This window comes from Pagrus major, chromosome 12 (assembly GCF_040436345.1).
Source record: "Pagrus major chromosome 12, Pma_NU_1.0".
Classification (NCBI taxonomy): Eukaryota; Metazoa; Chordata; class Actinopteri; order Spariformes; family Sparidae; genus Pagrus; species Pagrus major.
This window is the reverse complement of record NC_133226.1, coordinates 2,422,168-2,677,167: the sequence shown is the minus strand read 5'-3', so window position 1 is coordinate 2,677,167 and position 255,000 is coordinate 2,422,168. Positions and strand designations below refer to the sequence as shown.

The 255,000-nt window shown below is 39.7% G+C and overlaps 7 protein-coding genes across 16 annotated transcripts in view; all 7 read right to left on the bottom strand.

Annotated features, from left to right (window-relative positions):
- The window catches only part of slc38a9 (solute carrier family 38 member 9), a 39,850-nt gene extending 18,114 nt beyond the window's left edge, over window positions 1-21,736 (bottom strand). Inside the window, exons 1-6 of the mRNA XM_073478137.1 lie at window positions 21,451-21,736; window positions 19,883-20,023; window positions 13,084-13,213; window positions 10,980-11,098; window positions 10,787-10,850; window positions 1,481-1,574 (exon numbers count right to left, since the gene is read on the bottom strand). Of these exons, the coding sequence (XP_073334238.1) occupies window positions 1,481-1,574; window positions 10,787-10,850; window positions 10,980-11,098; window positions 13,084-13,213; window positions 19,883-19,977 (502 nt within the window). The 5' untranslated portion in view covers window positions 19,978-20,023; window positions 21,451-21,736. The remainder of the gene's footprint in view (window positions 1-1,480; window positions 1,575-10,786; window positions 10,851-10,979; window positions 11,099-13,083; window positions 13,214-19,882; window positions 20,024-21,450) is intronic.
- Window positions 21,737-51,669: 29,933 nt separating this feature from the next.
- On the bottom strand, window positions 51,670-53,500 carry purg (purine-rich element binding protein G). Its single transcript, XM_073478245.1, has one exon. It carries the CDS (start codon window positions 53,300-53,302, stop codon window positions 52,274-52,276), a length of 1,029 nt encoding a protein of 342 aa, XP_073334346.1. The 5' UTR covers window positions 53,303-53,500; the 3' UTR covers window positions 51,670-52,273.
- A 4,930-nt stretch (window positions 53,501-58,430) lies between these two features.
- il6st (interleukin 6 cytokine family signal transduce) lies at window positions 58,431-83,430 on the bottom strand. Of its 2 annotated transcripts, none has more exons than XM_073478677.1 (16): window positions 83,335-83,430; window positions 82,547-82,628; window positions 76,943-77,245; window positions 76,581-76,725; window positions 74,804-74,961; window positions 74,449-74,603; window positions 72,592-72,754; window positions 72,077-72,159; window positions 70,435-70,708; window positions 69,460-69,624; window positions 67,113-67,214; window positions 66,266-66,412; window positions 65,967-66,107; window positions 64,866-64,962; window positions 62,572-62,653; window positions 58,431-59,675 (listed from the first exon to the last, which is right to left on the bottom strand). In XM_073478677.1, exons 1-16 carry the CDS (start codon window positions 83,341-83,343, stop codon window positions 59,043-59,045), a joined length of 2,739 nt encoding a protein of 912 aa, XP_073334778.1. In that variant the 5' UTR covers window positions 83,344-83,430; the 3' UTR covers window positions 58,431-59,042. The 2 variants fall into 2 exon arrangements, with proteins under 2 accessions (XP_073334778.1, XP_073334779.1); XM_073478678.1 differs by lacking the exon at window positions 83,335-83,430 and adding an exon at window positions 83,005-83,173.
- Window positions 83,431-85,258: 1,828 nt separating this feature from the next.
- Window positions 85,259-117,981, bottom strand: tpm2 (tropomyosin 2 (beta)). Of its 5 annotated transcripts, none has more exons than XM_073478090.1 (9): window positions 117,760-117,981; window positions 110,654-110,779; window positions 103,781-103,914; window positions 99,219-99,336; window positions 98,226-98,296; window positions 96,468-96,543; window positions 93,382-93,444; window positions 93,176-93,245; window positions 85,259-86,120 (listed from the first exon to the last, which is right to left on the bottom strand). In XM_073478090.1, exons 1-9 carry the CDS (start codon window positions 117,871-117,873, stop codon window positions 86,038-86,040), a joined length of 855 nt encoding a protein of 284 aa, XP_073334191.1. In that variant the 5' UTR covers window positions 117,874-117,981; the 3' UTR covers window positions 85,259-86,037. The 5 variants fall into 5 exon arrangements, with proteins under 5 accessions (XP_073334191.1, XP_073334195.1, XP_073334192.1 ...); XM_073478094.1 differs by lacking the exon at window positions 96,468-96,543 and adding an exon at window positions 94,278-94,353; XM_073478092.1 differs by lacking the exon at window positions 85,259-86,120 and adding an exon at window positions 90,592-90,990.
- Window positions 117,982-120,216: 2,235 nt separating this feature from the next.
- On the bottom strand, window positions 120,217-213,242 carry tln1 (talin 1). The gene is made up of 57 exons (XM_073478713.1): window positions 213,102-213,242; window positions 197,281-197,353; window positions 191,263-191,425; window positions 189,128-189,225; window positions 187,140-187,269; window positions 186,720-186,872; window positions 186,068-186,210; window positions 184,395-184,522; window positions 184,219-184,279; window positions 183,962-184,066; window positions 181,386-181,541; window positions 179,743-179,844; window positions 178,133-178,209; window positions 177,574-177,754; window positions 173,840-173,953; window positions 173,614-173,722; window positions 171,248-171,456; window positions 171,055-171,153; window positions 170,126-170,293; window positions 169,677-169,971; window positions 168,694-168,860; window positions 168,452-168,580; window positions 167,540-167,653; window positions 167,049-167,162; window positions 166,180-166,314; window positions 164,248-164,376; window positions 164,029-164,131; window positions 163,346-163,554; window positions 162,872-162,991; window positions 161,191-161,388; window positions 159,345-159,484; window positions 159,163-159,256; window positions 158,641-158,730; window positions 157,764-157,886; window positions 157,454-157,597; window positions 157,170-157,331; window positions 156,521-156,661; window positions 156,025-156,206; window positions 155,022-155,154; window positions 154,173-154,274; window positions 153,154-153,324; window positions 152,184-152,432; window positions 149,572-149,691; window positions 149,302-149,448; window positions 148,401-148,567; window positions 146,027-146,210; window positions 144,925-145,050; window positions 143,829-143,945; window positions 142,516-142,701; window positions 141,284-141,391; window positions 135,009-135,114; window positions 131,393-131,517; window positions 131,028-131,153; window positions 130,187-130,249; window positions 129,919-130,101; window positions 124,983-125,108; window positions 120,217-121,766 (listed from the first exon to the last, which is right to left on the bottom strand). The coding sequence occupies exons 3-57, from the start codon at window positions 191,390-191,392 to the stop codon at window positions 121,632-121,634; spliced, it is 7,626 nt and encodes a 2,541-aa protein (XP_073334814.1). The 5' UTR covers window positions 191,393-191,425; window positions 197,281-197,353; window positions 213,102-213,242; the 3' UTR covers window positions 120,217-121,631.
- Window positions 213,243-233,446: 20,204 nt separating this feature from the next.
- On the bottom strand, window positions 233,447-244,890 carry hmgcs1 (3-hydroxy-3-methylglutaryl-CoA synthase 1 (soluble)). 3 transcript variants are annotated; one of them, XM_073478334.1, is made up of 10 exons: window positions 244,835-244,890; window positions 242,838-243,286; window positions 241,951-242,076; window positions 241,296-241,460; window positions 240,163-240,334; window positions 239,025-239,195; window positions 238,375-238,481; window positions 238,132-238,257; window positions 236,274-236,431; window positions 233,447-234,533 (listed from the first exon to the last, which is right to left on the bottom strand). In XM_073478334.1, exons 2-10 carry the CDS (start codon window positions 243,283-243,285, stop codon window positions 234,456-234,458), a joined length of 1,551 nt encoding a protein of 516 aa, XP_073334435.1. In that variant the 5' UTR covers window position 243,286; window positions 244,835-244,890; the 3' UTR covers window positions 233,447-234,455. The 3 variants fall into 3 exon arrangements, with proteins under 3 accessions (XP_073334435.1, XP_073334433.1, XP_073334434.1); XM_073478332.1 differs by lacking the exon at window positions 244,835-244,890 and adding an exon at window positions 244,782-244,800; XM_073478333.1 differs by lacking the exon at window positions 244,835-244,890 and adding an exon at window positions 244,782-244,799 and having other exon boundaries at window positions 233,448-234,533; window positions 240,163-240,331.
- Window positions 244,891-254,716: 9,826 nt separating this feature from the next.
- The window catches only part of chd1 (chromodomain helicase DNA binding protein 1), a 52,425-nt gene continuing 52,141 nt past the window's right edge, over window positions 254,717-255,000 (bottom strand). For all 3 annotated transcript variants that reach the window (XM_073477654.1, XM_073477655.1, XM_073477656.1), the window contains exon 36: window positions 254,717-255,000. This exon is cut by the window's right edge and continues 1,305 nt beyond it. The gene's annotated coding sequence lies outside the window, so the exon portion shown is untranslated.

Sequence of the window (255,000 nt, the reverse complement as noted above, 5' to 3'; positions counted from 1 at the left end):
AACACATTATTGATCCGCTGCTAAGTTATGAACCATCCAGACCAGAGGTCGTCAGGTACAGGTCTGCTTTCAGTCCCTAGAGTCAAAACTAAACATGGAGAAGCAGCATTCAGTTATTATGTGCCACATATTTGGAACAAACTCCCAGAAAACTGCAGGTCTGCTCAGACTCTCACCTTTTTCAAATCAAGGCTGAAGACCTTTCTGTTTGCCACTGCCTTTCATTGAAGCAATTTCAAGGCTTTGAACTGCACTGTGATTTTTATTTTCTAGTCTTGTCTCTTTTTAAACCTATTCTAGTTTAGCTTACTTTCCTTTTTCTTAACTTGTTTTAATGTATTTTAAATGCAATTTTTAATGTCTTTTAATGTAATTTGTATGCCCCTGTAAAGCACTTTGAGTTGCCTTGTGTCTGAATTGTGCCAGACAAATAAACTTGCCTTGCCTTGCCTTAATAAATTTGATGCCTACATTCAGTTATAGTCCTAGCACCACCTACAGGCACCAGGAAAATAAGTATTTCATACTTTGATGTATTCGACTAGAGGGCTGATGGGATCAATCTGAAATCTGGTCAGAAAAGCCTTCAGACCTTAATGTATCTTTACTATAACTATTGAGTATTCATGGATTGGTACCCTTAGGGGCAAGGCCATTTCTGTGAAACAGGAGGTTGGTCACATCTGCCCCTAACTGCCTAAAATCTGCGGACTGGGACCTCAGGCCAGGACTCATGTTACATCAGAGTCCCAGCATGAGGACATCTACATTCCAATATTTAGTCAAAGCCACCGCTTGGGAACACTGAGTAACACTGTGTGACCTTCAAAATTTGATTAACATGGAATTCACACCTTAGCTAGTGTTTGCAATGTTACCATTAGCTAGCTTGTGTTATTACACCCTGCTTGTCACACTACTCTTATATATATGCTCCTGTCAACAGCTCCATCTGGGCGTTTTTTTTAAAGCCCCACTCCTGTGTATTTTGGCATTTTCTTAATAGACTATTTCATATTTCTCTGAGTCCTCTCCTGACAATGTTGATGAGCCACACCAAATATTTTTGACAAATAACTTAATTTTGTGTTTACACTTTACTATAGTAGAGGCATATGTCATCCTCCAAGCTTGGCTTATATGGTTTATAAGGGTAGAAAGGGGCAGTGTGTAGTATGTGTGCAGTTAAGAAGTAGTATCAGCTCTCAGAGCAAAAAGTAGATAGGTGTTGTAGTCCAGAGCAGAGGGAAAGTTTTGCAGCGAAGTTATCTAGTAGTAGTAAATGTACAATAAACATGTATTGTACATTTACTACTACTAGATAACTTCTACTACTAGTTTTTCCCTGAATAAACTCTGCAGCTTTTCATGAAAACACGAAGCTATTCCAATTGTCTGTAATGATGTAAACAGGTTTTTGGCAACTCTGCTGCTTTCAGGCTCTGTAATATATTCTGGCCCAAAGTGTTGTTGGACTTACGTATTGCCTTTCGTGATCTGAGGACAATGTAACAACAGTAGAGCATCAGCAGGCCTGTGAAGATGAGAATGAGGATCCCCAGAGTGAAACCAGCCTAAAAGGGCAAAGACAATAACTTATCAGTTTTCAGTTTCTGTCCTGTAAGGCAAATTCAATGTGCAATGCATTCTGCAAACTCTGCATTTCAAGAATAAGTGACCTTAATACAAAACAAGTCAGTTTATTTAAACAGTTTTTAACTTGCTAAAGATAGGCCTTTCACACCTTTGTCCAGTGCAAAAAGGGTATCATCCAACATTCTTGGCTTAATGACCATCTTAATGGAGTTAATCCTGCCTGCCAGTGAAATGGGGACAGATGCCCAGAGCTTGAGGTCTTCTTTAGCCTTCTTGAGGCTGGTTGTTTATTCTCTTTAACAAGATCTTTGTATTACTGTGCTACACACCCCTACATGAGTAAAACAGTCAGTGACCACTTTAAAGGGGAGTTCAGTGAATGAGAGTTAGGATGCATTTGCATTGATGGGGAACAGCATACTCTTAAAATAAAGTTAAATTAACTATTTATCCAGATGGATTACTAGGTCGTAATTACTGTATATCTATGCAATTGGAATTGGCCTCCCTGCTAGATACCTGTTTTATTAACCTGGTTCTTAAGAGCGACAGGTGTCATTCCATGCAAATTCCCCCTGAATTCAGAACTTTTCCCAGTTGTAATGGATTTTGAAAAAAACTGTGTAAAAACACTATAGCTGTACTCTGCCCTTTAAATTTAACCAATTCTTAAAATGTGTATTCTAAGCTTAAACAGTTGCTTATTTTTCACTTAATGTGGTGGAAATTTGTACTGAATATCAAAGAAATCTGTATTGATTTAAACAGTTGTTGCAGAATGTTTTCAGAAATGATATTAACACATCAGTACAGTATAACATTTATACTTGTTCAAGGAATCTTTCATTTACAAAAATTAATATCGCAACTAGTTTACACTGTCTTGCAACCACATTTTGATTCTGTGTAGTATCAATATACAGTAGGGTCGGAAAGTCTGAGACCAATATTGAAATTACTTCTATTTTTTTTCTTTTCTAATTTAAAGCCTATTTTTAAATCACAAATGATTATATACTGTAAGCCTAACAAAACGAGTGGAGAATTGCATCTTTGAAAAATGTCAATGATTTAAGAATAATTTAGTATTTGGTATTTCACCCATTGAATGCTGTCAGCTGAAGTGATTTTGAAAAAACTGCTGATATGTAAAAAATAATTGCCTGAAATGCATAAAACTATAATGCATTGCACTACACCGCTGAAAAGCCCTCATGTAGTAGTAGTAGAAGTGGTAGTACAAGTCGTCACAGTCGTAGTAGTAGTAGATGAAGTAGTAGTATTAATTGTTGAAGTAGGAGCTGTAGAAGTAGTAGTGTTAATAGAAGTAGTAGTAGTAGTAGTAGTAGTAGTAGTAGTAGAAGAAGTACAGGTACCAGTAGTAAAAGTTGTATAATTAGTACTAGCAGTAGTAGTAGTAGAAGTACAAGTAGTAGCACAGGTCATAATACAAGTAGTAGTAGTAGCAACTAAAGTAGTGGTAGAAGTAGTAGTTGCAGTAAAAGTAGTAGTAGTAGCAGTGCAAGTAGTAGTAGTAGTATAAGTAGTATAAAAGAAATAGCAGTGGTAGTAGTATTAGTAGAAGTAGTAGCAAAAGTCATAGTACAATTAGTAGTAGTTGTACAAGTAGAAGCACAAGTCGTAGCACAAGTACCCACAATTACCCATTTAAAAGCCGCTAAGAGGCTAAATTGGCTCTTATCTCTGACTCGTTCGTCCATGATGTCCAGATTCGTTTAACTGTTTATTTTGAAGTAAAGACTGACAAGCAATAATAATCAAACCAAGACCTGATGATCAACAGAACATATCAGAGCCCGATTCGCCCTCTCTGTCCAACTCCTGCCTTGAAGTGAACAGCTAAATAAACCACACCAAATACCGGACGTGACAGTAACCAAAAAGACTTGTGCAGCCAATACAAATAATAAACAATAACACAGACTAAATACACATTTTGGCTCCTACAAGTAGTAATACAAGTTGTAGTAGTAGTAGTAGTAATAAAAGTAATAGTAGTAGAAGTAGTTGTGGTAGTAGTACAATTAGTAGTAGTACAAGTACTAGTAGAACAAAAGCTTAGTTAGTTTCTCTAGCTGAACATATGCTGAAGCAAGAGCAGAACAAAAGTTGAAAATGTCCCCAGAAGAATGAGTGGGCAAAATTTTGATTACATAGAAAAACTGTAATGGTTATGGCCAAAATACAAGTAACATGAGAAATTGCCTAACTCTGTGATGACTTTCTTTATTTTTTTTGACAAATGAGGAAGTAAGAGCAGGTGACAAAACTGGTACCATCTGCTCTCCTCCAGAAATGTAGGCTCAAAATTAACATTGTGGCTTATGGGGGAGTTGCTGGAGTGCTTGTCACTCTAGGGCTTCTAAAGCCAAAGTCCTACATCTGAGATAAGACCATCAGCTGAAAGCCATCAAGATTTCCTGCATTTCTATGTATATATTGTCTATGAGAAGTAAAAGCTCCGGGATCTAAATCAAGCTGAAGAGAATTTTTTCTGAAGTTTTTCCAGCTGCCCTCCACTCTAGCGATGATGTTGCACACTCTAGCTCCCGTAATACACACTCATTATAAAATCTTAAGACGAGCTAAAAAAAACATAAAACTAAAACTGTAATAATACAAAAACTGTAAAAAAAAAAAAATTAAAAAAAAAAACAATTTAAAAAGCTGAAATACATGCTAAATAGTTTCAAGTCTTCTAACTGCTGAAATGCTAGAATGGTATCTGTTGCTCAAAGTATAGAGGAGCAGCAGAGGTTGAAAGTGGGGTGTGTTTGAAGAGAATTTGAAGATTTCACCATTTGCTTCCATTGTAAAATTATTTTTGAAAAAGCTCAATATTTGAAAAAGTATAAAAGTTAGAAAAACGAAAAGTCAGAGGCTGAATGTGCTGAACATTTCATAGATGAATGGTCTCTGTAGCTGAACGTATGCTGAAGCAGTAGCAGAACGAACGTTGAAAAAATCCCCATAAGGATGAATAGGGAAAAATTTGCAGATAAAGCTGAATATTTCAAAAAGTATAATTGATAGAAATACCAAAAGTCATAGCCATAATTTCCTTAATGACCTGAACAGTTTGATAGTTGAACAGTTTCTTACTACAAAGTATGAAGGAGGAGATACATTTTGATAAACGTATTGATGGCAGAATAATAATAAGCAGGAAGAACAATTACTAATTAAAGCTGCAAGCAGCGATGAACGGGCCCTCGCAGTCCACGCGCGTCGGGGCATGCTGCTGTCGTGACATGCTGCTGTCGGGGCTTGTTCATGCAACAACTTCCATGGAGGAAATGAAAGTGAAGGCAGTGAAGCTGTCATTTCGTCATTTAGCAATAAAAGCGCCACCTATTGGTCGATTTGCACGAAATTTTGTAGAAATGCTCATCTTGCCATGGAACACAACTGGGAAACGTTTTGTGTTAATCAGACTGTATTTCATCAAGATACACAAGAATGTCTGTTTGACCACAATGCGCAGCAAATTGTTGTTTTATATTTTGGCCGTTCTGTGGACTAGCACATTTCTTTTAATAACTTTTTGTCAGGAGCGTCCACAGATGCTGCGTGCAAAGTTTGGTGCAAATTGGATAAATTGCCTGGGAGGAGTTCGAAAAAGTAGGTTTGCGACATTTGGCAAATTTGCGAATGGAAATTCAGTGCGAACGTGGGCATGGCCTACATCACACGGTTCGGCTGTATTCAGGGAACATATAGATATAATGTTTAACAATGTGCACCATATTATGTGGGAGTAATTAGCAAAAAACGTTTTTTCTTGATAATAGCGCCACCTGCTGGTGATTTTTGGTGTGTGAGTTACAGATGCCAGTCTATACCACCCCAATCAGTTTCATATCCATAGGTGTTATGGTGTGGGCACAGTGCCAATTATAAAATGAAACTGCCACCAGAGCGCCACCTAGTGTCAGATCGGTAACACCTTCGTCAGTTGTCCTCAGGAGGCCATTGGCATTCAGTGTACCAAGTTTTGTGTTAATCTGACCAACCGATGTTGAGATATAAAATACTTCAATTTAAATAGCGCCACCTAGTGGTCATGGGCCAAGATTTTGCACAGAGCCTTAGGGGCTCATGGGGAAGTAGTATCCTGAGATTCATGTCATTTGGACACACCAATGTGGAGCTGTGCAACACTTCCTGTTTTGACCCAAATCTACAGGAAGTTGTTCTTTAATAACTTGAGTATTGTTTGGAATAGCAAAATTCTTTTAATAACTTTTTGTCAGGAGGGTCCACAGATGCTGTGTGCAAAGTTTGGTGCAAATCGGTGAAATTGCCTGGGAGGAGTTCGAAAAAGTAGGTTTGCGACATTTCGCGAGCTAGCAAAAAAAAACGGTAGGCGGAAATGGGCGTGGCCTATATCAGGAGATTCAGCACAATTCACTGAACGCGTGGATGTAAGGTTTTTGAATGTGCGACAAAGTATGTGGGAGTTATTAGCCAAAACACACTTTCCTTGATTATAGCGCCACCTAGTGCTGAAAATTCACAACGACAACAGATTATAAAATTTTTCACCAGGTGTGACATATATTCCAAGTTTGATGAGTTTTGGGGTATGTTCAGGCAGTGAAAAATGCGATCATTTTGGCAGAAGAAAAATAAAAAAAAAAAAAAATAATTAAAGCTGCAAGCAGCGATGAACGGGCCCTCGCATTCCACGCGGGTCGGGGCGTGCTGCTGTCGGGGCGTGCTCCTTACCCGGACCCATTGCCCTGTTATTGTGCGCGCATGTCTTAACTGATAGCCAAAAACGGTTTTGTGTTGATAATAGCGCCACCTGCTGGTGGTTTTTGGTGTGTGAGTTACAGATGCCAGTCTATACCGGCCCAATCAGTTTCATATCCATAAGTGTTATGGTGTGGGCACAGTGCCAATTATAAAATGAAACTGCCACCAGAGCGCCACCTAGTGTCAGATCGGTAACACCTTCGTCAGCTGTCCTCAGGAGGCCATTGGCAATCAGTGTACCAAGTTTCGTGTTAATCCGACCAACCAATGTCAAGATATAAAATACTTCAATTTAAATAGCGCCACCTAGTGGTCATGGGCCAAGATTTTGCACAGAGCCTTAGGGGCTCATGGGGAAGTACTGTCCTGAGTTTCACGTCATTTGGACACACCAATGTGGATATATGCAACACTTCCTGTTTTGAAACGAATCCACAGGAAGTTGTTATTTAATAATTTGAGTATTCTTTGGAATATCAAAATTATTTTAATAACTTTTTGTCAGGAGGGTCCACAGGTGCTGTGTGCAAAGTTTGGTGCAAATCAGAGAAATTGTCTGGGAGGAGTTCGAAAATGTAGGTTTGTGACATTTTGCGCATTTGCGAATGGAAATGTAGCGCAAACGTGGGCGTGGCCTACATCATATAATTCAGCTGAATTCAGGGAACACGTAGATATAAGGTTTAACAATGTCTGACAAATTATGTGGGAGTTATTGGTCAAAAACTGCTTTGTGTTGATAATAGCGCCACCTGTTGGTCATCTTTGGTGTGTGAGTTACAGGGGCCAGTCTTTACCACCCCTATGAATTTCATATCCATAAGTGTTATGGTGTGGGCACAGTACCAAATCTAAAAAGAAACTGCCACCAGAGCGCCACCTAGTGTCAGATCAATAACACCTTCGTCAGCTGTCCTCAGAAGGGCAGTGGCAAGAATTGTACCAAGTTTTGTGTTAATCCGACCCACCAATGTCGAGATATAAAATACTTCAATTTAAAGAGCGCCACCTAGTGGTCGTCCACCACAATTTCGCACAGAGCCTTATGGGCTCATGGGAAAGTGGTATCCTCAGTTTCATGTCATTTCGACAAAGCAATGTGAAGATATGCAACACTTCCTGTTTTGACCCGATTTTATAGGAAGTTGTTATTTAATAACTTGAGTATTGTTTGGAATTCCAAAATTCTTTTAATAACTTTTTGTCATGAGGGTCCCCTGATGCTGTGTGCAAAGTTTTGTGCAAATCGGTGAAATTGCCTGTGAGGAGTTCGAAAAAGTAGGTTTGCGACATTTTGCGAGCTAGCATAAAAAACCGTAGGCGGAAATGGGCGTGGCCTATATCAAGAGATTCAGCCCGATTCACTGAACGCGTGGATATAAGGTTTTTGAATGTGCGACAAAGTATGTGGGAGTTATTAGCCAAAACGCACTTTCCTTGATTGTAGCGCCACCAAGTGGTGAAAAATCACAACGACAACAGATTATAAAATTTTTCGCCAAGCCTAATGTGTTTGCCAAATAAAATTGACTTTTCATTCACATTCAGGCAGTGAAAAATGCGATCATTTTGGACAAAGAAAAAAAACTAAAAAAAATAATAATAATCATTGCAATTACAATAGGGACCTCGCAGGTTCCCTGCTCGGGCCCTAATAATCACTACAATTACAATAGGGACCTCGCAGGTTTACCTGCTCGGGCCCTAATTAAAGCTGCAAGCAGCGATGAACGGGCCCTCGCAGTCCACGCGGGTCGGGGCGTGCTGCTGTCGCGGCGTGCTGCTGTCGCGGCATGCTGCCGTCGTTACATGCTGCTGTCGTTACATGCTGCTGTCGTTACATGCTGCTGTTGTGACATGCTGCTGTCGGGGTTTCTACTTGCAACAACTTCCATTGAGGAAATGAAAGTGAAGGCAGTGAAGCTGTCATTTCGTCATTTAGCAATAAAAGCGCCACCTATTGGTCGATTTGCACGAAATTTTGTAGAAATGCTCATCGTGCCATGGAACACAATTGCCAAAACTTTTGTTTTCTTCGGACTGTATTTCATTAAGATACACAAGAATGTCTGTTTGACCACAATGCGCAGGAAATTGTTGTTGTATATTTTGGCCGTTCTGTGGACTAGCACATTTCTTTTAATAACTTTTTGTCAGGAGGGTCCACAGATGCTGCGTGCAAAGTTTGGTGCAAATTTGAAAAATTGCCTGGGAGGAGTTCGAAAAAGTAGGTTTGCGACATTTGTCGAATTTGCAAATGGAAATTCAGTGCGAACGTGGGCGTGGCCTACATCACACGGTTCGGCTGTATTCAGGGAACATATAGATATAATGTTTAACAATGTGCACCATATTATGTGGGAGTAATTAGCAAAAAACTTTTTTTCTTGATAATAGCACCACCTGCTGGTCATTTTTGGTGTGTGAGTTACAGATGCCAGTCTGTACCACCCCAATCAGTTTCATATCCATAAGTGTTATGGTGTGGGCACAGTGCCAATTATAAAATGAAACTGCCACCAGAGCGCCACCTAGTGTCAGATCGGTAACAGCTTTGTCAGCTGTCCTCAGAAGGGCAGTGGCAATGAGTATACCAAGTTTGGCGTCAATCTGACCAACCGATGTGGAGATATAAAATACTTCAATTTAAAGAGCGCCACCTAGTAGTCATGGGCCAACATTTTGCACAGAGCCTTAGGGGCTCATGGGGAAGTACTATCCTGAGTTTCACGTCATTTGGACACACCAATGTGGAGATATGCAACACTTCCTGTTTGGAACGAAATCTGCAGGAAGTAGTTATTTAATAACTTTAGTATTCTTTGGAATAGCAAAGTTCTTTTAATAACTTTTTGTCAGGAGCGTCCACAGATGCTGTGTGCAAAGTTTGGTGCAAATCGGTGAAATTGCCTGGGAGGAGTTCGAAAAAGTAGGTTTGCGACATTTCGCGAGCTAGCGAAAAAAAACGGTAGGCGGAAATGGGCGTGGCCTATATCAGTAGATTCAGCACAGTTCACTGAACGCGTGGATGTAAGGTTTTTGAATGTGCGACAAAGTATGTGGACGTTATTAGCCAAAACACACTTAGCTTGATTGTAGCGCCACCTAGTGGTGAAAATTCAGAATGACAACAGATTATAAAATTTTTCGCCAGGTCTGATCTATATTCCAAGTTTGATGAGTTTTGGGGTATGTTCAGGCAGTGAAAAATGCGATCATTTGGGAACAAGAAAAATAATAATAAGAATCACGAGAAAAACAATAGGGACCTTGCAGTTTCACTGCTCGGGCCCTAATTAGAAATGTCACCCACTAGGGGAACCCCGGTAGCTCAGTTGGTTGAGCATGCGCCCCATGTACAGAGGCTGTTTGAAACTGACCTGTGGACCTTTGCTGCATGTCATCCCCCCTCTTTTCATCCCATTTCATGTCAACCTCAAGCTGTTCTCTCAAATAGAGCCATGAAAGGCCAAAAAAAGGAGCCTGAGATCTCTAAAAAGTAGTAGAATTGCCATCAGAGACCTCTAAGAAGTAAAGATTAAAAAAAAATTTGGTTGTAAATGGCCCTCTAATCCCAAGTGGTGTCCCCGGTTGCTGTTATAATTTCTGCTATTACTGTCTGCTACAGACAGCTATAGCAGTCATTCAGTCTTAATAGTAATTTACTGGCATGTTCGTAGCCGGTCTGCCCATATCTCAGGCACTGCTCCTCTATCTATGTAAGTGGATTCGAGGGAAAAGTTTTTATAATCTAAAAGAGAATAAATCTATTCTCAAATATGATTGATAAGCCGTGGAAAAAAGAAAATTGTTTAGATAGCAGATCTTTGAATCACCATGGGTCCACCATTGCATAATCAGCAAGATTTGCCCAAGCAACAGCTAGGGCAAATCTTGGTTTTGATATAGCAACTCCAACTACTGCTTGGTACTGCCCCTGTCTAAATGAATTGAATAGACACGATACTCAGCTTTATAGCACATACAAATCTATGTTGGCCTGACAGTGATTCATTTTTATTGAAGCGTTAATATATTGGTGTCCGGGACACCGTGGGCCCAGCTGTTTTTCCTACTACTAGACACACCATAGCACTGATCACCTTGCCAGAACCCAATTGATAGAAATTCATGGTAGCAACAGAGAATTTGGCCTTCAGATCAGGTGCAGCATTTTTTTTTACGCTGGGCAGATGATGGGATATTTCACAAACAAAGAATGGGCATAGGCAAAGAAAATTTTAAGTCTTAGGAAATAAAGTATAAATATAACTCAGGGGGATTATGGCAAGAAGTTTGAAAAGTGCAACCTCACATGGCACAGCTCTATCCGGAAGTCAAGACTAGTCATTTTTAGATGTGGCCATGAACAAGCCAAAGACCTTAAGTATGTGTTAATGAAGAAAATCACCTGCTTTATACCCCAAGGTATGCTGAGTATAGATGTGCCCATCATTGTGTTCCATATAGCAAATCTGTGGAGAGAAAAGCAATAATCAAGTAATACTCAAAGCAGTCAAACACATTTACTCAAGTATGAGACAACTCAAGTAAGACAACATTTAGCACAGGCTGATTTAATAACTGACAATGACAGGGCTTACATGGTGATGATACTGGGGTTTTTAGAGGTCTGGTCACTGCCTGACACTTTGAAAGCTGTACCAAGTGGGCTGTAGACGTAGAGCTCTTCTGGCCCGGGGATCACATGGTTTGGAGGACTCTGGAAAGAGAAAACAGTCAGATACCAAAGATCAGTGGTGGAAAAGTACATTTACTCAAGTACTGTGCTTAAGTATAAATCTGAGGTAGTTGTACTTTACTTGACTACTTCCATTTCCTGCTACTTTATACTCTCACTCAACTACACTTTGGAGGCAAATACTGTGCTTTTACTCCACTACATTTATTTGATAACTTTAGTTACTAGTTACTTTGCAGATGACCAGTTGCATCAGTAGCAAAGTAGCACATTTTCAAATTAATTTAGTTTGTCAGCAATCAGATAAAAACAAATAAATAAATGAAATAAAATAAAATAAAATAATGATTCCAATAAACAGAAAAATGCTAACTATCGGATCTAATAAATGGCCAGGTCGATAAGGGGTCAACCGCCCGAGTATATATTATATACATGTAAATAAATGTCTAACTTTCTTTTACTTCTACTTTTGATACTTGAGTACATTTAATATCAGATACTTTAAAACTCTAGTACTATTTGGGTGGGTGACTTTCACTTTACCAAAATAACATTTTATAAAAAATATCTTTACTGTTAATCTAGTATGACTTTTGGGTACTTTATACAACACTGCCAAAGATCAAGTCTTCAGGGGTACATTAACATGAGTCATGTTTCCTGGCTGTTTTTCTGCCTCTCTTTGATACCTTTTGAGTCCTTTTGTTATTGGGTTCAGAAAATTACAGTTTGTAATGGCTGGGTTTGTTGCATACTTGATGATATCATCTTGTTCTCTGTGTCCGACAAAATATCAATCTTTTCTTAGCTCAATATAAATTTATTTCACAATTTCAAACTTTTTTGAACTAATTTCTGACATCATCAACTCAGCCAAACTTGAAAAACAATAAATCTTTCCATTAGCGTTCGCTGTGTTATTGTAGAATTATAGAATTATGATTGCATTCTTTAAGTACTACCCAAACCTATTTTAAGTGGGATAAGCCTAGCATTACTTTATTGTTATCAAAGGATACTCATTGATGATGTCAGAATAATTGTGAAAAGTTTGAAATTGTGATAAAATACATGTGCATTGAGGAATTAGGATTAAGATTTTGGCCAGACACAGGGAACAAGATGAAATAATCTAGTATGCAACAAACCAAGCCCTTAGAAGCTGTAACTTGCAAATTTTCTGAAGCCAATGACAAAAGTCGACACAGTACAAATATCTACCTATGAAATAAAACGACTAAATGTGATATTATAGCCAGTGAAAAGTATAAAAAATTAGCTACTTCAAAAAATTCTAAATGATGGAGTAATATGACATTGTTGAATTTCTTTTCCTTATATGCAATGAATATCAACACCGTCACAAACAAAAGTTTCAAGGAAGTTAAAATAATCCTTCTTTAGGAAATCCACTGATAAAATATGTTAAGTAGTTGTTTTATTATCTCCGAAGCTATATTTAACGAGATCTGTGGTGCTCAATTTTTTTATATAGGAGCAAATAACTTCTAAATTTGATAAAGCTATATCAATACTACACAGAAACAAAATGTGCTTGCAAGACATTTTTGAAAATGAGAGATTTTTCTTTTTGTGTGAAAAAATGAAATGTGAGCATACATAACGAGCAACCATAAACAAATGCATTCCTGGGACCAGAGCGGTCTACATGAAATCAAATTTGAAACTGCTGGCTTAAGATAAGTGTAAATCAAGTAAGATTGTATTCACGTCAGTGGTACTAACACCCAGTTCCGCCAATTGGAGGTCACTAAATTTAATGCCACATTGCTTTCAATCACTGGTTGTCGAGGTGGTGTGGTAACTGGCAGACTTTCTGGGAACCTGGTCTGATTAGGAGAGACAGCATTCATCCCACTTTGGATGCAGCGGCTCTAATATCTAGAAATCTTAGTGAACCAAAACCACGGTGCAGCCCCAGGGATCATGATCATTATACTGTCCATGGCTGTAACAATTAACTAATTAGCAATTCGACTTACTAGCAGTCTGTCAGAAGAGCCTGTCAGCCTGCCGTAGTAATGGACTCTGCTGTTGAGAATGGCAGCCTCAGCAGAGACTCTCTCCTGCGGGTCATCATCTACGATGTTTCTGGGCTCTACGTGGAAAGGCCTAGAAGAAGCAGACAAAAACAATGTAATTTCTAGCAATATTCAATCTATCAAACAATTTTAATAATACATTAAATCTACAAGTCAGGCAAAAAATCTCCAATGTGAGGCTTTGCTGCACTTACGTGCTTCATATAATTCTAAACTGAATATCTTTGGTTTGTGACAAGTTGATCAGACAAAATAAGCAATCTGTTTATGTCACCTTGGCCTCTGGCAACTAGTGATGGCCATTTTTCACTATTTTCTGACATTTTATAGACATACGATGAAAAAATAATTGAGAAATGGAAAAATAAAATTATGCATATTTGAATGATACAAACGATGATACAAACACTCCATAAACATCTCTTGACTACAGGAATTCCTACACAATAAAGCAAACATAGAAAAGGAGGAGAGTGTTTGTAATGCTTCATGTGCTAGGAAGCTAGTTGGTCACTGTGAAATGCCTAACTGGATTAAAATTCACACAACTGTTAATGCCAGAGTGACACACACACACACACACACACACACACACACACACACACACACACACACACACACACACACACTAATGTCTTAGTATTTGCTTGTCAAGTGAATTCCAGGAAGCCTAACCTGCAGAAAGCATCTTGTTTATTACCTAACAAAAGCTATGAGAAAAGAAAAACATGTATGGTCTAGGTCAGCTCAGCTGTCCATGCTGAAGCCAAACTTTGGGTACACGCTACTTTAATGGCATATTTTGTCTTTTTAAATAGACAAGGCACTTAAAGAGAAACTACAATATAGTTCAACAACAAAATGCAAAAATGGCCTCGATTTGCTTTAATAAGTCATTCACTAAAGCAACATCAAGAATGATTAAAAGTTTTTCATTGTTGATGCATAGACTAATTATGATGCATATGCACCAACGAATAATTCCAAGTCGCAAAAATAAGAAAAAAGGTATCTAGGGTCACATTATGCAGTGTCAATATATTGTGTAATTTATTTTGTAATATTCTGTGTAATATTTTGTGCAATTCATTGACATAGACCATCCCACATATACTGAGAATATACTAAGCATTGCAACACTGAGGCTGTATACAGGAAAGGACAGAGCAGACTCTACTTCCTGAGGAAGCTCAGATCTTTCAATATGTTCATCAAGATGTTGCACATCTTTTATCAATCTGTTGTTGCCAGTGCAATTTTCTTTGCAGCTATTTGTTGGGGGAGCAGCATCAAGGCCAGTGAAACCAAGAGACTTAACAATGTCTTAAAAAGGCTGGCTCTGTAATGGGGACTGCTCTGGAGCCCCTTGAGGTGGTTGTGGAGAGAACAATGCTGCACAAACTGCTGACCATCATGGACAACACCTCACATCCTCTCCATGAAGTCTTTCCTCCATACCGCCATAAAACTTTACAATGACTCTATGAGCAGGGAGAGAAGACCGCACAACCAGACCTGAATGCTCTTATTTTGCACATTTTAGATTTATATTTAAATTATATTCTATTTATTCTCTCCGTCCATTTAATCTTACAGTATGGTAGGTGTATGTATGTATATATTTGTAAATATTGTTATTTTTACCATGCTTGTATCTGTTTTATATTGTGTTATTACGTAAATTGCTACTGTGACAGTGAAATTTCCCTTGTGGGTCAATCGATTCACCTGCTGCACTACATTTTTACAATGGTGTTCTGTTATCACCTTTAGACTTTCTCTAGTCATATTTGAACACTAAAAAGTAGATCACAAAACCAGCTACAAAAGAATATTGCATAACTTTACCGCTTAATGGTCTTCACAAAGCTTTGCACATGATTAGTAAATGCTACATTTATACATTAACACTTCCTTTGTTGATGAAGGTTCTCAGTCATGTATTGTAGGAGTGCTGTATAGTAGACAACTGGAAACAAGTCCAGTTGTCTACTATACAGCACTAAGAAATATCTCTTCCTTTTATAACAGCTGAGGAGCAGCAAATATTGTATGTTACTATGCATTTGCACATAATGAACCGTTTGCACATTGTATAGACATAATTTGTAACTGGTAAGGAAGATCTACCAATATGGTACAGGTATGTAACATTCACGTGTGATAATTGTTTACCGTTTAGATTTGGAGGATGCAAAAACCTTTGTAAAAGGATTCAGCCATATATCATTTATAAAAGGTAAGGAACACTTACAGTGGTTTTTGAGAAGTTTATGCTGCAGTGCTTGTAAGTGCCGACTGATTCTACAGGCCTGGGGAGGTTATAGACAGCTGGAGACACACATGGAGTAATAGGCCCCTGTTCACCTGCATGTGAGGAGTTTCACTGGCCGGTCATAACTGGTTCAGAGGTTCACATTATCGCCAGATAGTCGCTACCAAGTCTCTGTGGTGGTGTTTGAATGTGCAACATTGATCTTCCTGAATCCCTCAACTGTTTCACTGTGTGCTAAATCACATTGTTTATTGTTTATTCAATGCAACAATGACACCAGCAAAGTGTTAATAGCATTTAAGCAACTATTCCAGAAGAAAATCACAAACATGAGCATACTTTTGTATGAGCACTAGTAGTACAATGAAAGGCAATACTCCCTAAACTGGCATTTTTTATACTACAACATGAACAACTGCAGAATATTTAAAATGATAAAACGCACAGAAGCCCTCCATGTAATCTATTAAACAACACTCAACCACAGTGCCAGTAAGTAATGTATTAGGGTTTGGCCATTGCTGATGGCTGACAGTCATCTTCTACCGAGCCCTGAACCATCGTAACATCACGATTTAGGCCCCCTATCAGAGAAGACAAAAAATGTACTGTGTCCCCTCAGAGTTTCCCTAAAGCAGGAGTTGTTGGAAAAGGAAAGGCAGTTTGTTGGTGCTCTATGTATTAACGTTGTGCCTTCATGTCCCACTGGGTTTCATTGATGACAGCAGTGTTTCTTTTCTGTAGGCCACTGTTAGTGTGTTTCTTTCAATCATACTGTTGTTATTTGCATTTTCTTAGCTCAGCTTCCTCAGTATTGATAGCCAGCTAACTGTGTTTCAAGCTTCTGAGGCTGACCACAGCTAAGTTACAGACATGTGGTGTGGAGAAAAGACCCTTTAAAGACCGGGGGCCTCAATTATAAAGCTTGCATACGCACAAAAAAACACATGACATGAAAATGTGTGTAAATTTACGGAACCTTTGACCCATGTGTACATACATTTTGGTGGCAAGGGGAATTGGCGACGCCAATGGTGAGGTGGTGAACAGAAGCAAGATTGTAGAGATGAAATGTGAAAGGCAATGTTCTACACATAATAACAAATGTGTAATAACAAATAGCATTAAAGAATGAATACTATATCACCAAGTATGATTTTAGTTTCCATATTGTTGTTTTGTGTAAAATCACTGCAGCGAACATGACATGACATGTCAGGCACACAGAGCACACTGGAGATAGCGCAGTGGCTGCCACACACCCTGCCTTTTCTGGTGCACCTTCACCTCCTGCACATATGGATTGTATAAATTATCAAAGCCTTAAAATAAAGCCATTAACAGCTCTCACACAATCATCACACTCTATATTAACATTATGAGTCCTAATCATAATGCAGGCCGAGTTCACCGTAACAAAACGTATAAACTTATAAATAAGTAGTGTTCACGTATCAAACCTCAATTTTCAAATTATATCTCAGGGTGGGGGTTAACACTGATTGTCACGATCATTTTGGCAAGTGAAGCGGTCAGTTTGATTTCTAGTCAAAATATAAATACTGCAGTGCCAGTCTTGTCTAATGCTGCATGATGGATGATGGATGGTCTTTTACTGTCTTCGCCAGGGGTGTAGTGCCATTTGTTAGGCCTCACGTGTGCACACAGTTACATTATTTTCAACAACTTTTACTTTTGTAGCTATTCTAAAAATGAAAGGATGTTTTGCCGTCTTCATCCTAGTTAATGTTAGCTAACTATAATCTGCAATTTTCTTGCATGTAGTGCTGTAGCCAGGATTTTTATAAATACTAAAGTTATGCGTACTAGAAGGAGCAGCATTAAAAATGAATTAGAAATCTTGAGCGGCACACTGACCCAGAAGAGGCTGACTTCTCTCTCATGCATACATCACTTATTTATTGCCCCGATGTGATCCTTTCTATGGAAGCCCATTTCCACAAGTTTAAGGCAAAACCAATATGAAATATATTCCCATATTAAGACATAATCATGAGTTAAAAAGTCAAAATTATGTGTTTGAATTGAATCTCAAATTATTTTTTTTATCTCATAATTTCAAATAATTTTGATTATTTGACCTCATCATTTTGAATTTGTATTTCATAATTTTGACCTTCCACCTCATAATAATGACTTATATCACATGATTTTGACTTTTTTTTATCTCATAATTTCTACCTTTTATCTCATGATTTTGCAAGGGACACTTTTGGATCCGGTGATAATAACAGACAGTGTGACTACAGCAGGTAGGCTGATTGTTTATTCAATTTTGTCATAATGTTTTTCCCACTGGGAATATTTTGATACTAAAAATGTAGAAAAACTCCTAATTGATTCTATGCGCAAAGCCTGGACATGTCACTTTTTAATATACAGTAGGTCAATGCAGCGAATGAACAGAAGAGAAATCTAAATAAAATCAATATTTGGTGTGACCACCCTATGCCTTCAAAACAGCATCAATTCTTATAGGTACACTTGCACACAGTTTTTGAAGGAACTCGGCTGGTAGGTTGTTCCAAACATCTTGGAGAACTAACCACAGATCTTCTGTGGATGTAGGCTTCCTCAAATCCTTCTGTCTCTTCATGTAATCCCAGACAGACTCGATGATGTTGAGATCAGGGCTCTGTGGGGGCCATGCCATCACTTCCAGGACTTATTGTTCTTCTTTACACTGAAGATGGTTCTTAATGACATTGGCTGTATGTTTGGGGTCGTTGTCCTGCTGTAGAATAAATTTGGGGCCAATCATACGCCTCCCTGATGGTATTGCATGATGGATAAGTATCTGCCTGTATTTCTCAGCATTGAGGACCATTAATCCACCAAATCTCCAACTCCATTTGCAGAAATGCAGCCCCAAACTTGCAAGGAACCTCCACCATGCTTCACTATTACCGGCAGACACTCATGATTGTACCGCTCTCCAGCCCTTCGGCGAACAAACTGCCTTCTACTACAGCCAAAATTTTGACTCATCAGTCCGGAGCACCTGCTTCCATTTTTCTGCACCCCAGTTTCTATGTTTTCGTGCATAGTTGAGTGGCTTGGCCTTGTTTCCACGTCGGAGGTATGGCTTTTTGGCTGCAACTCTTCCATGAAGACCACTTCTAGCCAGACTTCTCCGGACAGTAGATGGGTGTACCTGGGTCCCACTGGTTTCTGCCAGTTCTGAGCTGATGGCACTGCTGGACATCTTCAAAGGGAAATAAGCTTGATGTGTTTTTCATCTGCTGCAGTAAGTTTCCTTGGCCGACCACTGCGTCTACGATCCTCAGCGTTGCCCGTTTCTTTGTGCTTCTTCAAAAGAGCTTGAGCAGCACATCTTGAAACCCCAGTCTGCTTTGAAATCTTTGTCTGGGAGAGACCTTGCTGATGCAGTAGAACTACCTTGTGTCTTGTTGCTGTGCTCAGTCTTGCCATGGTGTATGACCTGTGACATGAAACTGTCTTCCACAACCTCACCTTGGTAGCAGAGTTTGGCTGTTCCTCACCCAGTTTTAAGCCCCCTACACAGCTGTTTGTTTCAGTTAATGACTGTGTTTTAACCTACATGTGTAATTGATGATCATTAGCGTCTGTTTGGTATAATTGGTTGATCATATATCTGACTATAATCCTACAAAATCCCTGACTTTGTGCAAGTGTACTTATAAGAATTGATGCTGGTTTGAAGGCAAAGGGTAGTAACACCAAATATTGATTTGATTGACATTTTTCTTCTGTTCGCTCACTTTGCATTTTGTAAATTGATAAAAATAAATAATTATTATTTATATTTTTGAAAGCATTCTTAGTTTACAGCATTTTTTCACACCTGCCTAAAACTTTTGCACAGTACTGTACGTCACATAAAAACATGTGTATGCAGAGCTGTTCAACTTTCCTGATGAGAAGAAGCCTTCTTCTTCTCAACACTTTGCATTGACCATCTATGCTTAAAGGTGGGTGTGGAGAGAGCGGGATAAGGGGCTCATCCCCTTGCACACAAGCCCAATTTGATTTGAGATTTATAAAAGGAAATTGAACACTGGCAAGCCTACGCCAGGTTTTACAAATCAGAATATTTTTTGCCATACGTACATTTCCTCATTTGTACGTACGCAAAAATTTAGTGTGTATTCTCTGCAGAGTTTTATAAACGAGGCCCCAGGCACAGGGATTCATGTCGAAAGCTCACCACGCAGGGATGTGAGAGTTGATCTGAGTCTCTTTGCAGACGCCAGGAAGTGGTTTTCTCGGCTGGTTGAGATCAGTGAGTCAGAGTGACAAGGGGAAACAGTGGTGACTACAGTGGTGTGTTAATGATCAACTCCTGCCTTATGGCCACTGTGGGGGGACAATCTGTCTCATATACAGAATCCCCGCAGCCCCCATCACCTCCCCCTATACCGCATAGTGTAGTGTGTCGTGTAGTGATTCAGTGAAATCTACCTTTTAATCTTGTCCAGTGAGTCTGTGGAGCCTCTGTGTGAGTAGCTCTCTCCAGGCTGCTCTGAGCTCAGCAAAGGTCTGCAGTCGTCATCCATGTTATCTCAAACTTGCGTCTAAAACCTTTCAACTCTCATGACCTGACTGGGCGGAAAAATGTCAAAAATCAACATAGAGACCATCACAGAGCAACCATTTGACAAATTGTGTGTAGTACAGCCATTTACTGCAATCATATGTACAGTAGTTCACATTAAAGCTAAGACGATTTGTGTTGTAACACTCAGGGAGCAACTGGTTCTCACTAACTTCAGCATGCTGTGAAAAACAACCTGTATGTTATTGAAAACTGGACAATCCATAACAGTGAAGGTTGAGCCAGATGGATTATTTGACTCAAGCAAGTTTTTAAATCTGAAAAAATTGATTTTCATACAGTCAAAACCTGATTTGGCCAAATTAACTTGCCTGCTGACCTAAGAGCAAAATGAGCATGGAGTACACAGCCCCAGGTCAATCACCACTTCAGTTGATATTGTTTTTTATTAGTCTACAACAAAGTTACAACAGAGTTGATTACCACAACCCAACTGACAACCTGAGTATTTTACATATTAAACATTGTGTACCACAATAGGCCGAATAGATAATGGACAAATAGAGAAAAAACTTGACCGTCTTCAACATTTCAAGGGATAAAGTACTGTAACTTTTCAGCTAGCTAGCATAATCAATCGAGAGATGCATTTAATCTTTACAGACCAAAAAGTTACATTTTTCTTTTTTTAATTCTAAAAGGTATTCAAAGTGTATCTGGTTTTGTTATCACCTGGCAATGAGCAACAACATTTCTTGATCTTCTGGCAAACATATTGGTCATTGGGACGCCCAGGAAATATATGCAAGTGTATGGTCTAAGATGGGGGCTCTCTTCATGAATTCATGTTTAATGTTTGTGTTCATGTTCATATTGAATTTACAATACAATGAAGTTGGTCGTCTCATCATGTCCTTTTCCCTCACATCAACAGCCACAGTAATAGACTCAGTCTGGCAGTGGCACCTACACACCAGCTGGCTCTGCTGCTTTAGCAGTGACATTAGATAACCTCACACACACAACCTACGTCAAACCAGGTGGCATGTGACAACACAAATAAAGCCCTGTACAAAGTAACACACCCTGTACGGAACACAAACAACAAACTGCTGTCAAATAATAATTTAGACTAGCGTCAGAGTCATAACTTTGATTTTATACAGGTGTCTTACTTTACAGACAGTCAGTTTTAAGGAGACTTACAGTGATGACACTCACGTGAGATGAAGGCTGCGGATTTCTGAGGAAATATTAAGTGCTGAGTCTGCGATAGATATTGCTACCTTAAGCAAAAAAATGGCCGTTTGTCTCTAATTTTACCTTAACTAGGTTGCCTAACATTAACTAAATAACACGAAAAACCATACACAGACTAACGAGTTAACTGACAGGCCTTGATATTAGTTATTTCCCCCTTCCCCCCTTATTTTAGCATAGTTGACGGTGTAGCAGAGCAAGTTAACATCCTTACCAAAGTTTGTAATGAAGTGATCCTTCCTGGTGCCTTCAGCTCATCACAGGTCTGCTGTGTCAGCAAATGTTACAATTTGGACTAACGTAAAACGGACGTCCACACACAGCGGCGGTGCTAAATAATGTTCCGATTATAAATACACAGACACAGTGAAAACCACAGCTAACTGTTACTGACCCGCAGTACGAGTGTACAGGACATGAAATGAAACACTGAAAGTAGAGCCCCCACTCATGAGGAACTGGAGCTGTGTGCGGTGCCTGGCTTGTTGTTATGGTCTTCTGCTTTTTCTTCTTCGCTTTGTATTTCCTCTTCTTCGCAGAGCTTTGGATGGATCGTTAAGCTGCAGTACCGCCGCCTCCTGCACTGGAGTGCGTGTGCGACAGTTCAGGGCGACTCTGAAAGCTCATTGCCAGTAGCTGCAGTTCTTCTCGATGGCTGCTACACATTGCTTGAAATCATACTCTATGTCATGAAATGGACTAATTTTCACAAACTTCAAACTTCCATGTCAGAAATAAACTCTCCACTCAAAACCCTGTAAACTTACATCAAAACCAAACTTTGCCTTCGAACATTACAGAAAAGCCATGAAATACATGTACACAACAAAATGGCCATAACACATTTGTGAGATCAATTCAAATCACTACCATAGCGATGTGTTACTGCAGTGCATGATGATGCTTGTATGTAACGTATGTATACATTTTCAAAATGTTTGATTCTCCAATTTAAAGTAAACAGGAAATGAGTAAAAAGGTAAACCAATAAACCAATGGGGGGAAAAAACTGCCTCAGCATCCCGTCCCTGGTCTGGGTCATGCCTGAGATTCTCATCAACCTCACAGGCAATATTAGCCCTAGCCAGGTAGAGGGGGGCAAACCCCTTGTATGCTTTATCCACACCTGGCAAGTCTCACTCATAATAGACAGAGGAGGTGAATATGGATGTAGGGGTCTCAGTCATAGACCTTCCACCGCCATGCAGAAAAACAATACTCCTCTATGGGGTTTAAGAACGGGGGAATTGGAGGTATAAAGATGTTGCTGAGTCATGGGTCGTTCGTGAAGCACCCTTCTCTAACTTCAGTAGTTTGTAGGCCGATTGTTCCAAAACATTTAAGCTGACCCATAGCCCTGTTACCTATCTATCCCATTCAGATTGGGTTGAGAACAATTTTGACTCTTAGTGTTTTTATGTGGGGAATTGTGTGTTAATTGAGTTGCAGCTGTGATGACTTGAGTGGATGATATTGAGTATGACCAAAGGCTTTCTAACTGAGCACACAGTGCAGACAGTGATACATGCAGGGATTTGTGTAGAGAGTTTTTCACCAAAAGCTCAACAAATCTGACTCACGTGTAAAAACAGGGGGAAAGTGTTTATAGCCATGGGAAATATGTGTTTTGGAAAATGGTGTCATGTTTTGAAATGTTTGTGTGTAGACAATCTGCTTTTACTGAATTATAAAATTATTAACATGAGACTGCGATTTCTCTGAAGAAATTGTGGAAAGAATGCTGGATGTTACTGATACTGACGCTAAACTGAGGAAGGAAAAGTCCATTGCCATGAATGGGACTGAAAAGAGCGCTTGATAGAATGAAAATACCTGAGACCTGCATGTTTGTGTGTGTGTGCAGTGTGTGTGTCAAGTCTCATAAAGGTGTACTATGTCATTTTGGAGAAATTCAAACTCAGAATTTTAATATTTACAATATTAATTAGCTAGTAATACAAACTCAGAAATATGTATTTTTTCCACAACTGACCAAACAAGCTGTTTTCAGAGGAAAATAAGGTCCCAGAACAGTGTGAAGTTAGAAAGGTGGCAGGGTCCTTTAAGGTCATTTTGTCTATTCAGTTTATTCATTCATGGAGAGAGTCTGTTGATTTATTTTGTTTAGGCATAAAAAAACAGCCAACAAAGATCTTTCTCTTTCAATTAAAATGTATTCCTCAAAAGTACATAGTGCACATTTAAGACTCTCCAGCTGATCCAGAATGCGGCTGCCCATGGACTGACAGGAACTAATATTGGATATCATACAATATTTCTCCCATATTAGCCTCGCTGCACTTGCTCCCTGTAAAAATCCAGGATATAATTTTAAATCCTTATCCTCACCTACAAAGCACTTATTGGCCAGGCACAGTTTACAATACCCTATTACCCCATTACAACACTACGCTCCCAGAATGCAGGGTTCCTAGTGGTTCCTAGAGTCTCCAACAGTAGAATGAGAGCCAGAGCCTTTCGCTATCAAGCTCCTCTCCGGTGGAGCCATCTTCCAGTCTCGGCTTGGGAGGCAGACACTCTTTCTGTTTTGGAGTCGGCTTAAAACTTTCCTTTTTGATAAAGGTTATAGTAATGGCAGGCACAGGCTAGCCCCTAGCTATGCTGCTATAGGCATCGACTGCTGGGAGACTTGATAATCAGCTCCTCTCTCTTCCTCTCAATCTGTACACATTCATGTTCCATTAGTGCATGTTACTAACTTGGCTTCCTCCCCAGAGTCTATGTACTTTCTCGTCTCGCAGGTTCCCATGGCTTGCTGTAGTTCTGCTTGACGCCCACAGTTAATATCATTATTAGTCATATTTCTTTTCTTATTCTTATAATTAGAAAAGAAGCAGATTGTGTACGCTGTTTGTTTATGCACAAAATAAAGTACAACTGATTTGTGCATCAAACTGCTTCAAAACAGCTGTCAATACACGCAACTGTTAACACCAGTGTGGCTATTTAAAGCGTTCACATGTATGCCTGTTTGTCATGGTATTTACATAATCATCATTAATAAACATCAGAGCGGATGATCAATGATTAGAGTTTATATTGAAATAAAATGATTCACTCTTAAATCATTTACAGTTAGTCTATAAATTTGCCTCTGATTGAGGGCAATGAGGGTTGAAAAAAACCTAAATTATTAACTTATTAACCATTTTTACTATTACTATTTTAATATTATTATTTGTAAAACTTGCAAAAAAGCCCACAACAACATAACTATGTAATGTACTAAAGGTGCACTCAGAAGAAATGTTATGAGCAGAGAAAGATCTTCATTGACAAACAAACTCTCTTTGTTTTCATGACTGAATAAACAAACTGACCTTAAAGGACAAAACTATTTATACTGTTTTACTTTGTTTATATGTGATAGACCCTGCCACCTTTCTAGCTTTAAACAGTGTTCTACCTTATTTTCCTCTGAGAGCAGTTTGTTTATTCACTAATGAAAAAAAATGTTTGTTTTATTACCTAATTAATATTGTTAATATTAAATTTTGAGTTTCAATTTATTCTCTTTGCTCTCCCTTTTCCTTGTAATTAATAGTTTCAAGCCTTTGCATTTTCATGACAAGTCAAAGCAAACAGCATGCATCGTGTGAGAGAAGTGCTCATTGAATACATGTTTTGTGCATGAATGCTCACTATGATTACTCTAAGTAGTAAGTAACTAATTAGGCAACATTTACTCAAGTAGGTACTAAAGTACAATTTAGAGGTACTTTACTTGAGTATTTCCTTTTTAGCTCCATCAGCAGCAGCGACAAGGGTAACATGCAGCTTTTACACTGATGATCCAGTATTAATAATCTAACTATGTCATATATCAGCCTGAGGGGCCAAACCAGTTCTTTTATTTTAATACTTTAACTACATTTTGCTACAGGTACTGATATACTTCTCCTTAAGGATCTGAATACTTCCTCCATCACTGGCTATAATGGTGCTTAGGTGCTATTATTGGCGGGGTTTCACCATCAGCAGCTTGATTTATTATTATAACATAACACCCAGTGGTCACATGTACTTCTTTTCTCCCTTCAGATGCACTTTTGAAGTATTTTGTTCCCAATGAGAGGGGGCGCCACAACAGATATGTGCTTGTGATGCAGGTCTATTTCACCAAGTGGGTGGAAGCCTTTCCCCTACCTAATGACCAGGCTGTAGCTGTGGCTACAGCGCTAATCTCAGAGTAAGTGTGTAGTTATGGAGAACCAAAGACATTGCAATGGGTGGAGGTGAACTTCCAGAGCACATCCTGACCTCGTGATTTCTAAAATCCATTTTGTCTGTATGTAAGTATTCAGAACCTTTATTTGTAATGAAGGAATTGACAGTTCATTCATTCATTCATTTTTCTGACTGACTTTTCCAATTGAATTTACCAATCAATAATCAGTCACACAAATAGAGTTTATGGTACATTAGACTTTATATTACTTTATACCCATTGTGAGAGACACAACTGGAATGCTGACATGTGGTGCGTCTAAGTTTCCTCTGCACCCCTACCACCTTGCCAGCAGCTTGCTATCACTGGTTGGTAGCATGAGCAATAATGCTGTCAATTTTAGTCTATTAATATTTAAATTATATTAACATTTTTAATGCTCACATGTAGCCTATTATTCATTTTTCCTATGTTAACCAACCTATTAACTGACTTATGCATTATCAATACCAGCACATGGTTGTTATAAGCTCCATCCACAAGAGGGTATTCCAACATTACAAATAAACCATAAACTGTAAGCTTTCTTGTTAAATAATAATAAAAGTAACATTATGTATAAAATGACATTTTGTGTGATTTGGCAGCCCCCACACTTTCTAAGGTGCAACACCACTGAAGTATTTTAATGATTTTGAAGCAGTTATTTTAAGGTAAAAAAGTTACTTAACATTGCTTTGTCAAATTGATTGGGATTGGGAAGTTTAAAAAAATATACATTTGAACAGTAATTTCAGTATGCAATTAGTATTGATTTTTTTTCTATTTTATTTATCTTTCTATTTCTATTCAAAATTGGTTCAACTTCTGTTTTAGGCTGACATATCATAACTGGTCATATCAGGTCATGTGTGCCTGGGCCAATTTTTTTTTAGTTTTCTGCAGCTCCTCTCTCTCATCTAAAAAATGTAAGGCTACATTCAGACCACATCCAGCAGTGTGGCGAAAACGCAGGTCCTCCCATCCATTTTAATGAGGCTAGTCCATTTTGGCTGTGGCAGTGTAGGCTGCAGTGGGGTCCCCGAAAAAACAAGGCAGCCAGCTACAGCCAAACGGTTGAAACAGACTCAACTTATGGAAAAAAAGCAGCCCGACAGGTTCACGACATGTCACGCACAGGCAATGGAGTGACACTCACACCACCCTGCAGCGCTTTAAGGCCCCTCTGCCATGTCTCCTGTAATGCCGCTTTCCCACAAAATTAGTGGGTCTACACAGACCCAGGTACACGCACGTACACCTGCTAAAAACTACTTCCCGCAGGCAGTGTAGCCCGTCTGTGATTTTCATCCGAAGCGTTTAGCTGTACAGCACAAATGCACCGGAAACGGTTGAAACAGAAGAGAAAACAACAAAAGATCCATTGTGAAAGAAGCATCTGTAAAACAGTGGGTATATTATTTTGAGCGTCACAACCCCCACAAAATGACTCGTTTCACTGTCAGAATTTGAGCCATTCGGTCCAATAACATTTGGAAAGTCTAGAAGAGCCGCACGATTAAATTATTTTATCCCCCTTCAAGTTAGCCGGGAGCTAAACTGGAAGATGGCCGGCTGGGTCTGCTATCCAGGTATTTTCATAGCCAGGAAGTCAAGCTTTTTTGGCTTCAGAACACCACTGAGCAGCTTTCAAAAGAATGAATGGGGCTCCACCTCCAACACTGTGTCCAGTAATAACACGTCCTGCATCCCAAATTCCTTCCTAATAAGGTCCCCTAACCTGTACACAGTAGAGCTGTTAAAAATGGGAGAAGACAATGGAGGCCTGAGGTACTTTCCTCTAAGCCAGGGGTCAGCAACCTGCGGCTCTGAAGTCGTACGCAGCTCTTTACCTTTCTGCAGTGGCCTCCTGTGGCTTTGTCAAAAAGTTAAATCAAAATGAATAACGGTTAACACTATCACTGTTTTAGGCCAAGAGTGATTCATACATTCTCTGACTGTAAAGATGTGTAGCCTACACACATCTGTTCTAGCATGTTGTGGTTTTGTCAATGAATTGAATGACCCTGAGCCGATATCTTTGTGTTTTATGCTCAGAGGGTTGGTTGCTCTATGAGGCTGTGGCAAAAACATGATTACCTCACACTAAAACAGACTTTTTGAAACTAACCTGTTTTGTAACTTTTATTGTTTTTAAAGGTAGGCTGCTGCTTTATGTTTAATCTATTATCAAAACTGGGTACATGTTGAGACGCATTTAATGCCAGGTGTGAATTGACCTGTTCGGCTATTATTACTGTCAGTTAGGGTTAGGGTGAGTTATTTTAGAGACCCCCACAAAGCTCAGATCATAACTCGAACCCTGCTAACAAGGCAGCTTAAAGGAGGACAGAAAAGTCCTGACTCCGGCCCTGCCAACCCTCCTCGCCACTCAAGTCGGCACATAACCCATCTGCCTGCCACAACTGCTTTGGACCCAAGACCAGTCGTCAAGAATGTTATGCCCCCCTCTCCAAACATACACTCACAACTGTCTACAAATCTGAACAGTGCTTAACTGCAATTCTATGAAGGACCTACAATCTTTTTCCCCCTGAACACACACACCATCTCACACATCATTGTCTGAGCTGAAATGTTATTTATTGAATTATAGAACACTGAATTTTCATATCAGGATTTGAATTTGATTTCAGCAGGCCTAAATAGCAAATAAGTAAAACAACATAAAAACAAATAAGACAGACAATATAAGCAGTGAGGGAATGGCTATGGAACAGCAGGAATAAGATATATGGATGGAAAGTCTGAAACCACTTCTGTTTTGCATTTGTTTCAAATGTAATATATATTTTTTTCACTATAAATGATAATATAAGCCAAACAATATGAGTGAAAAGTTGAATCTTTGAAATTTTTTTCATGAATCTAAGACCATCTTAGTATTTGGTATTTCACTCTATTGCCTTTAATGACAGCATGCACTCAACCTGACATGGGGGCCAGTCTATGACAGTCTTGAAGGAGTCAGGGTAGAGTCAATTCTGTGCTGGTGTCCAACTCCAAAAGGGGTGAAACAGCCCCAGACTTGAATATTCCCACCACCATGTTTCCCTGTAAGTTTTAAACACTGAGATATCTTTCTCACTCCTGTTTGTCTCCTTACATACACCCTTCTGTTATAGGCATACATCTCTTGGATTCTTGGAAATGTGGATTCATCAGTTAATAGGACTTTTTCAGTCATTCACTATGAAATTCTGGTATTTCTTAGCCCACTTCAAGCGTTTGACCTTGTTTCAAACCTGAGAAGTGGTTTTCTGAATTGTACTCGTCCTCGAGACATTTCAAGACAGCCTTCTTTTGACAGGACTTTTGATTCTGATTACAGTCTTCTGTTGTTTATTTAACAAATTCTGTATATATGATGAAGTTGTGGCAGGAAGTGAATCACTGCCTTCCCTCCTTAGAGGAAGGGGAGGGACTAGGAAGTAATTAAGTTCACCTGGGAGTTGGGGGAAAAAAATGTTTGGTCAGATAGACAAAGAAAGCATGGAGGAGAAAGGAGGAAGCGAGAGTAAGAGGAGATACCCAAGCTAATCGGCGCTGGAGAGGAGTTAAACACTTGAGGAGGACTAAACGCTACCCCGGAGTGTGGATCAATCCATCTGATGTCTTTTACGCGGTACTCGGAGTGTACAATCAGTCTGAAACTCGGCTCAGCCAACTCTACAGCTAAGTGGTCTCGGCCTGTTGCTCTCCCGGCTTCATCACCCCTCTCAGCTACTGTCTGGTCTTTCCCCCCCAATACAGCCAAGCCTCTCCCTCTACCCTGGCCCCTTCTACCTCCCCATATACCCATACACCCATATACACATAACATCAGACTGAACTAAAAAGGACTGAACTGAATCTACCACTATAACCCCCCACACACACACACACACACACACACACACACACACACACACACACACACCTTGGTACACACCCTCACGAACTTCAACTAACCTGAACTCAGAAAGAACTGAACTGCATTGACACCCATTCACGCATGTTTTTTGATGGTGAATGCGTTTTTTGTTATTTAATGATATGGCTTTTTGGGATGTGCATTTTGAATTTGAATTTGTTATTTGGTTTTTGCAATCTGTTGATTTATTGTCCGATTACCTTTGGTTTTCCTACCGTGATTTATCTGTTTGATTTTTGATTCGTCTAGCGTGGTGAACAATTAACTTTTTGTTTTCAGTCATTTTGTTGGCCAGTGTTTTGCTTGGGTTAATTATCTTTTGTAGCTAGGGCCTTAAGCTAGCTGGGATTTTGTATGGTGTTGAGTTGACAAATGTTTTGGGGTTATCTATGGGTTTTTTTTATTAGAGGACTAAACGACAGGCTGCCTTGTGCTCCTGTCTGGCGCCCAACTTTTGCTTAGCAAGCATCTTTTTTCAGCCCTACGCTACAGAAATGGCGCCCAACGTGGGGCCCGACCATTAAATGTGCTAAGTTAATTATTTCAACTTTAACTATGCAACTATTTCATTTAATCCATTATCATTAATTGGGGTTAAATACACTTAATTGTTTTGAATATTGAATATTGATTGAATACTGTTGACTGTTGTTGTGGCACGCTGTGGATTGTGGTGACAATTTCTAATATTAGACTGTGATCATTTCTTGTAAAACGTCATTAACTCCCTGCTTATCACATCATGGCTAAGCAACAGTTTGTGCCTGGGTCACCCTTAGTAGCACTTGACATAGAAGCTCCTGATGTGCAGACACCTGTAAGTGCTTATGGTACAGACTAGGGATGCACATTTTACATTTTTTTTATGACCGATAACCGACGCTCATTAACCGATTAATAACCGTTAACTGATAAGATTTAAATGCTCTATTGAGTGTCTGTGACCCATTCAAAAGTACCGTGACAATTTTTTTTTCTTATGGGCTTTATTATTAAATGTGCAAATACAGCCAAGTAAACACAAACCAAACAAACACCCCGTTGCAACAATAACCCGATGCACAAACACGTTAAATCCGTCATTTACCGCCAGCTGCAGTGTGTGTGCAAAACAGGGGATCGAGTCCCAGCTGACCCGTCCGGGAGAGTTGGCGGCCACGATGTTGCGCGCGTCGTCGTGGACGCATGCAGACACTTTCCCACTAAGTCCCCACGTCTCCACCGCATCAACTAGTTTAGCTGTGAGGTTATCAGCTGTGTGTCTACCTGGCATACTCTGCGTTAACAGGACGGCGGAATTAACTTTCCAGTCCTCATCGATATAGTGACATGTAATTGTCACATAGCTCTCTGTCGTGAGCGCGGTCCAGCAGTCCGTTGTACGGACGGAGTACCGTTAGTACTTGCAAGTTGCGTTTTCAGTTCTTTTTGTCTCTCCTCAAAACGAGCCTCTAATCGACGGGTAATGGTCGGTCTTGATGGGACTTGGTAATTTGGCTCGACATAGGCCAGTAGCTCCTGAAACCCATCGCCACTGACCACACTGATAGGCAGAATGTCTTTTTCCACCATTGTACAAATCTTCTGCGTGATCTCCTCAGACCGCCGCGCGTCGCATCTTCTGCCTGCCATCATGGAAGGCAAAGTTTGCTGTGATGGTCCTCCACCATCTGTTCCTGGGTGTTTGTTTCGCAAGTGGTACTGCATCGTACTCGTACTGCTTGAATATTTCAATGCTGTACCGCATAGTTTGCATATTACCTCCTCTCCTTTGCGGTCAAAATTGTCCCACACAGAACTCCTTTTTGCGCGCTTCATTTTTGCCGTGAAGTGGGCTGTGGCGGAAAGCACGTAAAGGCACGTGTTGCACGTATGGCACGCGTCGACACGCCCCCATGAGTTGATTGACAAGTAGGCCAGCTAAAAAAAAATAAAATAACCGATAGTATTAATCGGTCAAGGTTCCTGTTATCGGTTAACGGTTAAACGGTTAACCATGTGCATCCCTAGTACAGACAATGCATTTAGTGCACATTTACAGACTTATTTCCTGACACCCCGACCACCTCCAGTAGAGACATCTGAAGCTCATGGCCATGCCCTATTTTCTCCTCCCTTTGAACCTGCCAGCCCCATACACCAATCACTTGCTTGGGAAACCGAAGTTGTGCAATCCTTGCCTGGTTCAGAAGGAAGGGGTCCTTTCGCTCTTTCAGCCTCTTCCCCATATTCACTGTCTCAGTCTCAGTGTGAACTTCCAGGTGCCATCCCTACTCCTGCACGGGATTTGAATCAAATTGCATCCAAAACCCAGGAGGGTTGGGACAAGATCCATAAAGCATTGGAAACACAAAGTGTAGCAATAAAACACCTGACAGAGGTTGTGGAACAAGTTCAAACGTCTTCCCTTAAACACATTCAAGATCTTATGGATAAAACCACGGACAATCATCGTCTACTTCTGTCAAAGATCATGTCTCATAAGGAAAGTGTGGAAACTGAAATAGATAAACTGGTGAAAGGAATTAAAATGGTTGTGGAAGAAGAGCTGAAACATTCTGAAACCTCTCTTTTTTCAGAAATCCGCTTCATGGTAGAGCAACTTCAAGTAGAACTTCAGAAAGAACTGAAATGCTTTCACGCCACTGCCCAGGAAAGTATCTGCCAGCTGGATGAAACAGTTAAACAAAGTAGCTCTGCAATAACAAAACTGACCACACATCTTGGAAAAGAAGAGACAGAGAGGAAAGAACAAATAAACAACCTCGAACAGAAAATCACTGTACTGGACAAACGACTTGACTCTTTCTTGGTAGAAGTTAAATCTACCTCTCCTTATTCAAGTTCCCGCCCATATTCAGGGGAGAAATTATCCTCACTTGCAGCCCCTAACTCAGCTGTTACAAAGAGTGATCACATTAAATTAACCTTTCCTACTTATGGTGGGATTAATGATGATCCGGATCCTCTCAGTTATCTGTCAAAGTGTCATGACTTTCTTGCTCTTCATCCTTTATCAGATGTTGATATTCTTGCCACTTTCAGAACTGTACTCCGGGGAACAGCCCGCGACTGGTGGGAAATTGCCCGATCTAAGGTAGCTACTTGGAGTCAATTTGAAACAGTTTTTCTGGCAGCTTTCCTTGCAGAAGATTATGAGGATGAGTTAGCTGAGCGTGTTCGAACCAAGAAGCAGCAAGAAAATGAAAGCATCAGAGACTTTGCTTTCTCATATAGAGCTCTCTGTAAACGATGGAAACCCTCTCTCACGGAGGCTAGCATTGTTAAGATGATTCTGAAAAACATCAAACCTCTTCTGGCTAGCCAGCTCAGGGGTCGTGTTGACACTGTGGAAGATTTGGTGCGCCTTGGCCATCAATTTGAAAAAGATCATGAACAGCAGCTTGAGTACAATTCAAGGATGTATGCTAAAAATGTTAATCCTTTTCCTAAAACCATGCACCCGGGTCCACCTGTTGAAAAAAACAGACCACCTGTCTTATGCTGGAGATGCAAAGGTAACCACACCCCTGGTTCTTGTCCACACTACAGTTCACCAGACACTTCCAGTAATTCTTCCAGGTCGCAGATACCTAAACACTTGTCACGTGCACAAAAAACGAAAGGTCTGTCTGGTAATGGCTTTGTTTCACTTGTAAAATCAAGAAAATCTGGAAAGCAGCCACCTCAGCAAGTGCAGAAGATCATGAGTGGATCAACTTCAGAGATTTCTTGCACTCCACCTGAGTCCACCTCGAGTCCCCTGCAACTTATTGTGCCTATTTCCATAAGTACATGGCGTGGAAAAGCTATAGTTGACACTGGAGCCAGTTACACTCTCATTCATGAGTATCTTTGGATGGCACTGAAGGGTTCCAAAGATGTCCTTCAGCCATGGACAGAAGGTCCACTATATCTGGCTAATGGTGAAGCAGCTACTCCAATTGGATGGGGAAACATCCCCATGGCTCTCCATGGGCATGTGTCCACTTTACCTGTAGCTATATTGGGAGCAAAAGCTCTGGCATATAGCGTTGTTCTTGGCCTAAACTTCATTTCCAGTGTCGGAATGATAATCAATGTGGCTGATAAAGAGTATAGCTTTAAGTCAATGCCCTCTGGTACTTATCCATTCCAGCCTGGTAGTGCCCACTACACACCGACAAGAAACCATGACAAAATAAACCCTCCAATGACCAGGAACCAGTCAGCCCTAAATCTTTCACTGATAAGTTCTGTTCCACCTCCCATTCTCTCTCTGGAGCCGGTGCGAATGGAAGTGACAGATTACATCGATCTTGCTGTAAAGGATGCTCATCTAAAAGACAGTGACCAGACATTATTAAGAAATCTCCTTGAGTCTAGCCCACAGGTCTGTACTAACCAACCTGGAAAAACTGATGTTTTGCAGCACACAATCTACACCACTGCCTGTGTGCCTATAAAACAAAGGCCCTATAGACTCTCCCCGGTTAAGCAAGCTATTGTGGAAGAACAACTAGGAGAGATGCTGGCTGCTGGAGTCATTGAACCCTCCCACTCAGGATGGGCATCTCCTGTTGTTTTGGCTCCGAAGAAGGATGGCAGTCATAGATTCTGTGTCGATTTTCGAAAAGTCAATGCTGCCACTGAAACAGACGCCTATCCTCTCCCAAACATCAATGAAATTCTTGAGTCACTTTCTGGAGCCACAATTTTCTCTACTATTGATTTAAACAGTGGATACTGGCAAGTACCCATGGACACAGAAAGCAAAGCAAAAACTGCCTTCATTACGCACCGTGGATTATATCACTTCAATGTTATGCCCTTTGGACTTAAAAATGCACCCGCCACTTTCCAAAGATTAATGGAGAAAGTCTTGGAAGGACTGCGAGGAGAGATCTGTCTAGTTTATCTAGATGACATAATTGTGTAGTCATCATCTGTGACTCAACATCTTGAGCGTTTGCGGACTGTAATCGATCGTCTCGGCAAAGCCAATCTGACTGTTAACCTCAAGAAATCTAGGTTCTGTTTGGAAGAAATCAGATTTCTGGGACACATTGTCTCTGGTAAAGGTGTCAGTGCTGATCTTGACAAGGTTGAGGCAGTTCGGTCCTATCCTGTGCTGACGAATCTCAAGGAAGTTCAGCGATTCCTGGGGTTGGCAGGCTGGTATCACAAATTTGTGCCAGACTTTTCAAAAGTTGCTCAGCCTTTGAACGACCTAAAGAAGAAAGGAAAACCTTTCATCTGGAGTCAAGCATGCCAGCATTCCTTTGACAAACTTAAGTCAAGCTTGATTTCTCCACCTGTCCTGGGTCATCCTAGTCCGGACCATCCATTCTTCGTCTACACTGACGCGAGTGACATTGGTCTTGGAGCCGTACTTGCCCAGAGAAAGGACGATGGAACAGAAGAAGTTCTGGCTTATGCAAGTAAAACCCTAAACCAAGCTGAAAAGAATTATTCAGTCACCGAGAAAGAGTGCCTTGCAGTCATCTGGGCACTAGAAAAATGGCAGCACTATCTTGAACCTAAGCTATTTACTGTCATTACCGATCACTCTGCCTTAAAGTGGGTCCTATCATCAACAAAAACAACAAGTCGCTTGCTTAGATGGTCACTGAGGTTGCAACGTTTTGACTTTATTGTGGAGTACAGGAAAGGAAAATTGAACAATGTTCCTGATGCCCTTTCAAGAATCCCCTCTAATGTTGGTTGTTGTCTGTATTCTAAAAACGGGGATGAGATTATTCCGATATCCCTTAAAACCATTCGGGAAGAACAACATAAGGACATTAACATCAAACAAATTATCAAACAGCTCGCTGAAGGAGATAGCAAAGTGAATCAGGATTTTGTTATCCAGGAAGATAAGGTGTATCACAAAATAAAAAAATCAGAAAACCAGTTCCATTATCGGCTCTACATTCCCCGTAGTCTGGTTCAACCAATGCTCCGGAACTATCATGAAAATCCTTTGAGTGGACATGCTGGAATCTTCAAAACCTATAAAAGGTTATATGAAGTGGCATATTGGCCTGGAATGTGGACTGAGGTGAAACACTATCAAGCAATGTGTTATTTGTCAAAGTCTGAAAGCAGATAATCAAAAACCTGCTGGAAAGTTGCAACAAACAGCTGTCAAAGGCCCTAATGAGATGCTTGGCATTGACCTTATGGGACCCTTACCCAGAAGTTCAGAAAGGAATGAATACTTGCTGGTCGTGGTGGATTATTTCACTCGTTGGGTTGAATTTACTCCCCTGCGAACTGCTACAGCAACAACAATAGCCCGATTTCTGAGGAAGGACATTTTTACAAGATGGGGAATACCTGATTACATCTTGTCTGACCGAGGACCTCAATTTGTGTCCTCTATATTTCGTGAACTCTGTAACCAGTGGTGTGTGAGGCCCAAGCTCACCACAGCATATCATCCGCAGACCAATATGACGGAGAGAGTGAATCGCACTCTAAAAAGTATGATAGCCTCATATCTGGATGACAATCATGGTAAATGGGATCAATACCTTCCGGAGTTCAGATTTGCCATAAACTCCGCTGTTCAGGAAACTACAGGTGTAACGCCCGCTGAACTACAAATTGGCAGAAAGCTGAATAGTCCGATGGATAAAATTCTGAAAGGCAGGATTTTATCCCCTGATGAACCTGCATATGACGTTGTGCATCACCTCACACAACTCAAAACAGATGTGGAGGAAAACATTAAAAAAGCAAAAAAGAGGCAATTGAGGAATTACAATAAAAACCGCCGTAATGTTGATTTCAAACCCAAACAGAGAGTGTGGGTTAGAAATTTTCCTCTGTCTAAGGCTAAGGAGAAATTCACAGCTAAACTAGCCAAAAAGTGGAGAGGTCCCTACCGGGTGGTACAACAACTTGGACCTCTAAATTACCAAGTTGTTCGGGAGGACACCGGTATGGATGTAAGGACTGTGCATGTCTGCAACCTTAAACCTTTCTACCCCAGTGCAGAGGACTTGGAGTACATGGAAAGAAAGAAAATATTAGACCTACTACAGGAAAGCTCAGAAGAAGAGGATTTCTTAGGGTTTTAGATTTGAAGGTTGTTGAGACAATATCAATCACTGAGCTACCAGTAAGTCTGGTCTTTTCAAGGGGGGGAGAGTGTGGCAGGAAGTGAATCACTGCCTTCCCTCCTTAGAGGAAGGGGAGGGACTAGGAAGTAATTAAGTTCACCTGGGAGTTGGGGGAAAAAAATGTTTGGTCAGATAGACAAAGAAAGCATGGAGGAGAAAGGAGGAAACGAGAGTAAGAGGAGATACCCAAGCTAATCGGCGCTGGAGAGGAGTTAAACACTTGAGGAGGACTAAACGCTACCCCGGAGTGTGGATCAATCCATCTGATGTCTTTTACGCGGTACTCGGAGTGTACAATCAGTCTGAAACTCGGCTCAGCTAACTCTACAGCTAAGTGGTCTCGGCCTGTTGCTCTCCCGGCTTCATCACCCCTCTCAGCTACTGTCTGGTCTTTCCCCCCCAATACAGCCAAGCCTCTCCCTCTACCCTGGCCCCTTCTACCTCCCCATATACCCATACACCCATATACACATAACATCAGACTGAACTAAAAAGGACTGAACTGAATCTACCACTATAACCCCCCCCCCCCACACACACACACACACACACACACACACACCTTGGTACACACCCTCACGAACTTCAACTAACCTGAACTCAGAAAGAACTGAACTGCATTGACACCCATTCACGCATGTTTTTTGATGGTGAATGCGTTTTTTGTTATTTAATGATATGGCTTTTTGGGATGTGCATTTTGAATTTGAATTTGTTATTTGGTTTTTGCAATCTGTTGATTTATTGTCCGATTACCTTTGGTTTTCCTACCGTGATTTATCTGTTTGATTTTTGATTCGTCTAGCGTGGTGAACAATTAACTTTTTGTTTTCAGTCATTTTGTTGGCCAGTGTTTTGCTTGGGTTAATTATCTTTTGTAGCTAGGGCCTTAAGCTAGCTGGGATTTTGTATGGTGTTGAGTTGACAAATGTTTTGGGGTTATCTATGGGTTTTTTTTATTAGAGGAATAAACGACAGGCTGCCTTGTGCTCCTGTCTGGCGCCCAACTTTTGCTTAGCAAGCATCTTTTTTCAGCCCTACGCTACAAAGTTGCTTTTCTTACTCTCAGGGAACTAAGCTTGATGTATATGATGTGTTTTGGATACAACTGATCCAGCTCCTACAAAGTGTTTTAAACTTCCATGCACTTCCTAACCTTAGTTTAGCCATGACTTGGCTTGACTCTGTACTGCAGCAGGAAAATGACCCCAAACACACCTCAAAGCTTTGTAAGAACAACTTGAAGACCAAAGAATAACCAAGGAGTCCTGACTGTCATGGACTTTCCTCCAGGCCAGGTCCAGTGCACGCTATCATTAAACTCAATGGGTGAAATACCAAACTACTTTGTCGTCACACAGAGGGAATACAGGAGGGGGCTGAGGACACAGCCCTGTGGCAGGCTATGTGGTGCCAGTCATTGAGACAGACCTCTTTGGAGGCCCAAGCTCACCACAGCATATCATCCGCAGACCAATATGACGGAGAGAGTGAATCGCACTCTAAAAAGTATGATAGCCTCATATCTGGATGACAATCATGGTAAATGGGATCAATACCTTCCGGAGTTCAGATTTGCCATAAACTCCGCTGTTCAGGAAACTACAGGTGTAACGCCCGCTGAACTACAAATTGGCAGAAAGCTGAATAGTCCGATGGATAAAATTCTGAAAGGCAGGATTTTATCCCCTGATGAACCTGCATATGACGTTGTGCATCACCTCACACAACTCAAAACAGATGTGGAGGAAAACATTAAAAAAGCAAAAAAGAGGCAATTGAGGAATTACAATAAAAACCGCCGTAATGTTGATTTCAAACCCAAACAGAGAGTGTGGGTTAGAAATTTTCCTCTGTCTAAGGCTAAGGAGAAATTCACAGCTAAACTAGCCAAAAAGTGGAGAGGTCCCTACCGGGTGGTACAACAACTTGGACCTCTAAATTACCAAGTTGTTCGGGAGGACACCGGTATGGATGTAAGGACTGTGCATGTCTGCAACCTTAAACCTTTCTACCCCAGTGCAGAGGACTTGGAGTACATGGAAAGAAAGAAAATATTAGACCTACTACAGGAAAGCTCAGAAGAAGAGGATTTCTTAGGGTTTTAGATTTGAAGGTTGTTGAGACAATATCAATCACTGAGCTACCAGTAAGTCTGGTCTTTTCAAGGGGGGGAGAGTGTGGCAGGAAGTGAATCACTGCCTTCCCTCCTTAGAGGAAGGGGAGGGACTAGGAAGTAATTAAGTTCACCTGGGAGTTGGGGGAAAAAAATGTTTGGTCAGATAGACAAAGAAAGCATGGAGGAGAAAGGAGGAAACGAGAGTAAGAGGAGATACCCAAGCTAATCGGCGCTGGAGAGGAGTTAAACACTTGAGGAGGACTAAACGCTACCCCGGAGTGTGGATCAATCCATCTGATGTCTTTTACGCGGTACTCGGAGTGTACAATCAGTCTGAAACTCGGCTCAGCTAACTCTACAGCTAAGTGGTCTCGGCCTGTTGCTCTCCCGGCTTCATCACCCCTCTCAGCTACTGTCTGGTCTTTCCCCCCCAATACAGCCAAGCCTCTCCCTCTACCCTGGCCCCTTCTACCTCCCCATATACCCATACACCCATATACACATAACATCAGACTGAACTAAAAAGGACTGAACTGAATCTACCACTATAACCCCCCCCCCCCACACACACACACACACACACACACACACACCTTGGTACACACCCTCACGAACTTCAACTAACCTGAACTCAGAAAGAACTGAACTGCATTGACACCCATTCACGCATGTTTTTTGATGGTGAATGCGTTTTTTGTTATTTAATGATATGGCTTTTTGGGATGTGCATTTTGAATTTGAATTTGTTATTTGGTTTTTGCAATCTGTTGATTTATTGTCCGATTACCTTTGGTTTTCCTACCGTGATTTATCTGTTTGATTTTTGATTCGTCTAGCGTGGTGAACAATTAACTTTTTGTTTTCAGTCATTTTGTTGGCCAGTGTTTTGCTTGGGTTAATTATCTTTTGTAGCTAGGGCCTTAAGCTAGCTGGGATTTTGTATGGTGTTGAGTTGACAAATGTTTTGGGGTTATCTATGGGTTTTTTTTATTAGAGGAATAAACGACAGGCTGCCTTGTGCTCCTGTCTGGCGCCCAACTTTTGCTTAGCAAGCATCTTTTTTCAGCCCTACGCTACAAAGTTGCTTTTCTTACTCTCAGGGAACTAAGCTTGATGTATATGATGTGTTTTGGATACAACTGATCCAGCTCCTACAAAGTGTTTTAAACTTCCATGCACTTCCTAACCTTAGTTTAGCCATGACTTGGCTTGACTCTGTACTGCAGCAGGAAAATGACCCCAAACACACCTCAAAGCTTTGTAAGAACAACTTGAAGACCAAAGAATAACCAAGGAGTCCTGACTGTCATGGACTTTCCTCCAGGCCAGGTCCAGTGCACGCTATCATTAAACTCAATGGGTGAAATACCAAACTACTTTGTCGTCACACAGAGGGAATACAGGAGGGGGCTGAGGACACAGCCCTGTGGCAGGCTATGTGGTGCCAGTCATTGAGACAGACCTCATGTGTCATGTGTGTTGCATGTGTACACACAACTGAACCATCAGCAGTGCAGCCTCCTTGCAGTAATAAATGAAACAGGGGAGGAAAAACAACGCATGAGGTAACAGACGATATTGTACATTGAACTTTTCAGCACTTTTATACCTGGAGACATCTTAATATTCTATTCACTCGTCTAATACAAATGCTGTTGACTACAAATTTATCATAGCCCCTCACCATGGGTGCTGCTATCAGACAGCTGCCTCCTCGTGAAGTTGGGGTAGATGGATTTACAGTAGTTTACAAGTAGGACTCCTGACTTGAAGTGGCGTTCTATACTACTTTTACAAGTGGAAGGTCAGAAATGTTTGAGTTCCAAGTTGTGTGGAACTCAGCGTTTGAGCGAGGAGATACAGGAGTCTCCTCGATTCCCTCTTTTGCAAAAAATCATCTAAATGCACCAGCTCTGCCTTTGGCATCTGCAGTTGAATCGAATCCCTTGTATTCTTGTTTCGCTACATGCGCCAGTGTGACACAAAAGATATATATCTTTTCAAACAGTAAGCGACCCCCAGAGAATGTTATCACTTCAAGACAAAACTGATGACGGCAGGATTCAGAGAAATATAATTACGCTTGTAATAATTGCCACAGTCGTAGACATGAGTTGCACTGATTTTGACCTGCCGGTCTATTCATTCATTCAACAGTAGAGCTCTATGGGAATAGTTCAAGAGCAGTGATTCCCAAAGTGGGGGTCGTAAGAGGTTGTCATAATTAAAGCAACATTGTGTAACATTTATACCTCTGAAATAACAGCTTCAAAATCATTTTGATGCTAACAGTGTCTTGTAATATCACTTGTTTTTGTAGTTAGCACCTACGTTGCATTTGACAAATTGTTACAGACCTGGGATTTGTAATTACGACAGGGGTGTTACATTCAAAAACTGTGTGTGTGTGTGTGTGTGTGTGTGTGTGTGTGTGTGTGTGTGTGTTTATACACATAAATTGTTATGTGTATGTGGATGGATTGCATTGCATTAAGCCCAGGTTCACATAGAATTGTTCTATTTATGAAATATTTTACAAATGAAATAATTACAAACTGGGCAGCACCATTTAACCAAATAGAGCTCACCCAAAGATGAAAATTCAGTCATTATCTCCTCAAGGAGATGGAAAGTCAAGCGAAGTTTTGTAGTCCACAAAACATTTCTGGAGCTTCACAGCAAAACAGCATTGCGACATTCTTGTAAACAACTGAAGTAGCTGGAGACTTGTCTTAAATCCTGAAAAAACAACTGTAACAAAACATAAAATGGCTCCAAACAGCTTGTCGGGCCTAATCTGAGACTCCAGAAGCCAAGAGATCCCAAATTGATTAGTAAACAGTATTAACATTTAATAAACAACGCTATTTACACTCTTGAGCAGTTGAGCTCATGCACCCAATTCAGATGGGGTGCGTGCTAACGCTTTTAGCTTAGCAGCTACAGTGACAATTACAGCTTTAAAAGGGTGTAAATAACATCTTTTCAATTCATTTGGGATCTCGTAGCTTCTGGAGACTTGGATTCTGTTGGATGAGCTGTATGGAACCATTTTTATGTTTTCTTTCAGTTGTTTACGTTTTAATACAAGTCCCCAGCTACTCATTCCATGAGCCAGTCCATCAGCATGGGGGTGAGTAAATAATAACATTTTTATTTTTGGGTGAACTTATTATTTCAGATTCTAATGGCTGCTCTAGAGGAATAAGCTATATCAGGCTGTGAGTACACACACACAACACTTTAAGTAGAATACTTTTACTGTTGTAGCTATAAAATACTACCAGACGTACCCTTTAAGTGTGACAACACAACTATCCTGAAGATGTTTCCTTTCCCAGAGAATGCCTTAAATTTCAAAGATCATTATTAAATTCCTTCATTATTTGAACAATATTTGCACAATTTCCCCCACCGGGATCAATAATGTATTTCTGATTCTGATTTAATGATCATCATTACGCTGTAAATATTTTCTGTCTGTGCTTTCTCCTTCCATCCTTACTCAATTCTGAATAATTTGACAAGATTATACATCATACATATACACATTAAATTCAAAATCCTGCTTGATCTTGAACAAGTGTGCAAAATATGTTATAATTTCATGATCTTTCATTGGAAGCTTCCTTGATCATTTTTACTACTCATCAAAAGTATGGTTAATAGGCTGCAGTGGGCCACTGCACTGGCCTTAGTCTATAATGGAAAACAAATGAAAGCATTGATAATCCTGTAAAACATTTAATGAACAACATAAAAAGAAAGATGATCAATACAACCAGTAAACAAACATGTTTTCTTTTCCCAAATTCTTTTCCATCAACAACACTCTTCCAAACTCAGACAACTTTGACCTTCCAAAGACTATATAGATGTTTGCTGTCCAATAACTCTGCTACATGAAAAATTATTTCACCACATTAACATCTGAAGAATTAAGAGTACAAAATGATGTCATTAGATTGTCTACAGATCTTTTAGACCTTTGTCACAAAGGCAGTGTAACTGTAAATAGACATGACATTTTTATTTTCTTAAAAATAGAAACCACCCCATGACTGACTGCTTCTTAAGTTTGAGATACTGTTGGTTTATGTTGCCCTCATGATAATAGCCAATTTCAATATCTGATCATTCTTTCTCAGGGCCACAAGCAGGCTCAGCCTGATCCTGGTTCTGGTTTGTCTGAGAGCTTTGGAGGCTGGTAACGATGATATTTACAGTTAGACTTCACCATTTGTGATCAGGTAGGATATCTGCGACTTACAATGCATTCCATTGCTAGTCTTCAGTTGGAAATGTCCAGCTAACAGATTGTACAACAACCTCCATGTGCTCCAGTGATGTAGTTCAGAAAAAAACAGGGAAGTACACGGACAACCTTGAGCTTTCTTTGTCCAACTTTAAATGCTCCTTATGTTTGGAGGATAATCAACAGGGTGAAGGTAACACCGTCTGTCAAGTTTTCAGACAAACTTGACATGTTGTTAGATTTCTGTACCATACACCAGAGTTGGCATACTCACTTTAAGAGCTGTTGCATGTTAACAAATAGAAAGTTGGAATTTCCAAATTTCCGACATCTTTGGGAAGCAGCACTATTTGAGAATAGTAGTAGGACATCAATTTTCTCTTTTTTTCTTCTAGTTCCTTTTTGCATGCATTCAGCTGGGGTCCATAGAAGCACCTTTATATAATGTAACATAGCACCATTTTTTCATATAGTTTTCCTATTATACTGGGACCCACCCATTGGCATGCATACATTCTAAAAACTTTATTTTCTTGGTTATCACTTCTAAACGTAGCATTGTTCAAATGTTACAAGGCAAGTAATGAATATTCATACAGTACTTTACATGTAGAAGATGAACTAATACAGTACACATAAAGAAAGTGCTAGAGTACAAAACGTCCTTGTTTTTTTTAAATCTCACGCTACAGGACTACAGGACACACCAATGTATTACATTTATCTAAATATACACCTTTTCACATTTTCATTATTCATTTCAGTTCATCTTTAAATAATTACCAAACATTTACATCTCCAAAACTATGATGGTGAAAAGAGGGCAAAACAAAACAGCAAACCAGAACGTCTTCAGTATGCATAGGCTACATTCACATCACTCTTCCTGCACAACCACAGATAAACACATACAATTTTTCACACCTCTTTACTTGTAATACTCACTGTTGTGAAATGATCATTTTCATCCTGGATATGATCATGCTATTCAAATTTAGAGCAACAATCCTATGAGAACTAGTTTTCTGTTGGTTTTGACCAGTGGAGTTTTTTTTATGGAGTTTTATTCATTATGTATTATTACTCCTATTTTCTTAAACAATGCACATGAATCAAAATAAGCAAAAATACAGTCAGACTGTGAAGGTGCTTTAAGGCGTCAGGGTTGGAAACCCTGAGATCTTTGTTAACAGTCCAGATCTCCTGTCATCAAGTTGTTCATCAACATCCTGTAACATCCTGTAGCTCTCCGCCTGTAGCTCTCTGTTGACTGTCCACTGAAAATGAGATGTTCCTGGGCTCAAACACTCAGTTACTGTTTATATCTCCTGAGTGACAAGGAAGAGCAGCTGTGGTCAAAATATGGTTGAACACACCATTTGTCATTGCACTTTCATACTCCTGTGATGACACATTCTGAGAGGCGTGCTGACACATCAGACTTTCAGCCACTTATTGGCAAAAATATGCATATTTACAAACTTCATAGCATACAGATGGACAGCTGTTTTTTTTACTCAAAGTAAATAGGTGTAATACACTGCAGGAGTGATTATACTGTAAATATTTTCACAAAATTATCTTAGATTTAAATTGAATTCAATTGTTAAAATACAGGAAGTTTTGATGTGGCTTGAAATCCTGCCACCATTTGAATCCAAAGTCACGCTGACCACAGCTGCAGTTTTCTGTCAGGGAGGAATCTACAGCTTTTTACAGCAACCTTTTTAGTCTACACAGAGTGAAGGATTTGGACACTCAAATTCAAAGTGCACACTCTTTACATCACTGTAAAGATCACCAATTTTCGTATCGATTTACTTACCATTCATGCCATGCAAATAGACAGTAACACTTTAATTTACAAGTCCATAATTTCTGAAGGTTTCCAGGAAAGAACTGTCATTTACACTTAATCAAAGGGAAACCGGATTATTATTTTTTGGATTATTAATACTGAAGGTGAGCACAGCTGAAATGGTGCCAATAATCCTTCACTTCACAGGAAAATTGTGCGCACACAACTGAGAAAGTAAAGTTAGTTTATTGTACCTTCTGGGTCTGATTGAAGGTTGAGTGTTAAGGTTCGCTTTCAAAACAAAGGAGCTGAAAGTCAATCAGAAATATGGAGGACACATGATGTGTTGGTAATAGGGGGGAAAAAAGCAAAGCTCCACTATGTGTCTTCAAGGGGAACAAAAAGCATAACAAATATGAATATATTAAATACCCATTTTTATTATGCAAATAAGAGACTAACATAGTTATAAATACAGACAAAGCATTTGCACCATAAATTATTGTATTATTTATATATTCATTTAATTATATTTTGGAAATTTTTGGATTTGTTTTTTTAAATAAGGGTCACTAGTTTTAGATAAATATTCATAATCTCTCTCAGCTTTCTTAAGAATCTTTTTAGTTCTGCAGTTTGACATTATTTCCAAACAATAGGGAAACTTCTTATGAGGGTTCCACCATTGACATCCAGTACATCATTTTGATTCTACATAAAATACAGGAGCATACAGTACATTTCAGAGTTATGTTGTGGAGCTGAGATAATTTTCCTTCTCATCCTAATTATCTTGGTCTCATGGAATGCTGTGAAATAAGCACAAAGCTATGGTATAAAACGTCTGCTTCCACAAAACAAAGGCTATTGTGGTTGCAACATTTCAATGTTTTACTTAAAGTTTAATTTCCTTTTTGTAGTCAAATGGTACCAAGCCCAAACTAATCCGAACAAACACATCATTCATTGAAATTTATTTGAACTTAACCCACATGTCAAACGACATTGTAGCATAAACATTGGTCTGTTCAGTTGCGGTGCCATCTAGATTCCTTTTTGCAATTTTTTTGAGAGGTAAGTTACTTCTCAGATGGTTTGGAGCCATAATTCTCTCTTCAGCACAGCTTGCAAATTTAGCGTTACTAGCAACAAAAACCTGGTTTGCTGACTGCAGGGCATGGATCAGATATGAACCTTTTGAATTCAAATAGATGATTACACATTGAACATTGCATTTCCTTAACTGGTAGTTTGCACTGCCAAACAATCCCATTCATAATGAAGTAATCCTCACATTGGTCACGTCCACAGGATGAAACTCTGTACTCATTTCACAAAATTCAGTGAGGCTAGTGTCTCAGTACATCTGATAATGATTACTTAATGTGGCATGTGCAATATACACAAGATGGTCAACTCTGCACTCTCCCCTCAATGAGAAGCAGTCAACAACAGACACAGATCATGATGCTCATTAGATTCTACAAGCAGGGATCCATGATTGTCACTTTTCACCAAAGGCATGGAAAGAAATGGTCCCACTACGTCAACTGATTACAAAGCAGCAGAACGAAAGTGCAGCTTTTATTTAAAGTGCTTTTGGGTGTGATATTTGGAATTCAAAAGACAGATGACATAATACCTTTCAAGGAATTCATATTCCACTTTAAAGAGAATAAATACCTTGTCTTTATCTTAATATTGTGGCTGAGGCCAGATTTGATCTAAAATCTGCCTCTAGAGCCATGTTCCATTGGCCATCAATACTAAATCAAATCAATGTAAAGAATTGAGTATATATTCTAATTCCACATCATTTTGAAAATAAATTGTGCTTTGAATTATACTTCCTACACTGCTTTATAACTCAGCCATTTATATGAAAATAAAACAACTCATTGATTCATTTAAGTTCACGCCTTACACTAGACAACAAACACACCAAACCCAACTAGTCTTGTGCTTTTCATGCACCTAAAGGCATCACAAGAAACGGCTGCCACAAGTACAAATCTTTTAACATAGAATTTTCTCAAAAGTTTTTTTAACCTCCTCCACCAAGACCAGTCATTTCATTACATCTCAACATTAAACTTAGGGTTGATAGCAGTCAGTACACTGTAGAGTTACACTGAGACAAAGGGCCCGATTCAGAGACTTCTGAGGCTTGTGTGTCATTTAAAATGTGTGTTTGAGAGTTCAGACATGGACTAGTCAGTAAGTGCACTCCAGATTATGATAGGGTGAATGAAGCTTCTTTATATTCATACTGCCTTTTTGTTCTAATATGGATGATTATAAGATGTTTCAATTGAAACCTCAGTGCAGCTCAGTATTATTCAATAATACTGTGAGGACAAGGTAGCTCGATAAGCACAATATTAAAACAATACAACAAGAACGACGCAGCAGGATTTATTCCTCTGAACAGGCACTGGCAGTATCTGGTGGAAATATATATTTCTAAGTGTGTCTATAAAAACGGCAGCAAGCACCAGAGCACTGAGATAATAGTTCAGACACCTCTACAGAGCAGCATGTCTGCTGCAAGACAACACACATCAGTGACAGAAGTCCCAACATCTCATATACATTAACCATCAGCTGCTGTTGCCATTAAAGATGCTATATGTAAAAATCTTACTTTAAAAATGCAAAAATTAAAGCTCCTGTAAGTGATATATATTAATTAAAATTAGTGTTAAATAGCTCTGTGTTCCAACAGTAACCAATGTTATGGAGTGTTTGGTCAGGAACCCATGTCTCTCCCCCCTCATGCAGTAAAAGAGAAATGACATTTGTGGTTTCCTTGCCCTTTTTATCTAATCAGGACAGAGAAGTCCATAAAGAGGTGGACCTGTCTGCTCTTGAATGCGCAGACAGCAGGATCCTATTTGCTGCTCTGTCTGCCAATTAGTGAAGTTAGCTAAAAAGGCAACAACACGTAAAGTAACTTAAATCATTGACAGAATGAAATAAAAGGTTTGAAATTCTGTCAAAGAAGGCTATGTATTGTACTGCAGAGACATCTACCAAGGTTAGCGTGCTAGCCCCAGCTGTCCAGGGCTCCTGTGCTAGTGGTGTGAGCTCACAGTGCGGGTATCCTCGAGTCAGCTTGATTTACCTCAACTGCAGGGGGAACTAGGCCTTTTATTAAAACATGCCTTTATTTCTAATTTCCATTTTTATTAAATATCTTCATTATAGCAGATTCTTCCCTGTTTTTATAATCTGTTCTTTTTATTTTGCTGTTAACCCAAACTGAACTCTTCCTCCATGTTTATCTTTGAAAATTTAGTGGACATTCAAACAGCTCCTTGTACTGCTGCTCTTAGGTTTCCTTTTTTTTTTGTCAACACAAATACTGTTTTTTTTTCACAATGTCTACATCTGTAGGAAGTGTTGAGTTTCACTTACACTAGTGTGGTGAACAAAACAACAGCAAAATACATGTGACTAGAATTAAAGCAACATTATATAACCATTTTACTTAAAAATAACAGCTTCAAAATCATTTTAATGTTACAGTGTCTTGTACTATGGTGAATGGTGTCTGTCTCAGCCGGTCAGCTGCCCTGTCACTTGTTTCCGCACTATGTAACTTCTGCAAGCTGCTAGGATCAGAAAACATAATGCTTTACAGCAGTACATTTTACACAGCAACAACTATCAGGGATTTTAGTGAAACTGAATCATATTTTATGGTGAAGAGGTTTTCTTGTATTCTCTCTGATGTCCTCCGGCTGCTCTGCCTCAACTCTCTGTGTTTTACGGAGTTTCCTGAAAGCAATCGGTAACTGCTGCAAGCAGGCAATGGAGACAGGCTCAACAGCCTCTACAGACATCATGACAGAGGTGAAGAGACCAACGAGAACGTTGATAGGGAAAGCTAGGAAGAGAAAAAAAAGAGAGTGACAAAGCAAGAGGCTAAAGACAAGAGTGAATCTCAGACTAGCTTTGAGTCATTGGTGACAATCTTGCTAAATAAAAGGCTGCAGGCAAACGCAGAGCTGGACTTGTTGCTGTTGAATAGTAAGTAATATTAGCTGTCTTACTAAGTTATAAGTCTTGTGTTGTTGCAGCTGCATGATGTTTGGCTCTGTTAGCAAAGTTGTCAATTCATTAGTTTTTGATCATAAGCCAAGTCTGCCCATTTGATAGCATCTTCTAGCCAGGAGTTATTGTCTGTGGTTCAGGTTACGTCAGCTTGGCGTACTCTTACTGTTCTGAGTTGTGTGCAGTGCTTGTGAAGACTTAGATTACTTCAGGATACAAGTTTCCATGTCATAACATTGTTATGACATGCCTAGTTTTGTTTGTACCATTATATTATATCTGACCAACTGTTACAGAAAGCTGGGATTTGTATTACAACAGTTGCACTCAGAAACAGTAGGGGGGCGCCAAGTTGCACAAAATACACATTTCTATATAATGTTGCTTTAATTAATGAATGAGAAGAGTATTTGTGTTGGAGTGATGAGTATGACACAACTCTATTGTACTGAAGGACAGTATGCTTTGGAAATGTACATTACTGTGAATTACCATGTGTGGTTCAGGTAGTTCCCTCCTCAGTGTTTTTCAACCCAGTCCCTGTTCTGGTTACACTCCTGCATATTATTTGAATACTGTATTGTAGTCTCAATCACTCTCCAATACAGTATTTTCCAAGTACTACATATAAACTAACTGTGTCACATAATTGTTTCTTTTTGATACCAAATAATTAGTTCTAATTATTCTTTGATTATAATTTTGGTACTTACTGGAATACAAGTGCATTTCTTCCATCAGAAAAAGGTTGTGAGCCCTTGATTTTTGGCACTTCAGTGTCTGATCTTACAGAAGACCTTGGATCACCTTGTCCTGACTTCAAGATTTGGAATCAGCACAGCATAACAACTGTATTGTAACATCTGTGCGGTGCTTAAGTCAAAGTCTGAATCGGGATCTTTGTGATTAGTGAGAGCTCCTCTATCATGCAGGTCACATACAGTATAAATAGAGCTTGATGTACGGCAAACTGCCATTCAAACTCTAATAGAGAAGCAGCACTTCATGGATTTTTAGGATCTTACAGCCAAAAAGAACACACAAGTAAGACATAAATACTATAAGACAACTTCATCACTTCCTTATCAATAGATAGTAGGGAAAGGTAAAATATATGGTTCTGCAGAAGCGAACAAAATGATACAAAGATGGTTTAAAGGCCTGTTTGAGCAGGATGTTGAGCCCTTTCTATGCTACCACAGAGATCAAGGTAACAAGTCCATTTTCTACCTTTACCCATCTGTTAATGTCATGTTGACAACACAGATCTGTAGATCTGAGATGTCCTACGTGGGTTATCAACAACTTTATATGACAAACAGAAATGTGTCAGCACATTTCTATAGCACCACATATTTCAAAACCAAAGAAATTGGTTTCCAACACATTTAGCAGTAGGTTTTTGGAGATATGGTCAAATGGATGAAATAAGTAAATAACTCATTTTGATGTCTCATTTAAAAAATGTAAAGGCCTAAGGGCATTACTGTACACTCCTAAGCTGTGTGTTTGGCTTTGTTTGTCTACCTACTATTGAGTCCATCAAACAATATCTGTTGCCTGGCTTCAGTCTCCTTTACCATCGATCTTATCTTCAACAAAGCTTGATTTCCCTTATATAACGCTGCATAAATGAGGGTTTAGTCAGGAATAGCCAGTGTGTGGTAGAGAAAATCACAGAGCAGGTGCTGTCAATTTAAGTTGATTTAACATTTATAGATCACATGTGCGTACATTAAAAATTGGATTCTTAGAATCTGCTTAAGGTAGGTGTTTTATACTCAGCATCTTTTATGAATCGAATGTCAGCACGTCGCTGGAAATTATTTCAAGACTAAGGTCAAGTATAAATCTAAGAGCATTTTTATAACTGAGGCGCCAGGTCTATTTGTGGCCAAAGAGTGTGGCCAGTGAGGATACGCTGCATATGATCATCTCTTGCGTGCGCCGCAGAACACATGTAAAATACCTTTCCTTCAGCTAACAAAATGTGTAATTCTGAACTGTTAGGCTATAATTGCCATATAGTATAAATAGTGTAAATATAGCAACACACTTATCCTTATGAATGAATAGATCTACATATGTCTCGTCAGACAGCAGTCACTGTCAGTTTTCTCTTTTCTGTCTTTACTGGGTTTGTGAATGGCGGCAAAAGACATCTTTTCAAAAATATATTCATCCGGTCATCTCTTGCAGCAGCAAATGCCACAAGTCAATTCTTTTTCAATTGTTTGAGGCTTTGAAAGAAGTAACAAATTAAATATTAGAATATGAATGTGACTCAGCTCCTGTGTTTGTGGACTAATTGCCTGTGTTTGATAGAATGATAAAAGAGATGTACAAGCCAATACTTTTTTGTTGATTAATTTTTGTTTCCATCATAAATGTGGTTAACCATTGTAAACTGTTTGGTGCTTTTCCAACTGACATTAGCACTGTGGCAGAACAGCCCAATGTGCTGTACTGTTGTGCTGCCACAGGAAATGACAGATAAAATACCCAAAATGTCTGGTCTGAAGGCTTATCAAAAACCAGGCCACCACATAGCACTTTGAGTCCCCATACTCTGGACTCTACGGCACTACAACGTTCAGTTTCTCCCCTCATCTTAATGCTGCCAGGATAAGCAGCACGTCATAACATTTTATACACTGCACGATATTCTACCTGGTCTGGTCACTGGCACATGTTTGATTTGCCAACAGCACAGCACTGCAGGAAAAGTTGTGTCATTGAAATGAATGAGTAAGCCTAGATTCATTACTGCCACAGTTATTGTGAATGTGGAAGCATTACCTCTACATGGAGACATCTACTGTGTGTGTACTGCAGTATTATTATTGTCTTATATTCATTATTTATCATCACATTAGTCACTGTACTTTGACTTGCACTTGGAACTTGGACCAGCACCCCCCCACCCATCCAACAAGCTATTTCCACATGTGAGGTCCTCTGTTCATTTTTTAGTTGCAATTTAAATATAAATTCAAATTACAAAAATTGTATGTTTTTCTTTTTGCACTTTTCATGGAAACTAAACTACATCGAACACATATTACGTTAATTCATGAATTTTTTTTTTACTGTCAGTGATTAATTTTGGTTGTAAGTTTTTCTGCACATTTGTGCATCGTACAACTGCTCACCAATATGCTTTAGGGGCAAAATATATGAAGTATTTTTGAAATATTATCACTTGCCCTACAATCTACAATAGCCCTGGTTGAGTGGCAAAAGTGCATTAAATAGCAAATGAATTGGAAAACGGACATCTGACATGTTTTCATTGAAACATGTGCAGTTATTGGGCTATGAATGAACAATTTCTTGGCAGGTTCAAATTTGTGGCTCACCAGCCCTCAGCAGATGAGCCGAGAGTTACCGTGGGGGAGTGGATGAGTAGGATTGTAAGGACATACAATAGGCCTACATCAGTGGGAGTATTTAGGGGTTGCTGTCACGTCTGGACATTTTCTTCATTAACAGAATCCCTAGAATACATGCAAAAGACAGACACAGCCTACTGCCAAGGTCAGTCCTCCTGCTCCTCACTGTCCTGCCGAGCGTCTGTCCTCTTCTCTTTGTGACAGGAGAAAATCCGTCGCATCTCCTCCTCGTACCTGATGAAATTCTCTCCGAACCTAGCCCAGGCTTTAAGGGGAACTGTGATGGTGTTTCTATACGGCTGCCGCACTTCGCTAATTTTTAAAAAGATACCATACCGGTTAGAACCGACGTCAAAGTAAAACCTCTTGTTGTCCACCCGGATGGACGCGGCCTCTGGAAGTTCGGGGTTGTCGTCGTGGTTCCTGGACCCGGCTCGCTCGCGGGCGTCGCTCTCTTCGTCGCCGTAGTCTTCAATCAGCTGTGACAGCGCGTCTCTGAACTCGATGAGCCCCTGTGCGGGCAGCACGATGGTCTGCTCGATGCCCTGGCCGTAGTAGCCCATTGTGCCGTGTCCTTTGCTGACGGTCTGCCGTATGCGGAGGAACCTGCCTCTCTGGTTCTCCTTCAGGTCCAGAAAGTACTTTCTGTTATCTCTCTCGATAAATTCGCTCTTGAGGACGCGGTGGGCATGGTCGTCGGACACCGCAGAGCCGGTGGGAGACAGCGCAGCGTGCGGCTCCTGCGTTCTCCTGCGGGAGTCGTGCGCGCGGCCCTGGCCGTTGTTGCTGTGCTCCTCGAGCTGCGGAGGCGCCAGGCCCCCCCGCAGCCCGATACGGGCATAATAATCTATGAAGTCTCCCAGGCAGTAGCGTAGAGCGGGAGCCATCGACATAGACAGCGTCAGCTTGCTCTTCCTGATGTTATCATGACGGCCTCTTCCAATCCACACCTCCGCTATTTTGAGGAAGCGCCCGCGCACACTCTGCTTTACATCCAGATAGAAGCGTTTCTTCTGGATGTCGACTCGTTTGGAGGCTAACTCCTGGATGTCATTGCCCTGCTGCTGTGATCCGGTCTGGACATATTGCTGAGTATATGCGGACCTCTGTAAAGAATCTGATGCAATCTTACCCCTGCCTCTTTCCATCCCTCTGCAACATCCATCAGCCATCATGATTTATATTCCACTAGGATGTTAGACGGCACAGGACAAAGCGATCCCCCATCCCAGTGGACACTAACAGGCGGATAGAGCAGGCTTATTCACACAATTTGCTGGAGCTACAAACAAGTTAGCGAGATGCCTCGAATGACCTAAAAATGGCAGCTTAGTTTGGAGTCATCGTCTGATCGAGTTTCTGTGTCCCAAATAAAAGTCAAGCTATTTAGCCATTTCCACGGCAAACTTCCATGCCGTTCTCCATCACCGACAGCTACCTTTTTGTCGAGAGAGCCAGGGAAGCAGCTAACCCGAGATGGGAGGAGGCGTCCAATACTACATGAACCCGATGAACCCATCCACCCCCCCTCCCCGTCCTGAGAATACCTCAGTTAAAGAGACACGATTTACACAGTGACTGTAGATGCTGTAGCCTAGTTCTCACACAGGATACACACTCACTACAGCTGCATCAAGCTTGTCTGCAGCTATTCTAAAACAGGGAAATCCATTTAGAAGGAAATGATGCTTCAAACCATAAGTCCAGTCCTGAGTGACTGAACAATGCGCCCACTCTTGACGACAAGATGGCAGAATTTAGGAATGGTTAAAACAAGAAAAGCACATTTATTTTGATAATGCAGGTAAAAAATCTGACTTAGTATCTCACAAGTGCGACTAAGAAAACAATCACAACAAAGTAAGTCTGAACATAATGTACCACGAAAATGTAGCCCAATAGTTACTCACTTACTAATATTTTGGCTACAGCTTCATCACAATGAGATACTCTCACAGAATTATCGTTTAGTTTTAAGACATTTATACAAGTCTTAAACACAATAATGCCAGCTGATCAACACATAAAGCAGTGGTGCAGTGTACATGTGTAGTCTTCACACACCTGGAGAATAAGAACAGCCACATCAGGATGCTGTTTGTTGACTTCAGCTCAGCATTCAGAACAATCTGACTCATGAAGCTGATTAGAAAACGTAACACTCTGGCCTTGACTACAACACTCTGCAACTGGTTGCTGGACATTCTCACAAACAGACTCCGGGGGGTTCAGATTGGCAGTTACGGAGTCCCTCAGGGCTGTGTGCTCAGCCCCCTCCTGTTCGCGCTGCACTCCAGGACATCAACAGAACTCTATTGTGAAGTATGAGGACAACACCATCATCATCATCGGCCACATTACAAACAAGGATGAGAGATCAGGAGGAAATCAACAATCTTGCAGAGTGGTGAACAGACAGAAATCTACTGCTCAACGTCAGCAAAACCAAGGAGCTGATTGTTGATTTTAGAAAAAAGGAGGCAAAGACACACACCTCTGTCTACATCAGTGGAGCTGAGGTGGAGCAAGTGAACAGTTTTAGGCTCCTTGGAATTACCATCACTGAGAACCTATCTTGGTCATCACCCAGCACCACCCTGGTTAAAAAAGCACAGAAAAGGGTCTACCTGCTACGGAAAAACTTAGGAAGGCTAAATTCAGGAGCAAGATCCTGGTCAACTTATACACAGGAGCAATAGAAAGCATCCTGCCTGGAAACATCCCAAACTGGCATGGTTCATGCACGGCCCAGGACAGGAAGGTTCTACAGTGGGTGAATAAATAAAACTCAAAGGATACTAAAAGTCCACACCCTCCCCAGACAGTCTGTTCACCCTGCTGCCAGCTGACAAAAGATACAGAAGTATCCGCTGCCATACCACCAGACTGCAGAGCAGCTTCACTCCTCAGGCTTTGAGAGCACTCAGTTCATTGTCAACACTCCATTTTCTAAAATAGATGTAGCACAAAGGACTCAAACAAAGTTTCATTTTGTTAGGCCCTTGTGTTTTAAAAAAATGACAATGAATTTACCTTGTTACCTTTTAAAACACTTTATTCATTTTGTATAAACCTTTCAACCTGGTGAAACCCTTAAAGGTCCATTGTGTAGGATTTAGAGGGCTCTATTGTTAGAAATGGAATATAACATTTAAACTTGTGTTTTTATTAGTGTATAGACCAAATCACCATGACGTTGTGCTAATAAAAACAGTCATTTCCGGTAGAGGTGTGGAAATTTCTCGATATTAAGATGCATTAATGCAGAGACAGAGCATAACTGAGAGATTGCAGCCCATGTTTCTTGTTGACTTTCCAACCTTTGCTGGACAGTTAAATTGTAAAGTTGTGTCATTCTCATGCTTGAATTTTGGGTTACTGTTATGTGAAAATAATATTTTTGTAGATGACAGCAGACATGTAATGCACTACAGATGTTCTGTATGTTCTGCTTTTGTAATACAGATACTGGTATTGAAAAGATTAATATCTTATTTACAGTACACTATTAAGATGTTATAAGCTGTACTTTTTGTCAAATTAGACAAAAAAATAAATTAGAATTAATATGGTCTTTATTAGACAGTAAACATACACAGTTATACCCTAAGTAACCTAATAAAGATGTAATAAGCCATAATTTGTACCAAATTAGGCAAAAAAAACTTTGAAAAAGATGGTCTTTGTTAGGCAGTAAACAAAGAAAGTTATAAGATAAGTTCAGTAATATGAAGTAATAATCCATGTATCCATTTGTATTAGATAAAGCAAAACCGAGAAATATGTTCTTATTCAGAAAACACAAAATAGTGTTATATTCTTACTCTCAAGCTGGATTTAATATTTTTATAAGGCTTATTAACTATTTATTTACACTTTTTACAAGGACCTTAATATAAAATGTTACACCCACACACAGAAAATGTGAGGACCTGTGTATTTACTGCTGCAACTGATTTTCTCTGAATGAGACCCAAAACACATTAAGGCCATCAGGTGTCTCATTGGTCCATCCTCTCACAGTCTGTGACATCTTGACTTCTACTGCCTATAGAAATGATTATATCAATTATTTTCCATGAATATAGTACAGCTGTCCATCATGTATTAAACTTGGGTATCATTGGCTGCTGTAGCTTAGGAGGTTGAGCAGGTCGTCCAGTAATCGGAATGTTTCTGGTTCCCCCGGCTGCATGTCAAAGTGTCCTTGAGCAAGATACTGAACCCCAAATTGCTCCTGATGAGCAGGGTGGCACCTTGCACTGCAGCCTCTGCAATCAGGGTATGAATGTGTGTGTGAATGGGTGAATGTGACAAATATTGTAAAGGATTTGAGTGTTCAGTAGACTGGGAAAGCTCTATAGAAATGCAAGTCCATTTACCATCATGGCATACCCATACTTTATGGACCAGTGGAGGGATGATGAACTTAAAGTTAACCTTCACCTCCTTCCCAAAGACACACCTTCCAAAGCTGCACACTTAAACTAATGATGGAGAAGGTTTGCCCTGTTACAGTTACAATTATCAATGAAATGTTAAAAACACTATGGGTCAGTTGAGTAGACTTTTGCTGCTACAGCCTTATGTGACATGACTAGTATCTTCTTGTGGCTATTGTTAGCTAAATTTAGACAGAATAGACAGCTCATGGATAGATAATGCTGTATAAATTAGTGATATTGGTTAACTGAACAGCCACCAAAGTGAACACAAGTGCTACTTAGAGGATAGTGTCACATTGCATGTCCCTTGATTTTGCACGATTTTTCAATCACTTCCTTTAAGGACCTGAATGGTCGAATGGCAAATGGAATAGGTCTCTTCCACATGAGATATTTTGACATGTCACAGTACGTAGAGCACATGTTTAACTAGCCTAATAAAATAAATGATGACTAGAATGCATTTAGCTGCATCAGTTTCATTGTTCTGGTGTGGGTCATACTGTCTCAATGACGCATTATGTACATGCTATAAAAAGACTGGATTATCGGTCATTTATCTTATCACTTGCCCTTGTGGTTAATCATGTTGGGAAGACAGGTAGAGCATTGAAAACTTGTATGCTGAACACAGAAGTACTATTAGATGTAAATACATGAATTATCCAGTAGCAGCACATTTTGTTGAATTTAGTCACCCTATTCCCTTTCTAAGATATACTGTATTAAAAAAGGTATCACTTCCCCCAAAGAGGAGGTTATTTGAATGTTTTACTTACTAATGCATCCAATCCATGTTTTAAGAACCCTGGCACCTCATGGACTAAACACAGATAATGATTGAAGAGTTTACTGCAAGGGAACCCAATTATTGGATATGTAGATAAGGGTATTAAGTTGATGTTTTACCTTTCCTGTATATCTATTAGAAATGTTTAGAAAAAATGTTTCAGTGACGTACCTCTTTATTGGATATTCAGACAAAGGTGTTTCTGAGGTTCAATTAGACCTGATGTTAAACTTTAATCTTATAACCATTAGACTCTGCCCAGAATTTGTGTGGTTAATATTACAGAAGGTATTTTACCGAAAGCAAATTGAAGTTCGAGTCTTTACGTGTTGTGTGAAACATTTTCACTTTAGTAGTTTGATTGGCTATATCCTGTCACGATCTTAGTTTGTAGTCACTGTAGGCTTCTTGATTGTTTGTTCCCACCCTAGTGTTGGAGGTTGATTGTCTGATCACTGTCACCTGTTACTAGGGTGTGGCCTATCGAACATCAGTGCCTGTATCTCAGTATGCGTTGATCTTGAAGAAAGCCTAAGGCCGAAACTGTAAGACGCTTCTTTTCATGTTCTGTTCAGCAAGTTGTCCTATACCACTTTAATTTTGTTAAGCTAGCAGGTTTTCTCTCTCAAACCTGCAGCTAAAACGATATGCGAGTTGGTCCAGCTAATTTAATAGTAACAAATATGCTGTACTGTTACAACCAACCAACAATTTAGAAAAAGTGCAAAAATGGAACCACCAATACCAAAATGATCCTAAATAAACTTTTAAATGCTGCTTTAAATGTACAATGCATGCATTATTTTTGTATTCATTCTGAAGTAGTTGGTCCTTTTTATAAGATAAAAACACTGAACATTTTTATTCTGGGATAAATTGCACTGCTCAGAAAGAAACAAGTTACCCATCTCTCGAATTGTACTAGCAAACTAGCAGTATTCTACATTTGGAAACATCAACATAAAAGACAACAAATCAATCCTTAGACCAAATGATGCCTTGTGAGCTACAAACTATACATGAATCAGACATGTACTAAATTAATTTCCTTTCTTTCACATTTCAAAAGGCAGTTAAACTTTTTTATTGAACATGCACTGGCATCATGTACCAACAGTCTGAACATGTGTTAATTGATTACATTCATGTGCAGTGTATATGTATCAGTTGAAGACATACTCTATGTACTATAAAAAACAAAGTCTGGGTAATATATTGTAACATTTCTGCAGGGGTCGAACTCCTCCACAAGAGGGCGGTACAGCCAGAAGCTGCTCAAAAAGACAGAAGCAACAGTGAAAGACAGTTTCGTCCTGTGGTACAGTCCATCACAGGTCCAACTGTGATTAACACGGGTATCATGTTCACAATTTCAGGAGACATATTGAAATGCAGGGGACATTTACTATGTAGCTCAAAGTATTCACAGACATGTGTAGAGTAGGTTTTGGACATTATTCTACTATAAAGATAAGGCAGAATTATTTTCCAAGAGTGCAAAGCTAGCAACCCTGTGCTGTAAGCTCTAATTCCCATTGCACTTTACAGAGTATGTTACCAAAGCATCCTGAACTATTTATACTAGGTTAAGTGCAAAAGACATAATGGTTCAAATAAATGGACATTAACAAAGGCACAGAACCATTCACATAGATAACACATGTAGGTCTGTCTGTGTTCTTACTGTGGCCTGTAGCCACCCAGCTGAGGCATGTAGCTGGAGACTGGTGCTGCTGGCAGCCAGTCAGCTGACTGGCCCTCTGTAGGTGTCGTCTGCTCAGAGTCCTCTTCCAGGGGATAGAAGTCCAGAGGCTCTAGGAGCTCCTGCTGCTCCATCTCCCGCTTGTTGCAGTCAGCAGGGTCGGTGCTGTCTTTGTTCTGTGCAGTGTGTGTGAAGCAGGGTTGTCGGGGGAAACGCTGCGACTGTCTGCTGCCCTCCTGCAGCAACATGTCAGGGTTCTCCTCAGAATCCAGCAGGGGCTGCGTGGACTCAGATCGTGAAAAAATGGCCTGCTGTGGTTGGGAGCTCGGGGTCTGACCCTTGTATCCATTGGAGGCCATCACCGAGGAGTACTGAACGGTGCTGGCTGTGGTGTCAGCCATGTCGCCGCCCTCATCGCTGTCGGACACACTCTGGCGAGGTGAAGACATGCAGGAGGAGCCACCAATACCGCTGCTGTGCTCCTCAGACAGATACTTGTCCTTCTTCAGAGGCAAATTGGCCTTATCTTCTTCATACACACACTTTCCATCACACACATCCACATCAAGCACACTGATGCCAGACAGACAATTCTCCTTTGGTGTCTCTGCCTGTAGAGGACAAATGGGGGAAAAGGATTGTTTAAAAGTTCAATTACAATCACACTTAAACCAAATAGTGCCTGACACTACATATTTGTCTGTGGATACTGAGCACTGTCAGTGTCAATACTTAAGGACCGGACAGCTCTGCTCCTGGTCCCTCCTGTATTTACCAGTATTATGATTAGTTTGTCTCTTCCTGTGAGGACATCTTCCTTCCACACATTAAAATAATAAAAACTTAACACCCTGGTCTGGTCCTTTTCCAAACATGGCATTGTTGGCTTATAGTCCTGATGATGGCGCTACAGCAACCGTCTGAAGCTTAAAACTTTGAAAATTCAAAACAAAATTAGTCGTCCATATTGCGACTGTAACTTTCAGCAAATTGTAGGCGCAATATGCAGAAATGTTCAGATGCTTTGAGCCGGCAGGAAGTAAATATATCTATTTACAGACTGTCCTCCATAAACCATGGATCCAAAGTATGAAATTCCACTTTTACACCAAAATTAGCATGTACATGCAGGGTTTTTTCAAAAGTTGCTGAGGAGTGAGACATCTCTCTTTCTTTCTGTTGAGAGCGTTGCACAATGCTCAGTACCGATCAGGCAGCTGACTAGGCTCAGACCACACGGAAGCCACAAATAATGGTTACTCTATTAATATCTTTAACTTCAGTCTCTCTTTCAAACTCAGCACTGACTGAGAAGGATGGGAAGATATTAACAAGCCAGTAGCCTTAACTTCAACACACATGATAGCATTGCGCGTGAAAGGGAGAGTAAATCAGCGTGTTCATCCGCGTGTCTAGTTCACATTTTGGTGCACGTGGTGCAGAATGAATAGCTTATACCTACTCAGGCATTGTGCTGTGTGAATTAGAGTCATGTGACTTCAAGGTTTAATGCTAAATTTGGTCCAGTCAGCAGTAGTCTGCCACCTGGATGAACTGCCTAGCTGCATATCACGTATCATGTCTTTATGTGTTTAAGATACTAAGAAATGTCTTTTTTAAAGTCTAAGGCCTTTATTTTTTATAGCGGTATGTGCTGGTAGAAAGAGTGCAGATGGTGTTGACAAAACTAGTAACAAGACTGAAAAAGTAAAGCTCCTTGAAATTAGAGCTGTGTGGGCTGTGTGGACCCACTAATGTTTTACTTTTGCTGATGACAGAAATCTGAGCACCAACACTTACTCCACCAGCGGAGACTAAATGTGCAGTCTTACTCTGTACAGAAATGTACCATGTCTGAAATTTTAAAACTTTAAATCTTTTCCTGATGTAGTTCATGATGGCAACAGGAGATATGGTCTAAAAGGTATCACAAACATTGCCCCTGCCCTCCAACTTGTTCTCGCATTCTCAATTCCAATTATGCAGTTAAATTTTGTGATGCTTTTGCTTTATCATCCCTCAGTTCCAACAAATCCAACCAACATTTAATGATCATTGCCTAGCCATCCTCAACCAAATTGCAAAAAATTAGAAAATATTAGATTCTAAATTCAGCCAGCCCCGTGCAGTCTTTCTATTCCCTCTAATAATTCTGCCTCTTTACCCAGTTTCAATCAATTACATTGTTGAACAACACAGTCCACCGTATGAACTGATTCTCCTGTAGATTTGATAAAATCCCCACTGAAATGCTGAAGAAGATATTTTTCCACTGTCAGCCCTTTTATTTAAAATTGTCATGAAAGGAGCCAGAAGTAAGAGAATCAGTAAAAAAATGTTCATCCCCTGTTGAAAAAAAGGAAGCCAATTTGAACCCTCTCTCCTTACAGTAAGTAACTAGAGAGAAACTAACTAAATTAATGTCATCTCAGCTTCTATCATTTATAAATAACAATGGTCTGTGTATCGGTTTCCAGTTTACTTGCTCTTGTCCTTTACTTTTTAATTTTAACTGCCATGTCTGGTTTTACCTTCTTTGTAAAGCAATTTATAACTATGTTAAGAAGAGTGCTATATATTATATTTATTGTTATTATTATGGTACCTACCTACACATAGAAATGAGTTGTGCAAGTGTGGTGAAGTAGAGAGAAGGGAGGGGATAGCTAACTACAAAACAGGAAGTTGCCTAAAATTATGACAACGCTTAAAGCAGCTTTAAATTACTTGCTTATTCTCCAAAACTGCACCAGGTTACGGGACCTCCTCTCACTCAAACAAGTTTCCAAACAAAGTGCTCTGGAACTGGAGAGCTTTTTTGTACAAATACCATCAAGCTGAAAATGAACTTGAAATGGTCTAGGTGAATTTAAGTTCCCCCAGTTACGAAGTGTATACTGGTTACCTAGACTTACAGTGAATGGTAAAAACGTAAAGAGTCTGTCCAATGACCTGTAGTTAAGTTTGCGGCTCTGGATCAGGCAACACAGCCTCCATGTTGTTATTTCTAACACTACACTTCAGTGTTTTACTTTCAGGAAGACACCCAATGGAACAGATCTATAAAACAGCACACCTTATAGTCTGTGTCTCTGCTCTGCTCCATGTGTGTGGACCCACAGACACAGACACAGACAGACACACAGACAGACACAGACACAGACACACAGACACACACAGGCAGCAGAGAGGAGAGGAGACAGGCATTAGAAGCCCGACTGTAAATTACGGCAAATGCAGTAAAAACTCTCACACCGAGCTGAAAATGCACATGTATTCAAATAACAAAATATCTAGTTTTCCTTCTTTCAGTTTGGGCAGACAGTCCTGTTGGGGGGTGGGCAGCATATGTGTAAATCTGACTGGCACAGAATTGGATGTATCTGACAATGCCCGGCCAATTACCAGTCATGACTATTGGTGCATCTCTACTTCTGGTTATACTGTTATAGAATAATGACAGTATGTTGGCACATGTACAGTGGTCAGTACAAAAGAAGTCCTTACTTTCAAAGGATAATGAGGAGACCAGGTTCCAATGGTGCTCTCTCCAGGGTTTGGAATCTGAGGCCAAAAATTCTCCTTGATCCTATAAGAAAAGAAACAATGAAGCATATATATCATCTTAGAAACTGTGGCACCAAAGCTAAAAATTGCACTATAATAACATAAAAATAAAGTATTCATTCACATTACATTACATTACATACCTGCACAGTGGTGAACAGTAAAACATGAAGATATGTAAACCCCATTGTGCAGAGGAACATTATGCAGAGTGAATAGTTTCGATAGTGGACTGTCCTGTGGCTTAAGGCTAGGGTACGCTCAAAATGAACTAGTTGATACAAATGAAGCCTCTTAAAACTTCCTGTTTCTCCTTGACAGGGCCCTAACAGGTTTGTGACAGGTCCGTGACTGGAATGAGATCCCCTGCGATGAGGTAGTAAACACGCAGTGGTGCCGGGACAAACTATTATAGTGCAAGAGCCGTTTTCTTGTTTGTTATTGTAGTTATATAAATGTAACTTCTCATGCTGTTAGATTACTGCTAGACCACACCATAAGGTGCGTGCAGTAATCCGAGAGCCAACATTTTTTTGCCACAGTGAAAATGTTATTATTGAAAGGCTAAATGCCAACAAGCAGAATATGCTGTCCACGGACAGATTTAGGTAGGCTACTACATATCTGCAGACTTCATGTGAAGTAACTTCATACAGGGTTCCCGCGGGTCCTTAAAAAGTCTTAAAATGTATTAAATTTACCGTAAATTTGCTGTAGGTATTAAATTTCCAGACTGTATGTTTAATGCCGATGGGAAAGCACAGTGGCCCACCGTAAAACATCTAATAGTGTGTATTTGTTTGATTAACTTAGTACAAAGACCATGTAGTAAATGAGACTCCCCGATTAACTCTGCCGTTTTACGGTACGTCAGTGACAGACGCTGACGTTGGGCTGCGTGTTGCCATTACGCGGTTGTCGAGGTGAGCGGTTAAACATGCAAAGATGGGGAAGTGCAAATTTAACGACAAATGGATGGAAGAGTATGTATTTAGGAGGTGGTTGGCGCCGGCTGAAAACAACAATGAGGCAATGTGCAAATTCTGCAAAAAGACTTTTTCGTTAGGGACCATGGGGCTTTCAGTGTAAGCAACGTTACGATTGTGTTTGAAATCGCATACTATTATTCTATTCAGGTCACAGTCTATGTTCACTTTGAGAATCTATCAGGTAACAACACATTAGCTCAGAGTTTAAGGGGTGTAACTGTCAGTAGTTGTAGTTGATTTTGTCTAAATATGCCGATTTGTGATTTTATGGGTTGCTGTTGTTCGGACGGTTGGGCAAATCTAGCTAACAGCTGTTAACGTCGGCTGTCACTTGTTGCCATAGCAACAGTAAACATTCACATAAGGGCTAATGAGCTGTAAATAGAGATGCAGAATCAAGCTATGTTGTAAATACATCTTAGATATGTTGTATTTTAGCACAGAATACATGGTTTTACCAGTTAGTAAACCTATAGAAAATAATTAGTCTAATTTGCAAAATTTACCATTAAATTTATAGGCCACACACACACACAGAATGATTTTGTATCTGTATGTATGTATATATATAATATAATATAATAATAATATAATATAATATATATATAATAATTGCAATTATCAAAATTAAGTTGTTGAACAAAATTGAAAAAAAAAAGAAAATGCCAACTGTGAGCTTTGATTGTGTTTACAATAAAATAAATTGCTGGGTGGCTTAATAATATAACCTAGCTACGACTTGAACTTATTGATATAAAAATATAAGTAAAGTAACCAGTAGGGCTAACACTAACTAAAGCTTTAAAATAAATCTAGGGGGATAAAAGTGTAATATTTGCCACTGAGATGTAATGGGGTAGAAGAAAATGGTTTAGGTTTAAAGGGTATCTATGCTATATGTTTTTTCAGAGGGAAGCGCCATCTCATGGTGACATCCTGCAATTGAATGAATGGGTGTGTCTACAGTGGAATCTAGGCACACCCCCAGGAGGAGAGTGGGGAATCCCAGTGGCTGGGAACCGACTGGGAAATGGCTGGCAGTTAGCTGGGAGTGAAAAAATTGAGGCGGCTGTAACTGTAGGACCATGTATAAGAGCTAAAGTGTTTGCAGCTTTTTTAAATTGCCAAATGAATGAACACAAATGAATTGTACGAATTGGGACCCTACATCTATCCTCAAAGATAGTTTCAAACACTGCTCTAAGAGGAACAACATGTATGGGTGGGTGTCAAAGTGTAACTTACACATCTTTTTTGTAGATACAGAGCAGCATGGTCATTAGAACAATAAAGAGAAAGCCAAGGCTCACTCCGACAACGATACCCTCGATCTCTCCTGTGGCTGGGGGAAACACAGAGGATATTTAAAGATGATAACATTATACTAACAATTCAAAAAGCCAGGCTAGGTACTGAGTTAAAACAAGCTTCACTTATGGCAGCTAAGCTGCTGTTTTGTTACCATGTACAATGCATGTAAATTAAGAGAACTGTTTGCACTCCTCGTTACATCTGCAGTTATTTATCTCTTGGGCTCATATAAAGACCCTTAGGATCTAGACATTCAGTGGATGTTTAATATCAGTGCTTGATTTCTTAAAAGGAACAGAGGTAATTAAACAATTTTCTTTGGTACATTGTTTTCTATGAAGATGCCTGGGACCAATCTAAAAAATGCTAAGCTCAATCATGTGAGGAATGGCAATATTGCCTTCAATGGGTGGTTAAAGCAAACAAAGTCAAAATTTACTGAGCTTGCCACAAAATGATCAGGGACGCAAAATGTTGTGCCTCTGCAGCTTTTTCTAGTTAGTGGGGTAGTCACAAAGAACAGTTGTAAATGAGGCCAGTTACAGTCATAGAGAAGTCTTCTCTGCTGCTTAAATAAACATCATGGGTAGTCCAGACTTAGTCCAGAGTATTATTGAAGTCTGCAAAACCTATACTATCATATACGGTAACCCCACTAAATCTGCTTTGACACAACCGATTCACGCTAATGCCAAAAATTCTACAAAAAATCTATTAAAAAAATGTCTGTTTTCATATAATATTATAACATTTATCTAATAAATTATGACTTGATTCTCAAAAATATAACTTTCTCCCCCTCAAAATATGATTACCTTATGATTTATTATATTTTTCTATTATTAACTTGCCAACCAGGCCTTTCTAAAGGGATCAAAAATCAGTATGCTAGATGTTGGAATCCAAATTGAACTTTGGTTTATTATTTAGTTTAACATTTTAACATCTCAATGAAAAGTATAAATCATCACATCGTTTTGGGACATTTTTTGAACAGCCAGAACATTTCACTATGTGGGGAAAGCTTACACTCACCATATTTCTGGGTTGTGAATGAGTGATTAAAGCCTCTGGCTGAGCCTTGGATGGTTGAAGCATTGATCCAAGCATCATACTTGGTGTTGCCTGACAGTGACCTCAGAGTGTATGAGGTGGTGTTAGCTGTTACTGTTACGGCTGCAAATCGGCAAAACAGAAATCAGCAAGTAAAACTGACAGATGGGATACTGTCAGAAAAAAATAATTCCTTTAGTCCAACACTAAACAGAAATCTATAAATGTAAAAAAAAAAAAAAAAAAAAGCCTATTCAGGATATAACTTGACAGGTACATACACTGTAATACAGTCCCACTTGTATAGAATATTGTGTAGTTTGTGATGAAGCCTCGTCGTCTGTGTTGGGGAATCTCATTCCACACCAGCTCTACGTCGTTACGTCCTGGTTTTCCATTGACTGTAATAGCTGGGCTTTCCAATGGAGCTGCAATTACAACAGCAACATAATTCATGTTAATCATAGAAATGTGGCTCATCTGGTTTCAAAGAAAGGCCAGACAGGCTTCATGTCATGAAGCTCCAAGGCCACGCCCCTTCTGGCAGAAAGAGTGGCAGTTTTAAAGAAAGAAACTGAGATGAGATTAGCCAAAGATTTTGGCTAATGTCAACCGAATATTTTGTTGTGCCAAGAATACCAGACAATGACAAAAAGCTGTTGTGCAGCAGATTGTAAAATGATAAAACATGTATGTATGAGCTTCCTGTAATTCTTCATTTGGTAACCGTTTATATTTTTTCATGACAATAAATATAACTATGAATGGACATCATGATGGTGACGGCGGTGTGTGCAGATGCAAAGGCCAGTAGCTCCCTCAAACCTTGCAACATTTTTGTTTAAATTTGTTATTTTTTGCCTTTAATACAAAGTTCGGCAGCCTGGTGAATTAGGTGTTAGCATGTTGCTCAGCTAATGTCGCTACTCCCTGTCTGGGATGATGCGGTAGTACTAATGTCTCTTTAATAGAATGTTAAAACCAACATGGAAATAAAGAACTGTTGAGTCTCTCTCTCACATGTTTGGGACTGCAAACGGGATTTTTACAAGATAATTTTGACCTCCTTTTAACATTCACAATGCTTCAAAATACAATGGTTGACTTCTTACAAGTATTTTATCTTACCTCCTTCCTCTAAAAAGGCTTTAACACTTGCTGGTTTCCCAATCCATCCAGAGTATATTGGATACACAGATACACTGTAGCAGACGAACTTCTCAAGGTTGCCTAGAGGTGACATTGAGATCAAAAGTTAAATCACACTAGTGCACTGCCCACTCAAAACATGCCTCTTCTGAAAGGGCTGATTGCTTGGCCTCTGGTATTGCTGTTAGCAGCTTTCTCAAGAACCACTCATTCAAACTACTTCACACTCGACACTGCACTTCCTCGGGTCATTTGTGAAACCTTCTCTTTGTTTCCCAAAATCAAAATCTTTAATTAAGACAAACCTTTCCTGACAAACTGTTCAGTTTTCTTTCATGTTTGGTACAATACACTGCGACAGTATAATCCATCCTTCATGTATTTCTTAACCTGTGAAGAGTTGCTCAGGTGAGAGGGTGTGGGCGAATGGGGAGTGGTGGGTAGTAGGTTGTGCCTTAATTTCAATTTATGAATATTTTAGATCACAACAAACTATTAAGCAAACCACTTTATTTCATTTTTAGAAATCTAATCTAAGATCCCTATGGATGATTGGTTTAAATATCTTATAAAAAACTATTATGTAGTTTTGGAGTCTGAATTAGTCAAGTCCCACTATTATGATGTAATGCAATACAGATTTTTCTGATCCTTTTGCACTTACCAGAATACGGCTATGAAATAGTCTGCATTCATTGTTATCATCATAATGTACTGTGAGTATTTGGAGTGCATTCAGAGTAGGGAAGGATTATGCTCAACAACTTGTTTTGACATTTTCTGTTAATGTTCAGACTTAAAAACCTGTAACAATTTTATATTGGAATCTATTGTGACCATGTACATATTAGCTGACCACAGCCTTCTCTCTATGATGCATCAAACTACACAACATTTTTTTACAGAAACCTCAAACATGTACAGAGAGTGAGTGATTCATTCTCAATAAAACAAAGTGCAATGTTTGTTTATAATAACATCTGGGTAGAAAACCCCAGTATCACACTTAGCTTACATACAATTTAATTGCACTTGATGCTTTTTAATTGCAGTAACACTACTAAAACTATTATTATTGCTTTGCCCACCTAGCTCACACTTATAAAGCGTAAACAGTAGCCCTTTTCACACAGAGACACCGCATTATCGCCACAGCGGCGGTTCGCCAATTCTCCGCCATTGTTTGTTCATACAGAGCCAAGCAGCTCCGGCGTAAAAGACGAACCAGAGTGTAAGTCATTCCGAAAGCCGGTGCCGCGGCTCCAAAAGAGGCGTGACGGTACACGTCATTATGATGATGTCTGTGTGTTTTTTTCAAAGTGTTTCCCTCAGTGACCTCCTGTTAATCTAAATATGTACCCGCTGACTGTTTATAATCATATGGTTGCTGTTATAATGTGTTGTGATTGGGATCCTGACCCACCAAACATCCTGGAAAGTGACAAAGTTACGTTTTTCTCTAAATTACATAATCGCCACCAGTAAACAGGGCGCTGTCTGACTCTTTCACTCGCAGGGAGGGGTGCTGTTTTCTGGGGAAAAGTTCACTGAAGTCTCGGTGGAGGGCTGACCGTCGCGGTGATTTTTTTCACCGCAACAAAAAGTTGGTGAGTTAAAGTTTTTTGCCGGTGACAGATGCTGTTTTTTGGGTAGAAATGTGACGAAGAGTCGGTCGGACAAACACTTCTCCACGAGTAACTGCAGTATTTTTTTCCTCATAAGTTGCCAAAGACACGACCAGTTACTACGTTACTGTTGTTTGGTCCTATAACGTTGCTTTGTGGGACATTTCTCTATATTTTGTTGAGTGAAGGATCTGTACAGTTATCAGACAGTGAACACCATCAGACCGACACGCCCTCGCTCCACGCCGCCGGCTTATCCGTTCACACTGGTTCTGTTCACCAATACTGCACCTCTGATACTACCTCCGGAGGCGCATCAGAGGCGCAGTGAAATTTCACCCCTCACCGCATCTGAGACTTTCACACAGAGGAAGATGCGGAGAATTGGCACAGGATCCCCGGATGCAAGCGGCAGCGTGAATGGGGCTAGTGCTGCCAGTGTGTAAGTTATTGATATATTTGTTAACAATGCTAGTTCCACTGAGCACTGGAAGCATCACCCATGATTGTTGTGATTTCTCATTTCCAACATGCAAATCTACTGCCAGGTGTCTACCCAGAAATCACTGTTTCTAGCGCAACGTCGCAGCGATTCAGTTAATAAGGACATATTTTGACTGAAATATCTATTTAATGGCATGTTGAATTCATTGCAAACTCTGCTCAGATACTTTTCTTTCCCAATAAAGGAGAAACATCACCTTTAATGGCTGTGCGTCTGGTGCTTCTTTTTTCCCTCTGCCAGTCTGTCCGACCGTCAGCAGCCCACTCAACCACATACTCTGATACTGCTATACTGGATTTCCATTCCAGCCACAGCTGTCCTCCATGAGACGACAGATTCAGCCCTTCCACTGGGGCAAGATCTGTAACACACACACAAAAAAATACACTCAGTATCATGTTGTTGATGGAATGCTGCTTGAAGTATTTTGATTTTTTTCCTCTTCAATACATCATTTCTCACCCGTCTAGACTTGATTTAGACTAAGGTTGAGTTGTAACTGCCATTTATGTAATATGTAAGTTAAGGGATTACATTATTGTTTAAAGTATCATATTAGAAATACCATGTCAGTAAAAATGTAATTACAATACCAGTCAGGACATTTTATCACATTATTGGTCTGGTTATTAGATTTCATTCAGGTTAAGTGCAAACTTTTTAATTTTCAGGAAATTATAACATTATTTGGCTCAACAGGCATAACATTTCCTTAACAAATACAATTTGGCATCATCAGCCCAGTCTGAAAGATAATTTAATTTGGAGTTCTAACCTGGATAGTCAGGAGTGTTTTTTTGTTTCATTTGGTAATGATGATTTCTCACCTGAAAAGCCAATTGCTCCTGCTACAGCCCTGCATGTCATCCTCACTAGTATATGTTTATATTGCATTTATACTGCTGGGACTGTGACCTTTTAAGATCCAGATACTGCAACGTCGTGATGAACATTGTTCCTTCCACAGACAACTCCACAGAAAAAGACATGCTATCACTAAAAGAAGCCCTTACAGCAGCCGGGATAAGCCAGCAATGACCGGCTTTAGTGCTACATATGACGAATTACATTGGTGTATAGTGTTGCAATATGTCCTCCCTACTGATGTGGGAGTTTACACTGTAAATAGTACATGCAGCGGTTTAGAGTGTGGCCTGTAGGTCAGACTTACCCCGAACACCATATGCTTTATCAGGGATGACTAAAGATGCCTCAGCAGATTTCCCCACAGAATTTATGGCAGTGACACACACTTTAACAGATTTCTTGTCAGGTAGGTGAATCTGTTTAAGGACAGTGATCTCCTGCTGGCTAGAGCTGCCGTCTGCCTCCGACCTGTTTACTGGGATGCGCTCCCACTCTCCACTTCCATTCTTGACTTTCTCCTTGTTGTCTTTAATCATTATGTCGAAACTACGGATTCTCCCATTGGCAAACACAGGATCCTGTCACACATGAAAAGTCACACAGTGTAGAATGTAGATTAACTTTCAACAAATTTGGTGTATTATTTTTTTTTTCCAGTCACAACCTGACAGAACCTGCTGACAGAATATGGCACCAAATGCAATGCATGCGTTTTAAATACAATAATGGACAATACTGGCTGTGGCTACAGACCAACAGTGTATTGAGTATATGTATTAGGAAAAATGTATTGTTAGTTTTAGACTCTTCAGGGGAATTGTTTGATAAAAAAAAATTAAATAATAGCCTTATTTGGGTTAAATCAATATCAAAATAATTTCTGGTTCCCCATATCAGAGTTGGAAGCAGTGGAGGACTGCTAGTTTAGTTTTATCAAAAGGTGAGAAAAATAAACCATTGTCGTGTCAGTAGCTGTCAAGTAACACCTTGGAGTTGTTTTTGACAACTCCAAGGTGTCTGCTCTGAGCACAGCTACAGTCGCTCTCTCACTCGGCCACACCACACACCTATTCCTTAAAGGAAGTGCGCTGCTCTTTTATGCAACACCATATATGCAGACCTGCCAACCTTGAAGAAATTTTATGAGTACAACTGAACTGAATTGAGCGTGCGAAGCATTTGGCTAGGAGGGGCAGGTGAGCGAGGGCGTTAAAATGTAGCGCTCTGATTGGCCAAAAGCTTTTCACTCCACTTACATGCAGATTGTTGTGGCTCAGCGGCAGAATCAACTTCATAGATTGAACTTGCATAGAAACTGAAACCGGCGAACTGCGAGATGCAACAAAATGCATACCTGGAGAGCAGCAATTCGTACAAGCGTACTAAAAGAGTACAAAAAATGCGTACATGTTGGCAGGTCTGTATATGGCTTGCATTTTGGGAGACACTACCAGTGCTTCTACAACTTCTCAAACGATCTTCTGAGTGTGTCTGTGCAAACTTGGAGGATGACTTGGAGATTCTACTATAGTTATACGTCATTGTTCCATATGAGCGATAGCTTACATTTTTTTAAGTTTGAACATAAAATTAAGGTATTTGTTAAAAATATTAAGCAAACATTTTGGGTCATCAACATTGTCTGGAAATGACTCAGAAAAATATAAAATATCATAAAAACACCAAAATACAATGGAGTGGGGTTTTAAAGGGGTATCATCGAATGGCTTAGTCAGTCATAACCAAGGATGGGTCACAGTTCATCAATTTGGAAAACACAAGATTCTATAAAGGATATTACTAAATGGGTTCAGCAACACTTCGTAAAACCTTTCACTTAACACAGTTTGTTTGCAAATGAGCGTAAGTAGTTGTAAGTGCATACGCTAATTTGGAAAAGGTGTCAATTTTTTTTGTGTTAAGCTGAATGTGACGTGGGAATTTACCTTACAAATAAACTGCACTTGTCGTTCATTTACTCTGTCCCCCTTAGCAATGATTCTCCATAAATCCGGTTTACCTATTGGTCCTAGGCCAAAGAAAACAAAAAAGAAACAACATTTTATTGTTTACCAGAAGAACACAAGGAAAAAACATATCTTACAAATCTACAACATTGCATTTAACTGGGCAAATATGACAGACTCAAAATGTTCAGCATGTCGTTTACCATTTCATTGTGTTTGCATGCCTGCACACACTGTGGCAGTCAAGCCAATCACTTTCTCTGAACAGTACATATTCTTTAGATGCTGCCAGCTTAATCTGATATCCGTGCTTTAAATATTGTGTGAGTGCAAGAAAGGTCTCAAGGATTTAGGACTCCTTCAATTACAACAAAATAATAAGCAAACAATTAATTAATCTGAAGTCCTTCAATTGTTTCAACACTATGCTGTATTTGGTGGTCAGATACTTTTACTTTGTAAAAGCAGTCTCAACAGGCAGCCAGTAAACTCACGGTCTTCTGGTGTTCTCTTGGTAGCGTTGGTACTCCAGTTGCTCCAGTAACCGCGGCCTTGTCCAGCATTTTTGCAGCATACCTGAATGACATACACTGTGTCTGGCCGAAGGTTCTGTAGTCTAAAGGACTGTATGTACTTGTCAGTGTCCACAAGAGGTACCTAAAGGACATTAAACACATCTTGTTTAAAGAAAAGACAAAAAGCAGACTTGTTGATTGATCAGACATATACTCATACAAAATAACACTACATAACAATATGCACCTGACTGAAGGAGAAAAGACGAAGTTCTGTAACACAGGCATTTGATTTTTAAATCTCAGCCCTGGTCGATGTGGTGACACCTTTGGTTACTGGTACTTATAATTCACGTACCATATTAAGTTAAGAGCTAAGAGAATTCACATGAAATGTTTGCGTACGAACAAATGAGGAAATGATCTATATAACCTTGCGTTATGCGCCAGTGCGAAATTTCCTTTTATAAATCCCAAATCAACTTCGAGTGTGCATATACACATTTACATCCAACTGTAGATGGTCAATGCACCTCATGTTGATGCATAGAAATGAGCCTGCTGACCAAAGGTTCTTTACATTGAATCATCTGCAGTAGGGATGTCCTGAGCTGATGTGCAGGATCAAGATCGGGGCTGATATGGGCATTTTATCACTGATTGGGATCAACAAAACATGGACCCAAGAGAGATGGAACCAAACTGATCGGGAGATCCTTCATCATGCAGCAAGACAATGACCATAAACACACTACCAAAACAACCAAGGAGTTCATCAAGGGAAAGAAGTGGAAGGTTTTAGAGAAGTTGATCTCCAGACTTAAACCCTATTGAGCATGTATTTTACCTGCTAAAGAGGAGACTGAAGGGAGAAACCCCCCGAAACAAACAACAACTGAAAGAGGCTGTGGCGAAAGCCTGGAGAAGCATCTCAAAAAAAGAATGCAAAGGTTTGGTGATGTCAGTGAAGTTATTGCAAGCAAAGGATTTGCAACTAAATGTTAAGTATTATTCACTCTAATCTATTTTAGGTCTAGCTGTTCCTATATTTTTGCTCACCTAAAGATTTGTAGTTCCGTTACAAATGATGCAACCTTCTAAGTTTTGTCACAGATGTAGATGTAAATACCTGGAAATGAAAGCGGAAATGCTGCTCTCTTGTCTCATATTCATGTTTTGATGTCAAACCCAAATGTTTTCAGTGTACAGCAAAAATTAAGGAATTGGCCGCGCTGTTCCAATACTTTTGGAGGGGACTGCATCAGTTGGCCAATATTGGCCTATCACAGATATACAAGATCTTTTTTTTAGAGATTATAATGCAGAAAAAGATGCTTGGCATAATTTATATGTATTCCAAGTTAAGTTTACCATTTTAGTGCACTCCCATCATTTTTTGATTAGTTTCTTTGACATTTTTCCCCCCTTTATTTACTCAGGGAGAGTGTGTGTATACAACTGACAATTGTAAATGTGTTTTATTGTATTCAGTGGGAGAAGTAAAGAAATGTTTAACATATACTTTGTATAAAAATAAAGTCTCTTGTAGCCATGACCTAAACCCAACAGGGAGTCGGCCATTTTTCATTTAGTGCTCATTTTGCCAATTTACAGGTGTTGTACTTTAACAAACTCCTCGGCAGTGGCAACAAGGCGAAATTCAATGATACAGCTCAGTAATCAATCTTAATAAAGTTTCAATCTGCAGGGCCAAGAGGAAAAGTCAGAGACATCCAAATTCAGTAGGACTAATCCTCTGGGGATGAGAGTTCACCTCAGCATTTCCTGCCATGATGAAAATGACTGAATGCTCAAATATTACAAAAACAAACTTACATAAGTCCAACTTTGAGATCCATTTTGGCAGAATCTGATTTGGTACGTTAATTTCAGGTATACTTCAGCAATAGGATGAGTCCAGTTTATGAGAAGGGAGGTGGGAAAACTCTTCTCTGAAATGACTTTGACGTCTGATGGAGGGTTTGTTTTCACTGCAACAAAAGACACAACAAGCTATATAGAATGCGAAATAGGGATCATAAATCATCAATGATGCATCAACACCTTTGAGTCAAATTTCGGCATTGTGACTATGGTGCATATATATATTTTAGACAAGACTAATGGTAGCTCAGAACAAGCCATAAAGATGACAGCAAACCCTACTATAATACAAAAAGATTTAACTTACCAAACCAGTCAGCATCTTTATCCAGATGCTCCGACTCTATACTTCCCAGTTCATTGTGTGCCACCACCCAAATTTTCAGTTGCATATGATGGGGAAAAATGGATAGAAACACTTGGGCACTGTTTCCTTTTGTCTCATTACGCCTCTCATTCCCACTCCTGTTGGCGAAAGAATTTACCAGTCAGAGGAATTCAACATCAAGGTCCACACTACTATACACACACTCGGTTATCTTCCAGTTTGAACATTTTCAACTTTTCACTGAAGAGCAAAACTGATGACTTAAGATAATACCAAGGAAGAAGAAGTAGTGTCTGTGTCTGAAGCAAAATTATTTTGAATATATTGTTGATTCAATTCAATGATTCAAAATAAATCTCGAGAGGTCTTGGCTGCAATATTCTCTTGAAGTATTGAAGTTAAATGTACATCAAACATGATAGAAAATGTGCAGGTTTTGGGCGCTTTGATAAGCAACATTTTGCTTTCTGGGTTATTCCCTTTCATTTTGTGTGTTAAAGCTTTTTGTGCATGCAAAATGTCTGTAAAGTTCCAAAGCACATGCCAGAGGGGGAGTTAATCTTTCATAGAGAAAACACTGCTACCAGTTAACCAGCTCCAAAGCACCCCAGAGCATCACATTTCCTCCATGCTTTACAGTTGGTGTTAAGCACACCTCCAGCATCTCTTCATTAGTTCTGCATCTTAAAAAAAAATTTTTATGTGATCATCACTCCTCAAACTTAGATTCGTCTTCCTCTGTCAATAGTCTGTGTTCTCATTGGCCAGTTTCAGATATGGCTTTGTCTTTGCTACTTTGCCTAGAAGGTCAGCAACCTGGAGGCGCTTCCTCACTGTTGACATTGAGATTGGTGTTTGGTGGGTACCATTTAATGAAGCTGCCATTGAAGGACCTGTGTGGCTTTTCACAGACTAGAGACTGCTGTTGTTTTCCTCTCTATCAGTTGTGCATCTTCCACATCTCTTTCTATTTTCTTATTTTTTTCTGGCCATATTGAGACTATAATCAAACCCACAAATGCTGATGCTCCAGATACTCAACTAGCCTAAAGAAGGCCAAATGCAATGCTTCTTTAATCAGTATAAACAGTTTTCAGCTGTGCTGACATGATTGCACAAGGGTTTTCTAATGATCAATAAACCTTTTAATACAATAAACTTGGATAAGCTAACGCAATGTGCCATTGGACCACAGGAGTGATGGTTGCTGAACATGGTCCTCTGTACACATCTGTAGATATTCCATCTTGTAGAAAATCCACATTTATCACATTAATATTGTGTAGACTGTATTTCTGATCAACTTAATGTTTTTTTTAATTAAAAACAATGTATTTTCTTTCAAAAATAAGGGAATTTCCAGGTGACCCCAAACCTGAGCTGTAGTTAACACAGTACTTTGCAATGTTTTGGAAAGGTCATATCTAATCAGATTTATGGTGCAACTTTAACTTGTTCCAACATGACACATAAATATACAAATGGCAGGCTGTTTACAGAGTGAACTGCAAGAAAGGGACAAGGCAGACATCATACAGGATAATCTAAGAACAACAAATGATAAGCCATGAAAAAAATGTAAATTATCACGTCCTCGGTGTCTGCAATAAAACACTTTGACAAAACATCAATTACTTCGAACAGCCAGCTTGACTTTAGTCCATCATTCTAAAATGAACCAGTACACAAATCTTACAAAACTTTCTTAACAGACAGAAGTGGCTAATAAGGCAAAAATATCTAGTCTTATACTCACATTTCCTTAACATAAAGTGTGTAGTCTGTAGGAACATCTGTGGTACTACGTCCTACGTTTTTCCACGTACAGGTGATGGTTGAAGAGATTTGATCTTTCACCTGAACTGCCTCACAGGACAGATTCTCAGGCTTCCCTGGACGATCTGACATGGGGACAAACAACACAGATACATCATATTAACTTTTTTTTTTTTTTGGTGATGATGTGAATATCTTCTAAAATGTTTTTCCTGTATTTTCACTTTCAGCTTACATAAAGCTTGCACAGCAGAACACAAGTTACACAAATAATGATGAAACCTTAGATACAGATGGTTAGGAAACAGTTATAGATTTTAAGGTTTGACAACAAAAACTTACAGCCTTTCGTAAGGATGATCCCATGCCTAAATTTGCTTTTGTTCAGGCAAACATGGTTCGAGACTTCCTTGCAGTAGCAAAATAACCATTCATATTTTTCACCAATGACAGGGATAGTGACATTGAGAGATGATCTGTTGATCTTGGTGTACTGTTCATTGGAAACAGTAATATTCGACAGGTTCCAGTAGAGGTCCTCTGCGGTTACTTCATCTGTGTTGATGATCATACACGTAGCCGTGAAGTTAGTCCCAATCTCTAGCACTGGAGACTGTGGGGTTATCATCAAATGGTTGTAAAGTCCTGAAGACAAACACAACAATAAAACACTGTTAATCATGTTTTAGAATCAAACTCAACCAAAGCCATAATACCAGTAAAAACAAATAAATAAAACAAATAAAACATACAACTATTGTTATGTTTACATCTGGTGTCCACACTACTCATTTTAGGATGCCTCAAACAGAGACATTTGGAAACACTGCTGGCCATGTTTTAGTTTGAAAACTTTGGGGTTACGTGTTAATGTGGACGTGAAAAAACACAGACTTAAGAAAAAAACAATGACGCAGACACTGAAATTTGGTTGACGACTGGGTCTTAACAGTCATGATGTGTTCTTTCTGGATTCACACTTTTTTTGCACTAACAGTAACGAGCATTAGTGTCGTCAACTCAAGTAAACTTTGAGTTATCTTTACTTGGTTTGCTTCACCGTCTCCACTGCTGCCTCTCTACTCTGACTTCACTCTGTGTGTGTGTGTGTGTGTGTGTGTGTGTGTGTGTGTGTGTGTGTGTGTGTGTGTGTGTGTGTGTGTGTGTGTGTGTGTGTGTGTGTGTGCGCGCGCGCGCGCGCAGGACCTCAGCAGGAGAGGCTGCAACAATATGATAAATTACACGTTAGAACATTAAAAAGAACTGTTAATGTCAGACATCATCAATACTATAGTATTTAATAATTTAGCCCCAGGGCCAGCTTAATACTGGGTTTGGGTACCCATTCTGTGTCAAGACCCAGTGAATTAAGATTTTTAACAAAATACTTATTTTTAAACCATGGTCTAGGTGAATATTCGATTCTTATTGGCTGGAGAATGTCAATCAACTTTTGATATACGAACACCCCTGGAAGTCCTCAAGTAGTTCCAGTGAAACTGTCTGTTCACCTTTCTAAATGTTTAAATTAAAGTCTGTATCTAAAATCAGTGGCATTGGCATCAGCTGGCTGCAGACACCTCAACATTTGAACTAAATAAAAACAAAATTTAAAAAATGAATGTTTTAATTACACAAAATGTGTCCTTCAGTGCATCATCATCTGAACATCACAGGGTGGCACTTGTTACACACAAGCTGCAAGAAGTAACAGTTACATTTAGGGCTGTGGTAAATTAAAAAGTGGGTAAGCTAAGTGCCGCTGCTTAAACTGTCCATAACAAGTAATAAGTAATGGATAACTCATGAAAAAGGTGATAACTGCCGGTTAGCTAGCTAGTCTCATTTAAAATGCTGTGAAATGATATTGACTGTTTGTCTACCGTACTCAATGTTATTGACTTTGAATCTTGCTAACAAAACGTTAGCTTTTTGACTAATAGTTGAGAGGAGGGCTCAATGAGCTGAATGGACTAGTTTATCACCCATTGCTAAGGCCGTCCTTCTTACTGAAGCAATGAACAACCTTTTCAATATATAAGAACCATATGGGATTGTAATGATTGCTTCAGCAATTAGTTAAACTCTCAGCTGTTGCTAGGGAAACAGAGTTACTCCTTGTGAAAAACGTTTGCAAATTGCAAAACATGGGAAAAAATTTGATTCTTGGTCTTAATGTTTTTTTCTTTGGCCAGTGACCATGGTATAAGTGGGATAATGCCCAACAGGGTGTCCATTATCAGGAATTAATTCCCGATTAAGGACACCTCAAAGGGCATTATCCCTTACTTGATGGAAATGTCTCCACAACACCTGGAAAGCTCTTGTGTGTGTTAACCATTTTACTTCAGACTGCTTTGAGGGCCAGTATGAAACTAAGAGCCAAGCACAGGAACTGCTCTGTTATTGGCTGCAAGAGTCAGCACAAAAGTTTCTGTCTACTGTTTTTATCCGAGAATGTCAAGACCCAGACCCAGACCCAGACCCAGACCCATGACCAATGTGACGGAATGTCTCCACAGTAACTGGAAAACTACTGAATTGTGTGTTTTACTTCCAGATGGTTCCAGTGATTTCACAAGCTCAAGGATGTGTGAACTTTACTTTTGACTGCAATATCAACAAGGGCCAGTAACTGTACAAGGTCCAGAATGGAACGATACCAGCTGTTTATGTTCCAACTTGGAAGCTTGAAGTTCTGCCAAATATTATGGTGTTCTACAGTTTATATTGTTTCCCCAGGCGTTAGTGTATTGCTTAGCTTATGTTGTAATATTAAACGACAGTCAAGAGAAACTGTATGAATGTTAAGCCTCATTTGAAGCCAACTAAAAAACGTGCAGTAGGTTGGAAGCCAGCAAGAGTTTTTTAATTTTGCTTTTGTGTGTTTATACTGCAGTGCTAGCTCAGCTATCATTAGCTTAGTTGTTATATGAAGCCTGTTTTGCTCTGGGTTTCTTGCCGGTATGTATGTGTGTGTTGCTGCTGTGTGTAAATTTACTTGATATACATGCCCTAAATATAACCATCTAGGTACGAGTGAAAAAGAAACGGTCAAACTGCAGAAATTCATTTGCTGGGAAATTGTGAGTAACTTTGATTTATACCCAGCATTTAGTTTGCTAAGGCCATACAATGAACAAAAACATTAAAGTTTGTAAACCTATTCTAGTAGATGCCTAAAAGAAAAATATGAACGTGAAAATGAGCAGAATAATGCGTGTATCATTCGTTCTTTTAATATTCGTACATATAATATTTGTTTATGAATCCGATACCGAAAAACAAATAACAGTTTGTTTTTTCATACTTCAATGTATGTTCAGATTAAAAAAAGGGAAATGAAAAAACGGGGCCGGATGTTATTGACTTCTTCGTCTGTTGCACTTGATAAGCGTGCAGCAAATTCACCCACCAACAGTTCAGTGTGATTGTAACTCAATTAATCAACACCATGGCTGCACTGGAACCATACCCTAATATAATAAAGACTTATATGAAACTGGCAATCTGATGCAGAGATTTCCACCACTGCATCAGATGACGCTGAATTAATGAGTCTAAGTAAAGGGGTTTTTGATCTGGACCTGGTCTCATGTGGTCTAGACATGAAAACAGCAGTAAAATGGACAGTAAAAATAAATAAAAGGATTATCAATCCCTGTGATGTCCCCTGTCATATTGGAGTATTGGCTTCTTGAGACATTTTTAATACTGAGCAGGCAGAACCACAGCAAATAGGTGGGAATAGAAATAAGACTGAAAATCAGTTAACCATGAGCAAGGACAATAAGAAAAAAAAGTTTGAGTTAAAATAATCAAAATTTAGGATTGAAAACTAATTACAGACCAGGTAGGCAAATCATATTTTTCCCAGGATGGGGGGTCGTGGCCCCCCTGTCACCCTGGGATTTACGCCTATGTGATTTGACATACAAGCTTTTAGTTTATGTCTGACCCCCATCACCCACTAGGTGACTGTTAACATCCACCAGGTACTAGCCAGCGACTAGCTAACTGTCACTCATTCTTCAAATTATTTATTCTTACTTCCCGTGCATAAGACTGTCTACCACTCAGCAATAACTTCATGTTTATGTGCAATACACATCCATTTTGAGCAACACATCCACATTAAAGCCATTGTGCAATAGGGATGGGTACCGAAACCCGGTATTAAACGGGTCCCGTGGTTAAATTTAGAAAGACCGTGGTATCAATAAGCTCCAACGCTATCGGTATTGAAAAAATTAAGGCATTCATATATGATGGATTGTAACTATTCCCAATCCTGAACACAGATCTGTGTGGGAGCCTGATCTGTGCAGGGGGCGGGGCAGGCTCTCACTGTCTGTTTGTTACCTCACACACACCAGCACAGACAGAGAGCGCTGAGTGGCAATAACGGAGAGAGCCAACTGTTCAAAAGCTTGGTCATACTTCACGAGAATCCATGCAGACAATGCTCATCACCAAAAGTGAAACAAGTCTTTTGCATGTACGGGCGGGAACACGAGCAATCTTTCAAAACATCTAGCGAAAGTACATCACATACAGACGGAGAATATACACAGTTTGACAGCCTAGCTCGTAGTTCCTCACACAAAGTTAATTAAAAAATACAGACATGGGTTGATAGCCGTTAGTAACCATTAGTCACCTGAATGTTTAGCTATGCGGCCATGAATTCTGTCCGACGTGGTGAAAGCATTGAGAAATTTCTGTTTGGACTCCCACTAGGGGTAGACCGATTATCAGCCTGGCCGATTAACAGGGCTGATATTCAGCATTTATCATATCAGTATTTGTGTTTTTTGTGTCCGTTTGCCGATAAAATAAGTTGACTTGCAATGCAATACTTTGGCTCCGATACAGCCTCTGCTCTCTGTCTGTAGTTACCACTCTGTGGTCTCACTCAGTGTCCCACCCACAACACTCTGATGGGGCAAGTAATAGCCCATCAGCACTGAATAATCAGAATCTGCAAAGTTTTTATCATTAGAGATGCAAGTACATCAATGTGCCCTGCAGCGATATGAATGTACTATGAATCGTTCAATACTTTTGTAGTTTATCAGACAGTTTCTCTGGCTACAACTTGGGGAGGTCTAAGGTTATCACACGGTAATCATTTTATATTTCTCCCCCCTAACTGCCAAGGTGAGACACCTGTGCTTGGCTCTGACATACAATATATAATCATAATGTCAAGATGTTTATTCATGCAAGTGTCTTTTCTTGTCTGTTTATTCATGCAAAAGTCTTTTCTTGTCTGTTTACTGCAAAAGTCATAATCACAATCACGATTCACAACAGCCAGTGTAGAGGACGATAATAATGTGGACATTAATGACAGAGCAACCAGTCCAATGGGGATCCTAGGTACCTCAAAATGGTACTAAGTACAGTACTTGAGTAAATTGTAGTTGGTTAGATTCCATCACTGGTTATTCTCAAGTCTGGCACCAAGATTTTAATTTTTACTGCAAATGTATATCACTTCCAATTATCAGTAATCAGTCTCCATGATTATAAATAACTGATATCAGCCCTGAAAAATCCATTTAGACGATGTTATTTATTGATGTCTTTACGTTTGTCACTTGACAACATGTTACATTTAAACACAATCACACATACATAGTACATACATAAACTTTAGACATCTTTACGGTTATCAACTCAACCTAAAGGAAGGGCGTGGACTGCTGTGAAGGGGGACAGCAGCAAACGCATTTTGAAATTTAAAAGAGGGACCACCTACAAACAATATCAATTTAAGTGCACGCTATATCGCTTCAGAGCCGCCAGAGTCAGATTTTCTGGATGTGTCTTTATCGCCCCCAAGTCAAAGGTAAAACAGTAAGCAAGTAGCCTGTTCCGAACAGGCACATGAACGGGCAATGCACTGATATTTACTGTAAATTAAGGAAAAATGTTACTGACCTACTGCGGCAGGTAGAGCAGAGGCGAGGCAAGCTAACACCAACAATTGGAGCACTCTCGTCAGCACCATGTTGACCACTCGCTAAAACAGAGACAGAGAAAATGTCTGGAAAAGGCAGCACAGGTATGATCACTTATGTCTAAAACATTATATTTAGCTACAACCTTACAAACTTTACAGGTAGTCTTAACACATCATGCCGTAACGCCAAGTTTTTGCTTAACTACTAGCTAAATTTGTTATGTTGTTAGCTAGTGACTAACGTCCAGTTTTAAATACATAAAAAATACATGAAAATAGCACAGACGATGAAAAAAAGGCACAGGTGGTAGCGTATGGCAAAGAAAGTATAGGTTACAGTAACGTTAACATTAGTCAGTGTTGCAAATTGCCATCACACTGCTATCGATGCTAACGCCATATTGTTTCCGAAATCAAGAGCAAGAAGTTAACTTACCCGTCTGGCGTCAATATCGGTTCATGTATAGGCTAATGTTTGCCAGATTAAAACCTTTTTTTTAAAAAACAAAAAAAACAAACGCTATGGCTTAAATTTAACAATCGCTAGATTAAGTTAAACACATGTTAACGCTGTCTACCATTTGTGTCACGTCCGTGCTAATTCTGAGGAAGGCCCGCCCACTTCCCGTCAAGGGAAACTTGTGTCGCAACATTTGCGGTGTTGCACCATAATTACACGATCTTATATCATGCCGATGGACTAAAGTCGTTACCGTTAAGCGTTCGCCCAACCACTGACAGCTTAAGGCTCTGCTTAAATGCTCACCGAAGCCATATTCTTTGGTCATTTATCAGACTCTGTGGACGAATTGAGTTTTCCTGTTTCGCTTCTTGAACGCCCCACACTGTTGTTTTCCGGTATGTCTCCGCCCTCCTGTTCACAAGTAAGGGTATGCCCATAAATGTTCCTGGGCCTCTCGACATTGACCGTAGGAAACAAGACAACACATTCGATTAATAGGTGAATATTTAACTGCTCTTGCTTCGCCATTAAAATGGAGAATTATATTCTTAACCTTGAAAGGCATCATTTTTGTGTCACCCAAACAAGCAGGGATTTTTAAAATGTTTTCTGATAGAAATGTAGCTTACAGAAAAACAGAGAGCAAAAGATACCACAAAACAATATCCCGACAAACTCAGTAGCAGCCAAATTTACAGGCTGGCCACACTGGATGCTTGAGTAGTGTGTGTTGCTTGACTACAGGCTACCTTTTCCCAACAGATACTGGAATGAACTTTACAGAGCATAAGGAACAGACTTTGTCGATACAATCCTGCTCTCTTGTAGTTATGACATGTTTGAACCATAATCATATTATAAATACTTTCAATTTGGTATTGAAGTTCTGTCTTGTTCCAGACATTGATTTGGTATTGTCAGAGAGACTTGTCAGCTCCTCTTTATGGTTCCCTTTGTCCCTGAGAAAAGTGGTAAAAGGGCTTTGATGTTTACGTCTCCAACTGGGATAATTTACCTTCAAATACTTGCTCTGTTTACATTTGTCTTGTTTATTTATTTTTTAATTCTCTTATCTTAGAATGAAGTGTTTGCCTTCAGCAGTGTCACACCAACTGTCTTCTTATAGTTCGATCCCCTCACACTTGCCGTCCTGAAGGTGTAATTGTGAGGTCTCTTTAGTTACTGAGTTGATTGATTGTTCCATTGTTCTTGTTGTGCTTCATGTTCTTATGAAAAAATCTTGTCAGTGTATCTAGTATATAATAAATTTGACTTTGTAGTGTGCTACTCATGAGTTTACCTGTGCAGTGGTGGCCTTAATGTTTAGGACAGTCATTGGTCAGATCCCTGAACCATCGGGCTTAATATCAGTGGTGGTAAAACACAAATATCTGTCTGAAATTCACTGGGATTTATGTTATTTATTTACTCAAACAATCAGACAATGAAATCTTTTTACTTGCTTTGTCTGATTCAAAGGGCTTTCACTCATGATTTGGTATCAGTACAAGGATAATAACTATAATCAATGCAAGTACTTTACCTCATGTCAAAGTTAAAGCAGTATTCTAATCATAAATAATTTGCAGACCTGCATTCAGACAGAAATCACTACTTCAACAAATGATTTGAGTCCGTCTGTCGGTCATAGTTTGTTAACCTTACTGAATAACCATCTGGCAGAGTGGTTAACTAAAAAGAAGACAGGTGTATAGTGGGAACAATAAGTCTGAGACCACATTGAAAATCTTTACTATTGCCACATAAACCTGGGTGTTTTGCCCACTCTGGAGTTGGACACCTGCACAGAATTGACTCCACCCTGACCAAAGTGCTCCACCCTCTGGTTTGATCGTTGTGAAGAAGGATTTATACTGCAGCAGGATAATGAGCTCAAACACACCTCAAAGCTTTGCAACTACTTGAAGACCAAGGAGTCCTGTCATGGACTTCCCTCCACAGTCACCTGACCTCAACCCCATTGAAGCTTGCACTTGAAGACTGACAAAGCCAAGTATTCTGTGTCATCACTAGAAGCTGTCAAATCATGTTGGGATAACATGAGACATCAGGTTTTACACAAACGTGTGGAGTAGCGTTACATTTGAAACAAATGCATAGTAGAAATATCTTGACTTTTGATTCAGACAAGATCAACATTTTTAAACCTCATTGTAAAATGTCGCATCAAAGACATCTTAGAATTATGATACTTCAGGAATGCCCCTTTTTGTTATAAAACATTTATTCAAAGTCAGATGTCAGTATTACAGCTCCCAGCACTTTAGTAATTTCATGTTTTAACATGGAACATCAGTCACACTCTTACATATATTTCTGCTTGTCTGTTCTATTGGTAACTGAAATCCATTAGAATCTAATATTGACTTTTAAAAATGCAACTCAATTCATACTTTTGAACCCAAAATACCTACGTTAGAAAATGACTTAAAATATTGTAGCCAAAAATAAAAACACTCCAGCACACACTGTGTGTTTATGAAAACAATACAACTTGCAGAAAGATATGTAAGTGGGCCCTGTCAGACTCATGAATATATGCAATGAGAAAAGTTTCAACATGTTTGGTCAAACAAGAGAAACCCTCTAGAAGAAACACCTCCTCTTGAGATAGTTGTACTGATGAGTGACTTTCTTCCTTCACACAAGATAGTAAGATGTACATGGAACATCATGGAACATTTTATTATGATAGGATCATTTCTGATTGACTATACAGTGTATGCAGTTTCCAGTGCACACTAAATAGCTTTCAGTTTGAAATAGACACTGTCAAGACATTGTCTTGCTCACTTCAGGGGCTCCTTAGATTTACATCTGAATATATCTTCACACTTACTTGTTTTTATTACAATAACAACTGTTGATGTTATGTCAAGATTCCCTCTGTACGGGCTTATGCTGGGAGCTTTGGGTGGGAGATAAACCATTTTTTTGTCTTGTTCTATCCTTTGGGGTGTCCTTCACATAGCTCTGAAGACATCTCTAAAGATTGTTGAGCTCCAGAAGGGTTTGGTCCAACACCTGGTGCATGTCCAGGTTCTCTTCTTTGGCTTGGGCCAGCTTCTCTGGAGGAGGAAACAAAGTCACTCATGAGCTTCCAAATACATTTCCTGTCTGGGACCGAAGATAAGGCAAATCCAGACACCCTCTAACTCTACACAGTATTGTTGTTACCAACCATTATAGTGTTGGCTGGTATTGTTTCACCTTGTGAGTCGCTGTGTGTCATCAGACATTGTTCCAACAGAGCTATGGCAGTCCAGAATAGCGCGAGTTAAACATTTGTTTTAATTTAGACCTGATTTATGTGATAAAACAACAGCAGATACTTGCTGTTTGGGAGTTTCAAGTAAACTCCTGTAAGCGATGGCTATATGCTAGGGTCAGAGCAGACCTCAGGTCCACATGGGTGACGATTCTTCATTAGTAGGCTATGCAGATATGCAAATCACAGTCTCCTTGCCCCTCCCATCAGACCCCTCCTCGCCACGCCAAAACAGTGACAGAAAGTTGACACTGAAAACCAGTGAGACTGAAAAAAAAACTGACATTGTAAAAATCCTGTCACTGAAAAAAGACAGACGTGGGAAAAATCAGAAGATTGTCATTGAAAAGCACATCAAAATCCTAATATTAAATGTAAAATGTTTTTTCAGCGCCAAATATTTGTTTCAGTGCCAGTACAACTTCTTCAAATACAAACGTTTCAATGCCAATGTTTCCTTTGTTTGTTTGCATGTGATAAATGACGATGATGATGAAGAAGGGAAGAGAAAGCGTGGACACAGTCCTGTAATACAAAGGGACACCTTACTGTATTGATTCAACTTTACCATTTCATACGCCATGCATAGAAACATGCCTATGCATCCATACATGGATAAATATGATGTTTGTAACATAATTGCCATTTCAAATTTACACCTGGATAAATTATGTATATTACTCACTTTTATGCAATAGTGTAGAGTATGCCATTTCCTTTTATTTGCATAGGTGTTTGGCTCATTCAACAGCAGAGAGAGTGTCACACTTTTAAATACGAAAGCTTTTTACTTTCTCTTAATTCTTTCTAAAGAAAAGAAGAAAATCCTGTGATCATACTTGGTCCTCTTGGCTCCTCTTCAAGGCCCTCTTCTCTTAACCTTTTTATTAACTTTTGCACCTTGGGCCTGTACCCTTCACCAGTGGGACCTGCATGGTCCTGCCCAAAACTCAGCTGTATGCCAAGACACATAGAGCATGCAGACCACAACCTTGGAAACAACAACTTAAATGAAAGAAGCCTGCTAAACTTGTCAGGTCTGAACGAACGTGCACACCTTGTCCCTTTCACACTGGACAAAAACCCACCTGCTTGCATCTGCCTTTTGTATTTATTGTGCATTTTATCTTTATGTCAGCATTCACTCCTGCATCAAATGACTCTGCAGCAGTCACGGGTATTTATTGGCTCCAGCTCCGATCGGCTAAGATGAAAACACAGTATGCTGGTGGACATGCTAATTTTTTTTCTCCTAATAAATTGCAGGGAATATGACATATATGGTCTTACTTAGAAATTATGTCCTTGTGCTGTTTATCCAGTAGAGACACTCCGACTCCATTCTTACACAAGAGAGTCTCTCAGTCACACTCACCAATCAATTGACAATCGTGCTTAGTAAAATGCATTGCTGGCTTGGAAGCAAATGAACAATGTAACGTTAACGTCCCCATCCTCTACTCTTCTGCAACAACCGTCATGTCACTGTTATTGATCATAATTTCACTTGAGCACATTAAGGCTATGTTTTGTTTTTTTTTCTTTTCTATTTTTACATTGGTTTAACTTATGTTACAGTGAGACCAACAGCAGAGGCACTGGTCATCTCTTGACTGTTTGTGAACATTATACACTAAAAAAGAAATATGCAAAAGATGACATTTTAAGCAAGAAAAGGCATTTCTGGTCAGACTGTGGTTCATAATGACTTAATGGTTCAGAATGATAGAGTAGAGAAAATGGGAATTAACATTTAGAGGGCATCAGAGAGTTGCATTTCGAAAAATGCCAGTGACTTAAAAGTATTCTAAAACAGTAAAATGTTCTGCCTTCAATTCACATCTTTGTAAGTGTTACATGATATGTATATACATATATATATGTATGTATACATATATATACTGTATGTATATGTATATACATATATATATCATGTAACACTTACAAAGATATATATATATATATATAATATAAAATTCTGATAACCAATATATCAGCCGATTACTTTTATTTATATATTTGATATAAATGTATATATTATATATAAGTATATATACTGTATATAAATATAAAAGTAATCGACCGATATATTGGTTATCAGAATTTTATACTCCATATCGGTACTACTGATACTACTGTCCATCCCTAGCATGGCCGCCATTGAGTGCAAACACATGGAGAAGGTCTGAGAATGCCCCACAGCTCCTAGAAGGCCAAAAGGAAAATCACGGTCCTTCCCCTCCAGAACAACCTTATCCGCCAGTTGAACAAGTTCCTGGATGATTGAGGTTAATACTTTTATATTAATAAAGGTACACTAGAAACTATTAAATCAAAAATAGGATGTCCCTTCAACTTGGGCCTAGTTACAATGTCTAATTATTCAAGGTATTTCACCTTTTGCTTACCACAACTCTCAGCTGTTGAATGATGCTTTGTACAGATTAAGTCTTCCTCCACTCAGTGGTCCTCTGTGTTTCTGAAGACAGGATACTATCAATTTCATTTTCATCTGGTGTACACTGGTTCACATAACTTTACATGACAAACTCCACTGCATTTATTTGTTCACTGACTCATCATGTTATGTAGTTAAGCTTTTAAATGTGTCATCATTGTCTTGTCTTTTGTCAGTAGTGCAGCCAATACATTTTTCATATATACAACATCAGTGCTTTTGTTTCCTGTTATTTTACATTCAGTCACTAAACATGGGTCCTGTTTTGTATTACCTGAATTTCAGTTAATTATTTCCCAAAGTTTATTTGTGTATAGGACACTTTTTTTATAACATGGGGGACATAGACAAATCGGTACGTTTGCTCAAAACATGCCCTGTGCTTTGTCTAGTAGTGGCGCCTTACATTGCCACTTTTAATCATCAAAATGCCACAGTCTCCAATATGAGTCATACTCATTTTGAACTGCTCTTGGGAAGAATGGACATGTTATAGTCTATTCTTGATTAAAAGCTCAGTGTTTGCTGTCTATTTTCTTAGTAATCAGTCTGACTTAAAGTGAAATTCTCGCCAAAATGCAACCTAGGCTTTTTTTGTGAAGGAACCCGAGTCAAACCTTTGTGTAAAAGCATAATTACGACTAAAAAGCCACCTTTAAGATTTACCGTATTTTTGTTTTCGGGTCAAAATCATTTTCAATGGCGTGCTAGGGTCAACTTTACGGTAGCATCAAAATCGCTATTTTTAAAACACTAAGAAGACTCGACACAACATGTAACTTTGCTCGTAGTATCACCAGGGTCTCTACACATGAACACAAGCATTGAGAACATTGTTTGTGTACACAGAGTTTACTAAAAAGAAGGTTTTTCAGCAACTCACGCTAGCAGTAGCTTGCTCCGTTCGCCACCAGTCGAGAAGTGTTGATCCCCGAGTGCGACGTAACATGGAACTTTCCACCTTTACTCTCCTCCATGTTACTTAAAAGTACTCTTAAAAGTGGCTTTTTCATCGTAATTATGCTTTTACACGAAGGTTTGACTCAGGTTCCTTCACAAAAAAAGCCTAGGTTGCATTTTGGTGAGAGTTTCACTTTAAACCACGATGCTTAACGCAATACACAAATATTTTTCGCTAAGTGGCATCAAGTACGTTATTAGCAATACGTGCAATTGGTCTGTGAGTTTCCTGGCCTTAAAGACTAGAAAAGCTATGCCAGTTAAAATAGAAATGCTCCATAATGTAACAATTCTCAATAATTTATCTATTATAGGTTCGGATCGGATGGATCGGATGGCCACTGACTCTGGATCTGGACAGTGGTCCGCCTATCTGTGATCTTGGGAGGGGATGGAGAGGGATGGCAGGTTAATAAGAGGGATGCATTTTGGTCATTTCGCAAACAAGGCAGATGGTGTCCCCCCTCAAATCGCCTATTGCTCTTGCCTGATCAACAAGTGGTTTATCAGGCAGACTATAAAATTATAGTGCTGGTCAAATCATTAAAGGGGTTTGTATTATGACTCTGATTAATGCCATGTATCCCAGATACTGAGCTAATCTTTCCTTACAGCATGTATACAAAGCTTTACATGGGTGGGAAAAGGACCAACTGAAATATATCCTTATGAGTTTCTCTATTGTTGTATATATTACAAATGGCTGAAAACACTTCAAAGTTCCTTCTTTCTTTCTTTACTACATTGTGGTGTGCTACAAAGCAGTTAATTATTACTCATACACTGCCTGTAAATGGTGAATAGAGGAAGTAAACGGAAGGAAAGAAGGCAAGACTGGAAGGAGACAGAAAAGTCAAGAGAGCATAAATACATTTATTTCAGATGGAGAGGGGAAACAGGTTTGCATGGATATTTCAATAAAGAGAGAACATTCATTAAGTGAACCAGCAGACAAACGACACTGACTGGGTGATCAGTAACTTAACCTTCTGTAAAATTACCAGTGCTGTGTAACACAGATACAGCTTACTGAAGGGTGGGTGGATTCAGCACATTACATTTCTAGAATGTTCTAGCCCCTGATATCACTGTGGAATGGAACAAAACAACAGAAAGCAGGAGGAGGAGAGTTCAGACAGGATGCAGGAACAGAGAGGAAGTAAGAGCAGCTACAGTGTAGTCATGTCATTGAGGGCCAGGTCCAGCTCCTCACTGAGAGCCTTGCCCTTCAGCTTCTGAGCATACACCTCATCTGGAGGAGGACACACACGCACGCACGCACACACACACACGCACGCACGCACACACACACACACACACACACACACACACAAACAAACACAAGCATGGAGTGGAAACAGAATGAGGCAAAGAACAAGAAAAAGAAAAGTGAGTTAATGTCAGCATAACAACTAGTTACTACAGCTAAGTGAGCACAGGTAACAGCCAAAGCAATAGCTAAAGTTGAAGAGGCATCAAAGAAGTTGAATTACTAAATTGATTATTGTTTACCGCATTTGTAAAATTTGACATGTTTACTGTTAATAAAATGTTGTCTTTTCTCATAAATTTAGTGGAAATTGTGAAATCAGTTGAAAACGTTTGTTCAAACAGCTGCTTAATGTTGGCAGGTAAAATGCACTTGAAATATGGAACCAGACAGGTTGACACTTTTTACAAGGAAACAAACAACTTCATGTTTTGAATTTGATGTCAAATTTACAAGAATTGTAATAATGATTTGAATGATTAGGAATTTGCCGTAGCTGTTTTGCAAAGTTTGTGAAGTTTCTCTTCACTTAACAACTCTTTAAATCACGTGATTCTAAGGAAGTCTGAGGATATTGTGGTTACTATTTGGTTTGTTGAAACAGAGAGCGTATTCACAAATGTCTCCTGCGAACATTGGCAGATTAACAGAGCCCACAAAAGCAATGTGCATTAAAGGGAAACAAATCCTTGTTTCACAGAGGACGACAGTTGAGTAGGCGGTCCTTAAATGTGGCCCAGGACACTGGTAAAAGAACATGGCCACATGCAGTGATCTGAGTGATCAGAACTCAAATGTGTGATTGATGTATCTCGTGGTTGGGCACTTAGCAATGTCCACTTGTGATCTGATCACAATCAGGATCAGGATCATCTGATCAGGATGGATATTAAGTTGAGACTTGAAGCTCATTCAGCCAAATTATATAACCCCAGATCTCTGTAGACTGGATCCAAATACACACTGAACAAATCATGCAGAGTTATCAGAGAACGCTCCACTCAACACCTCCATATACAACACACGCAAAGCAGTGTTTCATGCTGACTCCAGTACAGACTGTGAGTGTATCGTAATGGTAGTATGGGTTACAGTAGGTTGCACCTTTGAAAGCAGAGAATGCTCACACATGCCCCCTGCTGGTTGATGGTCATTTGAATGTTTATCAGGTTGGATGCTCCAGGCATGTGGAAGCTGCTTTTATATTTTACATCTGCACTATAAATAAATGTTGTTCATCACTTTTTATGCTGTTTTTCTTTTCATGAATTTATCTTTGTTCTTATTTCATACTGCCATTTTCTCTATGAAACATTTTACACAAAGCTGCATGTGTGTGTGAGAGAGAAACTTTATGTTTCTACCTATGTCTATAAGTGTGTCCATAAACATCTTGTTGTTATAACTTGAGCACTATACACCCGCTGTGAAATCCATGCAAATGTGGGCTACTCCTAAGTTACATTCAAAGCACAGGGTGGCACTTGAGAGCACCGTAATTACTGATGTGAGACACCCAAAGCCTCTACAGATGAATGAATGGAGCAAAAGTTCGCCTGCCTCAGAGCACATCCTTTCATTTCCAGTGTTGGCTAAATTGTCTTCCTAGCTGTGCCTATGGATTGGCATTTTATTAGGAATATAAAGGGTATGACATGATGGCAGTTTTTCCTCTAAAATAATTTGTTGGTGACCCCTGACAACAAAAAAATGTTTTGTAGTAGCTACACATCATCTACAGACTTCAGACGTTAAAGAAGCAAGGCACTTGTAAGGATTGTACTACTTCAGTTTACTGAAGCACACATCTGCACTGTACATTTATGCCCTGGAGTATAAGTTTACTCGCTTTGATTGTCATTGTACAACTTGCAATATTATAATGCTGTTATAAGTTAAACTGGTGCTAGCTGTACATTTACACACTAAGAACAAGCCAAATCAAATGAACCAGAGAAGCAGTAATTAAGTGAGGTTAATCAGTACTTCCAATCATCAATGGCTTCATCAGTTAAAAGTGTAGTACACAGCTCAGCCAGTCATCACTTCAGTTCCAACAGCAGAACTGATAAGATGTTTGTTACTTATACTGGTTTCATTATTCACTGCAGCGCAAAGAGCAGACGTGTTACTGGTGTCAGTGGAAGTACACGTGAGTGTTGAATACCTTCCAAATCATCAATGGTCTTCTCCAGCTTGGCCACAGACCTCTCTGCAAACTCTGCACGGGTCTCAGCCTGGAATACAAAACACAGCACAACATGTGCAGTACACAGTCAGACATGTATGAGGACGGTCTCTCTGTTCATTTAGCTAATATGGAGGAGTAAGCAACAGACACAGTAACATGTAACTAGTCTGAAAAATTCTCACCTCTTTCAGTTTATCAGTAAGAACTTTGATTTCTTCCTCGTATTTGTCCTCCTTTTGCGAGTACTAAAATTCAAACATAGAAACTATTAACAAAGCACAATTAAAATATATTTACAACTACGGTATCAGCTACGTAATGAGGGCAGAGTTCATAAATGGATGGCAGATACACTTCTTTGTTGTATTACATTGGGAGATTATTTGAATATCTTTAAGAAAGGCATGTAGGATATTTTGTGCCTAATAGGTTTCGAAAGACAAAATTTACAGTAAAATGTTCAGAAAGCTGTAGCACATTTGAATCATGTCATTATGTTACCTTAACCAAAATTTGTGCTCCTCACATGTTAATACAGCACGTAGAGGAAATAACCGGGGGTTTTATTTGTGTTTACAGGTGATGGGGAGTTCTACTGTGTATGTGAAAAAAGTAGAATACAGTCTTTTGTTGTTCCAGGGAAGCTGCATGTAATCTGAAAAATTGCCTCCATTGATGTCATTCGGTGGCTAAGTTGTATTGTGGGTAATGTAGGTACCAGGTTTTAAAAGCAGTCAATTAGTCTAGCATTGCACTCCTAACAAATGATCAAAACTGATACAGCAGAACCAGAGAGATCACCTTTTTTATTCAACATATTCTTCTTTGTTTTCAAAAGACCTACTGCATTATTCAAGGTATTTCCAGTGGGCAATTGTGGTCTGGTGGCTTTGGCAAGAGTTATAGTGGCTGTTTCTGGTTAAAGAAAAAAGATCTTAATCTTGAAAAAAAAAATTTAATTTGTTTGATGACTTTTGGTTTTAAAAGTATTCTAAGGTCTACACCTCATACGTTAGTATGGACTGCACAGTCTGACTGGCCAGTCCTAAGGATGAATGCCCATTAGATCTTACTTTACCTTCTCAGCCTGGGCTTCCAGTGACTTCAAGTTGTTGGTGACATTTTTCAACTCTTCCTCAAGGTCACCTGATTTACTGAGCAATGTAAGAAAGAAGAGAAGCAAGAGAAAAAAATGCACTGATTTGAAAGGTAGGCAGGCAGAAGAGATTAAACCCTGACACTGTTTGAAGTTCCACTCCAACACTGTCTTACTCAGAGACAGAAAAATTAGCTTTATCTTTCATAAAACTAATCTCTTTATATCTGACTTTGAGTAAGACATAGAGCAAGGGTTTTAGCAAAATTAAGATGTATAGAAGTCCCGAATTAAAGTATAAAACTGTTGTTATTCTACATTTTTCTTATTGTCAACAAACCCCATAAAAGATATCTGAGCTAACAATCTGTTAGTTCAGCCAAATTCCAATCCAATTCCAAGCCCCTACACCCTCGCCCTACCTTAAGAGGATAGTAATCACATTTTCTTTTTGTTTGATAAGACTATTTACATTCACATATGATGGAATAAGAGGTTACATTGTATTTTGGAACAAACAGGCCATTGAGAAATGTTACACATGTTGATTTGATTTGGCTTGATTGCCTGTACTGTGCAATTTCAGCAACAGGGGAAGAAACCAAGGACCCTATCAGATTAGGAATCGCAAATGTAAAAATTGTGGCAAAAGAAGCGGTGGATTGAGTTTATATTTGTTCAATTAATAGTTTTTGCTTTCACAAGCTTACTATAACATTAGCATCAGAAATAGGTGACTTTATTGATCCAAGGGGATTTGCTTCATGCAAGAATAGAAATGTAACAGCATAGAGAAATTCTAAGAATAATAGAATAAAATAAAAAATATTGTATATAAAAATAGAATTGTCGCAAGAGTGACTCCAGACGAAGTTCCAAACACCTCACAATTGGATTTTTTTTTTTTAAAAGGCTCAGTCAGTTCCAAACAAAGCTATGCACTGTAGTTTGTGACAAATACTACACTACTCAAATGGGAGAACATTTTGCATTTCTTGGTGACTAATTTCAATGGCAGATCACTACAGATTTTTGCAATGGACCTCTACGGGGCAGAAAAGTAAGATTTATCAGGCTTAAAGAATACATTCAAAGCCTTATTTTCCCCTGGGAGCAGGAGGGGGGTGAACACACATCCCTGGGGTGCTCTGGTGTTGAGCACTAGTGAGTAGTAGAGTGTGGGTCTAAGTACCAATCCAAACTGGCTGGGGTCTGTCCAATATCCATTTGCAGAGTGTGACACTCAAGCCTAGAGTATACATTTTACCATTCAATTTAATGGGTGAGATTGTGTTGAGTGCTGAGCTTAAGTCAACAAACAGCATTCTGATGTAACTGTTCTTATGTCAAGGTTCATGAATACTGAGTGGAAGGCAGGGGATATGGCACCCTCTGTGGATCTCTTGGAATACATACTGGTGAGGGTCCAGACTGCAGTCCTTGTCCCTTTCACGGATACGTTTCTTTTTTTTTTTGTTTGTTTGTTTGTTTGTTTTGGTTTTGTTTTAGTTTTAGGCAGTAGCAGGCGATTTATTGATTCTGTTTTGTTTTGCCTTGGATTACTCCTCACAGGCAACATACATAGTAGCCACAGCTGTAATGGGAGGATATTTTGAATATATTTTGAAATTATTATTTCAAGTTTAATTCCTTATTTCTAAACTGTTCTAATCTGTCATCTTCTGATAAACTCTTTTGATGAATTATGTGCAAGGTTAATTGGAAAACATTAATTTTTTGGGGGTGATCCAAACATTTGAGTGGCAGTGTATAGCACTATAATGTGTTACTTCTGTGGCGTGTTGTCCCCAATAATGATTATAATAATAATAATCATCTTCTCCTAGATAAATATAAATGGTTATATAAGCACAGAATTGCATTTTTTAATGCATTTTTTCCTAATTGTGTCCCCCTCTTCTGATAACCAAACCTATATGCCTTTGAATCAACCTATTGTTGCTTTAAATCTTATCATGGGATTTGTTGACAAGGAAAACAGAATATCATCAGACTTATCCTTTTAGTTCTGCTTAAAGGACATGCTTGATATCATAGAGCATAAGTGCAGGTTAGACAGAAAACAGAGAGACAGGCTGAGACCTTGCAGGTCAGAGGAGCAGAAGGCAGCAGGTCAGAATTAGACCTTGGAGGAGTTTGTACAGTAACTACCTCTTCTTCCCCGCACACCATGGACTTCAAATTCTGGTCCATTAGCCTGAGCTCCTCCTCCAGCTCCCTCACTCGCCTGTAGGTTAGTCCAGGAGGTCAGGGGTGAAGGGGAGAGTGAGTACAGCAGCCACAAAACAATAACATACAGTAACAACTTGCATACAGGCAGTGGTGGTGTATTCAGGCATTCCATTACATAAAAACACACAGGAGAACACAAAAACATCCTGAGGCCAGATGCATAAAACTGTTGATTGTGTAGATTCCTTGTTAAAACTTTGTGTCTGCACAAAGACAAAATATGAAAAGAATAACATAACATAACATTGTTTCTTCAGATTTATATAAAGCTGTGTGTACGCCTTAAAATATAACTCATTGTGGGAACGGGAGCACAAGTATGATCTTAACTTCCACTCCCACAATCACCCGTGTGTGGATGTACAAGCACCCTTAACCATCTGTTTGCATATGAACAGTCATCGTTCCAACACCCATTAGATCTGTCATGTGAAGAATGGCAAAGAAGAAAAGGTGTAACTGATTGTGTTTCATCAGCGAGGTTCTCCAACTGCATCAGAACAGCTGTCATTATACACAACCGTTACGTACAGCTAAAGCACCAATACCACTAGTTCATCACATGCATTTGTAAAATATCATCCCGGTAATATCTCAGTTGTCATTATTAAATGTCAGAGGGATGATCAACAATTCATCTACAGCTAATACTCAAACAGACTTTACAAATTGCTTCACAACTCAGCATCAAATTTAAACTATAATTAACAGGGAAGTAATGGCTCTAATGTAAATAAAAACTGATAAAGTTCACCACTCATACATTTCAAATTAAGTGTATAATTGTGCTTCTGACTCACATTTTACTGAATGCTAGACTGCTAACTAATTACAGTACTGTACTGCATGGTCACATCTATCACCTTTATATTTCATGTCCACATCATCTTTTCACCTGGAGCTATCTCTTGAAAACTTTGTGAACCATACACCTGGTCTTCAGTCTGTTTGAGGTGACACATTCTCACCGCACATTCTTCTTTAATAAATACCAGATCATTTAATAAAAACCAGATCAATAAATACCAGATCATGAGAGAGGAAAAGGCTTGCGCATGGTGTCCATCGTAAACATCGTTTGTACATCTGGCGCCTGGTCTCTGTGATTAGTGTAGTTGTTATGTCCTGTAGTTTGTGATTCATACATGGCTTTATGATGCTAGAGTACAAGTTCTAGTGATGAAATGATAAGGTCAATAGTCAATTAGTCAGTCAACAGAAAAAAATCAACAGCAACTTTAACTAGATTGTTTGCATTTTCTTCAGAAAATGCATGTGAGAGCTGGAAGCTGGAAGCTGGTTGTGTGTACAATATGTGAGGGGGAGTGTGTGCGTGTGTGTGTGTGTGTGTGAGTGTGTGTGTGTGTGTGTGTGTGTGTGTGTGTGTGTGTGTGTGTGTGTGTGTGTGTGTGTGTGTGCATGTATGTGTGTGTGCGTATTGGTGTGTGTTGTGGACAATGATCATTATTTGTACTTGTTGAGAGAATCATTCTGACTGTTAATATGAACAGTTAGGGGATGATATTATTGTAAAGTTAGAAATATATCAATGACAAGTGAATGTGTGTGATCACATGCTGTCAGAGTAGTGATCACATGATCTCTCTACAACAACATGAATTATGTACAGCGGCTCTTGTGTCGGTATGAGTTTTCATGGTGCAAGGGTTGACTTACGCTTCAGCCACCTCAGCACGCTCCTCCGAGCGCTCCAGATCCCCCTCCAGGATCACCAGTTTACGTGCAACCTGCAAACATTCAGCACACACTCAAACCACTCCTCCAAACTAATACAACAAATATCTTTTCTCGCTACTACATACTATACTAATTGTGTATTGTATGTACTGTATATGTTGAGAAACAGGACAAAACCATTTTTCTCAAGTCCCATGAACATTTTAAGTCTTAGCTATCTAGTCAAATTCTAGTTCCCAAACTCATTACCCTCCCTCCACCAAATCTTATGCTATTCTAAAAAAACAGCTAGTATAGTACATTTATGATTGCTTAGTAGAATTTGGGTTTATCATTTTCAAACAAGTTCGAGTTCAAATGTGTCCTTAACGACTCTGTAAAGACGCTCCCACACAGAGTTTAAAAGCCTGCAACTCCCCTCCAGTTAGTTAGAACTGAAGAAGCCTCTTCAAGAAACTGAAACAAGTCCAGTTGCCTACGATACAGCACTTAGAATTACCATGACCTGGATGACTGAGAACCTTCATCAACTTTTGGTGTGTTATTCCTATGACACAATTGCAGCATAGTGTTTTGAGCAGAATGTTTTGCACATTGCCATCTGTTTTGTGTTGGCCACAGCAGTCTTTACATGTGAATATAATAATCTGATATACCATTTGTTGTAACTATGCTGACAAGACAGAGAGATTAGTCTCAAAATTATCTACAAATGAAAAATAAGATTAACAACGTCTGCCTAATTTTTACATTTACATGTGTAATTTTGAGACAGTCTTATACGTCTCATGATCTACAAATGCATGCTGCATTTAAGCACAGGTGGAAAACAATGAAGCAATTGATGCCGGAAACCAGTTTGTTGCTGCTTGCGGCGCAAATGGGCTTGAGCATGCAAATTTCCACTCTCTGCCTGTCTTGTATGTTTATAATATCATGTAAGGACCATGGAAAAACCAGTGATTCTCTCACCTCTTCATATTTGCGGTCGGCCTCTTCAGCAATGTGTTTGGCCTCCTTCAGCTGCATCTCCTGGATCTCCATTTTCTCCTCGTCTTTTGATGCTCTGTTCTCTATGACCTTCATTCCTCTAAATGAGGAGAACAGACAACAATAAGCAGTCGGTCAGAAACTACTTTGTATGTGTCATTCTATTCAGAATTCTCACTCTTCGGCTAACCCTAACATCTAAACCATCAAAATCATTAATGTTTGGGAGATTGAACTATGTCTAAGTGCTAGATTTGAAGAACATTTTAATTGTTACTCATTAATTACTCATTTCATAAGTCCTACTCAGTCTGTAATGTACAATGTCTTCTTTGGCTTTGGGGGAGCTTCATTAAGTCTGAAAAAATAGCCTTGATGATCTCGGCCATACTCCGGAGCACAGTGGCAGTCCTAGTTTGCATGACGCCCTGAGCGAACCTCATCCTTCAGCATGTATTTGTATGTGAATGTACCCGCTGCTATGATAACCTAATTTCTATCTATCTATCTATCTATCTATCTCTATCTCTCTATCTCTATCTCTCTCTCCCAGAGGTGAACCTATCACTTTTTTTTTTTTGCCCATATTGCCCATATGAGGAACCGCCCTGCCGGAGCAAGCCCATTGCGGGCGTGGCTTGGCTCAACTCTGGTGATTGAAAAGCAAATCAGCGCAGCTCTATTTGACTAGGCGCATCCAAAGGTACTAGTGGAAAAACACCAAAAGTTATGTCACCAGGGTTATCTCAGCCTGGAGGAGGTTACATATTGGAGGTGTGAAGTTTCAATGATGTGGATGGACCAGGTACTAAGACATTCCTGCTCCAGATTTGATTTGTGTCAATTGGTTTGTCGTACTTCAATCATCGATCAATACTGCATTATGTAAAATAAAAAAAAGGTATGAAAACTAGATTTTGTTCCAAGATCGCTCTATAGGAAAGGGTCTCAAGGATACTTAAAAACAGAAGAACTTTCTAAATGTCCCCTCTAGGACATAAGGAATATGTACCAATTAGAGAGTTAACCCATGGGATAGTTGACCACCTCGTAATCCAGCCTTGCCACTGTCTAGTCCTAAAAATAACAAAATCATCAGAATGTTATTTGTTCCATTCAACACTTCCATATAGAGGGTATGCATCGGTCACTTTTTTCAGATGATAGCATCCTCCTCGGCACCACACAGTGATGGCAAATAACCAGCTGGTATCTGCTATGAATGGGGAGAGCTGCAATGCCAGGGAATGATCTTGTTTTCACAGATGTTAATACAATAGTCAAGCCTGGTCACCATTGAACATTAATCAGGAACATCACACCTAACCCAACAGGAAGGCCTTTTTAACAATAGATTGTGCACATAACCCTGAAGATGCCCTGCAGTTGCGCATCTCCCAGAAGTGCTTTAATGCAGTATTTTACAACTGATTAAACGCACCTGACTGCCTGCATATAGCTTCTCCTCGCTTCTCTTTTGGATTTTTTTTTATATGTATTCGGTGCACAAGGCTTGTTCCATTGGTGAAGGTGAGTGAATGAAACCATGTGGGAGTGTTTTCTGGAAAGGAACTAAGCTGTAGTTTTCAGCAGACCACTTAATTTTTGAACTTCGATTGCCTTCCATCTAGCGAGCGAAAGCTGAACAGGAATTGATCCCCTCTACATTTATTGCACTGTGTGTGGAGTTCACTAAAACCGTCAGCTAATGCCCTAGTTTTAATGAGTAAAGGCTGGAGATTCAGAAACTCTTGTTGGTGTTTAACTGTTATGTCTGGACATGCAGAAACAGATTTTTGAAAACGATGAAGCAGACACACTTGTTTATCAGTGTATATAGAATCATTGGCAATGTGAACTCATAGTATGTGTTATGACATTGAATATTTGAGTTTGTACATTGATGGAATGGCTGAAATATTGTTGTTTATTGTTTGTTTATTATTGTATTTAGAAAGACACAAACAGACATTGATAAGACAATAATAGAAAAGAGAGACACTCATGGCTGTTGATAATGTTTTCTGACAAAATGGTATTATCTAGGAAGAATCTGTGAAGAGCAGTCATGTTTTCCTGCCTTGTTCATCGTATTTACTGTTACTAAGGAACTGACCATAGAGCACACAATCTGCTTCCTGTTTACACCAGCATGCACATGCCCAGTGTACGTGAATGATCATGGTATATGTATTTTCATGTGCGTTAGTATGGAAAGAATTATTTCTCAAACGGTGCTACAATGCCTCTGGATGGAGATTGTTTTTTGAACCCTGTTTCCAAAAATATCCTTGTAGGTTTGTACTAGGCCTTAGTTTGCCATAATTTGATCAATTGCAAATTGGTTGTTATATTCATCATTGAAGCACAATAAACCTGAAAATGGTAACAAGATTAAAATAAATTACAAGGAACTTTTAACAGCTTATGAAAGTTTCACTTTTAACACTCCATCCATCCATCCATTATCTTCCGCTTATCCAAGCAGCAGGCTTAGAAGGGTGTTCCAGACCTTCTTTTCCCCAGCAACGCTTTCCAGCTCCTCCTGGGGGATCCTGAGGCGTTTCCAGGTCAGATGGGATATATAGTCCCTCCAGCGAGTTCTGGGTCTGCCCTGTGGCAGAGCTCCCTCTTCACCACAACGGTCTGGAGCAGCACCCGCAGTACTGCGCATGCCGCACCAAACCTCCTGTCCATTTCCAGCTTCATTTTCCCATCACTCTTGAACAAGACCCCGAGATACTTGAACTCCTTCACTTGGGGCAGGAGCTCTCCCCCCAACCGGAGGGGGCAGGAAACATGGCCTCAGACTTAGAGGTGCTGACCCTCATCCTGACCGCTTCACACTCGGCAGCAAACCTCCCCAGTGCCTGCCGGATGTCATGGGCCAAAGAAGCCAATAAAACCACGCCATCTGCAAAGAGCAGTGATGCAATTTTGAGGTTCACTTTACTCCCCATGGCTGTGCCTCAAGATCCTGTCTATGAAAATCACAAACAGGATCGGAGACAAGGGACAACCCTGGTGAAGTCCAACAGTCACTGGGAACAGGCTTGACTTAGTACCGAGTATAAAGACATAGTTCTCACTTTGGTCATAAAGGGCACGGTACCCTTTACTCTCGCAGTACCCCCCACAGTACTCCCCCGGGGACCCAGTCGTAGGCCTTCTCCAAGTCCACAAAACACATGTAGATAAGTTGGGCAAACTACCATATCCCTCCCAGCTAGACCGCAAGGGTAAAAAGCTGGTCTGTTGTTCCACAACCAGGACGGAATCCGTATTGTACCTCCTGAATCCGAGGTTCGACAATTGGCTATAGCTTCCTTTCCAGCACCCTGGAGTAAACTTTCCCAGGGAGACTGAGCAGTGTGATACCCCGGTAATTGGAGCACACCCTCTGGTCCCCTTTCTTAAAGATGGGAACCACCACCCCAGTCTGCCACTCCAAAGGTACTATTCCAAGACAACCAAGACAGCCCAACAATGTCCAGAGCCTTCAGCATCTCAAGGCGAATCTTATCCACCCCTGACGCCTTGCCACTAGGGAGCTTCTTGACAACCCCAACGACCTCTGCCAGTGATATGGAGGAGTATTCCCCCGAGTCTTCAGACTCTGTCTCTACCTTCAGAGGACATGTTAGTTGGATTCAGGAGCTCCTCAAAGTGCTCTTTCCACTGCCCGACAATATCCCCAGTCCAGGTCAGCAGTTCTCCTCCCCTGCCGGATGGTTTGCCAGAACCTCCTTGAGGCCGACTGAAAGACCTTCTCCATAGCCTTCCCAAACTCCTCACGCACCCGAGTTTTTGCTTCAGCATCCGCCAAAGCTGCAGCCCTTTTGGCCTCCTGGTACCTCTCTGCCGCTTCAGGAGACCCCTGGGCCAACCAAGCCAAAAAGGCCTCCTTCTTCAGTTTGCCGGCCTTCTTAGTTTGCCATCACCATTGACCTTCTGACAGCTGCCTCTACAATGGTAGCTTTGAACATGGCCCATTCAGATTCTGTGTTTCCAGCCTACGAAGCCAGGGGTCAGGACGCCCATCTCTCTCCCCTGGGGTGCTGAGCCCACAGGAGGGCTCTTTCACTCCACTCAAGAGATGGTCTATCTTTGGCGTGGTGCAGCACAACTCAGAGCACTTAAATATGTAATGGAAAAGTAAATCAAGCAGAGATGGTTGAACTAGACGTTACCAAAAGTGCCAATGGAAAAACCCCACAAGATTCAGCAAAATCAGCTAAGCGCAGCTTTTATCATGGGCCCCCCAGCAACTTAATCCAGCCCTGCAAATAATTAAAACTCTAACTGAATTGTTCAATCATGTAAGTGCTTTGTTTTGTTTCCCCAGAAACCCTCAACATGAGGCAACTGCTTTCGTGCGATGTCAAAGCAATAGAAACATCTGCAAAGTTGAATCATTGAAAGGTAGCATACACATGAACTAAAACAACTGTATGAGGTAATGAATAGATAACATCCCTTTTTTAGTCTCTTTGGAAAGTATAGGACACAGTGTTAAGATTTTGGATGCATATGAAGCTCTTCACCTCTCGCTCTCATCTGCAGCTTTCTCAGCCTCTTCCAACTTCTGCAGAGCAGTAGCCAGCCTCTCCTGAGCTCGGTCCAACTCCTCCTCCACCAGCTGGATACGCCTGTTTAAAGATGCCACTTCTGCCTCAGCCTGTAGAGACACAGACACAGACACACACATTGCAAAATGATTGCATGATAGCCATACTAGCTATAATTACTACTTATAAGGCAGAAGCCTATAAAACAGTAGACAGAAAAAAGTCAATATTTGAATACATAAAATAAAACAGTACAAAAATGTTGGCTTTATTTGATCTTTATTTAATTCTTAAAGCATTAAAATGAGAAATATAGCTATATTCATAAAGCATGATCAATTAACTCCAAGTTAGAGTTAGTACTCCAACTGACTGCTAATTTGTGACTTCAGTCCAGGTCTCCCATCTGTACAAGTAAAATCAGCAATGTAATACATGGAACTAGACTTATTCCAGTGAAACTAAGACCACACTGATAGTGATTCAAAGGCTGTTTATTATGTATGTAAAGGTTTGGCTTTTTGAAGTGAAAGAAGAAACAAACAAACAAACAATACAGGACAAGTATTGGAGTGTGTTGTTAGTATTTAGCTGTTGAATAGTAGTGTTAGATTAAAATAGATATTTTCTATATCTGCATTAGATTTTGAGAGAATATTCTTTTGTTGTTTTGGTGAATTGGGTAACACTGTGGGCACCTGAGGCACTGTAAGGACGACAGGTGTAGGACCAGCAGGCACCTGGTTGGTTTGGGTTTTAACTAGAGCAAGAGAGGCATGCAGTCAATTTCTTTGGTCTTTGGTTGCTTGCTTGTTTTAAATTGAAGAAACTGTAAACAATCTTTGCATGGACAATTGACTTCTTCTGCCAGCATACATTGCATGCCCATGGTGCAGCAGTGGCTGTTTAATTCTGAATTTAATTTGAGGTTTTTTTTTATATTTTGACAAATGACAACACCAAGAAGGTACGCTTTGAAATAAAATATGACTGTAGAACAAGAACAAGGGTTTTTAGATTCAACCTAATCTGTGATACAAACTGATATTCAAAATTCAAATGTATATTATACACCAAAATATTAACTTTTCAAAAATGTCAACTATATTTTTCCACCTCTAGTTGGCTAATGAAATCTTGTTTATGGCTTATGGATTGTATATTGAAGCCTGCTTATGCAATACTTATATGTATATTGTAACATTCTTTATATGTAATACTCATTCTAGAATTGGTAGCTCTTAAGCTGTAGCCTTGTATTACTGCTACTTACGGACAAACACAACAAAATGGCATTTGCCTTCGCCTTCACGAGTGTTGTGTGTTAGCATTGTCCAACATGTAATAGTTTATTGCTTTTGGATCTTTCAGAATTGCATGCTATTGAGAGCAACTACAAGTGATGAATGAATTCCCATAGTTTCCGGTCTATCGGTGTGCAGATAGTTTGAAGTGTTACCCTCATCCTGGCCTGCCTCTCCATGTCCGCCTCCCCCTGCAGCAGCTCGGCTCGGTCCTCCGCCTCGTACGCTACTTGCTGCAGTGTTTGGATTTTCCTTCTCACAGCGTCGATGGATGTAAACGCCGCCATGCTGCGAAGAATACACCTGCTTCTCCCAGGTGTCAACCAAGTCAGAGGTAGGAGTCGACGCATGACTCTTCCGGTCATAATTACAAAATAAAGCGATTATCGATAGGGTTGTTATTCTAAAATGACACGAAACATACATTCTACGGACCTTGGCAGGTAACAGGGGTACGTTTTACACCAATCGTGCACATTAATTAAAATTAATAGTCAATTATTTGTCATTTAAAATGTATGTATATTTTTTCGCTGATCAAAAATTAGTCCTCTTAAAATAATAATTGGTGACCTATTACTAAAATAATTGTTAATTTTGAAGCGTTTATTGTTGAATCCATCCACACCAACATGACCATATTAATATAAGCTCTGTGTGTGTTTAATGCAGCCGAGCCTGTAAGTTCTCTGTTCAGTCTCTGTGTGATTGAAATGAGCCTAATGATGAAGCCTGATCCTCTGAGCGCACTTTAATTTACATTCTTGAATCACATGTCCATGCATTCCTTGTTCTGTGGACTCAAATAAAAAGGCACAGAAAAAGAGATGTTTGTCTTGCTATGTCATTATAGGCTCCATTATAGACGGTATAGGTCTATTGTGTTTCATATGACTGAGCCTACAATTAAAAATAATGTATTCCTATCTCATAATATATCAGACTGTGATCCTTTGTCTGCCTGCTCATCCCTGAGTCCAAAACCCTTCGTTTATTTAAAAAGATCTCGGCAATTTAATTGTTCTATATAGATTATTTATTTTGTAAAGTAACTAAAAAGTAGTGTAATAAGTAATTTATTACTCTACGCAGACAGTAATATGGTAAAGTGATATGTTACTTTAAAATGAAGTTAACTAGTAATATGTAATACGTTGCATTTTGAAAGTAACTTGCCCAACACTGGCTGTAAATATGTTGAGGACTGTCAAACACATACAGATCCAGAGCTTTGTAAATGGCCACATGGTGGCATTATTGGTAACATGTTTCAAAAAGTTTAGCACTTTCTCATGAGGCACCCGTCTGTCATGGATACTTTCTTTAGCATGGATAGTATTTGAGATATTGAAGATTTGATGCACTCTCACATAGACTGCCATTGACAAAATGTGTGACAATAAAGACTGACAGAGGAAACTTTTGTGTTATCTTTATTGTGCCTGCTGCACAGTGTTGCCGCAACCACACTAACTATACAGCACTGATATTAATAAACAGCAATGCAATTTCTGAAGAAATTGTGGCAGAATTGCTGGCTGCTGAAGGAGCAGCTGAACAGTAGCATGAGTAGAGTATGAAGAGTTGGAATAGATGGGTAAAGGGTGTGAAATATATTCTATGCATTTAAAGGTGTTGAAATAAGAGTTTTAGTGTGGGCATTGGGAAGGTGATTCTGGAGAAAAATGGATGATTGTTTTTTAAGGTGACCTTAAAAACTCCAATTTCAACACCTTTATATCCCCTTACATTTTGGAGGAAAATATTGTACTTTGTACTCACTACATATATCAGATAATTTTAGTTACTAGTTAATTTGCAGATTGGATGCAGCGGAGCCAAAGTAATTTATTAATTAGCAGTCCGACAAAAGAAAACACTGACTCCAATAATCAGAAAGAAGCTGAATATCAGATCTGATAATTGGGCAAAATGATAATCTGTCAACCCACGGTATACATGCATGTAAATGTACTGTATAATTTACTTTTAGTTTTATGTACATTTATTGCTAGAAAATTATTTAAGCACAGCTAAATCATATACTTTCAGAATTTGACTCAGTTAATACCAGTTGTATTGTATAATGTATAAGTAATATTTTAACAGAGTTCTGTTTGCATGAAATGCTTCATGGGTTTGGAGCATTCAAGGGTTACTTTGGCATTTGGCAACATTTTAGCCAAGTTCATAAATATATTAATTACTAAAGTCCTCAGTTAAATGACAAATGCAATTTTGAAAATGAATTCGAATCATGTCAGTTTTAATATATTTTAAATCTCATACATATAAATAAGTGCAGTTCTTTAAAAGATTATTGCTCAGACACTGATGACCGCAAATGGAATCTGACTTCTCAGTTACTTTTCCCATCATATCTCCTGCTGCATATATAGTACAAATGTGTTTGTCAAGTCAAGTGACATGACTTGAAATGTGTCTGTGAAAAAACCTCGTTCTGAGGCAGATACGTTCATGTTGAAGTCAACACCACCAACAGCAGCAGACTCCTGCAAGCATAAACAAATGTGTGCTTTGCTCAAATTCTTTTCCATCTTTGGTAAACTCACAGTAACACTGCAGACAAGATGGTCCCACTGCTTTCAGGACAAATAAAGTATGTCCTCACTTTCACTGTAATGTGATGATATTTTGCACTATAAATGGTCATAAATGCTATGACCCATGACTGATTGAAACCTGATAAAATTTCTAATTAGGAGTCCTAGCTTAAGTACTGGATGGTTGAGATAGACACTCAACCATCCACAGGCAAAGCTCATCAGTAGCAGTGGGGGTAGTGGTGGGCAAATCAAAACTCTCCTCTTAATCCCCTGTTTAGAATGCAGATTCAAGCCTATTTTAGCGTTGATTAATTTGGATGGATACTAAACAAGGTTTTTTTGACCAGAATCTTGTCTCTCAAGCTCGAATTTCACTAAACCTCTCAAAGTCCCTATGAAGGTTGGTGCATTGTAGTGAACTCCTGGCTCATGTCACATACCAAACTGTTCCTGTGTGTCTCGTCATCACCAGTAATCATTGTGAGTACATTTAGTTTTTTGTCATCTCCTCACCTTAAACTCCTCTGGTTCTGGGTCAGCCATGGTTAAGGTGTATAATCCCCACATTGATTGGTCAGCTGGAAAGGTTATAGGATGGAACCTCACTCTATTTGTTTGCATTCTGTTTTTCCACCTGCAGAGGTCCCCATTGTCTCCCCCAGACCTGTTTTCAGTGCCATCCTTTTACCATGGTTTGAGGGAGGCATTCAGTAAAGGCTCCTTCTCTGCCACCTCATCGGCCATAAAACTGCACCATTGAGCTGTTAACTGGTGCTACCTTGCCCTCCAGCCGTCTCGACAACCTGCCCTGCCCCAAGAGAGGCAGAGTGTAAAACCACCCACTGGTTGTTACTGGTTTTTCTATTTTATTTTAATTCTATCTTATCTTAATTCACTGAGTCACTAGCTACAGGTATAATCCATCCATTCTCCTGGGGGAACTGGGTTTTTCTTTGTGGCCAAAAAAATACAAGTCTCTTTGACCTTGCATTAATTGTCAAGGTGTAAACAACATTATTATGAGAAAAAACACCTGCTGCCTGGAATCAGTTATGTTTTTTAGCCCTTGCAGGAAACTACCATGTTACCATATTGGACCTGAGGAATCCTGACTGTCTGGTACAGAACCAAGAGAAAGACGAATGGATGACTGCTTTAAATGTCCCGCTTGACCACGTTGATTACTTAGTCATGCCCTATGACCTCAAAAACACTCCCACCATCGTACAGGGTCTTGCTAATGTTTGTGTTTGTCTATCTAAATGACATCTTGATCTTTCCTTGGGACCTTACGAAACATCAGCTCCATGTCAGCGAGGTTCTCCAGAGCCTCCTGAAAACAAATTATTTGTGATGGCTGAGAAGTGTGAATTTCATGTTAGCTCTGAGGGTTCCCCAGGCTACATCCTTGAGAGTGGATAAATGAAGACAGACCCTGAACAGATCATAGCAGTGGCAGAATGGCCTGAACCGACCAACTTAACTAACTTCTACTGATGCTTCATCTGGGACCAGAGCCATACACTGCCTCTCTGCCTCTCTCCTGGACCCTTATAGGCCATTTTAAATTGGAATTAAAGTTTCCCTTCAGCTCCATCCTGGTGCAGGCAGACCCCTCCTTCTGGGTTTATTGTTGAAAAAGACACTACTGACAGTGGTGTGGTAGCTGTCCCATCCTGGCACACGAGCCCCGCTCAAAATATTTGTCACTGTGAATTCTCCTTTGCGAAACAGCTACGGCAAATTCAAAATCCTTTGTTTTCTTCTTGTAAATTCAACATTAAATGCAATACATTAAATTGTTTCTTTCCTTGTAAAAAGTGTCAGTTTGTCAATGCTTCCACATCTAAAGTGCTAAAGTCTTACCTGCCAACATTTAGCAGCTGTTTGAACACACTGTTTCACACTGAATTTATGAAAGAAGACATTTCATTGATGGTAAATGTGTCAAATTTTAGAAATTCAGTAAACACTTATCAATATAGACACATTCTCTATGTCCCTGGACTTCCTTAAAAATTTGCTCAGTCTTGTTAGTTGTGTAGTTAGGAGAAACTTTGTAAAAGGCTGTCTGCGTCTACAGCAAATTCATAACTATTTGGGCCTCCTTGTCTTCTTGTGATCGGATCACTCAGGATGGATGCTGATAGCAAACAAAACAGCTTCTGTGAAAAAGCTACATCAGTTCTTCAAGATCTGGGCAGTGGTGGCCACTCTCTTAGAGTTTAATCATGTTAGCTTTGAACAAAAGGCCATGATGACAATTAAATAGGCATATGTGGGCGTAAAACCCTGAAAAGATTTGTGTTTAGAATGGCTTTTTGATATTCCCATTTTCAATTGTGGCGGTGAAAGGTAATCATCACATCTAGGGTCTTGATGGTTTCCTCCTCATACCCAAGATATGATCTTTTAATTATAAACATGCTTTTAAATGATTTTAAGATAGGTATCCTGCACTATCTCTGAGCCTGGTCACTTGGGAACTTGACCTGTTGTTGTATGTTTGTTGCTATCAGGTGCTTAGTGTCTGTTTCATGAAACAGTCAATCTCCATTGTCTATTTGTTTTTTTCTGTTGTGTGTTTGTGTTCTCTGTGTTATATCCTGCCTTGTCAGTGTCTCTGTATATTGTTTTGTTGTATTTTAAGTAAATATAAAAAAAGGACATGTATGAAATGTAAGAGTACAGTGATTAGAGTGTAACTTATGATGATAAAGTGATAAAATAGTCTGTGCATATTTAAAACACGGGAGCTAGGACTAACTTTACAACTTTGCAATAATACAAGTTCAACAGTTTGAGTAGTGATATATGAACATTTCAGAATAACAGCATTTGCAGTCAAGAATATGACACCTGTGTTATTTGTGTGAGTGATCAGATGTCACCGGACTGAGTACAATAGGTTAATGTGGTCTCAATATAGCAACCTGTCTGCAGTAATTCGACTTCTGGCATCAGCTCCCTTCACTTACATCTGTTGCTTTTTTCTCTGCTTGCTCCAGCTTCTCCTGGGCATCCTTCAGCGACTCTGAGTATTTGTCCAGCTCATCCTCCACTCCTTTCAGCTTCTTCTGCAGACCCAGCAGCTCTTCCTCCAGCTACAGGCCACGTACACCAACACACAGTACACATACACAGAAACAGAATATATCAGATAGTTGGAAACAAAGGTTTTTTTTTCTGGGGACCATTTCTTTACTTGAATTGAGGGTCTAATAACAGAGTGATGACAGGCAAAATACATTGATATACTACTTATTTGAAAAAACGGAAGATACCCTGTGCTAAGTGGTGGTTTTCTTCTGAGTGCAGCTGGTTCAGAGTGGCTTTGGATCCTTATTTAAAAGGTCAAAACATCTGTTCTTGTGCTACAAGTCAGCATTGTCTTTTCGATATCATCCCATCTTTCAACATAATCTTTCCTTACCTTACCAATGAGTACTTCATCATTCAGATCAATAGCGGATGGGTGAAATAATACATCTTTAATGAGGAAAATATTAATGACACTACCTGCAGTGATTCCCCCAGCAGCAGAACGATGAGTCTGCCTCTTCATTAAGAAAGAGACTCTGCACATAAACGCATGAGGCAAGCATCTTAACTTAATTGTTTATTGAAGTCTTGTAACAAGCTGACAGGGTTGGTCAGGATATAAAGTAAATTAATGTTCTTTGTGCAGGTACATACAGTGGAATTGTTTGGAATGAAGCAGCTGTCCTCCAGAAAAATCCTGAGCTCCATCAGAGTAGTCTAAAAGTTTAATTCTGAGCATGATCAAAATGAGTCCTCTGTCCTATCAAGTTTATAACTGAAGCTTTTAGTTTTGCTGCTTAAATGTGCCATGATATTTACTGCAGTGACATTACTGCATGCATGGAAACATTTGAAAGACTGGAAGCAGGCTCTCTAATCATTAAAGCAGAGTGTAGGTGCATTGTGAACTCTTCTATGTAGGCGCATCATACTATGTGAATAAAGCGTTACTGGGTAAACTTTCAAATGACCTCTGACCTGCGAGTTACCAGCTCCGCTGCGCCACATGGTTGCTTTTTAATGTACCTAGGGTTTTGACAAATTTAGGGAAAACTGCAATTTTATTCTATGCACCTTGGTCATGGAATGACTTGCAAAGAGAAGAGATCTGAAATTAGACATATGTGTATCCATTGATTAATTTAATCAATATGTAAGAATCATGGTTGACAACAACTAAAATTATCAACAGAATGTGAAAAAATAAGTTTTGATGTTGTTGGCCACGCATTGTTGCAGAGATACCTACTGAAGACAGCATGCTAACTAGCTGGCCCATCATGGCCCACAGCTCCTGTTCCAGCAATGTAAACACCAACACTCCCCCACTGCTCCAAGCTTCCAGTCTAGACTGCTGCAGTTACATAGCTAACTGAGCTAACTAACTAATGGCAGCTACAGTTAGCAGCAGTTAGTGATAATGATGGTGATGTGCTGACCCCAATTGGTTTGGAGAATGAATTTGCAAGGGGCCAATTCTTACACATTGCACCTTTAAGTGCATCATTAGAAATGTGGTGAAGGAAGCATGTTGTTGTTTTTCCTGAAAGGCCACTGTGATTGAATACCTGTTCTCCTGTTTTACTGTGGATGTCTCTATATTGTGTTTTATATGTTGCATCTTATTATGTTATGACTTTGATACAGCTATTACCTTGGCCAGGTCTCTCTTAAAAGGTAAAGAGATCTTGATCTCGATTGGATTTCATGGTAAAATACAGGTGAAATAACAAAAAATAAGGTTTAAAAAATCGGAATACTGTGCCCTTTAAATAGCAGGAAAACTACTGCACGTTTGACTATAGACCAGGTGTTTGTTTGTCAATGGCACTTTCGCTTTCTGCTGCGTCGAGATAGAAATTAATCATGCTTTAGTTGCCATGTACAGTTACTGTGAGTCTTTACAGCAAATATCGCGACACATTTAAGCAGCTAGACTAAAAGAAGAGGAAGAATCTTTATTTATCACATACACTCATACAATGTAAATTGTAGTGAAATGTATTCTCTGCATTTAACCTATACCGGAGGAGCAATGGGCAGCCAATGTATGGCCCAAGGGAACCACCTCCAAATCTAAGGCAGTGCCTTGGTCAATGGCAATGACTGGAAAATTAACTCATTATACAGGTTTTGATGGCTGGGGAAACTGGAGCACCCTGAGGAAACCCATGCAAGCACAGGGAGAACATACAAACTCCTCACAGAAAGGCCTTGCCCCAGCCCAGGACCTTCTTGCTGTGAGGTGACAGTGTTAACTACTGTGCCACTGTGCTGTAGTTATAAACTTGACAGGGCAGAGGAAACTCTCCAGAGGAAACAGAAATAAACTTATAACATATCGGTGCATTCGCTGAAATGCAGCCAAACACAGTTGTTGATGGGACAGAGGATTGGGAGACAGCGGAGTCAGGAGGTCCACCGGCCAAGGACCACAGGCCTGATCCTCAGTGAAGATGACTGCTGCTGTTTAAATAGCAATGAGGCAGGTGTAGGCACACCTGACTTTTACAGAGGATGGGAAATGGCACAAAACACACCCATTAATTAGGACACTAAATACAACCCCTCTGTGCTTGGACACACACCCTAAATGACCTTGTGCCATGCACTTTAGACCATGTGATACAGATCATTAGGCTTCTAATGTTTCTGGTAACCTGCTCACTCTGGTACCAAAATCAGTCAAGTGAGGTTTAAAGGCTCATTTCATAGAACATTTCATTTGTCCCCTCCTGGCCTAGTGCCCTCGAAGATTTAATAGAACAGTTAATAGTTAAATGTGAGAATGTCACTTACATTTGACAAAATTCCATCACCAACCAGTGAATTCAAATATTTGCTGTTTCAGTTCTATCAAATATACAGCAGACACATGTGTATTGCCCCCAACCCCATCTCGTACCAAATCATACACAGGAAATCTCTGAACCCTTTTGATTTAGGACACTCCAGTAGAGAGAAGAAAATATCAATCCAACAAGCTGCAATGCTGTGCGTATTCTTGTTCACAATGAGATGAGACCCTTCCCTTTGGACTTGAGTCTTTTATTATCCAATGACTCATTTCCAAAGATTGAGCAAGTTGTTATTTGAAACAACAGCTTCAAGGACTATAAAAAGCTGAGCGTAAATGACAGTGATGTGGCCCTACCACAATGTCCCCGGGACAAATGTCCTTTCTATATCACTTCTGACAGTCTCTCCTAGCCTGTAGCCATGTAAGGCCTCTCAGTCACAAATAGCCTAGAGCAGTCCTAATCCTGCAGTCGGCATTGTGGCAACTCCCAAACCAACAGCCTTGACTGTCTTTCTCTGAGGAGCAACAATTCAAAGAAGGTGGGGGTCTTTAGAGGGTACACAGAAATAGACATGGCCATATTCAATGCTCATAGGCAGAGAGAGGTTATTGTGCAGGCATTGTAATGGTTCCAAGCTGGGATCCTCTGGGAACAAATGCCATGTACTGTAAATAGATGCATTGTTGAGGGTTGCTATTAGGGTTCAGGGCTGGGCCGTTAGACGATGCCATCAGCCATACCGTAAAGCAGCAGTTGTTGAAATTTGTGACATGCTGGAGGGAAAATGAAAGGAAGTTTATTGCTGCTCAGTGCACTATAGTTACGTCTCAAGGTCCCGTTTATTTTCTTATTAGCCCAGATCAGTTAGGTGTAGCCATGACACTCAGTTACATTGGTGGCAGGTGTGTTTCGTTTATTCATGCCATTACTATCCCAGATAGCAAAATTGTTGTGGCCCAGATCTGGCCCACACCAGACATGTTCATCTGGCCCATACTGTATACCATTTGGAATGACGGCACTTGAGTGGTTCATTCCTGTTTGCCAGATCTGAGCCACAAGCAGGCCATACCATGGCCACATGACAGCCAAGAGCGGACCGAATAGAACTGGCCCAAATCTGGGCCACAGTTAGAATCTATTCTGGTGGGCTGGATCTGGCCCAGGTTTGAGCCAGTTCTGGTTTATTTAGTTCACTCTTACCTGAGATGTGGCCATGGTATGGCCTGCTTGTGGCTCAGATCTGTCAAACAAGAGTGGAACACCCAAGTGCCATCATTCCATGCAGTATGTGGGCTGGATGAACGTGTCTGGTACAATTTTGCTACCTGGGATTTGTGTTTTCTTTACTTCTCAGTTACAGCTAGCTGGGGCTGAGCAGAGATAAGTTATGGACATGTGCCAATTCAGTAGACATCGCCCAATCCTATTAGGGTTACAGCGATATCCTGGTTTCAAGGTATATTGTGATATAATTTTTTTTTTTTAAAATTTATATACATTTTCATGTCCATCAGGACATAATATTTTGTGAAATTATAAATTATACTTCTAAAAAAGTGTTTGTTCAACAAAAAATCCTCCTGTTTTGATTTCTTTTGGGGTCATTGTAACTGAAAAAAGTAGTATTATACCGTATATGTGGTTACGTGAAACTGTCATATTTTCTGAGAAGGTTACCTGAAAATCTCATAGTGTTTGCAACATAATTGCAATCTTTTCATTGATTGCTACCTAATCTTGTCAGTTACACTGTGGGGACACACAGGAGAGACACATGCCGTCAATAAAAGAACATCACAATGTTGTTAAGCTGAAACAACAAGCCTTTACTAATTTCTCAGTTCACAGTTGAAAACTGTTGCTGGATTTAGCAGGCAGAATTTAGCATTTAGCAAATATTGCATGAACTGAATGGTGATGTTCACTGGTTGGTCAGAATATGGCTGAATCCAAATGTCCACCTCAGACTTACTTACTGAGCTGTCACAGTCTTGGGTCATAGAGTATGTTCCTTGACAAATTCACCATTATCACATCTTGTATGACTAGAGTTAGACCTCAATTGTTTCCAGGGACATGAAATCAAGTTCTTTCTAAATGGTTTTTAACAGTATCAACCATAGGTGGCACCATTCGGAGGCCATGACAATATTACGTTAAAGCTTTATGTAAATTCCTTTTGTTTATTGTATGCAATAGCTAACAGGCTATCAGGTCAAAGCTTCCTTTCCAATTTACTTTGCAGTTTTTGCATTTCCTGTTTTATTGCTGAAATACATAAAGGTTCATATGCTGCTGTATCACATTTTACTATATGATGTGACAATTTACAACATGAGATAAGAGTATAATTAAGATTATATAAACTGCTTCACTGAACGACTTTTGTCATTATTTATTTCCATCTCCATTGCACTAGTTAACTGTTTAAAAAACATGCACACACATTCAGTCCTGTGTCTTCAAATTGTGCCATTCTGTGCAGTCAAGACAACAATGTGATTTCATGGACTGTGATTGCCAAGAATAAGAATTGTAAAGTTCAGTGCAACACTTTTGTCGCCAAACACTGACTGTGGAAGTCTTGTCATTTCAGTTATTTTTGATCCAGTAGACATTTCAAGTAATTGTCTTAAGAAAAATGAGAGGGTCACAGATACAGCCCTCCAGTGGTTCCCTTCTTACCTCTCTGATAAGACACTGGCCCTGTATATATTAATTCTTCAATAATTCTTTGAGATATGGTGTACCACAAGGTTTCATATAAGGACTCATCTTCTTTTCAGTACGCTGCCCCTAGGCCACATTATTAATATCTATTACCATTGTTACAAAGACAGCCCACAGTTACTTAGATAGCTGAGTCCAAAATTATGTTCAACTGAAAGACAATAAATCTGAAGCTCTTTGATGTGGCCCATCCTCCATAAGGAAAATCATTGGTGCTGTTTGAACAGAGTGACAACTTAGATTTTTCTAGTCAATTCTGTTGTCAAATCAGACATTATGAAAAAATGGCAACATTTCAACATTCATACAGTAGATTAATAGGGATTCATAGGGCCCTATGTAAATGTCTATATATGTCTGGCCCCCTCGACACTTTTTCAAATCTGGCCCTTCTAAAAAAGTAGTTGAATAGGCCTGGTCTAAGGAGCCGACCATTCTGCAACATACCAGTTCACATACGGCCAGGGACTGTCCACTATCTAATTAAAGCATTACTTGGCAACAAAAATGTATTAAAATACAAATTTGTTCTTAAAGAATTGTGACCGAGATATCTATTGATTGGGACATTTTCAGTGTGAAAAATAAACTTGTCAGTGCCCTCAGACAAACTGCATCAACTTTTCAATGATCTCTAAGATTTCTGTACTGCAGTTTCTTGGATACATATTGGTAGATATGCTGCTACAATGTACAGTATATGTACTAAACTAATGTCAGACAATAAACTCATTATAATGTACTAGGTTGCATCTGAAACGAGGAGGAATGGTCACATGTGCATTTAAGTGAGCATCCTAACATTTTGTTCATCAACTTTTAGGCAAGACTATATAGCTTTGGCTGAACACTGGCCAGTGGCCACAACTTTGAGTTAATGGTATATGCTAAAGAGAAGTGGCACAAAAAAGTATAGTCAGCAAAGTGACTCAGTGACTTCATTACTCAACTACCTGTGGTCATACCAGACCAAGTAAGGCTGTAACAGCAAAACTGTGAAGTGCTTTAATGTTTATGAGTTCAAAAAAGGCAGAAGACTTTGGTCTCTCATCTGTCAGGAGTTAGACTATAGTCTTGGTTTAATGGATCCTAGTGATTTTTCTCAATACCCACCCTCCCTGCTCCTCAGCTCACAGGTCCTTCTTGATGGTGCAAAGAATCAGACTGGTTAAATCCAGCATGCGTTTGAACTCACTGCCTGTGAATTAGCTGCTGTTATACATTCAGTCTCTGCTTAAAACTCTTTACAAACTTAACATACAAACTTGGAATTTTTCTTATTTGCTGTTTGTTTGACTTCACTTTTTATGTTCATCATTCTTAAAGCCTGATCCATATTTGATATATTGTTTAGAAAAGTGCTTCATTATATTAGGCTACATTTCACAAGATCTAGAACCAAAGACATTCCTATATACAGCAAAAGCCTCTAAAAACATTGCTTCCTTTAATTTCAGGTGACAAACTGATTAAGCTGCTAATGAAGTGCACATAGGTTATTACTGTACCTGTTTGCATTTGTCCTCTGCTCCTTTCTTGTCCCCCTCAGCCTGCTCTGCCCGGTCTATCGCGTTCTCTTTATCCAGCTTCAGCATCTGCATTTTCTTCTTGATGGCCTCCATGTTTCTTGAGTTTGTGTTTTCTCAGCAGAAGGAGAAGTGTTTTCAGTTATCCGGACAGAGACAGGCACCGGTCTGTAGCGGGGGCAGATGTGGATAGGAGCGCGTTAGGGCTTGTGTAAGCTGCTCGCTGAGCTCGAGGATGGAATACCAGCTGCACGAGCCCCATACTGGGTTTTTTTTTTCCAATGTGGATCCGCACTTGGATGTTGCCCATATTTAGTGCGTGTCGTATGTCCTCACCACGTGTGATCAGATCAGGTCTGTATACATCCATTTCACTACATTCGTACGTGTCAGCTCTCCACCTGGGACATCGGCAAAGGAAACAAATGATACACCTACCCTCACATCCAACATATCTATGGAACATCAGCATGTTATTATCATTTTGATCATGAGCCCACTTCAAAAATCTAAATCAGAAATAATGAAAAATAAAAAACAACCACAATGATTATTATTTATATAGGCTATATATAGGCTATGGCCTGCAGTATGAGTTTGTATGTATAAGTAGTCTACAGTTGATCGGAAAGAGACCACTTGTGAAAATACTTCTATTCTGCATTTGTTTCAACTTTAATACTATTTTTTGTTCGATTTCATTTGTATGTGGTTCAGATTCAGTCAGTGTTACTGTATGTTGATCCAACTGCAAACAAGGTTTTAACTGAGCGCACCTTGATCCACAACATTGTTTCGACCTTGAATAAACGTTGCAATGCGGCCTGGGTAAGTACTCATTTCATTTGTACCCATGTACAGAACTTTAAAGTAAATGTATTGCATGGGACATTTGTTACACTCTTCACCAACCTGAAACAATTGTGATTTAAAAAACTGAAAAGTAAATTAAATAATTAACTGTATATCATGAAATGTTCATTTGAAGACCTAAAAAATGAAACTGAATACACAAAACTGAAGAGCTGAAGAAAATAAACTTAGAAAGTGGAAAATGAGCAAGACAGAAAGGTTACATTTCAAGCAGTGGAAGTTAGATTTAGAATGTCTACATAACCTGCATGTAACCTGAAAACAGAAAATTACCTGCATACAATAAAAACAACAAAAAACAACGTTCCTTTTCCCTACACTCGATTTCCATCTGTCCAATCTACTTTCAAGTTTTGAGCCCTGTCGTCAATCAGAGCATGCTGGGTGGGCATAAAACAGTCAGGGATGCACAGAATGAAAAGATACACTTTTGTGGGTTGTGTTTCAGGTGATGTGCTTACATGGTGTATCTTAACAGAGACATCCGTGATTAATCAAATTAACACAGAGAAAACCTTGGATCCAGTGTTATCCTAGCAGAGGACTATTGGAGATAATTCAGAGAAAAGGGGGTGGGGGGGTGGGGGCAGGGGCAGGGTTAAAAGTACTCCTTATTTAACCTTATTTTTGCTGGAGAAGGTTATTCTGTCCATTCCTTACTCATCCTCAATAATGTGTTAGTTGCGTCATATACTGTATGAATAAAACACTGTATGATTATCTAATGAAAAAGAACACTTTATAGATTTATAGAAAATATAACCCCCTGCTACATACAGTACATACAGATACAGTGGACGGAAGCTTCTTTGAATTTCACCACAGAAATACATTCATCAGCATTGTAGAAGATGGTTCTGGTTTTGGATGAAGAGCAGCAGACTTTGAGACAATCACTGCCTATGGCACCTTTCAACCATCCAGCCTGACCAGCAGGACCGCCCCAGGGAGGAGAGGAAGAGTCAGAATAACATCCATGCCAATCCATTTTGGATTAAAGGCTGCTCCTGGCTGATGTCCGGTCACAGGGAAATAAAATGGACGGAATTGGACTGGCTGGTCAACAGGAAATCAGAGACTGTTGTTCCCACATCTTTACAGACCTGTCTCCACCACCACATCCTGGCTCGAGCTGTTCCAGGACTACAGCGGGACAAGCAGAGGTGGACTCTGTTCACATCACTGATTCTTGGCGTTCACATGCAGTCAAAGTTGATGGACAGCATTTACTAGATGTTGAGCTTTAAATGTGAAGATGTCGAGCATGTTATCATCACCATCTTGTTGAATTAAAGAATATGCACTACATGTTACTGTATATATGTATATAATTAACTATATATGTTTTATGTTTGCCTAGCATGAAGGAGTTACAAACTTTAATTTTGTGATGCAACCTTGTGTTGTATAATTAAAAATAAATCACCTTGAACCTTGATGTCTTTACAGGAGCTCTACACAAGTGTAACTCTAAAAAGTGTTGTTGAGGAAGTGGAACCTCTTTCTCCTGTGAGCAGGGTGGGATAGGAAATAGTTCATGTCAAACTACAAAATTGATGTCAACAGTTTCACTGAAAACTGGCTTTATTGAATATAAATCTCTGTTACAGTGCCAATGAAGTGGTGCTGCTGTACACCAGCATTTATAACATGGTTAAGTCAAAATGTGAACAAAAGACAAAAGGCTTTGCATGATTACAGTCATTTTTATAGTAGGCAAACTGTAATAGTTGTGCCATGTTCTAAAAATAATACGTAAAAGAAAATAAAGACACATGTGGTGTAAGGGTGGAATTAAATGATGTTCTGATAAATTATTGGAATGAGTTATGAAGTAAGTGCACTAAGAAGGTAAAGGTTGGCATCAGTTAATGATACTTGTCATATCAATTATGAAGGCACTTTATAAGCACACATTTACCAGGAACAAAGATTGAGCTAACGTGAGGGCCTTGGTAATGAAAAATAAACTGAACTCTATGTAAATAATAATGCACAGGAAATCATTAGGTAGCCAACAGATCATGTATACCTCAGAGTAGAAGCAGAATCCTGGGATTGTACTATGACAGGAATTCTCTAGAGAGTATTAAGCACTGCATCAAGCACTAACATTGGCACAGAGAACATGTTCCTGGAGTGACTTGCTAGACACCAAGCACCCAAATACAGTCTATATGATGTCAAATGTCTTGAAGTTAAATATATGGCTTCATAATCTTTACACAAACAAGTCCTCTGATGCCTGAATACTGCAGCTGTTCAAATCAAAACACTTTCACAAATATTTTTTACGAAGATAGCAACATATATGAAGATACCTTTCTAATACATTTAATAGCTCAATCTTGCATTCCTTGATTTGATTTGTTCGACCGCAAAGTTAAATTTTCAAATCTCAACTTAAAAACTGCAACATTTATTTCATTGTCCATGTATCGGATTTGAACAGTATAAAATGTAACATGCTGAATATTATCATCGTCATATGACCACAGAGTTTTAGCCTCTGAACGTGTACACACACAAAAAAATGCATGGAAAATTTGCATAGATTATGCATAGTTTGCATAGAAAAAAGAAATGTGCTTGCCTTCGTCATCTTATGAAGCCACACAGCATGTACCAACAAAGACATGCAATCCAGATAAAGAAAGATGAAAAGAGAGCTGATATATTGAAAAGTAAATGATCATAATTAAAGACATCTTAATAAGCGCTTAAAGTATATATATTCATATAATTTGGTATGATCAAAATTCATAATCAATGGCATTATTAAGCTGTTGACTGAAAATTAAATACAGAAATAGAATGATAATAATGATCCTGATACATCACTGTGGAATTGGAGTCAATCTGCCTAATGTTACGTCTCTACGGAAGCATGAAGCCTCCTTCCTCTACATGTAGCTGGGAGAAGGTCCTGAGCATTCCATGGATCATTATTGCATTACTGATGTGTTGGGTCACACAAACTCTCACTGTTCCTGGCCGTCCTCCCGCAGCTCGGAGGGAAGGAACTTGTACTGCTGCTGTCTGATCATTGCCAGCTTCTTTCTGGCATCCTCAAGCTCCCTTTCTTTACGTAGCATCTCCTCCTGAGCGGCGATGATCTGCAACACAACACAATCATTCAGTCAGCACAGAGTTTAAAAGAGAGACTGAAGTAAAAGGTATTCAAAAATGAACCATTGTTTGTGGCTTTCGTGTGGTCTGAGCCCAGTCAGCTGCCTGATCAGTAGTGCGCATCAGGAAGAAGTGAGATCTCTCACTCCTTAGCAGCTTCTGTTATCAGCCTTTGGAAAAACTGCGTCTGATTCAGAATATTACTGATTAAGACTTTTTCAAACATTTTCTATGTCTTCTGGATGTTGTCTGATGAGGTATATGATCTGCTGCTTTCTACTGTTCCCTGTTTTACCAGCGCTTTCGTGATGACAAATGTGACTCATCCTCTGGCTATGTGAAAGGAGTTAATAGTTCTGTAAATAAAGTTGCTCTGCCTTGAATTCAAATCAATTCATACAACACTTAATGTTAGAGAACCTTTTATTTGAAAAATAAACATTATTAACTTTTTGGCACAGTGATAAAACTAAAGAAAAGAAGAGTTGGTTGTCTTTACTGATCTTTCCTACTTCAGAAGAGTGTTGTCAAAAGTAAAAAATATCGAATATCGATATCGAATCATATATATACTGAATATTTGAAATGGTTTCAATAATAATTTTTTGCAGTATCATACTGACAACAGACATTCTCATCTGGCAAAGGGACTGGTGACGCACCTTAGGTGAATGTTGCAATGCTGTTTTGCTCCAGAAATGTTTTGTGACCTACAAAACTTCACCCGACTTTTCATCGGCATTAAGGTGAGTACTTAATGGCTGCATTTTCATTTTTGGGCCAACTTATCCTTTAAAAGCATGAAATGCCTAACTTAGCCACCAGGCTAAGACCTAACCTATGACAGCAGCAGTTAAGGCAGTCCAGCTGACTTAATTTAACATGAGATCCAAAAGTCCAATGGGGCTGTTGGCACTCATGGAGAGTGTATGTATGAAGTTTAATTATCATGTTACATTGTTACTGGAGCACCCTCTGGAAGTAAACTTGTTACATATGTGAAATGTGCATGTATGTACAACATCCCCAAATTTAGTTTCAATCAAATTTAGCATTAAAGAGTTACATTATGTTCATTATGTTCTTGAACATTTAGATAACCACAGTAGCAGGGTTGCCAGCTTTGGGTACCTGGCTGGAGTGAAATTTTGATGGCATTACATGTACACGAATACTCACTTAATCACGTGCACATATTTGGACTGAATTCACCATCAGGGTTTAAAAAGACATGCAGCTGTTGTTATCTAGTATGTAACACTTGACAAAAAATAAATAAATAAATGCCCTCCACCTCTGGAACAATCAAAACTGTATTGTTTTGACTTGTAAATATTCTTGTTCCTTCATTTAGCATAGCAGTGGTAGCGGTAATGCAGTACTGTCCATCCATAAAGTCCATGCAAAAAGCATGCAGTGATAAAAGATCAATAAAGAACTGGATGAAGATTAATCCATAGCCCCCGCTCATAAACAGTAAAGAATTAATAAAATGAGTACCAAATGACCAGAAGATAACCACCTGAATGCAGTGTCAGGGAGTAGTAAACTACATGGTCATAAGCTAGCAGTTAAACTACATTGAAGAAAGACAGTTAACTGCCAAGTCCGAGCCCAAACCATGACATACTGATGTCTTGGGTTAGTTGTTTCAACACCAGTGGAGCATTCTCAAGGGGCCATTCTGATGGAGTCATTTTAAAAGCTGATATATTCTACCCTTTCCTATCCTAACCTGTCCTGGCCTGTCCTTTCATATCCACATCACAAATTGTCACTTGCCACTTGCCAAGCAAAAAAACAGTGAGGCCACATCAGACAAGCTTGTTCTGAAGAACAATAAAAGAAAACAGGATGCCAGTGCATCCAGTCATTTCAGCACAGAGGACAGCATGCAGCACTTTACATCCACTGATTGATGAACGGTTCAGCACTACAGCCAATGGCCAGCAACAGTCTGACAAGTCGTCAGCTGCCAGTCATGTCAGGTGCACTGTGTCAGCACCATGTCTTTCTTACACGGGAATAACATGAACATAAAATAGACACATCAGACTGCATCACTACAAGGAATTCAAATTCAAAGCAGACAGTCTAACACAAGCAGGCAGTGACACAGACTGGAGCTGAGATGTGGTAAGCATGGAGTTAAACATCAGACCAACCTCACATACTAGCTGATTTCTTCATAACCAAAATTTAAGTTCAAACTAATTATGGATGTTTCACTCACTGTTCAGCCTGCTGCAGTTTAGTGTATTCCTTTTATGTAATCCACTGTCCTCCATAGAACAAAATCTTCTGAACAAGTTCATGAACATCGTACATATGACAGTCCCTTTGTAAAATTTCGTCCTCCTATAGCTAGCCACTGTCAGGCTGGTAGCACTAGCAGTTTGTTGCTACTGCTTGCACTAACATTACACGTTGTTCCATCATCGTTGTGGACACAGTTGTGTTGAAAGGAAGAGCTAGATGAGAAGAACGATGTAGGAACACAGAACTTATCACTGTTACTGTTTGTTAGTCTTTGTAACACTTTGGTGGTTTATATAAGTAATTGTCATTTTTGTGTTGGAGGTTACATTTCTTCAGGTCAGCTGTATATCATAATATACTTTTACCTGTGAACACTTTATTGCACAGTGACGTCAATACATCAATTAGTGGGGAATTTAACCATAGATGCGGGGGCCCAAGTGGAGATTTGGTGCTTAGACAGCGACCCCCTCTGATTCCGCCTTCCCGCTGCTTATGATCACGCACCAGTCAGAGTAATTTAACAGCTCATAGAGTCTTGGGTTACATATGTAACAGCCGTGTTGCTGTTGGGGTGTTTTGATGGGAGAATTGGTTGAGCAGTGTGAAAGTGTGAGACTGAAGGCGAAAGCGCCAGAGGTGTCAGAGTTGAGTTACAGAAGATTGAATGGATAATGTGACAAAAGAAGCAAAAAATATCTTTAATGAAAAATCCAAAGTAGCTGTGCCTGCACGCACAGAATCCAGCTTTAAAGTCCTTTTTTTTTCTCAAAACTATGTAGAACTATTATCTAAAAAATAAATCACCAAACACTGAGTAATAAATGTCGGAAAACAGAACTAATAAATAGTGGCACATCCTCACAAAGCTGCAGGAAAACATGTCTTACATGCTCTGTGCTCAAATTTGTGCTCCTGCTGTGTGCTTGAGATCTTTTTCTCACCTGAGCGATGCCTCCCACCATCTTACTCTTGACCACCACAGCCTGGTCATCCTGAGCATCAAACGCTGCTTTCTGTGCTGCTTTCACCAGGTTATCAGAGGCTCTCTTCACAGCATTTCCAGCAGCCTGCAAAAACACAAAAAATTAAGTTAATTCAAAGTTCATTCGTAGCTCCAAGTCCTCCCACTAGCTTTTTCTGGAGCTTTTCATGGTTCAAAGCTCCAGAAAAAGCTAGTAAGCTGACCCTGATTTTAGTTGTTTTTCCTCAAACTAAAAAGATACAGGTACATTATAAAAGCAGTGCTAAACAGATTCTGCTGTCCTTAATCATGGACCATGATTTAGTCTTTGAGGGAATGTGGAAACAGACTTGTGCAGAATTGAAGCAGCAGACACATCAGCTGTGTCTTGTGCACAACAACTCCTGGAAAGGGAATGATAACTTTCCCCGGTGCTCAGAGAGAAAACCATAACAGGTTTTTTCCTGCTCAGCGTCTGAGCATAGCTGTAAAAGGCAACAAGGAGCAGCCTGCTCAACTACACTCAAGGCTAAACATCTCTCTCATTGGGCAGTTAGGATCTAACAAAGCAGAGTTTTCTCCTTTTGCGGGTCCTTGGGCTGAAATCAGAAACTGAGCTGGCAGAGGACGGTACAGTCACACAGACATAAGTGAGTCCTCTATTGATTTATCTTCGGCTGGAATGTTGCTGTTAGTCTGGTCCTTAAGATCCCTTTATAAGCTGTACACAGAGCCCACAGAGCTCTCTAACTAAACTGGGACTGTCATAGTGGACTCATATCAGCAGTGTTTTGTAGTCATTCATAAGTTTAAATCAATACAGCTGTCTACACAAGTGACGAGTAATCATCATAATCTGTATGCTCTGTGATTTGTTGGTCTGTTCTGTACACACCACATTTCTTGCATGTCTGACCCTCCTGGGATAGGGTGGGGATAGTTTGTCTTTACTCAAATTGAGGGTCTGAGGACAGACGTGGTCGTACACTGTACAAATTGTAAAGCACACTGATGCAATGTGACCATCTGGTGATCTGAGAAAAAAATATATCATGTGTGGCCACAGTTTAATAACTTTCTTAAAGCATGGGAATGAGATAATTCAATTTCCAGATTGTTATGGGTTGTCAGGAGTGATGCTGTTTATTATGCAGGAAACAAAATTATACTTTGAGCTTCGACATTATAAACCATAATTCCACTAGGGCTAAGACTGTATCCATACTTAAAAAGATTTTTTCTGCTCATATGAACACGCCAGTGGCTCTAACACTTCCCTTGGTGCCCTCTTGGCTTATGCTAATTGTGTGTGGCTATTATTGATATTTTTCAAATCAAATAATAGGGGAAAAATAAACTAGTATCAACAAAATATAGAAACATTATGAAAACTCGGACGCTCTACTACTCCTTACAGTATTCATTTGTCATAAACCGAGCTTTGGGGTATTTCTGCTTGTTTGGGTTCTTTGTGGACTGCCTGAACTTGCAGGTGCTGGGTGGAGTGGCTCAGCTGGTTTATTTGTACCACTATCACCTTCCCCAAATAGAGAAAGTCATATGTGCCTGCACACGGCACAGTGCACCAAATCGCTTGCCTATGAGTGGTACCAAAACTGTACACAACACTGTGACGTCACAATTTTTTAAAGGAGCGTGCAAATGGTGTCTGACTGCGGTAATGTCTGCCAGAGCTGCTGTCTGTTAACTGTATGTTCATTTCACTACCATAAGCAATCTCTAATGTCGTTCCTGAGAATTTGGCAGTGCATCTAACCGGCCTCACAACCACAGACTAGGTGTAACCAGACAGCAATAATAATGCTGTTTAATCAGCATCTTGATATGTCACAGCTGTCAGGTGGATGGATTGTCTTGGCAGGGCAAAGGTTTGAACTGTTGACAAGTACAAACCTTTATTTAACCACCAAGAACCATTGAAGTTACTCTCCTTTACAATGATGTTGAGTTACAAATAAGTTGAAATAAAAAACAAAAAAGAAGCAGAACAAAATACAAGTTAATGTTTAAACTGAATCTGTGCTCAAAAAGACAAATTTGAGCTCAAAATCGGAAAGAAATTATTCGTCTTGGGCATAAAGTCTAAATCTTTTACTTAAAATCGGTGCAAAAACAAAAGCGTTGCACCTATACTGTATTGTATATTATACCATGGTCTGGGTGAATACTCGATTCTGATTGGCTGGAGGGGGTGAACTAACTTGTGATATAGGGATACCTCTGGAACTCCTCAAGTAGTTCCATGAAACTGTCCTTTCACCATCCTAAATTAATGCGCTATATCCTGTATCTGAAATTGGCATCAGCTGGCTGCAGACACCTTGACATTTAAAATAATTTAAATAAAAAAAAAAAAAAAAAATGAATATTTTCCTTACAAAACAAAATGCAGTCCTTCAATGCACCACAGGGTGGTGCATTGAAGCTTAAATTAAAAAGTGGGTATCCTAAGCGTCCGCTGGCTAACTGTCCATAATAAGTAATGGATAACTCATAAAAAGGTGTGTAAACCCTGTTTGATTTAAATAACTGGTTTAATGTGTGTTTCCTCCCCACTTCAGCCTGCTGCAGTGTCCCTCTGAGCTTACTGTATCAGGTGATCGTCCCACATCTCATTTGCTATTCAATTCTCTACTTTAGGCTGCTGCCGGCCAGTCATTTGTTCGAGAACTTTTTTTATTGATTTGGGTACAGAGACATGGCTGGTTAGCTAGCTCTTGTTGTTAACATGCTGTGAAATTATATTTACAGTTTGTCAACTGTACGCAATGTTATTTACTTTGAACCTTTGCTGTGAAATTAGAATCACGTTAGCTTTTAGCTAGCTGAGTTAATCTACCAGTTTATCTACATTGCCAAGCCACAGCTAAGGTCTGTCCTATTTAGTGGAGTAGTGAACGTTTCTAATACATAACAAGTTTATGGAATTGCAATTATTGTTTGAGTAATTAGTCAAACTCTCAGGTGTTGCAGGGGAAAGAGAGATATTGCTTGTTTATTTTTTATTTTAATTGCAAAACACACAAAACTATACATTAATTATCCTAATGTTTTTTTCTTTCGCTAGTGACCTTGGTATTAGCGGGATAATGCCCTTAGGCGTATCCATAATCAGGAATCAATGGACTTCGCAGAGACAACCGTCTGGCAAGATCCTGGCCTCCTCCTCCATTAGTCCATTAGTTCCTGAATCTAAAAATGCTCTAATTTGGCTCTGATGCAGCATGTAACCTGCAAAGTAACTACAAGGTAATTTATTCATTATTAGTCATAATGTAATTTAACTAATTAAAGTACAATTAAATTAAACAGAAAATAAAAATACTGAGGTAAGGTACAAATACCTCAAAATTGTACTTGAGCATAGTGTGTGAGTAAATATACTTGGTTACATCTATCACCCAGTTCTGTCCCCCACCCACATGCAGTCAAGAACAGTCTAAACAGCCAGCTATTCACACATTCAGCTGAGAGAGCGTCCATTACTCAGCACTCTGAATAATTATAACCTTAAAAAGCATCATGGCAAAGAGTGAAGAGAGCAAATGCTGCTGGTGTAATCATAGATCATGGCTAATGTTTCCAGTTCTTGGTGCCATGGCTGAACTGGTGGATTGTTTCCAGAGCTCCTGTAGACATAAATGTATGGGAATTACTGTGGTGGCAGCTGCAGGCCCAGAAGAGGAGGAGATAAGCCACTGCTGATTGGATCAGAGAATATGAGAAGGCCTGAGCAGGCTGATGTGCTCCCAGCTACATGCAGACTTAAAGATAGTATTTTTGGGTGGATGGGGTGACAGGAGATACTTGTAGTTTCTGTTATGTCTTGGGACTGACCGCATCAGTTACACATAAAGGTCACAACAACCTTCACTGCTACAGTACATTATTTCCATCTGTGACTCTATGCTTTCAGTGCATTTTAAGAGGAAAAAGGGGACACTCCACCAATATAACACAAAGGTAATCAGGGCTAACTTTCACTAGTTTGGATATGGAGACAAGTTTATATCAGAAAGCATGAGTTACAAACTGCTATAAAGTGTGGGGTTTGAAATATGAGTTCACCTGGCATGGAGGTACTACCAGAAAGTTCCTATTTATTGCATTAAGGGCAATGGAGGACCTTTTTTTTGCATCTTGAGTCATACTAGGGACTAATAGTCTGGATGTCTCAGCCTCTCTTGCTGTTTTTTAACCCGTATCTTGTGAGTCCCCCAACTATATGTAATAGCAATATTAAATCTCTGGAGCTTTACCCCTTTAAAAAACTACTGAACTTGCAGCACTATGTAAAGAGAACTCTTACCTGTGCTAAATATAGAACATGCTAATCCTGATGTAGCAGCTGTACAGATCATGCAGCTCACCTGTAATCCTAAACATTCAGACTCCAGCCTATTAATAGACTGCTCTCCAACCTCAGCTGTTGCAGAATGACTAATGTCATTGTTCCCTCAGCAGGTACTGTAGGTCTGAATCACTCACAGAACAGATGAGGATCACACAACTCACTTTGAATTTTGCCAATATCAGATGTCAGTCTGACGACTGGGAGGATTAGAGGGTTAGTGAGCTTACTTTGGAACTAACCCTGCCTTTTCCGTCTTGAGAAAATGGAACAAGTTCAGATAAGCTCTGTCACCATGCTAACTAACGCAGATCCTTTGCCTCTATTTTTGACATCTTTACAAGGGTGAATTTAAAACGAAATGCAAGCTGTGTTTTTTTTATGCTACACATAAAACAAACCATCATAAAAAATAGTTTTTTTGTTAGAGTGGAAGATGAGTAGAGGAGTCCCATAGCTTGAGGAATGAAGCATCTCTGTAGTACCACAGGAGTGGGCATGTGTTTGTAAATCAGCTTGATAGACATTAATGTGCAGTTCTGACCTGGAGCCTCTTCATGGTCTGGGAGTCCTGGTCAGCCTTAACCTTGCAAGCCACCAGCAGCTGAGCGGTGGAGGCCGCCACCTGCTTGGCTGACGAGATGAGCTTCTCCTCGCTGGCATGTCCCTGCACCGCTGAGTTGGCTGCTTCACACAGATTGTTGGTTGCTGCAGCAACCATTCGAGCCTGAAGAGTCAAAGGCATTGTCAGTAAGATGTTTTACTAATAACTTCAAATAATGATTAGATAAAGCTTTAGGTAGGAGACTTACAGCTGAAATAAGCCCCTGAGACCACTGTCCATCATCCACTGCATTAGCTGGGATCGCTCCCACCTGAAAATACAGGAAAACAGGTTCAGAATTATAATGGATTAATTCCTATTTTAAGTCCAAAGCATTCATGGATATCAGAAACATAAAATGCACAGGATGGAATGAAGGAAACAGGCTTGTGGTTAAGATTGACAATGATGAGCTACTTCTGTTTGGTTCAATGGAGTGGAAAAAGTTAAATTGGCAAATAAGACAAATAATTAAGGCTTGTCTACATGTTTACATTCAGGTAAAGTTCAAGCTGGATCCTTCTCTTCAGAAAATTAAAGAAAGTTCCAGCTAAAACAAAAATGAGAATGACTAGAAGTTTTCTTCAAGGCCTGAAAACTGGTTTGTTCTGTCAGCTTGTTACCATGTGAATTGGTCCTTCATAAACACAAAAGCATGTTTGTTGTCCAGCTGTTGTCTGTACATGGGACCCAATCCTTCACATTTGTGTGGTGTTTCACAAATGTTTATGATAATACATCTAAAGAAATGTCTGATTGACTCAAATAAATAAAAAAACTAAAAAAATGTATCAAACATTTCTTCATGTTGTCTCTTTTAGGGCTGGCAGACCTCAACTACATGTTTGTGAAACAGTTATTGTAGGAAAGACAGGTGTGCTCCAAAAATGTACCATTACAGTATAACCACGTTTTGGGGTTTATGGACATCACATGAGAAACTCACTGACTTTAACCATTTCTCCGTGGAACGATGCCTGATGTCTTCAGAATTGACTTTATAGTAAGAGCTAAGAGAATATTCATCCTTTAGCTGGATTCCATCATACCTTCCCTTGAGCCACCAGCTCCCTCTGTGCTGCTGAAGCTGCTTTGACCAGAGCACTGGTGGCAGCTGCGATGGATTTGGCAGCCTCCAGAATCTGCTCCTCAAAGTTCAAGCTCTCATCTGCCTCCTGATTATAAGAGAGGGACACCAACAGTTAATAAGCACGTTGTGTTACAGATCTTTGAAACATTTATTCACATATAAAGGCCCCTTCCTTAAAAAAAGTGAACTGGGCTGGTTTACAACACTGTAAGCTGGTGTCCAGTAATCATTCATAGTGTGACGAAGATGTACACTGTATGTGACCCTGTGGTAAGGTTAACAGGCTCAGTGTGAATGCTGCTGCTCTGTAAAAAGCCCTCTGACCTTGGGTTTGGTCCTGGGCCTCAGCTGCTCCAGTTTCTTGGCAGCTGCTTCAATAGCTGCCGCTGCTCCCAGCAGCTCATTCTCTGCGATGACGGTGGGATCCTCAGGGTCCACCCACTCTGTGCCTACAACACATAGAATATACTTAATCACAAAGCTTTACTGTACCACTTTATTTTCCAGATTCTTTATAATTTATTTTATTCTGCTTTTTTCATTGAATTATGAATTATGCTATATCATTACTACTGTATTTGTTGAAATTGTTAGTGTGTATCAGGGCTGGGCAATATATCAAATTATATCGTTATTTGTCATATGAGACTATATTGTATATGGACTGTATATGGTCTTAGATTTTAGATATGGTTATATGGTAACATAAGTGTTGTCTTTTACTGGTTTTAAAGTCTGCATTATTGTAAAGTGATGTCATATTGAACTCACCAGACTGTTCCACTTGTTCTAATACTTGTTTTTAACCACTTAGTCATTATATCCACATTACTGATGATTGTTTAACACAAATCTATTTATGGGGGTAATAAATATTGAGATATTTGATTTTGTTGCCCAGCCCTAGCATTCATGAAGTGCTTTTAAGGAGATTTCAACATATTGAGATATGTATCATGCATCACAATATAGCCTAAAAATATTGCAATATAATTTTAAAGGGACTCTGAAGGAAATTTTGTGTTTTGCTGGAAGCAGGTTGTTCCGCTCACTTATGGCCAATAAAAAAAATGGATTAATACATGTAAATTGTTACAAATTGTTACATAGAGCCCCTTTAAGGCCATTGGGCTGACCAATAGCTCAAGACAAGACAAGTTTTTTCAGACATAGATATATTTTCAAACAACATAGTTTTGGACAAAACAGTTTACATGGATAAAGTGTGATGTTGCGTGATGCAACATGTCTTCTGTAAAGCCACGTCAGTTTGCGTCTCTCCTCTCTCACACTCTCCAGACAAACCCGCCTCACTCACTCACAAGTTCTCCTGCAACATTGAGGGAGGCACAGGGCCAATACAATATTTTAATAAGTCTGTTAATCAGTCTACAGTGGGCCTGTATATTGCACGTGCAACGCAAAATCTGTCTGTGCCATGAATAAAATCACTGCAGTAACACGCACGCAATTCAGACAGGGTCTCTCTGTCCATGCCATGTGTATCATAATAAATACATATAGATAATATAATATTATATAAGATAAGATGTTTAAAGCAATTTTTCAGTACTATATTCATTTGAAAGGCCACTGAAAATTACTTATTAAACTTCCCCCAACACAAAATTGAAATTTTGTAACTACACTCACTTGATGCTTTCATACTACATACTACAGTTCTGTGACCAGTGCTGCAAAACTTTTAACCTCTGTAGCTCCAGTGCTATGTGCCAAAAAAGTTAACCTCCAGCCCTGCTATTTCTTTTATAGAATTTTTATAGAAACTTTTGTGGCTGTATATTTTCAAACAGGGAAGAAAACCCTGTCTTTGCATTTTTTTTTAACTCACAGTCTGTTATAATAAAACATTTCAAATATACAGTAGCTTTGACTGCAATTGAACATTCAGCCCACTTAGTAGAAAATACCAAGATGTACTGTATATTGTGTACTGTCATTCAGCCTGAAAATACCGAGATATATATATGAGATATCTGAAAAATATGCTTGATTGACTTTTCTATCTGTAATTATCTTTATCACAATGCTTTCTAGTAAAATAAATGTGTTGGCATCTGTTTTCCCAATAAAGATAACTATTGTTTTCTTTTTGTCAACTAACTTCACTTTTAATACAGTCTCAAAATCCTAACATTAAGAGACACATCTTCATCTGAAATAATAATAAAACAGTAGTGTCTGGAGAACCCTAAACAAATTGGGGCCTTTAAATAGCTTGTTATGTTCATACCACAAGAAATATAGTAGAACCTCTTAAAGCACCAATACTGATCTAGAGTGTGGCCTGGGATGCATTTTACTATCCAAGCCCTGAATTCTGTTTTTTTTTCTTGTCCAAACCCGACTCGAACCCGACGCCCCCACTGACTTTGTTTACTTTGTCACACGGCTGTTACTATGGTTACAGCTTTCTTGTTTACAGACAAGAACAGTGTAGATTTCCTTAAAAAGGCACTGTACTACAAACATACATACATATACATTTAAATAGTGCACATATATTGTATGTTTACTATTTAAGCATGTACTTATACAGAACTGGAGTTACATCAAGGCAGTAACAACTACTGATGCGACCAAACACGATCCGAACCCTGACATGATTTCTACATTTTGTCCGAACCTGGCCCAGTTGGCGATTCTTATTAACTGCCAACTGACTGCATGTTGACCAGCAGTTCAATATCCTTTTAACTAGTCTAATATATTCTATATTCCCTAAAGAGAAAGTAAGGTAGGATCACAGAGTCAAGTGCTACTATAAAGTGTCTTTGATTGAATCTGCTGCAACATTTTTTCTGTCGATCACATCGAGACCACCTAATGTAGTTTCTTCTCCTCCTTGCAAACTTTGTCAACAAGTGTCAAAAGCTTTTTCCAACATTGACTCTCCCAGCATGTATAATCCTCTGAAATGAGCTTCTTTACCTTCATCACCTTCATGTGGCGTTCACTAAACCTTTTAAAGTTTCTGCCTGAAGGTGCGCATGGTGAACTGAATTATCAGTAGACATGAGCTCCCATCATCTCTGGTGATCTATCTCTTTGACATCTTCAGAGAGTATGATCTAGACCTGCTTCAATTTAAAAGTGTCATGGGATAACTTTAGTTGTTAATTGACGTGATCTAAATAAAATTCACTTGATGTGTATTTGTTGCTTGGTTTTGATTGGATAAAATCTTGTTGAACCCCATTCCTGCACATCAATCACAGCTCCTCCATCTCTCAGAGCCACTATGGTTGTCCCACTTGCATCATCTGTTGAGCGAAGTCATGAACTTATACCAATGCTAATGTCTCTTAAACTAGAGCACAGGGACATTAATCTGTGATCTAAAGCTCTGAGGATTACTTTCCCTCCATTTGAGTTCAATGTAATTTGTACCTCACTCTTGAGAGGGGGATCCCAGAACAGAGTGTGTGAAACTGTAGAGCTCTTAGCTGGATATCTACGAGTCGTACTTCAAATTACTGGCAGGGGCCAGGGCTCATTTACATGAAGTACTCTAAATAAGACCTGATGCTGGGCTACTTAAGACAAGTCTTGTGTATGTCTAAAAGGCAGTGTGCATAATCTACCCTTTTTACTAATTCACTAGTGGCATCAAGTCAGAATTTTAAATTGTATACCAAGTGGTTCGAAAGGGGACAACTGTAATTTCTTATTTGATATTACATCAGCGCTATTCTGTAAATGTTTAACACATGTATGAAACAATTGTCTTGATGATCATGATAAAAGCTCACTGCTGGTAAAAATGTCTGTTTAGGGGTGATGTATAAAGACTGATTTAGACTGGTCAATAAGGACAGTGACACCATTAAATGTAAGATCAGACATAAAGGGACACCCTGAAGAATGCAGCTTTGTTCTGCTGTCATTCTATTATTGAAGAGGTCAGAGGTTAATATACCTTTCATGGCCTCTGCAGCCTGGATGAGCTCAGTGACAGAGCCTGCCACCCGCTTGGAGTAGTTGGCCAACTGTTGCTTCAGATCATGAGAGGGCTTCTGGATAATCTGTGGGTGAAGAAAAAAAATGGTCATAACCTGTAATTCAACCGTTTTTTACATTCACATTCTGTATTACCAATGCTTAAGATGTTTACATAACACTTCATTTTACAGGCTTGGAAATTTCATGTAAAGTAGGTGGTAACTGCCAAGTAAAATATTTGAATTTGTTTGTAAAGTGCCCCCAAATAACCACAATATTTACCATAAAATGTATTGAAAATGACCCAATCAATATGATTTAATAATAATATTCTGCTATTTTCCAACATTTCCAGGGAACTTCCAACTGCTTTCTGCTTTACCTCTGCTGATCATCTCAATTTAATTTTCAACTTAAGATGAAAAATAAATAAAACCATTTTGCTATCCAGGTTCGCTGATGTTTTTGCAGGATACAAATCAATCTATAACAAATCATGTTACTTCCCTGTGTCTATTTTGTCATTTTATCCATTACTTGTAAAATCTGATATGACTGCTATAAACTAAAAACCAGATGATTGAGATATCACCACAGATGATTTATAGGTATAATTGATAAATTAATGACATAAATTAAAGGGTATAAAAAGCCAAAGTCCTGCAAATGGTCACATGTAATGACAGCTATTCTGGCATTGTTGCAATACATGATATGCAACATACATACGCTGATTAGTCACAATAAGTAAAACTGAACTTCCCTTGTCATTCTTTTCATTTACAGACTAATGCAGCAGACAGAAGTACTGACTTATACGTGCTTGTAGACAACCATTTATTGGTGACTGTTTGAGTGGAAACCAGTATGTATTCTGCTTCTACTTATCATTCTGAGGTAATTACTGATTGCACATTATAGGCAACAGTGGAACAACTGGAATAACTGTGCAAACTCTACACTGCAAAATAAAAAGAACCCTGCTGATTGAGGGAGAGTAATAGAAACCGTGGTAAAACAAGAGTGAAGGGACGGACATTTTGATAAACAGTAGCCAGCCTGTTAGCGGTAGTCATGTTGCTAACACTGTGTTTGCAACAGTGGTGCCAAATGTAATAGCACAAGGAAACACTAGGAGGGGGAAGGTGAAAAGAAGTCCATTTCATCTTTAAGTGAAAAGATATACATAAGACAGGCTTTGAATCTGTGGAATAACATAATTGCCTCACACACCCATATTAATTATGTAGAATCAAGTGATTTTGAAGGCACCAATGTGACCAAGGCTTAACAATGTTTTGCTGTGAAGCTGGGGTGGGTAGGGGTGGATAGATAATGACTGAATTAAAATGTTTGTGTTTTATACAGGTGTTGGGGAGATATACTGCTCCAGAAGAAGCTACATATAATCTGAAAACTGCTTTCAGTAATGTCACTCAGTGGCTAAGTATCATTGTGGGTAATGTAGGTGCCAAGTTTTGAAAAGGAAAAAGAATTTCTAGTATAAAAAAGGTGATATCTCTGGTTCTGCTGCAGAACCAACTGTCCATAATGAGTCCAACAGTGTTATTGGAGTGTGATGTGAGACCAGAGGACTGCTTTTCAAAACGTTGTGCCTAAATAACCCACAATGCAACTTGCTGAGTGACATCACTGGAGCCAACTTATCATTACATGCAGCTTCCTCTGGAGCCACAAAAGCCTTTATACTACTGTTTTCATAAGAGCAGTAGTACTCCCCAAGGCCTGTGAAAGACACAGAAAATTTAAATTCAGTCAGTATCTACCCACCCCGATGCTGATGGAGCTTTACAGCAAAATAGCATTGCAGCATTCTCCTGAACAACAGATGGGGACTTGTTTTAAAAACAACTGAAATAAAACAAAGTACGCCCATATCACACATTGTGCATGCTAACACTTTTAGCTTAGCAGCTACAGTGCAGACTTCAGCTTTAAAAAGGGTGCAAAAAAAGACTTGGATTACGCCAAACGACCTGTATGGAGCCATTTTACTTTTAAAAAAACCTAAACTTTTAAAACAAGTGCCCAGCTACATCATTTGTTCAGGAGAATGGTGCAACCCTGCTTTGCTGTGAAGCTCCAGACATGTTTTGTGGACTATGAAATGTCACCCAGCTTCTCATCAGCATGGGGGTGAGTAGATAATGACTGAATTTCCATTTCTGGGTGAACTTATCCTTTATTGCGTAAAGTTGGTGGAGTTACCATTTCTCCAGTTATTGACACTGACACTGTCAGCACATCAGTATACAACACATGCCAGCTGATATCTAGTAATTGAATGAAAGTAATGGCAAAACAGTTTGATTTGTTGGTGCTCGGATGTGTTTGGGTTTCAGTTTGTGTACTCAGACTGTGCTAGGTGGACATGCAGGATTCAGGTTGGAGCAGTGTGTGACAGGTGCAGGGCATTAAGAGGGCTCAGTTCATACCCAGCTCAGGTTTATTCAGATGCGTTGTCATGAGAAGATAGAGGCGAGGACGTAACTGCACAGGAATGCATACAGCGGGCCACACTAATGCTACGAGCTGACACGTCCACATATTGCTCAGCAACGAACTGATATAAACATGCTCAGACACCACACATACTGAGAATACACTATCACCCAAACTCCCCTGCAAAAACAATATTAGACAGGGGGAAACAGAAAATATGGCAGGTTTGTGTTTCACAAATACAAACTAGTGCTTTCATCAATTCTAGAAAAGATTCATACATCTGTGAGGTCAACAACTTTAAAAAGGTAAGAGGTCTCAATGTGCAAAAACCAAACCATGTCACTGAACAACATGATCACCAGCTCAGTGGTAGTGCTGTATTTCCTATAGAGGTCAAGGACATGAGAGATCGAGTGTGTACCCGCAGGCAGCTTCTTGTTCTTTTCCCACCATCAGAGGGCAGGACCACAGGCTCAGATCACATCTACACTTCCTACAAAGAGGACTGAATTCACCTCCCATTGCAGTGATATATCATTTTTTACACCTAAAGGTAAACATATATGCAAATTAACAGCTTTAAACTTCCTTCTCTAACAGAGTTGGACTCCCTCACAGAATCTGATACCCCTCTGCATTTGGTTTTAATATTTTTTACTGGAAACAGACTTGTTATCTTCAGTTTACTGCAGTATCAATGAATGATGTAAACATTGTCAATCAGCAGGCATATGGTTTTATAAGGGATTTAGTTGCACTGAGTTATAATAGGTCTGCTTGTCCTTCAAATAATTTAATAAAGTTGATATCCAAGAATAACAGTGTATCCACATTCTAAGAAAATGTGCGTTCTATAGGTATATGAGGTTGCGTTACCAAAGTGGTGATCAGATGACTGCTCTACAAAATGGGTTAAACGTCTTGATACAAATATAGTCAATACGTGGAGCTGGTGAGGGGGGGTCAGAATTCCAAACAGAAACAGAAATAGTTCTAATCAAAAAGCTTGGACTCCCTCACATCCTTGTTCTTCAATGGTAAAAACATCAAATTTCCCCATCTGGATTGCAGCAGTGAAATCTACAGCTAGGTTAACCACAACAAAACAGAAGTATTATTAATATTAAGTAAAAATAAAAGAATGTGTATTATATGTAACAGGTATAATGTCCTCTCCTTTAAGTGTCAGTCAGATAACATGACTCTTACCACTGTGCTTCTTAGCTCAGCAGTAACTGCTGTGTCACATTTATGCTTTTTAGTGCTGAGTATTATTTTGGCATATGATCACTGTAAACCCCACAATTAAGTGGGCGTTTGTGCTATGAAATGATAAAATGTGTTTGTTGATTTAAGATGTGTTAAGGCTGTCCACAGTCCTGAAATGGATCGGAGGTGATCAGACAGAGAGACATAGAGAACATGTCACTAAATTTGGTTTGTTAGTCCACTGCCTTTTGTAGATTTTGTAGATCTTTTGGCCCTAATTCCATTTCCCCCCGTAAATAGAGGGGAGACGAGTCGACAGGGAGGTAAATGGACAGTCGAGGAGAGGACAGGGAGAGCGCGTATGCAAACAGTAAAGTTAATCAGCTGTTACTATGCACCTCTCCCTGCTGATTTCTAGAGATTATTGTGCATGCTCTGATTAATAAATGTCAAAAATAATCCTCAGTTTGTAACAACAAGTTTAGTTTTGTTAACTGCTTGCTCCCAGGCGATTTTTGATGTGTTCCCTGTCTTTTCTGTTCCCCCTGACCTGCCAGAACCGCACCCTGTCTGTGTTCTGGAATCTAAATTTACAAATTGCAATGACTACCAACAAGTTTCAGTGGAGAACTGGTGCGGTGGGCTCTGGAGATCTGGATCTGGTCTCCTTGGCTGCCCAAAACTACAGGAATCCAGTTGTCAAAGTAACCAACCCGGTCCTCGCCCTCAAAACCTTTTTTTCAGCTCAACGGATCTCACATTCTGCCACCGCCTTCGGTTCAACACTGACCAGAAGCTCCAGTGCCCTATTGAGTTTGGTTTCCAGACAGTCCAAACACGGCGCGTTCACTGTCGAGGTATCCTTAAGATCAGACACTTGCTGTTGCACAGTCCCCATTCTCTCAAGTATAGTGTCAAATTTCTTCGACAGCTCTTTGACCAGTTTGAATATCGCAGTTAGCTCACTATATAACAGCTTGCCGATGATGGTGGTCACTCTTTTCACTATCAAGTCATCTCACTGCAGATTATAAGCAATACCACAATACTAGCAGCACATTGCCACAGTCACAGAATGTGCATGCTATCATTAATGTAGTCAACCATAAAGTGTGTAGATACAGTGGGCTTAGTTTGCAGTATGATATTAAGTTACTTAAACATTGCAGGTTGTTTTTCATATAGGTGAAAATAAAAGTCCCTGTTTATGCAATGTTACGGCATCTTGAGTTGGTCCGGACTGTAAAAAGTAACGTGTCTTTCCCAAACATATGTGCTTTAATGACACGCCTATGTTGAGTAGTGGTTAAAGGCTGCAGTAAAAACTCTTCCTCTCTGCAGTATTTAGCTCTGCTAAATGATGCTGATTTGATGTTTAACACATTTTCTGTAAATCCTTCAGTTATTTAAAAAGTTTTTATTATGAAGCAAACCTAGAAAATGTTGGATTTTCACCAGTAGTATCTTAACACGACTTCTGAGACAGCTAAAAGTGAACATGAGTTACCAGCTACGAGCCAGGCTGAAGCAGAGGCACTGGTCATACCTCAGCTTATTTCTCAAGTGGTTTCTCAAGAAAGGTGCAGTGACCAATAGCAGAGGCCAAGCAACCATAAAGGCACACTTTGAACAGACAGTACACTAGTCATGTTAAATTCAGATTGTATTACATTTAACACAGCTGTAGTGTTTTTGTGCTAATTCTCCCAAATACCGCTGGCCATTCACCCTATGGCCATTTCAGCGTTGTCTTTTTTAATATCGTTTCAAGTAATGCTTCACATTAAAGTCTGTTTGTCAATAGGTAATAAGGCTTTTACAAGTACTTATAACATGCTCATCAATGTTAAAAAGATGCTTATTAATGTTAATAGGGCTACAGAATTCCCTGCATCTAACCAATTCTCTCCAATTCATGAAATGTTCCTAGCAACTGAAAGGACAAACGTGTAGCACTGTAAACTGCAGAAAGTACAGTATTACCCCTTTCACACTGAACAAGAAACCTGCTAACACCCACCAAAATCTGGCTTTTCACTGTAATGTGAATATGTACAATTGGAAAACGCTCCCACGCCAAATGACTTTGCAGTATTAATAGGAGTTCTCCAGTTCTGATCAGCTGTGAAGAAAACACAGCACCTGGAGGGACAGGCTTTTTGACGTGTTAAAGTTAAGGCTGCGGTCTTGTTAACAGTTTTCCATCCATCTCTGTTCAAGCAGTGCTTGAACAGAGATTAGTCGGTGCTGAGTTTGAAAGAAAAACTGAAGTAAACATAATAAAAAAGTGACCACCGTTTCATTATCAGTGGCCTCTGTGTCACTGGACCAGTCTTACCAAGCTGATTGATCAGTGCTGCACATGTGCAACTAACAACAGATATGAGAATGAAGTAAATGGTTCGCTATAGCTACTTCCATCATCAGCCCAGAAAAAAATGAGTCTAACTCAGAATGTTATTGATTTAAGGCTGTTTAAGACAAGTTGTTTTTTCTGTGCTTTTGTGATGGTGAGCGTGACACACAAGAAAAAAATAAACAGGAAGGTAAACTTGTCAAAATAGGAGAGTGGCTTACCACCAGCACATGCTCCAGCAGGCCCAGATATCCAGTAGCACATTCATTGCCATAACGCAGAGCTCTCATCTGGACGTCCTTGTTGACTTCTGGGTGGTAGGCAGCTTGCTGAAAGAGCAAACAGAAATCAACATATGAACCAACCACTGACAGTGTAGGCAGTAAGCCTCTTTAAATGTTAAAATGCAATGTTTATAAGGACAAAAAAAGAAAATGATTTGATCTTCCATAAGAAACATGATATTAGTAAATTACATTTTGGAGTTGGACTGGTACACAGATCACCAAGTTGGGATGAGACCTCTCCAACCCGACTTAAGTTTGATAAAAGTGTTCCAAGGTAAATTATCATAAAATATTAGAGAGTAGTTAAAAACGAGAACATGCCTCCGCGCACTAGTCCAGGTCCTGTTCCTGAGCTATGGTGTTGAATAATGGCCAAATCTTTTGACAGAATATTATGATGTCAGAGTTTTGTATATAAAATGTCATAAATTCATCATTTTATCCATTTGTGTAAAATTTTGTAATAATGATCATATGAATTGTTGACCTTTGACCACAAAAATGTAGTCAGTTCATCCTTGAAGTGGATATATATGCCAAATTTTAAGAAATTCCCACAAGGCGATCTTGAGATATCACATTCACAAACATTTAACAGATGTATGGACACGCAGACAATATGAAAACACAAAAAAAATACAAAACTTCACACCATAACACTTAATTATACAGTTATTACAGTTAAGTTGTTGAGCTGACCTATTAATCCAGACATATAACTATCTTGTAGGTGAAGGAACTAATGATGTAATCATTAAAGAGGTTGATAACTTTACCTTCCAAACCACAATGTAGTTTATAAATCAGAATTCAGCACTGAAATTCTGAAAATGTGTCATCAATAGCTGTGTGTTATGGATGTGCATTATAATCAGGGATTTAATAACTAGCATCGGACTACTACATATGTGGGTGATATGTAATGATAACTATCCCAGCATTTTGTTAATATCAGAATGCTACAATATCTTAAAAAGTATTCAAAATCATATAGTTAAACTATTTGTAAGTCAAACCCTGTACTTTTCTGATCAACATTTGATTTCAAGATCTCTCAAAATGTAACTTATCCTTCATTTAAGCATTTCAACTGTCAACTGCTGTCTCTCATCATCAGGCAGCTCTGCTGACCAGCAGATATAGTGTATCAGTAATGTTCTGTGTACCTTGCACGAGTGCAGCATGTCAGCAATGGCCCTTCTGCTGAGGTTCGCTGTGGCAATTACATCTTCCTGACGACAGGAGTTCCCAGCAGCCACTGCCTTCGCTGTTGCCATAGTGATTCCCTTAGTCATACGAATGAACTCCTCTGGTGTGGTCGTCTTTGGTGGTGGGTCAGAACTGCTGAACACCTGTGTGGTATAACCAGGGGGCTGTTAGTGAGATACATGAAATAACAACATAGTTCTTTCACCCAACAGTCAAGTGAATTTTATGTCACAGGACATCAGCAGTCTAAATGAATCCTCCTTGGTAGAAGGGGTTGGATTTTAATTTGGTTCTAGGCTAGAGCGTCTACTGGTTGCAATAGTAAAGAAAGCTGGTTATAAGTCACTATAAGCGATCAATAGCTGTGGTAATGGACAAAGTTTCTTCAGTCTGATTTAATTCATCATGAATAGAGGCCCAATACTTGCAAAAAATATTTGCGTTCCTGGTTAGGTGGATTGTGGCTTTGTTCATCTTTTCAAACAGTTTTAACAGCTTGAACAACAGCCTTTTGACCATCAAGGCGTTTAACAATCCTTATATCATTTAGGATGTCCAATAAAATAAGCTGTATCACAGACAAGCTATTTTGCTACTGCCATGTTTCTGTCCCTCCCCGAAGCAACCTCACCTAACTTTACCCCCATGTGAGGTGAACACGTGCAGAAGGAAGATATTTAGTCTAATCTGAGAGAAACGGTTATTAGGCGCTAATATTCTCCTACTGATCAGATCAAAGGTTTACACCACCCCCCTCAATCTCATTGAAAATCCATTCCGATCAAGACCAGATCATATCTGTCTCTGCCAACTGAGGTGTTTACATGAGGCATTTTTATTGTGGTTAGAAGTACAATATTAGAGTCCATGTAAATGCAACTATTGTTGGCTTTTAGTAAAAAGTAGATTACGTCAAAGAATAGCACACAAGAAGCCAGAGAATTCAGTCTTTCAACTAATATACTGTACAATGAATGTATTACTTCATCACAGTAAAATCTATTATAATATTGTTCATAATGCATTATAGACATTGGTTTAAAAACATTTTATGATTATTGTCATTAAGCATTATGAATATTCATTGGTGCTCATAACTATGATTATTTGACACTATAGGCACATTATAACATATTTTAAGTATGTTCATAAGGTGTTATAAGGCATTATAGATGAGGGCTTCATGGAGAGTATTACTGAAACAATATTCCAAATGTTGTCCAATAAATTGACAACCCAACATTTCCATTGAAAGGGTACAATTACTCACAGCCAGCTCCTGTTTGATGTGTTCAATTGTGGCCTCCAAAGCCCTGGTCCCCTTTGTGGCTTCATCCTCCACTGCCTTCACCGTCTTCAGGAGGGATGTGACGTTGGTCACCATCACCTACAGCAGTCAGGTCCGATCAGAAAAGACACAGTTCAACAGATGAGATACTACTGACAGACAGTACTTGTACTATTTTTAATCAAACATTCAAATTGTATATTCCTAATAAAACATTGACTATTAAATAACGAATAAGGATAATATGTTGTAAGCCATTTGAATGGCCTTTCACTGAAATGTCTAATGGCAATATAGCTCCCTCTTATACAGTATATTGGTGTATCCCAGACTCTTATTGTGAAAGGTAAAAATGGAAGGAGTCTCTCTGCAATGTGCTGCAGTTGCACTTCCTAATCCTCAGTTACAATGTTTTACTTTTCAAAAAGAAACCAGGTGCAACAGACCACAAAACATCTTGGGCCACATTCAAACGATTTATGGCGCATGGTCTAAAGTCTGTGGCGCAAGTGTATCCAGGACATGTCCAAATCCCTTTTGCTAGTTAACAGTGCCTAATCTGGGTGCAAAATAAGGTGCAAGGTGCAAAGGGGCTGCATTTAGACTCGCAGTGTTCTGGGTGCAACATGAATTTGTATTTTGCATTTGCATTCCTTTTAAGAGCCATTTTGCCAGGACCTGACGCACTGCTGTTTAAACATCAGCCCTCATCTTCTCTGAGGGACAGGTATGTGGCCCTTGGCTGCTGGACCCTCCTCTACTCTGTTTCCCAATCCTGTGTTCCATCACTCAAAACGAACGGCATACAAGCAAATGTACCCAATATTTAACTGTGGAGGAGCGCTGCAGCATGTTGCTGAAGTGATGCGTGGATCAGGTGGGACAGGACATAAGTTAGTATTTGCTGTCAGTCGTGCAGTAATGTAGAGTACAGGTCCCAGCGTGTCCTTAAATACAGCAGCTTATTAAGATTTTACACCAGTCTCCCCATTGCTAAACTAAATGAGAGCCCCATTAAAGGTGTCAGGATGGTCCAACCAACCTTGGCCATTCAAACAGTCTGGGTTTTGTATCTCACCTTAGCAGAGTTCTTAAGCTGCAGCATGCTGGGGTCATCATGAGGTTTGCCTGCAGCTGCCTTGGTGGCGCTGATGAGGTTGCCCAGAGCTTTTGCAACGTCTTTCACCGCATTGATCAGGACCACCTGTAAAGTGCAGATGTGGTACTTCAGTTTAATTTGATGCTTTCATATGGTAAATGATGTTCACTATAAATAGCATAATAACAGCAATAATAATAATAATAATAATAATAATAATAACAATAATAATAATAATTCATGGTTTACCCAGAATTGAAATATATCAGGAATACAGTGGGATACATTTTTTTACAATAATAAAATGTTGGAAGTTAGTAGTGAGAACTACTAAGAAGTGATTTAAAACAGCAAACAGAGAACCACCCTGAGGATCTGCAGCAGTGGAGTGGCATTCAGCAATATTACTGGAAACTAAGCCATTAAGTGCTGTGAGCTATAGTAAAAAAAAATTACATAAATCAAATTGCGATTAATTTGACAAATATTATGATTGAGATATGAATCATGATCATTTTTGCATCACAATATTTTATTGTGATGCAAAAATCATGATGATGTGACATTTGTTCAGTTCTGTAGTAAACAAACATGTTTTCTTACATCTGGAGAATAAGAATTGTAGGCCAGGACATCTCTGCAGCGCTACAGAACCTCATTATAATGCTGTTTGTCACACATTTTATCTTTATCAAAAAACTGCAGATCCTTGCGATTCAAATATAACACTTTTGTTTGATTTTGATAATATTTCAATAAATTGTGTAGCCCTAGCAATCAGTAAAATCAATTCTAAAACCTAGTGGTAACCAGTAAAGAGAGGCTTAAACTTATGCTCTTGTCCACAAGTATTTGTTGAGAGCCATGCAGCTAGGTTTTGTTGCTTGGCTGTTACCAGAACCTTACTGAATGTTGTGTTGTAGCTGAGGTTAGAGGTTGAGAAAAATAGAAGTCTTAAATCTACACTTTGTCCTTTAACCACGTTTTGTCAGTATATCAATTTTAAAAAGGGTAACTAGACAGTCAAACATGTTGAGAAACATGCACCATGTTTTCTGCCAGTAACTTCTGCTTTTCATACCTGGGTCTCTGGGTCCTCAGAACCTAGGCTGGCAGCTCCCAATTTGACCACATCAGCTAATTTGGTGATGGTGGACACTGAAGACTGGGCAGCCTGGGCCAGTTTCTCCTGACTGGCTCCGGCACCAGAAACCAGCAGCTTGGTGTCCTCCACCAAAGTCTTGGCTGTCTTCAGGATGCATTCTCTGCACACACAAAGGCCACAGAGTCACCAGCTGTCACTGAGAAGCTTCAATTAAGATTTGCACACATTTAAAAGCTTTATTCTTAAAAGGCAAGTACAGTTATTGTTCTTTTGTTTTTGGTCTAATTAGTTTCTGTTAGAGTGATTTATTGAATAGGTATTTACTCATCATGTACGTATGTAATAGTGCTGTCGAAAATATACATTATACAAATATACATATATATTTTTCAAAACATATTAATGTAATATGTATTTGAAACACTTTCAGTACTCATATTCTGCAGTATCAATACACCTGCTGTGCTTCTCTCTCTCCTCTACAGCAATTTCACACGCACACGCACACGCGCACACACACACACACACACACACACACACACACACACACACACACACACACACACACACACACACACACACACACACACACACACACACACACACACACACACACACACACACACACACACTCCTTTCAGAAATAACTCAGTGCTGAGGCTGTGTGCATATTGTTAGCGATTGTGTGGTGGAGACAGAGAGATAGAGAGAATTTGTGTCGATGAACATGAGGTTTACAGTAGTTAGAACTGTAACGTAGCAGCGCAGTGTGTGGACAGTTTAGGCTGTTTGTCAGTGAATAAATGCTCAACTCTTAAGACCCATGGCAAGTTGTGTCTTGCTTGAAACCTAATGATTAAAGTGAAGCTCGCTTCCTTAGGTGGGTTGTCACTGAAGGTAGACCAGCTACACTCATTATAGTGACAAACCCATTCATTTTGTGCGAGCTGGCCTAAACAAAGAAGCCTGGCTCTGCTGTGTACTATGGGCCATCACGCATTGGTTAAAGCTAGGGTTGGCAAATATTTCTAGAAGCGTTTTTTGTTTTATTGGTAGAAAGTCTCTTAACATCCCTACAGCAAACAATAAATCAAAGGCTTTGACAAATAAAATTGAAAACATCCATTAACTGTGGCTGTTGCAGGCTGCTGAAACGCCCATTCGATCACCTCATTGGACAGGATACCTGTCTATCTCCCTCTGTACCTGCCTGCGCCCACTCTGTCCTTTGCACTCTGCACTTATTGCATATGACCAGACTGTTCCACAAGGCTATGCATATGTATTGCTAAAGCTATTAGTGAGCTAGTGGCACAAGAATGGCAAAGAAAGCCACTGCTGCTGCTGCTCAGCAGCTTGGTAACTCAGTATCACTGAGCACACAGCCCCTGACCACAACAACAAGTGAGCGCCAGTGGCAGTGACATACTGTTGTTCAGCCTGAGGTGCACAAAGCACGCTGCCCCTGAGCCCAATAAAGGAGCAACTGCAGCAGTAACACACTCCTTTAGCAGCTACAATTAGCATAAAGAACATGAAGAACAGAGCTGCAGCAACAGCAACAAACTCCTTTAATGGATAATGCACTCCTTTAGCAGGTAACATTAATGTAAAGCACACAGCCTCTGAGGCAAAGAACAGAGCCCTGGTGGCAGCAACAGCACAATTTTAATTGTTAAATCCATGGAACAGCCTCCTTCAGCAGGTAACGTGAGCACAAAGCAAACAGTAAGGAGTAACTATTGCACCAGGTAGCATTTTAGGACTTTACATTCCTGATATGTATTTGGCTTGTGTTTACATCATTGCAGTATTTAACAGAGCTGAGTTGTTTATTTATATATTCATCAGACTAAAAAAGCAAAGGGAGCTTAAGTAATCTTAAACAACTGCAGCTTTAATGTGTGAATGTGTTCTGGTGAAAGAATTGACATCTCATGGTGACACCCTGCAATTGAATGAAAGGTGCTTGAATGGGCGTGTTTACTGAGGAATGTAGACATGCGTTGACAAGTAAGAGGATCAGACTTCCAGAGGGGGGATAATAGCTGGAACATCAACCCTAGCCAAGAGGGAGCAGCTATTCCCACTTTTGCCTTTTTTCTTATTTTCGTGTTGTTGTGATGTCATGTTGTGGTACTGCTCTTGTGATGTATTGCCCTTTTTGCTTAAGTCATAAAGTAAGAGGAATGAAATGAATGAAAATGGAGTTGATGGAATTCCCTTGTATAATATTTTTGTTCAAAATAAAGTAGAGGTTATTAATAGTGATTAAATGGAAGATATCATGTAATTAACTAGTTAATCTATTATCGAAGACATCATACTCTGTCTCTTTAGTGATCAGTACCTGTGGTCAGCGAATGTCTCCGCATTCTCCCTGTTCAGAGTACCAGCAGTTGCAAACATGATGGTTGTGTCGAGGTCTGCGATGATTCCAGACACAGCGCTGGCTGCGGTGATGCAGGCCTGGGTGCCACGGTTACCTGCCTGCAGGGATGCCAACACATGGGAAACCTGCAAGAAGACCAATCTGTTATGAGAGGAAGTCACTACTCACATCTACAGACAGGTGACAAATTAAAGGAAAACTTGAATAAATGAGAGAACACCAAAGTAAGCACAACAACATGGAAATAATGCAGGAGAACTTCAAGGAGATGAAGAGGGACGGACAGGGACAGATGATATGGGGCTAGAGATGTAGCCCACAACCAGTTCATCATAGTTTATAATAATGCAGCACAGTGAGGATACAAAGAGGTGAATGAAGCCTAAATGCAGATCTATCTGTCATCACTCTTAACAGAGACTCCAGTCTGCAGTACATCCATACACATCATTGATGAACCCCAGAACTGCAGAGTAACATGAAGCTACATAATCAAAGACAGTTTGTTTTTATCATGTTGAAACTCTGTCCATAGTCTCACACTTCCTCTCTCTCTCTCTCTGCCTCTGCTGTGTGTCTGCATTACATCAATTTCTTTTGATAAACTGATGGTTTTTATGAAGCCTGGTTTTAACGGGTGCTGCAATTTCACAGCGTCCTACTTCCTGCATCCATACTTCCAACCTTGGTATATTTCACTAGCTTGTATACATTTATACAGTGTGAATTCACCTCTGCAACTTCCTTTGACCTCCTGATGTTTTTCCATTGAGATGAAGGAAAAGTGGTTTTAAACTTACTTATTAATTAACAAAAACAACAACTGAACAAAGAAGTGAAGTGTTGGTTGGGGTCTGACCTTCTCGGAGACTTTGCGGGCGCTTTCAATCAGCTCTTTCTTGGTGAATGAGTCATTGGGGCTGCATTGCAGAGCTCCAGCTTTTGTCACCAATCCTGTGCAGCTGAAACCCAGCTCACCCACCTGCTTCTTAATGTGAGAACCAATCTGAAAAATAAAAGATAAGATAAATCTGATGAGCAGCATGACAATAATGGAAAATGAGACATGCCCAGCTGACATGGCCTGTGTCTCTAAATAGACAGTATGCTGAGGTATGGCTGTTCTTACTTCATCATTCTCTGCAGTCACAGCTGCATATTTGGCCTCATTTGCCAGGTTTCCAAACTCATTAGTCAGCTGGTTGGCCAATCCTCCGAGGTCATCGGGGTTGGTGTTCGACTTTGTCACCTAAAAAATGAGAAACCACATCAGTTGAGTAAATTGAAGACTTTTAAGACCTTTTTTAACCACCTGAAATGAAAATGAATGCCAAACTCATGGTGATACTGGCAAAGTATTAGTTAAAAATCTGAGGTGCATCAGCATCTCAAAATTGACGAGTTGAACCTCATGTTCTCTAAGAACTCTGTGTCCGTGGTTTTCAAAATTGGCTAGCATGGTGAAATTAGCTGCTTGGATTAATGCTAAAAAGTGTGATGAGGAGCAGCTCCACATGAAGGACAATGTTAAACTGTCACTGGCTTCTCTCTTAGGTTCCTTCAGCTTTTGCTTACAGAACCTTGCAGGTGCGGGTCACATGTTAAAGCAAAGCATCATCATCATCATCATCACTCTGCGTCTGTTTTTCAATTGCCTGCGTTTCGTGGAGTCCAGAACCATAAGTTCCATCATCCCCAGCTTGAACAATTCTTCAACATAAACAGCAGTGGCTCTCATAGTCATTGCATGAGAAACGCTTTTAACTCACTTCTATTTTGGAGTCTGCTGCCACTTTGGATTCAGGAAACACTTGCCCATTCTGAGACAATGAGCTAACATTAAAGAGGCTCTGTGGAACTTCTGTGTTGTGCTGGAAACTGGTCGTCTGATTATGTTAGTGGACTCCATTTTCTAATTAACATTATAGCTACTGTTGTCCTTTGTTAGCAGAGCAGACAGAGGCACTGAGACGAGGCACTCAAGAATGTGCCTAAAGTCACATTTGGACTGTCGCAGAAAATCTGACCCAATTCCTGCACAAAGAAATCCACAGTCCAGCAGCTTTAGACAACTTCAACAAATTGTCCACAGGCTTGTATTTCCTGACAACTGAGTGATTTGGAGAAACTTCTCATATACATACATTTTCATAGGTTATTTTTATATGTGATGCTATGACATGGATTGGCGCCGAACAAAGTTTGTTTCATTTTAATATGCAATGACAATAAGGTATCTATCTATTACCCTGCAGAGCCGGAGAGTCCACAGTCTATTTTTCATTTGTAATTGTTGGGGTATTTTAGTGCTTTAATTTGACAGGATAGCTTGAGTGCTGACAGGAAAGGGGGAAGAGAGACGGGATTACATGCAGCAAAGGGTCACAAATCAGATTCGAACCCTGGGCGGCCGCAGCGAGGACACAGCCTCTGTACATGGGGTGCAAGCTCTACCAACTGAGCTACTAGGGCACCCTGGACCCACAGTTGTAGACGTATGTATGATGTACAATTTCAGGTCAAGTGTGTTAAAGAGGTGAAGCTTGGATTGCCACTGATGGTAAAGTCAAACCCAAATCTGTTTAGTGTCGTTACACTTTGTCACTGTCCTTACATTCATAACAGCCAAACACCATATTATTTGCCACTGTACTGTTATAAAACAGGGAATAATCGATGTTCCCTGCTTGAGAGGTTAGTCCCACCCACTCTCTCAAACTGACACATTGGAAGCCTCGAGATTTTGAGTGTCAAAAGAAGCGTCAGATTGAACTCCGCAAGAAGAAAATGGTAGCAAATGGCTCCCTCGTGAAGCAGTTGTGTCCCGCCCGGTTCCACATAGAAACGAAGGGGGAGCAAATTTTAGTTGGACTGTGCCATGATGCTGTCACAGAGGCGTGGAGCCTAATGCAGACAACATGGGCTGAGCTTGGACCATGGACTTAAAATGAGAACAGGATATAGCGTTGGAGGCGGAGCAGTTCAACATTTGGGCTGTAAAATGACTCTGCGGGGCTCATGTAGCATGAGACTTTCATCGGCTGCTTTAAACTTCTCGTTTAGCCCCTTAAGTTGAATCAGGATCAAATGATTCAATCATGCAGCTTTCCTAGACTTTCCAAATGTTATGGGACAGAATGGAACAAATTCTAATAGTAAATTGAATCATTTTTGTAAAAATGTATACACCGTTTATCCATCATTTATTAATTCATCAACTGTTTCTTTCAAAATGTAAGTCTTTTCAGGGCCCTGTGAAACACGTGACGTTGTAATTACACAATTTGGCCACAATGTCAAACTGGCTTCACAGCCTGGCACCCTTCCTGGGGGCTTGGCTTAGAATTTCATAGGAGCGGGGCTTGAGTTGGCCAAAGGGTGTTTTGCAAGGTGCCAGGTCATCAAACTGGAGTCTGCTGCAGCCACAAGGGGCAGAGCTGGAGGCAGGGGTTAGGAGACAGATCCAGCAGGGGTCACTTGTTGCTCAGCAATGAGGCAGGCAGGGCTCTGGACTTCAGACAAAACTTTCTCACAGATAACCTCATTCTGATGACGCGCCTCACCTGGGATTCAAAACCCATTATCCCAGTCCCCAAGCAACTTTCAAATGCTAATGCTAAAGTTATGTCATTTTGATAACATTGTTCACTATTTAGCTCATGTTTTACTTTTTAAAACATTCAACATTAATTCAATCACCAGAACTACTTGGGCCTATTGGACGATTATCACAAAGCTTACCATCTCCTGCACTGTGACAGCTATAGCCTTGGCTGTCTTAACCATGGTAGTTTGATAGTCAACGAAGGTGCCTTCAGGTTCAAGTGCAGGTGTGTCTTCCATTTTATTGATGGCGTCATTGATGGAGTCCACCATGCCACCCACAGCACCTGCTGCACTTGCGGCTTCAGCCAGAGTGGCACCCAAGTCATCTACTGCTTCTTTCATCATCTGCACTGATTCCTCCAGGGCCTCCTGCATGTGTGCTGCCTGCAGAAAGGAAAACACATACTTTTAAAAAAAATCTTTTTAAAAAAGATAAAAGATCGTTTTTAAGAAGTAACAAGTGATGAGAGGTGGGAACAGGGGTAATATGATGCTGTCTCCGTGAATATATTCAAAGCTGAGCAGCAACAGTCAACATGTCATGATATAAAAACATGCACGATCAGCAGGTGAGAGGAAAGACAGGATTTTTTAGATGCTCCTGTTAACCTTGCCCTCTGCAATATCTCCAGTGGTTTCTCAGGTGGAGGGTCTGTCAGGGTCTCAACTTACGAGATAAGGTGCATAATGATCCATTGTGGCTAATAAGATACAGATAACTGGCTAATATGTTTCAAAACGCGTAGTTTGCTGCCAAGTTTGCTGTTATGGTTTGGTGCTACGCAGTGAATTAACATAGTTTAGCTTGCGCACATGATTGCATGAGGAATCATAGGTAGACTGTCTTTGAGGCTGTGTAAATTGATTTTGGTTTATTGTTTGCTAATAATATGTTGGATTCATGTTCACGTATATTTTCAAGCACATTTAAACTTGTGAAAAAATAAAAACGTTCAAACTATTATCAAGCAACAATTTGGCAGCCTCCCCTGCAGTAACTCTGAGGGGGATCAGCTCTGGGAAAATGATAGGGCTGCTTCATTTGGCCATGTTTTTCCACCAGCTTATCCAGAGGACTTTGTGTGACAGGTGCCAGCTTTATTACCTTGGGGTTTCCTCCGGCCTCCTTGGCAGTGTAGAGCATCTGCAGAGCTGACTCTGTCAGGGTTTTGGTCTGGTCTAAGACAGCCATCTGCTGTTGGCTACTGACGATCTTGGACGCTGTGCCAATGGCTGCTATGATCAGGGGCTCAAAGTACCTGGCCATCTGAGATACCTGTTCAAGTGTGTCGAGAACAAATAATACACAGAGATTGGACATAAAAGAAAGATATCAGGCTTGAACAAGTTTACATAATGTCACTGTAGCACAAGTCAGTCTTTAGACTGTTCCAACAGCTGGTCATCATTCATATTACACTAGTACCCCATTACACTGGACAGAAAACCCACAAACACCCACTAACACCTGGCTTTTGTCTTTAATGTGAATCGGTACTATTGACATTTACTCCCGCGTCAAATGACTCGGCAGTAGTCACTGGTGTTTATCGGCTCTAGCCCCAATCAGCAGTGATTCAACAATAACACCTGGGTGGACAACCTAATTTTTCCTCGTCAGACGTGATGATATGATGTGTTGTAGTTAAGGCCACTGGCTTGTTAATACTTTCCATCCATCTCAGTTCAAGCAGTACTTAAAAATCATTCAGTCTGCGCTGTGTTTGAAAGAGACACTGAAGTAAAAGACATAAAAAGTAACCACTGCAACACTGTCCGTGGCCTCCATGTCAGTATCTGATCCTTACTCGCTGCCTGATCAGGACTGCACATGTGCTACTCTCAACAGAGATGACACAGAAGCAAAAATATCTCACTCCTTAGCTACTTCCATCACCAGCTCCAGAAAAACAATGTGTCTGATTCAGAGTGTGATTGATTATTTTTAAAACAATTTTCATTTTCAGTCTTCTGGATGTAGTCTGATGAGGTATCTGATCTGATCTATAGTGGGTTTATCTGCATTTAACAGTATATACTGTATACACATATACACAGTAATTCTGGTGTAACAAGTATAAAAATGGTAGGTCGGCTGTGTAGAGATGTCGTCCTGTGTTTTACCTTGTGTCCCAGCTGGGAGGCCTCAGAACGAGCAGCCACAGCTACAGGATCAATCAAGTTACTGATCTCATGAACTGAGGCAGCCATCTGCTCATGGAGAGTCTACAACATATACACACATATAAAATTAAATAATATGCATCCACTCACAGATGTCATGCACAGTGCACGGAGTTACATTATACATGTAAGTAAGAGGTAGACACAATGATAGAAACACTTTTACAGACCTGACTCCACTCGCAAGAGTCACTCATGCAAGTCAGGTTTGTAAAAGTGTTTCAGTCAGTCAGTCAGTCAGTCAGTCAGTCAGTCAGTCAGTCAGTCAGTCAGTACACCAGAGGAAATTACATTTGCTGAGAAATGCTGGGGAACACATGTAAAAACATTGATAACAGATAGCAAGTGAACCTTAAGTTTTGTATATTTATCATGGTAAATAAAGCTCAAAGATCCACTTTCTAGCTTCTCAAGACTTAAGACTACATCTCACATCTTCTTCAGTGAACTGAACTGGTCCAAGTGTAATCAGACCTAACACCTACCTGAAGGAGATAGTAAAAGCACAGAAAAGCTACACAGTGAACCTCTGAATTTAGAATGTGTTGTTGCAAATACATAAGTTACATAGAGGTACATGTATTTGCGGACATGTTACTACGAAATATAAGATACGAGGTACAAGGTCATTTCAATGTCATTTTTTAAACAATGACTACTACATGACATTAAAATGTGCTTCTCGGTAAGAGACAGAAATTGACAGCTGATGTTTCACAAATGATTTGAGCTGTCCAACAAAGCTCTGTATGTGTATATGGGTGTGCCTGCATGCGAGTGTGTGTTTACCTCCATGGAAATGTCCTCTCTGGGAGTTAGCTGCTGGCTTATGGCAGCCAGAGAGGCCTGATCAACCTCTCGGATGCAGCTGTTCAGAACCTCTATAGCATCATCACATTCTCTCTGGCCAGGAGCCTTTTCTCTGCACAAAAACACACACCAGATGGAGGGTGTATACAATAATTAGTGGCTCTAAGAAGCAACTAGAAATTGAAATTCCTGCTGAAAATACAGTGTGAATGCTAAAATGCCCATAGCTGGAAATGCAGAATATGCCTCACACTGCCTTACCAAAAATCCAGCTTCAAACTAGTGATCTTGTGGTTCAGTGCTTGGACATGAGCTCTATGCTCTTGGCCACGGTGCCAGACAGCAATGTGTATGTGTCTGTCAGTATGTGTGTATAAAATTTGACTAAAAGTCATAATGCATGGGGATGTTGAATATTTGTTTTTGTCCTTTTCATGGCTTTATTGTGTGTGAGAGACAGACAGAGAGAGAGAGAGAGAGAGAGAGAGAGAGAGAGAGAGAGAGAGAGAGAGAGAGAGAGAGAGAGAGAGAGAGAGAGAGAGAGAGAGAGAGTCTGTCTGCCAACAGTAGCTCTGTAGCCCCAGATCTTCCCCACACAACACTTGGTAAAGCCCAAGAATAATAATAATTTTACATCTAACTCAGCAGATTAAGGGTTTATTTTCACCAAACCAGAGTTGATGATTGTTGGAACAGACAGTTTTGGTGAGTTTTAATTTGTGTCTGTTTTACATGTGTGTGACACCAATTTTCCATCGGAACAGTCACAACTCTAGTTAATACAGCAAGTTTCTCTCAAAGCCCTCAACTGACATTACCTTCCTGCATCATTGGTAACAGAGTTAGTGTAGATGCAATAAATGTGGCACTGGAGCTGGCTCTGCTTAATGTGAAAGTAGCAATTAGTCAACCATCACAGAGAAGCAGAGGAGTTTACTCTTCTGTCAGAGAAGACAGAAGTAGCAATAGTAGTAGAGTTTACCTCATGTTGGTGATAAGTTTCTTGATGGAGTCAGACACAGTCCTGGAGTGTCCGGCCAGCACTGACCACTTGGGGGGGTCTTTAGGGTTGACAGCCAGAGAGCGGGCAGTCTGGATCAGGCCGGTTGAGCTCTCCAGCATTGTCTTTGCTGCAGCCACAATGGGTTCCATGGCAGCATGACCCTGAGGAAGGTGTGTGGAAATCGAGATGAAAATTACTCACTAGAGCGAGAAGAAATTGATGGTACCATGTCCATTGAAGACGAGTTTAGAGAAGGAGGACTCATACAAGATTTTAACCTTAATGTTAATAGTGACTCCAGCTACACACCCTTAGTAGAACTTTCTCCTCACTGACTCAATTGCATTCAATGGACACAGAACAGAGAAAACAATCTCACGCTATTTAATTATTTAACATAAGATCCGACAGTTAACTATCTTTGTTGGATCACTCACTCAAATAATTTCTGTTTTGAACTCGTTTATGTGAGTACCTCAGGGCTGATTTGAGCAGGAATGCTGGCGAACTCTGGGTTGGAGGCGAAGGCAGTCAGGTTGTCCACAGCTTCTATCAGAGGACCAGTGGCAGCCTTACACTTCTCTCTGTTCTCCTGGTTAAAGGCTCCATCCAAAGCCTGCACAGGGGACATGGCATTTTACCCACGATTACACTGTATCAATGGGACTACAGTGACTCTAGTGACCATTATAGTGTCTTGGATCCCAATAGCATTTACATCAATTTTAATACAACAGTGAACCAGCCTTTAGAGATCAGTCTGCTCAAAGATTAGCTTGTCTAATTGTCTAACAACATCTAACAATTTACAATTGACAATTCTATTTTTACTTTTTGAGTCCGACAATTGCCGACTGGTCAGGTTTGCAGAGTTGGCTAGGTTCCAACTCCTTTTCAACACATCTTTTCATCTGTATAGCTGAGAATAACTACACAAATGCTTTAGAGGAGAGAGTTTCCAAACGCGTGCACCATCCCCATTTGTAAAATTCATCAAGTCTTTGATGGCAGGCTTCCCCCCTTCAAGTCCTGCCATTCAGAACAGCTATTTAATGTACACTGATTTGTTTTAAGCAGCCCAGATCCAAGAAATACATGAAGTTGAAAGAAGTTTTACTACAAACCTTTATGGATTTGACCAGGTTGGCAGTAGTGTTTGCCACCTCTTTGGCTGACTGAACAAACTGCCTCTTGGCAACAGGGTTGGGAGTTTTTGAGGAGGCAAGACGGCAGGCGTTACACAGTGCAGAAGTGTGTTTGGCAACGATAGTGGCTGCAGAGAGCACCTGGGCAGAGAAACAATATACTGGGGTGAATCAAGGATGTATTCAGCCACATTAAGACTCAGTAAGTGAAAGACAAGGACTAATGATAATTAGTGTGATGTTGCACAGAGGTCAGCATGTACCTGAGATTGGGTGCAGGCTGGGTCCACCAGGTTCTGGCAGGCCATCTGAATAGACTGATTAGCCCGTGCAAACTGAGCAGGGTCCACAAGACCCTTCTGACCTGCTGTACTGTTGGGATCTGATACACCCACCAAATAGGCAGCCTATGGACATCAACAGATCACTGGTCAGTTTTACATTTCAAGCATTACAAGTGCCCATATTACAAATACTCACCTTGTCAGCCAACTCATTTTGTATCCGAGTTGATTTCTCTGAAAGGTCTCAGACTGGGGCAATTTTAAAATAACTTGCAGTAATGAATTTTACCTGTGCAGCTGCTTCAGTCAGACCACACAGCGCTTTGGAGCCAGCACTGACTGAATCACCAAACTCTGGCAGGTTGGAGTTCTTGGCATTGTGGGAAATACCAGCCATGGATTCACCAAGGACCTTCAAGAGGGAACCAGAGATTAGAGAATGTCTTCATTGTTTCTTTTTATGCTTCTTCTGTGGAGCAATTCAGTGATTGATGCACAGCAGTTACAGATAACTTCACAAATAGGATGAGTATCAAACCTCAATACACTAGCAGCTACAGTGAAGATTTCTGCTTAAAACAGGATGTTGATATCGCATTTCAAATCAATTTGGGACTTTCAGGAGATTATGCTGGATGAGCTGTATGGAGCCATTTTATGTTTGTTTCTTTGTGTTTTTTAACATTTTAAAACAAGTCATTTATGTCTATGTCAGTTGTTTAGGTGAATGCTGTAATGCTTTTTTTGCTGTGGGGCTCCAGAAATGTTTTGTGGACTACCAAACTTTTTATTTTTGGGTGAAAAACTACACACACAACATCCCTATAATTAGTACATTGTATTGTATTTCCAAAACATTTCAAAAAGTCATTAGAAGATAAGTGATTCTAAATTAAGTGTTATGTCTTAAATACTGAAGGACAGCATCATAGTTATGTGCTACAGCTCTTTCTCTTACAAACATCTGTTCATAGTTAATGCATCGAAGTAGCATCTATTGTAAGAGAAAGTAAACTGTTTTTGCATTTGAACACTGAATGCATCATTCTGCAAAGAAGTAAGAAATGAGGAGAGTGATCACAGGAAACTGAAATGATAAAATAATAAAATAATGGCAAGAAAGAGAACCAAAAACAGCAGAGGAGCAGCAGTAATGCATGTTCTACCTTTGAGTTCTCCATGACACCGTCAATGCAGTCAAAGTAGGACAAGTCATTGATGGCTTCTGTCGGGTTCTCCAGCATTCCCCTCACCGACTGCACACAGACACAACTCAGTCACAACATACACAAAAAACACAAACAGAACACACTGTACCTGGACATCTCGGCTGAATGCCACCTGACTGCAGTACTGTCTACATGCTGGAATTAATTCCTTGTTTTATTATTTTCTTTAATATCAATAAACAATAATTTTATGGTGTCCATGAGCTGAACAGTAAAAGTCCATTAAAAACTAAAGGCCACACATGACAGTGTTAATCATTGCTCATGTCAAGCAATTCACATTATACCATGGACACTTGTCACTCATATAGCTTCTAAAGTTACATGACTCAGAGTGAATTAGCTGACTGCTCACAGCTATAGGCCTGACTTAAACTGGTGATTTTAGGGACAACATAACCCAGACTAAAGAGAAGAGGAGGTGAAAAAAAAGCTGCATGGTTGTATGATGGTCGTTACCTCCAGCTCCCTGAGTGCATTGTCACACTCCTTCTGACCTGGAGCCTGCTGAGTGCACATGGTGATGAGCTGGTTGATACTGTCTGTAACTGCCCTGTGTACACAAAGGCAAAGACTTGTAAATGACAGATGGTTATTAAAAAAGACTGGCAAATAAAGACAGCAAGAGGAATGCTTGTTACCGTGCGGCAGCTGCTAGCTGGTTCTTGAGGTTGGGGGAGCTGGGGTCAGTGGACAGGGCTTTGGCTGCCAGCAGCAGCTTGCTTGATGACATGGAGATTGTCTTCAGGTTGGACACCACCTGCGTCTGGTCCTCTTTAGACTGGAAGAGAGGAGAAGGTAAGAGGTTTTCAGAAACTTTTTATATAAAATATACCATACCATGTACCATTCTCAAAAAAAAAAAAGATCATGCCTCAAAATGACTGCACAATTAATGGAAATATTATCATAATCACAGGCAAAGGCAAAATGTATGACAAAACAGCATCATATTGAAGTACTTTAGTGCTGCAGAGGTGTGCTTGTTCTTGTTCTGCAGATGTAAGAAAACAAATTTGTTTGGAACAGACACCAACAAATGTCACATCATCATGATTTTGCAGGGTAGTGTTCAGTCTTAACCCTTCCAAGACAGTTCAATTTTTGATACTAAAGATATTTAAATTGAACACCTTGGGCAGTGTATAGGTATCTCAGGCTCAGCATTGAATTGGTTAAATCCTATTAATTAACAGGACATTCTTTGCCATTATAGTCAAGTCAACGTCGTACCCAGCAGATACCACATGTGGGGTACCACAAGGCCCAATAACCCCATCCTCTTCTCCCTCTTCATGCTTCCAATAGGTCATGTAATCCATAAGCATAATGTTCCCTTTCACAGTTACGCTGACGACACACTGTTATATCTATCCTTAAGACATACTGATGCCAAGTGTTTTAAATCTCTCAGAAATTGTCTCAGGGTTATTAAATATATTTGGATATCACAAAACTTTTTTCTGCTACATGAGAGCAATACATATTATATATTATTATATTTAATTATATAATATAATCTTTTTTGCGCAGCCCAACACAAGACATCTTAGTTTACAGAAATTAGATGACTTATCATCTAACAAAAAGCCTGGGGCCAGAAATTAGGGGCATATTTTTGGCAGTGACTTCAAGGAGTAAGTAAAGAGTTGTGCAGTCCTGCTTCCTTCACCTCCGATATTTATCTCAAATTAAGTCTTTCTCATCTCATGCTGACTTAGAGAAGGTAATTCATGCTTTTATTTTATCTCGGCTAGACTACTGCAACTCTCTCTATACCTGTCTCAGTCAAAAATCTACATCATAACTCTAGCTCTTTCAAAAGGCTGCATCAAGAATTGAACTGGCACTAGACATAGACAACATTTTACACCAGTGTTAGCACATCTGCACTGACAACCAATAAAAGGTTGCCAGTGCAGATGTGCATAAAGATTTGCAGATGTGCAGATGTGCATAAAGATTTTATGACTTACTTAAAGGGCTAGCCCCCATCTATGATACTGACTTCTTAACTACTTATGAGCCACAACACAGCCTTAGATCCTCAGACAAGGCCCACTTGATTGTTCTCAGTTGACCAAAGGCGATTGTGCGTTCTCATTTAGGCTGCCTTAGTTAATTAGGCAAGCAAAATAATCTTTTCATCCTTTAAATTCCTTACAAAGACAGGTGAACCACTACCTATGCACTATGTACTGTTGTTCTCTGTATTTCCCCCTGTATTGCTACAGGTAAGACCCCAACCTTGGGCCGCTGCTGCGAGGACACATCCCTGCAGTTGATACTTGGCATGCATAGTCTCCATTATATGTTTTTTCTTTGATGTTTTCTGTTTTGAGGATAACCTGGCTGTCATTTCATCCAATCAAATAGGTTTCTTCCTTTGCTTAGTTGATCTGTGGTGTGAGGGAAGTTAGAGTAATTGCTTTGAGTCTGTCTCACCTCTGGCCAAAGCCAGCATCACTGCTCTATCATCATACTGACCTGGGATGTTCCAGCCATGTCAACGCCAGCCTCCAGGAAGTTGCTGAAGTCCTGTCCAAACTTGCTGGTGGATCTGGCCAGGTCCTGGGTGGTCCCTCTGGATGCCTGGACCACCTCGTTAGCCGACTGGTTCAGACCTGCTGCCACCTCATTAAGCTGAGCCTGAACCTCCTGGAAGCTCCTTCCACTGGATGGGAACTACAGAGGGAGGACAAGAACAATGAGAGCTCTGCCTGATTAATGTACATCCAATAGTGATTCTCCTTTTAGCTCCGTTTTCTCCTGAGAAAAGTACCTGGCTCTTTAGCTGCTAAATGCTACACTGTGTTCACCACCTAATGCTCTGTTTAGGGGGTGGAGCGTCAGTGGGTTGCATGCAATGTATCCTGGAACATGGAACATGTAGGCAGGTTGTGCAAGCAGGAAAATTCCAATAACCCAACTTTCTCTGTCACGCACTGTGGATTTTATTGCCTCAATCAACTACATTTACCATCAACACTGATCAGGATATCATACAATAAAACTTGGCGAATTTCTCATTTAACAAACTGAGTCTTAAAATGTCCATAAAGTAAATGTTAGAAGTGGAGAAGGATGATAGAGAGCAGTGCAGCGTGACTCCAGTCCATTTGTTGTTCCGACGATCTCTGCTGTGGTGATGACTGTCGGTAAAGTCAGCTAAACCACTCTTGAAACAGACGGTGGTACAACCCCCATCAGGGCAGACATTTAAATGTGAGTCTTAGATGTAAAACATAGTAGTGGACAAAATTTTAATTTACAAATGGTGGTTTATTTCTATGATTTCAACGCAGCATATTCTGTGGATGGTAAAGCATCATGGGTCATCATCAACATGAATGAATACAGCATCTATTGGAGTTTATGATTCTTGAAAGTGGCCACTTTGGTTAATTTACCAATACCAAGTTCGTAACTTTGATTGCTGAAATGAAATCTGTGTGGTGAGGACTCGTCATGATTGAGCAGATGAAGACAGTGTGCAGATATTAGGAAACAGTGCTCAGTAGATTTATTTTTCAGTCAGCAAGGTTTTCTTTGTTTATTTCTATGACTTCAACACAGATTTGTTGTTCACAATGAAACATTATAGGGGAAAACTAGGGTGAATCTCCTGGACGGAATCTTTTCAGATTTCAACACATCAGCAGACGTGTTCCTAAACACATCATTAAGGTAGTATACAGTTATTAGAGCTTTTTCACTGAAAACAGCTGGATGCTGCTTCTGAAAACCAGGTTGATGAGAGCGCTGAGACTGAGCCAAAAAGTAGAGTTGCTTGCTGTAAATAAAAATGAGCTAAACAAATGTTGAAAAGCTCTGTAAAGTTGAGGGGCACTCGGTTGGTGAATTGGTGATGATTCTCTTTAACATTCCACATAGTAACTGGATCCAATGTTAATATGAAATATTTGATAAGAACAGCTTTAAAGTTTTGGGACTAACATCTGGTTGGTTCTTTTATTTAGTGTTATGGAAAGAAGGAAAGATTGAAGGAAGGAAGAATGGATCAAAGTAAGTATGTGAAACAACAGGCTACTGGGCTTGGTCCACTAATAAAGAAGATCTTCATAATGAAACCAACAAAACCAGGGTGGAAAAAATATTAACCTCACCTCTATTTCACAGCACTAACAATGCAATCTATCTTACTTACAGAATCAGCCAGAAGGGTCTTGCTGGCTTCACCCACAGTACGGATGGCGTTGTCCACATCCCGCTGTCCAGGAAGGCAGTTCACAGATCTGTTCAGGGCCTGAGACACTGCCTTTGCCACCTACAGACACACACACACACGCACACACATACATACATTTTTTTTACATGATTGGCCAATAAAGAGGATTCTGTTAGAACACAAAGAAGCTAAAAAACATACACGCCTCATACACATCTCCAACTCGGCAGCTTGGAAGATCTCTACAATCAGCACAGTCTCAAGGTGGACACCCAAGATTAACATGACCAAATCAGTATCCGACCAAACGTGAAATATGGTCACAACCTTCATTTCTGTTACCGAGTTATTGTGTTGAATAATAACATTTTGATGTCGCAGTGGAGCTGACGTTTGGCCTTTAGGATATAAAATGTAATTTTCCCAGCATGATCTAAACAGTGTGTGTCTGACCTGTGCCAGTCTCTGCTGACTTTCTGGATCTCCGGGCCTGGCGATGGCCCTCTTTGTTTCTTCAATCAAGTTGGCTGACTTGTCCATGACGTCTCCAGCGCAGTCCAGCATGGCGTTCCGTACTGGTGGGTCGCCTGTGTTGGCAGCGACTCCTCTGGCAGCTGAGGCCAAGGACTTCAGAGCCTGAGCCACATCTCTGGCTGCCATTCCTGAATCCAACAGGAGGGAGGAGAGTAACTTGATAAATGCTGCATGAATGCATTTGTTACTATGAGGACCAAAATTGTTTTAAAAAAAAAAATATAAATAAATAAGACATTATAAAATAGATAACCACATGGTTAACTACAGAAATAAACACATTCAACCTTTAACCTCGTTTGAAATCATCAAATACATTAAAACTCAGCATATCATTCTGACATTTTATCCCGCTGCCAAAAGTTTATCACAACAATTATTTTCCATAGATGTGACTGGTTGTCTGCTCATTTAGAGGAAAGCAAAGGCCAATCATGAAACTGGCACTGAAAAAGATGGTGAGATAGTAAAAAGCACTGTGAAATACAAACATTCTGAAGGACTGACATCTCTGGATGTCATGTGATGTGATGGTCAAAGCATCGACGTGACATCTACATTTTTCTGCTGCTCTTGTTTAGGTTTGGTAATGTTAAACACACCTGTGTAGTTCTCATTGCCCTGGGTGGCCTCACTCAGCAGCTGGGCGATGGCTGAGCTCACAGCCTTTGTGCTGGTACCCAGATCCTGGGAGCATTTCTCAAGCTGAACAACACAGCAAGGAGACATGAGCAGAACCAAACTGTAATATAGTACATGTCTTTAATTTGTCTATTTGGTAATCTGCTGTCCACGTGTGTTTATGTGTGTGTGTGTCTCACCGTCTCTCCTGGCAGTGGTCTGAGCTTGCCCTCGTCAGCTGAAGCCTTTGCCTCTTGGATGTCCTTCTCCAGACCTCTGACCATTGACAGAGCATTGTCTATCTCCAATGGACCACATGCTTCCTGAGCCTGCGCCCACACAAACACAGACAAAATGTGGTGTGACATGTTAAAAAACTGTGTCACTTGTGTTGCCCTCTGTTTTTAAGCTATTAACCAATATGTTTTGTCAGTAATTAACAATAGCCCTCATTCCCAAGAGCTCCTCATACCAGTACAGCTGCACGTACAAGTGATGTAAGACTTTGTGGTATTCACTAATTTTCTTAAATATGAGTCGTCTCTGAGGCCCCGGTCCCGCTGTACAAGACATGCACAAATTGTGTGCCTTTCTCCACAGGGGAAAACACTTGATCTGAAATCATAATGACTGTTATGTGAATTCATTTGGAGAGTGAAAACTTCTTTTCATCACATAAAGCCTTCAGTGTCATTCTTTGCTGTTCTTTCAGTCTAATATAACTAATGTTATAGCGGCTAGTGTTTATCAAAAATATAGAATTACAATAAATATGGATACTGAATATAACTTAATACTGAAAATATACTTTCAGTTACTGTACAGCAAGTCAACACACACACCGCTGCAGTGTCCACATATTCCCACCTCCTCCCACTCCACTGACTATGGTCAGAAGTAAATTACCTTAAATGCTGTTGTGCTTAACACACAGAACACAAGCCTTGTTATATTTATCTTTAAATAAATATAAAATAAGTATTTTATGCCTTCAGTGTTGTGTCAAATATTGATATTTTTCTAGGTATTGCATTGAAGTTGGAAATTTCAGTATTGTGACAAAACTAAAAGCAGCAGTTACGCTGAACTCTTGAGCAGCCATTGTTGTTTTCACATGAATAGTCGCTACTATTGTCATTCTGTAGCTGCCAGTGATTCCTCCAAAGACGCTGATTGGTCCAACCCCTGTGTGTTCTACTCCAAGAAAATAGCTTGTTGGATTTGTGGGATCACATGATCACGTGATCAAGATAACATGTTTCACAACGGAGTCGTCTATTATTTGAGAGGATTTAAGGATTTAGGGTGTGGCGATTGCGGGGTACAGCACGATGATGTGTGCAATTTCTGCGGTGAACCATTGGAGTAACAGGATACTTTTACACTTCCACGGGCACGTGGAACTTGTGTGCAAATTGGCTGGAGTCAGTGCTATTGCTTTTTCATCTCTAAACAATGAGCACTGTTGCAGGTGACCAGACAGTGGTGGAAAATCCTGTTCATTAAGGATGTTAAATATGTTGCTCATCTTGCGACGAAGGGGACAAGGATTGCACACTCTGGTCTACTGCTCATTCCTTTGGCTTGGCTCTGAACACGGATCAATGGCAAGAGTCAGGGAGGTGAGATACAGTATGTGTACTGAACAGTCAAGTCCAGCTCCATCATGGCTGTTGTGGCAGGTCCACAAGATACTAGGGAGACTCTCTTCCTCCTGGATCTGATACAGAGTGGATATTCTTCCTGTCAGCTCCTGAACTTTAAGGCTGAGGCAGGTGCAGCTTCCACAGTTAGAAGTAGTGAATGGAGACATGTCTGATGACAGCTGCTTCTGCAGAGAAACAAAACGACTATGGCCAGTATGGATGTCCTCAGGATAGTAGACGGAACTCGTTCAAGTTGAAGCAAGCTTTTAACAGAAGGTAAACGGCAGCAGGTACATGATCTAAACGTCCCAGGTACAAGATCTGAACATGCAATGACTGAAACCTTCTACCCAGCTAAAATCTCGAGGTACAACAGGATCTAAAAAGTGTATCGTACAATTATGGCTTTAAACCTGAAAAAAACTAGATGAAATGTCAGTTTACAGTGGAGCTCTGTAATCAAGAATGTATATAGATGGGTAGTACCTTCTGTGATGCAGTGCGGAGCTCAGCCAAAGCACTGGCCAGGTTCTTAGCACATTGGCTGAGCTGCATAGCTGATGCCTGGTCATTGATGGTGGGAACTGTGGCCTTGGAAGCTGTAACCATCTTGGCACCAGGCTGGTAGAGGAGAAGAAGAGACAAACTATTAAACAAAAACTATCTAAAAAAAAGAAAACTACTATATACTACTATATAACTAGGGTTTTCACCTTACCTCTAGTGTTGTTAAAACAAATGGTTTAACCTCTTGTGGACATGAATATTTTCAGAAAAGTTCATGACCTAATGCTTATTAGTGGCAAGTAGCTTCAGTGAAGTCAAATAGGTGTGACAGATTAGATAAGTGTGGAGGTCATCAAAAAACGTAAGATTTATCCTCTGGACCATGAATTTCTACATTTAATTTAAAGGGAAACTAGCCATTGCTCTGTATTGTTCACCATTTTCCCAAGCATTATGTAGTTTTTGTACTGATTTCAGGTCATTGATGAACACGATAAAAATACATTTGCAGAGACTCAATGTTGCTCGCTTGTGTTGGGTAACCTTTCACAGCAGACACCATATCACCATTTAAACCTTTCAGTGTTGCATTTTTGTTGCTTGGTAAAGGGGCATCATAACATATCACATAACCTGCATGACTCCCAAACAATAACAAAGCTTAAAATACACAATCTGTTTGTACTGTAGGTGTATTTATCACTGCTGTATCTCCATTACTGTCCTTTCAATGTATGTTCTGTTCTCTGTTGTTTAATTGCTCTACTACTATGGTAAGTTGTGCTTTATTAAAATCTTGCTGAGTTGTCCCTGTTCACCAAGTGAATGAAGCTGGGTGTGACAGTCACCTGCAGGAAGTTCTGGCTGGCACTGATGAGGGCCAGCTGAGCGCTGGGGCTGTCAGGCTGAGACTGGCTGCCTCGAACTCCCTGAACCAGCTGGGGGATCTGCTCTGCCACCACCTGAGGACACACACATAAACAATGAAATGAATGAAATAAAAGGGTGTAAGGGTGTTTTTCTGGTACAGCATATAGACCTACTTAGAAAGTACATGTCTCATACTATATTTTGGGGCAAAGAAACATTCGGAAAAAATAAGAAATGTTGATTTCATATATTTTATGTAAGTCAGTATTGTGCTCCTGTGTTTCTAACTTTAGAAGTGGGTGACTTTTGGAATTTCAGCTGGACCTGCAAATAAAGAATGTGAAAGGCTCATATATAGAGTGAGAGAACAGGAAAAAAAGTGAAAATGAAAAAGAGGTATTTTGAATTCAAAACATTCTGTGCAGTGTGCTGTGATGAACAGATAGAGGCAGGTAGTGAGTGTGTTTACCTTGCAGCTCTGGACGAGCTGCTGCTGGGCAGCAGGGTTCCTGTTGGAAGAGGCGGCGTGCTGGGCAGCAGCTATGGTCTGAGTGGCTGCTGCTGCTGCCTGTTTGGCTGCATTCTGACAGGAAATAGACATGTGCCAGCTTTAAACACTAGCATACACATGCTAGCATATGACCAGTAATAAATATAATATAGATTTGTAGAACTGATTAAAGTAGAGCACTACAACTAACTAACTCTACAACTAACTAACTCGACAGTAGTGTTTCAGCACTACAGTAGCACAACGGTAATATCAGCTGGCTAGCAGAACTAATACTTGACACTTTCAACCACATAAACAGCAGCCAACAGTAAAAGTGAACCAAAGCATGATATAATAATTGACTTATAACGAAGGCCAGATCTAAACTGTGGTTGTCATGGTTATGTGGCAACACAACATCTGGTCACAGACTAGGAACCTATAAAAAGGGAAGTGACATTAAGTCAATGAATTTTACTTTTGTTACAGAGTTTGCTGCCAGTTCTATTGTAGTCTATGGGATGCATTGAATAGCAGACCAAAAACCAAACATATCTCCGTATGACCTTTGATGAAGAAGTACCTCTACAAAAATTAGGTTCACACTTCAGAGAACAGGCTAATGACTGACTTTGGCTAATGCATGTTTTCCTCTTGTTGGTATAACGTACAAATCCTGGTTGGATGTGGAATTGTTGCATCCATCACCGTCTATAATACACTAATTTTTAAAGCGGTTTGATTTTTGTCAATTCAAGCTGATGAGGAACTGTTGCGCTGCCTTCCACTGATCAATCCAACAATTCTATACAGGCCACAAAAACACAATCAGGGCTTGTGAATGTCACTAAGATTTCTGTAACTCTGTTTTGCCACTTTGCTTTTTACCTCTAGCTTGTTGACAAGCCGCTTCTTGATAGCATTTTGTGCAGCAGCATTGGTGGCCATGCGGAGACCTTCAGCAGCCTCTCGCAACTTCTGCTGTTGCTCCTCACTGTCAGGATTTGCTGCTGCACCCTGGTGGGAAATGCATACAGGTCATTACACATTAAACTAAACAGACCCACTCAAATGAAGTTCATATTATTGTGTTGAGCGCAGACATATGAAAGAAAAAGACAAAGGTAGACCTTGGCAGCCTCCACCATCTTTGCAGTGGCATCAGCCAGAAGCTTGGCAGCTGATAGCAGCTTGCGTGAGTTCTCCAGATCTGACTCTCCCTCTGCATCCATCTTGATGGCATTGACCAGGTCAGATGTGGCCTGGGCAAGGATACGAGCCTGACGAACCATCTCACCTGATGGATGAAACAAGAGGGAAAAGGTAGAACCACCCTTACGACTGCTATCATCAATATGTAACAGTGAATGAGTGTAACGAGTGAAACAAATATCATTAAAACCACTGACAAGAGCAAATGCATCCTCACAAACCAAAAGAACTGCTTGGGAATGGCCAAAGGATTGTGACAAAGAGCTCAAGGTTACCTAACCTGTGCCCAGGCCCCTCAGAGACTAATACGATTTACCATCCTTGGGACATGCCAGAACAAGTCAGATCCACTTATTTATTTATTTAAAACCATCCCTATTAGCTGAATGCCCTTGGCACCAGCTAGTCTTCCTGGAGGGAATATGCTTAAATCATACAAAAACAGGAGATCAGTAGATGGATGTAGATAGGACTGTTCTGTTCTGTTTCTAGTGTGATTGTTATGAATTCTTGGATTAATAAATAATGTTCTGTGATTTTTGATGCGTTTCATGACATCTCTATCTCTGATCGCTGGAGCAGCACTGACACTCTGTTGATAATGTAAGTTCTTTCTTTGAATTCTTTCAAACCAAATTTCTGGCCATATCTTATAAAATTGCTCCATTAAGTCATTTAATTAATTGTGTCACATTCATTTCAATACTTCATGAGGTTTTTGGGTTGTATGCGTTGGATTTAAAATATTTGCTATTTGAAATGTGAGCAAGTATGTATGTTTGGCCAAAAGCAGATGTTGGGGGATGGGCAGATTTGTGCACCATGTTTATTTCAAGCTGTTAGTAAAAATAATGTGATTTGTGTGAACCCTGTGGTCATGAATTTAGCACCCTTCACCTACCTGCATCTCCCATTGAGCTGAAGATGTTCTCCGTGACATCCAGAATGCGGTCAGTGGCTTCCCCGTGGCGTCCAATGGGATGGGCTCCACTGGCATACTGTTTGATGTGTTGAAGCAGCTCATTGAGGGCCTGAGTGACACCTGTCGCAGCCACGCCTACCTGCTTCAGGAGGCCTTCATCATTAGTGGCCCCCTGTGACGCCTCCACGCAGCCTTCTACCGACTTGGCCACCAGCTTGCCTGCCTCAATCAGCTGCTCCTGGCACACTGGAGAGCTTATGGTTGGAGCCACCACCTTGACAAGTGTGTGAAGTAATAAATTACATCCACATACGCAAGGAAAATCCAAGTTCTGAACTTCCAACAACAACATTGTTTACCAGTGCTTTCATATGGAGAATACAACAATCAATGTCCAGCTCTGAGCAGATATCTCTCAGACTACTCACCCTGGTGCAGGCCACCAACTGAGATGTGGACAGAGCACACTGAGTGGCTGCAGCAATGACCCGGTTCTGCTGTGCCGAGTCCTCTGTCTTCTGGGCCACGTTCTTTGCTTTGAGCACCAGAGCTGCTGCAGCGTTAGCCACAGCCTTAGCTAGCTGCATCAGCATGTCCTGTCAAACACACACAGCAGTTATTCTTACTTAGCACTGACCACTCCTTACTCACTGGTGAAGTAGGGCCAGTTATTAACTAGAACATGCATTTCCTGAGGAAGATGCATGTGAGAGCTGGAACTGCCAGCTACTACAGCTGCTGCTACAGTTGCAATTTTTCTAATTTTTGTGTGTCGGCCACAGAATTTTTCAGCATACTCATCTGTACAACGTTGTTGAATTTTGATCACAGAGGAATCTGCAATCCAATTTAGCAGTGTGGTAAAATGGCCACAACGCCCATGCAATAATTTAGACCTGGAACTCAGCTGGTCAGTTACTTGGTAGCTAACGGTGAAGTTACCTAACAGTTACTTCAGAAACTTTTTGTAGTTTTAGTTTTCCAAAATGTACAAAAGAAAATCTCTTGTCTACTTCACACTGACATATAGAGATTGATGCCACCCTACCTTGTCTCTTTGGTCCTTTTTTTAAAGCAATAAGCAATTATCACAGCCGACGATCATCATTGCATCCCACAGATTGTGATTGTAAACAATGCCAAGGTAAGAAGGCGGACAGTTATCCCATGCCGGATGTTACATCTGGTGTTTTAAATCTACGCTGACTGACAATTGTACTTTACTTACTAACTTTCTGTGCATTACACATAAAGGTTTATCTTTGTAGTGCTACACAACAAGAAGTACCACCAAAAGCTATTAAATAGCATAAAAATAAGAGCAACACTGCATTGATCAAAGTTAAGATGTGCACACCTGGAACTGTGGATCAGTGTCTGTCTCTCCTATGTGAGACAGCAGCTCTCCGCTGGCCTGGCCCACATTTCCTGCAGCCTGCAGCAGGTTCTGACGAGGCTGGAAGCGAAAGATATCATGGACATTAACTCAACCAACAATGAGTTGACATAACAGGTCTACATCTCCCTAGTTGTTTGGCTATATACAGTACCTCTGTGTTTGCAGGCTGGGCAGTCTTCAGCATTTCAGAGACAGCACAGGCCAGGTTCTTGGCAGCACCCAGCAGCTGTTGGCCATTTCCTCCTTCATCATCCATGAGCGCTGCCAGCAGTTTAACACCCTTTGACATCTCTGTCAGGTTGGAGGAGATTGTGGTAACAGCACAGCCCACCGCTGTGTAGTCCGTCTCTGCTGGATCACCTGAGAGAGGAACACAGTAAGGAAGGATGGATGGATGGATGGATGGGTAAGACAGAAAGACAGACTGACAGACGGACAAACCCAGTACCACATGGGTTCATGTCAAACGCTACAATTCAAATCTGGAATACCTAATCATCACTGAGCTGTGAGAAGGTTGGCCTTGCCGAGTCTAAGGGTGCACTCACACTAGGTCCAGTTGCTCCGTACCATGCCGAAAGCACAATTGTTCCTCCTCTCCGGCCCCTGCTGGCCTGCACTCGAATTGCTCTGGCCACAAACGGGCCTGAGCGCGGTTACCTCTTTACATACATCATCATGTACAACACAGAGAACATGATAAACTCTACTGACTGTTTTGTGGTTTATTTTGTGTTGTTTTGGTCATAGATGGCCCTCCCACATTCCTGAATTTCTTGATTATGCAGGGCGACATACATGCATGATTATACTTCATGTCCACTTTGCACACCCGTGCTTGTGCTCGTGCGTGAGCAACCAAACCATGCCGAAGCACACCTCTTCCAACTGTGCCAGGGCCAAGAAAGTGTACCGTGCCTGAGCACGGTACGGAGCGCTCACACTAGTCAATCAAACTGGACTTTGGGAATCAAACGTGCTTGGGCATGGCATGGATTGCCAAGTGTGAGTTCACCCTGAGGATTCAGAATAGACACGCTAGGTTGCACTGGAACACATAATTAATGGCGAAACCAAGGGTGATCGGGTGTTTTAAAAGATGTTTTCCAACACCCATGTCCATGCAACCCAGCCAGAGTTGATCATAACTCTTGTTTCCCCGAAGCCCTACCCCAAAGACTGACTCAGAAATCAGAGTGAGCAAGCGACCTTATTAAACATGCTTTATGTTAGCAACACATTGCTTTGACTTTGGAAAATGATATTTAACTTGTCTACTGCCCTGTTTAAACCTGGCATTGGTCTTAGGTGTTCCGATCAAAAGTAGACTGCTAATAGTACACATGTGAATGTACCCAAGACACATTGAGGAAGCACTGAGACCACATTTGGAGGTGGTCTGGGCTGCATATGGCCACATTCTTTTAGCAGTGTGTTTATGCAGCATTATTTCAAAATGTGTCATTACAGCTGCTGCATTGCCTAGTGATGTGTGGAATTTATTATTGATTCAGACAGAGCTCCCAGCTATTCCCACGTGTGCACATAATGTTTAATATGTAAAGCAGTGTGTCATCAGCACCAACTTTTCTATACACAAACTGCATTGGATTGTAAAAGGGGAAGACCTGTCCATTAAGACAGTCAATCTAATTTGATTTTTTTTTCAGTGTTTCACACAGAGAACATCTGTCATCAGGTCAATAGTTCTTTAGTCATTAAAGAGTAATTGAAAAGCAGTTTCCAGTCTGTTGTACCCATCAGTGATGACTCTATGTACTGAGTACTTGTTTCTACATCAATGCAGAAAGTGCTCTTTAAGGGCACGTGTCCATCTAACATTTATTTCTGAGCCCAGAGAACTTTTGTTAGTTGGTCCCAATGAGGACAGAGGATATGCAGCAGCATCCTGCCGCAGAGAGAGAAAGTACTGCACCCAGCATCTTTTTTTTTTCCAGAGCGTTCTTCCTTTGTTGTGCAGCCACTCGAAGTGCTTCTAGTTGATAATCTCTCAATTTATGAGAAAGGCAATGGGGTCAACACTGTCGCTCTTAATCAGGCAACCAATCATATATTAGATTAGGTAGGACTCATCACCAGTCACCCTGGTAACCAAGAAAATACAGGAGAAGCTTGCTCTGGCTGTGTCTGTCAACTCTGACATTTATCAGACAGAAATGATCATAAGCAAGACAGAAAAGCCCATTAGTGGGAGCAGATCGGCCAGACACTGCATGTTGTAAGTTAGCTTTTATCACTGTTCGTACTGGAAGCCAGGTACAAGCTGTGTAGTCAGCCCTCTGTTATCAGAGCCTCAGCTAATGTCAACCAAATCCAACCTGCACTGATTTTTTTCTTTTACCACACAAGCACTTCAACTCAGTGCTCCAAAGCGTTCTGCCAGTGCTTTTCTGACAGAAAGACATGTTAAAAATAATAACAATATTTTCCAGATCACTGGCATTACACATACTGGAAGCAATAAGGAGAGGGTATGGTGAGGCACAGTGTTTCTACCTGCAGTGAGGTTGACCATAGATGCAGTCCCTGCTGTGATGGCATCCACTTGAGAATGGATCTCATGTTTAGACTCATCCATCTTGTTTTTGCGCCATGCTTGAGATGCCTTGATAAAGAGTAAAAGAAGAAAACCCTCTGGTGACAAAGATATAGAATGGACTGCTCAGTGCTTATATCAGCACTTAATTCAATCCACTTGGACTCAGAAAAGATTTCATCTCACCGCATCTGTTCCCAGTGGGGGCAGAGTATCGAAGTCATCCAGAGAGGCCTGGGCAGCCTGGACAGCCTGCATACTGGAGTTGATGGTTCCAGTCAGGGCTTGTTGTGCTGAAGTCTGTGGACACAAAAAAGTGCTGTCACTGATATGACCTATTGTGTTAAAGTTAATACTGTTTCTAAAATATTTATGTGGTCTCAATATGAATTAAAACTACAAGCAGTGATGAACGGGCCGTGGTACACCCCAATGCGCAGGGTTGCAGATATACCCATGTGTTTTGGACACTGCGCAAAAGAGTCACTGTCTTCCAGTGTACACTATGTGGCACTAGAGAAAACTGACTAAACATGTCAAGGATAGACTGCACCATGAAAATGTCAAGAAAAAGAAATAATGATTGCCAGACAAGGCTAATATCCCCGGTCAAAAAACAGAATGCAAGGAGAGCTGCTCAGTTGTGGAAAATGGTGTCCCTCTGGTGCTCATCAGTTTAGGGATCTTGTTCTTTCAAAATTGTAGAAAAGGTCTGAGTCATTCAAGAGGTTAATGAGTTAAAAAGCCTTTAATTAATCTGGCTGTTGAATCAGAACAATAGTAAAAACATGCCTACGCATTTCAGCCATTAAGGCCTTCATCAGGGCAGTACAAAATGGGCGCAAAATTACAGTACAAAATTTTAGACATCAGACCCAAAAGAGACAACAGAATACGAAGACAAGGAAGAAGACCAGACGAGGCATATGTTAGTCAGCCAAAAGCCACAAGCCACGGCCTGCACACCAGGAGGAAGGACAAGTGATTAACATTTCAGGCATCCCACTCTCAATCAGCCATGTCTCTGTTCTTTGTGCAAAGATTGAGATTTATTTAAGTTCTATTGCAACCTCCAGCTTAAAGAAGTCAAAGAAGAAAAAAAATGCTCAAGACATGAGTCAAAGATTCGAGAAGAGAGGATGTAAACTAAACACTATATCCACAGCTTACAATAAAGCAAAAAGTCTCTAGAGAACAGTTACTGGTTCTAAAACAGAAGCAACAGCCAGGCTCAGATCAGGTGTACTTTGTGACACAATATGGTAGTGAAGCGAATAATATAAAACAAATCATTAAAAAACAAAAAACTTGGTTAAGCAGTAGAGCAGGCAACTACAAGTGTGGAAATTGCAGTAATTGTGGTAATATGACTAAAACCAGCTTCTTTACTGACATAAGTTGTAAGTATAACATAAAGTCTATTATAAATTGCAATACCTTATTATAAATTGCCTTAAAAGTCTGAAAAAGTTACTTACTTCTATTGTTCCATTGTGATATTTTTCTGCTAAACATGCTTAGTTTTTTTATTTTAACTGCCTGATTATGTGACTACCAACCTGCTCATACTGACCATGTGACAATTCACCTACCTGCATAGTCTGTCATGTGGTTATCTAGACCAACCATGTTACTGCACACCTGTCTTCATTGATCATGTGACTATCATGTTTCTACTTACTTGGCTATACTGATGATGTGACTGTCTGCTAACCTATACATGTAAGAAATAAGAAATAAAATGTAATTGTGTACTGCCCTGATGAAGGCCTTAATGGCTGAAACTATTGTTGTGATTCAACAGCCAGATTAATTAAAGGCTTTTTAACCCACCCTCTTGAGTGCCTCAATGATTTTGAAAGGCTTATTTCCTGTTGTCAGAAGGTGGCCCTGTGACTATACCTGCTAATTGACATGTTGAAGTGTTATGGCGGGACACTGATCAAACGTGAAATTTGGGTGGGATTATACCATTTACACATGAGTTATAAGGACTTCCTGGGTCATGGCGAATATTTCTTTGCCACTGCATCGGTGTTGAATGAGAACTGAGAATCTTCACTTTATACCATCATGGAGGCCTTAATGATTTTCTCGCAAAATTTGAGCAGGATTAGGTCAGCCTGCTAGCAGGAGTACATAGAAGTATAAAAACATGTCATTTCCTTTTGCCACTACGGGGCACTAGGACCATAACGGACTACTGACATAGCTATGGGTACTTCGCATTTCCCTTTAATGTATCTATGTCTCTCTCACTTGCGTATTTTCCTCGTGTCTTAGTCCCTCCTACCAAGGATTGGTGGAGAGGTGTTAGGAGAGAGGAAACAAGGAAATATAGAGAAATGAGACGTCCTTTCCTCTGCAGCGTCACATGAAGCGACGTCAGTTTCTGATGACGGCTGCAGCTGATCACAGATGGATCGGCTGTCAGTCAACTTTAACAGCTGTAGAGACGTTAGATGAATTTGTGCCTGCACACAGCCCCTTGCCAAAATGATTTTATCTATATGTTTTTTAATAATAACACAAAACTAATAATTGTCAACAGAATTAAATAATCAATAAAGTTAAACTGATGTGCCAAGTGCCTGTATTACTTTACCCACAAGGAACTGCTCTTAGAATATTTAGTTATATGACCTGGACTGCCCATTCCATGGATTTTCCGCAGTGTCCATGGATATACCTTTGATCAGTGCATCACTCCCGCAAAAGTGTGTTTCTGCAGTTTACAGTGTAATCAGTAAAATAAATTTACATGATTAAAGTAATAGGAAATATAGTTTAGGCCTACACTTGTTAATTAGACTGTGATACACTCAATTTAGGAATGGGTTTAAACAAAGATATGATTTCTTTTGCAGTTATTCTTATGACTTATTATTATTTAATCTGCTGTCTGTGCCCTTGATTATAACCAATCATGTCCTTTTTACAAGTTTAAATATCTTTAAAAGCAGATTGCAAACACTTTTGCTGGATGATCTTTTTTTTTTGTTCAAAGGCTCATTTCTGGATAAACTGACAGTTGGATCTGGATCTTTTGTGAACCCACAACCTTAAAATTCAAACTGCACCTGTGATTTTCTGTCTGTTACCTGTTTAACAAACACCTGCACATGAATAAATGCAGTCTATATTTATGTTATACATATATTGTCAAATAATCATTTAATAACCCAGAATGGGATTATGGTGTCTTTTGAACACTGGAAACTTTATTTTTAGGCAAAATGTTTCAGGGAAAATTGAAATGATGTAACACATCAAACCCAAGGCTCAGGAATGATCAGCCTCACGTGTTTAAAACAGGTCATGAAAAGAATGTCTCTAATAAATAAAGAAAGTTGTTTGTGGTGCTTTTGTTCACCTTCGTGTTTTCTTGCTGTCACAATCTGTTTGAAAGGCATGATTGTTCACTGGGATTGCCAGTCTTGACAGATTTTACATTTGGATGGACAGATGGATGATTTATTTATCGCGAGGGAAATTTAGAATAATAATGTTATAATAACGCTTAATTACAATATAATTTATGCAAATTATGTATATTTCTCCTTATTGCATTTTGGTTCGAAGAATACAGTACATGTGTTCCTACGATAGAGCTTGTCTCATTTTCAAGAAAAATATTAACCCCTAGTGCACAGAAGAGGAAGTCTTTGCTCAGACATACACTATGACTGGGTTTTGTAAAACAAACCATCATTGTATCAGGGCCGAGCAGGTGCGGTTCTCTCTTCTGTATTTTCAAAATGCCTCATAGGTTTCATGATACATTTGTACACCTGTTATATCCAAGTTCTTACAGAACATCACAGTGCAGTACAGAACAGATGCAGAGGGTTGTGATCAAAGTTAATTTTGAGTCACATTCTGCCAATTCAAGCCTTTTGTGATATTTGTTATTGCTTTACCAGCGGAGGCATGTGTCCTCTGTGCATCTGCCCACTGGTGATGTGCTGCTTGGCCTGAGGCATAGAGCCCATCTGGAAGCTCTCTGGGCCTCCAGCTCCTGAACGCATGATCGCTGGCAGGGCCACTGAGCCTGTCTCCACCTTGCCCACCTTGTTAAACTGCTGCTGCAGCACTGTGGACCTGGAGTGTTGTTACAAAAGGAAAAGGAAGAGAGAAATTACTTTCGTGGCAAATATAGAGTTTCACCCAGGAAGTCGGGAACTGGAGGTCGTCCATATGCACCCACTGCTGCTGACTGCTGGGACACACACTATGATGAGTAGCACGATCTGTATGTATTATCACTATATATTGTTTTTACTAAGTCTTAGAGTCTCTCTGGATTATAACAACTAGTCAGTCGTGACACTGTTTAAAGAGATTGATGATTACATAAAAACTATCACTATTTACTGGTTACTCAATACTCAATTTCTGTAAATGATTAGTAATCATAGTATACTGTATCAGTAACACACACACAGACACACACAAACGAACACAAACACACACACTTACTTTTTGGGTGAAACAGAGTCTTCCAGCATCGTTGACTCTTCATCTCCCTCCAGGCCAAAGTGGTCTTTGCTCTTTTTCTGTCAAAGACAGTAATGACATCAGTAGTGACCACACTGGACCATACAAAATGTAATTTAAAAGGATTTAAGAATGGCTAGCCATTAAAACCCATAGGCTATGGCACATTTAAGGGACTGAGCAGGTTTAATTTCTTACAATACAATGTATATCTTTAAGAAGAGTGGTTATTAAACAAATGTAAGCACAACATATATTGTAACGTCTTTAATCCAATTAGCAAGTGAGAAAGAGGATGTCTACAACAGAAGGGACTCTGTGCAGTTACAATATCAGCAGCTCGACATCATTGCAACATAACAAGCAATACAATAATGAGACAAGATAAAGAGTGAGCACCGTCATTTACAACATCAGGGTGTCAACAAAATTACATTTATAAGAAATTTTTCATTCATGTCCCTTCCATCAACTGCATTAGGAGTGGATATCCAACAGGCTTAATGTGGTATCAATAAACTCCATATTACCTCTCCAACCCAGAAGTTTGACAGTGTCCATCAGGGTGTTCAAACAGTCAGAGAAAGGGAGATGACTGTGGGCATTCACTAACCAACATAATAATTAATAAGGTTTATCTTTTAAACATAAATGGATTAGGACCTGGAATATGAATGTTTTTAATGTATTCTAGGAAAAAATGGTGGACAAATGTTGAGCAAGGCATCATCCTTCCTTCCTTATGGGCCCCACAGTTTATTGTTCAGGTTGATCAAGTCAACTACTGTTTGGATTAACATGGACACTGTCACCTTGCTGTCTGTATAGCTTTTCATTCGTTTTTTTCTGCTATTTACATTCACGGTAAAGCTCCTAGAGGCATTTATACCAGCTGTTTCTCTGTAATAAGGAATAGGGGGGCCACGATTGAATTTCAAACTTTATTTTTCAGCACCGATGGCTTTGCCATGTTAGATTATCGAATGTTGATTTGTTAAATCAAGTTAAATAGATAATTTGTTTAATGCCCTGATAACATTTACATTTTCAAATTTCTCTTTAAAAAAGATACATGGTAACAAGTGTGATATTAACACCATTTTTTCTTTGAATGTATTTCAAATTTATATATTTTATTCAAAATGGTATAAAAATATTTCAACAGTCAATAGGGAACAAACTGTTAAACACTATACATTGAAACAACAGTTTGACTTTCACCACCTGCAAAACTCTTTTCACCCCGTGTGGGTAGCACCACACACACCGCAATGTTTGGTTTTCTTTCCCCAGACACATGCTGGACACACACGAGAAGGCGAGGATAGAGAGAGATTAAACTGCCTACTGGGAGAATCACCAATCCCACTTTTGATTTCAATAATCGACATTAAATACTCATTTCATCGATTTTTGATTTAGAATTGAAATTGTGACACCCCTAATAAGAAATCAACCTCACTTCACCTGTAGCAGGACAAAGAAATGAAGGTAAACCTTTTATCCTCTATTTTTCAAAAATGAAGTAGGCATACCTTAAACAACCATGTAAGTGTATAATATGTCAGTCCCATATTATTGCTGACTTTTACCTTTTTGAGGATGATGTCGATGTAGCCAGCAATAAGCTGAGCTATCTGCTCTCCCTCAGTGGTCTGCACAGAGTAGTAACCATCCTGGTAGTCTCCAAAGTCCTGAAAGCAGAGCAAAGAACAACCTTGCATTAAAAGATTCACATATGCAGGGGGCGTCCTTGTAGTTTAGGAGTTACAATGGCTTAGACGGTTAAGACCATGAATGAGAACATCGATGGCTCGAGTCCAGCTGGGGACACTTGATGCATTTTTTCTCTGGCTTAACAAACTAACGGATGTGATAACATTCCATGCATCTTGATCCCATTGAGGAGGGAAGGAAAAGATACGAGGAAAAGATTATTTAAGGAGATCCAGATATGGAGGAAACACATTTTTAGAGAAATTGGACATTTTTCCTCTGCACCATAAGCCCAAGCAATGTCAGTTTCTCTTGATGATGATGATGATATCATTGCTGAATCAGCTGTCAGTCTGGAGGTGTAAAATATGTGATGTACTGTCCAAATAATGAGAATGCAGAGTTACTTCTGCCTGTGTAATGGTGTCCTACAGCATGAAAAAAATGAATGAAATGTGAAATATCAGGCTCACAGCATGTTTCCCCTTCAGTCAACAGTTTGAGAAACATCTGCACATTCATTAAAAAAATCTTTATACTGGGTGCGCCAGTAGCTCCCCATCCCTCTCATCCTGTTTCTCAAGCTGTCCTGTCAATAAAAAGCCATGAAAAGGCCCAAAAAAAATCCTTAAAAAAAAGTCTTTACATTGAATTTATATTGTGAACAAATCCATCAAATCAGTTGAATTAGTGAATTACTGCTAAATGTGTACATTTGAGTACAATGAGTACATGAGTACAAAAAACACAAATATTTTTTTATTTATGAGTTGTGTATGCAGTTATTGATATTCTGTTTGCAAATTCCTACTAAAATATTTACATTGACATTTTCTATTATGCTACACTACCAAGGTGGGAGATACAAATATAGCTCATTAAAGTTAAGAACCCCATATCTAGTAGTGAATTTGAACCAATAACCATAGGAATACAAGTCTAATGACTCAATTCTTTTTCAAACAAGTCAAAACATCCAATCTGGGAATCACAGAGTAACTCACGATATGATTCACGATAAGTTGCCCATAATAACAATAGTACCACGAAACAGCGATCCTGCGATAAGTGATACATTGCAAGACAATCATCTAACGATACATCATGATATCTGTCTAACTGAAGAAGACAAAATACCACTAAAAAAGCAAAGTGTACTGATTATGTACAGTACTTATTCACTGCATTGTGGTAAGAGGTGGGACATAAAAAAGTATTAATACTTTGCAAATCGAAAACGGTTATGACTGATATTCTGCTAGGGTTGTCAAAAGTATCAGTGCTTAAATACGTCAGAGTACTTCAATCCCATGTTTAAGACAATACAATGTCCAATAATGAGTGAGGCAATAGCGTCGAAAGTACCAAAGCTATAAAAAAACATTGAAAAAAATCAGGTTTCCAACCAACTGATCAAACAACAGGGAGAAAATCAACTGGCTGTTGTGGCTGTTAAAACTTCCTTGGGTGAAGAAGCTCAGGGTCAATGATATGTTCTGTCTTTCCATGAAGTACTCACCAGGGTGAAACTCTTAGGAGAGGCAGCCCAGCGTTTGATGTTGGTCAGGTTCCACTCCTGGATCACCTCCTTGGTCTTCTCATCCACCCTCATCACACTCTCCTTGGTGATACCCAGCAGACGAGGCACCAGTTTGTTCTTGCCCTTCATTTTCTCCTGCAGGAAGTTTAAGGAAAGTTACAATGTCCTTACTAGAAATAAACCAGAAATGTTAATGCATTTGAATTTCTTATTCAGCCATTTTGCTGCATGTCTACAAAACAAATCCCCCTAGCATTTCCTAGTGGTATTAGACACAAAAACAACCCGGTCGTTTCTGTTTTCCTCAGAATAGCAACTACCAACCGCACAGGATACAACATGAGTTTTTTCATTTATTTAGTCTATAATAGAAATGAGAAAGTAGACAGAAATGGTGCCAGGCTGCTAGCCTGACTTCGATCGCCAGGCAGCAATAATTTTCCATGAGTCTTGAGTCTTTTGCGGAAGATGGCGAGCTATTCTGCTGTCCTGACATTGGTCGGGAGTTCGTTCCACCACTAGGGCGCCAGAACAGAGAAGAGTCGCGACTTCGCTGAGTGGCCTTTGTTTGCTCTCAACGATGGCGGTACCAGCCGACCAGCTGATGTAGTGGAGCGCAGTGCTCGCATTGGGGCCTGTGGTCTGACCAGTGTTTGGAGGTAGATTGGTGCAGTTCCGTCAACGGCCTTGAAGGCCAGCACCATGGTCTTGAATCTGATGCGGGCCGCAACAGGAAGCCAGTGGAGGTCACGGAGGAGGGGGGTCACATGGGAGAATTTGGGTAGATTGAAAAGAAGGCGTGCTGCAGCGTTCTGGATACGTTGCAAGGGTTTAGTCGCAGAGGCTGGGAGTCCAGCCAAGAGAGAGTTGCAGTAGTCCAGGCAGGAAATGACCAGCGATTGGACCAGGAGTTGCATTGCGTCCTTTGTGAGGAAAGACCGGATCCTGCGGATGTTGTAGAGGGCAAATCTGCAGGATCGGGCCACTGCGGTGATGTTGGAAGAGCAGGATAGTCCGTCGTCGAGGATCACACCCAGGTTTCTTGCAATATAGAGACTATTAAATCATTTTCTTTCCTTTGCAGTCAATTTCATCATGTTTAAATGTACTGCGCTACACAGGGAGAGGGAGAGGGGGTTCCTGGTGTTTCACATGATGTATGATAATGATTTTAAAAACAAAATCATGAATGGCACTTTTGCAAGTTACACAGGTGCTCCTACTTATAGTCGCACTGCCTCCAAAGATAATGCAAAATGCAAGTAAATGTTTGCAGTCTGAAGCCCTGATAGCATCAGATAAAAACAAAAATCGTGTCTATTGTCAGTTAAACTATTGGTTTTAAACACTTCTTTGCTTAATATATCTGCCAGATTCCTTCACTTCAATCTGGCAACTTCTATATCAACATGCTGGTGGAAGTTTAAATTAGAATATGATTCTGTGCAGGATATGGTACATCTACTAGGGTTGGGCGATAAGTTAAAAATTTCCAACCAGCCACCGTCAGCCCATCAACTGGCGGTTGCCGATATATTCGGCAGTTGTGTGTGTGGCGGAGAAAAAAAAAAAAAGAGGGGGGATGTTGCATTCATGTGATGTCGGAAAAAATCTAAAAATGACTTTCAGAATGGGATAATTCACATGAACGCCACCTCATGTCAGAAAAACAACTCAGCAACTCGGATCTTCCGACACCACATGAATGCAGCAAAAAAGTTTAGCGTGCTTTGCGGGCACAGGGGGCGAGGTCTCAGGCTACTGCAATGGAGGAACAGCTCATTGTGAAAAAGAACACAAAATCCCCTATTTGGGATTATTTTGGATTTAGACCTGACGCAACCAGCAAGCCCAAAGACACAAATCAGGTAATTTGCCGTCTATGCAAACGAGTGGTGCCAGCAAAAGATTCTAACACCACCAATTTGCACGAGCATTTACGAATACATCATCCTGAAGAGCATGCCAAGATAACACCGAGAGAGGCGGCTCCCTTGGAGCAAACAGGTGGGAGATCAGGATAACATACCTGTCCTATTATAACTTTTTTTGATGTAGTTCTCAAATATGGTTTATGAATTAACGTTACTTTCAGCTCCGCCATTTTGTGAAAGACTCGTCAGAAATCCTGTGTGAAGCTGCCAGTTCCAATACGTGCACACTTTGAATTGTGCTCTACATAGTAATTATGAACTATATGTACCGTGTTGAATCCTGTGGAGGCAGACCGTTAATTAAGCAAAATAAAATGACGAAAATCACCCAAAAAAAATCGCCGAAAATGAAACCAACGGTGATGGACTCAGCCGATGGGCGATATATTCGTCCAGTCGCCCAAGCCTTACAGCTACCATACTGAAGCAACTACAAAGCAGGGTGAGTTCATGTAACTCATCTAGCTTACTTCAGATCAGTTTCTATGATGTCACGTACTTTGTAGCTTCATTAATTGTGCCCTGAATGCGCCTTAAAGCAAATGTAAATTCCTCCATCTTATGAAGCCACTGTTCTGCATTCCATCAAACTGAAATGTTAAGTGATCCCTTTCCTCTCACCTTGACCAGAAAGAATGACACTCCGTAGGTTTTCAGAGACCTGGCCAGCTTCACATAGCTGACTTTGGCCTCAATCTCTGTCATGTTCTGACAGTTTTTGTGTGCCTGCAGAAACACATGAAACAATCAATCAAAGGAGTAGATTAATTCAATGTTGCATGTTGTATTTGTTGCATCTCTGATTCTCTGCTAAAGTTCCAACCAAGGGTAAACACTAAACATCTCTGTGCAGTGTGACACAGTAGTCCAGTTCTTACCTGGAAGATCTTTCTCTCTCCTTTGTTCTTGATGTACTCTTTGGGAAGGAACTCCTTTAAGCTAAAGAGGAAAGAGTTCAAATAGAATCAGAAATCTCAAATAATAATGAATATATGCAAAAGAACTGGACTGAACAGTGAACAGTGAATATGAATATGAAAGCAGCAGCGCTTACTCTAAGAATCCAGTCTTGTGTTTGGTCTCATTGTGGTCTCCAAACTGAATCTGACACTGATAGCCAGCAAACTCACAGGCCTTGTCAAAGGAGACTGGATGAGATCCATTCAAAATGTCATCACGGGCCTGTCCACACACACAGACAGACAGACATAGAGACAGAGAGACAGTGAGACAAATCCTCAGAATAGTATCCACCATCAATCAGGAGAACAACTGAAAACTACTTTTATGAAAACAGCATCAGTATCAAAACCATCTAAGGATTGCTACTGGTCCCACCTGTTACTTGGTTACTATATATTCTCCTATTGAAAGAAACATAAAATAACATCTTTTTAAAAAGGTAAACAAAGATAGTGTCAGCATTCATGTTCCATGTAAATCATATTGATCCTATGTATGAATGAAGGAGTATCCAAACAATATATACAGTACATGTGCATTGTATAAACATTCTCACCATCTGTGGAGTTCATTGTAAAAAGACTGTGGTGTGTTACGCACATACAGAAGGAGATTTATCTGTCTATAGTGTATAAGTGCTGTATTCTTTTAATTAATGTATAAAATTCATTTATTCATTCAGTTATATTAGTTGTGATTAGGTTGCAATGACCCTAATTGCCTGGTTATCCACCTAGAACAGCCTCTAGGCCATAGCTCGACGATCTCATTCTTTCAGTCACTACCCATAGCTCATGACCATATGTGATGGTTGGAATGTAGATTGACTGTTAAATTGAAAGCTTTGCCTTCCACCTCAGCTCCCTCTTCAGCCCAATGGTCCTGTGCAACGGCTGCATGACTGGACGCACTCACACTAGGCAATTTGTACCATGCCCAAGCACGTTTGACCCCCAAAGTCCAGTTTGTTTGACTAGTGCGAGCGCTCCGTACCGTCACGGTACAGTTGCTCAAGCACAAGCCTGGGTGCGCAAAGTGGATATGAAGTATAATCATGTGTATTATGCCGCCTTGCATAATCAAGAAATCCAGGAATGTGAGAGGGCCGTCTAAGACCAAAACGACACAAAATCAGCTCACTCTCACTGCTTGGGTTTACCAGGTCTGTCCAGCAGCATCCCCGCCATCCTATCTAACTCATCATGGGTGGTGGCTCTGGTATCAATTACACTTATGAACCACTTCTTGTGTGAACATGGTGTTTGTTTTGGCCAATCCATGACTAGTACAGAAGTCTGTTAACAAAGCACCATTCAAGTTCAGATCAGGCAGGCAGGTATCATTGCCCGAGTCAGCCCCAGAAGTACTACAAAGTTCCTTGAAAGAATCCTTTCCAGGACACCACCCAGGGATTCCAAGAAGGCCAAACTGCTGTTCAGTGCGTAAGCACATACAACAGTCAGACCCCCAACCAGCACTTTGCGTAGAGGTGAGCCCAACTATATCTAGTTGGTACCACTCAACCCCACACACCAGCTCTGGTTCTTTCCCTATGAGAGGTGTGACGTTCCACATTTCGAGGAACAGTCTGCAATGCCAGGATTGAGAATGCCCAGGTCCCCAACCTTTGCTTGCCACGGTGCACATTTCATTCAGTTCCAATGACTGTCCCTATGGGTGGTGGGCCCACTCATGGTGGCTCAATGTTGTTTATTTGGCTGTGAGGAAAACCAATTATTGCGTGTATGAAATTAGTTTGTGTACCTGTACATAGAGCAGGTTTAGCTGGACGGGGTCTCTGGAGTCCACGTTCTGGTCTGAGTAGAAGAACTTCCTCCTAAGCAGCAACATTTCTGTCTCTTCCACACCCTGTTCCCTCAGCGTCCTGCCATGGTCCAACCAGTTCACTGAGGAAAAACATCAACCAAATAAACTGATGTAGTAGTGATTTCTGTATCTGTGTACTCTCTGTAAAATGTGTTGACAGACAAGAGACAGGCGCTTTTAAGAAATGTGGTTAAAGATGGTTGATCAGTGCTGCAGGCTTTGCTATTTGTCAGGCATGTGTGTTTACTGGCCATATAAAATAAACACAATATAGCTTTTATATTAGCTTTACTTGTATGCTATTTTTGAATAACCTCTTACCATCCTAACAGGTCATTACTATGTAGCCGATTCGGTTTCTAGTCTGTCACAGATGGTGACTCATTAATGATGTCAGCACAGTATTCCTAACATATCACCACAATCAATAAAGTTGAATCTTCAAACACATATGGGAGACCCCGACTTCCAGTGAAACCATGAAAATGGGTTGTTGTTGGTCACTTTCATCATGTTACCCCTGTGAAACTACAGGCCATGAATTAAGTGTGTTAAAGACAGTTAGTGTGAAGACTTGTGCTTGTCATACATTCATCATCTGTGTGGAGCTTCTGCTTCAGCTTCTCCATCTTCTTGTCATCTCTCAGCAGAGTCTTGTCTCTTTTCAGGGTGCCTGTGGTCTCCTCCTTCTTCTCCTCACCAGTGTCTCGCACCAGGGAGTACTCATCATAGTTTGTAATGCCTAATCCACAAACAGATTCAGGTTACTACATTTGCTTTCACTTTAACATGGCACAAGCACAAGTTGAGGATTATTTATATTAATAGCAGCTTTCATAACAAATGACCAGTAAACCAGCATCAATAGAACATCAATATATAGTGGTGATGTACTGATGGACAGACAAATAGAATGTCATTAGGGAAGAAATCAGTTAGAAGGCAGAAATAATTCCATCTGAACATCAGTTGTCCAGGTGAAGTGTGAGCTGTGTGTGACAAAGCTGACCTATTCTCGCACAGATGGTCATGAGCATGTCACTGACAATCTTGGAGTCATCAACCATGACAGTCTTCACTGTGCCGTCTAGCATGCGAATCTTCAGAGGTCTCTGCTTCTTTTTGTACTCCAGAGTGTCCTGTAAGACAGAGGACACAAGTCAGGAGCTCTGTGTTACTAGATGTCAACATTCCTGACAGATGTTCAGACTTGATCATTCATGATACTCTGAAATCCTCTGAACAATCCAGAACTAATTCTGATATTCACAGAAGTTAACTTTTCTAGTCTCAAGAGCACAAGCAGTGCTGTTACAGTTTGGTATTTTGTTCTGACCCAACACTGGCTTTGCCTGTCACAGAGGGTGGGAGGAGTGGCACAATCAGGTGAGAGGTTTGTTCAAATGAGGCAGCAGTGTCTAAGACTTTGTAGTGAGAATAGACTCTGGCACATTTTGGTGATTTTATCAAGAAGAGCAAGCTACATTTTTGTGCAAAAAAACTAAATTAATAAATTAGATAAATAATTTTAATCAAACACTAATCAGCCAAAACATGTGTTTAAATCAGCATCAGAAATAACATTTGATTGCATGAACAGAAGGAATGTCATTAAATCAGTCTGCATTTATCTTTAAATAAAGATGAGAGCTTCTAACAGTATCTGTTGTCCACTGCTCTATACTGTATGAGAAGACAACACACATACAGTACATACAACCAAACTAGCAGAGGTGATTGAGTATCTATCACTCTGTGCAGGCCGTTGCACTTTACAGGTGTGAGTGCACACCTGTACTTGCAGCTGTCTACTAGTGATCGGTTGACTCAGGATGGTTGACAATCAGGTCTGAACAGGGCCTATGTGACATAGCACCACCTCTAGCTAGGGGGCCCATCTTCCACCTAGATGAAAGTATGGCCACCTCGCTGTCTGATATATGGATATGTGGAAGCACAAGCAGGTCATGCATAACAAACATGAGCATAAGAAGACAGCATTTGCTGGATATTTTTTAAAGAGATGAACAGCATTTCAACATTTGTAAGAGTGAAACCACCAGAAACTTTAATGAGACAAGGGTCAGTACAAAGCTAAGAGGGGAGAGAGGCTAAGAGGGTCAAGACGCAGTGGATTAAATGTATATTTGATGGAAATGGCCCTACAACAACTGAAAACCTACTGAATTGTGTGTGTGTTTTTCTCCCCAACAGCTTTGTTGACTTAACAAATTGAGGATGTGTGAATTTTACTAATGACTGCACTATCATCACTATTTGTAGGTAGACTGTTGAATTAGGCTTGTGTGTGTGTGTGTGTGTGTGTGTGTGTGTGTGCGTGCGTGTTGCTGCTGTGTGTAAATTTACTTAATAGGCATGCTCTGGAGATGATGATATAGCTACTGTATGTGCGATAAAGAAACAGTCAACTGCAGGAATTAATTTGCTTGGCAACTGTTTGTAACTTTGATTAGCAACCAGCAGTTAGCTTGCTAACACCATACAAAGACAGTTACAAAACTGTAACTTACTTGGCCTGCTGGACAGTGAGGCGAAGGCTAATACGGATCATATTCCTTTTCTAACATGTGCGAGGGTGAAGTCTTTGGTTAAGCAGTGGTTCTTGGGGTGATAGTCTAGGTAAAAGTGAAGCTAACTGGAAGCTAAAAACACCAGTGGAGTTGACCTGAGAAATGATGAGCGGTGCTGGCTCAGGCCTGTGTGAGCTGACAAATCAGGACAGATCGGGCCTTCCTGGATGTGGGCCTTAAGGAGAACTGGGTTTAATCGAAGTGTTTCAGACAGAGGGTGAATATGGAGCAATGGACAGCATGAGAAAAGTGCTGTGTTTTTTTTCAAGAATTAAAGCATGTAAACCTATTCTTGAGACGTGAAAAGTACGGATATGAACCTGAACATTAGCATAAAATGTCTCTATAGAAGTTTAAGTATTTGTTGCATTCAGTGCTGTGTAGAGTGTGTGCTAGAGTGACTTACCCCATTCCTCAACATGTAGTAGTCCAGGGCCTTTCCTGCCTCGAGCCAGATGCCTTTCTTTGGGTCTTCATCAGACAGAAATAACCCATAGTCATTGGCTGCAAAGGGAAACAGAAATACTGAGTGAGGCACTGCAAGTGTGTTTCTTGGCATACAACAGCATGTGGCTATTCTGCCACTAAGGAGCTATTATTATCTCAAGTACTTGTGCTGGATGTGACTTATGTGCACTTTCTTTTTGTCCATGTTAATCAGGTCAGTGGGTCGCTGGATAATCAGCATCTGTTTCAACACATACATCTGCTTCAAACATATCATGTTACACATTTCAAAATGTGACCACTTTTCTTGAGAGTGCAAGACCAGACAAGCGGACCGCTTATTATGCTGAAGAGTAGAAACAAGCTGTTGAATTAGGCAGAGGCAGAGATACTGACTTTGTCTTTGGGATGTAAAATGACTTGCAGGTTCGAACAAGCAATGGAGAGAGCTGCTGTCGAAACCGCTTGTGTAATAAGACATAACTCTGCATGCACACCAGCTGATTTGTCTGTGTAGCAGGGAGTTGACAGCTTTGAGCGATGTTTTCAACTGCAGAACATCTTAAGAGCCTGTAATCAGCTAGACAAAGGTAGCAAGGCCGCAATTCATCTACTGTTAGACATTCTTTCCTGCATTCCACTCCATGGTCCTGGGCTTGCTTTGTACCAATTTTACACCAAGAGCAATATTAGCTCAAACCTCCACATGCTCACCACCTTATGGAAATTATTGTATTTTGTGAGTTGACACATTGGACTGCATACATCTTGTCTTAACAGTTATTTACATATGATGAGAATGTTGCTTGCAATGATCCCATGTGATTATGGTACTGCTCATTTACTGTAACCCCTGGGCCTGAAATGCTCATACTGACCTAGATCAGGTATTATCATCATCAACAAACTGTTACTGATGCCTTTGAAAGGACATACATCCCTAGTGTTTTAGGTTGCTAAACCTTACTCATTTATTCCAAATAGTGTTGTCAAAAATATCAAAATACCGAAAAATATCCATACTAAATATTGGAAACTATTGCAATACTCATTTTCCACAGTATCAATACTGATACCAGCTGTGCTTTCTCACTCTTCATTCTCTTATCTCCATCAGTGAGTTGCCACACACACAGATGCAGTGTGCACATAGCTAGCCTTCTCCCACTCTTATGACTATGGTCAGAAGTATAGTGCCTTAAATGCTGTTGTGCTTAACACACAGAACACAAGGCTTTTTATATTTATATTTTAATACAAATCTGAAATTTTATGCCCTCAATGTTAAGTAATTTTTTTCCCATTGTATCAATATTTTTCAAGGTATCATATCGATTTAGAAATGCACTCCCAAGGGGTAAGAGTTTGTGTGCCCTACACAAAACTCTTGAGGACAAAGTTAACAAATCTCAATTACAACAATTTATTCTGGACATGCTAAGATTGGGGCCTAGCTCTTGGAGGCTACCTTTTAACCTTTGTATATTCAACATTTGTAGAAACCTATGGCTTTGTTTTACATGCTGAGTATTGGTGTCCTGCTTCCATTCTCCACTATCCTTTACCATCAGTTGAGAATAGTTTGAAAGGTTTCCTCAAAACACATACAAATTACATACCTACAAATGTGAGGAGTACAAACCTGCTTCTCAATCTCAGTCTCTGTAACATTGTCCATAACAAGCAACCGAAGGGCTTGGATAAGGGTACGATTATGCTAGATTATGTCCAACATCGTCAGGAGGCAAAACATAGTTATGGTTATGGTTAGCTTTGGAACAGCCACGCTCAAAGGTGGATTAAAACAAAGCTTTAATACATACGTACATCCATGGGACAAACAGATAAACGAATAAAGAAATATCTTCATGTTTATTGTTTGATGAATTAAAAAGAAGGTCCAAATAGTTAAGGATTTGTTGTAGACAGCATTTCACAAAGTTTCTCTTAATTCCACAATGGAAGCTTTTCAACCATCTGAAAAGCAGTTCCAATGAAGTATACTAGCGCCTTAAAAAGTCTTGAACCCTTATCTGTGTGTGCATGCATGTTTGTGTCTGTGTGTGGAAGGAGAAAGAAGGAGAAAGAACTCACGCTGGCCAAGCTGTGCCTCAGGAACTCTCTCCCTGATGATACGGCAGGCATCGTACACCATGGTGGAGGGCTCAAACTGCATGGTCTTCACCACGTTCCCCACACCGATCTTAAGTGACAGGGCCACCATGATTGCTGCTCTACACCTCCACCCAACTCACACCTGAGTGATTAAAGATACATTTATTCAAGTAGTTAGTCAAGAAAAATCAGTTGTATAGCCCATTATCATATACATTTTGTGAGCATTAACAGTTCTGACCTAACCCAAACGCACCTAACACTGGTGCAAAGACCAGGAAAAACCTTTAGAAGAGGAAGTGACCTTTTTTTCTGTTCAAAATTAGCATGTCTGTTTCTGTTGAAACTGAAAGTTTGGTTTAGCCAAATTCTTTGGCCCCTTCTAAATATATAATGTATATATGTATATATATATATATATATATATATATATATATATATATATATATATATATATTAGAGCCCGACCGATATATCGGCTGGCTGATATTATCGGTCGATATTAGGCATTTTCCAAACTATCGGTATCGGCATTTATAATGGCCGATAAATGAATATTTAAAAAATAAAATAAAAACGGACGAAACACCCTTCAACCATGCTATGAGTGTTGGCGTTGCATAGTTTGTCCACTAGAGGACACTCTACAACGTCCCTGTTGGCAACACTCGTGTTTAGAACGCCATAAACCCTACAACCAGATGATCCAGCCAGAGTGGGGCAGAGCGAACCAGTTATCCACGACTGAGATCATCGGTGAAGCGTGTTCATGGCAAGTTGGCAACTGTCACGAGAAATACATTGCTTGAATAACAATTAAAAGAACATCCCCATCAGTTCTCAGTCCATGTCTAGTGTTGCTGCTGTTACATGTAAGCCGAGAGTGAAACGGAATTAGCTAGTAATTTTGATGTTCCTCTGTTCTGTTGTGACAATAAAACAAACAAGTGTATTTTTAAACTGCATTGTCATATTATTTCAGTGAGGACTCATAAATAACTACAAATAACTAATATTATGGAAATGTAAATGTAGTGTATGTTTTGTTAGGAGTTTCTGGATATTTTTTTTATATATATCGGCCGATGTATCGGAATATCGGATTTTTAAATCACCAAATATTTGTATCGGTATCTGCCTTAAAAATCCTTTATCGGTCGGGCTCTAATGTATGTGTATGTGTATATATATATACATATATATATACACAAGTATGGGCTAATCCCACCTATAAACAGGTTTGGGCAGATTATTACAAAATGGATTGCAATATAACCAGAAGTATTTAAAGAGGGCTATCATAGCAATTTGATGTAATAATAAGATCATGGGGCCTTGCTCAGAAAAAGCCGAGATGAAGAAGTCAACTGTCACTAATGCAAAAAGTTGATTGTTCAAGTTTGGATTTGATGATGTCAGAAATGAGTTTGGACAAGTTAGAAATTGTGAAGTAATAAATGCTTATTGAGCAAAGGAAGAAAGAATGTATTTTTTGTCCAGACACAGGGAACAAGATGACATCATCTAGCATACAAAAAAAACAAGCCACTCCAAGTTGTAATTTGTACTATTTCCTGAATCAAATTAAAAACAAGATAAATAGGTATCATATAGATGGAAAACCTTGAAGTCAACACAGTACAAATATCTACCTCTAACTACCTAAATAAAACCACTGAATGTAATATTCAAGTTACTAAAAAGTAAAAAAAAAAAAAAAACTAATATTTATATGTGTTTTTTTTATGTTGGCAATTCATATTAATACTTAATTTAAATGTCTTCAAATTATGTCTTCAAACATGTTTGTTTTTTTTGGCTCTGAAGCTATATTTAGCTAGATCTGTGGCATTCAATTTTATATGCAGGGCAAACTTGGAGTTACAATACATTTATACTACACAAGAATCAACAATTGGTTGCAACAAAGTGTAAACTAGTGGAGATAAATTAGTAAAAATGCGAGATTCTTTTGAGGTTAAAATAATCATGATTTACCTAGGGTTTACTGAATTTTCAGGACAAATTTCAACCCAATCCAGCTGTAGAGGTGCTGGTAGGTAGATTTTGTTACTTTTGAACAGAATCAAGTTAGCCCTTTGTCCCTTAAGAGATGCTAAAAAGAGATGTCAAAAAATGTCAATCCTTAAACTTTTAAGCCAACATGGAGTCTTAAAAGTGTATTTATGATGGCTTATGTTTGCATGCCAAAAGATCGATCTCCCTGACCAGTAAACAAACTGATGAAGAAGCTCTGGAAAAAGCTAACGTGTAGGCCTTTAAGGTGGAATAGTAATCTTAGTTTCTCTTAAAGCTTTCACACTTGTTTGGATATTCAGTAAAAAGTAAAAAAAGAAAAACCTACTCGCTTTGATTATTGGGAGCCAAGTTTCCATTAATGTCCCTGAAAATCTATAATTTGGCACTCTGCTAAATGAAGTTCAGTAAAGGGAAGTACATCCAAACACTTCCATCTTTTTGCGAACTCATCTTTACTGAGGGGATTTCAACATCGTTTCTTGTCAGTCAGTTTAGAGTGTGAAGCTGAGTTTAAAATGAGGAACACCAGTTATTTTTAAACTTACAAGAAACCAGATGACTGTGAGAAACCCAGTTTCTCTCAGTCACAGTCATAATCATGCAGAGAGGCAACTCTGCAACTAACACTACATGTTTATATCACCTGCAAGATAATTATTAAATATGAAGTCGACCAGACTGTCCAGTCAACCCAGTTGATCATTATTTAAAGGGACATTTTAAACAAATACTGTGAAATAAAACATCCTAGTCAGTTTTTTGTGGGCTGCCTAGGATGGACAACATGGGATTCAGTGAGCCATTCAGATTTTGGCCTCCTTGTTTTGTAAGGAGGGGGCTCATGTAAATAATACCACCAACAATCTGAGGATCCCCAGCCACAGCTACCTCTGCAGAGGTCCGCCATTGTTCTTCTCATCAGCACCTGACCGTCAGCGCTAGCATTATGTTGAATGTAAGAGTAAGCACAGCTACTGTGTTGTTGGCTGCACAGCCCAGCACACTTTTACAAGGGACAACCACGGTTCAACATTTGTAAGCGTGAAACCACAGGATATATTTAATAAGACGAGGGCTAGTACAAAGCCAAGAACAAGAGCTGCTCTGTTGTTGGCCTCAAGAATCAACACAACATTCTTTGTCTACTCCCATCTGAAGATGTCAAGACCCAGTGTATTCATTTTATTTTTGATGGATATATGAAGAAAGTGTCCGCAAAACAACTGGAAGACTAATTTGTACTACATGTGTGTTTTTACTCAATACTTCTGCAGTAACTTTTCAAGCTTGAGGATGCGTGGATTTTACTATGGACTGCATTATCAACTAGAATTACTGCATTGCAGTTATATGCTTTTGCACAGCAGTTACGTTGCTGTTCCAATGCCACAGCCCAAAGCCCACAGCCCACAGCCCAAAATGCCACACTACCGAACAAGCCCAGAGACACTGCAGCTACGACAGCCAGATGTGGGGGGGGTTTTTACTCTGGCAACCACGGCTCACAGTCCAATCACAGCTCCACCGCTGGCTAATCGTTTTAAACAACTGCAAGAAAAACACAAGCACAGCAGTGGAGCTGATGCAGCTGACTGTGAGCAGTAGTTGCCCCACTAAACTCATCACCACGACTGGCTGTCGCAGCTGCAGTGTCTCTGGGCTCGTTAGGTAACATTAGAGCGGACAGGCTGGGTGGTGGAGCAGTGGTAGGGCAGCCCAGCGGCAGCACGCCTGTCCACTCTACCTAACAAGCCCAGAGGCACTTCAGAGCGGCTTCAGAGGATCACACCTGGGATGTTATTAAGATGGCTGCTGAGTGGCAAGGCTTGCCTAAAAGGACCTTCATAATATTCTTTTTCTTTTTTTTTAAGGAAAACTAAACAAATATTACATTATTTAGAAAGAGTTTATTTTAAAAAAGTACCCCTCTAGATTACTCCTTCTCTTTGAGGTTGCTGTCAGTCTCAAAAAGGGTGGGCCCTGCCTTAAAGAGACAGTAATTAAACAGAGCATCCCAGACAGAAGGTGAATACAGTCTTACAGCAATGGACAGTATGAGAGGGGTCATGTGTTTTATGAGCATAAGAGCATGTAAACCTATTCTAGTAGTAATCCAAAATAAAATACTGAACCTGATAATTAGCATAATATTACTCCTTTAAAGTATAGTGGCTAACACACTGCAAACTATGGCTGAACCACGCACATCCATGAGTCCCCAAATTGAGCCTTGTGTGTCACTGTACACAAAGCAACAGAGGATAACAACATAACAACGCATAACATTTTTACAAATACACTTTATCTCAAAAGTGGAAAAAGAGAAGAGTGAAATATTATGAGTTATGTCAAATGGCAGGTGATGAGGCTGAACAGTAACTGAGAAAGATACAAGATACATAAAGATACAAGATGCAAGGTTAAAAAGTATGTAGCTCGAGCATCCTTAACTTATTATTTAAATCGATTTAAAATTCTATAAATTCTAATGGCCAACTTGTACAGTAGATGGGTGGATTTCCACAAACACTCAGCTCTGCAACAGATACCTTTAAAATAGAGCCTGGAGAGAAAGGCATTATAGATTCTACTTGACAATCCGCATCACTATTAAACAAAATGACTGAAAGATGATTTAGGATGTGAGAGATAATTTTACAGCGACAAGGTAAGCTATCAAAATTAAAAGACATAAATCTTTATTTAGACCAAGAATGAAAACAGGGTTTGCTGCTGACGGGTGTAGGGCCTATTACAGCGTGAGTGAGATTAAAAGATTCAGTGAAAAAAGGAAAACTAGGAAGGTACTCAGTAGAGCGCATACCTCTGCCAAGGCCCAACATTCCCCTTTAATTCTGTCCTTTTATCCAGATCCGTACTAATATTTAATGAGGTCTATTCTGGGCCGAGACCCATCCTCCATCCAAGTTTGATGGAAATCCGTTCAGCAGCTTTTGTGAAATACTACTGACAAGAAAAAAACAACCAACAATCCAACAAACGCACCTAATCATAAAAAGCAAGGGGAAGTCGTTCTTCAGCGCAAGAGAATACACAAAGGCAAGGTTCATCAGAAGCGATTGTTGCTGTTTGTACACATCAAGTAAAGAGTCGCCTCAACTTCAACTGGATTCCAGCTCTACTCCCCAGCTTTCTCCAGTGTCTGCAGGTAGTGGCAAAAGGCCACGGCCTCGATCCCTGGCCTCAGGCACGAATGGTTTGTACAAATAATGTTGAGTGAGGCAGTGTGCGGACACTTTGACCAGTAAGCACGTTTCTTTTTAAAGCTGTTTAGAGGTGACATCTTAGTTGCAGAGTGAAAGCATGGAGAGAGGAGCATGGCATGTTTTGGCATCAGAGGGATCGAATGTTGCAACACAGATATCCCTGACACCCTCAGCCTCACATCCTGCGGACACTGTATCACTATCAGTTCCTGCCACTCATTCTGGCTCCCTCCTTGAATACATTCGGATGTAACTGGGGTGTGTAGCGGGGGGATCAGATCTCAGGATACAGAACAATGACAGATCAAAATGAAAGCTGGATATTGCAGTAACAGATAAAACTAGACTTAACTAGAAAACAAAAATAGAAGCAGTCTTTTCCTGGCAAGTACAGAGTGCATTAAACCCCTCAAAACTGATTCTAAAGACTGACACAAGATCCAAAATAATAAAGTCACTATTACACTTCAACAAGGTTAAGCCACATGACCCCCAATGAAGAGTAAGATTTTTGTTAAGAAACCTTGTTAAACTACTGAACATGAAACAAAAAAGTCAAAGAATTTGCACTTTGTATTTTTATTTTTTTTTAAATAAATTTTTTAAAAGATAGTGCCGAGTTTAAGGATTGGATTCATCTCAGATAAAACGACTGCACTGTTTAGCCACTCAATTCATTAATATCCACTCAAGTGATTTAACCTACAAAGAAGGTGAGTGAAGTAAATACCTGATGTAAACCAGTGTTGAGTAACAGCCCTCCTGCCCAGTCAGATGATGAACTCTGGGTTTCTTCTCTTTGGCTAAAGAAAAGGAAAGACATAGACAAAGTTATAATTATCAGTCAAACAGTGTTCACTACCACTCATACATTTTCATGATAGATAAAACCATACCGTCTAACAATGTCAACATTTCAAGCTAATTTATGGCATATCCTCACATACTGTATTTGCTGTAAAAAGTGGTTGCTAATCCTATTCAAACACTATAGGAGAATCACTTATGACTCTCAAAATGCAAAATTCTCCATTGTCACTCAAGGAATAGTTCTACATTCTTTATAATCTTCAGTGTCTTTACAGATGTAACCACAGTATTGACCTTCTTATTGAAATCTTGCAGAGTAAATATGAAGCTACAGTCAGCAGCTGGTTAGCCTAGTTTAGCACAAAGACTAGAAACAGATGGAAACAGCTAACCTGGCTCTATCAATCCACCTTTCAGCACCTATAAAGTGCACTAATTAACAAAATATATCTTGTTTGTATATTCATACAAAAAGCATGTGAAAGTGTGAAAACAACAAGTTGCTGTTGTGCCTTTAGACAGTATTCAGACCCTGTGTGTGATTCTTAATCATGTCCAATCAACTGAATTTGCCACAGAAAGACTTCATCAATATTAAAAGATATCTTGAGGATAATCAAAGCAAACATCTGAGCTCAATTTGGAGTACTATAGCAAAGGATGAAATTATTTTTTTGGTTTTTGATGCATTTGCAAATAGGCTTTTGTTTTGATTGTATGGGTTATTGTGTGTAAAATTGCTAAAGGTACATTTAATCAATTTTGAACAAAATCTATAACAAAATAAGTTAAAGGGGTTTGAATACTATGCCACTGTGTGACTTTCAGACACTTTTGTCTTTTGACTGTTCAGTTTTGTGTCTGCAAATTTGCACTGAAGCCTGAGCTGCCTTTAATTATCTATTACCTGGTATAGAAATTCAATAAATAAGGGTTCAGTAAAAAAGGTCACTCATCCACAAACAAACTGAAGAATTCTCTCAACTTCAATTACTGTCATTTTCTTCAATATTCAGAACCTCTGTTACACACCTAAATCATCTGAGGTCAGGTCTTGCACATATTTTAGTGGCGGACACTGGATTTCTCTACAGCAACATGTTTGAACTCACTTTAGGCATTTCGCTGTAACATGCAAAAGTCTCAGGCTGCTGTCATTCAGTACAACATGCTGATACACAACAGGGGTGGGGGGTGGGGGTGGGGGCTGGGGGCGTGTTCTTGTGAGATCCCAGTCAGATATCCTGTTTTAAAAAGCCCCTCAATGCCATAAAAGGGCATTTCAGCTATCTGCCTACTCCCAGCTATGATTCATCTGGGAGCTGTGTATCCTGTATATAAGGACAGTCTGTCTGGCATAAGAAAAGATAAGAGGGGAATCATCTAAAGCCTGTTCAAGTATGTATGTCACTGATGCTACAAATCTCCTGTATTAGTGGTTGTCTACAATATTATTATTAAAAGACATTAGAAGCACACTGAGGAACAAAAAGCCAATGCTACTTCGATCTTCCAGCCTTTCAGTTTGATTAGTATCAAGTTAAACTCATAAAGAGATAAATCCAGTTTCAAAACACAAAGTCTGGACACTTCAGAGGCTTCCGGCTCTACCCTGACTAAAAGCGGAAGTGCTGAATCACAACAGTAATTACTGCAGTTACCGAGAAATGACAAGGTTCACAGCAGCCAATCACAGCTGCTCAGGAAAACCCTCCTCATTTGTTGATATGGCACCTGAATGCATCTCACTTCTAGTGACACAGCCATGATGTCAGGAGAGTTTGCAGTGCGTTCCATTTTAAGTGGGAATTTGCAAGGTCCCAGTTTGCACTTTCAAGCAGAATGCCCCCTGAAGTCTGATTCATTTTATTTAGAAAAAGGGGGACACATCAAATACGTCCCCCTTTCGCTTAAATGGATTCCACAAGTTTGTGCAAAACCTGATGACTCATGTAATCATAGCATGATTTGACAGTGTTCCACAAAGCTTCTTGTGATGTCACAGAATACTTGGGTTTCTCATGCCGCTTTTCCACCAAAATTTGCGGGTCTACACGTTTTGTTTTTTTTTAAAAATGCAGGTACACTCACTAAAAATTGTATATTGACCCCATTCCCACTTCCCACAGGCAAGGCAGCCCAGCTGTGATTTTTATCTGAAGCGTTACATTGTACATCACTGATGTCACGTTTCACGTCACAAATGTGCCGGAAACAGTTGTGAAAGAAGAGTAAGCAACAATAGATCCATTGTGAAAGAAGACTCTGTAAAACAGTGTGCAATGCAGGTTAACAAAACTCCAGCTCTCTCTCCCTTTCTCTTGGATCAACCTGGGCTCAACAGCTGCTAAGCACTACCAGCTACAGTTCCAGCAGGCATACAGAACTTCTCTCTACAGCAGCGACACAAGGTCCTGCTAGTACCCATGCTCAGTTAGCACCAGCAGCTCTGACAACAAGCTTTCAAACTAAATTCACAAGCAAGAGGAACACGAAGCAAGTATGCACAGAGCTGGTACCTCTGCTAAGGAAAGGAACCAGTTTCCTCCATCCACCTTATCTCATTGGACACTGCACAGCAGGAGGGCACTGTTCAACAGTGGAACCACAACTTTCCAGCTTGGCATCAGCTAAGGCGCCACCAGCACCATTTTCCTCAAAGAGTGGTGTTGTTGAACTGGGCCTAGATAGCACACAGCATAGCAAGACATATTTTGAGCAAAATAACAAGTAAATCCCATGGCTTAGTATTTTTGCTTTAGAACTGCAGTGTACTAAGGACCGACTAAAAACAGATTCAGACAACCTGGTTTTCATATGTCACAAATCGATCAACTTGCATGGTAGGCATTCCATCTCATTAACATAACATTGCTAGGAAGTGAGCTGTAATCAGAAAAATCAGGTGTACAGATGTAGCTAACTATCTGTATTTTGCGTTCTGCAGGTATATTCCAGCTGTTGTGGAACAGAGGCAGGGCTAAAATGTTGGGGTTCATTTGCATATCAACAGAACCTGTCATACTTAATGAGGCAAAGTTGTAGAGTTACATCTAAGCGTTTTTTTTAAAAAGGTCAAAATGTGTAATTGTGAGTAACAGAAATTAGTTTTCAGGGGTTTCATTAATTCCAGGAGAGGGACACTAAGTTGAGCTTCAAACAGACTCGGGGTCTTACAAGCTACTAACTGTCTCTCTTAACCTGTCCCCATATCTCAGTCACAGTACTACAGTACATGTGATATCAGTGAGCACATGGTGTGATCACCACCGTTTATCCTTAGTCCCTCTCCTATCAAAGAGACATGTGGTTTTCAGCAGCCATCTTGGAGTCCATCCCTTGTCAGCCATGTTGTAGTTCCCTTTGGTCAACCATTTTATTTGTAGTTTCCCTTGTCCGTGCCATATGGCATTGCATTTTGAACCCACCATTTTATTTGGTTCTTCCACATACACACACACACACACACACATATACAAAGTACACCTTTAGTTGGATTAATTGTGTTTGTTATTTGTGTTAAATAAAAGACTTTTGAACCTTCATGCCGTCTAGTTAATATTGTACAAGAGTGAATGTTGCCAACCTCTACTATGTTAATATTCCGAAATCCTTCGACTTCTCTTTGCTTTTGAATGATAATTTAGGTTGTAGTTATTAAGTTAATTATTAATCAGAGCTGCAAATTCACAGTTAAGTATAATGATTATGAGACAAAATCAATAAATGATCTATCTTTCCCTTCTTCAAGGGTGTTGCTCCCGAGGCGATCCAATTTAAATTAGATCTTATTATTTGATTAAATTAATGATCATCGATGATAATTCAGATAATTCATTAATTATGTTATATTTGCATAATGCCCACACACATAGGGCAAGCCCCCTTTGTAGTAGCTCACTGCCATCGATATCTGAGTGTGTGTATCTCTGGGTGAATGAGCAGCAAAAAACCTTTAAATAGCACTTTGGCAAGTGCTATTTAAATATTGCTATTCATCAAACATAACTCTTGAGTGACAGCAGTCAACGGCCATCTTGGGGCCAAGCATCCTGTCTATCTCCAGCAGACAGATACTGTACATGTCAGCCTCTATCTCATATCCTTCAGGCCGGACCAGATTCTGCTTTAAACAGTTGGTGGAACTGTCCACCAGCTACTAGAGGAATACTACAATTACATATCCTCTTATATCAGAACAACAAGTTTTACTGTCACAACAACTTTCTTGGGTTGATGAACTCAGTATACATTGATCGTACTGCAGATCCAGTCTCTATTGCAAACTTGTAACTGTATATGTTAAAACAACCTATTCAGTTCACTGTAAAAATATAAATACAGATAATTGCCATTTATAGACATGTGCTCATGGTAGGTAGGTACAGTACCACAAGTGAGGAAACAATCAACTGAAAGTCATCACACAACATTTTTTAACTCTTTCTGGCTTGGATTTGACATTTAATAAGAGAAAAACTATAAACTGATGACACTGTATTCAGGTACAACTGACTGATAACTGTCCAGTCTATCATTGGAGCAGAACCAAAATATCCTGAGGCACCAAAACTGTCAAGGACTTTACTGTAACTGTGGCAGAGTTATCAATATTCCACAGACACGATGCAAGTGTGGCCAATGCATTGCCACACACGACAGCCATGTCCAGCTGATTTACACATCTGTCCTGCTCCTCTGGGCAGGATGTGCATACTGAGCTGGTGAGATAAACTGTTATATCAGTCAGGAGGACGCTTCACAGATCACTTCTAATATACATCATCAAGATGCAGCTAGGGAGGTTGTCAGTTGTCCACTGATCAGAGGGTTGGTGATTCAATCCCTGACACCTACAGTCTACATGTCGAAGTGTCCTTGGCCAAGATACTGAACCCCAAAGTTCCCACGGTGGCTGTTCCATCAGTGAGTGAGTGTGCATATAAATGGTGCAGGTGCAGGTGACGCCTAGCATGGTAGCCTCTGCCATCTGTAAATTAATTTATGTGTGGATGGGTGAATGCCAGTAGACAGGTTTGCCATGTTTTGCCAGTTCTGATGTCTCTGCTGGCTACTTGCTACATCAGTGCCTTGGCCCTAATAATAATAATAATAATAATAATAATAATGATGATAATAATAATAATAATAATAATAATAATAATAATATCATTTTCAGGTATGGTAGCAGTGAAATGGGAGGTAAATTCATCACAAGGAGGCAAAGGCTTCTTATAGTTTAGCTGCTGAGGTAGTTAAAAACATTCAAACAGTATTAATCATGTGTCTGATGTTAACTTTTTCCATAGCGATTTGAATCAGTGTGTTAATACAGTGTAACGGCATGTTTTACAATATCCAGAGACCAAAGTATCTCAAAACTGGTCCACAATACTACAGGTAGTGAATCACCACAAGTGGAAGTACACTACTTTGCTTAAGAATTAATACCACAATAGCATAATATTCAATTGTGGAAATCCTGCATTTAACATTCCTCGTAAAGAAAACTTTTGTTCAGTAACATGGAAAAATAAATTATGTCAGTCTGCGGCAACACAGACTGTAGCTATTGGATACTTACTTTCAGTTTTGTATCTTCAGGAGATGTTTTGCCTAAAATAACAACTGTCTTGTCATTTTACCAAGAGTATACAAGAGTTGACAGTAAGGTAAAGCAGTGTAGCAGAAGTCAAGCAAGCTGTGGTGGAGTCAGTTGACCACGAGTTCACAGTGCTGCAGAGAAAATACAGATCTTGCAACCAATGAGCTCTACTGCTTTGTTCCCAGACGCACTCAGACATCCTGTGTGATCTTGGCCTTCACCAGCCCTGCTGCCTGCACTGCTGCAGCATAATGTGAGCAAAAACAATACTGACACACTGTCACTGCACACACAGCACCATGATCAACGAGTAAATTAACCTGTGTTAGGCAGTCGTCCTGATTCCAAAAGAGTTGGGACCAAAGAAATGTGCTAACTTGCTAATCCTTTTTGAAATATACTCAACACATAGTACAAAGACAATGTTTAACTTCAACTTAATTGATTTTTGAAAATATATGCTTGTACATACATGTTTCAGTTTTATCACACAACACAATGTCACAGACATTGCACGTTTTGAGGGAGAGTTCAGTTGGAAAGCTGACCACAAGAATGTTCACCAGAGCTGTAAGTTGTCTATGAACTGAATATTCATTTCACTAACATAAGCTGTCTCAGATGGGGCTGACCAAAATAACATTTGGTCGTATCACTGTGCTGACAAAGGAACTCTTTTCACAGATGTGTCACAACTGCACCCAGTGGACGCAGTTGCAGTTCCTAAAAATAAATTTGATGAACGTAGGACAATGACAAAGTATTGACATTAGTCCTCATAGTGCTCACTACTTGGAACACCCTAAATCAAATTGAGCCATATGTTAACAGTATTAGATGCAGCTGTGTTTACCCTGCTGTGACGCTGTTAAAACAACCTGATGGGGTTGCCTCGGTGGCTTACTGGTCTAAAACAAAAACACTGTAAGAACAACATCCTCATTTTGAATCCTTCCACCGGTGGAATCCATGTTGTCTCGTTATGCTAAAAATCCTCTGCTCGATGCTTTGTAATATTCCATGGACTTTCAATTTCAAAGCAGCAGCCCATCTGTATTTTAGCTGCTGCAGGACCAGAGCTCTTCAGTGAAACTTTCCCTGTGGAAAACAGCATCCCTCCTCACAAGTGAGAGCCCCGCAGGGTACGCTATTTACTCATGGCAATTATGTTATGTAATTTAGAACATGATGGGTCAGGACCACAACCACAACACCCAACATCATCCATGGGACTATAAACAGTCAGTAGACTCATGTTTAGATGTTTTTATGATAATATGATAATTATTATATTGATGTTGAGTAATGACCAAAACAGTAACCTTTGACCACCAAATTCTAATCAGTGCATCCAAGTGGACATTTGCGTCAAATTTGATAAAATTCCTTTAAGGCCTCTGATGTCATGATGAAGCCATGATGTCTCAGTGACTTTGACCTTTGACCACCCTAATCCCTTCCTCATTAAGTACAAATGGACATTTGTTCAGGAGTAAGAAGTTTGTCTTTGTATATATTATCTCTGTGTATATCATTAATAGGTTGTGAATTAACAGGATAAGGTGTAGCCTATCAGTTCAAATAAGGTAAACAAAAATGCTAACAATAAATACATAGCCAATTTACACATGTATATATTATATAAGGATTTGATTAAAATATCTGACGCAACATTTTAAGTTTTCAGTTAAAATAGGTACGGTATTAACTACAGTAATATGGTAATAATATCACATTCATGTTTTCTCAGGGAGGAAGAGGAACAAGTGAAGAGAAAGCAAAAATACAAAACATAAGGTGAGTTAATGCAAGTGTAATGTATACATGTTCACAAAGCTATATTCTATTTATGATAATACACTGTGTGTACTTGCCATTTTAGGTCCATAGAGAAAGAACCGTTTAGTGAAAACTGCTTTTATGCTGGCTCACAAAACATTTATGGTGTTACTTTGTAGATATAACAATAAATTGATCAATGATAGCAATACTGTTGGACTTGTTTCAAATTTATTTTTTGGCCATATTTTGAGTTCTGGTATTGGGCTGGTTTTATTGGCTGTTAGGCTGGTTTTGACTGGCCAATTGGCTGGTTTTGTCACACAGACAAGTTCTACTTGAACTCGACTCGAACCCTGGGCCACTGCAGTGAGGACAAGGCCTCTGCACATGGGACGCCCACTCTACCAACTGAGCTAATGGGCGCCCCGACAAAGACTTTTTATACCCAGGAATGTATATCGGGGGTGACTCTGCTGGGTGAGACAGTTGGAAGTTGCTGTCAGAGCAACAGTGGAAACTAGATTTTAGTGGTGAGCTAATGAGCGTCATGTAATTTGTAAAGAACCTTTCTAAAAAGACTATTTAGAAGTGCTCATACTCTCACATCACATGACAGCCTCTCCTCAGAAGGGAGAATTGTCCGGCTTCTACTCTCCTCCTGTGCTTAGCGACGGTGGTAATCCTTTGTTTGATAATCCCCAGTTGAACATACATACAGTATAGCTCACCTTGAATTTGAGTTAGTTTAGCTAACTCAGTGTAGCTCTTTGTTGTTTGGCTCAATGACTGTGATAACACAGTTATATCTAAAGATCAGATGAGATATAGATATACTACACACCTACTGCCTGCTCCAGCCCAAATATATCATTACTGGTCTCAAATCTGTAAAACCTAGAGATGAAAAGTATAAAAAATAGTCAAGACTTTAAGTACAGCTTTGAACTACATTTAATTTACTTACTTGTTTGAATTAAGCATGACTTTATATTCTTTCTCACTACTTTTCAGATGGAAATACTGTACATTTAGATAATGGAGACCATTTTGTTATTGCTACTTTTCCTGTCTGCATCCTATAAATTAGAAACTGGTACACATTTAGCAGGGCAACATGAAGCCCAGTCTGTATAGCTGCTCAGCTGCCTCCAGCCCTGCAGAGGAATTCAAATCGGAATTCCTTTGGAATACCAGCATCAGAACATAGAGACAGAGGGAAAGAGAGATAGAAGAAAGAAGAGAGGCCTTATACAGCCTTTTGTCAGTGACAGCCAGCATAAAGAACTAAATGTAGCCAATTCCAAGCTGAACACAGGAATGTGAAGACGGAGAAATACTGTGGCAGAGGGAAGATAACATCTCATCTACAATTTGAGATGGTTTTCAACTCCAAGAAAGTCAACTAAGAACAAGGCTATTTGTAATATGCAGTATTTATGCCATTTCCTGTATCCATTTAAATTTGTTTAAACATAGCGACTACAAACACTAAATTAACATGGCTCATCAGCTTGTCCAGGACAAGTAGAGTTTTTGTAGGGCAAGTGGAAAAGAAATGTACTTAAAAGTTAAAAGTCAAAGACAAACAAAAAATCTATTTCAAAATATACATTTTCTCTATTCTCACATGCACCCAAAAACCTGCGGAAGTGAGCAATGTTGCAGAGTGGTGCACAGAGAACAATCTGCTGCTCAACGTCAGCAAAACCAAGGAGCTGATTGTTGATTTTAGAAAGAAGGAGGCAAAGACACACACCCCTGTCTACATCAGTGGAGCTGAGGTGGAGCAGGTGAACAGCTTTAGGCTCCTTGGAATTACCATCATCTATCTTGGTCATCATACAGCACCACCCTCGTTAACGAAGCACAGAAAAGGTTCTACTTCCTACGGAAAATTACTAAGGCTAAATTCCAGAGCCAGATTCTGGTCAACTTTACAGAGGAGCGATAGAAAGCCTACAGCGGGTGAATAAAAACTCCCAGAACATCATTGGTACCCATCTACAATGGAGCTGTCTGCTCAGAGCTCAAAGGATACTAAATGACAACACCCACCCCAGCCACATTCACCTCTGTTCACCCTGCTGCCATCTGGAAAAAGGTACAGAATGATCCGCTGCCATACCGACAGACTACGGAGCAGCTTCATTCCTCAGGCAGTGAGACTCCTCAATTCATCATCAACACTCAGTTTTTCTAAAAACAGATGTAGCACAAAGGACTCAAACATAACTTTATTTTTTAAACCCTTGTGTTTTCAAAAATGACAATTAACTGTCACCTTGTAACATTGTATGTGTGACACTGTGCCATGTACTGCTTCCACATTCCGTGGATGCAAACAAAGAGCTTAGTTCTTCTCATTTTCATTTAGGACACAGATTTTTTTTTTCATGATAATGCTGCGGTGCCTGTTCCACCTGTCCTCTGCAGTGTTTCCTCTAGTAACATTTTGCCTTTGAGGGGCGAGGGAGAAGACGAAGAGAGTGAGAGGGTGCCTAGAAGTGGGCATGATAAGCATACCCAAATTATATAAATTGAATCATTTCCTCAACATTTGGTGTTTCTATTTTGCCACAACAAGCTGGCAATTATAGATGATAATAAATAAACAAACAACATTTTGATCGGTATTGGCCAATACTGCTTCTAGCAATCGTATTCGATGATTAGCCCCAAAAAATTCTGACTGGGCCACCCTTAGTCGAATCTAAAGTCATTTATTTGCAATTTGCAATTTGAGGGCAATTTTGCGTGCCCTCCCCCCTTACCCCCTGGGATTGATGCCTATTCACATCCACTGGGTGACCATTCACATCCACTGGGTGACCATACACATCCACTGGGTAAATGTTGTTTATTTCAGAGATTAGTGTTCACTCACATTTTCCCAACAAATGACTGCATTTGCTGTAACGTTACTGTGCGATGCTGGCATGAGGCAACATTATTCTGCAGGAATGATCCTGACTCTGTGTTCAGCATTGCTTGCTTCAAGTGTTCACATTTACCCGATGTTGTTGAGCTGACATAATCAGGAACGCATTAAGTTCATCGTTTATTTGTCTCTAAAGTTATGAGAAGGAGCCCTCTCCTCTCTGTTCCTTTGTTTTACTTGCTATCACTTGCAGGTGTGTTAATTGACCGAGATATGAAGCAACCATAGGGCAAAATGATATAACATCAGAGATAAAACACAGCCCCCTCCTACTCTCCTCTCTCCCCCTCCTCCCCTCCTCTCCTCCTCTCTCCCCCTCCTCCTCTCCTTTCTCCCCCTCTCCTCTCTCCCCATCCTCCTCTCCCCCTCCTCCTCTCCTCTCTCCCTCTCCTCCCCTGCTCCCCTCCTCCTCTCTCCCTCTCCTCCTCCTCTCCTCTCTCCCTCTCCTCCCCTGCTCCTCTCTCCCTCTCCTCCCCTGCTCCTCCCCTCCTCCTCTCCTCTCTCCCCCTCCTCCTCTCCCCCCTCCTCCTCTCCTCCTCTCCTCTCTCCCTCCTCCTCTCCTCCTCTCCTCCTCTCCTCCTCTCCTCTCAGTCAGCGCCGGTTAGATTTTAACAGCGGCACACTTCCGCTGCTATTTGTGTGTAGGGGAAACACTGACATGAATATATTCATGAATCGAGCACATATCATGTCACAACTTGACCAAAAATTTTAGCTTGGAAATGAGCAGGGCCTTCTTAGGCCCACTGTTGTAAGTAAAATAATTAAGTCAAACATAAAAACCACAGAATTCTCCAAAAATTGATACAATTTCTCAAAAAAACAAACAGCTTCATAAGATCATTAATGGGAGCTCATTTAAACTAGCTGCATTAATCTCTGGAGATTTCTCAGTGGTCTGACTGAACTCCCCAGGCATCTGACACAGGCTTGGGAATTGGCTCAAGTCTAAAACAAACAATTTCTTGTGCTTGAGGAGTGGCAGCACATGTTGTCTTGACCAAATATGGCTGAGTGAAAACACTACAGTCTGATCTCTGCAGCACACTGGAATGAAAAGCAGGTTTCCTTAACTGGTGTGAGAGTGGGCAATGACATTACACACTTATCAAACAGAGCTTTTACTCTATAGGCTGGAAATGTAAGGCTTGTGGATTAGCCGGCTGGTTACTAGAACTATTCCTCCTTCAGGTCCAACTGAATGATGTACAGGAGGATACACAGTACCTTACATTCTCTGTGGATTCACCTCAAACCCAAAATATTGTGGCTGTTTTGAGTTACAAGAAAAGTCCACATTTGAATACATTCACATAGCCTGACTAAATAACTATTAAACATATCAAAATATGTTTGTTGATGAGACAATGTACTATTAGTTACATTTTACATAAGTTTTATTGTTTTAATTCTAATGCCTCTTAACATGAAGAAATTAACATGTACACCTCCAGTTTATATTGCAAGGGGGGCTACAGAAGAGGCCACTTATTTCAGTAGGGTAAAAAGGTTTCATCCTCTTGGGAGAATGAACATAAAAACTCACTGCAGTCTGTCCATGAGGCTACCAGACATTTGAGGCATATATGTTGTAGAGGTAAGGGCACAACTCCACATATTGTTTTTTCGGGCGGGCGCCCAGAGAAAAGGCAAAGCGCCTAGCATCTTATTTCTGAGCACTCCGCCTTTTTGGTGCAGCCATGCCAAGGGCTTCGAATTGGAATCTCTGAACTTTTCAAAAAGGCGTTGGTGGCGTCACCGTCGCTCTTTTTCTTTTACTTTGCCTTGGTGTTAATATTCACCGTAGTTTTTGTCTCCTACGGATTATGTTATGCACCCACATCCACCTTGCTCTGATGTCCCGATGTCAAATAAAAACCTAACTGTTGATCATACAGCTGCTGTTGCCAAGAAATTGTTGTCATAGAGACAAGACGCAAGTGCAGCGTTTTTTCTCTCAGCGGACAAGCACTTCATGCCAGTGCTTCTCAGCACACCGCCATTGCTTTTCTACCCCCCCAAAAAAATGCCATGTGGACACAGGCCCTAATATGTTGTAATTAGTTTGAACTGAAACAGTGCATGTATTATGTGTATCAATTTGAACTACTTCATGCACCAAGCAGTACCTGAGCATTACCAGATTTCCAGTGTTTATAAATGATCACAAACACATTTTTGCCATTTCTGTAAATATATTGCTAGTTCTTCATTGGCTGATACAAATGCTTATACAGATACATCTGTTATTAACTATTATTAGCTGATAACATCAGCTAACCAGCTCTAATTTAAAAGGTACCCCATGAAACACCAAATGTAATTATAACTCAATACCATCCACATTAACTGACATACCTTGGAGTACACTTCTACACCACTGCAGCAAGGTGAGAAATCAAACCACTGGGAGTTAGCAAAAACATGACTTTCAACTGACGTGGCTACACAGAATTAAATCTGCTGGCAACAGTTATTATTTCAACTGACTGTAGCTATCTTAGCTATCTCATTAATTTTCTGTTAAATTAACCCCTGACAACTTTTCTGGGGGAGACTGAACATGTTTCAAGAAAGGGCCTCCAATGTAGCTTAATAGCCAGTTGGACAAACCCAAATATTGCTTTTCTTATCCTTACCGTCTTCTGTCTTAAAGCTTCAGCTGAACTGGTAACACTGTTCTCAACTATCTAGTCTGTTTTCAACCATCCATGCTGATACAGGGATTCAACTTAGACCCTGGAAACCCTGCCTAGAGAGAGAAGTTCAAACCCTAAATTCTTTAACAAATCTATACAGCTGAATACTGTGACCCATGTGATGTATGGAGGACCACAAGTGTCACGGAAATAGTAATAAAGCATTTAACTAATTGTACAATAAAAATAGGCAATAATAAATTAGTTTACAAATTAATTTATCATCATTTATCAATCCATCAATAAATAGTTCAAATTAAAAAGGCATTTACAAAAACAACATTTAACAGTGAACAAGTACATCATTTAAAAATACATTAATGAATTCATAAATAAATAATGGAATTTGAAAATCTATTTCGATTTGCTTAATCATTTAGCTTCTCCTTTAGCCTCTCCATTTAGCCTTTTTTCGTAACACCTTGAGCTGGAAAAACGAGGTAAAACAATGCAAATTAGCTGATGTAACAAGCTCTATAATTGGTTATTGTCATCTGCGGACGTATGACATGCTTGGATGTGTATTTGAAGCAAGCACACTAAAGACTTTCGGCAGCCCAGCCAGCTAACTTCCAGTTTAGCACGTGGCTAACTTGAATGGGGATTAAATAATTTAATCATGCGGCTCTTCCAGACTTTCCAAATGTTATTGGACCGAATGGCTCCAGTTATGACAATGAAACGAGGGGGTTGTGACGCTCAAAAAAATGTATCCAACATTTTACAGACCCTTGGCTTTAAGATTACTTTATTTCTTTACATTCTGCAGCTGGTGACTCCACATGTACAAAAGGGTACAGAGGGGTCTATGCTCTTCTGAGGCGAACAGGAGATCTCATGGCAGGAGAACTGGCTATGTTAACACATGGGAATTTAAGAAGAAAAAGAAAAAGAAAAAACCTCAGCAATTAAAGAGTGACTACTTTTCTTGTGCAACTGCTTTATATGAAACAAAGAAAAGTGAAAATTACACTATTGCAATTATGACTATGGAAAATAAAATATATAAAATCAACAACCATTTTGAACCATCTTTTGATCATTCATTTTTAACACGCAAAACCATCAAATATCCTCTTGATATGTGTGAGAAATTATTTACTGATTTTCAGAATTGTTAATTTATGGTCGGTCAACTAATAATTTTAGCACTAAAAGTCTTGCCATTTGTTGGTTCATTCAAAGAGAATTGAGTGATAGTCCACAGTTGAACTGAGTGGAGAGAACTATAACCACTATTCCAACCATTAGATCCAATCTCCTCTATGTTGACAAACCCAGAGCTGGATCAGTGTATTATTATATGCATGGTTGTCTCATGTAATAACTTACGTTACTGCATACAACTGCTGAATTATTACAGAGACATAGTTAGGAAAACAATAACTTAATCAAGCAAGAGACAGCTATGGAGCTGACTGTATGGTAAACCCATCCAACTAATGTATAACCAGAAGACACGTGTGTGGGAATGTCAAATCATTTAAAAGAAAGATCTGAATTCCTGTACAGTGTCAGCACTAAGTTGATCATAAATACAGTCTTTCAATTATGGACCTTCATCAAGTATGAAATTTACAATATCAAACAAAACATCTTGAAGAGCAGAACAAATAAACTTGTTGATGAAAATCAATTAAGCTATTTTGCATTGCCCATCCAGAGAGGTTTAAACTGGTGAGTGGGGAGGAGTTTGGAACAAAGTAGAACCAAAACCATGTGATTAATTACACTGGTTCATATTCACAAACCAGAGAGACTTGCAGGTCAAAACATGACTCTGACCTTCCCAAGAAAGGTGTTGACTAGTAACTCTGCTCTGACAGGACCTGAAACAGCTCAGGCTGATCAAGTTTTTAGCATCATGATCATCTTTTACAGTATGGGTACACTGCACTGGTGAAAGGTAATGCAAGGCGTTAGCAACAACATTTAACATCCTGCTGTTGTTTTGGACAAAAATTAACATGGAATTACTTTCTGTGAAAACGTCCACAGTTGTGTCATGTGCCAGCAGGTAGCACGCCTGCGCCCCGAGTAACTTCATCCTGTCACACTCAGCTCAATGTGGCTTTTGGCACGTTTTCCAATCCAACCTGCCTCATAGTCTATTACTGAAAGTAAACATGCCTCCAGGCATGCTCGTCCACATTGTCGCACACCACATCACAGTGGAGTAAGAATTCATAACCCGAGGCTATACAGTAAAGAGAGGCGGCAGAAGGCCATGTCAACCAGGCTCCTGTACAACTACAGTTGTGAGGCTGAACGTATGATGTAGGCTACGTCAGTGGGGAACTAATGTAGAGGTGGTTTCAACACAGCCACTTCTTTAAAATGTGGATCTCTGACAGAGCGACAGGATTTCAACAGACTATCGCTTCATCAAAATACCAGACGCCCAATTTCTGCTACGGAAACTTGAACACATCGTCGCATGCTTGTCAGCGGAACTGTGATAGCCCACAGGATATTCATCTGGTACACGGAGCAAAGGCACATTTCTATCTGCTGGACGCTTGTTACAGCACGTCGTTCTCCATTTGTGTTAACTAACTAGAGGGCTTTCACATTCACGCGGTAGTTTGTGCTGTTTCTCCAGGCCTATGTCTGCGTGCTGTTAGTTTTCTTGCCTCCACATCGAGCTTCTGGTGACGTCAAAGACTTTTTTGCTAGAATGGTGAAAACTTTTGAAAGTTACAAACATTCCGTCTGACCTGAGCGCGTGTGTCCACTCCCGCCGGCAGCCCCTCGAACGGTAAAAGACAGAAATGTTACTAGTATTTCAAATATTCCCCGGTAGAAGGCAAGTTTTTAGCGAGGGGAAAAGGCCAGATAGCGACTTTTTCTTAGTTCCCCTCCCTATCCGCTCTCAGGAGTGGTGGTGCTAAACTCCACCCTGTCTAGCTGCGTCGCCGTGCAGTGGGGCGGTGTCGCAGTTATGTGCAAGCTTGTGTGCTGCTGCCCCAGGTATTTGCTGCCAACAACTGTTTAGTTAACCACTTTATAGATAGCTAAAGTGCTAATCCAACATGGATGTTTAGGCAGGTATGCGTGATGAAGGGTTTTAATGAATTAATTCAAATCCAAATCAAAGAAATAGTTGACAATAGGAGAAGGGTAGAAATTACATGAGAGGACACCTACACAGCAACAGGACTTTCTTTTTATAAATTACTACAATGATGGAATATGTTTGAAATCAAGATAATAATAATAATAATAATAATAATAATAATAGTATTAATAATATTAATAATAATATTATTAATAATAATAATATAAACTTTATTTCAATAGCACCTTTCAAAACCAAGTTACAAGGTGCTTCACAGAATACAATAGCATACAGTACAAGAAAGACAAATTAAGCAAATAAGATGCAATAAAATCAGATGCTTCACAAAATACAATACAGATGCAAAGAGCAGTAAACAAGAAATATAAAAACAGAGATACAACAAAATATAAAAGATTAAGACTTTGATTGTGGACTGAGCCCTGTGGGACCCCACATGACATCAGAGCAGTTGAGGAAGTGCAGCTGTCCATAGTGAATACTCATAGTGAACACTCTGTCTGATAAGGAGGACGAAAACCAGTTAAGAGCAGTCCCAATCCAGTTTCTCCAGTGTGTTTAGTAGGATTGCATGATCGACCGTATCAAAAGCTGCGCTCAAATCCAGCAAAATAAGGACAGTGGTCTTTCCGGAGTCTGCGCTCATTAACATATCATGTGTCACTCTATGTAAGGCTGTTTCGGTACTATGGTTCTTTCTAAAACCAGATTGGGATTTGTCAAATAAATTGTTTCCAACCATTATTTCTAAGAGTTGCTTAGCAAACACAACGTTTTTTGAGAGTAAAGGCAGTTTAGATATCGGACAGTAGTTATCAGGGAGAGTTGGTCTAAACCATGTTTGTTAAGAAGAGGCTGGATACAGGCCTGTTTAAAATAGTCTGTGACCAAGCCAGATAAAAGCAATGTATTTACAATGTTGAGAAGGCCAGAGGGTGATCCCTCCAAAAGTCTCTCTGAATAGGGTGGAAGGATGAATGTCAAGTTTGCAGTTGGTGGTACTACTACTGGAAACAATGTCAACCAAATCCTTAAGGGTTATGGGTTTGAACTTATCCAACAGTGTGGTGGAGGGTGGGAGCTCAGCTGCTGTTAAAGATGAACCCGCAGGAGTAATAGAGGATTCAATATTTCCAATATTTAAAACAAAATAATTTTAAAAAACTTCTGCTGCAGAGAGTAGCAGTAAACACAGCAGCTGGGGTGGGATTTACTAAGCTGTTAATGGCATTCGATACAATACAAATGTTATGCTTTTTTGATTCAACTAAATTAAAGAAGTGGGAGTCTCTCTTTCTTTACCAGAGAATTAAATAAAGATAATAATTCTCTCATACGTATTCTATGAACTTCAAGTTTTGTGTTTTTCCATCTACATTCAGCTCTTCTACATTCTCTTTGTAGTTTTCTAATGTTTTCATTTATCCAGGGTCTTGGGTTGGAGGTGCGGCACGGCTTTGCTTTTATGGGTGCTATTTGGTCCAAGGTTTTTAAGCCCATAGTATTGAAATGCTCAACCATGAAATTTACATCGTTGCACTGGATAATGCAACTATGCGCAGTGAAAGCAGCAGCAAAGTCTGCAGCTGTGTTGCTATTTAAAACACGTGTGTAAACGGTTAGTTTTGACATGGAGTGGCATAAATACAGTTTAAATCAAACAGAACCAGTTTATGGTCTGACACAAAAACCCATAAAAATCCCCTGGAACAAAAAAGAGGCCACTCCTTTCTAAACCGAAAGTAAAAATTAAATCAAGCCTATGGCCCCATTCATGTGTAGGATATGATACATGCTGTTTCAGATTAAATGATTCTCAGATGTAAAGGAGTTATTTGGGTCGTTGATATTAATATTAAAATCACCAACCAGTAAAATGTGAACATAACTGAGAACAATGGAAGAAATACAATCAGAAAAATTCAGGTTAAAAAAACTACTATTTGGTTTTGGAGGGTGATGGACAATAATACAGCACACAGGGATATCAAGAGTTGTTTTGAACATCATTACTTTGAAGCTGGGGGGTTTCTCCACTGAGATGATAGTACAGTTCAGATACTTTTTATAGACAACTGCAAGTCCCCCTCCCCTTCCACTGAGTCTGGGGGAGTTAAAAATGTGTAGTTGGGAGGGCATAGTTTGGGAAAAACATTTAAGTCTCCAGTTCTAATTGATGTTTCAGTAAGAAACAGGAGGTCTGTTGTACTGATTGAGATCAAATCATTTAGAATAAAAGTTGTATTGGCCAGAGACTGTATATTTAAGAGGGCACAGCTAATCAGAGAAGCATGATTAGAATTTGTAATTCCAGAGGATTTTTGTAATGGACGGAGATTTGCAACATTTCCCCCACCACTTAAAGTTTTTGTTTTTGCATGGGGGCAGCGATGTGACCAGTTAGAGTAATGATGTCGGTTGGTAATGAGAACAGGAAGAGAGAGAGGTCAGACAGCAGTGTGGCCATTCCACAAGAGTGAGCTTGGTGAAGGTGTAGGGGATAGGGGGTGATGGCAGGGGGCGCCAATATGCAGGTCAGTAGAATGATTAGGAACTGTAGAAGAAGTGGAGGGGCCTCAGGTGGGTATGGGAGAGATGTAAACAGCCAGTCACGTGGTTGAGTTTGTACGCATGCTGCATATTAGCAGCAAGTGTCCGATGAGACCAGTTTAATGAGAGAGAAAGTTTGCAGATCGCTTGAGCAAAAATAGCAGTACCAAAATCTTCAACAAGAAATCTAATAATATAAAAAGAAATTATCCATATGCAAAATATAAATATACATGTAATGGCTTACCTAGCAAACAGTTTTTGTTTCTGGGAACATTCCACAGGGCCTTTCGATCCACCCCTGCAGGCTATGTTCTCTGAGAGTTATTTGTAGGTTCTGGGAACATCCTCCAAACGTAACCAAATGGCGACGTTCTCCTTTAATTAGGCTAGTAATGAGTTAGTGCCTGTTCAGAACAGATGATTGCAGTTGACCATTTGAGCAATTAAAGATGCAGATGAACTGAGCATGATGTGGCGCAATGAGCAAGATCATTTTGAAAATGCAGACTTGATTGTTTCAGCACCGCCTTGACGTCAATGACAATGTCAATTAATGCACGGGTTGAATTTGCAACACACCTACCACTAAATATAGTGACTGAATTTGGTCCATTCCACATCCCTCATACATTATGACTTTTATTCAACATTCATACACATACACTGACATACACATTCACATTGCTGGCTGGTTCAGTGGCCATAGCATGAGAGCATAGAGCCCATGCTCATACTGGACCACAAGATCAGCATGTCAAATCCTGACTGTTGGTAAGGCGGTGCAAAGCAATTTCCAGTTATAGGCATTTCAGCATTCACACTGGATTTTCAGCAGGAAATGCATTTTCTAGTTCTTCTTTTCTTTATTATTTTGTTAGAAAACACTGTTTTTTTCAGCCAACTCCACTCACCTGTCCTCTCAGCTGCTCCTCATCACCAATCAACCCAGCATATATACTCCAGCCTCACAGACACTCATTGCCAGATTATTCTTTGTCATTCATGCAAGACTCTCCAGCACTTCTCTCCGGACTGATTTCCTGCTGCCAACAGTGCCTGCCTCTGACCAACTCATCTCGTCTGATCCCTGGTAAACTCACCTGCCTTCTGTCCCATGTTTTGAGAGTTTCCACTGCTTCTTTGGATACTGTTTAGCCTGTGGCTGCTCAGCATAAACTCTCCCCAGCTACGCTGCAGAGTGAGTTTTTCATTCCGTCTCTCTGTGATTTCCTGTGGATTGGAGACTCTCGCTGTGTTGCCTTGCTTGCTGTTGTGTGGACGCCGTGTGCTTTTTCACCTGTTGGGTTCCACCTTCACAAGCTTGCTGTCTGCCTGCCTCTGCCTGATATTGAAACCCTTGTTATTCCGGACTACAAGTGTGGTTGGACTATGTGCTCTGCGCACCCAGCAAATATCCTGTCTGATTCTGCCTGCCATATCTGCGAATCCATCCGAGACTTTGTTGGGAGACATTTCTGTAATTTTGTTCATCTTGCTCTGTTCCTGCCGAGTCAGGTCATTAAATCCTCAATCGACTATGCGTAGTTTCCTGTGTGCAAAGAACAATAATGCTGCATCAGTGTAGCGAAAAACAGGAGTCCTCCACCTCCTGGGTTGTTGGGGTGTTGGCCAATTGAAAATTTAACATATCCCCAACTCATGAGGGAGAGAGATACATTTGTTTTTCTTTTATCATAGGTAGAAGATTCCCAGCGCTCCAACAACAGATGGTTAGTGTCCCGCCTGAGGTAAGACCATCTGTCCCCTCCTTCTACTTTCTTTTAGAGTTTTACTGCATGTACATGGACTGTTGAGGACTTTTTACTATAGTCCCTGCATCTCACTTCAACTATTCAGATATTTATCACTCCTTACCAGGAGTTACGTAACCAGAACAGGCCTCATATCTACAAAGAATGAGCACAGTTATGGGAAGCAAGTAGTAATTCAAGCAACCTGTTCATGCCACAACAACCTCCTGCTCAATACGACCAAAACACTAGCATCGATTTCAGGTACAGCACCCCAGCCAAGTCTCCCATACACAGCTCAGGAGAAGACATAACTATTCGGGATTTATTTAAAATTATTGGCATACATATAAGCAATACACTCAAACAGAATATTAACTAATACCATATCACCAACAAAACAAAATAGCAGAGACTGTTTTCTTTACACAACTTAAGGAATCCTTGAAGTCCTTGTCCACCAAAGCAACCTGGTTTAAGAAAAACCTTTTTCATGCTCCAATAATAATTCTGAATTGCCAGTGAACTGATATTTACAGGGTCACAAGGTAAATTTGTCATTTTTTAAAACACAAGGGTTTAAAAAAACTAAATTATGTTTAAGTCCTTTTGTAGTGCATCTGTTTTAGAAAAGAAGTGTTCATGATGAATTGAGGAGGCTCACGGCCTGGGGCATGAAGCTGCTCCGTAGCCTGCACAAACCATGCCAGGTTGTGATGTTTCCAGTTAGGATGCTTTTTTTGTTGCTCCTCTGTAAAAGTTGACCAGAATCTGGCTTCAGAATTTAGCCTTCCTAAGTTTCTGTAGGAAGTAGAGCCTTTTATGTGTCTTTTTTAACCAGGCTGGTGATGTGTGAGGACCAAGATAGGTTCTCAGTGATGGTTATTCCAAGGAACTGTTCACCTCCACTGATGTAGACAGGGGTGTGTATCTTTGCCTCCTTTTTTCTAAAATTAAGAATCAGCTCTTTGGTTTTGCTGATGTTGAGCAGTAGATTGTTCTGTGCACCACTCTGCATAATTGTTGATTTCTTCCAAATATGAAAAATAACATCAACTACCTGAATTGCATGTATTTAGTACACGGCCAGGTATATTATCTGGACCAGCTGCCTTATTATATTCACTCTCAGCAGGATTTTTCTCACATCTGCTTTGGTTACTAACAGTGGCTGGTCCTCTGGAGGAGGAGTGTACTTTAAAGCTGAGCCTTTTGTTGAAGAGGTCAAAGTGAGCAAAATGGTTGGGGAATGATCTTACTGTCTTTGTGATCACCACATCAACAACTCATTTGCTGATATATGTTCACTGAAGATGTATATTCCTCAAGACTGATGTTGTTATCCTGAGTGGCCAGCTGCACATTCAAAACAGTCCTGTAGGACTGCTTCAGCCTAATCTGTCCACACTTTAACAGTTTTAGCTAATTGTTTGAGCCTCTCGGATTAGTACATTCAGTGCTTCTTTGTCTAGGAATATTGTGTATATATAATGGGTTTGGGTTCAGGTGGTGGCTACCATTCCTGGGTGTTGGTAGGCCCTGAGGTTGATTATCTGTAGCCATGCTTCCACCAAGCAGTCCAGCTCTGTTCATCAGATCAGAACAGCTGAGTTGATCCTGAAAGGTGGAGTTTAACATAGAAGACCACTGATTGGTCAGAGAGAATAGGAGCAACCAGTTGTCTAATCATCTGCATTCTGATGCAGGATTTTACAAACTCTCCTGTGACAATGATGCATCATAAACATAAAGAAAAAAGAGAATTTCCCCATTGTGGGATTAAAAATAGTATAATAAATTAATAAAAATTAAATAAAATTAAGCTAATGTTAGGTCTTGATTAAATAGATTGAGACCTAGCAATTCCCCCCCACTGTTGTACATAGGGACAACAGTAGCTAGCGTTCCCCCTTATTTAGGAACAACAGAAGTTAGTGTGCTCTTTCTCTCTACTACTGGTCCACAGAACAAGAAAGTGCAGGCACAGCGCGATGGGACGCCAGGCATTTATTTGTGGTAGGCTTTACTTAAAAACATTATTTCATCATGTAACCTGAGAGCTCATACAAAACGTTGCTAAATAGGAAATGCAATATTTTCCCATAGAGCCCAAATCCAGAGGTTGAGGAGGAGATTGGTCGCCATATAGGCATGCTGTAAAGGCACGCGTAATCTCGGTAGGCAAGCCCTCTCATTATATCAAACTGAATCACGTCCGTCAGTTTGAGAATGTAGAGTCAAATAATTGTTTTTGCTGGACTGGGTGCAGTCTAAATGAACTAAGGGACAGCATATTGGGTTGATAATTTTATGAAAGACAGTGTCTATTTTTATAGGACTGTCTTCAAGTGCAATACCGACTGTCACTGTTTTTTTTCCCCCATATTAAGAGTCTAGTTAGTGTGATGGGCCTTTTGTTTAAATTTGTTTTCTTTATATTCTTTTTGGTATTCATTCATTCTGGAGCTATTTGGGAAGTATAGGTCCCCTTTAAATTTAGAGACCCCTCTTGTCTGCTTATAGAATAATGGTGGTTGTGGTGTTAATCCACCTGATATTCCCTGTGTGTTGTGATTCTTAATGTATGCAGGGATATTTTGTCCTATGCAGTTTTATTCGGTCTCCACTGCGTGTGTGTTGGGTCCTAAAATATACCAGTAGCACCTAAATGTCTTCCAGTGTACCTTTTGCTATTTATAATAAGTGACTGTGTCAGTGCCTAGCTAAATGCACAACTTATTGTTTTAATATTGCCACCGTGTAGCTTTAGGCCTTCCTTTTACTAATGCTTTTATTATCTAAAATTCTGTGAATAAATTGTTTCTTGTGAGTCAGCCTCTCATCCTGTTTATTCTGGACCGTACCTGTTTGAGTGTTGAACCAGACAGGGAATTTATAACTATATTAGCTTTTCAAACAATTTCCATCACTACACAAGGAACAGGCAAACACAATGGAACATCGGGATGTTTCACGTGGAACAGACTACTCTCATAGTGGAGGATTTATGACGCGGAATCATTCATCAACCACGACTACATCCAACAGGACAACATGAACATGGACAGCAGCAGCCCATCTGCCAAAAGAAAAAGAGACTCATCCACGGACACACAGGACTTACAAACTACAGAAATCAAGGTTAGTCTCCTATCCAGCATCAATAAAAAACTCAATATTCTCGTCTCACTTCACAAGGAAATAAAATATCTAGAGATCTAGCTTGGAATTCACCCACAATCACATCACATCTGTCCAAAAAATAAACAACTCACTATAGTCAAACCTCTCGCTGATTCTCTGGCTCTCTGCTTTTCTTTTTGGTTTTCCATATATTTATCTTTGCTTGTTTATTTTTCATCTCCTTCTCTCGACTCAAATTTGCACACCAGCTCCACGTACACATTGGCATGTGCGCACGCACACAATCAGTCTGTCTCTGCAAAAACACTTTGTCTTACAACTTATAACAGCAGACAAAGAGGTGTCTCTATTTTAGTAAATAAAAATTCCTCTAATTCACTCCGAAGGACGATATATCATAATCACTGCATCCAGCTATGATCAAAAAATTCACATTTGCTTATATATACGGTCCTAACAACAATGAACCATCTTTCTTTGTCTCACTTTTCTTTACATTACATGAACAATCAAATATCATCATTAGCAGGGACTTTCATGACGAGAGAAACAGCTGGAACAGAAGATTTAGCAACTAACAGACATTTACTCAATCAATCCCGCTGAACAAATACATAATGATCTAAAATTCAAACAACTAATTCAACAACTTAAATATGATCATTTCGAAAATAGTAATAAGTCAGGAATTTTTTTTAGCTAACCAGTTACAACACAAAAAAGAGAGCAGCAATTCCAGCCATAAAGAATTCAGCAGGAAAAACCACTCAAAACCCACAAGAAACAAACGCAACCTTTCAGACATTTTACAGCAATCTATATTCTTCAAACTCTGTCCCTGACCCATCAGAGATACAGTCCTTCCTCAACAACCTGGACCTAGACAAATTATCCAAGCAAGGCCCAGACACCCTAGAAACACCATTTACATCAGACGAAATCTACAGAGCCCAACTCCAAATGCCAAATAATAAATCACGCGGACCTGATGGCTTCCCTCCTGAATTCTATAAACACTTTTAGCACTTACTATCCCCACTGTTTTACAGACCAACATCAGAAATACAAAATACATCCCTGTTGTGAAACCAAAGCGAGGCCTTGGTGTTACCACGGATGGTTTCACAACGAACTGGTGAAGACTGAAGGAGAAAGACCGGCTTCAGACAGGTAACTGGTGATCAGTGTAGAGGGACTGCAGGTGTGTGGAGCAGCAGGTGAGAAGAGTCTGGCTGATGAGCAGAATGTAGGTCAGCCACGCCCAGCCTGAGACAAACACTGACAGACAGAGGGAGACAAACACAGGGAGGGGGAAAAACACAGGAGAAACAAGGGGAAATAGACAAAGCTCTGCAGAACCTAATAGAACAGGAATAGTTAACCTGAGGAACTTCTGTACATAACTTGTTTGCCATTATATACAAAACACAGATGCATATCACTGACTCTCATACACACACACACATACACACACACAGACAGACACACATAATCTGATCTTCACTCCCGAACTCTTATCATGTCATTACATACACCATTATAACAGCTTTATTGTCTGTATCTCTGTCTATTATGTCTATGTTTGTTATCTCTCAATATCACATCCCCACTGTTTTACAGACCAACATCAGAAATACAAAATACATCCCTGATTCCCTTGCACATGAATATAGCTGCTATTTCAGTTCTACTTAAAGCCAAAGCCATTTCCACTGTAATACACTCCGATCAGACAGGCTTTATTAAGAACAGACATCCTTCAGATAATCTACAGACTATTTAATCTCATTTACCTCTCACAATAAACACAAACCAAGACAATTATAGTATCAATAGATGCAGAAAAGGCATTTGACCAAGCTAACTGGACTTTCTGTTTAAACACACTGCACAAATTTGGCTTTGGGGAGTCGTTCATCCGTTGGATTAGGAGACTATACACCTCACCCAAAACCACAGTCACCACAAACGGAATCACATGAAAGAGTTTCACACTTCACCGGGGCACCAGACAGGGATGCCCTCTCTCTCCTTCACTGTTTGCCATCTTCATAGAGCCACTGGCTGCAGCTATACGTCACAACAATGCCATTGAGGAATTCACACCACAAACCTCCAACATGAAATTAGCGTATATGCAGATGATATTTTATTGTACTTACAGGACCCATTACCTTCACTAGAAGAAACCTCTCATCTCACTCACACCTTTTCTAAAATCTCTAATTACACAATACATTTACATTCAGGGCATTTAGCAGACGCTTTCGTCCAAATCGACTTACACTTACAAGTGCATTTGTCACAAGAAAGAAACACCAACATACCACCATTGATAAAGTAAGAATGAAACAAATAGACACCATTTTCAAGCCCTCATCTTAGCAAAGTATAGCTGCTATTTATCAAGGAATACAATACATAATATACAATTCCACTATACTCCCACTTTCAGAAGATGCCTGGGATTCTGCAGAACAGAACTCATCACTCCCACTTCACACTGGTTACATTAGATACTTGGGTATTGACATCTCCCCCAGGCTGTCAGAGTTGTTTTAACTACACTCTATTGTTAAAAACAGTAGAAGATCTCTGGCGATAAACTGTCCACTCTACAAAAAAAACAAATCTCAAGGTGGGCTAGACGCTCCAAACCTTCTCTTCTACTACCTGGCAAATCAGATACAATACCTTTCTAAATGTATCAATCAAACCAACCGCAATTTATCACGGATAGACTTAGAACAACTATATTGCAAAAATATCTTAATCGCAGATTTACCTTTCTTAAGCACAACCATCAAACAAGATCACTGCTTTGAAAATACTGCAATTTATTATTCTCTCTGTCTCTTGCTGGCTCTCCACCCAGCAATCCGGCGGTGCGGCTGGGGCTATTGCGGGGGCAGGCAGGAGTGGGGGTTAGCACAGCCTACCTACCTCCCTCTTTGACGGGGAGAAAAAAGGATGAATGGGAGGGTAAAAGAAACAAAAACAAAACACAAAACAAACAAACACAAAATAGGGTGTCGCTCCTCAGTGGACATGTCCATCGTTGGCCCACCCTGCCTGTCTCCCGTTGGGGCTACCGGTTGTGGTGCTGAGTGGCTGGGTGGGGGGGCCCCCCGCTCACCTCTCCCGTGGCCTGGTCTGGCCTCACTCCTCACTGTTGTATGGACTAACTGTTGGTTATTATAAAGGTTGTTATTATATCATATCATATTACATATGATTACAATTAATTATTGGATGTCTTGGTCAATAATAACATTTTTCAAAAATTTCAATCTGGTTTCAGACAACAACACAGCACAGAGAGGTAAAAGTAATTAATGATATATTGATGAAGGCAGATGCAGGTCAATGCTCTATACTGGTATTGCTTGATCTTAGTGCCGCATTTGACACAGTGGATCACAGCATTATTATTGAAAGGTTGAGGTCATGGGTGGGTATCTCCAGGACTGCCCTGCAGTGGTTCTCTTCCTAATTCTTAAACAGGAAATGTGTTGTGTCTGTTGATGGTTTCACCTCCTCTCAAGCAGTACCTACATTTGGAGTACCACAGGGTTCCATTTTAGGACCAATTGTATTTGCTCTTCATTTGCTCCCTTTGGGCCACATCATTAAACAATATGCTATTTCCTTCCATTGTTATGCTAATGATACCCAGCTGTACTTGTCCTGCAAACTATCTTATCCTTGCATAATTGCCTGGCTGCAGTTAAGGATTGGATGGCAGTGAACTTTCTTCAGCTTAACTCCTCCAAAACCGAAATCCTTATCGTAGGCCCTGAGCACTCACACCCATTTTTTGCCTGCTCTTGGCTCTCTCTCTCAGCATGTGGTACCCACTTGCTAAGAACCTTGGACTTACATTAGATCAGAATCTCACCCTGAATCACATGTTAAACATTTAGCTCAGTCTTGCATTTTCCACCTGAGTAGTATCTCTAGAATTAAGTATTTTATTTCTTTTAATGATCTCGAAAGAGTTACTCTTGACTTTTAAGGCCCTGGATGGTATGTCTCTGAGTTACTTTACTGACCTTTTACATCATCATTCACCAATTCGAGATCCTTGGAAAAAGCTTTATTAGATATTCCCAGATCAAGGTTGAAGACTGAGGGTGACAGGGATTTTGCTGTTAGGGCTCCAACCATTTGGAATTGTTATACTCAAGCAGTATTCAAAACTGGACCCACAATGCAGACACCGGAGACAGGAGTTAGAAGAAAACTATTTTAATGAAAAATTCAAGGAGTTCAAAAATGAGGCAGCAGCAGTTCCCAGAAAGTCCAAAGTTTAAAGTCCAGAGCAGGGGTTCTGACGAGACAACAGGCGAGGCTGGGTGTGACTGGACGGGCTGGTGAGTGTGGTAGGTCTGCAGCACAGAGGGGAAAAAGGCAGGTTTTAGGCAGGTGAAAAAATATATATCACTCTATCAGTAATATCACTCTCTTTTTTTTGTTATGCTATTTCACCAATTTAAAAAAAAGGGAAAAAAAAGATCAACATCACTAGGTTGGATAGCTTTATCATGGAAAGGCAATAGAATGAATATTAGCAGGGATAGTGATAGCTGTCCCTCAAACATGAGGTCTTGGAATCAGAAAAATATGAAATATAAAAATGCCTAAATACACTAGAGTGGGGGTTCAAGGTGATGCAGTGCAAGTGAAGGAAAGCAGGCTGGGGAGGAGCACAAGGACACAGGAGGGAAACAGAGCAAGACACCACAAGAACTCAGAAAACACAGAAAAAAAACAGACATTTAGTTCCTCTTTTTCCTTTGAGTTCACATTTAATTCATTAATAACAGACAAGGCACAGCAGGATTCTCAAAAAAAGACTTTATCAATACTTCAATCATTATATCCACATCACATATACATTAATATTCACATCCAAGTCATAACCCGCTACCCTCCGTTTCCAGTGCCACCGAGGGGCGGCTCAGCTTCCACAATGGATTGACCACTATGCTGCCACTGATTCAATCAATCCAGTGTGGGAGCTGAGCTGGCCCTGCAGAATACTGGAATCACAGGGTTTAAAGTGTGGTCTGCAGCGGCATACATTTATTTTTAAGGTGTCAGAATCACTAATGCTGCAGGATATGATTTGGGTATGAATATTAATGTATATGTGATGTAAATACAATGATATGTATATACAGTGGGTACGGATAGTATTCAGACCCCTTTAAATTTTTCACTCTTTGTTTCATTGCAGCCATTTGCTAAAATCAAAAAAGTTCATTTTATTTCTCATTAATGTACACTCAGCACCCCATCTTGACAGAAAAAAACAGAAATGTAGAAATTTTTGCAAATTTATTAAAAAAGAAAAACTGAAATATCACATGGTCATAAGTATTCAGACCCTTTGCTGTGACACTCATATTTAACTCACATGCTGTCCATTTCTTCTGATCCTCCTTGAGATGGTTCTACTCCTTCATTGGAGTCCAGCTGTGTTTAATTAAACTGATTGGACTTGATTAGGAAAGGCACACACCTGTCTATATAAGACCTTACAGCTCACAGTGCATGTCAGAGCAAATGAGAATCATGAGGTCGAAGGAACTGCCCAAGGAGCTCAGAGACAGAATTGTGGCAAGGCACAGATCTGGCCAAGGTTACAAAAGAATTTCTGCAGCACTCAAGGTTCCTAAGAGCACAGTGGCCTCCATAATCCTTAAATGGAAGAAGTTTGGGACGACCAGAACTCTTCCTAGACCTGGCCGTCCAGCCAAACTGAGCAATCGTGGGAGAAGAGCCTTGGTGAGAGAGGTAAAGAAGAACCCAAAGATCACTGTGGCTGAGCTCCAGAGATGCAGTAGGGAGATGGGAGAAAGTTCCACAAAGTCAACTATCACTGCAGCCCTCCACCAGTCGGGGCTTTATGGCAGAGTGGCCCAACGGAAGCCTCTCCTCAGTGCAAGACATATGAAAGCCCGCATAGAGTTTGCCAAAAAACACATGAAGGACTCCCAGACTATGAGAAATAAGATTCTCTGGTCTGATGAGACGAATATTGAACTTTTTGGCGTTAATTCTAAGAGGTATGTGTGGAGAAAACCAGGCACTGCTCATCACCTGCCCAATACAATCCCAACAGTGAAACATGGTGGTGGCAGCATCATGCTATGGGGGTGTTTTTCAGCTACAGGGACAGGACGACTGGTTGCAATTGAAGGAAAGATGAATGCGGCCAAGTACAGAGATATCTTGGAAGAAAACCTCTTCCAGAGTGCTCAGGACCTCAGACTGGGCTGAAGGTTCACCTTCCAACAAGACAATGACCCTAAGCACACAGCTAAAATAACAAAGGAGTGGCTTCGGAACAACTCTGTGACCATTCTTGACTGGCCCAGCCAGAGCCCTGACCTAAACCCAATTGAGCATCTCTGGAAAGACCTGAAAATGGCTGTCCACCAACGTTCACCATCCAACCTGACGGAACTGGAGAGGATCTGCAAGGAAGAATGGCAGAGGATCCCCAAATCCAGGTGTGAAAAACTTGTTGCATCATTCCCAAGAAGACTCATGGCTGTACTAGCTCAAAAGGTTGCTTCTACTCAATACTGAGCAAAGGGTCTGAATACTTATGACCATGTGATATTTCAGTTTTTCTTTTTTAATAAATTTGCAAAAATTTCTACATTTCTGTTTTTTTCTGTCAAGGTGGGGTGCTGAGTGTACATTAATGAGAAATAAAATGAACTTTTTTGATTCTAGCAAATGGCTGCAATGAAACAAAGAGTGAAAAATTTAAAGGGGTCTGAATACTTTCCGTACCCACTGTATATATGTATATATATATTAATACATATATTAATAAATAAATATTGAGGTGGTCTGTTATTAAAGAACTAAATGTGAATTCCCAGGAAAGTGAGTCTCTTGGGTAACCACTCAGTATTATGTTTCACTTTACTTGAATGTCCACAAAAACAGTAACTAATGATTAAGTTATTAGTATTTAATAAGTCTATTGGATAACTACTCCATATGTTTCACTTTAATTGAAGGTACACAGAATGAGTAGCTAATTATTCAGCAATAAGTAATCAATGAGTCGTCACTAGTTCATGCCAATCAGTAGGTTGCTGTTAGTTAATCAGGAACAACTCATTAGGCAATTGGTCAGTATGTCAATTCACAGATATTTATGAACCAATCATTACTTAATGAGTCATCAATATAGTATCTCCCAGTCTGCTCCAATAACTCATCATTATCTACTATATAGTCCTTGAATTACAGTTGTTCAGGAATTACTCATTAATGATTCATTAATTAGGTCGTTCCTGCCTTACTCGCTCTTCAGTTACTACTCATATTTTTCTGTACCTTATTGTAAAGTGGTATAGGATTGGTAAGTTCATGTGCCTTATTTGCTAGTGTTGACTACTCCCCTAACACTGGGGAACTTCCTGTCAGTCAATAAGTTTGAGTTTGCATTATTTTACAGTGAAAAAAGAATAAATATTGGGCTGGCCTTGAATACCTCTCTGTCAGTTATTGGAACCAACCCACACCTACAATACAGGAATAAATGTAGCTTCCTTAAACATATTTGAGTTGCTTAGCAGTGAATGTGCTGCAGATTGAAAATGTCTGCTGCTGTCAGGCATTTTGTCACTTAAAAAGATAGCGTTAGACATGGCCAGGCAGCTTTAGTTTTTATTTACTAAAACACCCAAAGTGGTGGTGAATAGATTTTCATCAGCTGATCACACTGATATACTGATATAATCAATCCAAAATAGAGTGTGTGTTAATGAAGTACACTGGCTATTCTTGAGGTTTTAATTAATTTCAATAAATCATCTCATTTTTGGTGAAAACGTGTTGACTAGAAATGATAATACATTTCTGTCAGCACCATAAACCCATGAGGATCTTCTGAAAATGCAGATTTGCTGCCATCATGTGGTACAGCTCAGACACATGGACGATGCATGAACGCTTACAGTAGATTAACTCTAAAGCTACTATCAGTGCCTTATATTAAATCCCGGTGCCACCACCAGTTTGCAATTGATTTCCCAAGAGTGACTGACAGAGAGGTTATCTGAATAATTCATCTACAAACTCGAATGACTAAATCTATAGACTGTGCAATCATTTTTCAAAAAGAATCCTGTTGGCATTGAATACTGTGAACCATACAGGTTTAAATAAAAGTAATATTTACCTATGACCTGAGATGAAGCAGTTATGATGACTGACTCTTATGTATTCAGCCAATTATGGCCATTTGTGTACAGCTTTTTACAATGTTCTGTTTGGGTTATGATGTACTGTATCATCAGTTTGTTGAGTTTCTGTGAAATTTGATGGGGTGCTTAACTGGACAGTCTCCAGGTTCCACAGTCATGGTGATTTGTGGATTCTAGAAACTTTAAGTCATATTTGCAAAAATTGTTCCGAGCTAAGAGTTCCACTATCCAATCTAAACATGTGCAGATTTGCAATAGCTGCAACCAGCCAACCACACACTTACATGCATCCACGCTTTCTTGCATCCACAACCTCACAAACACTTGACCTATCCAAATTTCAGTCTCATAGACAGAAAGATGCAGTTGCTATGGGTGGACACAGCTTTATTGACCAATGAATGGATAGTTTTTGAGGACCGATGAACAGATGGACCAACAGAAGAAGAAGATCATTTTTCACTCATCTAAGGCATCCTATGATTATAAACTTCCAGATGCATCTTACATGGATTTATATTTTTTCGACAAAATAAATAATAGATCATAGTCAGAGAAATAAGGTGCTTCTTGCTCCAGTAAGAGATCGTGTGTGTGAATTGGTGAGACTTAAGGTACCTGTAGCATCCGTAAAGACCAAGACTTAAAGGTTTGAATAGACAATCACAGATATTGGTCCATGGGGCTGGGCAAGAAAGACAAAAATGTTATCATGCAGCACGTGAAGGTGGGAGAACATGTCTCTGACTAACGGACCACCAGCACTGGATCCTGGGCACCATCATTTCCCAGGACCTGAAGTGGGAAGTGAACATCAGCTCTCTCATCAAAAAAGCCCAGCAGAGGAGGTACTTCCTGCGGCAATTGAAGAAATTCAGCCTGCCAAAGACAATGATGGTGCACTTCTATACCGCCATCATGGAGCTATGTCAAGGAAAATCATATTTAAGTAATTATTATTATCTGTAATCGCCCAGCCCCTCCTGCTCGACTTACCTATAGAGCTGCTGTAGATCGACATGAGATGACATCACAAGTTAACTGGGTGGTAGCATTTCTGTAGCAAGTAAAACCTGAGGCTTATGCAGTGAGTGTTTCATATGTAGTTTAACACAGTCTCAGTGAGTTTAGAGCTTTTTAATAGTAGTTAAGTGAATATGTAACAATGTTTTCTTTCTTTTCATTTCTGTATTTTCTGTATTGTATTTTCTTCAACAATCTCCTGTTTTTGTTTTAATGTTATAGGGTGGGAGTATGGAGATTATTAAAAGAGCCTCATTGTTAATATTTTATTGAAATTTCTGTACTGTTTGGAATCTTAACATATCATAGGAATGCATGTCTTTTGGCCCAATTACTTCAAACTCAAAAGTGTGTTAAGATTTAACAGTGGCAAATACTAAATACTCTAAATCCATGTATTCATTCATTGCTGGCTGAAAATAATTAAAAATAACCATACACCACATTTGAGAGTCCATTTATTCTGAATCTACACATTTACATAAACTGGATCAATTTATTCATATCTACATATCATAAATAATCTGGACAGGCCTAACATACACCATACAGATGTAGTGTAATGTTACAGTCATACTAAGAACACTCACAGCAACCTCGTCTGTGTTAGTGATGCTGGTGTGAGTAGGGCCTGACTCCAGAGGACCCGATTCTGACTGTACAATTAAAAAGAATATCTGTACAGAAGAAAAGCTTTGTTTACAGTTTATACATGCTTATTTTAAGGCAAGGTCTAGTCACCTTGACATCAACTGTGCCAACTCTTCTGATCCCTGTGTGCAAGTCCAACCATCAACAGGAGCACACCCATCACAATGTTAAGGCTGATGTTATCTGCCTGAGCTCTGTTTCAACATTTGGTTTTCATATTGCTGAAAGCACTATTGTTACATTGATGTTAAATAGAAAAACTAAACAATAATTTGAGACAAAAAAGACAACAAGAATTTGCTTACATAAGACATGAAAATGTTCAGTTCTGTAATGTTGCAATTAAATCTCCTGACCTATAAGTTTTTGAAACAAAGCCCTTTGACATTAAGGCTGTGTAATGAATGAATATGTTACACTTGAATGAATTGGTGTAAGGAAGACAGAAAACAGTCAAGCTGTAGCAATCACTGTTTGACAATGTGATTTCACAAGCATGGCATAAGGGTCAACAATAAATTGTCTGATATAGTATGTAGTATTCTTTCTCCTCTACAATATTACCGATAAACACAATAAACAATCCTACTACTGATGCTGCCTTCAAGCTTTTAATGATGTCAGTGTATTTGCTGGGGATGCTTCAGAGTCCCTGGTCCCTTAACTATCCATCACCTGGTTTACTGTCTGTGAAACTTGAGTGAAAACTGGAGGAAAGTCACATTGTAGTTGTAAGGAACCTAAGATGCTTTTTCTCTGCATCATATTTACGCTTTGTTTTCAGTATTATGGTCTAACTCTATAAAACGAATGCAGTATCATCCAACATCTCTGCAATGAATCCTACCTTCATTCAAAGTTCAATGGTTCTGTTTGTGCTGAAACTTTAGTTGTTGTGGTATTTACTTATTGGTGGTTTAGAAAAGTCTAAACCCAGTGATGGTGGGCACACTTATGTCTATTCCACTGCTGAGCATCCTGACAATAAGAGCTCACAGTAGCACTGCAGCATGACTACTGCAGTGCTTTGTTTTTTTTTATTTATTATTTTTTCACATTGTAGATCAATACTCACTATGAAATAACACAGCAGTAGCAAGCTCAAAATGCAAATGAAATATATCATATATTTAGATGCTTCAGAATAGCCACCTTTTGCTTTAATGACAGCTTTGCACATTATTGGCATTCTCTTCATGAGATTTATGACAATCTTGAAAGAGTTACCCTGTATGCTCACTAGTTGTTGGCTGCTTGTTTGTGGCCCAACTCATCCCAAACTATTTCAGTTGGGTGAGCGTGGTGGCCGGGTCATCTGATACAGCACCCCATTATTGTTTTACACATTCATAAGTTCTTTTTTGTTCATGTGTAACAACAACAAAAACATTTTAATGGAAAAAATACATGCCAGTTGGAACCAAACATCTCAGATTTGGACTCAAACATAGTAGATTCCCACTGGTCTCATATCCATTCCTTGCATTGAGGTGTGATTTCTGAGACTGGTAACTGTAATAAACTTCTTCATCTGCAGCAGAGTTAATTCATGAGTTTGCTTGTTCTTGGTGTTTAATGTTTTTTGTGCCTGGACTTGATTCAAAGGCTTTGACAGGCCTTTAAGTCGTATTAGGGCTGTCTAACAATTAATTAAACAATTTGGTAAGGCATCCCAAAATAATGTCAATATTGCTGACATCGAGGCAAATGGTGGCTCGCTTGAAGAATCAAAAGCATAGAAAACACTTTTCTGTTTACTATGTAATTCCACATGTGTCATTTCATGGTTTAAAGTTATAATCAAAAAATTTGAAAATAATAAAAATAAAGTAAAAACATTTCAAGAGAAGATGTGTCCAAAGTTTTGGCTGGTACTGTATATCGGATTTGTATGTATGTCGGATTTATCATTTAGTCTGGGAGAAAACATTTTAATAAGTCAAAATGTCCAGTGCCCTCTGCAAAAGTCTCATTTTGTTTGACAAACCACCCAGAACAGTTTAGTTATGTGAAAGGAAAAGAAAAAATCTGATTTTCACAACTGAGACTCTGAAACCTTGATATATTTGGCTTTTTTGTTTGATAAATTGGTTGAGCTATTAATGCATTGTCAAACATTCTCTGAAAAATCAACTAATCGTTTCATCAACAGAAAAGATTTATATATTTATATATATATATATATATATATATATATATATATATATATATATATATATATATATATATATATATATATATATATATATATATAAATATATAAATATAAATATAAATATATATATAAATATAAATATATATATAAATATATATATATAAATATAAATATATATATATATATATATATATATATATCTATATATATATATATCTATATATATATATATCTATATATATATATATATCTATATCTATATATATATCTATATCTATATCTATATCTATATATCTATATATCTATATATCTATATCTATATCTATATCTATATATATCTATATATATATATATATATATATATATATATATATATATATATATATATATATATATATATATATATATATATATATATATATATATATATATATATATAGAAAGTTAATTTAAAAACTACTGAGTTTTTTTTTTTTAATGGAATAAAAAAAAAAAACTGATTACTTTGGCAGGTTAAGTAAACCTGATGTAGATCAGTACTCAGCTACTCACTGTGCAAGACTGTTCAATGGGTTTAGAAATTTCATGGCAATAAAAAGGCAATTAAAAAAACTAAAATGACAGTGGTGTTATCCAAAATAGCTTCACTTCAACATTCATCTATGGAACAGAACTGGTTATCCGTTTGGGGATCATCAATGAGACAGCGGACATCTTGTGTATGGATGAATGTTCCCTATCAGGTTAACTGTTGACTACATTAGTTCAGCTACAGCATTCAACAACACTTTTAAGTAAGACTCCATTCACTGTGTGCAGTCACATAATGAACCTGCAGAGTGTAGAAGTCGACCTCATCTTTTCATAGAAAACTGAGGTCTTGAGCACAGACAGCAGAGTGGGGTATGAGCTCCGTCTTGACTAGGTTGCCGCGGCAGCAAAAGCACTGTTACGATACATTTTACTGTTGAAACCTCCTTATGTTCTTTTCAGCAGGAGCCAAATTCATTATGTAGTTTCCTCTTCCTGACACTGACTGCCTGCTGCTAGGAGGAAGTCTGCTTGTTTAACTCAATATCAGCAACACTCCATGTAAATGTTTGCCTGTGCTCCTCCCACACATACTGTGCAGCTGTCCATTTTGCACAATTCAAAAAGGAGAATATTATGAAGTCTTAACTTTGAAATAAAGGATTGCAAAACAAACAATTACTGTCATCAAAATAGAATTTTCAGGTCAAATATAAAAATCTACTGTCCAATAGTATGACATTTGGACAAATGAGGGATGATGGGAAGGGTACAGGCAGTTAAGCAGTGTCTACAGCTGTCCACATGCCTCAACTCAACACTTCAACTAACCAAGTTTACATATAATGATTTTGGAGGTGACACTGTTGTCTCCTTCCAGCCTTCTGATGTATAGTGTTGTATAGTTGTTACAGTTGCCTTGATACTTCTCAGAGGTAAGCGGAGTACTCTCAGTTACTGACTGCAGGCTCAGGACCAGCAGTGGCTGCCGGCATGCGGGGCATCTTCTTGGCTGGACTTGGGATGTGCTTAAAGAGAAAAAGCACACTGTAAACATCATTAATGCTTTTTTCTATCTTAAGAAAAGCACTTTCAATTATACATACATACTCTCTCGCTCTCTCCACACTGTAATTTACATTTCCAAAGCACTGCTTCAACAGTCTTGTCATATTAAAGAAGAAGTATTTTACCTTTAACTAGTCTGTCAGAAATTAGTTCAAAGATGTTTGAAATTGTGACATAATATATGTACATTGAGCTAAGGAATTAAGATTATTAATATGTCCAGACACACAGAACAAGATTGCGTCATCTACTATGCAACTAACCCATTAATTACAAGCTGTAACTTGAAAATTTCCAGAGCGCAATGAATTCCCTGAGATCCCAGATCTCAGCCATTAACTTTGTAAGTAGAATGTTGATGTTACTAACAAAAAATTATGGCAAAACTGAAAAACAAAAGACCAAAAGTTGTAATAAGCCAGCATTATCTTTAACTTTGTTTGGTGACATTTGTCCACATGGACTCCCACATGTGGACAAATGTCACCAATTCATCTTAACTTTATATCAAATGCTGGTCATACACTCCATTTACACATTTAGGGCTCTATTTAGACAGTCTATAGTGCTTGGTCTAAAGTGCAAGGTGCTAGTGAGCTTAGGGCATGTCCAAGTCCATTTTGTCAGTTAAACGATGGATAATCTGGATGCAGAGTGCGGCGCACAGCACAAAGGGGTTGTATTTAGACTCTGAATTAGTCATGGGCTTGTTTTGGATGGAACATAGATGAAACCAATCCAAGTGTTGTCTCCCATTCCCTTTAAGAGCCAGGAGCGCCAGGTCCTTAACAAAGGAGGAGGAGGAGCACTGCAGCGTCCCTCTGTGTGTGCCAATTCTCAGTCCGTGGATCAGACAGGACGGGTCATTAAAAGTATCATCCTGATCAATAACTGGTGGGATGAGAAATATGTCCTTAATGACAAAAATTACTAATGACATTACCTGCAGTGATCCTCTAGCTGCAGTCACGTAATGTCAATCTCTCTACATTAACATGCGAATTTGGGCACATGGAACAGCTGAGAAACATCACTGATCACTTAAAACTCCTGACTCGCTGACAGGTCCAGTTAATATTTCATGTTAATTAATGTCCTGAGTTCTTCGACTCATGAACATATTTATCACAGAAGCTAAAAAAGTTTAATTGTGTTTCCTTTGGAGAGTTTATAACTACAGCTCTTAGTTTTGCTGATTAAAAGTGCAACCATATTTGTTACAGTGACACGACTGTGTTCATGGAAATGTTTAAAATAACCGGAAGCAGCCTCTCAAATCATAAAATCGGCACGTAAGCACGGTGTGAACCCTCCTGTGTGGGCGCATCTAATGCGTCCTTTAATAGCAGGAAACAGAGTGCGCCTTTGACTCTAGACCAGCTTTTTGTTGGTCTATGGCGCTGTCTCTTTCTGCTGCCTCAAGATAGCAATCCGCCATCAGTGCGCCTGACCACACGTCACTTTAAGATTAACACACCCAGGGGTACATACATTTGTTGTTAACACAACGTGGGCACTGGGTGTGAAAATTACAACTGTGTCGGCCTGAAACTAGCAATCACACTAGTGCTGCGCTGTTCACTGCTTTGCGCTGAGTGTAAGATAGAGCCCTTAAAGGCTGTGTTTAAATTCTTCAGACCTACATTAGACATAGTAATCAAAGAAGGAAACTTGAAAGGAAATGTTTTTTCATTCTGTACCTCAGCGGCAGTGCTGGAGCGAACAAGTTCTGGCTCTGCTGGAAGGTCATTGTCCAGAGGTCTTCTGGAGTATTCCCTGCGGTGTTTGTCATCCACTCGTGTCAGGTACCATGTTCCTGGGAACAGATCCTCCACTGAGCCTCGAGGGACATAGCTGGCTGTACAGACAGATTGATAAAAATGATCAGATATTAAGATGTGAGACATTCTAAAGGCTATAAATATTAAAGAAAGTCCTGTTTGTGAGATTAACTCAGTGAGTGCAGACATCATCTCCAAGCCAGAGTTTGGACCAGTACATATTTTTCATTGTTGGGGCAGGAATCTTTGGGAAATTCAAGACTGGATTAAACTTTGAAACAAGAAACAATTTGAATTTAAATGTGGGCCCAAGAATCAACTATGCAGATGGAACTTCATCAGTGTTTCTATATTCGCATTAAACGTCACCAAACTTCACTTGCACCTTGTCGTGTTTTTGCTGGTTAATATCCCATTGTAAAAGGAGCAACAGTTGATTGCAAGGTGTCGATAATAGGGATAGATTGATTAGCGGGGCCAATGTTCTGCATTTTTCTGATTATCAGTATCTGTGTTTATTTGTCTGATTGCTAATAAAATAAATTCATTTAAGAATGCACTAGTCTGGCTTTGATGCAGGATTCTCTCTATGTCTGTAGTCTTCACTCTGTGGTTTCAGTCAGTATTCTGCCCACAACACTATCTGATTAGTTCAATTTCACAAGTACTGGCCAATCAACAGTGAATAGTCTGAGTATCAAACATAACTAGTAACTAAAAGTTGTCATGAGTACTGGAATGGAAGTATTAAGTAGTAGAAAATAAAAATACTCAAATAAAGTACCTCAAAACTGTACTGAAGTATAGTGCATGTGTAATCAAGTTACTTTCCATCACTGGTTGTTCTAAATTCTGAAACCAAATGCCTATTAACATGGAACTAGTATTACCTAGAAACCTCTAGTAATTTGTAATAATTGCAGATTACGTCTGTGAGCTTAATCCTGTACAAATCTGCCATGTCTGTAATTCGTAAAGTAAAAATTCCACCAAAAATTATGTAACATATTTCGCCAAATGTAGAGGTCATGTGATAAGATTAGTCTTGTTGCGAATTGCTATGTTGGTGATCCAGAAAAAAACATATTGGTCGATCCCTAGTCGATAACCTCAGGTCTAATGTTGTTGGCAAAACAAATCTCTTGCACAGCTTAATGCAAAATAAGTACTGAAAAAAGCAGGGAAAATCAATGCGCCCCTCATATATATATATATATATATATATATATATATATATATATATATATATATATATATATATATATCCTTATAACCTCTTTATAACCTCTAATTAAAATACCATCAGGAATGTTTCTTTGATTCCCTGCATGTATAACTTTTTGTTTCTTGTGTTTTTTATGTTTGAAAATCAGCTTGCCTGAAATTACATCATGGGTGATGAATATAGTATTCTGAATTGGAACATTTTGGTCAGAAAGTGATCTGAATCAACACCATCATATTTGATATTAAAAAGATGATGCAGTCCTTACTATGAGCTCAGTTTACCACAATACAGCCTGAAAGTAGCCCCTAAATGTTGAGTATTGAGAGTGATGTCAAGCTCCATCTTCCCCAGTATACTGGAGTAACAGTCTCATGGTTGAATAGTTGTCAAACCCCACAAAGAACTGATGAAATAAGCACCGAGCGCACCCATTGTTGTAGAGTTTGTAAGAGCTTTTCTTCCTGACAGACTTGTTATAGGCTTGTGAATTACTAAATCGAATGGCTCCGTTAGATATAGAAATGAGGAGCAGTGACAGAAGAGTCATACCTAAGTGGTGTGTTTCTTCTCTCAGCTTCATGTTCTCAGAGAAGACAGCAGGCGACACCTTCCTCCTTGATTCCAGTCTGACCTTCAGGTCACTAAGGCTGGACACAAGTTTGTCCAGACCAGATCCTGCAACAGACAATAAACACATCATAAAGAATACACTCCCATTTGTTTTTACAAATTATAATGATGATACATTCTAATGTCACCACACACAACTGAACTGAAGGGTGACTGACTTACCAGGTGTGTGGTCCTGTGTGACTCTGAGAGAATACAGAGTAGCAGCAAATCCTGACCCATAGGAGAATACCCCGATCCTCTGTCCTGCTATCTGTGAAGATGTGTGTCTGTAACACAAAGGCAACAAAGTTACTCTTTACACACTACAGCACTGAGACTCCATTTTTTCCAAGATGTTTCAAAAAACCATGCCAGGATCTTGGAGAGGATTTTTCAACTCAGAAGTAGTTAGACTGCAGTGACTTTGCTATAATATAGCCCGTCATGCTCTGCTTCCTCTCAGGCTGTGCTGTACTGTCTGAATAGATAACTGTGGGGCAAACAGGGAATGAAGTTGGTTTGCACACAGGCTTGATTGGCCTGGTCATCCAAGGCTGCGCCATGTCCACTGGAGGCATTTCAGAATCAGATTACAGCACTCTGTTTTAGGGATAACACAACTTGTGTCTGCTCAAGAACAGCAGATAAAACTCTAAACAACAACATAGGAAACAAAAAATAACAAAACATTTTCTTTTTGGATGTACAGTAGGTTGGTAGGGAGGTACTCTGACTCTGAATTCTCTCAGGTCCTGCGTCTTGAGCACATGGTTGCAGGAAGTGATTAAATAGAGCAGATGAATGAATCAAAGTCAGAAGCTGACACTTACTGTGCAATGAGTGAGGCCAGGCAGCCATAGACAGAGGGGGTGTACATGTTTCCATTCTGGTTGGAGATCAGCAGGGAGCACTTGGTCTTCTTCTCGAACAGATCGGCACTGGCCTTCATGAAGGCCTTCTCCACATCCCGGTCAAAATAAGTCTCTTCTGGCCGTATATCTCTGCAATCCAAACACACACATCATTAGCAACAGAAACACCGGTTCAGAGTGTTTCTTTGTATTGTCATAGCATAACTGAGGTGGTGATGAGGAAGGTAAGAAGAGATGGAGGAACATAGAGAACTTGGCACTTAGCAGAAAGCAGGAGATTAAATGGCATCATGGTCCATTTAAAACCATTAATTTGGACTCCGTCTAAATGAAGAGGATCAACCTCTGAAACCATGTTACTACTACATTCTGTGCCAGCAGATGTTTGATCTGATTCACTTAATTCATTCAAGAGAATGGTCTAATCTTGCTCAAATTGAAAAGTGTCATGACGTAAGCTTTCTTGTGAATTGGCGTTATATAAAGAAAACTAACTTGACCCCATTTTCTGTGGGTGACAGAAGAATTTCCTTGGCAATTCTACAGTGTATTTTCCGTCACGCTTATATGAATGAAGTGCATGGAGTAAAAATGGTGACTCAACTATCAGGAGGACCAGTTGTGAAGACCTCATTACACCACCTGTTATGTTGCTCCATCTTGCTGGACTGTGGCTTAAACACAACTCTCTTTTTACCCAAAGTTATAACACACATGTGTAGCACCCAGTTCTTTTTCACATCACCTTCACCAGATGAAAAGAATGAACTGTCTCTCTTCCAGGTTTGCTACTGTGATTTTGACCAACAAACACAAATTTGAATCCATTTCTGAATTTATTCTTTTTTTTTTTAAATGATTGATACGATAAAAACAAAATCTTTATGATAAGTAATATGGTTTCCTCTTCATTACACGGATACGTGATTATATGATATCACACTGTCACATATTTTTCCACCCAACTCTGGGTAGTTCTCTCCTTTTTCAACATTCATGTGTTTGCATCCCAAATTAATGTTGCAGGGCTTTAAAACAGGAGTTCAATCAAGTCGCCTGTTTAAATGACAAAGGCTGTCTGCTGTTTTGAGTGTACCTGAAGGCGTCAAGGCCTGTGAAGGGTCCTGTCTCAGTGTTGGGGCTGGGGTGGCTCAGAAAGTCATTTAGCATCAGTCTAGCCAAGGACTTCTGCACCAGCTTGCAGTATGGAGAATGGAAGACGAGAAAGCCAAAGTCATCCAGGCTGAAGCGCTTCTCTGAATCCTCTGCTTGGAAAAAGAATTATGAGACCATATAAGCCTGAGTAACACAGTTTGCTGTTTTAAATGACTGCTAATTGCTTTGTCTAGTCATAAGACTTCCTGACACAATGGGGTCCATTTCATTGGGACAGTGAGCAGTAAGAACTGTTTTTTTATACAAATACTGACACTTTGCCCTACTTTTCTTTCCCTGCTCATCTTGTTGCATCTCTCCTCCCACCTCTGCAAGGTGCACACTGCCCTAGGTACAAAAATACCCACGTGACAAAGCTTGTTTCAAGGTCAGGAATACAACAACATGACACACAGCTGATGTGTTGTGTCTCTTCACAGACACACAGCCCATCATATCAGGCCTGGAGAGTAGGTTTGGAAATGTTGTGCCGCACCTAAATGGTTAATAATTAAGAGTTATTTAATAATGTGTCTTTAATGGCCCCATGTTGTCAGATATTGTAGATGTTGACACAGTTCATTAAACTATTTCATGGTCACTGAACTGAGGCAAACTTCTTAGCACAGCAAGCAGGTAATGTGCTAAACCCTCTTAACTAAATAGGATTTTGTCTGACCTGTCGCTCCCCTACACTCCCCTCAACATGTATGATAACACGCCACCTTTCAAAAAGAAAACTTCTTTGACTATCAAGTACAATAGGTTAAGAAGTGGCATCACATTTTGACTGTCATTTGTAATATTACAACCACTGTTATTATGTGGTAATCTGTCTTGACCAGCTCTTGAGTCAAAAACTGTACAGTGATCACTTTTTCTGATATCTCTGCACCCAATAAAGAGCTGATTTAACCTCGATGTATTTTCTAGTGGGCTGTTGCGACCTGGCCTTTGGGCTCTCTTAACCTGCCAATGTTAGCAGCAGACATTTATGAAGATACTGTCTGTTTCAACTAATCCAAATCTTGGAGGGTCAGTCTTTATTGATTATAGAGAACAGTTTTAACCCACCTCTTTGCCACTGTGCGTGGATCTTGTTGCGATACACCGAGTAGCAGCGGTCCAAGGCACTCAGGTAGCACTCTATCGACAGCTTGCCATCCACCACAGGGTACTCTGACACAAGGTCTGGCTTGTAGAAGTCATATGCATGCTGCATGTGGGTTCCTCGTAAACCTGCACCACAGCAACAGTCAGCAACACACTCACGCTGTACTAACCACACACTCAGTTCAGCTTCTTCTATACATGTATGCCTCTCCTATGTATTTATAACCACACTGTCTTCACTGAGCTGTCTAAATATCAAACACATTTTCACAGATTAAATTTGGTTTGCTGTTACACTTTCCCACAACGACTAAGCTAGTTACTGGTAGTGAGATGTACAGTTCAACACCTAATAATACAGCTATTCATCTAATGATCTAGTCCACACTGTAAAAATCATTAACCTAGGAAAGTGGAAAACAACAGATAAGCTTGCTCTTACAGACAGGTTCCTTCAAAGTGACTGTTCCTTTCAGCCGAGAAGATTCAATCAAACCTTCACTTACTTGGTTTAAAAGCTAAGTAATCACTCAGATGATGGGATCGGCAACATAAAGGTGAAACAAGAGTGCTGCCACACAAATTAAGCACAACATAAGGTTATCACTTAACTGACCTCGTTCAAAGGCCAGAGGAGCATTAGGGCCCACCAGCATGGCCACTGCACCAGCACCCCCTGTAGGCCGGGCGCTTCCTGTAGCGTAGACAGCAATATCCCCTGCTACCACCAAAGCATATCGCCCTGCAAAGAGGAAACGTGAGGATAAGGGAAATGCCAAGACTGACTCAAACACCTGTATAGAAATCTGTTGTTGAAAATGCAATTGTCCCGCAGTGACATCAAAACCACTACAGCGAGTCTAAGATGATCTCTCCTGAAACAGGTTTGGGAGGATACTCCATGACATGAGCTGGGAGCCCCGGTGAGTTGGCATGGAATTACCCAAAGGTTAATTTAAGGTTGATTTATTTATCATGTTATAACATGTTTCACCCAGTCAGAGCATTTATGAGATGCATTTCAGTTGATTTCAAAATATTGAGATATAATTTGTGTATTTTGATGTAGCCTAAAAATACTCCAGCCAAAAGTTTTACAGCCATACAACTGGCAAAATCCACAATCTGTAAGTTTGCATGGAAACACAAGGTGTTGATGCTGAATACAGAAGAGGACTGTTAACATGACACCTTTTATCTTGAGCTTCTAGAGTAATATGTCTTTGTGGACAATAAGGAATTGTTAATGTCATATTTCTCATTGCCCTTGTTTAGCTTGCCTTTCAGGACAAACATTAACATGTATACATCCTAAAAAAGCCAATATTTCTCTGTATAATATGACCCCCTCTACACGTCAGCAGCTGTGGGTCTGCAGTGGACTGCCCACTGACCGTTTATAAAGCAATTAATCACAATTAATCGCTTAATGCAAAAAAAAAAAAAAGACAGTGAAAAGACGGTACCATACATTAACACATTACATGGAGTTTGTTCACTCACCATCCCATGAGCTGGACTCCACCCAGTTGACAGCATTGAAGAGTGCAGCTGTGCCGCCATAGCAGGCATTTGTGGTGTCAATGCCTTCCACATCTGTATTGCCAGAGTCCTCAAACAGCTGCATGATAACAGTTTTGACAGACTTCGACTTGTCAATGATGGTCTCAGTGCCGACCTCCAGTCGACCCACGCTGTCGTAGGACAGACTGTTCCTCTCCATCAGCCTCTGGACCACCGTCAGGCACAAAGAGTTGATGTCCTCACAGTCTGAGCAGAAGCCCATGCGAGCTTGGCCCAGGCCGACTGTGTATTTACCAGCTGGCACACCGTCAAACTGCTCCAGCTCGGCCTGGTCCACATACTGGGATGGGATGTACAGTTCCATGGCAATGATACCCACATCTTTGGGCCATGGTCCCAGGCAACTGGCTGAGGCTGATCCAGGCATCCTGAGTGGGTTGAGAAGGGTTCATGTTCAGCAATATGTCAATCTGATAAATATGTTGTGTGTTGTTAGTGTTGGGGAACTACAGCTTTAAATGTATATAGTGATTAACCAGGTGCCTCTGACTGCTATATACATACTCCAAGCTACACATGCTGCACAGCCCACATGTCCAAAACTTTAACTACTGTATCAGCATTTAAGCAGGTCAAAGTGCATCGTACTGAGTCTGTTTGAAGAACACTAATCACGATGTACCCTGAAAGTTATCATGACAACCTTACAGAGCAACGGCAAATACAGCATGACATCTAAAAGAAGAGCATCATCTGGCAGATTAGCCGTTTCTTCCACCCGACATTAGAAAACTGCGTTTGATAACTTCCTTCTAAACTAGAATCAGGCTAATAAAACGGGAACTTTAGAGTGATACCAGACGTTGGGTAACGTTAGACACGAGGCATCAACTTTGTCTCTACGTCCCGCTGTTAGCCTAAAGGGTTTACAGCTAACAGTGTTTAGCTAATGTAGAGTTAGCTGTCTGAGACTGTTACTGAAACATGGACCAAAGCGCATGTTAGCTAGGATCTACTGTAGGATCGTACAGTATGACACGTAATGTAGTGGTCGACTGTCTTTACTTGGTGTTTAAGAAGCAGCCAAACAGAAGACATGCTAGTGTTGTTGCACATATCACTAGCTAACGACAGAGACAGCAAGCCACATACAAACTTGCTAACGCTAGCAAATTAAAACGTGTAAACAGGACATGTTACACACTAACTTTAGCTAAGTTAAGAAAGCATTGGTTAGGTCTAAAGCTCGACAGCTGGCTTATAGCTTGTATTGCGTAAAACACTTAAAAATGACTTGTGTTTGGGACAAGGATACCACATGAGAACAGAGGAGAGGAAAGTGGGTGAAAGGGCAACGGATTTCCCGGAACTTAATTTAGCGTTAAATCGTTTAAGTCTGGTAACGTTACTTGCCGAAACCAGTAACTTAACAAGTTAATTCTAAGAGCTGTATCGTAGGCAACTGGACTTATGTCAGTTTCTATGAGACGTTTCAACCGCTCATCCGAGAGGCTTCCTCTTAACGGTACCTTTAACTCGTAAGAATATATCACACTGAAGGACCAATTGTGCAAGAAAAAGACTGAATTGTGACTGAATTGTTGCCTGAAAGCGTATGTGACCACTTTTAAACGTCATAGTTAGGTAAAACCTTATTCAAGACACCAATTTCGACTGGTCATAACACGGAGTGACAGCATGACAGCTCAGTTAGCTAAAGCTATACAGCGGCTCGGACAACATAGCTGACGGAGCCGAGTCCCGTCCAGCTAATGCAGCTTAACTTCACCTACAGCAGCTTGACTTTACGTGAGCTGACCGGTGCTTATTGATATCTGTAGTTATACCAACTGTCTTACTAATGTGCTAGCTAAGCGAGTTACTAAGCAAAACCCTGACTCAACGTTCCCGATTCAATCTTACATTTCTTAATTACAGCCTGGATGACAAGCTTCCGTCGGATTAAAGCGTCTCACCTGTGCGTGAAGTTAACTCCAGAGGTGGTGACGGTCGCTGTTTGGATCAAGCCCGAGAGTCCTGAGCAGTCCGGTACAAGTGTATTTTTATATGACGCTGCAGAGGAGCGTACACCCCTGCACTACAGCACCTGGCGTCCTGTCCAATCACAACTCACGGACAACATGCGCTACGTAGGTTTACGGCCAATCGGGGATGAGGACTCACAAACACGCGCCAGAGCCGTATCGGCGGTCCAATAGCGTGAGATGCACGATGTCTGGTGAGAGAGAAGCAGCCAATCACACTGGGGAAGTAATTCCTGGCGCGGTAGACACCGCATTGGGCAGCGCTTGAATTACAGCGCAGCGTGTCCATGGCAACAGGCATCCATTCATACAGTAAGTGGGTCTGCTGTCCTGCTGTCCTGCTGTCCTGCTGTCCTGCCGTTCATACACCTTTCATATCATTTTCGGTGATGAAGATCAGCGTTCAGGTACTAATACTGCAAGACATGTCATTAAATGACCATATCATCATACAGAGCTTCATTTAATGTGACATATGGATTCATTCACTCATGGATCAGATTTAAGAAGCCCCAGCTCTTCCCAGGTGATAAAGAAATATACTTAAGTTACTTACTTACTTAACCATATTTTAGTTGTACTATACTAAGTACATAATAAAATGTGTTTTTTGGGGACAACTTAAAGTATATTTAGTGTAATTCAAATGCATTAAATTACATTTAAAATACCCTTTCTGTTGTATTTGAAGTACTCTCTGAGTATATCTTAAGTTTCATATGAATTTACACCAAGGACAAACCAATCAAGCGTCCAAATAAAGCAATGCCTCCCGTCCCACTGAAGACCTCCATGTCTTCCAGTCAGTACACAGATGTCCTCTGGGTCAGGCCCGGGCTCTGCACGATTCCTTCTCAGGACACACACCACATCACACACTGCTCCATGGACCTGCTGGCCTCAGTGTCTGTGTTCTGTAGAGTAAAATAAAACAGAGCCCATGAGCAATGAATACTGTACTGTAGGTTTTAAAGGATAAAGTGCATCCCAATGCTGGAGGCAGTTAACAGAGGTCACCTGAAATATGCTGCTTTCATAGGTAGGTAACACATCTTCTGGAAAATCCCACCTTCTGACACGACCCTTTCATGAAGAGCCTTCCGACAAAGTTACGTAATGTATGTAAAGAAATGTCTGAGCCTCGTCTGCTGCCTGATCCATACTGAGCATGTGCAACCCTTAACAGAGATGAGAAAAGAAGCAAGACATCTCACTCCTTAGCAACTTCCGTAATAAGATCAAGAAAAAAAACGTGTTTAATTTTAGAACATGAAAATTATTGTTAAAACAAGTTTTTATGTCCTCTGGATGCAGTCTGATGAGGTATTTGATCTGCTGCCTTCTACCTGCTCGTTCCCTGTTTTTCCAGCGTGTTTCTGATGATGAACATGACAAACAAGAATGTGAAAAGAGTCAATCACCTATTTTGAGCAAGTTTCCCCATGTTTAAAAAAAAGCACATACCCACTAATTTTGGTGTATAAGTGGAATTAAGCTGGTGAGAGCAAAGGTCGATCAGTTAACCTCACCGAGAACAGTGCAGAAAACTGGCCTATGGGAGTTTGGCTACATTGGTACTATTATCTAAGAAGAACCATGTCAAAGGATTTGAGTGACATTTAAGAAGCTAGATAAGGTTTTGAAAACACTAGTCAAAATTCAAAGCAGTGTGTGTTGCAAACATAATCCTTGTGAACACTGTGTACTAACATCAAGGCTGTAAATACACGTTCTGCTCAGCTGAACCCTGACATGTTGTTGATGAACACAAAGACACAAAAAACAAGATGACATCATCTAGTATGCAACAGACCAAACATTGGTTTGTTGCGTACTAGACACGATGAAGGAGTGATATAACATCTTTGAATTTTTTATATACATACAATGGATATCAACACTCTCAAATACAAAAGCTTCAAGGAAATTCTACAGTCAAAATAAAGCTAAATTTAAAAAAAATGTAAAGCTATATTTAACTAGATGTATGGCACTTTCTTATGCAGGACCAAACAACCTTTAGATGTGGCAGAACTACATTCATACTGCACAGAACCAACATTTGGTGGAAAGAAAGTAAAAACTATTGGAGATATGAATTTTTGAAAATGACAGATTCTTTGTTCTGGTAAAAAATGACTTCCTGTTTTTAATTAGATTATTTCAATAGACTTTTTCAATGAATGATTGTTGCCAAGTTTCCTCAGGGTCTCTTGGATGTTCAGGACACATTTCAATCCAGTGAAAACTAAGTGATTGGGCCAAACTTGAAAAATTCACTTAAAAATTCAGCTATAGGATTTTGCAAGGTTCCGTGAATTTAATAGAGGTTTCAACATTAGTTTTTTCAAGAAAAACCATGACATGAAGTGGGAGGTGCTAGGTGAGTTGGCATGGAATGACCCCTTAACCAAACAGTTTAGGGGCTGTTTTTTTAATTACGTTTTTTGTTTGTGTGTTTGTTTGTTTGTTTTTTACTTTTAAGACTTTGAACCAACCCTGTATAAAAGGAATACGCTAACGGTGTCCCACCCCTAAACTTACTGGCTGCACATCACAAACACAACAGCTGGCAGTAACAGTAAAGGAGTGAAATAAACGTACCTTGTGTTATAGGGCGGTGCAACCAGACCTCTGTGCACATGGACAATGCTTTTACGTTGTCAAGTTTTTCTGGTAAAAAGAGAACATGTTCTCAATAATTAAAGAACTAATATTTCCACAGTGAAAAAGTATTAACACAATAAAAATGTGACTGTCATGTTCGTTTAACCCTTAACACATAGACCCAAAGATAACATATTTAACAAACCCACCCAACTTCCCTCCCAGGAAAAAGAACAACACCACTACACAGTCATCAGTCATTTGTTCCTTATCTACATACTGAAATATCCATTACACTGAACTAATTCATACAAATTTAACATAACCACTGTGACAATGAGCCACCTCACTGTGCAGCACAACTAAAACATGCAATAATACAAATGATATGGGTAGGTAAGCTGATAATAATGATAATTTCATACTCTCATATTAAAGGCTGGGTCCTGTCTCCCCTGCTGCTGCTATTGAGAAAGAAGTGAGTTGTATTACAAAAAATGAAAGACAAAAGTCCCCCAAGACATAAATGCCCCTGAAAACATGCTACAGAAGAAAAGCAGAAGCAGTAGATGCTTTGAGTCTCTAAAGACGTTACAGGGAGTTTTCAGCCGCTGCCAACCTCCAACTGGATCAGACAGCATGGAAACCTTAAGATGAAGGCATACACAACGTGCACCACCTGCCTGCCTCATTAGCTATCTGTGCTCCATTCAAACAGACCAACTTCTCACACTACAAACCCAGCCGGAGCCTCAGAAATACACTTTCTGTATATGTACTCCCCTGCTCAGTACAATCAGTCCGGATAATATGCAACAAATTTGAGGTGAATCGTTCATAAAAGCTTGAAACTTGGTACACTTGTACAGTTTGAGGCCCTGAACATTTTCAGAGATGGAGCCATTGCAAAAATGTCACATGGCAGCCATGGCAGCCATTTAACTTTCTACCATAACTGAATTTTTTTTTTGCATCATATCTCCTGAACCCAACATGGTGACACAAAAAGCTGATGTCTACCCCTTTGTTTTGAAGGTCAGGATTACGATGATACTGTATAACACATCATAAACTATTCAGGGGAACAGTTAATGCTGAATTCAGCGACATTATGAGAAGGAAATGACACTATCTGAGAACCTGGTTGAGACTTAATATCATGTCAGTTGCATGCATGTTGTGAAGATTTTTAAAGCTTAATCCTTTACTCATTAACCATGTTAACACAGTGACTCTAAAGACTAGAACAATATTCTATATATTAACCTTCATTTATTTAGTGGAGTTTCATTGAGAGCAAAGATCTCTTTTTCAGGAACGCCCTGATCACATTCACACAGTTACCCCTCCACACCTGAAAGCTCTTCAGTACAACTGTAGTCTCATCTGTCGGCTAGTGGAGCAGTCAGGGTTAAGGGCCTTGCTAAAGGGCACCTCAGCGGTGGTAGTGGGGGGGGGCAAGTGCTGCTGGTCCGTGGATTTGGCTACCACTTTGGCTACTTGTGTGTGGACGGTGTGTTGTTGAGATAAAAATGAGGTTAGGTAAAACTGGAGACCATCTTGCAATGGGATCACACCTGCTGTGATGTGAATGGTGCAGTGGAACAGACGACACTGGAGAAGTGAGTTTGGTGAAACAAATGTACTACAATACTTTTAATCTGGTTGTTGTCAAGAAAACAGCTCAAATATTTTTTTCCCACATCTCTGAAAAAAAAAAAAAACTTACAACAAAGTGAGTAAGTTGACAATGGGACTTGTTGGAGACTTTTGGCAATGTTAGTATAACCATGAGTGAGACATAATGTAGTCATCTATAATTTCTAAAATTCAACCAAAGCACAACAAAGTGAGTAAGATAAATAATTAGCAACTCATTAATTAACTGATAAAAGGTGACTTTAATAAACATAGTTCAGATTCCAACAGTTAAAATTAAAATAATCAATCAAAAAAATGACAAAGTGAGTAAAACACTTTAAATAATCATGGAATCATTAACAAGGATATAATATTACTCACAAGATACTTGTGTATATGTGAATTATTACCATACTTTTGTCAGATAAAGACATCTATACACTAGTAGAAAAAGAAATCTGAGTAGTTGTAATACATAATCATCTTCTAAGACACTAAAATCACAATTCTGATGCATCACAACGTGATTAAAAGTCAATGTAAGTGGCCACTGGGTGCTTGAAGTAAAGTAATAAAATTCCTGTGTTATTGGCAGATGTAATACATGACAAGCTGGTTGTAAATCACTATACATAAGTGGTCATTGTTTGCTTAAAGTAAAGTGAAAAACAAGATTAAGTGAATGCACAAAATGCTGTAAAAATGATTTTTTTAACAGGAACCAACATACATTATACTAATGTCTAGGTATGTTTAGGTATGTTAATAATGTGTGTTCATGCATTATACACATGGGCTAAACAGAAAGTGTTTCCAATAATTATTATCACATTTGTTTGGCTAGTAAAGTTGATTTGTTTTGAATCATTACACAATTACCTCAACTTGTCTTCTCCAATTCAGTCAACTCAAAATTTTAAGTTAAGACAAAGTTTTTCTTTTACAATGTACAAGAGTGATGAAAATGAGATAACCATGAAAAATATGTAATAACTGACAAATACTTGCAGGAGACTTCTGTCGCCATTGTTATTGTTAATTACCTTCCCCGTGTCTGGTTCAGATATCTGTTGTATGCAAAACAAAACAAACACCATAAAATGATAGAACGTCATTGGGAGTAAGATAACCAGTGACTTATTGAAAAGGTGGCAAAAAGATACATAGAAGACTTGTTAAAAGACCATTCATGTTGTTGTTGTTATCAATTATTACCATGCCTCTGTCAAATACAGACATTTACTTAGTAAAACAAAATCATTGAAGCACATCAAAATACAACCAAGAACCAATTTATTAACATAAGTGCAGGAGATAATTATAACTGCCTTACCTCTGCTGCTTCAGTCTGCTTAAAAAATAGATAAATAAATAAAATAGGATAATAACTGAATTTTATAAAGTGTCAAAAAACAATTAACACCAAAGCTCCAGTTTTTACTACTTTAACAGGGTAAATCTGATGCCAAAGTTTGTTATTAATACACTATACAATATTTAGTTAGAAGACAACAAGCCTTTTTCCTCTGTACATTGCCCATGACAGAAGACCAAAAGAATTTTGCTGCCGGAGGTGTAAGACAGTCCAAAGCATTCCTGATATGTTGCTTACCACATGGTTTATTCCAGATACCAATATATAAATACCTAAATAAAAACGTGTTTAGGGTAAACATGTTACCCTCTGTGAGATTACAGGTCTTTAAAAACTCAACAGAACCTCTGGGAATTGCATCAAAAATAAAAGTATATTCTTTTGGTGTGATTGGTATCCTACATTTTTGAAGCAATTTTGAATAGAAGAGGAACACACCATTTGTGTTGATCAATTGAACAGGAAACTAAATTAACTAAATTCCATCGTCAAACAACGAGCAATTAAAAAGTTATTTCTTTTTGTATAAATATCCTTATTATTCCAGATAGAGCATCTATGAGGACTGAAATTGTGTTGACATACTAATGGCCAGGCCAAAGAAATTTGCCAATTTGACTGGGATTTTGTCAACAGCGTTACATTTTAACAAAAAATATAGAGATCAAGATTGTGAGATAAATTGTCCAAACAAAAGAAAAATAAAGGAGAGCACTCCAATCAAACTGTTTATTCTTGCCACACGGACGTTTACGGGCAAGATGCCCTTCTTCAGCGTGAACTCTGGTAAAATCACAGTAAAACTACACAGGTGTGCTAATTATAGGTTATCCAAAACTGCACAACAGATATACCTGAAGCCTATTTGATACCCTTCCTCAACACTGATTCCAAAAGGACTGAATGAGGAGATTACTTTTCTTGTTTCCTGTGATACAAACATGTGCTATGTTGTTTCTGTGATAGTTAGGTGCTATTCTGTTGTGAGATTTTGTTTTGTTTGTATAAGATCCTTTGCTCTCCTTCAAAAGGATACAGCTCCCCCTATTGGGGTATATCTGTTGTGCAGTTTTGGATAACCTAAAACTGATCACCTTAAAAAAAAAAAAAGGGTGTCTTACCCGAAACGTCGTATAGCAAGAATAAACATTTTAATGGGGGTGCTGTCTTTTATTTTTCTTTTGTTTATTCACTACAAGAGGGATTCAACCTGAATGTACTGAAGCTATATATGTGAGGTGAGCGCGTTGTTTCTTATTTGTAAGATAAATTGTCTCCAAGTCTCTGAGAACTCTAAAATCCCAAATTAATTTGAAAGGACATTATTTACACCCTTACTGCGCAGTCGAGTGCCCACTTTAGACGGGGTGCTTACCAACACTTTAAGCACAGCAGTTACAGGGAAGATTATAGCTAAAAAGAACTTGGGATCTCTGGAGACTTGGATTAAGCTGGACCAGCTGTACAGAGCCATTTTGTTTTAAAACAAGTATCAAACAAGAAAGCACTGTTTCGCTGTGAAGCTCCAGAAATGTTTTGTGGACTGCAAAACTTCACCTGACTGTCCATCAGAGGGTGAGTAGTGAAGTAGACAAAATTGTAATTTTTGGGTCAACTTATCCATTAATTTGTAAAGTATTAGGACCTAGTCCATGACCAGGACTTACTGGATATGGTGTCCAGCTTGACATACTCCTTCTCTTTCTCGATGGTTCTCACTCAGGTTGCCACCACAACAGATGACCTTTTGACCACAACTCCGAACAGTCAACTCTACAATGGAGCCTTTGAACATGGTCCACTCAGAATCCATGTCCCAAATTTCTTTGCAGATACACGAGAAATTCTTCCTGTGGTGGTAGTCAAACACCTTACAGACAGGGGCATACCCAGTTCACCTTCATTCACTATTTTGGTTTACCAGGTCTGTGTGGTCCCATCATCTGATCATCTACCATTTAATCACATTCGTAAAGTCAATCATCGATCTTTGGCCTAAGACGTTCCAATACCAGGTACACATGTACAGTACAGACATTTAACTTGAAAATGTTGTAAATAAACAAACAAAATTAGGAGATTTCCTGATGGCCAACTTCTCAAATCAGAAACACAGTAGTGTTACTCTGTTGGTGCATCTAAGGAATAGAAGCCAGTATAGTAAAATGCTCTGAATGGCTTTCCACAGATACGCTAACTAGAGCGTTCATTAGTGTACGTACTTTTAGTTTTCTGCCTATCAAAGGTGCATAGTGATAAGTTTAACCAGTTTTTAACTAGATCTGATGACAGATTTGACTACCACAACTACATGAAGGTTTTTCTCAGCTGCTTTAACAATTTCTGCAAAAGGAAATCATTGTTTACAAAGCATGTGAATGAGCTATAACTGTAGGCTGCTTAGGCTTGTTGTGGCAGTAAAAAGTAATGTATGTTTTATTGAAACTGGTGTTGGAATAACACATTTTGATAAATACTACTGAGTTGGCTTTAGAAGATGTTTGACTTGAACATTAGGTTACGGAGTCTCTATGAGAATCGATACAAATAGTTTCAGTGTCCTCTGTCATACTGACATTTTCATAGATATTTGACTATCCTGACTTAAGCTATGATAAAGGAACATGCAGTTTTGGTGGCAGTGATAGATATTAAATAATGTTTTTTAAATCAATGACAGCCTTTTGCAGGACAAATGAAGTGTTGTGTGGCATTCCAACTCGTGCATTATCCTCTCAAAATTCAGGGCTCCTGATGGTTCCCAGGGTTAAGAAGAAGTCAGCTGGCTGCAGGGCTTTTTCCTATTGTGCCCCCTTCCTCTGGAATAACCTCTCGGCTACCATCAGACAATCTGGCTCTATTGACACCTTTAAATCTAAACTCAAAACTTTAATTAGTCCTCGACTTCAATTGCTAGCTTCTTCAGTGGGTCGGTCTCAGTTTCATGATTTACCTATAGTATTAGAATTCATAATGTCCTGCCGACGAGAAACAATCTATTTATAGTTCTATCTATATAGTTTTCTTTTTGTTTTCTGTCCCCACAAGCTGCAAGCTGTGTCACTCTCTCACTCTCTACAGCTTCCTCCTCTTTCTCCTCCTCTCTTTTCATTCAGGCTCCCTTCTGATGGACCATGGACCCCTGGGACCATCTACCTCTCCTGACTCCTGCTGCCTCACATCTTGATGCTTACAGATCGTCATACCCTGGGCTCCGCTGGATCATTGCTCTCCTGTTTTACTATCTCCTTATATCTGTATTTCTGTAAAATCTAAAGCCTGTTCACTCTGATCTTTTCCGTTTAACTGCTATTTATCCTGTGTGTCCTGCCCTCTTCCAGGTCGCGACAGTGGAGGGGAGGTCATGTGGCTCGGGCACCACTTGGCGATGCCTCGTCGTCTCTTGGATCCACACACTTTACATATATTATAATTTGTATCAGATATTGTCAATGCAACTTGTAAACTGTGATTTTGTTGTTCTTTTCTGTACATGTGACATCTATTGCATGTCTGTCCGTCCTGGGAGAGGGATCCCTCCTCTGTGGCTCTTCCTCAGGTTTCTTCCATCTTCTTTTTTTCCATGTTAAAAGGGTTATTTTCTCTCAATATGGCCAGTGATTCCTCACTCGAATTGAAAGTCTAAGGACAGAGTCGTTCACTGTACAGATTGTAAAGCCCATTGAGGCAATGTGATTTTGATTTTGGGCTATATAAATAAAATTGATTTGATGATACGAACAAATAAGATAATTCAGCCATTGTTTGGAAAATATAGGGGCGTTCCAGTAGCTCAGTTGGTAGAGCTTGCACCCTATGTACAGAGGCTGTGTCTTCACTGCAGCGACCTTAGGTCTGAATCCTACTTATGGCTCTTAAATGCATGTTATCCCCTTTCTCTCTCATCCTATTTACTGTAACACTTCAGCCATTTTATCTAAAAAATATACATACTCTATTAAAAGAAAATGTGCAACTTGGCCATGGTCCTGGCTGGCCCAACACAAAAGCAAGCGCAAACAAATGAAATAGTGAATTATTTGCAGTAATTGTGTCTTAAAAGAAATTGGCTAGAACTTTGCTTGTGATAGCTGAAGTGTAATGAAATCAACCTACCCAGTGTGCTCCAAAACAGATTTTGGACAGAAGCAAAACTTGACACATTGTTCAATAGAGTTGGTACGCGTGAGTACAGTAATTGTTTTTAATGGCTTCATAAACAACTATATAAAACAGTTCATAAAAATTCATGCACTTTCAGTGTAAATTCATTTGGAAATATAAAGGAAATTTATGTACAACAATGTGAACCGTAACAGTGACTTCATTCAGTTGGGTGGTTCACCACAAATATACTTGGCTGCATAGAAACATTGACATTATTATTGCCTACGTAGAATAGAAAATGAAAGGTAAAGAAAAAAAAAATGTAAACAGTCTAGTTTATTTAAGATCTAACAGGTGCTTCTACTGA

Bases quoted from the DNA above. Each gene is read 5' to 3' on its own strand.
- purg (XM_073478245.1), bottom strand. From the start codon at position 53,302: ATGATGGCTGATGGATGTTGCAGAGGGATGGAAAGAGGCAGGGGTAAG.
- il6st (XM_073478677.1), bottom strand. The intron at 77,246-82,546 runs GTCAGTAACATT...GTTTGTCTTCAG, and splicing joins TGCTCTACCTGCCGCAGTAG to GACTTTACAACCATTTGATG. The intron at 72,755-74,448 runs GTAAGTTTGTTT...AATGTCCTTTAG, and splicing joins GATCTCAAAGTTGGACTTAT to GTACCTCTTGTGGACACTGA.
- tpm2 (XM_073478090.1), bottom strand. From the start codon at position 117,873: ATGGAGGCCATCAAGAAGAAAATGCAGATGCTGAAGCTGGATAAAGAG. The intron at 103,915-110,653 runs GTAAGTGAAGGG...GTGTCTCTACAG, and splicing joins CAGAGAAAAAAGCAACAGAT to GCTGAGGCAGAAGTGGCATC. The intron at 93,445-96,467 runs GTAGTTACTGTA...TTTGAATTTTAG, and splicing joins TGGTGTGCGGGGAAGAAGAG to TACTCGCAAAAGGAGGACAA.
- tln1 (XM_073478713.1), bottom strand. From the start codon at position 191,392: ATGGTGGCCCTGTCACTTAAGATCGGTGTGGGGAACGTGGTGAAGACC. The intron at 187,270-189,127 runs GTAAGTCACTCT...TCTGTCTTACAG, and splicing joins ACTACATGTTGAGGAATGGG to GACACTCTGGAGTACAAAAA. The intron at 168,861-169,676 runs GTAGGTGAAGGG...TTCATCCATCAG, and splicing joins CAGCTCAATGGGAGATGCAG to GTGAGATGGTTCGTCAGGCT.
- hmgcs1 (XM_073478332.1), bottom strand. The intron at 241,461-241,950 runs GTCAGTTAAGTG...GCTGTGGTGCAG, and splicing joins TCCTCTGGCCTTTGAACGAG to GTTTACGAGGAACCCACATG. The intron at 238,258-238,374 runs GTAAGTCAGTCA...TGTCTGTTGCAG, and splicing joins CACACAGGACCACACACCTG to GATCTGGTCTGGACAAACTT.